Genomic DNA, 283,277 nt, shown 5'->3' with positions numbered 1-283,277 from the left:
CCTATGTAACCCCATTCCACCACACTTGGGGTTTCCTGCCTTTTGCCAGTAAAGTTACTTCCACGTCCATGCACATGAACTTAGTTAATATTTAATGTTCTTTTGTGGAGAGAAAAGACTAAAATCTACACACTCTGGACTGACACTTGCTCTTTTTATAAGTACACATATAAATCTGCTTTGGGTAAATTCATTTAATAGGAACATTTAAATTTGTTCCTGAAACTCCTGACCAAACTTTGTCTTCTTTGGTCCCTCACCCTAAAACCAACTTTCCATCATCAAGACAACAGATGTTAGAACTACAGATGTGCAAGACTCCTAGAATACTGGTTTCCTCTATGAAAAGACTACTTCAAAGTAAGTGTAATCTCCAGAAAGTGCAATCTTCCTTTCTGGAAAGCCAGGTTTTGCCATGCCACAGTAGCCTGACAGGCAGATCAGAACCAGCAGCAAACCCAGGCCCTTGCAGTAGAAGTCAGTGTCAAACCCAGAACCTGGCTTAAATACCACACTTGGAACTTGACTGGTGAGTCACAGTATTGCCATCACAGCAGAAAGGGGTCTATGTACAGCTGCAACTCAAGTTTAACATTCTTAGCAGTAAGAATAACAGAGTAAATCTACACTGACCAAATAAATTCATTTTAGTAAAAAAGTGACCACCTTTATGGACAATACTTCACAGGCTACACTGTTCGGCCAGCCACAGATTCCACTCTCTGCTTCTCCTGTGCGTTTTCTTTTTTGCCCTACCAGGTTATCTGAAAACTAAAAGCAACACAACACTTTCAGAAATTCCTTAGTTTCTGCCCACTAGGATATAACTGGAATAACTGACATGTCTTGACATCTGCTTAGGAACACTTGTGACAGGTAAAATAACGTTTATTATCTACAGGTATCCAATCCAGCAAGTTTCTTCCTAGTCATCACTATATGTGAAGTGTGCTATTGCTAAATGAGCTATTTACAAATGTAAACTATGTAATTAAAGTTTTAAAATAAATAGACAGCCTTTACATTGGGTAGCAACCTGACAACAAGGTAACAGATCATCCAAGTTACATCTTTCAAAGTGATCTGTGTATGCTGCTCTTTTTTTTGTTTTTAATGGAGAAAATCCTTGGCTCACAATCTGCAAGAACTTCCTTGGATTTCTTCATTTATGCTGGATAATTATGTAAAAACTCCTTAAGTTTTGTTGGATAGTCTGTCATCACTCCAGTTGCTCCTAGATCAAATGCTCTCTTGTATTCTTGTTCTTCATTCAGTACCCAAATATACACCTGTAAAATGGGATAGAAAGACAAATTATTCCAGGAAATACTCAAAGAAATAAAAAAAGGTGACTTTTAACTTAAATTATTTCATGTGAGAGATGATGCCACATATTTAAAACAATAAACTATTACACTCAGATGCCAAAGACATACACACAAACGCATCCAACTTCTCCCTCGTCCTCCAAATGGAGGCCTTTTCTAGTGGCGATTCCAACTCCATTTCATTACTTTCAGAGACTTCAGGTATTTGTATTCAATTATTTTGTTAAAAGCCCAGAACAGGTAAGCAGTTTAGCAGATTTTGTAGGTTTAAGTTTGAAGTGTTTGTGTGCAGATCTTAAAGGAATTTAAAGAGGTTTTTTCCAAACATACAATTCTTCCTTTGCAACTACAGAACTGCAAATATAAGAGCATAAGCTATTGCTCAGAAACCAAAAAGCAACGCATAACCTAGCAACACACAGAACATGCTGGGGAGAACATAAACCCATCTTAAGGCCATATGTAGCTGGTTCAAATTCTCACTATGTTAAAAGCACATTTCCTTTCTCTTTGCCACACTGTACCTGAATGCCTCGAGCAGTGAGGTGGTCAAAAAGTGCTTTCCGCATTAGCAGTCTGCAGAATGGAGAATGATGTTATTTAAGAACTTGAAGTATATATGAAGTTTTCAATGCATGTTGATACTCTGTAATAAATTTTTTCATACAGCATTTCGATTCAATGTTTTCCAAAAGAGATTAGAAACCTAATTATAGGAAACCTTTAGCTCAAGCCACTCAAGACTGATTAACACAGTACCCAGAAATCTGCATTAGCTATGGATATTTGTATCAACTCTTCTGCAGATCAAATCCAGCAGACTCCTTCATTGTACATGTACCCTGCACCATGTCTGATGAATTAATCCCTTTGCTTTCAGAAGAGATTTTAATTCTACTGGCCACTTAGGAAATCAAGCTGACAGATGTCAGACACAGAACAGCCAGAAGAAACTAACTGCAATCATATTCAAAGTGTGTTACTAAGTTGCCTCTGAAGCACGGATATTCTTCAAATGCAAAGTGCTCCATGTGAGCCAAACAGCATCCCCTCTAACAACATTATGAAACAGCCACAATCCCATGAAACATGGAAGCTGCATTCTGAATCTACTTGCATGCTAATTAGCTGACCACACTTAATGGCAAACTGAATAGACTAAATTGGAATAATGACCACTTACTGCACCTCAGTATGTTTCAGTTTATGAAAAATAAAAGCATACAGGAACACTACATAAGATTTGGGTATGATTTATCCTGTACTGACAAAAAAAGCTAGAGGAAACCAAGAAAATAAATAATTAAATTCCAATACAACAAGTAGCTATAGCAATAGTCTTGGTTGCTTGAGCCAACCGTTAAAATAAAGGCAAATAGAAATAAAAATGTAATCAGATACAATCTTACGTGTCAGCTAGCCAGATAATAAATTTCTGGCTTCTTGTCACCTTCTGTGGTTCTTTCAGCCTGTTGAGGAAGAGAAAACAAAAGATTACCAGGGCACAGTTTAAAATATTAAGATGTTCCTGCAAAAGGAACATGAAGAATTAATCTTGCAGTTTCTCAAATTAGAACAGCAATTTCACTACGACAGTGACTTAGAATTGGGTTACACAAGAGAAATGCGCCACATTTAAGAGAAGCAGCAGAGACGGGTATTCAGCAGCATTTTGAGTACAGTATGATAAAAAAAGAGCATGTGAAAACTTGTATATAACCTACTAATGACTTGCCTCTTCGCCTTAATCAGACTAATTTGTTCCCAACGAAGAGGGAGAAAAGTGCAAGAATTAGTTATCTGTATGGAACTGCTCCATATTACTATCTAGATGGCAAGTTGTAAAGGTATCTGTGTGAAGGCAGTATTCACAGGAAATGCTGTAAACAGGCAACATTGGTATACACACGCACCCCACATGAACCTGGAGCTGGACAGAGACAGGTTAACTACAGAGGAGGAGAGTTCCACAGCTTTCTCTGAGGAATATACAGAAGTGCCTAAATTAACAAAAAAGTCTCCTCAGTCCAAGGATGTTGACTAAACCAATGTTCAAGGTGGCATCATCATTCACTTGCTTATTCACTTGCTTTACTATCATTTCAGTGCAGCACCCACCAACAGACTCAAACTCACTTGAGGATGATTGAAGGCATGGGAATCTCCAAGAATTCTTCCTTGAAAGGAATGAATGGCAGCAGACCAGTGTAGAACAGGCCAAGAAGCAGGAGGACACGTTGCAAACAGAAGATGATGGGAATATCAGCGTTCTGCAGGAACCATGAAAGCAAGATTCTAAATTACCTTGGTAGATAGTTGAGTCTGCTGCAATTAAATTTATTCATCAGCGCACATTTAAAGCTTAGAGCTTGCACCTAAAGATTAAGTTGCCAACTGTTTATGACATGCTTGCACTGAATTTAAATTACTCTTCCTTGTAATCTGTAATCCAAGCAACAGTTTTATGCAGTTTGAAGGGGCAACAGGGACCTGAAAAGGCAAAGTTTCACTGGCTGCAGTACTATGTTTGTTACCTGCCTTCAGCATCTTTCCAGACTGCGCAACACTACACATTCTCTCTCACACAAGTATTACCACAAAGAAGAAGATGTGCTTTAGCACAGGACTTGTTACAGTTTGATATCACATCAACTTGCATCACAACCTATTTTAAAGATGATGGTCTATGAACTAAAATATCTGGGTATTGATGTTACAAAAATGAACAAATATAAGTGCTTTTCAGGTAAGAAATGGTGTGTTGTCCTGAATAGATAAATTAGAACAATATCCATACTCTCAACTAGATCAGTTTCACTCAGGTGCAGAACTCCTTTGGACTAAACGAAGTTTTAATTTAATTCTAAATGGTACAATTCCTCAAAAATGAAATAAAAGAAATAAACCAGAAAAAAATAAAATCTACAGCTGTAAACCAGCTCTATACCAATGTAACTGTGTGTCAGCTAGTGGCCACATCCATTATTTTCATAAAAAGAAACAGACAATAAGCAATCCTTAGAAAAATTGCTTTTGTAGCAGATGAATGATGTGCAAACCAGCCTGTAACAGTTCCTGGCATAAAATCATGCCTCCCTATATCTTACAGACCAAGAACAAAACATGATTAAGCTTAATATGGATGTTAACTGTGTTTGATTTATCCTAACAGCACAGTAAGCAGAATATATCTAAGCACAAAATTTCTCATCACATCTAGAAAGTTGGGCATAGCTGACTAAATACTGATTTACGGGGTGCTTTGCTGTACATTTTATCACCACACAGTAACAAGTAAGAAAGAATGAAGCTTAGCTGGACCCGGCCTTACCTCCTTAAGACACTTTGATACAACCTCGTAATTGACATTCCCCCATACTGTCAAATGCTCTCGCTTATACTGACTCACCAGCTCGGAAACCTGCAACATAAAAAAGCAGAACCCTCAGATGTATTCACTGAAATTATGTGCAGCATTACTTAATGGAAACTCTACTTCCTACTTTCCAACTATGCAAGTCATTAAAGATAGTTCTTCTATACCTTTTCCCATCTTAAGACGATTGTGCTGCTTTGACTGGAAAGAAACAGGTGATCAGGTCAGCAGATAAAAGGAAAGACCATTGTACCTGAATGTCATGGTTTAACCCGCGTCAGCAGCTAAGTACCACGTAGCTGCTCACTCACTCCCCTCAGTACCCCAGTGGAATGGGGAGGAGAACCAGAATAAAAGGCAAAAGAATCTGGGTTGAGAGAACAGTTTAATATTTGATGTAAAACATAACAAATAAAGAGAGCGGAATAAACTCCAAGAGAAAACGAGTGATACACACTGAAACTGCTCACCACTCGCTGACCAATGCCCAGCACGTCCTCGAAAAGCGATCAGTGGCTCCCACCCAATCCCCCCTCCAAGTTTCTATACTGGGCATGACGTGCTGTGGTATGGAATATCTCTTTGGCTAGTTTGGGTCAGGTGTCCCGGCTGTGCTCTCTCCTGGCTTCTTGTGCCCCTCCTCACCGGCAGAGCACAAGCAATGACAAAGTTCTTGACTTCAGGTAAGCATTTCTTAGCAACAACTGAATCATTGGTGTGTTATCAACACTATTCCCATACTAAAGCTAAAACATGGCACTGTAGCAGGACGAAAACTAACTCTACCTCAAATGCAGCCACAGCACTACAAAAAGCCCTCTAGAGAACTTAAGGAAGCTCAATGGCAAAATAGTATCTGATGGAAAGCAGATTTCATTTTTGTGATGAGCACTTATCTTTACACTGACACTGTGATTTTATGCTGCTGCAGCAAGCAACACCCTTCACATGAAGTACAAACCAAACATGCCCCTAGCAGTGTAGCATCAGTTTCATGTCAATATAAAGGGTCAGTAAAAAGCTGCTTGCTGGATATCTTGCACGAGATCACTTCATACATGGAGCAAGATCTAACACATGAAGGATGAAGCAGCCCAAGGGCACAGACTGCCATTAATCTAAGAAACTAAGAAACTTCTTTGGAATTTCAACATCATTACATGACATTCAGTCTCAGTTCAGCGTGGATTTTCATGTACCTTTTTGATCAACACGTTGTTGTTCACTTTGATGTCAATGTTGACAGGAGTTTGTGGAAATGCCTCAAACACCTCTTTCAGGAGTGGAATACGGTTATCTTTTCCCTCACAATGACATTCTGGGAAAACAAGAAAGTTGTCACTGCTGTGGCCATTTTTAATATACCGCAGATAAAAGCTGAGATGTCAGAGCACTCATTATCTTAACATTTGAAAAAGTATATAGTTCCTAGATTTAGCATGTTTTTAAACTATTTAAAAAAAAAGGAATTTATTCCCCTCTGCTGTAATTCATTATGACAAGCTCATTTCCATAATGAAAATACCCCAAGCATACTGCACATTTAGGTTTTAACTTCGTGAAATTCATTATTTAGCAACAGTAGGTTTGCAGGCATCGTTAAAATCCTGAAACAGCAAACATGGGCTCAGTTACCACATACCAAAGGCAATGAGATTAATATGGAATATGACAAAATGACAAAAACTTTTTCTTCTAGGAAAATTTACTGGAGAAGCATCATGAGTAAAGGGAACAGAAGGCAAAACCCCCAACTTTATTGTATGAAACTGTTTATGGCTCTAACGAATTATCTGAAAGCTCTTGCCATTTCTTTGTATTTTAAGTATTTTGCAATTTTGAACAGAAAAGTTTAACACTGAATTTGCTTGCTGGGCAACTGAAATCTGGAAAGGTTATGAAAGACGTCAAAGTCCCTCAAGCAAACACATTTGCTACCATCCCCAGTAGCCTTTTCTAGATGGCAATGCTCTCAATTTTAGCCTGTGTGCTTTATTCAAATTACAATCCCACAAATCAGTTTTCACAAGAAAAGAGGTTATGTTTTTTAATACGTTTTCTTCTCTTGCAGCAATACTGGTACTGAACTTTGTCGTACATACAGTAACTACTGCTCTTTTCATTTATCTTCTGAAGACGTCTGTATTATCTGACATCTCGTAGTACTTCAGGCCCAGAGTGCACCAGAACAATGACACTTATATTGTAAAGAAACTCTCTTCTGCCTTCTCTTCGTTTTTCAGAACAACAAATTTTCAATCAGCACCTTCTGGAGAACTCACAAGGGAACGAGAAAGCAGTTGCAAGCAGCAGACAAGCAAACAACTGAAACATTTACTTGGAAGAGGGATACCACATCTTAAACTTTGTCACTGTCAAGTGATGTGGAATAAAAAAAATCTATTTTGGTTTCTAAACCTAGGACTGTATTTTCCCTTTAAAGCTTCTCTTATCAAGATACTGATAGAAGCAAATCTGCTTTCCCCTTGGCCAATTTGAAATTGCCACACTACACTAATGGAAACTTAGTTACTGTAAACTGAAACAGCAGGAGATAAAAACTTACCTTTCTGAAAGGTGACATCCAACTTGCAGAGATATGGTGGCAGTTCCTTAAAAATAAAGGGAAATGGAACACTAATTCAAATGTGGGAATGTAATCATCCATTTTTTTGAAAAAGACAAAATAAAATATTCATAAGCCATGTAAGTTACCTTTAAAGACAAAACTTCTTTCAAAATCTTCTTGCCCACAAAGTAATTTATTTTATGACTGTGTTTATTCGTACTTGAACTATTTGGGATTCTTAGACTTGTGCTACCTGTAGCTGAGTAAGTCAAAACATTTCCAGATACCTGTCTGAAAATTCTGATAATCCCATTTCAATATCAGATGGAAAGACAGCTCTGTAAAACAGGCTTTTAAAATAGTAAATGCAGGTGGGATTCACCTACCTATTTTCCCACTAAAAAGTTGGTCACAGGAAAAGAAGCTTGTTGATTAAGCTGCCTTCGCCATCAGTATGGCAAAACAGGCCCACCTCCAGACAGGTCTTCATCCAGCCTGCTCCTGGAAGGAGTTACCCTCTGGAAATGTGCTGTGTGTGATCCTCTGAGACACATGGAGTGTCTCAGAGTGTGATCCTCTGACCACACATGGAGCCGAGTTAACTTGTTCTTTTAGTAAGACAAGATGAATCCTCTCAGATTTTGGATATTAGACATCCATGCACATGAGCTTCCTGCCACCCCAGTCACTCCGCAAACACGCTTTTAAATATCATCTAGCACTACCGTTTTTTCCTTCAACTTACAGAGTATTTGAGGTCAGATATGTTGACATCAACTCCTGTTGATCGCTTCAAGTTCTCATCATGGGACACAACCACTTGCTCGTCTTTTGTCAAGTGACAATCCAGCTCCAACATGTCTGTTCCTATATTAACCGCACTGGAAGCAAAGAAGCCTGCCTTGAACCACACATGTATTTGGTAAAGATCCAAACCTAACACATATATGTTATTCGACTAAACTAATCCCACTGGAATTACTTTGGATGCTTTATGATGCAAGGATTCCTCACCACCTTGCTACAAAGCGAGAAGCAAATAACTGCTGCAGTGAGAAAGCTGATGCAAGATCAAACAAGGTATCATGAATCAGAGACAGAATTTAAGCTTTGGCTTCATCTTCCATAGAAATCAAGTAGCTGTCGATTGCAGCTTACCACCTCAGGATTCAGAAACTGACTTCTAAAGTAATTTTGAGTGATGTTTATTAGGACCACTGGAAGAACACAGCTCTTAAAAAAACCATAATCAATTTTGTGGGAAGCACAGACAACAAGTGACAGCGATGTGAAAGCCCTTTTTTACTTGATTTAAGTTAATCGGGAAATTAGCAATGGGGATTTTGGCTGGCAAAATTACATTTAAAAACAAATTAATACTTTAATGAAAAATTTGTAATATTAAATTTTAAAAAAATACAAACCACTAGAAGCCAGTCATATTTCTCAAAGAAAAAAATCTATTCCTGTTCCAATCTGCTGCTCTGAAGAGTTCTAATCCAATTCCAAATCCACTCTATCAAAGCTTAGCTCATAGGTGTAAAGAAAGCAGAAAGCAGCAATAATATTGATGAAAAATAAGTACAGGAAACCTCACACTAGAGAAGAACTAACAACAAGAAGTGAATTGCTCATTTCCTTAGACAAGATACCCAGAAGGTCCCAGCAGACAGCTGAAAGTCCTGATCTGAAGCATGAACACTTCCCTCAAAACACCAGCCTATTCCTTTTTAACCACCTATGAAAAAACCTGTAACATCTGAGAATAGTTTATACAAGACCCAAAGCTCTGTGACTTCACTAACAGCCTTTTCCTTAAGTACAGAAGTGTCCCAAACATTCGCAAATGCAATAACAAAGCAAAACAAAAAAACATAATAAAACTGAACATACTCCCTTAAGTGTTTAACACAATTTCTGGTCCAGCTGGGATAATGACCAAGAAGACAGTTGTCAAATTAAAACCAATTTATTAACTGTTTTCCAGTGCCACTAATTAAGAATTAGGAGAGGAACAAAATCCTATTACACATGGAAGATACACAGCCTGTTCCATGTAATTTTGCCTTCTGAGGAACAGCATCTCCAAACACACTGCAGGAGATCTGCCAAATTCATAGATGTTCCCAGCTAGTACCATGTATTATTAATTAACCAGCCAAATTTATTAGAAATATTACTGCTTAAGAAATTCAGGAGTGATGCTACATGGAAAAACGAGAACAGCAACTTTCCTTGTTAGCAAATCTGGGAATTTGCCAGGCTCTTACTAGCAGCTTGCTGCTAAATAAGCTCCCTTAAAGTGCCAAGTCTTTTCAGCTGGAAATCAGTTTGTTCTGCAGCTCTGTAATAACACATCAATCTACAGGACTCCAGATCTCTCCAGATTCAGAAGAATGTGTTGGATTCAGATCCAACTGCTCCAGAACAAAAGTTGGGAAGCAGACTCCCATTTGCAAATTAAGATGATTGAGCTCTTTGAGCTTGTGTTTAACTCCAACTGTTTGACATGACGTACCAGAAACTATCTAAGAAAAGACTTACTTTGCAAATTAAATTCCACTAGGCAACGCCTAATGTAGCACAATGTATAGAGTTTATAAATACGAAGTTGAACTCATGCTTTTATTCCTGTAACTACAGTGTTTAAAGCTTTCTCTCTAAAGTATGTTCATAAAATAAAAGGAAATACTGTAAGAAAATACCTGGAGAGTTTACTTAGCAGCTTCCTGTAAAGACAATGCTAAAGTACATGGCTCTATTAGGGACTATTAAACTAGTAATTAAGTCCTTATGACATCTTTTATGCCAGATCCCCAAATACTTTAAGACACAAAGTGTCTCTCTTAGCTTAAGATCAGTTATTTTAAAATCTAAACCCACCACAGCAGCATTTAAATGCAATATAACATGATTACAGCCCCCCAAAAAGACATCTATTAGTCATTTTACCATGCAAAACCAAAGAAGTACTGTCTTTGGTACAAAAAGCTTATAATTGCTTTCCAGAATATTTATAAATTAGGCTAGTAAGAGGTTGAAATTACCACTAAGGCCTCTCTTTTCATATGCTTTATGTACTACTATAATAATTTTTTCATTGTCATGCAACAGTATTAAATATTCTCCAATTGTTGTTAAAGAGTAAATAGCATAAATAAAACTATCTGCTTGTTAATACTTAGGTTACTGTCAACAAGGCAAAACCAAGGGGGTAGGTCTTATGCTGCAGACAAGCATCCTCTTTTGGATTCAACTACATCACCAGTCAAATACGAGACGTCTGAGCCAATCTAGGTTAATTTTTTCACCACGCAGATCACCAATTTTCTTCCCAATTCCTTTCGCTAGCTTACCAGTGGAGATAGGAATGAACAGATAGGAGGGACAAAGCCTTTACCCCTTGACAGAGGAAGCCAGAAGACTTTCTACTGCCTAATGCAGTAATTGCTCTGACTCTCCTTTCTGCAGGAGTACAATGCCTTTATCCAACTAATCTCAAAGTAACTTGAACTTTAACATCAGCAGTTGTGATGAGCTCAAAAAGCAGACCTCAACACATCTGCTACCACTGTAATTGCAAATTAATTAGAATGGTCATAGGAGAGTCAGACAAACGTCTGTATTACCACAAAACATTATCTGACTCCTAGTACAGTCCTTACTCCAAGTACTACAGCTCACTTCTGGGAATGACATAAAAATAGGTTATGGTGTAACTCACTTTGCAAGAGCCCCACACATTTAAAACCAGTATGATACTAAATGAAAATTAAGAAATGGTTAAAAAGCAGAAACAGAAAAAACACACTTTCAGAAAACAAAGTAGCAGACTTGAGAAAAGGCAGATCAGCAGGAAAAAAAACCCAACATACCAAAACACAAAAGTATGCTAAGCTTCCATGGAGATAGAAAATACTGCAGTGCTTTCAATAGCACTGCTCAGTTGGGAAAGCTGGCACTCCTCAGCCTGCAAGGAAATGTGCAAACTGATGAGGCTGCTTAGCAAAAAGCAAATTTAAAAAAACCCCAAACAATCAAACCAAAAAGAAGCCCAAGTAATTTGGTCACTTCTCACTGGCAGCTAGAGTTTTAGATATGCTTCCTTTTGGAATGCCTTTGAAAACCTTGTTAGAACTCACTACTTAAACTCTGGGGCCTTAAAAGGCTTTCCAGTACCAGCTCCATTTTAAACCCTAGATAAAAGGCTTTCACTTCACATATGTATAAAGGGAAAAAGAACTTAACACAAACATTTTTAATAGATTTACAGAGGATTTCTTACAGCCATAACAGCAGTCAACAGATTCAGACTTCCTGAAATCCAGCCTTGTATGCTAATTAGCTAATATGCTAATTGGTCTAGGATATGATCTGAAATACCTTTTGTGAAACATCAATGCATCTAGAAAAAACAGCTATTGGTTACAAAAAATAACTTTATAATAACACATAAATTAATAGAACTAATCACCATTAAACATGGAAGCAGTATTGCTTCATGTTTTATTTAACACAGGAGGAATCGGGTCTCAGGGGGTTTATTTCAAATGGCCAGTCTACCATGTTATCAGGTGCAACTCACAGTTTCCGATATCCCAATTCCTTCCTGTTTAAATTGGAGTGATGTTTAGCAATCCACAGAAGTCTCCCAAAGGAGAGATGAGTTTCAGAAACAGGACACTAAGCACCAAACAACTAATGAAGTCATATCTTCATTGATTGTTTCACTCATTGCAAACAGAGAGAACACTGCTGACTTAGGCATTATTAGTTCCATTTGTACTCACTGGTGAAAGGCTGCCATCGTGTTTTCCAGGTTTTCTCCAGCACCTACAAAAGTAACAAAAACTAAACCATGTGAAAATTCCTTTTCCTCCCCTCAATTGCAGTGGAAATAAATAAATTTTTTAAAACAATAAATGAAATATGTATATTTTGAGGAAATATTTGGAGGTAGTACAAAGGTAGAGTCAGAAATCCTTGTTGCCACTAACCTGCTGGGGAGATCCAAGAGACAGGCCTTCCTGAAGGGAAGGGGGAGAATACTGTTATCTTGGATTTGTGTAACAAAATGTGTCTTGGTTTGTTTTATCAGAGGTTGGATGCCGTTTTTCCTTAAAGGCACTCTATTTGGCTATAAAAATACGCTCTACAGGTATAGGAACAGCATATGCAAAATGTCTACTCCCACTAACTCTGAAGTAACACAAGAAAAGGTGACAAGAAATGAGGAAAAAAAAAAACCCAACCCAAAACAAAAAGGAAAGAAAAAAGTGCCCAAGACTCTCTAAAGCAGATATTCCCTAAACGTGTGACCCAGTTGATGCTCAAAGAGGCAACAACCTCCTTTCTCAGTGCAAGGATACATCCTGAAACAGCACAAATCTGTCAGTGAAGGCTTATGCTGCTGGCAAAAGGAGGCCTCGTACACAAGAAATGAAACACACATCAACTCCAGTTAAGAAATGAAGGCACAAGCATTTTCTCTCAGGCAGGAGTAAACTCTTTAAGCCATCATTCTCAACATAAAAATCTTCGAAAGTCACCCTGGTTAGGGAGTGGAAAAGCTTGTTTGTGCCTTCTCCCTCCCTCAGAAAACTGGCAGTATTATAGGCTGAAATCCAACTTCAGGAAGATCCAAGTACCAAAGAGGATATCGATGCAAATTTTAAGTACTCATTGACAGTGATGAATGACAGACTTTGTAAACAACAATTATAAAAGCTCCAATTAAGGTTTTGCCTATTAATGAGGCCTCATCAGTACGTCCTTACACAAGTCTGTGCTTAGTTACTTAATGAAAGCGATGCAATTCTATGCAGGCACAACTAGCAATTTCATATTGTTATTATCAGGTGAGCTTGCATTGGCAAGTTCAGACAACAAAAGACTTAACTGACTTATAATGGCACAATCTGTGTTGTTTATCATGAACAGATACAGTAAATCCACAGCAGCTTCTGTGAACAGGTATTCACTAATATTTTATGGAATTTGAGAGCAGAACTCAGAATAAGCCAAGTGGCAAAAGTGACCGGGGGTTAGAGCAGAGCATGAGAATCTCATTGTATACTTTGATGATTGCCTGACAGATGGGGAAAGCCTGCACAGGACTTGGATGGTCACTTACAAGTTAACTGCAATAAAAATTGAGGTTTTAGATAACTTATCAATTGTGACAACTCACCCCATGCATCCTGCATGGTAAGCGAGGGGAAAAAAATCATGAATCAGCCTTCAATTTGTGAACAAACCAAGAGTACACTAACATTCCTGGGCAGAAAGTCCCAAAAATACAACTTAAAAGTGACTGATTTGACAAGTCACATGTTAGGGAGGTAGGTACGGCAAGTCAAACCAGCTGGTAACAAAAAGCCTGACTTGTAGAGTTTTGTGCAAATGAGGAAAAAAGTTGAGAGATCAGCTGAAACAGGAATTCTAGGTTAGCAACATGGCTTCCACAACCACACTCAGAAAAGGGAACTAAGACAAGCGAGTGATTTGATGTGCTAAATCATTTTCCCTCCTTAAAAATGAAAAGGCTGGGCTGACCAAAGGGCTTCTGACAGGTACTTAAATGCACCTCCAGATCCATGTCTCATCCACTTATGTTGTTGCGTTTCCCATACAGAAATCACCTTCCCCAGCAAACTTCAGCATCCTATGAGCCAAAATGTAACGTCAAAAAATTACAATTATATATTCTAACTTTGAAAGCACTACCATGGGACAAGATGGAGTCAATGTCAAGCTCCAACTCAAGGAAGACTCTTCCCCCTAATGTAAGCAAAGCTGCCTGTTAGGAAGAATCCTGCCAGCAGGTCAAGGGAAGTGACTGTTGTCCTCTACTCAGCACCAGTGAAATCACACCTAGAATGACATGCCCAGTTCTGGGCTCCAAAGTACAAGACAGACACGGATCTACTCGTACAAGTCCATAGAAAATAAGGGATGCTGTGAAAATTAAGGAATAAAAGATTCTTGCATACAGTAAGAAGCTGAGAGCACTGGAATTTTTTAGCCTGGAGAAGCTTTGAAGGATATTACCCACGTGTATAAATACCAGATGGGAGGAAGTAAAGAAGACTGCGCCAGACTTTCCTTGGTGGTGCCCAGGGAAAGGACAAGAGGCAACAGGAACAAATTGAAATACAGGAAACACGGTTTATAAACATAAGAAAAAAACCTTTTTTATTGCAAGAGTGCTCAAACTCTGGAATCGGCTGCCCAGAGAGGCTGTGGAGCTTCCATCCTTGGATGTATTCAAAACCTAACTTGTGAACAACCTGCTGTAGTCACCCTTGGTCTGGTCTGATCAGATGAGATGATCCCCAGAGGTCCCTTCCAATATCAACTATTCTGTGATTCTGTAAAAATCGTCATGCTACCTTGCCTCAAAGACCCTGTAACCCAATCCATGAAGCCGGCATTGGCAGAGGACTCTTAACGCAGAACAGCAAGACCTCATTACTGTTCTCAGAAGTGACTAATTTTAAAATTATACAGAAGTGAAGAAATAATTCAGGGATGCTTGCACTGATGAGCTATAAACCAACATAAGAACATTCCTGTGTGAAGAAAGAAGCGAAATCAAAACCCACAGGCTTAAACTTCAGAACAGAAAAAGCCAAACAAGTTAAGCGTTACCTTGATCTATTAAGTTAACAGGAGCAATGCAATAGGCAACCTCACACTGCATCTAAAGCTACAGCATGACCAAGGCTCGAGGAGAACTTAAGCTTCACAGGAATCTAAGTTATGAGGTAAACACTACAGAGAGTAGAGAGTAAGGGATCTTCAGTCTCACAGTACCCAACAACCAGCAAGCTGCCCAAATGCTAAGGGTTGTACCTCTACCACGGGTGTATTTCGCACTATACAGGCACAGAACAACTCGAAGGCTGTGGACTTTGTCTCTGAACAAATAATGAATAACCCTCCTATTGGGTAAGGCTTTCCTGTTGTTTTAATGGTGCTTAGTGCAACTAGCCAAAACACTTCCTCCTCAGGCTCAGGGCTGTATTATCGTAACTAAGGTCATTGCAAAGACCCCATGGAGGGGATAAAACTCTCAAAATGGGATCGGTTTCACCACAGCACTGAACCATTGAAACTGTCTCCAACTGCAAGGGGAGCAAGAACAAAGTCACGGCAAACTGCATTTCTTCTGAAGTCAGAAAGTAAAGCACATAGGCATTTAGAGGCAAGAAGATTCACCTTTGGTACCTGGTTTAAGCAACAGTCAGTCACCTTTCTCATTAGGAAGAGAAATGCCATAGTACAGAATCATTAAAGCAAATAATATGTACGTTTGAGAGGGGAACCATCCCGACCCACGTAACGCAAGCAGTTTTCGGCTGACGCGTTCCTAGTTCGCAGATTGATTCAGCTCTGAAATCAAGCACTGGTCAGCAGGTGGCTCCTAAAATTAGGCTGCGGGAAGAAGGTCCCTTAAGACCGAGAGCGGCGGGCAGCGCCCAGGGGCCCTTCAGCACCCTCCGCAGGGCTCCGGAGCGCCCGCCCGCACTGAGGCAGCGCGGAACCGAGGGAGCCCCTCAGGCCCCAGCCCGCCTGAGGGGAGGGCGGGAAGCGGCGCCCCGGGGCCGCAGCGGGCAGACCCCCCCCGCATCCCGTCACTCACCGCCGCGGTGGGAGATGTGCCGGCAACGGAAGCGCTGCCGCTTGGGCCGGTGGAGCAGCCCCGGACACTTGAGGAGCAGCGCCGAGGTAAGGACGTATCCGCCCAGCGTGGAGAGCACGTACAGCGCTGCCGACATCCTGCGCCTCTCGCCGGCTGTATCCCGCTGCCGCCACGGCCCGGCTCGTCCCGCCCCGCTCTCACCGAGGCGCCAGCGCTGCGGGAGCCGCTGCCGCGCAGCCGCACCGCCGCCCCCAGTGCGCAGGCGCGGGGACCCCTGCCCTAGCCGCCGGCGGCTGAGCCGTGAGGAGATCCGCGGCTCAGCGCCGGGCTGAGGCGGGTGGAGCGCGGCAGGGCCCTCGCCCGCTGTCCCGCTTTGCACTGATAGAAGCGGTTGGCAAACGCCGCCAGCCATTTCCAGCTGCACGCGTTAATTCCCCGTCTCGCTTTCCCTGTAGCATGGCCGTGTCTCTCAGAGACAACCGCTCTCCGCAGCGCTTCTCATCTCAGTGCTTGAGCACCGCTCAGTGCGTGGTAACCCCGAACTCGTGAAGACTATCATGAGATACCGTTTTCTTCACTGACACACAACAGCGTTTTCCACACCCACTGGTTAGAGATGTACTGAACAGAAAGCAGGTCTCAACTCTGGTCATGCAGTATAATTACTGTATTGCAGCAAATTAAATTCTATATGCATGCTAATTAAAAACAGATATTCTAGAAATTGAGTTAGGCCTCCACCTGCAGCCACTGGCACTAATGCATCTTACCTCAACTAAAAGTTAGGAGTTGATAGAGCATGATTAATGTTTTGGCACTGTCACGTGCAAAGCTCGGGGGGGTTTCAGCTGCCTCTCAGCCCATCCTGCAGCACATCTGGAAACCAAACTCCCTCAATTTTGAGATTCAAACCAGGCCAAAGCTGTCCTTTCGCAAGAAGTCTGTTTAATCACTGCAAGTCAAGCTAGACTGGCAATTAAGCTGCGGTTGCTTATAAGGAACAAGCTCTACGTTTTCCATAATTCCGTACCAGCAGATTTTGTTTCCAAAGAGATCTGACATTCCAAAATACTAAGTTGGCCTTTTAACAAATCTGATCTGTGAATACAAATACAGTAAAATATCTCACCTTGATATAGGTAAGCCCAGTTTCTGACTTTGGTATTAATACAAATCAACACTGAAATCCCTTTAATTTAAGACAAGAAAAAAGGCAACCCACATTAAAAGCATCTATTGTTTACACAGAAATAGCTTGTTCAGGAAAAGATGAATGATTCAGCTCATTATTGGCTCAATATGACAAAGGAAACTTGATTTCAGGCAATGCTAATTCTTAAATATTCCTAACTGTGTGTCCAGGACAGGATGGAGAAAAGCACAATTCTCAAAACGTGGTAGTACAGGCTCAGCACATTGCCAACCAGCTTTTATTTTTTTACATATGAAAATGTAATAAATGGAAAATTCCCATGTGTCTGATTCCTTCCTCTGCTTTGATATCAGACCTTACTTCCAACCGACTGTGTTCCAGCAAAATACAGCAGCCCTCACAAGATTGCAGCGATAGCTGTTGGGTGACAGACATGAATCAAAATCCATCTGGGTTGAAGATAGTCTTTTAAAACAAAACCCAATCTACCAGAATCATTGCTATTGTGTAACCGCTTTCAGTATTCCTCGGAGAACTTTGTAACTCATTAGTTGTTGGCTTTCTTTGGGAGGAAAGCAGGGGCCACGTTCTGTAACGTACGCATAAGGAAACCTCAGAACCCACAGTCCGTCAGATGGGAGGGTTATCTCCTGCTTCTCAGGGTAAAACACAGGGCAAGGTGGTGGCCCTGGTTGAACCTGAAACGAAAAGGAAGCGTGAGCAGATAATGAAACATCATTAGAATTAAAACAAAAAAAGCAAACAAAATAACAAAAAATATTGCAGGAAACCATTGTGCCGTTATTGTGAGACTCCATTTCCAGTTTTACCACAGCGAAGATGTCGAATTTAAGGCTGCACATTACATCCCCAATACAAAGACAAGCCATTCGCCCCTTAGGGCGTTAACATTGGATTTCAATGCGGCACCACAGTTATCCCTCCCCCAGCTGTCACTGCCCTCTAAACCAATGGGAATTTTCAAGGATTTCAGCAACATTTAATAGGGCCTTTGTATAATTCACATTAAAAGCTTCAGAAAGTCGTATTCACGTGAGAAACTGATGTGTGGAAGACACACCACATAGCATCGCAGATATTCGTAATAAAAACACTCCCTTAGAAGTCAAAACCTGTGCTACAGACGTCAGTTGGGAATGAAGAGCAAAGTATCAGTGCAAACTGAACCTTCAATGCTTGCCTCAGTTTCAAACAATAACGTGATAAATTGCAAATGGCACTGAAATGCTGGTGCTGCAGTCAGTATTCTGCCTTTAACTTCCATAGCAAAGCAGGTTCTTACAGAGCTTTTTCTCCATTTTTTTAATACATATTTAAAAAGAAGAGAAAAATCCAACTAAAAACCGAACATCATTTCACCTCCTAAATTCAAAGGGTAACTAAAAGTAATTAATCTCAGTGATGAATGACTGCTTTTCTCTGACATTTGAAATGATATATCCATTCTTATTATTAGCCACTTGTTCCCTTTTTTAAAAGGAGCAATTATTACAGTATGGAATGCCATTAACTCATCCTTGATAAAGTATTTTTTAAAGCTTACTTTACACAAAGTATAAAGCTGCCATAAGCCAATCCTGAAGTTTAAAAAGAACCAAACTGTTTATGAAACAGCTGCTTTTGGTGACTAGTGCCTTAGAGAACTCGTCTGAAGTAGGTCTTGAGTCAGGAGGAGTCTCCTGTAGCACCCCTCTGACACCCTTTGCCTACCACGCTAGTGCTTTCCAGTCCTGCAATTAATGCTGCACTCACCAGATTCCCTTTTTCATGTCTTACCTGAGGCGTTAGTGTAATCTGCAGTGGAGCATCAGGAACCACCACAAAGAGCCTCATGAACTGAGCGTAATGTGGCTTCAGCCCCCGTCCCTGCGTCGAGGACAGGATGTACAGTGGCATGTCAGAATTGAGGGCTTTGATGGCAGATTCCTTTGGCCCCCCTCCCATCACTTTCATGACCTTATCAGGCCCTGAACACATGAACCTCCTTCCACGTGCATCTTCATATTCAAATCCTACAAAAGCTCGAGCTATGTCATCTCTCCGTCTTCCTCTTCCCATCACAACCGCGCTTCTTTTTCCAGGAACAGCCTTGTTAGGTGCAGGCCAGGAATTGGTATCTAAGTCTCCTTCATCTTCAGTTCTTGTCCTGATGACAATGTCCCAAGGCATTAAATAATTTGTTCCTGGGATAAAGCCTTGTTGATCTAAGCCTGTGTGGAAGTTATAAGCCTTAGCAGGCCCCAGCTTAACCAGTGACCAGCTGGAGAACTTGGGCAGAAGGCCTTTTGGGCAATTGGAGTGAAGCATCCCAGGGAGGTACTCAACAGTGGAGGCCTGGCGGTCGACCAGACTTGGCCTTTTCTCACTTTTGGAGTCCCCGCTCTGCCCATGACTTTCTGTGTTGTCCCCTCCACCCTGGGCTTCGGGCGGGTAAGTGCCCAAGCTGCCCGTCGACTGTCCCAGGCTGAGGGCTAAGCTCAGGCCTGTGCTTTCCCCTTGAGTCTGAGGTTCTTTTTCTTTGAGTTTCTCAATCTCGCCTTCTGGAGGGGCAGGCGACGACTCATCCCGAGCAGGCGCCGGATCGGGTGTGCTTGGCTGGAATACAGGAAAATTGATGTGCTCCAGTTTCCCACAGCATTTTTCTTCCAGCAGCTATGAGAAAGAAAACATGGTTAACTTTCCATCTTCCACTTCTGAGATGTGGGAGTTCAGAGTCATAACATGCAGCAGCTACGGTTAAGATTCAAGAGATTTGCGCTATGTGACAACCAAAGCAGCGATGGGAATGCATCCCACAGACACAATGAATTTAAAATTCACATGAACCAACACACTTGAAGTGTAAATAGATGCTCCTGGGTGCATGCACTGGTGAAGACTGGAACTGCCTGCTCTGGTCAGCCCATCACGCAAACAACTTCTGCTCCCAGAAATATCTTCCCCAGGCAACATCTACAAGTTGATAAGGTTAACAGAAACTTACTTGTAGTCACTTCAGAATACAGACTTTGTCAATGAAGCAAAAATAGGGACCTAATAGTTACCTGGTAGAAGTCATAATTAGCTGCTTTGATATCAAAGGGATCATCCCGTGGAGCTTGTTTCCTTCCACAGTTACAGGCACCAGTGGAACGAGCCCGGCTGTTGTGGTACAGAACTGGAGGATTTCTGTCTGCTTCTGGCTTTTCCCCTAAAAGCAAAATCAATCAAACCCCAGGTGAATTGCTCCCAATTTCTAGAGATTCTTTAGTTCCCTTCATCCACCCTTCATCCTTCTTGCTATACACATAATTATTTGCCAGCAATGCCAGTTTGTCAAGCAACACATTCCTTTCCCACTTCTAATACAAAGTTCCAGTGTAGGTTATACCATTAAACTGAACTTTCTTTGGTTTTACAGCCTTTTCATAAAAGGCATAAATACTCCTGCCTGCAATGAATATGTATCAAGACAGTTTCTACTCCTTGACTGATATCAGTCAAGCTATTTAAGGGGGGGGCTCTTATACTTCCTAGTGAACTTTTGTTCTCTTACACATCTGCTGTTAGGAGGACTACAGTGTAATGCTTCTAATTAGCGAAACAGAATCAGAGTTAATACTAAAATCCAAATTACTACTGCCAGTGGACTTGCTCATAAACGTTACTCAACATAAAGGAAACCTGTACAACAGCTTTGCTGTAATTAATCCCACTGTGAGAAGATGACACTTTAAAGCTGTCAAGCTGTCACCTTCCATAAACATGCAAAGAGCCGGCGTTTTCAGCCTAAAATATTTTAAAGCAGATATAAAATTAAACCATGAAACCCAAGGGAGCTTCTTTACCTGCTTTTGGGAGCAGATGAAACTTATGCACGCAGTGTTGGTCAGTTAAACTTCGCTCTTCGCAGAGCTGATGCCCGCTGCTCCAGAACTTGTAGCAGTCCTCATTCAGCTGCATGGCGTACTTATGAAATGCCGGGCCACGGGCATGCTGGCTGTACACACGCAAGGCCTGTGCCAGCTGGTTCTTGTGGACCGTCATAGTGTAGTTGTGGGGCAGATTGGACTGATAGGCGCTGTGGGCCATGGGGAGAGCTTTCTGGCAACGGTTTTCAGAGAATTTGGTGTCTATATCTAAATAGCCTTCCAAGACTTTGATGCTACCCATGATTTTTGAGCTCAGCTCCCCAGCGGTCGGGTCATCATCTTTGCCTTCAATGGTCACTTCATACAGTTTTAAAGCTGCAGCAGCCCACTTCTGGTAGGTTGGGAGCTCAAAGTGAGAGGGCTGTGGGTTCCTTCCCACGCTGTCATCGAAGCCCTTCTTGCTGAGCACCAGCTCCACGTGCTGCCACAAGAACTCCTTAAGGGTGCAGTCCACAAGCTGCCCAGAGGAGCTGGAGCTGCTGCTCTCTGCATGGAAGGAGAGCTGCTGCCTGCCGTGCCGCATCATCTGATACCTCCTGGGTCCCGACAGGGTGGGAGCCAGCAGCGAGTCAGTCTCTCTCATGGTGCAGTTGTTCCTGAGTTGGTCAAGAAGCATGGCCACCGGATCATCTCCATCCAGGACCCCACCAGCCACAATGTACACAAACGCCTGGTTAGCAGGCACAGTGAACAGGCAGTTGATGCTCTGGTTGGTTAACACCCTGCTCTTGCGGAAGATGCGGTAGATCTGATCCTCCAGAGCATGCTGCAGCCTCCGCTTAGGCGAGTGCTTCTTGGGGGGTGGCTTTTCCAGATGACCACAGGGGTCTTGGCCCCTGCTTGGGAGGGGATCCACCTTGAGGGCTCCGTTGAGCTGGAAGAGGAAGAGGAGGCGTGGAGGGCAGGGCCTGCAGTTGAGCTTCCACTCCTTGCCAATCGGGCAGTCTTTGATGGCAGCCTTCATGGACGGCAGGACCTTCTGCCGCAGCCCATCCAGCGCCCTGAAGACGCGGTCATAGGTGATGTCGAAGGAGCAGGTGGGGTGCACCAGCAGCAGGATGTGGCAGACAGAGAAGAGGTAGAGGAGGCTCAGGCAGTGCAGCTTCTCCTGGTGCTTCCAGAACTCGTGGGCCTCCGCGTGGGACAGTGGGGAGGGGCCACCGGAGGGATGGCCGGGCCCCGTCTCCCTGCTTTCGGCCGCCGCCAGGTCCCCGCATGCCCGCAGCAGCTGCCGCGTGTCACAGATGCTGGTGAGCACCAGGAACAGCACCCGGTTCTCCTGGCTGTAGTAGGCCTGCAGCTGGTTGTAGTCCTTGGTGGCCGGGTCGACCTCCTCCTCCAGGGCGCCGTCCGCCAGGTCGGGGTCATCCTCCTCATCGAAGAGGGGGAATACCTGCCGGTCGCACACGGTGCTCACCAGGGCCTCCTTCTCCGAGCACAGCTGCAGCGCCGTCTTCCCGAAGATGCCCACCACGCACACCTCCTCATCACCGCCGCTCCCCTCGGCGGCGGCCGTGGCGGACAGCAGCAGGTCCCGCAGGCTCATGGGCCCCACCGCCGCTGCCGTCGCCGCCATGACTCCCACTCCTCCGGGCAACCCGCCCGCCAGCGGCATGGCCCCGCTCCACCAGCACCCGCCCGGAAGCGGCACCACCCCCGCCCCGCGCATGCGCGACCCGCCTCGGGGGTGGGACTCTGCCGGTGCCGCCGATCCGGTGCGGTTCTTAGCGGAGTTTGGTGCGCGGCAGCGGGGCTTGGGATAGAGGCGGGCATGGCTCTGCTCCGCCGCTGCCCCTCTGGAGAGCAGCTCCGGCGGCGGGGAACGGCAAGGCCCGTCCGTCAGTGCAGCTCCTGGTGAACCGGGCGATAGCAGAGCCAACAGCGGAGCTGCTGCTTTCCTATGAACCTTTTAACCTGCAGGTACCATCGGGATCGGGGTTGTAAAACAACAGAAAAGGTAAAAGCTACGCAATTTCAGCACATGCACGTGGGCCAAGGGGACACTGTGCGGTCAAGGTGAGCGGGCAGTAACAATGTTTATACGGGCAGCGGGAAGTAGCAGCAAAAAACATGTTTATGCTTAAAGCTAGCACTTGCCTAATGTGGAATAGTGGCTCCAGCAACAGCGTGTGAACAGTAATATGATTGGCTGAAAGGCGTGTGATCGGTAAGGCCATTGGCTGGAGAAGTGCGTGGAAAAGGAACATTGTTTCGTGATGGAAAACACGGCTGAAACCAGCCTCTGGACAGAGTGCTGTAACAGCCTGTATGCTCACCCATAAAGGTCTCTGGTTGGAGTCTGTGCCTTAATATGTTACAAAAGGTGCCCGAACAGGGACTTGAATAGGAGACTCGCAGAGTCCGGGCCGGTGGCGTAGCCAGACTGAACCAAGGACTACAGAGGGATTGCGCACCCATCGCCTACTGGATAGGTGAGCAGTCGGGAGCCATGGGAGGGAAGCTATCCCAGGAACAGAAGTGCAGTATAGAGACTTTGTGTAAATGGTTAGATGCTCAAGAAAGTGCTGTGATGGGGCCTCAATTAGTGACTTTGCTAGAATGGATTCAAAAGAATGTGCCAGATTTTCTGTCAGAAGGTGCTCTTCAAATAGCAGCCTGGCAAGCGGTACAGACACAATTACGAGCCACTGTTGCTGCAGGAGATATGTGTACAGGACTGCACCTTGGGACTTGGTGGGAGATTCTGGCCACGCTCAAGACTAATCAACAGCAGTCCTCCTCCCCTGTCGCACTGTCGGCACCTCTGGAGTCAGCAGGTCACCCTCCAGCGAACCCTAAACCATTGCCATTGACCAGCCTGTTTTTGTTGCGAAATGAAGAGGGCCCTGAGCCAAACTCTGAGGAAGGCAGTGATCCTTTTGATCCAGGACCAATAGACCCTGAAAAAGAGCCTGATTTATTCCCTCCGTCTCCTGATGTGAATGCTCCAGTAACTGTGGAAACCACAGCACGTAATTGGGAAGTTTGTAGAAAGGAGGCAATAAAGCAGGGTGATCAGCAAGTTGCTTTGGCATGCCTTGTGATTTATCAACCCAATAGGCCACCTGAATAGCAAGAGCTTCCTTATGAAGCAGTTAAAGAAAATTGTAACACAATTAAGGAGAGAGGTATCCATTTACCTTTTGCCACGTCTCTGCTAGAAGCAACTGCAGAATCATATATCCTAACTCTGCATGACTGCAAAGCTTTATTGCGTATGGTGTTAACCCCTAAGCAGTTTATGATGTGGCAGAATGATTTTAAAGAACAGTGTGTGATCACCTCAACGGAAAATATAAATAAGGGTCATGGAGTTGGCTATGATCAATTGGCAGGGGAAAATGCATTTGCAACTCCTCCTGCACAGGTGAATTATCCCCAGGAGGTGTATGTCCAAATTCAGGCTGCTGCTCTCCGGGCTGTTCGGAAAATTCCTGAGTCTGGACAGGGTGCATCGGAGTCCTTTGCTAAAATATTGCAAGGCCCGACAGAATCTCTTTTCATAGATTGGTTGCAGGCCACCCTAGAGCGGCAGATTGAACATGATGAAGCTAGGGAGTTGCTCCTTAGACAATTAGCTTATGAAGACTGTAAGCGTACCTTGCAACCAATCCGTAATCGCAATCCACCCTTAGCAGATATGGTGCGGGCTTGTCAAAATATTGGATCTGCCGGCCATCGTGCTGCAGCTTTAGCGAGCGCCCTAACGGCTCAGCTCAAAATGAGTGAAACAGGAAACCAGGGTATAAGTTGCTATCAGTGCGGTGCCCCTGGGCATTTAGAGTGTGTCCAAAAAGGGAGCAGCAAAAAGGCTATGCCCCCTCATGATTGCCCTCGATGTGGAAAAGGGAAACACTGGGCCAATGAGTGTCACTCAAAATATCATGCTAATGGTTACGCAATTCCTTCCATCTCAGGAAACAGGAGCTGGGGGGCGAGACCGCACGTCCCAAACAACCAAAGAAATCCGCACCCTGGTGTTTGGCTGGTGAGCTGTGGCCAGCAACTTCAGGAAGTGCCAGCTTGGACCTGGCTGTCCGATGCCCAGTCACCCTGAATGACACGCAAGCATCCCTGCTGCCAATGGGAGCCTCTGGGCCGATTAGCAATAGCATGCATGCTTTATTGATCAGATGATCTTCTACTACTAAATTAGGCCTCTTTGTGTTACCGGGTGTTACAGATGCTGACTATACTGGAGAAACACTGATTATGGCTTGGACCCCTGTGCCCCTTGTTATATCCCAGAGGGGCAGTGTGTTGCTCAGCTTGTTCTGTTTGTTGGAGGGGTGATAGGGGGTCAAGGGGCCAGAGGTGGCTCTGGATTCGGTAGCACAGGAACCCCCCAAATATTTGGGGCCAAGGCTCTAAAGGACTCGCAACCCTTGATGACATGCTGTATACAAGGGAAAAGGTTTCAGGGATTAGTGGACACTGGAGCAGATGTTTTAATAATACAAAGTTCTGAGTAGCCCCCTAATTGGCCCACAAGAGAGCCTGCTTCTACGATAGTAGGGGTGGGAGGAATGCAATGGCCATGACAAAGAGCTCATCTTCTTATGATTCAAGGACCTGATGGGCAAGTGGCTGGAGTGGCACCTTTTATAATGGCAGTGCCCTGCACCTTGTGGGGACGCAATGTCCTGGGACAATTTGGAACAATCCATGTTACAGAGCCGCATAACACGGTTTTCCAATAAGGGCCACTGAACAGCTGCACTACAAGAATGCTTCTCCCTCATTAAACTGACCTGGATAACAGATAACCCAGTATGGGTGGATCCGTGGCCCTTGCAAAAAGAACAGCTGGAACATTTGCACCAGTTAGTAGAAGAACAACTGTTGGCAGGACACATTAGACCTACAACCAGCCCCTGGAACACACTCGTGTTCTGTATTCCCAAGAAGACTGGGAAATGGCATTTACTGCATGACTTATGAGCAGTGAACGCCATGATCGAACCCATGGTTGCCCTTCAACCTGGCTTGCCGGCCCCATCTGCGTTACCATCTGGATGGCCACTTATAACCATTGACTTGAAGGACTGTTTTTTTACCATTCCTTTGCACCCTGGAGATACTCCATGATTTGCATTTTCTGAACCATCTATAAATCAACAAGAACCCATGAAAAGATATCATTGGACTGTTCTCCCACAAGGGATGAAAAATAGCCCTACCATGTGTCAACTCACTGTTGCTGCAGCTCTTCACCTAGTTCGCAGAACCCATCCAAATGCTGTCATTTATCACTATATGGATGACTGTTTCTGCAGAAAGTGAGAGAGAAGTGGAAATGGTAACAAATCACGTTTGAACTGCTATTGCAGATGCTGGCTTACAGGTAGCCGAGGAAAAGGTCCAAAGTAGCAGCCCATGGAAATATTCCGGTTGGCAAATCATGCAGCAAGAAATCCGCCCACAACCCATCTGTATTAACACTAAAAACATGCAACTGTTAAATGACTTTCAGAAACTGCTGGGAACCATTAATTGGCTCTGCTCTATTCTTGGGACTAACCACAGGAGATTTACACCCTCTCTTTTCATTACTGAAAGGGGATCCCGACCTCAGTTCACCGCGTATCCTTACCACTGCTGGTGCCTTAGCACTTGACAAGGTGGCTCAAGCTATTGAGAATCAACAAAGTTGACAAAGACTTTTAGACAAACCAATATGATTAGCTTTAATTCCTAACGTTTCAAACCTTTGCAGTCCTCTTCCTATGGGATGCTCACTGTGGTGATCCTTCGTGTGGTATTGAATGGATTTATCTCCCTCATACACTTAGAAAGACAATTACAAGTATAACAGAAATCTACACACAATTAATACAGCAAGGAAGATCTGAACTGCATGCATTAGATGGCTGCGATCCTGACATAATCTATGTCCCAGACACAAAGGAGAACCTTGACTGGTTGTTAGCAGAAAGCAGCATTGTGCAAATGGCCTTAGCAGACTATCAGCAACAACTCTCAATTCGTTCTCCGAAACGCAGACTTTGGACTGATATTTGCCATCTGCCTTTATATGCGAAACAGCGGTGCCACTCAGCACCTGTAGTTGGTCTTAGCATCTTCACTGATGGTTCTGGGAAAAGTAAAAAAGCAAGTATGGCATGGAGGGACCCTGTAACAGGAACCTGGAACACTGACACATCAGTTGCGACGCAGGGCTCCACGCAGGTAATCAGTTACAATGGGTGCCAGTGCCATGTGTGCAGCCCTTGTCATCCTCAGTAGACTCTCAAGGATTGTGAGCTGCACATGGAACTCAAAACCAAAACCTAATGTTTGACTTACTCTAGCCAATGCAACTAATCAGTCCTCCCTTTGTGTTGCCATGACCAGCCCCAGTGATCCATTCTGAACCCGTCTGGTTGGCGTTCCTCTGACAGAACATGAATGGAACCAGTTATATAATCGATTACACACAGCTGTACAGATCCTGGTAGGTGTAAGCCATTATGGTGGTGCCTAGGAACATGGCAATCCAGCGCTGGTCAGCCCGCAGGATGGTATTGAAGCAATGACTCGGGAAACGGGATGAACAAAGTAGGTGACTTTCCTGCTCTCCCTCTACAGCCTCAGGAACTTGAAATACTGGGCTCCATACAAGCTACTGTATGTTTTCTTTTAACTACAGTAGTGGCCTGAACATAAACACGACAGGAATTGATGTAAGTGGCACCAGCATTTATCTCAATAATTCTGCCTGATGTAATTTCACTACTCCCTTACCAATTACACCAGGGGCCAGTGCGGGATGTCCTCCTATGATATTTTTCTGATCTGTGGCGATAGAGCATGAAAGGAATTCCAGGTAAACCCCTGCACCTTTGGTTGTTTAACCATGTTTCATCCCAGTAATCAAGCCCTTGTTAATTGGACCCTACAGCACCGACGAAGCAGATGTGCTGCCGTACAATTCGACTCGGACTGTAACCCCCACATCGACTTTTGGAATCATGCGCAAAGGTTTTTTGGTTTTTTAATTCCTTCTATCGGTACTGCCCATGCTTTAACTACACTCAATAAATTGGGCTGTTGGCTAGCGAAAGGGAGTAATGCCACTAGCAACGCCTTGACAGGGTTGTTAACAGATGTTGATTCTGTGCGTCATGCGACACTGCAGAATGGGGCGGCGATAGACTTTTTGTTATTAGCCCAGGGGCATGGGTGTGACGATTTCGATGGAATGTGCTGCATGAATCTGAATGATCACTCAATTCACAAAAGCATTCAGGATTTGAAGGAATTATCTAGAGAGTTGTGGCAAAACCAAGGGTGGGACCCTTTCGGACTGTTCTCTTGGCTGGGAAATTTTGGTCCTTGGCTTAGACATATAGCTGGCTTTGTTGTGATAGGGCTTATAGCGTTATTGATGATTATGATATATCTACCATGTTTGTTTCCTTGTATCCAACGACTTATAAATCAAAGCATAAGTCAAGTAATGCTTACACAAACTCATACTGTGCTCACCCTGCAAAGCTTAACAAAGAAGGGGGAAATGCAACAGCACGTGATCAGTAAGGCCATTGGCTGGAGAAGTGCATGGTGAAGGAGCATTGTTTCGTGACGGAAAATACAGATGAAACCAGCCTCTAGACAGACTGCTATAAAAGCCTGTATGCTCACTCAATAAAGGTCTCTGGTTGCACCGTAGCTGCAGTCCGTGCCTTAATACGCTACACATGCACATATTTATATCACAAGCAGCACCGGTGCTGGGCACACGAACAGTCCCTGCCTCGGGTATCAAGAGACTCAGGAAGTTTCTTAATTTCTTCTCTGTTAAGATGCAACCAGACTGAAACACGTTAGAAAGACATTGCCTTTAAAAAGCAGGAATCTGCCAAAGGGGGTTTATAAGGTCCTGTTCTTGTACTCACAAGATTTACTTGCAAATATATAAGTCTGAGCAAGAGAAAAACAGCATTCAAGGGGCTTCCTAACCAGAGGTGACAAACGCAGTGTTCCATAAAATACTTCTATTCGTCAAAGCTGTTTGCAGCACTCAGCCGGGCAGGTGAGGGGCTCTGTGGATGTGCCATCTGTCAAAATAAGGACAGGGTGAGCCTTGGAACATCCAAACTCAGTTCTAATTATGACTTAAATGATACCAGAAAACGAACCAGACATGGCAAATCCTTAAAATAAAGGATATTATTAACCCTCAGACTTTGTTCTCTTGCAAACTGGAACTATAAAGTTAAGAGATGGTGTTGAGAAGCTGGAATGGCCATCAAAAAAACCTAAATTTTTCCTCTTGGTATTGCCTGTTCCAGCAGGTTATTTGGCAACGGCATTCCCAATCTGCCGTTTCCTTACCGTTAAAATGAGCACCCTTGGTTGTGTTAAGGAGCACTTTTGGATGGGAATTATGGAGGTACTGCAATGTGTGTAATACACACCAGTGGTGCTGAGCTGCAGGGTAAATCAGCATGGAATTCTGTGGATTTTAAAGTCAGTTTATCATTCCCAAAAGACAGACCCCACGACTTGCCTGAAATTTGCGCCGTAATGCCTGTGTCATTAATGGCGTCAACCCAGACCCACATTCTGTGTTTTCTTTGCCATTTAGCGGAGTGCCTCCAGGACTCCTGAAAAGATCAGAAACAGGAGGAACTACGATTAGTTCTCTGTTGTTTTTTTCTCTTCAGAGAAACGAAACGAGAATAGGAAGGAACTTACCTCTGGATATTGACCTTCTTCAGATGTTTTCGAAGATCTAAGTGATTTTTAGGAGGGGTACTAGCAGAACAAAACAAATTGTTAAAATGTTTCCCATTCTCTGAACAGTGTTAATCAGTGTTTAGAACAGGAAAAAAAAAAATCTAAAGAAAAGAAGAAAGTATCTTACATTAAGGAGTTTGTAACGTGAGCTGATGGCTTGGTTTTAGGTCTCAAACTAACACTCTGTAAATCTGAGACTGTAATTAAGGCCCTGCATGTCCTCACTGGTGATTTTGCCTGAAGGGAGAAAAGACACAGTAAAATGAAACTTCCAAGTGTTTCACTGACCTTAAATCTATTTAATATTTATACTCTGAAAGATTTCACAGAATCATAAAATGGTTAGAGTTGGAAAGGACCTTCTTTTCACCTAGTTCCACCTCCCCTGCCATGGGCAGGGATGCCTCAGGGATGGGTGACCATGTCACCCAAGGCTCTGTCCAACCTGGGGATTATGGCTGTTACACTTTTTTCAGTCATCAAGATTTGAGTGTGTCTTAGCTAAAAATATTTATTGTAAGACCCCCAAACTGTTGCAAACAAGATTTCAGCTGGGCAAACAAAAGCCTCAAATCTGCTGATAACATACAGACATGATGCTGCATGCTCTTAAGATAAAACCAGAACTGTCCTGCATGCCAGGCGAGTTTGGAGTCACTTTGTTTCTTCACTTCAAGTGCTGTGTGTAGGATCAGAATGATCACTTAAAGCTGATCACTGGGGTTTTGAAAAGAAGAATTAATTACTTGAGAAAGTTCTGTGAGGGACTAAGACAGGCAGGAAATACCCTGGTTCAAGGTGGAGTTTGCCTCGATACACCATTGTCTGTTTAACCACATGTCCCCTGGTCTACCTTGTCCATCCTGCGGCTGCCGTCTGCCTTCCTCAGTTTAACATTCAGGAGGTCTCTGAGGGTGATCTGCATTGGCCCATCTTTTTTCACTGGTGGTATCTGAGTACAAAGGTGGTTGGAAGGGAAATTAGGATTGGCAAGTGACTGAAGGTTCACAAAGATGCACATTCCTGATGGAACCAGGTCCAAGGAACCCACCCCGAGAAAAAAAATTAAATAAACAGAGGAACCTTCTCACTCCCTACCAGAACTGCTTTGGAGCCATTGCCCCTTTTGAGGAGGAGAGGTGCTGGAGGCAGTTTTGGTGGGGGCAGTGGAGGTGGTGGTGGCGGAGGAGGAAGAGGTGGAGGTGGTACAAATGCAGGCTGCAGCTGTATTGCAGAAGGCCTGGATACTGGTGATGGCAGACCCATCTGCATTGGTACAGGAGCACCCACAACTGGTTTATTACACCTTTGACAAAGAGAATTTTCTGAAGACGAGGCTGTGGATCCATTCATCTGAAAACAAATAAATAAGAGAATATTAAAACCACTGGCATTTTAGATGGAATTTTAGACAGCAGAATTTCTAAGAAAGACATAGAAAGCCTCTTGCAAGGCTCACCAGCAAACCACTTTCCTCTAGCTATGAGATAATGCTAAACGCAGAGAATGACCAAAGAGAAGCTCTTCAGATCTGGGTTTATTGACGCTGACCACAGTGCCTTACATGTTATGCAAATGTTACCCTGCCCCACCAGGAATGAGACTGACCTGGAGTGCTCCTTGTAGTCTGGAAAATTCAGTTTCCAACTTTTTCAGTTGCTCTCTGAACGTATTTAGCTCCCTTAAGTAGATTTGTGATGGAAATATGATGTCTTTAACCACCTTAAAATTCTAAGCACAAGAAGAAACCAGATTAGCATTTTCACTATCAAGTCATGTTTCCAGATACAGGGCTATGATTACTACTTGAAGTTCCATCACAGATCTTACTGTAGTCAACAGAAAGGTGCAACACAAAGATACAAAATTTCACCAAATAGTTCCTTGGCAGGAGCACAGAGAGTAACTTTCTCTCAAAAAAAGAATGAATTTCATCTAGGAATTCTGAAGTCTAATTCACATGACCTGAAAAGCTCATACCACCATTTCTGCTATGAAAGACTGTACCTTGTCACTGCAAAACGTCCTAATATTCCAATAAAAAAACTACAATTGCATGTATGCATTTAATGTCCACAGCTGCCTTGACACTCTTCTTGTATTTGTTCCTTCAACAGTAAACACTAAACATGCTTTAGATACTTCAATAGACATAACTAAATTTACAGCTTAGTTCTCCAATCTGACTGTATATCCTGTACCCAAGGGCTAAGAACAGCCTCACACGCTGTCAAAAGTAGAGAAGTAGAACACATACCTGTGCAACCGTGTTCTGGCACCAGCAGTACAGAAATGACACCGTTGTTGTGAAGGGTTTTACCATGTTTTTCACACTTGGCAAGGCTAGTGACCAGAGTGAGGACAGGTGGCTTGGGACAGATGATGTGTTCAGAGGAAGATCACCTGCTGACCTGGAACAAAGCATTTCAAAATGAGGCCATAATTATATTTCTCATCTCAGCCTTTTAAAAGGAGCTAAATGTGACCAATCATCTGGAAATTACAAGTACCAGCAACAGCAGGTGACAACAGAGCAAACATGACCACAGAAACCAGGAAAGGTCAAAATGCATTTTGATAAAGGGGGGTGTCATATTTACAATATATTTTTATCCAAATTGCTTTTCCTGCTTATAAAAGTTTATGGTAGAGTACCAGAAGATATACAAAAAATATCTGCCTCCCAATACCTTAAGGGGGCCTTCAAAAAAACTGGAGAGGGGTTTGGACAAGGGCCTGTAGGGACAGGCCAAGGGGAATGGCTTTAACCTGCCAGAGGGGAGACTGAGATGAGCTCTTAGGCAGAAGCTCTTCCCTGTGAGGGTGCTGAGGCGCTGGCCCAGGGTGCCCAGAGAAGCTGTGGCTGCCCCATCCCTGGCAGTGTTCAAGGCCAGGTTGGACACAGGGGCTTGGAGCAAGCTGCTCCAGTGGAAGGGGTCCCTGCCCGTGGCAGGGGTTGGAGCTGGATGAGCTTTAAGGTCCTTGCAACCCAAACCAGCCTGTGAGTCTGAAACAACTCCACAGCATCCATACCAGGTCATAGACAAGCTTCAAATACAATTTTTTATGTCCATTCCACACGGGGACCAAACAGGGGACCCAAAAACTGAGTTAAAAAGCTCAAGCTGAGCCTCCTACCGTGGAGAACAACCTGAGCCCTGGGAGTCTGCAGCGTCTCTCTTTTCTTCCTGTAGAAATTCTGCTCGAACTCTGTGTTTCCGTCTGCGTTTCTTATGCTTGGCCATTACTGTTTAAAAAGACACATTTACAATGAATGCGTTGAAGCTTTCACACGGGCACAGAGCTACCACCAAAGAGGCAAGCACATGAGCCACATCTCAGAAAACCCACTCAGGATTTATTCATCGTTGTCTTGCTAGAAGCTTCATATACAGCTGATGGAAAATCTATCCTTAAGTTCCCGTGATCCACAAGGATATATTTGTACACGAGAGAAGAGCGTGAACAACGTAAAGTCCCATTTTCTACGGCTTTTTGTGGAGAACGCTGGCAAAAGCCGTGCAGAACCCGCACACGGGGTCCGGGCGGTGCCTGACCCGTTACCTGACCGGCCGTCCCCGCTCCTGCGAGGGGCCCGAGCCAAGAAGCGGTCGGTTCCTCACACACCCAGCCCCGGTTGTATCACGGGTGCCCGGGGACACGGGGCCGCCATATCATCACACCCCCCCCCCACTCTGCGCACGCCCCCTCTGACCCGCCACCGCTCACCTCACTCTCGGCGCCGCCGATTCAAACCACAACCCGCGCAGAGCCCAGCCAATGGGAGCGCCCCTCTCTGCCGTCCCGTCCCACGCGGTCCGTGCTAGCAGCTCGCTGATTGGCCGACGGGCTCGACGGGAGCGGCGAATGGCCAATCGCGGGGAGACCTGACCCATCATTGGGTGAAGGCTTGGAGCTCCGCCAATCAGCTGCGGGACACCGCTCAGCTGGGAAAGGCCAATGGGGCTGCAAGGCGGAGGAACTCCGGTTACCTCCTCCAGTTCCCTCCGCGGACCCGTACTGCCCCGCCTCGCCACAGACGGACCGCGGCTAATCGACTGCTCTACTTTCTGCCAATTGCGGAGCTGCACCCCCTACTCCAGCCATCCGCTGCCAGATTTCATTCTGGACCAATAAAGGCTCACGATGCTCCCCCACCTAGCCAATCAGTAGCTGAAGTTTTTCTACCAACCAATGAGCTCCCCCGTACCTCGGAGAGGGTTTACATTCCTCCCGACCCAATGGCGAGAGCGCTCTGTCAGAGGCTAGCCAATGACAGACGAGCGGCGAGTGACAGCTGCCCAATGGGGACCGCCGGCTCTCCCATCCTGAGGAGCGGGGGGTGGGGATCTCCCCGCCGCCGCCTGAGGAATGTCAACTATTCAACATGGAGACGGCGGTTACCAAGCTCGAGACCATGGTGAGTCCGGGCGGCGGCCGGGCTGAGGGGCGGCCGGGCCGGGGGCCGGCGGGGCGGCGGCGGGAGCGCCTCGGAAGGCACCGGGCTGCCGCCTGATGGAGGGGGGAAAGCGGAGCGCGGGCGCGGCTGGAGGCACGAGGGCAGTGCGGCCGCCCTCCGCTCTGCCCCCAGCCGCGCCCGCGCTCCATCCGGGCCCTGAGCGGAGCCCGCGCCGCCCTCCACGGGACGCCCGCCGCCCGCCGCTCGGGTCAGGCAAGTTCGGCCGGGCCGGTCCATTCTGCTCACCACCCCCCCCGGCCCTCCCCGAGCGGGGCGGGGCTTGATTGTGCCGCTCCATTCACCCCCTCGGCGCGGGGGCAGGGCCTGGCCATTTCCCGCTCACCTGGAGGGGGCCGGGTTCCGCGCAGTCCCGGCGGTGTTTACCGCTCGCCGTGCGGGCGCGGCCGGTCCGGTCCCGTTTGCTTTCATTTCCCCGTCGCGGCGGGGTGGGGGGGGGGCGGTGTGGAGCGGAGCGCTGCCGGACTAATCCATTTTGTCTCAGCGGGGGGCGAGGGTGGAGCTCTCACCTGGGCTGGACCATTTTCCCTGAGGGGGTGTCGGGGGAGGAGAGGCCGCTGGGCTGTTTCATTCGCACCCGGATGGGGGGGGAAGCGGGGCGGGGCGGTGGGATGGCTTGCCGCCGGGATAGCTGCCCGCCGGGAGCGCCGGTGTCTCGGACTCTGCTTCTACCTCCGCCCGGGAGGACGGGGCAGGTAGAGCAGGGCAGGTCCGCGGGGCTGGCGGCAGGAGCGGAGCCGGGGAACCTCCCCCATAGCCGCGCCGAGGGTGGGCGCTGCGGCACCCTGAGGAGGGGGGCGTGTGGGGAGTGGGCCGCGTACGGTCCTGAGGCGGGGGCGGCTCTTCCTAAAGCCGGTCCCGCAGCTCTGCACGGCGCTTAGCTTCATTTGGGAGCTCTGGGAGCCAGCCCCTGCGGGCAAGGCTGAGCTGCCTTATGTAATAACCGCCTTTCTGCCTGTCCCGCACGTGGCAAAGCGAAAAAATAATAAGAATAAAAAAACCCCACAAACTCTGCTGTGCTTTCACATGCTGGGAGGCGCTGGAAAACTGGCCCTTTAAACAGCCAAGTTCCTTGTGGCCTCCTCCAAATCCTGATCTTCGTTTTTTCTTCCCTATAATGTAATTAGGTTACACTCTAGTTTTAGTTAAAATGCTTCAGGGATATTTTATGCATCCAGTCCTTAATTGATAATGTATTTTCTATTCCTAAATCCTGACATAAATTAAAATGCTGGTACTGCCATAGCTCTCCAGACTATGGTGCTCCTTTTGGTTTTGCTTGGAAACTTACAAAACTTTTCTTCTTGTCATTTGTAGTAGCAGCAGTGTTAGGTAGTTGATAAGTTTAATTAATTGATAGACTTAATTAATTGATAAACCACAAGTGTCCTCATGGAGAAAAAAGTGCATTATTCAATACAGGCACAAATAGCACAATAGAGATTTCTGTGTTGTTTTTTTCTTTTATCCGCTGGCAATCTTGGTTTCAAGTTCTCATTAAGAAATAAGTAAAAATGAGGTTAATAGATTCCTGATTGTTACCTGTACACAGTAACGTTACCAAAGCAGAATATTCAAGAGAAAATAATAGGAGGAATGCTGGGAAAACACAGCGGGGAATATTGTACATCCACATTATCCCTTAACCTAATGGGCACTAGACCTTAATACACAAAACTGTTGTGCAGCTCAGTGCTCTGTGTTTAAACGTATTTAGTTTACTGTCACTTCTCCAGCACAATGTGACTATTAAAGCTCAGTTGGGAGGCAGGGAAGGGTTTGGTGTCTGAAAAGAAGCAATCGGCTGAAAATTGTCTAAACGTGAGCTAGTTCTGCCTTTGTCACTCAGGGAGTGACCTGCATGTCACTGCAGCAGTAAGACACAATGATCTTAAAGGTCTTTTCCAACCTAAATGATTCTGTGATTCTATTTCAGTTAGGAAATAAAAAGTAACAATTCAATAAACACCAAAATGCCTGCATTATTTGAAAGAGCAGAGATTTCAAACTGTCCTGCCTAATTCTCAGTTTTACCGCACCTTAAAACCAAGGTGGTGTGTCTTGTCTTGCGTTTTCTTTGAAGAAGCCGTGGTTTTGAGGAGGTGGCGTTATTTTTCTTCCTCTTCGGCTACTCAATTGCAGTCATCACAGAGTACGCAGAGTGGTAATAATAGACAGTATTTTAATTCAGTGACATGCTATATTCCTGTCAGAGCTCTGAAATTATTCTAATTTCAAATTCAAAACCTCAGCCTTGCCCATAGCCTGAACTTGATCTCCCCATATCTTTTATTAGTATTATTTATTTAAAAGCCTGGTTTAGAAAGAATAATTTAGAAATCTGTTTAGAGATACCTAGGTTAGATGTTGGTATTTATTTATTTATTTAACATTATAATTTATTTATGTGTGTTATTGAAAGTCTTACTTTCAAGCAGTTCTCATTTTAGGTCATGTAAATAGGAAGGTATTTGGGCCCATGTTAAAGTTAGGAGGGGCTTTTATATATAGTAGTGGAAGAAGACTGTAGTGGGACATTGTCTTAATGATCTACTCTATGAGTAGACTAATATGATTATTGCGCAGATTATTTCAAGGTGGAGAGCTTGTTTGGGTCAATTATCTACACAAATGGCACATAGCGATTTCCAAAAGTGTGGAGACTATAGCTTGGTCTTTCACCCTGTTCTAACTACCCCAGATCTTTGGGTAACCCATTTGAAAAACAAATTGGTTTTGATTTCACCCTATTAGTCTGACATTTTTCTGTTTGATTCTTGTGTCAATTCTTCATTCAGATGATGGAAGATGGTATCCCTGGCTGCCTTCTTCCACTGCAACTGCCGGTGGCACAAGGCGGTTGTGTCTGCACCTGGTTTAGTTTGGTTTGTTTTCAAAAAAAGTGTGTTTCCTTAAATACATCTCAAACAATTTCACTTGTTAATTTCCTATATACAAACCTCATCCAAAAGTGTAATAGTCCCTTTTGTCATTGTTTAACTTAATCAGAGTATGTACGTTGGCAGCTATGTCTCACATCACAGCTTCGTGTTGCTTGCTTTTCCTTCTGCTTATTGTTTCTTCTTCCCGGATTTCCTGTGAAGTCAGCTTTCTCCACAGAAGTGTGATAAAATAGCACTTCTTATTTCCCCGGAGGTTTTGACATGCATGTCATGGGAAGCTTTGGTTTAGTCTTTGGTTTAGTCTTTTTGTTTAGTTTAGGGATAAACTAATTTATAGGAGCTTAAAAAGAACAATGTATATGAAAATACTAGGTAATCAATGGTTATTTGAGACTGTTCCTCAAAGTACAGTAACCAGAGTGGAATGAACCATGACATCCACAGAGATTCATTATGCAAAACTTTGTAAAGCTGACTTATTAACACTTTAACTAAGAATACTGGGACTTAGGCACCTGAGACTGTGCTGCACAAGTGTTCCTTGAAGGCAGCTGGGATTGGAGACCTTTCCAACAGCTTCAACAGACACAGTCAGGCTTCTCCTGAAAATACAGTACATGGTAGTTACTGCTGACAAATGTATGCTTGTGTACAACCATTCCATTAACCTTTAATGCTCAGGACTTCATACCCTGAGCTGGTGACTTCCAGTATGCACTTCGGCAGTCTGCACTGAGAGAAATTCTGTGGACATCCATTTAGTAAAATGTGACAACAAATGGATAAACCGTCAGATGAGCAGGGAGTGCTTCATTCAGAGCAATCCAGTTACTTTCTGTCCCTGTGGTTTTGGTATAGCGGACCTACTTTTTCCTTTGAGTGGTGTCTGTCCAGTGCCCTTTTTATGTTGTACTACTAGTGATCATGCACAAAAAGCAGTGCAATGTTAAAAGGGCATTGGCCAGCAATGCTATCTACGTTACTCATTATTACTATTATTACAGTTAGAAGTCAGAAGCCACTGTCTGAGACCAGAAGGTGGTTCTCAAAACAACTGTAGAATGGGATTGCCGGGTTGTTTTGTTTTCTTTTCTTTTCTTTTGGTTTGGTTTTTTTTTTTCACTCATTGTCTTCTAGTTATTTGCCAAGGGGAAGCATTAACTGGTCTTTTAATTACAAATACCATCATTCCTGTGTGTGTTTTTCCTTGGAAGTAAGTGCCCTACAAAGAGGAAAGAACACTGTGTAGCATTCCTATGTCCTATGGTGTGCTCTGGAGAAATGTTACAGGTGTGGAGTTGGCTCAAGTTGTTGCTCTATGTGCATCAGCAACCATCCATCTCTCTCCACTCCATCCCACTGCTTTTTTGCATTTTGTTGTTAACAGTCTTTGCACCGCGAAACCCTAAGAGTTCTCCAACTTTTTATGTAAAGTTACTGTTTTGTTAAAAAGAAACACCTTTATTGAGATTTATGAAATGCACCCCCCCTCTGATGGTGCTCTGACGTCCGTCTGGTAGCCTCAGTGGTAAAGTATATCCACACTGTTGGGAAATGAGTGTGTGTCTAAGCGCATTTTAAAGTGATTCAACACTTGCAAATGCAAAGAATCAACTCTGGTATCCAGAAAGTGTTCCCTCTAATGCAGTGGAATAACATCTGTCTGATAGCAGTTTAGAATCTTTGCTTGCTGTGAGGCAAATCTAAGAAATAAATAAACTCAGAATTGTAGTTTCCAGTTAAAAGAGAACCAAACTGTTTGAAATGGAGTTTCTGACAGATCTGTTGGGTGGTTTTCCCCTCCTGTTGGTCAGTGGCATGAGAGGGATTATGAATATTAGTAATGCCCTGAAATATGTGAGTTCTTGTGTGTCTTAGTATTTGGTGAACATTAACCTTATCCAATTCTCCCTGATCCACAGAAACCACTGTCTGACTCAACCTGTTTTTTCAGGTACATATTTTGAGTCTACTGATAACTCGTACGGAATTCTTGCTGCTAACGAATGCTCTGACTTTATTGCACTACTGTACTTCACAGCTAGCAGTGCAATAGTATTGTCAAAGCATCTGAAAGCAGAGTCTCACCTCACGGTTTCTGACACTTATTTTCCTAAGCCTGTGAGTAAATTACAAATTTACATTTCAAAACCTGCAATTTCTGTGTGTGTTGTACAGTACTCATCATAGGAATGGTGCTACCCTACAACATTAAGGTGATGTTTTTGCAGGGGTATGTTCCCTAAAACTGCGTATGGCAGTGCTTATAAGCATGTTTTGAAATTGCTGTTAATAAATATTGTTTCTTTTAGAATATACTTTCGGGAGAACGCAGTGATACTGAGCTGTGTTAGTGTTTTCATTAAGCACAAATGTTGAAATTACAGCCTTCTGATGGATAAGCATTCAGCTTCACATTCCATTTTCAGTGCCTTGAATCATAGTAGTAGCAGGATATTAGTGCCTTACTGTCTTTCTGTAAATCTCAAATTACCAGTACTGAGCATTTCAGGAATAGAATCTTATGGATAAATTTGAGAGCCACCCATCTTCATTGTCTGCTTTCTCCTAAAATAGTAAACTGCTTTTCCAAAGAGTAATCAAATGGAGGAGTTGGAGAAAAGCAAAATATTATCGTTTTGGCGTACCTGCCTCTAGAAATGAAAACCTAAAAATGTTTGCTAGTGGAGGAGAACATCAATGATTGAGCAGTTAGGAAAAAAATCCCTCATGACTCTTTAAAAACACATAGTGTAATAAAAAGTGTTTTATTCTTGCATTTTATCATAACTGGGTTTTGGGGCATAGATGGGAAGGAGTTCTGTTGGGCAGATGGTAAGTTATGGGCATAGTAGGGACAGCTTTCCCTTTCAGTTAGAGGTGCTCAAGGTCTTTACTAGATTTATTTGCCTTTTCTTAAGCTATTATTTGAGAATGTACTGAAGGTGTGTATGTTTAGGGAAAATCATACATTTTTCACTACATCAGAAAGGGGATTTTACTTGTAAAATACCTTGGATCGAGCACTATTCCTTCAGGCTATCTCAAGTTCCAGATTCTCAAAGGTATTAGTGGCAGTTCCTGAAGGTGGATCCAAAGGCTGATGTTTAAAACATAAACATCCTTTTGGTCTGACTAGAGGCTACATCCGAACACTACTGAAACTTGGCACTTTAGCTGCCTCTACAGCTCTGCCAGTCAGTACTTTGGGATACACTCAATAAATACAGCCCTACTGTGATCCTTAAGAGAGCTGTAATGATGACTTCAGGGTTAACCTCAAGATAACTAGTGAAAACTGAGTGAAGTAAATTACAACTATTTTTAACTTGCTTTCATCAGTGTCTCTTCTGTGATTGTACAATCACTAAATTGTGATGCCAAAAAGTTCATGAGTTGTTTGTGGACTGGGAAAACTGCCTTTCTTTAAAGCAGAAGTCCTTAATAGATATTAAAACTGCAGACTAAAATTAATTAAGTAATAATGCTATCAGCAGACTGTTTTACAAGGTGATTAGATAATTCTCTGGTGGCTTGTTTATCCCATGGAAAGAAATGTGATGTTATCAATTTTATTATCTGTTTGTCAATCTAGTTTATTGGGGAATAATGAAATGTATTATAATCATCTGAGAGAATGCATTCCTGATATAATTAATAATATCTCTGTTGATATGCTTGGATCCTGAACACGTATGCGTAATCTCTGCTGTCTAAATAACTGGTTATTGCAGTTTTGCTAACGGAACTTTTAGGGTTTGAAAAGAAAAGCAACTAGCCAAGACAAGCTCTAAAAAAGGATGGAAAATATGTTAGTATCTTAGGAGGGAAAAAAAAATCAAACACCTCCTGCATTCAGTGAAGATCAAATTCTTCCTATTGATAGAACTTGCCCCTTTGGTCTAGTACTTAAAAACTTCATCCTGAGACATTCGGCATTGCAAAGGCATGTAAATTAGGAGATGAAAATGTTTTCATGTGTTTTGGAGAGCTGCAGGAAAAAGGTACTGACGACAAGATGCAAAGAGAACAATTGGGACATTTGGGTTAGAAAGAGGGTAAAATTAGTAGAAGTGTGTGTGTGCATATGTAATTCTTACATGTGAGAGTTTTTGTCAAGTCTGAAAGTTTATTGCTTTATATTTTTTAGGCTAGAAGTGTGTCAGTATAATTGGCAGACATTAGCTAATGGAATGGACTGGAGGAATAGAAACTTGTATACTGCACAAGCCATTAAAACAGAGGCATCTGGCTTCTGCTTTCCTGAAATACAGGAAAGGCAAACATTTGGGGGTTGTCTCCAATTTTTGTTTTTTAACATACTGTGGCTGATCTGAAATATTTTAGTTCCAGAAGGCAGAATCTGACCTGGATTATATTCGACACAGACTGGAGTTTGAAATATTGAAAGGTCTTCCTGATGATCTGGCACCAGAGGTAGTATTCTCAGATTAAATTCATAGATTTTATTGCATTTTGTATGAAGTTAGTAATAAATGGGTAATTTTCTTTAATCCTAAAATATACGTGGCTGGTCTTTTATCTAGTTGTTAGGCTCTTGTTATATTTCCTGTGTTGTATATCAAGATAACTGACATAATATGAATTCAGGGCAGAAACCAACAAAACCCCTTTGGTTTCTTGGTATCATGAAATTCTCCCATGTTCTGCTTTGAGAAATGAGTACTAGAGTTAACACCTAAATTTGAGAGACAGATTCCAGTCTGAGCTAAAACACACCCTTGCTTTGAGATCAAAGATAATCTTCCTTATGAGTAACAACTAAATTCAGATTTGAGGGAGAGATGATAGGAAGAAGAAAACAATAAGTGGCATCATATAAAGGATTTTATAAGTAAGTCCTTGTCTCAGTATGTGTTGTTACATGTAGTGGAAAATAATCTTTTTAGGTAGAAGTCCCAAATTTATTCCAGACAAACCATTAAAATTCACCAACACAGTAAACTCATCCTCCTGCATTTGTTGTGGAACCACAGAGTTATCCTGTTCTATTAACACTATCATTTCTGCTTATGAAAGATTAAATGTATAGATGAAACATCCTCACAGCTACACTTTTTATTGTAAAGGGTCATTTAATGTTCTATTTTAGTGGCTCTAATGCCTACATTTTTAATTTGTATGGGCCACATTAATTTTCTCTTCTTACGTAGTTTAAATATACTTTTAATTTCTACATAGGAAAATCCAGTTGCTCTCTTGGAAGAAATTGCAGTGGTGAAATCTCGTTACAAAATGTTGTGTATGCAGATGAAAAACGTTTTCATAGAGCAGAGAGAATCCATCAGGCGCATCTGTGCTGCTCTAGTGAACACAATGAAGATAGTTCGGGTGTTAAAGCAACATGCTGGTCTTGAGGTAGTAGTTTCATTTTAATCCCTTGTGTCTCGCTCCTGTAAATGAACATGTGTCTGTGTAACCCTTACATAGACATAAGTAGTTGCATTGGAAACTGTTACATGTGGAGACTCTTAGAAGGCTTTTAGAAAGTAACCTTACCAGAAGAAATGTTTGCAAGACTGGAGCTTTTTTTGGTAAAATACAAGCCTGATTCATCACTCCACAGTTAAGCTAATGGTATGCAGTTTGGAGTTGAAGTAATACCATCATTCTTCAGGCTTTTGTTATAATACCTTTTACAGTTAAGGCATTGGCTTATATTGTGGTGGATTTGGCAGTGCTGGGTTAACGCTGGGATTTGATGACCTTAAAGGTCTTTTCCAACCAAAATGATTCCATGATAATGGTGTGACACACATTTGAATAGTTTCACAGCAACTGATGCCTCTGTGCACAGCTACGTCCCAGTTTTATACTGACATATTTTTAAGTAGCCACCTTAAAGAAATTAGACAGAGAAAACAATTTCAAAAGGCAAAAAAGCTTTTAAGTGGCAAATGTATTTTTGCTGTCTGAAGTAAGTTAAAGCCAACACACTGTAACATCTGCAGTGGAATTGCTTCTAGGACAGAGTAAGTTTTTCTCAGTATAATGCCTATTAAAAAAAATCAGTAACAAACAGAACATTTGTGTTAGTGATCTCCAGGCACTGCTTCATCACAGGTTCGAAGAGGTTGTGAAAGCATTAGTTCCATCCCTTTACAAATAAGGGAATTTAGATCAAAAAAGCTAATTGATAGTCTGGTGGCAAAGATAGAACTGGTGTGACTAAAATGTATTCCCAGATCTCAGCTCTCACTAAGATGTTCTAATGACAGTGCCTCAAGATTGTAATCTGTCAAAAGCTCTAGAGAGGTTACTGGTAAGTTTTATAGATAAAATGTACTCTATAATGATTTAAAAGACAGTAGTTATGCCACAGAAAGAAGATATTTTCTCTGCCTGGGTTCCAAGGTTACACTGCCAAGAATAACTTCATATTTGGACTTTGTTAAAGTGGAAGACTCTTGTCTCTTGAGTTTTATTTAGACTTTTTAGATAAAGATTTTCATGTACTTTGTATATATCCTAAACCAAAGATGGATTAAACTGTTAAGGAGAAATTCAAGTCTTTAAGTGAAATACTAGTTCTTACTGAATAATTTTTCTTCTTTCTGTTGAATCATGTATAGTACTGATGTTAAAGGAATACTATGGCTGGATTTTTCAGAAATACTTTGCTTGTAGATTTAGTTTCATTTGAAGGCAAGTAGGAGTCTACTGTTAGTTTCCTTAAGGAAAGGGCTACATAGACATTGAGTTCTTCTGTAAATATCATCACCCTAGGAACTGAAAGTATCAGAGTTCTCTGTGTTTGTTTGTTTTTCCTAGTGCTTACCCCTGTCAGCAGAAGAACAGGCTGCAGCACTGCAGTTCACCTGCCAAACTGCTGAACTGCTAGTGGAAGAGGTAATGAGGCCACAGAGTGTCTGTATTCCAGAAACCATTAATCCTGAGTGTAGCTCATCTTAAGTCAGAAGGGTATTGTATTAATACCACTCCAATGAATGGACTATTTTTTTCTTTTCCAGAAATGGGACTGCAGTTTCTAACAAACCTTTTTATTTTATGTTGATTAATTTTATTATTTGTTACAATGAAATTATCCACAAAGAAAAAACTGGCTTTGATGGAAGACTTTGTTCCCCTTACCTTTTAACTGGGATACATTTATATTTCTTTTCAGAGAGGTGGTTGGTTGCTCTTGTTGATCCTATTGTTCTGTTAATGCATTATTTAAGAAGCCTTTGGATAGGAGTAAAGAATTCAATTGATTCAAACCAACATATACCAAAATGTAGAGGAATCTAATTTCCTGTAAAATACTAAATAAATTTTGGAATATAAGGAATAATAAGTATATTCTAACTGTAATGAAGTAGAACATAGATATAAAATAATGCTTGTTAAAATGTCAGATATTCTCCCATAGCTACTCAAAGCACAAACCTCTAATATAATTATCTGCAAAGATTGGGTCTGTGACTCCTATTAAAAGCAAAATATTTAAGAAGGGTAATAGAGTATAATTATCTTATCGACCTTGTCTTTTTCTACATGTCTTTTCACTGCCCAGTACTCCTCTTTCACAGGATTCCTTGCTTTCTGTCCCTTTATTGCCACAGTTGGCTGGCAGGAAAGCTGTCCAGTATCTCACAACTTCATTCACTATCTGTAAATATCTTCTCTTATGTTGATAAAACCTCTCACTATCTGACTTTTATTTAATGCTCAAGCACACATGTAGATGGCTTAAACCAGTGCAAAATGTGGCTATATCCTGCAGCTGTTGAGACCAGTTTAATTGATATCAGTCCCTATGTCATCATTATATTCTGAAGATGCTTGCTGAAAGGCAGAAAGAATGGCAAAATGTCTCAAAGGGACTCTGGTATTTTTTCATCCATGCTGTATTTCTGGCTATGGGGAGTTAGATACAGCTACCTTCAGCTCGTCAGGGCTGTCAGCCTCTGAAGGCTGCTTGAGAATAGGAAAGCCATCTTTTTCGTTTGCTGCATGTGCCAGGCTTTCAGCTAGATCCATACTGGAATGCAAAGAGAAAGCTGAAGAGGCTCATCTGACTTGCATATAAATCCTTCTGTATTCGGTTTAAGCATACCTTTTGTTTGAAGGCAGGGTTTCTTTAATGCCTAAGATTTTACTGCTGACTTCAGTGGCTGCAAGATCCTTGTTTATCCAGTGGTAAAATGTGATTACTTCTGCAGAAATGAAATTGTAAAAAGTAATCTCTAAACAAAATTCCGACAATCCTGATATTATCTTGTTTGGTTTTAGCCATCTTTCTCGGGATCTACAAGCACTGCCTCAACTGAAGGTAAGTGCTGAAGGAATAATCTTCCTGTTGGTTTTTCCCCCCCCTTGACTAATCTCCCCACACCCCCAGCCCCAGGAGGTAAGCTTTATGATAATATCACTCTCTAAAGACCTCCATCTCTAATATTGAATTCTTATAGTTCTGTACTATTTAAACATACCAAGTTACCATCTAGAATCAGAGAGTAATGAATTCAACTGTTTTACTTCTGGAAAAGGCAGATGCTGTAAATAACTTCAGCTGACAAATAAAAGCTGTATTAACCCTGGGTACCAGAGGGGCAAATCTCACAGTAAGGAGGAACAGGCTGAGACCTCCATAGAGTTTCTCTTGTTATTTACGAAACATATAGCCTATGATATTCAGTAAATTCACTGAACATTTTCACTCTCAAGCACTAGTAACTACTGCTTTTATGTGAAGAATTTAGACTTTAATATAAAAACCTGACCCCTTAGTTACATTCCACACACAGTTCCCATGTCTCTGGGAGTTTTCCTTGCTTTTGATGGGATTGAAGTAGTTACTGTTGTGTTTATGGTCTGGAAGAAAGGGTGTACCAGTCTTAGTACAGAAATAGCAGTTACTACAGAGATAGCTCCTCCCTACCTATAGAATCGAATTTTCCTAATCCTTTAAAAAGGAACAAACAATAAACCCCCAAAACAACCAACTAGTCATTGACAGACCAGATTTGTTACTCCACATCAAATCTCGAAGTACTTGATTTTTTGTTGAGTCTGTAGGTACAGTGATGGCTTGGAGGGAGTATCATCCTTTTCTTCTTCCTTTTGCTGAAGAATCTTCCCTTAGACACATTTTAGGGGTTTCTTAAAAAGCAACAAAAGTCTGATTTCTGAAGAAACAAGTATCTTCTATTTCCCTATTTTTAGAATCACAATTCAAACCATTAACTGAGGAAATACTTCTGACTGTACCAAGAACTATCAGAAGTACTGTTAAACTAGCAAACTTGAACAATTTGTACAGGGAGTTATTGAACCACTTCATTGTAAACAAGAACAGATAAGACTTAAAGCCATTCGTAAGGATTTCATAAGCTGTAAAGAAATTCAGCCCTTTCAAATTAAACAAAAGCAGCTTAGTTAACCCCTCATGGCTATATTATAACTTCATCATTTGATTTTAGTCCCCTGCACACTTCGTGGTGAGGTACATGCCCCAAAGTGTGAGGTCACCACACAAACCCCCCTAAATGAATTTGTGTAAAAATGACTTGAATGCTTTGATCATTTTCAAAGCTGCGTGTCAGGTTCTTCAGGTTTTTCCCTTTTGGTTTCAGTGTACAGATGTCCAAAACTGGGTCTATTCAGGAAGCTTTTGCTGACACAGTTGTACTGCCAAAGCCTTTTAGCTTTCAGAATCTGCATCCAGACTGGGAAAGCAAAGCCCTGATGCTAAACCATGGCCCCAAACCCTACCCTCCCTGCACCAACCCCTCCCACCTTCTGAGCCTGAGTCCTCTCTGGCACATGCGCTGCGGGTTTCTTGCAGGGTGATGTTAAAATGAAGGAAACTTAAACTCAGGAACTGTGTCTTTAGCCCAGGGGTTGGATTAGCAAATGACTTCTCAGTTTGATGCAGGACAGAAAATGTGAATAAGCTGAGATTTACAGAGTACTTGCAAAAGTAGTTCAGGAAATAGGATGTTCTTTTCAGCCTTTTTCTGCCAGAGCTGGTGTTTGATTCCCTATATTGCTGAATAATTTGCTTTTCTCTTACAGGGGAGCACTGAGTGTTTTGGAGATGAACAAGATGAATATGAAAGCCACTGACTCAAGAATACAAATCTTGAAAGAACTGGCTATTGCGGAACTTGACAAACAAGGAAATGTTAAATTGGTTGTGTGAATAAAGGCTTGGGCCACGTTCATTTGACACAGAAGCATCTCAGTCATTGCTCCTGGGTTACTAACAAGGAAGTATTGCTGTGGTGTCTCTGTCCTTGTTGCAGATGCCAGAGATAAGGGACTGGGTCATGTCACACCATGACACTGCTGCTTCCCAGACCCCTTCCGGATGTGTTATCATTCTACTAGGGTATGTTTGCTGCTGCAGCCCTTGGCAGCCTCTGCTGAGAAGCAGAGAGCAGCTTTTCAGCTCATGCTGGGAGGACTGCCTTGCCAGGGGCTGAGAACTGCACTCATAATGCTATTGAAGACAGAGTGTTTCAGTGTTGGTAAGGATCTCCCTGCTTGCTCTTGTTCAGGTTGACTTGTTTGGAGGAACAGGGGACAGTGACAATGCTTTAATGCATCTGTCCTACTGGGGACCTAAGAAAGCATTTAGGCAACATTTTCCACCAGCCATTTTCTTAAGCAGAGCTTCACTGCTGCCTGGCTTTCCAGAGCCAGCTGCACAGCGCCCGCAACCACCATCCCCATCTTGGCCACACCATTGTACAGCTCAGGATGTGCATGGTCTGAACTGCCAGGGACAAGACCTGGAGTTTGTTGTCTTCTGCCAAAAGCTGTTGGGCTGCAACAGAAGGAAAGAGAGCAGAGCTGAAACCTGCTGGTGTGCAAAGACCTGTAGGCATCCCTTCCAGACTGTGCCAGCCCCAGCCATCCCTTCTCCTGGTCAGGTGGGACAAATGGGTCACCTGAAAGCTGCTGCTCAGGAATACAACAAATGCCCCTGAGATGTTCCCTGGAGTAGGACAGCGCATGGCAGCACGCTGCCCAGGCTCTGTCCCCGCCCCACCAGCCCCGGCACACACAGCACTGCCCCTAGTCACTGTCACAGATCTCCTGCAGCGTGTCACTCAGGTACCGCACAGCCAGCCCTGTGCACATTGCTCTGTCAGACCTGCACGTTGCTGGCAGCATGGCCCCGGCTCTGCCTGTTTGGCTGCACCCTTCTCCACTGAGCAGGGTGAGCCCAGGGAAGGACAGGACCTGAGGGGAGGTGGCACTGAGCAAGGTGCCACTGAGCCCTGCTGCCAGGGCACGGGTGGGAGAAGGAGGCACAGAGCCCCCGGCTGCCCAGGCCCTGCACAGGGCAGTCAGGGTTCTGGCAGCCACAGGGCTGCTCCTCACTGCCAGTGCAGCAGATGGGACTGGCTGCCAAAAGAGGGACCCCAGGGACTGCAGCTCACGGATTATAAAAAATCCTTATATATGATATAAAAACCTTAGACAAGATGGAAGTGAGGACAGGGGGCCTGGGAAGAATACAGGGATGTTGTCCAGGAAGCTAGGGACCAGATCAGGAAAACTAAGGCCAAGTTACAATTAAATCTGGCAAGGGATGTGAAAGATAACAGGAAGGGCTTCTATAGGTATGTAGCTAACAAAAGACAGACAAAGGACAACGTCGGCCCTCTCTGGAAGCTATTGGGAGAACTGGCTACCCAGGATTTGGAGAAGGCTGAGGTTCTTAATGACTTCTTTGTCTCAGTCTTCACTGGCAAAGGCTCTGAGCGCACCACCCAAGTCTTGGAAGGCGGACGCAGGGACTGTGAGAATGAAGACCTTAGGCTCACTGTGGGAGAGGATCTGGTTCAAGACCATCTTAAGAACCTGAACATGCACAAGGACCTGATGAAATCCATCTGCGGGTCCTGAAGGAGATGTCAAATGAAGTTGCTAAGCCACTGGCCATCATATTTGAAAAATCATGGCAGTCAGGTGAAGTTCCCGATGACTGGAAGAAGGGAAATATAACCCCCATTTTCAAGCAGGGGAAAATGGATGACCCGGGGAATTACAGAGCAGTCAGTCTCACCTCTGTGCCTGGCAAACTCTTGGAGCAGATTCTCCTGGAAGGCATGCTAAGGCACATGAAAAACAAGGAGGTGGTTGGTGACAGCCAGCATGGCTTCAGTAAGGGGAAATCCTGCCTGACCAATTTGGTGGCCTTCTAGGGTGATCAGGAAAAGGAAGAAGAACAAAGAAAACAAAAGAAAAAGAAAAAGGTAGAGAGAGCAGCCTAACAGCTCTTTTAACAGGGAATGCAGGAAAGGGAAGAGAGCGAGCCACAGGAACAGCAGGTTTTAGAAACTTTGGTAACCAAGAACCTAATGCACCCCTAGGGATGGATATTGCAGGGAAAAGGGACATTGGAAAAATGACTGCCCTAAACTACAGACAAGTCAGCAAGAAGCTGCAAGGATGATGACCCCAGACATCTGAAGAGGCCCAGAGGGGAACCCAGCTGAGCCTCTGGTTATAATTAAGGTGGGAGATGATAAGGTTGAATTTTTAGTAGATATGGATGCAACATATTCTGTTCTGAACACCTGCAAAGGGAAATGTGGAAATATCGTGACCGGTAGAACTGGAGCAATTGGGAAGCAAGAAAATAGGCCAAGCCTAGACTTGAAATTTGGAAGTAAGGTAATTACACACTAATTTTTATATGTGCCGGACTGCAATACCTTTGTTGGGGCGATGTTTATTGTCCAAATTAAATGTGCAAATAGTGTTTAAAAAAGGAGAGATTCTTTTAAAAATACCAGAATCAAAGGCAGGGGGAATATTGATGAGACAGGAGAAAGTTAAGGAGCAAATACCACAGGAAGTGGGTCAGGCTGTTGTACCAATAGTCAAATACAGACACACCTGGTCAGTCAAAGACTGTGAAAATAGAGTTGAAAGAACAGGAAAAACCAGGGAGAATCAAGCAATATCCGATCAAGCCAGAGGTTAGATCAGGAATCAGCAAATTGATTGGTAAATTCTTAAAGTCTGGGATTCTAGAAGAGTGTGGGTCACAATATAATACTCCAGTTCTACCAGTAAGAAAACCTTCAGGTAAATATAGATCAGTTCAGGATTTATGGGCTATAAATCAAATCTTTAAAGACATACACCCTGTGGCTGCAAATCCATATACACTTGCCACAGCATTGAGAAAGGTGCTTTACAGTGCTTGATTTAAAGGATGCTTTCTTTTGTATACTGCAGAGGAGGAAAGCTGAAAACTATTTGCTTTCAAGTGGGAGAATCTGCAAACAGGGCGAAAACCACAGTTACTATGGACAACATTGCCGTCAGGATTCAGGAATAGCCCAGCCATCTTCAGTAAGCAGTTGGCGAAAGAGCTGGAATGGTGGAATGATACAAACCCTAAACTTGGACAAGTGCTTCTACAATACGTGGATGACATCTTGATTGCTGCAGAGGGACCCACCTGTATCAAGGCAACAACAGACCTTTTAAATTTTCTTGGACTAAATGGATACGAAGCGTCTAGAAACAAGGCTCAGACAGCGAGCCAAACTGTAATACATCTGGGCTTTGAGATTTCAAAAGGACGGCGACAACTGGGAACAGATCGTAAAGAGGCGACCTGCAGCATTCCGGAGCCCAGAACTGTCCGCGAACTACAAGCATTTCTGGGAATGGCCGGATGGTGCCGCCTCTGGATAATGTATTACTGACTCTCTGATAGCAAAGCAGCCATATGGAGCCCAAAAGGTTTTGTGTGGGGCCCAGAACAGCAAAAGGCCTTTCTGAACTTAAACAAGGCTTTAATGACTGCACCAGCACTGGGACGTCCAGACCTAACCAAAGAGTTTCAGTTATTTGCTCGTGAAAGACAACATCTTGCACCCGTGGCGCTGACTCAGAAAATAGGAACCTGGAAAAGACCGGTTGGGTGTTTCTCCAAACAGCTAGGCTCTGTGGCACTGTAAGTAGGGGATGGGCTACTTGTCTCCGAGCAGTTGCTGCTACAGTGATGCTAGCGCAAGAAGCTCGAAATTAACTTTGGGAAGGACAATAACAGTGTATGTACCACACGTGGTAACTGCTGGTTTAGAGCAAAAGGGGGGTCACTGGTTATCCCCTGGCAGCGTGATGAAATACCAAGTGATTGTGACCGAACAAGATGATGTCATTTTGAAAACACTTCACTTGATTAACCCTGCAGTCTTTTTGAACTCCGTGCAGGAAGAAGGACAATCAGAACGTGACTGCTTGGTGACCATTGAACATGCCTATTCCAGTCGAGAAGACTTAAAGGATAGACCGCTGGATGATCCTGATTGGGAATTATATACGGATAGTAGCAGTTTTGTGGCGGACGGAATTCAATACGCAGGCTATGCGGTGCCTACTGAGAATTCTGTTACAGAAACAAATTCTTTACCTTGCACTGCTTCAGCTCAAAAGGCAGAACTGATGGCCTTGATTGATAGCATTAGAACTAAGTGAAGGAAAGAAAGTGACTGTTTGGGCTAATTCAACATATGCCTTTGGTGTGGTACATGTTCATGGAGCCCTGTGGAAGGAAAGGGGATTATTGCCCTTCCAGGGAGCAAGTATTAAACAATTAAACAAGTTTTAAAAGTCTTAATGTGAGCTGTCCAGAGCCTGATCAAGGCGGCAGTCGTGCGCTGCGAAGCACATCAGCCAGGAAACACAGGCAACACCGCGGCAGACAGAACAGCGAACACTGCACCATGGGGCCGGCACCCACCTCCCGCTGCGCGCAGCGGGCACCCCGCGGGCCCCGGGAGGGAAGCAGCAGCGCGGATGTTCCGCTTGGGACCGCGCTCCGGTAGCGCCCAGCCGCGGTTGGTGCGGGAGGAGCCGCCGCGCTCGCCGCAGCCGTGGCCGGGGCGCAACCGCTGCCCGGCGGCCCCTGAGCGCGCTTTCCGCGCTGCGTGCGGAGGACACCGCGGCCCTGGGGCTTGTGGCTGGAGCCTGCATCAGGAACACCCATTTCATCAAGCGGAGCTTCGCTGGTGCTTGGCTTTCCGGAGCCAGCGGCACAGCGCCCGCAGCGCCATCCCCGTCTCGGCCGCATCCACAGCGAGGTCAGGATGCGCAGGACAGGCAGGTCCCAGTGGGTCTCTGCCCTGCTCAGACCTCGTCAGGAAAGCACGAGGAACTGCGAGGCAGGAGGGGAAGGCGGCAGAACCCGCTGCCACTGGTGCCTGGGGAGAGGGGTCAATGCTTCCCACTGCTTTGGTGCAAGGAAAGCTCCGCAAGTGCCATGGCACAGGAGGAGGCTGCAGTGGGGAAGTCACGTTGACTTGGAAGAATTACAATCAGCATGAGCTCCACAGTTCCATCCATGCTTTTTGGCCCAAGTTTGTTGCTTTAAAAAGTAAAGTATAAAGCAATTTGAGACAGCTTTTCCCACCCTGACTGCTAAGCATCATTAAAACATACTGGTTTATGGATAGGAAGCACCAGAATGCACCTCAGCAAAACTGATACAGCTTCAGCATTAATTTTTTTTAGCAATCCCAAAGTATTTCCATATTTAGATAGCAGAAAACTTACTGCAAATCACTGGAAAAAATCTGAATGTCGCCCTGAGCTACTTTATCTGAGATTTCCATTCTCTGTGTCTGAAGATACACCTGTAACTCCTGAAGTTATTTTGCAGTAAGATCTGCTGGAGTGGAATGGAGTTGCTGTGGTCTTTATCGCTGGGCAGCATCCAGCCACATGTCCTGGCATATGGGACAGGTGCTATTATCGAATCACAGAATCATAGAATAGTTCGGGTTGGAAAGGACCTTAAGATCATCCAGTTCCAACCCCCCTGCCGTGGGCAGGGACACCCCACACTAAACCATGGCACCCAAGGCCTCATCCAACCTGGCCTTGAACACCGCCAGGGATGGAGCATTCACAACCTCCCTGGGCAACCCATTCCAGTGCCTCACCACCCTCTCAGTAAAGAATTTCTTCCTTAGATCCAATCTAAACTTCCCCTGTTTCAGTTTGAACCCGTTACCCCTTGTCCTGTCACTACAGTCCCTAATGAAGAGTCCATCCCCAGCATCCCTGTAGGCCCCCTTCAGACACTGGAAGCTGCTCTGAGGTCTCCACGCAGCTTCTCTTCTCCAGGCTGAACAGCCCCAACTTTCTCAGCCTGTCTCCATACAGGAGGTGCTCCAGTCCCCTGATCATCCTCGTGGCCCTCCTCTGGACTTGTTCCAACAGTTCCATGTCCTTTTTACGTTGAGGACACCAGAACTGCACACAATGCTCCAAGTGAGGTCTCACGAGAGCAGAGCAGAGGGGCAGGATCACCTCCTTCGACCTGCTGGTCACGCTCCTCTTGATGCAGCCCAGGATACGGTTGCTTTCTGGGCTGCGAGCGCACACTGCAGCCGGCTCATGTTCATTTTCTCATCGACCAACACCCCCAAGTCCTTCTCTGCAGGGCTGCTCTGAATCTCCTTTCTGCCCAACCTGTAGCTGTGCCTGGGATTGCTCCGACCCAGGTGTAGGACCTTGCAGTTGGCATGGTTAAACTTCATCAGGTTGGCATCAGCCCACCTCACAAGCGTGTCGAGGTCCCTCTGGATGCATCCCTTCCCTCTGGCGTATCAACCGAACCACACAGCTTGGTGTCATCGGCAAACTTGCTGAGGGCGCACTCAATCCCACTGTCCATGTCACCGACAAAGATGTTGAACAAGACCGGTCCCAACACCGATCCCTGAGGGACACCACTCGTTACCGGTCTCCAGCCGGACACTGAGACCCTTGCTGCATTTATAAATAGCCAGAGCACTTCTGCAGACACCACGGGGAAGAGCTTCAATGAACACACAAGATGGTGATGGAAATAGAAGAGGGTAAGGAAAATGAACGGCGCAGCCCCAAGCCAGCGCCTCTAGCAGGGTCTCCCCAATGCTGTTGGGTATCAGTGCACTGCTGGGGAGTCAAACACAAACACAGCCGTGCCCCTGCCTCAAAACCCCACTTTGCAACGCCTGCACCCCAGGAGATACCCACCGTAGCTGCCGAGATGCCAACACAGTGGGGTACGGCCACAGGCAATGAGCAGCATGGATCCAAAACCTCCATCCAGGTTAAATGGCTTGATGATATACGAAAAAGGGATGTATAAGTTGCCTGAAAGCTTCAGCTACCAACAGAGCTAACGACAGCACCCAGGGCAGATGTTTAAGGGTTTTTTTATCGTGCTGTAAAAATGCATATACAATTATGGCCAGTCGGGCTCCACAAGCAGATGTTAAGCTCAAGGAATGAGAGGGCATTTTTAGAACCATCCACTGAATTTCTCTGCATTTTCTGTGTCCTGCCCATGGACTTCAGGTTCAACAGACTATATCTGCACTGTGGCTTTAATTATTACTTGCTCAATGTCTTTATTCTGAGAAGAAACATTTTCAGTTTCATGCTTTTATCAAAGTAGGCTGAGTTTAATTAAAAGCAGACCTATAAAGCGATTTGTTTCTATTGCCCTTTTCTTATGATAGCCCAAGTACTAATGCATAATACCCAGTATTTACTTTACTTTCTTGCTTATAACACTCATAGGTTAGAAATACAGCCAAAGCCTACCCAGTCTTGCAAAGCTTTTCCATGCCTACCAGTTCCCCAGTTAACAGCTGAGCTAACTACTATATCTTTAGCTGTAGCATGTATAGAACTGAATAAAACTGGCTTGGTATTTTGGACTCAAAAAGCCATTTCAGTTTACCTTAGCAAGCCACCTGGCTAAAATAAACATTCCCAATCCATTCAACATTCCCAGCATACTGTGAAAAGGCTCTGCCTGTTTCACTTCATATTGCTTAGTGGATTGCCTGCTGTATTTCATGCTCAATCAATAAAGTAATACGTGCACAAACAGACTAAAATTCTGTTTGCTGGTATTTCTAATGCAAGTAGCTTCTCAATGGGTGTTTTGTTCAGTTCACAATAATTCTGGCAGGTAAAACATGCAGAGTACTGTCACCTCGCTACAAGCAATTATTTTGCTTAGAAATTAGGCCATTTAAAGAGAAATAAAACAAGAGGACTTGCATTGCATTGTAACTTACAGGGAAAGGCTTTCTGGAGGCTGGGGGAGATGCATGGGACCAGCCACTTGCAGGTACCAAGCCTGGACTGGGATTTAGTCTGTTGAAGGAAAGCCTAGACAGGTGGCCACAAAAATGTTGTTTATCTATCCACCTATATTTATATACACCCATATACCATGATATGGTAGGAATAAGCTGCATCAGCATAATCCTCAAGCACATCACGGCTGGATAAAAACTGTATGACAATGAAGCTGGGGAGAGTGCGAGTATGGACAGAGTAGATACGGCCCTGCTCCCCACGCAGGTGACAGAGGAAAGGATGGGGATTTTGGTTAAATTAGCACCTGGGCAAACTATTTCTCTTTAAATGTTATTTTTTATTATTCTCTTTAAGTGCTATTTTTTCTCTTTCTCTCTGGGATTCACTAGCAGGGAGATGCTTGCACAGTGGGTTTGTTCACTGATTAAATCCACCAGTTTCCAGGATCGGGCCCTGGCCCGATTCTGCCCCATTGAAAAGTTAAGGGAGGGTGTCATGAGAAGCAGGTGAGGTCTACACGTCACCAAAGAGCACAGGACCAGAAGTCAGCTCCTGCAGGATGAGCCCTCCCATATATAACACTACCACCTTCCATCCTCCTCCCCATCCCTCACTGCCCAGCTGGGATTCTGCCTGGAAATAAACAAACTGCCTCCCTGGAGCCAGGGCAGAGCATTCACCTACAGGTGCAGTGCAGAGGGGATTTATCTACAGGTACAGTGCAGACCCTGGGGAAACAGTTAAGTATCCACAAAGACTCCAAAAACTGAAAAGATCAAGCTTCTCCTATCAAACCCTTCCCAGAAACAAACATTCATGCCAGTGGGGAAAGGATGCGTGCAAAGACCCCTCTCCTCCCCGGAAGAAGCCAGCTGGAATATTCCTTGTTTAAGAAAATGGCATTGGGAGCTCTTACCTGGTAAAATTTATATTCCCAGCTACCGGCACACCTACAGCACCAGGCTCTCATGGGGCATCAGGTGAGGGTGCAACAGCGGATTGGTGCAGATCATGGAAGTTTACAGCCAGAAGCAAAGAATAATCGGACTCAAAACAAAACAAAAAATCCCCCCAAAGCCACAACATGACCCAAACGATATCCCTGCAATGGCTGTCTCATGACAAACAAGATGAGATGAAGGAGGGGTTTTTTACTTGCTCTGAGGCATCATATGGAGCTTAATCACAGGCACTTACGTATATGGTTCTTTTGGCCTTCAATCAAGAATGTCCTTTCGGTGGCAGCTGCCTACGTGATGTAAGCCACCTGGGTGATCCAGTCCTCTGCCAATCACGGCCTTGTGCAGCTATTTTACAGCGGAACAATGGGGAAATTTGATTTCCCAGGCAATGAGGAGATCCTCTTGTAGTCCAGCAAGCACATTGAGCAAGACAGCATCGCGCACCTCTCCTCCAGTGGGGTTACAGGCAACCACAGCCCGGGCAGACCTCAGTGAGTGGCTCCCCCACCTGACCTCGTCCCGCTTTCATTTCCCAGTGGAGCCCGTCTGTATCCTGATGACTTTCAACACACTCCAAAAGCCACCAAGCTCGCAAGGCACCCAGTGAAACAGCGCAACACAGTGTGGTGTGGACTAAGGGGGACGCAGCTGCTACATGGAAAACAGTCAAAGTTGGTGGGTGGAAAAGGTCTGAGCTGCTGGTGAGTAAAAGGAGAAGCAGCTCACACTCTGGATGCCAGCAAAGCGTGGCAGCTCAGCCTTCCTTAATGCATTTCTTTGCTGCTCAAGTGCAGAAATCAGGAGGCAATCACTGCAAATCATGTATTAAATCTGGGGATTGAAATTATATGGGAAATAAAACAAAGCTGGGCTGAATACATTAAAGCTATTAGTAGGCAGCTGGGTGACAGGCAGACTTTCTCTGAGAGCCTTTTGGTTGCCAACAGCGGCATCAGGAGGTGTTCGGGGCCAGGTTTCTCTGTCACGTACAATTTTGACGGACTCATTAAGACCCATCTGTTCAAACAAATGGTGGATGTTCCCTCTGCTCTGGGATCTTCACTCTTACCTAACTCCACAGGAGCAGGACACCACATAGATACCGAGTGCTCATTACATCACCCACGGTATGGACAAGGTAAAAGGCCCAGAAATTAAGAAAAAGGGGGTTTTGGGGCACTAAAAAGTGATGTTATACTGCTCCATGGCAACTTGCATTCCCCTCTCCACAAACACGTGTGGTGACCAAACGCTAAAAAGGGGGGGGAGGCCAGATAGAACTGGAAGCCACCCGTGAAAACCCATACCCACGGAGGGATGGGGTCCCAAGGGATGGCTGGAGGGGAAGCGCATCCACACCCGCAGATCCCCCCTCATCCCAAACGCCATCCCCGGACCGCGCTGCACCCCGCTGGGGACCGCTCCATCTGAGCCGGACGGTGGGGCTGGGGGAGCCCACGCTGTGGCCAACAGGTCGGTCACCCGTGGAGCACCGGTCGCCCCCCACCCGGGAACAGGGGGGAGCAACTGATGCTCCTCATGCTTCGCTGTGGGCTCTCCCCGCCTGCCCTCCTCACCTCTCCATCAGCCGGCTCCTCCGCCACAGGTTTGCTCGGCTCCTCTTCCCTCCCAACCCCTTCCTCCAGATCGCTCCTGACCGAGTTGATTGAAGGAGGATGAAGGGAGGAGGCAGCGATCCGGGGGGGGGGGGGGGGGGGCTGGGATTACATTAAATCAATACAATAAAACGGAACTAAAAATGGGATGGAAATAGGGGGTGCTGAAGGCCAACGCCGCGCGCGGGCGGTGCGCTGCGGCTCAGCCCCTCCGTGGCCCAGCCGAACACCGGCGGCGCAGCGCCCGCCCGCGGAACACCCCTCTCCGCCGCGGCCAACCTTGCGGCAGGGCCCCGCTAACCCCTTCCTGGCCGGCACCTCCGTGCTTCGTTCGTTCCCACCCCTCCCTGACCCCCCGAGGGATGCCGAGGGAAAGGGACCAGCCGCCAGCTGCCCCGTCCATCCGTCCCTGCCTCCTCCCCCTCCCTCCACCACCTTTCCTCCCTGCCAGAGGTGTCAGGAAAAGACCACAACCCCGGTTACCCCACAACCCCTATGACCCCACCAACCCCTATTACTCCTCGTTCACAGAATCGCTGATGTGGGGCTGAGCCCCTTAGAAAGCTGGCTGCCTTAATGCTCTCCAGGTCTCTTTTTGGCACGTGTGGGTTTAAGCTGCTGTTTCTGGGTTTAGAAACGACACTGGAGGAGAAGAAACCACGTCTGCACGTGTCTCCTGTGCACACAGAGCTGTGTGGCTCCGAACCTGGTGCCCCAGCCCAGCCACCCTGCCTGACCTGCTCTTTGATGCTGAGGAGGGCAGAGGAGCAGGATAAGTGGCTACAAATCACGGATGCTGGCAGCTCCAGGAGTTGTCCGGACGTTCCCAGAGTGAAGGAGCGAGTGTCTGCAGGAATGCGCTTCTCCCGGCTTGCTGAGCATTTCCATAGGCTTCTCAGCTGAACTGGGATTCCGATTCACTGCGAATCAGAAGGAACATGAGGAGGAGCTCAGGAACCGCGGGCAGGGGGATCTTTGCTTTCTCTGTTCCCTATCCAAACTAGAAATCCCATTTCTAGTGATACCAAACTATTTCTGCTTCACCAGTTCAGCTGTCCTGCCAAGGATGAGATCTCTGCATCCTGCTGCACCTCACCCCCCGCCTGCACCCTGCCTGCTCACCACGTCCTGGATGAAGACACAGGAATTTAGTCATGGTCCAAGTCCCTTAAAAACAACTGGGGCTGTGCAGGCCCGCTCATATCCTGCAATTTTACCATTTTAACTAAATCATTGGCATTCCTATGTCCAGTGAGAAAGTTCCTGCTCCAGCAACACAGCCCTCAGCACCACCAGTGCAAGGTGAATGACAGGACCAAACGCTGCTTCATCAGGGTGAGACTCAGATGGTTCTCTTCACATCCTTTTTAATTTCTTGTTTTTCTTGATCCATAAGGAAACTTCCACCTGACTCCTTCAGCTTCATCTGGGCTGCATACATGAGTAAAGTGGGGGCAAAGCCCCCCATTTGAAGAACCTTATTTCTTGCATTTTATTTCATCTTTCCTTTCATCTCTGGGAGACATCAGCCCAAAAGATTTCAGCCTTCATGGCTGAAGCAGTAGCTGGAAAATCCATTAGACTTACATATTTATTACTAAAAAATGTTAAAGGACCAAGGCCAGAGGAGGCCATGAGATGCTCCAAGGGCTGGAGCACATCTGCTATGGAGTCAGGCTGGGAGAGCTGGGCTAGTTCAGCCTGGAAAGGGCTCAGGGGAGACTTCATAACAGTCTACCAATACATAAAGGGGCTACAAGGAACCTTTTCTTGGGAGAAGGGCTTTGAACAAGGGCCTGTAGGGACAGGCCAAGGGCAATGGCTTTAACCTGCCAGAGGGGAGACTGAGATGAGCTCTTAGGCAGAAGCTCTTCCCTGTGAGGGTGCTGAGGCGCTGGCACAGGGTGCCCAGAGAAGCTGTGGCTGCCCCATCCCTGGCATTGTTCAAGGCCAGGTTGGACACAGGGGCTTGGAGCAAGCTGCTCCAGTGGAAGGGGTCCCTGCCCGTGGCAGGGGCTTGGAACTGGATGAGCTTTAAGGTCCCTTCCAACCCAAACCAGTCTGTGATGATTCTGATACTTTGCATTTTCTGGGAAGTCAAAGTGGGCTTCTGGCACCTCCTGCCCAACCCACTCCACAGTGACAAGGTCATCCAGCCCTGCACAACACATCTCCCATCATGTAACGGAGGAAAATGAAGGATTCAGGCAAAAGGAGATACAGGATGAGTAACACACTGTTCCTCTCTTTGGCAGCACCACAGCCCTCAGGACATTGGTCTGTGCCGGGGCTCCCAATGGAGATGATTTTTCAGCCTCTAAGAGGCCAGAGCACATCTCAAAAGGATCCCAGTGGTCTCTTTTTTCTTTTGTTCTTGAAATTATGAGGTTAATTTAACTAATGCAGTAAAGCACAGGTGCAATTGCTGCCCTATTTCTTGACCATCTCCCAGCAGGTTTCCCACCCATCACATACTAGGATTCATTTGCCACTTCTACCCCTGCTATGAGGGGGCATAGACCACGAGGTGTGGGGTGCATCCTCCTCATCTGCCAGCACAGAGCCTGGTCTGGCAGGGCAGAGCTGCCAGCAGCCCTCACCTCATGGGTCCCCAAGGAACATGGCCGAGGGACCTCAAAGATGGTCACCACTAACCCCACCAGCAGTTTGTCCAGTGGGCAGCATATCCCCATCCCTGGTCCCACCAGGCTGCAAAGCTCACCTCGAGCACCATCCACAAGCAGAGACATCCTTAAGCACCAACTTCCCCCATCCTCAAGGATCTACCTGTACAAAATGAACTACTGCTGGTTTTCCCCATCCAGAGCCCTTTGCCAGTCATGTTGCTGCTTCCACACGGCAGTATGGGCTTCATGGCTGTAGGAAACACCCCGGAACACTGCCCCGGGAAAGCACAAATTGTGTAAAGTGGGGGTTTAGGGAATTAACTACAGGGACCAAATGGGTTTTGCTGTTGGCCATGTCTACCTTTATTGTGGTGAACAAAGGTGCAGGTGGATGCTTGCTTCTGCACTCCAGAAGAGCTCTCAAGGAGCCATGGTGGGCTGCTGGGGAAGCAGCAAACAGCTTAATACCACCGATATCCACATCTCCTCCCTGCAGATTTGATATTGCTAATTTCTAGGGGAGCCAAAACTCCATTTGGGCTAAGCATGGGTCTCCCATACCCAGCACGCATGGTGGGAGGACCAAGCATGATGCTTCCAGCCAGGCACACACCATCCTTGCTGTGAGTTTCCCAAAATCTTTAGTAAAATGTAAACAAGGGAAAAAATGTGTAACGAGGGAAAAACGTGGGAAAAACATACTCTTAAGCTCCAGCACAGCATCACAGAATGCAGCAGAGTGCTGGGAAGCCTAGCTCGCCTGACAAGGTCCTGCCCGCAGTGGTGCAATCAACAAACACCAGCAATCCCAGCAAGGACTATGAGACCCAGCTCCCGTTTGCTGTTCTCACATGTTCTCTTTTAAAATAGAAGGGAGAAGACCTCACTCTCTTCAGATACCCCAGGACGAGCACAGCACTGCAGGCTGGCAGCCTGAGGATGCTCCATCCGGCCCCGGCCAGACGTTATCACTCGTTCTGTCCAGTGAAACTTGCTCATTTCTTGTGTTGAAAAAACACATTGTGTCCACTCCTTGTCTTTAAGCTTACATTAACCACCCCACTGGGGCTGGTGGGGCCTGTCCCATCCTCTTCCCAAGGGCAGGGGCAGCCCCAAAGTGAGTGAAGGGGAAAAACATGGCATCCCCATCCACTCTCCATCTGTAACCCCCTCTGCAGAGAGCTCCAGGACCAGAGGAGACCCAGGGACAAGGTCATCACATGCCCAAAGAGGGCTTTGCCCCAAGCATGGTCCCTCTTTAAAATATGAACCCCAAAATTGCTGCAGACTTAATTACAGAGGAGACACCTCTGTGAGATGAACGAGTTGGTTTAGTTACAGGGAATTGGAGCAACTAGCTTTGATCCTGACATTTTAGAAGTAGCCATAAACATCTTCAAGGGAGGGTGGCAATTACCTTGGCACAATCCTCTGAGTGATACATGGTGCCTGCAGCAAAGGAAGCAACAACATTGATTTTAGCTCCATGTCAGCGTTACACAGCAGCACACTGAGCTACGCTGCTCCCCAGGTGCTCTCTGCTCCATCAGTATTCATTGTGGCCACAAGACATTCCTCATCGCTTCCTCAAACCAGAAAGCATGATTTGGTACTTCACTGTGAGCAGCTTTTAATGCCATTCTGCCAACCCATGATCTTTTTTAATCTTATTTTCTCCCTGTCTTCTAAAGAGGGAGAGTGAGCAAGCAGCTGGGTGGGTGCCTGGCAGCCAACCAAGGTCAACCCAACCACACATGCATGCACTTCTGCTTCTTTTCCAAATGGGCCTTTGCAAACCTTATAGAATCATAGAATGGTTTGGGTTGGATGAGACCTTAAAGCTCATCCAGTTTCACACCCCTGCCACGGGCAGGGACACCTTCCACTGGAGCAGCTTGCTCCAAGCCCCTGTGTCCAACCTGGCCTTGAGCACTGCCAGGGATGGGGCAGCCACAGCTTCTCTGGGCACCCTGGGCCAGTGCCTCAGCACACTCACAGGGAAGAGCTTCTTCCTTTTATCTAACCTGAACTTCCCCTGTTGAAGTTTAAACCCATCACCGCTTGTCTTATTGCAGCAGTGCCTGATGAAGAGTCCCCTTCTGGCATCCAAAGTCCTTCTCTGGCATCCATGGTTTCCTTCTAGGAACCGTGTGCTCCCCAGGGCACAAGGACAAGAGGCAGCTCAGCATTGGAGACAGCTCCTGCAGGACAGTGACTTTTGTGCCCCCGTGTCTCCAAGGGTTCTGCTTGGCCATTACATGGGGCCAAGCATGGAGCTGCATGTCACTACCCTGCAATGTCACAAGTGTTCCCAAGCTTGGAGACCTCACTAGGACTGGAGATCACCAGCTCCATCCCCTATTCTTCCAAGTGAGGCTTGAAGCAGAAAGGCTGGATAATAACTTCAATTTCTGTGGCCTTACTTTCTCACTGATGTTTCTCCATGGTGTTTGTAGCTTATCTGTTTAAAGAAACAAATGCAGTGACACACCAAAGGTGCTCAAAGGAAAACTAGTTTATTTTCTTTCTTCTTTAAAAACACTTTTTACACATTAAGAAATTAGGTTCTTAAAGAAATAGAATCACAATCTCAGGAACACTCACCACCTACAGCACCACAGGCACTGGGAATTGCAGGCTTATGGACCTCACCGTTAAGGTGGGAGCACAGGGAACACCTCTGATCTCTGCTCCTGGAGCTCAACAGGAAAACAAGAACACTTGAGCATGACCACAGTTTCTTCCTCCAACCTGTGTTGGTTTCTGGAGCTGGATTCAGTTTTCATTTACATCAGATTACCCAAACCAGCAGCAACGCTGTCGACCTGGCTGGGTGGCGCAAAGGAAGCCAATGGCTAAGCTTGCTGGCTCCCCACAGCACATCCTCATCACGAGCAGGACACTGGACACACACAGCCAGAGCCGAACAGGGATTTGAAGAGTTATATTCACTGCTTAGGGCTGCTGGGGAGCAGGATAAAACTACTTGGAAAATATTCATTGTCAAGCCCATGAAGCTGGAAGATATTTGGAGAGATACCAGAAGTTGCAGATGACATTAATAGGGGTGCTGTTACTCACAGCATTCCCAAGGGGATGGGATGAGGTCTTTATAGGAATTGGCACCAGTGTTTGAAATATATAAATCTGTTACTGTCTGCACAATGATACTTTAGCAGGGCTCAGGCTTTTAGATCCAGATCCATCTGCAGTCTCACCTGCACAGATCCAACCAGCTTGTGGTGTTGAAGTCCCCTTGGCACTTATCCTTATAGATGTGGAATGTTTTGCAGCCAAGCTGGTGCCAGCACATGCTGGGCTGTCCTTGCACCAGGGCACAGAAGTCGAATGAACATTCCCACTTCACATCCAGCTCCAAGCGCCCTCTGCTGTGGAGACCACAGCCACTGCCTCCCTCACTGTGCTGCCAGTTAGGATCAGCTGCCAGCATACACCATTTGTGGTGCACCTCAAGACAGAAAGTAACAAAAATACTTTCATCCAAGAAGCCCTAAAAACAGGAAGAAAGACTTAAATAAAGACTTTACTCTCCTTCTCCATGTCAAACATCAGAAAAGTCGAAGTGAATAGGTTCAGAATCAGTGTTAGCCTAGAAATGGAGACCAAACCTCAGCAGTCAGCCAGCCCAGAGTTCAGCAAGTCCCAGCCTCAGCACCCAGAGATGTCCCTCGCTTTGTTCTTCCGCTGGTATCTCACATCCAAGGGATCGAATCCCCTCTCTCTGGACCCAAAGAGTGCCCAGTGAGGAGTTCTGGCTGTGTAATCAGCCGCTGTGAAAGTCTGGGAGCCGCCGCTTTGCTCCTGTGCTCGCACCAGCTCCTGGAAGCGGTCATAGTTGATCCACGTGCACCACTCGCCATTGATCTTGAACTGGAAGGAAAAGAAGCACGTTGCTGAGCCAGGGAACAATGAGAAATATCAAACACCATATGTGTGCTAAGACAAGCTGGGTGAATGTTAAACTGGTTTCCCAGATGTAGCAGTTTTTAATTTTCTAGCCACCACAATGCCCAGAGTAAAGCCATCCACAAGCTACTGCAGGGTAACTGCTTTGATAGGAAAAAAACCCAAAAATTCAGGTGAAAACCACCCAGAACTTACTGTTTCTCAGCCACATTAATCCACAGGGTTTGAAAACACACAGGTACAGGGTGGCTATTTTTCTTACAGCTTTAGTCATTTAGTACTGTCCACCAGCAGATCATCTCCATGAACTGTTGACTGTTGGGTGCTTTACTGGACCCTTCACAGTCCCACCACTACTCACCACCACTACAGCCCCACTTCCACAGTGCACCACAAGGCCTTCCCAAGTCTGGCTGCCCTTGCCAGGTGTCACTTATACTTGAAAGACTCTGGTTTGGGGAAGAGCCCTGAAGGAAATGTGTAAGTTTGAGATGATGCCCGGGTACCCCTTGATGAAGCGACCCTCTCAAGTCAACTGAAGTCGCTGCTCAGAGAGCGTGGCATCAACGATAATGCTCCAAGGGCTGGAGCCACTCTGCCCTGGAGCCAGGCTAAGACAGCTGGGCTGGTTCAGCCTGGAGAAGAGAAGACTCCTTAAGGGGAGACCTTAGAGCTGCTCCAGTGCCTGAAGGCGCTACAGGAAACCTGGAGAGGGGCTTTGGACAAGGGCCTGTAGGGACAGGACAAGGGGAATGGCTTTAACCTGCCAGAAGGGAGACTGAGATGAGCTCTTAGGCAGAAGCTCTTCCCTGTGAGGGTGCTGAGGCGCTGGCACAGGGTGCCCAGAGAAGCTGTGGCTGCCCCATCCCTGGCAGTGTTCAAGGCCAGGTTGGACACAGGGGCTTGGAGCAAGCTGCTCTAGTGGAAGGTGTCCCTGCCCATGGCAGGGGTTGGAGCTGGATGAGCTTTAAGGTCCCTTCCAACCCAAACCACTCTGTGATTCTATACTGCACTGAGCTCCTCCTGGAGCTGTTAAATGCCTCCTGCCTGCATTGCTGTGGTAGCACTGAGTTGTTATGACCAGCAGCAACGTGGGGCATCTTCAGCTTTTTCCAAAACATATACACTATGCTTTCCCCCCCCGCCAAAATAAGTACCAAACTAGCTCCAGAGGTAAGTGTGTCAGAACAAGGCACTTGTCCAGCATTTCCAAGGAGATGCACAGTGCCTGGCATCACACCCTGGCACAGCCTCACCTTTTTGTGAGCAATGAGGAGACAGTTCGAGTGCTCATGCTCACAGGCAATTTCATAGTCGGGGATAAGGTTGGCGAGCTCCTGGACGAAGTGCACCACCTCCTCGTGCCAGGGGACATTGGCCATGGTGAGATTGCTGGCTGAGCTTTTACCGCAATAAGTCACACCCTGAGAAGAAACATGGAAACCATCATCATCAGCTTGACCCTTCACAAGCTCAGGGCAGTGCAGCCACATCAGTCCCAACAAACCCTGAGAACAAGCTGGCTTGTCCCCCCTTCACTCTGTATCTATGGAAAGGTAGAAATTTGGAGATGGCATCAAAACTTGGTCTCCCCCTGAGTGACACATCACCAAAACACTGTGTGCCCAGTCTTCTCCAGCAGTAAAACACAGGTCAGTCTTTATCCTGCAAAAGTAGGATAATGCACTCAAATGCATTCAAATGGAGGATGCTCATGCTCCAGAGCTATGAAAGGACCTTCAAGAAGATCCCTTGATTTTTAAACGTGAGATGCCTGGAAGAAAGTCTCATGAACAACCAATGCAACAAGTCACTGTGATGCATCTCCACTATGAGGGTGGTGAGGCACTGGCACAGGTTGCCCAGAGAAGCTGTGGCTGTCTCATCCTTGGCAGTGTTCAAGGCCACGTTGGACCCCTGAGCACTGCCAGGGATAGGGCAAAGTTTCCAAGATTAGTCTTTAATTCCCTGGCTTGGCATCAGCAGCTCTGTTCACATGGGGGTCTGCAGGCTGCTCACCAAATGCCTGCTTGGGGGTAGCAGCATTTTAAGGAAGATATTGAGTGTGCTCCTCTCTGCTCCCTGCCCCAGACCTCATAAGATGATGCTACAGCGACTGCCCCGAGTTCAGCATTGCAGACCCTTGCTAAAACAAGAATAAATAGAGACTGGGGGCACTCATCCCAACTGCTCAATAACCCCCCTGGTTATCAAGGGCCATGACCTAGATACAGAGAAAATACTGGTACAGTAAAGACAGTGCAAATAGAGTCAGTAAACACACAGATTAATTTTCAGGGCTGAGTACATGAGCAAACACCCAAAAAGGCACTTCGAAAAACTCCCTCCAGCTCACTTTAGTCTTACCACCTTTTGCTGAAATTAATTCAATAAATACTGAGAAGTGCTTGGAAAAAAAGTCCATGTGTGCCTGCATCTCCTGGACACGCACAAGGAGGTTGGAAATCCAGGCTTAGGATGGTGCTCTAGAGAATCTCTTATTGTTTAGTGCTGAGTAGAATTGACTTGACGACATTAAAAAGCAGCTTGGGTCGTTTTGGTCAAAGGCCACCAGAACAACTGAGGAATTACTACAATCCCACCACTCCACAGCCTGTGAAACACTGAGAGCTGAAGGAATCACCAATGATCACAGGAAACATCAAGAGGGTTTGTTATATGATTGATTTGCACTGATTGTGGATACCCAACGCAAGGCACCATTGCTCAATGTGCCCCAAAGCCCCCAGTGCTCATCATTTGCCCTGGCTTGGCAGTGTTGGCATGTTCTATCTGTACCTAAAGACAGCTAGTCCATGGGGTGGGAAGTACCCAGCACACACAGGTGGATTGGATGAGCACCGCAAGCATTCGTTGGATAAAGCACAGAGAGAAGCCTCCCATCGCACACTGGTCTGCAAAGATCTGCAGATCACTAGTATGAACAGGCAGGAACATGAGTCTTTGGGGAAACAGCTTTTCTGATGGTTTCCTGGAAGCACACTCAGAACTAGTCACTAATTTAGTAGTGGCATTTCTCAAAAGACACTTTCATCTCAGACTGAACTGCCTTAAGTCAGCAGAGATAGTGGGGTTTTGCTCCAGGCCCCTTCCCAAGCAACTGATACAGCAAACGGACCGAAGGAGAGCCAGTTGGAGCAGTAAAAGTGCTCACGCCATGCCATACATGAAGCCAAGAGGTAAGCAGTGATGATTTCAGCGATTTACTTGCAAGAGAAACTGAGGTCTTCTTGGTCAGTAGCATCCCCTGCAGCAACCACCTCCATGCCCTGCAGTGGTCCCTGGTCAGTGGACGCAACCCCTCAAGTTCTCCTACATCCCACTCCTCGCAACTTCAGCCCATCATTCTGAGATCAGCTGCTCTTAATTTGGAGATTTGAATACTTCAGCCTCCTGAATTACTGATTTGGTCATGATTGAATTACTGATTGAGGCATGACCTCAAGTTCACTACAGCCTTGCTCCATCTTTAATTCGGTTAGTAAAATTCTCACAAATTAGTTCAGTGGTATGTGGCTTGCTGAGATGTATTTTTGCTAATTTCTTTCTTTCCAGATAAAATCCACGAAAGGCTTGTTCAACTGATTCCACCTGTGGTATCACAACAAAGGTCACAAACCTACCAGTACCCAAAAGAGCAAACTGACAAGAAAGAGCTTGTCTTCTAGATAAAAGTCCACCTACTCTGTATCTCTCTAGGATGTTTTATCACCTTCGCTCTTTGGCTGCACTATTTTATTCCAGTTACAAAGCCCCATTAAGCACCAGCCTTTAAAACAGAGCACACACAACTTTATGTATGGTTATTGGTCTTGTGCAGCCTGGAGAAGAGAAGGCTCCTGAAGGGGAGACCTGAGAGCAGCTCCAGTGCCTAAAGGGGCTACAGGAAACCTGGAGAGGGGCTTTGAACAAGGGCCTGTAGGGACAGGCCAAGGGGAATGGCTTTAACCTGCCAGAGGGGAGACTGAGATGAGCTCTTAGGCAGAAGCTCTTCCCTGTGAGGGTGCTGAGGCGCTGGCCCAGGGTGCCCAGAGAAGCTGTGGCTGCCCCATCCCTGGCAGTGCTCAAGGCCAGGTTGGACACAGGGGCTTGGAGCAACCTGCTCTAGTGGAAGGTGTCCTTGCCCATGGCAGGGAGCTGGAACTGGATGAGCTTTAAGGTCCCTTCCAACCCAAACAAGTCAGTGATTCTATGATTATGGTTTTTATCTGTGAAGAGCACGTCTACTTGTTTTAAAATGGCATTTGCATCCAGGCAATGTTTATGGCACCTGGTCCTAGCTAATGTTGCATTCCCAAGATCTAATTTACCTCCACTGAAGTTGCACATGTCATGTCCAGCAATAAAGAGAGACAGATCCTTAAAATTAGTGCAAGGTAAACCATGCATAACAAGCAAATGAAACAGGCTCATGCCAATTAAAAACTGTGCATGTTTTGGAAGCGATTAGTTTCTTGCTAGTAAATTTATGAGGCATCTCCCCTATTAATCTGCCCAAGCAAAGGATATTAGAGCCATGCACTCTAACTCAGATCCAGCACAGAAACAGGTTGACTGTGCACAATTTCAGACAAGTCGGGGTGCATTAAACAGAGATGGACATTACTGTTTTAGCCTGCCTCTAGAAGTCTGAAAAAGATTTTAAACATTCTTTTATTAGAGCAGCCAGCCATGCAAAGAATAGGATATGTACCTCCAAAGTTCAGCTGCAGAGACATGGCTCCAAGCAGCAGTGTTTTCCCTGCATTCACTATACAGATGATATTTTGAGCAGCATGAAAAATGTGTAACTACAGAGGGTGAAAATTCTTAGGAAGCTACAAGGTGACTCATTCTTTTGGTAAACTTCAAAGATATCATTTACAAGCAAAGAAAGCACCGAGCAAATGGAATAACTGAGTGCTCAGATGGCTGATTCACTCACAAGCACAGATCAATGAAAATCAGCTTAGCAGCCCACCAAATGAAAGCACAGAAGCCCCAACTTCTGAAAACTTGAGTTAATTAACGGTGCTGGTACCACTTAAAACAGGAGCAGTTGATTAGGGCGGTCATGTTGTATTTGTCAGTAATGCACGAAGACAGTTATTAAGACATCAAGGTATTAAAAAAGAAAACCATTCCATTGCATACCCTAAGCTCTTCCACCAACTTCCCTGCAGCAACAACACCAAGGATACTGCCCCTTCATTAGTTGCTCCTTAGTTGACTCTTCATTAGGTGCTTTTAGCAGCCTCATCATGCCACAGAGCTTTTGGCCTTGAAACATAGAATTCTGTTGTGAAGCAGCTCAGCTATTCTGGGTTACACTGGTGTGAATCCAGAGCACTGGGTGGGCTCTGGATTCCCATGGTGCTGTGTCAGAGCTGCCTGTGCACAACTGTGGTTGTGCAATGCCTTGTGCCAAGATGATTATCACTGTCCAGTGAGGAGCACATTTATTCCACCATGATCTGGCTCCTTGCTGGAGATCATGACAGCCAGCAATCATCTTAATCCATGGCGAAGGAACAACTACTAGGGAGCTAATATGAGAGGGCTTTGTTTCTCAACTCTGTAACTCCAGGCTTCCCAACTTCATTACCAAGCAAGAGAATTTCCTTAACTCCTAGTCCATAAATGATAAATTTGTTCAATTGAGACTCATGTGAAATAATAGAAGAACTAAATGTTGGCCAAGCTGCTGGGTGACAGAGCCTCTGTTCAAAAACTGGGGCAGCCCTGGCCCAAGACAAATAGAAAAAGCCTCAAATGACATGTTGATAGATCGCACTCTCTGCAATAAAAAAGCTCATGATTCAAGCATCAGCATTGTCCAAATTATATACACAGGTTCTCATGCACACTTGCTCCTCACTGGACTGGATTCGGGCTCATTGGTTGTCTTTAATAATTGCTTTCAAGTTGATTTAACGAAGGACATGGGTTTATTCATGTCAGTTAAATCTAGGAAGCAAGAACGGAAATGGTCAGTGATGCAGCCCAACCCAGTATTTAACACCAGCTCTCCAGACGCACCACATGGACGACTATAAATCTTTAGTGACTATCCAGAAGTCAAAGGAACTCCTTCTGTAAAAGCTCCACTCTGAAATACTGGATGCAGCCTTTCATTCCAGCTCTTCAAAGGGAGCCATGCAGATGCTGAGGAAGAAACTGACACAGTGAAACCACTTATCCTCTTCCCCTTATGCCCTGGTAAAGCGCAGTAACACTGAGGAAGGTGGGAGGAGTAGAAAGAGACTGGAAGGGAGGAGATGGATTTTCCACCAGTGACCTGCTTTGTCTCAGCCCACTCCTACCCTGCCTCAGTTTCCCCATCTGCAAAGCACAGTCTATAGTGCTAGTCCTTCTTCTGCAAGCAAACACTTGGAGCCATGGAACTTCGTTATCACAGCACAGCAACACTGGGACTTCACACTCAACCAGTCTCCATAGGCTCTTTATTTTCTACAACTTCCCTCGGTCATATCTAAAAGCCTTCCAAGCTTAATGCAATTTTCATGCCCCGTAGTTCCCACTTATTGTGGATACTGACTTTTATTGAAACACAGAAAATGGATCAGAACAATCCATTTTAGTTTGGGTTTTCATGAGGTTTCATGTGCATCACTGAAATCCTTGGCAGAACTGCATTTACTTGTATCAGTTTAAGACTAGGGGGTGGAAAAGGGGAGGAAAGAGGAAAAAGAGTAAAATACTGATGGAAAAAACATAAAATGGCTCCCCGAAGCTCACCTTGACTTCAATGAAGTCTGGTTTACCAAGGGATATCAGGTCAGCATAGGCTTTGAGTTCATCCACATTCCAGGCTTTCACCAGCGTCAGTCTGTAAACAGTGCGTTGTTGCTGAAATAAAGGGAAAACTACATTAACAACACAAAAAAAATAATCCTTCATTCATTCCAAGCACCCAGGGGCTAAACCAAAGCAAACCCAAACCAGGAGCCACCTCACTTGTTCTGCCAAGAAAGCTGCTACTCAGCGTGTGTGAGCTGAGCTGCCTCTTGCCATACAAAGACTTATCTTCTATGTATCTAAGCACTTGCTTTTGACAACAGCAGCTTTAACTTAATAGCAAAACAACCATGAAGTTTCTCGCTTTCATTTGCTCCCCTACATATAAAATCTAACTATTAGTTGCTATACAGATGTTTTATTTCCTCCAACTGCACCGTCAGGTACTGGTAACTTTCAGACAGGATGAACAGGAAGGGGCAGACCATTGTGTGCCCCTACACACCAACTCTTTCAGCAGATCAGGCACAACATCGCTGAGAAAAGGCTCTCCCATGATCATAAAGCCAGGGGAATGGCTTTAACCTGCCAGAGGGGAAATTGAGCAGAGCTCTTAGGCAGAAGCTCTTCCCTGTGAGGGTGCTGAGGCGCTGGCCCAGGGTACCCAGAGAAGCTGTGGCTGCCCCATCCCTGGCAGTGTTCAAGGCCAGGTTGGACACAGGGGCTTGGAGCAAGCTGCTCCAGTGGCAGGTGCCAGAGACGGGGCAGCCACAGCTTCTCTGGGCACCCTGTGCAAGTGCCTCAGCACCCTTACAGGGAAGAACTGTTAGAACCACAACAGGAAGTATAAAGTTTGCTCCTCATGGTAGTGGACAAAGAGAAGGTTTCTTGCTGCTTACTGCAGAAAGAAATATAGCACAAAAAAATTATCTTTTATTCCTGAACTTCCTTTGAAAATGCTGCAGCAACTCATCACCAGTGTGCCACACAGTGCTGTCAAATCATACTGGGAACAATTCATTATTAAATTCACTCCTTTACTAAAGGCTCAAGAACTTTGGGCAGAACTTCAGTTGAAACCCTGAAATCCATTATCAGTTTAACTACTTCAATAAGACAAGAGATTTGAACCCTATCTCTTTGCCTAGGTCCTTCCATTTCTATTCCTAACAAGAATCAACCTGCTTTTGGGTGGCAGGAAGATGTCCAAGAAGGATATCCTTATTCTTTTCTCACCTAAGAGTGGGTCCTCTCCTCTTCTTTTCTCCCACTTGTCTGTCTCTATTATCAACATTCTGCAGCAGAACCTATCTTTAACCACCCATCCCTGCAGCACCAACCATGAAGCCCCAGGAGACACACAAGCAAGCAGGGTAGCTGTGCAGGACCAGCACTTCCCAGCCACCACAAAGGCAAGCCCAGCAAAGTACAACTTGTGCTTTTAAAACCAGTTCATTTTTATCTGTTGGATGTGCAGAGATCAAACCTCTCCATAATTCTTACCAGCAGTGACTCATATCAGCTGCAGTGCCAGTTTGTCTCTGTCTCAGGACAACTGAATACATCTGGATAGTTAGTCAGGCAGTGTGAAAATATGTGATTTATGTTTTGTTTCCAGATACATTGGCATCACTTCCCCAACACAATGCATCAGCACTTGCCCATTTATTCTGAAGCAGGAGCTGCATTTCTCAAGAAGCACCAGCTTTTACCACCTTTCATTTATCACAGCCCTAGTGAGCACTGCTTAACATCTCATGTGAACACCAAGCAACATGCTTCGGAGGAAAACAGAAAGATGCTTCTGCCAGGAAGAGGCTCAAGGTAATTTCTGGGTACCAGAATCATGCATAACGTTAAGAGAAAAGCCTAACACAGCAGCTTCTTGCTGTCCTCCATGTATGATGATGAAATAAGCAGCTGAGCAGAGCAAACCAACTGGAGCAACTATTAATGGGCTCAGTGTTTCTAGGACCCTTCAAAGTGCAGCTGCTTTCAGAACAGGCATCTTCTACTGGAATTCCTCTTTCCCCTTCCCTCACCTTGACCAGAGTATTTTTAGCTGTATGGACAAACTTGCCAACACTTTCACCTTCAAGTCTTTGCAAGGGAATTTCTGACAACACACAGCAATGAATGAACCGTATCCATCCAGGGTCAAGAGAGACAGAAGAAAGAAATGATGGGCAAAAACAAGTTCCCAAAAGATGTTTTCAGGATTTTTGCCTTCACTATTTAGCTCCCTGTCTTTCCACAGCCTCCTCTACTCACACAGAGAACTTAGAAAGTTTGTACCTGATTTCAGTAAGCTCTGAGTTTGTCCTGAGATGTTGCTTGACAAGATCAGCCGGCATTTGCATGCAGGCAGCTTGATAAAGCTACTCACAGCATTTGCAGGAGAAAGTGTCCCACAATCACACCGAGCCTCCCGGGTCTACTAATGTGGATTTGGCAGAAAATGGTCACCACTGTCCTCTCAGAAGGCAGAAAATCTCACTATTCAAATGAAACAGCCTCTCCTGTCTGTTCATCTCAGCAGGTAACACGTCGCCTTCTGCCAAATCAGTAAATAGAAGTACTTGCTTCCATCACAGCACAGTATCAGTAAGACAGACATGGAAGACATCTTCATGAAGCACTTAGCAAATAAGGTGATGCTGGGACCACGAGTGCTTCATTAATTACTACAAAACTCATTAAATGGTAGACTACGTTCTGAGCTGACAGCAGCAGCCATGATCCCATGGGCCTTCAGGTCATGCTCAGCTGTCACCAACAGACATCGACTGCTACAAACCACTGACAGGGTAAAGGGTCACCCTTGCTGTTACACCCAGATCTACTATTTTGGGTAAGTATTCCAGAATTAATCAGATTTCTATGTAGCAGGAGCTACTGAACTCCACATTGTAAAGCCCTTTATCTACTGCATCCTTTGAGAACCAGTGCTAAGAGCCACATGGCAATTTATGACTCTTCCTAAGCTCCCCTGGATTTCCAGTTTTCCTTCAGCAGCCTGCTTGCAGTGTAAATGCTCCATTAGGAAATCTTCTATTGTTTTATAATGTCTTCATCTCTCATAACATCTTATATTCACAGCAGAGTTTACTGTCCCATTTGACACACATTCTGCTCTCTTTTTTGTCATTACATTTCTCCCCATATGGAAAACTGATCAAACGTGCTGGACTTTATACACTTCAATGTAAAAAACATGTATATATGCTCCACATACAACCAGAACCCACTCCACGCTCCAGCTTAAGCCTCTCCAGTCTTCTCCTTTTGTACTGAGTAGATAAGGCCCAGAAGAAAGAATATTTCAAAGCACATTCCTTACTGGGTACCTTTTCAGACAAGGCCTTTAAACTGTCCAGAAACCTCTGCCAGAAATCCTTGAAGAGGGGCCGATCGATTCTCTTCAGGCTTTCTTTGGTGCTGGCATCCACGCTGACATACAGCTGCGTTACTGGCTCAAGGTTCCTTGGAAATAAAAAGGAGAACGCAGTTGTTGTTTTCAGCCATCACTGCTAGCTGAATTTGTGTTTTCCTACCAAAGCACACATAAAATACAGGATTTCTAAACAAGCTGCTCTGCTGCTCCAGTAGCAACAGGAACTATCCAGTGTTTATAAGGAAAACTATCCAAGGCCAGTGGTTCATCTCCATCAAGCGACTATCATCTTAACAGCAAGACATTACAACTTACTTTCAACAAATACACCCCAAAGCTAAAAATATCACATACAGAGGCCTTGGCTGATGGTTCAATTATCTTTTCCTTACTCAACTAAAACATATTTCACTCCAGTGTTAACTGTAGCACATGAAGAAAGGCTTCCCAAAGCAGGCTGCCAGGGGTTAGTACGAGGCACTGAAAGGCTCTGCTTCTCTCTGTGGTTACAAACCACAGAGCTAAGCTGCTTCCCCATGTTCTATTTGCTCTGGCTGATGGAAAAATAATCCCATTCGAGAGAAATGCAGCCATCATTCAGCCGCTTTCTACTGCTGGACACACTGAACTCACCTGGCCTGCAGCTGCCATCACTCAAGTAATTTTTGGAAAGCAAATCAAAGCTGTTTAGAAAATAAAACCAAACACAATTCCCCAGCATGTTCTCCTTCCACTTCCAAGGCTCTTATCTCCTATAAATCCTGCAGTCCCGTCTTTCTGGTCACATAGTGCCAGGGAGCACAGCATCTGTGAGCCCAACAGCAGGAACTCCTAAAAAGATTAAACCTCCTCTGGAGCATGAAGAGCCTGGGTTGAGTCTAATCCCTTCTGTAAGCCCCAAGGGTATAAAGGAGAAGCAGCACCACTGCAGACCATTAGCAAAGGGATAATGAAGGACATTTAAGAGGAACAACCTAAAACAAGCTCCCTTGCCACAGACAAATCTGATCAAGCCAGTGAATGTAACACACATCCACCCTTCATGGCATCTTCCGTGGAATGATGCATCCTAATTGTACCACGTATCTCTTCAGCTCTCCACGCTTTTAGGACATTTTGCAAGCATTATTTGGGAAGTCTGTTAATAAACAGGCCGTGGTTCCATCTTCATCTGGCTCTTTAGACAAGAAGAAATTAGAAGCTAGGTGTCACTGTTGGCAGCTGAACAATAAAAATACACCGCCCTCTGCCCTCCCCAGAGGTGACAAAGGGAGGAGAAATTCTCCAGAATGAGACCAAGCATCCAGGAAAATCCACTTAACATGGACATTCAAATGACCTCTCTGAACACATTCTGACTGTATTTAGAAGCATGAAATAGCCCAGAACAAATATAACATTTTAGGTTTTAATAAATAAAAACAACTGTTCTGCAAAGAAGCTTGTCTGGCCTTGCTGCCCAAAGCCACAACCTCAGAAATGATCAAGTGTTCTAGGAGTGAGTGGATTGAAGTATTCCGTTTCAAAGTACATGGCCAAAACACTCTTTTCTTTACTTAATGCTGCATTTGCCTAATTAAAAGCAGCTTCATGGAAGATGGAGCGAGTGCTTTCAGAACATGAGCTCAGAAAAATCACCTCTTCTCTGAGGATCTCAATCCTCAGGACAGGCAAGAGCCAGACTCACTGTTGTACTGGAGAGAATTAAGGAATTGGAAGAGATCCCGGGGGGGATTTCTGCCCCTCATTGCTCTGAAAACGAAGTGGTCCACAGGGTTCTACTATGGCTCAAACTGGAGTGACATTGACCTTGTGTATGTTCTGCCATAGGGGAACAAGGAGAAAGGGCACAAACTGATGCTCCTGGAACACAGCTACATTTCATACTCAGCAGGAAATATTGTTGCATAGTACTAGGATGGATTTTCTGACATTCCTCTTACTTTATTGGTTGCCATTTCCAATCTAGCTGAGATCAAATTCACTGCATTTACCACATCTGAACTTGGGCAGTGATTTCTGACTGAGTAGCACAGCACAACTCAAGAGCAATAAATTGCTCTCAGACCACCAGCCATGAGGGAGATTCCCCAGCCAGACAGGAGACAGCCTGGTCAATGAGATAAAGAACAGAAACAGAGGAAGAGGACTCTCAAGCCAGTAACTGCTCAATACATGCTCACGTGCTATAAAACCTCCTGTGTGTGTACTACCAGCAAGTTTGCTGATGACACTAAGCTGGGAGGAGTGGCTGACATGCCAGAAGGCTGTGCTGCCATCCAGCGGGACCTGGACAGGCTGGAGAGTTGGGCAGGGAGAAACTTGATGAAATATAACAAGGGAAAGTGTAGAGTCCTGCACCTGGGCAGGAACAACCCCAGGTTCCAGTATAGGTTGGGGAACGACCTGTTAGAGAGTAGTGTAGGGGAGAGGGACCTGGGGGTCCTAGTGGACGGCAGGATGACCATGAGCCAACTTCTTGTGGCCAGGAAGGCCAATGGCATCCTGGGGTGTATTAGAAGGGGGGTGGTCAGTAGGTCGAGAGAGGTCCTCCTTCCCCTCTACTCTGCCCTGGTGAGACCGCATCTGGAATATTGTGTCCAGTTCTGGGCCCCTCAGTTCAAGAAGGACAGGGACCTGCTGGAGAGAGTCCAGCGCAGGGCAACTAAGATGATTAAGGGAGTGGAGCATCTCCCTTATGAGGAAAGGCTGAGGAAGCTGGGTCTCTTTAGTTTGGAAAAGAGGAGACTGAGGGGTGACCTCATCAATGTTTATAAATATATAAAGGATGAGTGTCACGAGGATGGAGCCAGGCTCTTCTCGGTGACAACCAATGGTAAGACAGGGGGTAGTGGGCTCAAACTGGAACACAAGAGGTTCCACTTAAATTTGAGAAGAAACTTCTTCTCAGTGAGGGTGACAGAACACTGGAACAGGCTGCCCAGGGAGGTTGTGGAGTCTCCTTCTCTGGAGACATTCAAAACCCGCCTGGACACCTTCTTGTGTAACCTCATCTAGGTGTTCCTGCTCCGGCAGAGGGATTAGACTGGATGATCTTTTGAGGTCCCTTCCAGTTCCTAATATTCTGTGATTCTGTGTGTGCCTGGAGACAGATGAAGCTGCAGTCACAGAATCACAGAATCATAGACAGGTTTGTGTTGGAAGGGATCTTACACTTCATCCAGTTCCAAACCCCTGCCATGGGCAGGGACACTTTCCACTAAACCAGGTTGCTCCAAGCCTCACCCCAATACTCACTAACACCAGGGCTGGACTTCAGCAGCAGCATCATCTGACAGCATCCTGATGAGTTCCCAACCCCTCACACCACACGCTCTGTTTCCTTACTGCACTGCTTCAGATTTTCAGATTGCTTCAGATTGTTTGGAGACGCTGGCACAGGGTGCCCAGAGAAGCTGTGGCTGCCCCATCCCTGGCAGTGTTCAAGGCCAGGTCGGACAGGGCTTGAAGCACCCTGGTCTAGCGGAAGTTGTCCCTGCCCATGGCAGCAGGTTGGAACTGGATGAGCTTTAAGGTCCCTTCCAACCCAAACCATGCTGTGATTCTATGATTCTGTTAAAAGCAGCCTGGATGCTCAAAAACATCTGCCACAGGGATTCTTTGCATTTGTGAAAACTCTTTCATCAGAGATCATGAAAATGTTTGGAGCTCAAATCCACCCAAGAGGGAGGTTAAAAACTACTGATCCCCCTTTGGCAGAGCAGTACGTGCTTTTCACCTCTTCTGATCCTGCACTCCAGGTTTTGCTGGAGATAGATCTTTGGTTTGAGCTGTTACAGCTGGTCTTAGAATTACAGAAGGGTTTGCGTTGGAAGGGACCTTAAAGCTCAGCCAGTTCCAACCCTGCCAGGGGCAGGGACACTTTCCACTAAAAGACCAGGTTGCTTCAAGCCCAATCTGAACACAGATCAGATTGCAAGAGCGGCTCACAAATGAAAAAGGCAATTTGCAAGCTCAGTCTCCTGCTCTGGCTGGCAGAAACACTTGCATTAGATATCATCCATGTCCCCAAGCCCAACACACAGCTCACTTGCTCTCTTCCGCTGCACGTCCAGGAGGTACTATATTATAACCTCTTCCTTTTCAGAAGTAATCCCACAGAGATATAGAAAGGAAAAATCAAACTGGTAGAAAATGAGATGAGAAACAGCATGGGGAGACAAAGGTTAAAATCAAATAGATGTTGAGTGGGCTTTTTCATTGCCAGCACAGAGCTGACTGATGAGCAATAAAATGGAATTAAAACACAAGTCAGCACTCAAATGTTTTAGTAGGGAGGTATTTTGTCCAACTCTTACCTAATCTCATCTGGGAACTGTGCATTTGTAACCAGGAAAGTAGAGATGCTGTGCTGGTGCAGGAGCCTCACAAACCGGTTGATCTCCGGATACATGATGGGCTCTCCCACCAGTGACAGTGCGCAGTGCTTTGCGGTCATTGCTTCCTCAAAGCGAGCTGCTTGTACTCCTGAGACGCCTGCAAATAGAGGGAAAGACAGGCTTAAATCAACTAACACCCTGACTCAAACCATGCATCTGTATCAAAAATAAACCCTGGCACAAGGAAGACAGAGCAAAGCCAGCTGGAGCCCTCCTCAAGAGGAGGGAACATCAGGGCACAGCCAGTGTCCATCAACCCACAGCACAGCGTATGCCCAGATACATGGAGCTTGGGGTTTTGTGCGTCCTGAGAACTACTGCAAGCAATCTTCTAGTAATATTTGAGTCAAGCTTTCCATTGCTAACACCTCAGTGAAGCTGCCTGGATGCTGAGACAGAAACACAGGAGAAAGTTTAATGCCACTTGACATAGGTGTCTTGAAAAGGAAAAGCAGGGTATGCCTGTGCCTGCTGCTGACCCCCACGGTCCTGCAGCTCCATGGGCAGCAGCTCCCCAAGAAGCTGGGCACACTCCCCACACAAAGCGCCAACAACCAGGTCCAAATGCATATTGGCAACCACATGAAATGCAACTCCACAGAGGATGTATTCAAAAAGAAAACCCACCACATGACAGCATCCTGAACAGCAAGAGACGTTCCAAGAACAAAAAGAGGAAAACACCAGGAGCTCAACTGCAGCATTCATGTGAAAATGCTGTCTGCAGGTTTAACTGACCTGAGCTACATGTGTTGAACCCATTAGAGGGCAAGGGAGAGGCAAATGCTCCTCCTGGAGTCCTCAGTACAGGAAAGACATGAACCTGTTGGAGAGGGTCCAGAAGAGAGCCACAGAAATTAGAGGGCTGGAGCAGCTCTGCTCTGGGGACAGGCTCAGAAAGTCGGGCTTGTTCAACCTGGAGAAGGCTCCAGGGAGACCTTATTGCAGCCTTTCAGTTCTTAAAAGGGGCCTATAAGAAAGAAAGATGGGGAGAGACTTTTTAGCAGGGCCTGCTGCGATAGGATGAGGGGTGATGGGTTTAAACTAAACGAGGGAGATTCAGGCTGGATGTGAGGAAGAATGATGAGGTACAATGACGGTCATAACACCCTGGCACAGGTTGGCCACAGAGGTGGTGGATGCTCCATCCCCGGAGACACTCAAGGCCAGGCGGGATGTGGTTCTGCCAGCCTGATCTAGTTGAAGATGTTCCTGCTCATTGCAGGGGGATTGGACAAGAGGAGTTTTGAAGGTCCCTTCAAACCCGAACCATTTTGTCATTCTGTACCAGACCGCGTGTTCAGATATGAAATCAGCTGACTACAAACAAGTTTTTGCTCCAACTGCGTCCCTGCATGTTTCTTTGACGTGCCTTGATGTACTCAGATACTATCAGAGAGTTTATATTAGGGATTGGTCTGTTTTCAGGAAACCAAAGCCTTGAGTTTGAAACCACGTCCTCAGCTCACCTTGTGTTGCCTAGAAGCTGGAGCTCAGGCAATACAGAAAATTCTGTGCTATGCTCCAAGGCAGAGATCAAAAGAGGTGTTGGTGGATATTGCTTCAGCCTCATGTAGAAAAGCTGCTTTACGATCACAGCAGAGCTTGATGCATGATAAAGCAGCCAGACTCAGCCCTGAAGAAGTGACAGGACTAATGGTTAATGCTGCAGAAACCTGACAGTACTAACCGAGAACTTCCGTTGAAAAGAAAGCAGCATCTCAACCACACACTGAGATTAAAGGATAACTTCCCTCTTCCTGAAGCTACTCTAAGTTGGCTTTGAATTTAATTAAGTTCTCTCCCTCAGCATCTTGCCACTGGACGATGACAATCACCGTGTGCCAGCTTTCGAAGCAGACAGAAAGTAACTCCAACAGTATGTAAAGTTTGAGAGTCACTTTCTCAAAGCAGTTGACACCAAATATAGCATATGGGACACATACTGCAGAGAGGGCAGAGGTTTTGTAGGAATCATCTGACTATGCAAATCGGAAGATAGACAGGGATAAACTAAAAAGGATTAGTGGGTATCACAGTATGCTAGAGATTGGAAGGGACCTCAAAAGATCATCTAGTCCAATCCCCCTGCCGGAGCAGGAACACCTAGATAAGGTTACACAGGAATGTGTCCAGGCGGGTTTTGAACGTCTCCAGAGAAGGAGACTCCACAACCCCCCTGGGCAGCCTGTTCCAGTGTTCTGTCACCCTCACTGAGAAGAAGTTTCTTCTCAAGTTTAAGTGGAACCTCTTGTGTTCCAGTTTATACCCATTACCCCTTGTCCTATCATTGTTTGCCACCGAGAAGAGCCTGGCTCCATCCTCATGACACTCACCCTTTATATATTTATATACACTAATAAGGTCACCCCTCAGTCTCCTCCAAACTATAGAGACCCAGCTCCCTCAGCCTTTCCTCATAAGGGAGATGCTCCACTCCCTTAATCATCTTTGTTGCCCTGCGCTGGACTCTCTCCAGCAGGTCCCTGTCCTTCTTGAACTGAGGGGCCCAGAACTGGACACAATATTCCAGATGTGGTCTCACCAGGGCCGAGTAGAGGGGAAGGAGGACCTCTCTTGACCTACTGACCACCTCCCTTCTAATACACCCCAAGATGCCATTGGCCTTCTTGGCCACAAGAAGTTGGCTCATGGTCATCCTGCCGTCCACTAGGACCCCCAGGTCCCTCTCCCCTACACTACTCTCTAACAGGTCGTTCCCCAACCTATATTGGAACCTGGGGTTGTTCCTACCCAGATGTAACACTCTACACTTCCCCTTGTTATATTTCATCACATTTTTCACAGCCCAACTCTCCAGCCTGTCCAGGTCCCGCTGGATGGCAGCACAGCCTTCTGGCGTGTCAGCCACTCCTCCCAGCTTAGTGTCATCAGCAAACTTGCTGACAGTACACTCAATTCCCTCATCTAAATCACTGATGAATATATTAAATAATACTGGTCCCAGTACTGACCCTTGAGGGTATTCCAGGGAGTGTGTGAACTCCCCTGCACTTTGGGCTGTCATACCACTACGGTTGTCAACCTCTGCTCCTGCAGATGAGCGTCCTCCTGTCTTCAGTCAATACACTTCAGCAAAGTCAGAGCCTGGGCAGATTTTGGAGGGCATGAAGCAGGCCCAAGACAGTGCAGGAGCTTGGAGCCATAGAAACATGAGAACCATTTATAAGAGGCCATGGTGTACAGCTTTCAGCTGCTGCCCAAGCTCAGATCTCGGCAGAGCATGCAGCCAAGCCTCCTCTGATCAGCACAGCTCCTTTGAAGAGCTGATTCCAGCTGCTCTCCTACTGGTGTGCTTCCATTTGGGGGAAAAAAAGCAGCATCTGGCACATCTGCCTAGAGAGGCTGGTTGGTGACTTCGGGTACCAGTCATCACAAGTGCCTGGGTGACTGGGGAGACAAGGAACTGGTTTTACCCACTCTTACAGCAACACACACAGGTAGCCTTAGGATTTCCTAGTTCAGGTCATGCATTGTTGTTCGGGTTTTCACTTTGCCCAAGTGGAACCAGGGCTGTATTATCAGACACTGCCCATCTCATAACTTTGAATTATGTTTCCATTCTGTGTGTGCCCTTCACGAGGGCACAGAGATTTACCAGCCACTACCTACAAAATGCATCCATCAAATAAACTACTTCCCACTCTTCCACCTTAGCTCCCTATCAGCAAGACCCCCCAGCCATTAGCCTAAGAGAATGATGTGATGTTAACCACCACCTTCAAAAATAGTGCACGCTTTGGCAACAATAAAAGAGAAGATGACAACTCTAAAAGCATGCACAGAAGTTCTCACAGGACAGAAGGCTATTCCCTAGGATATCCTGTAGGATGGACAGTCCCCAAGAACTCTTCTGTTCCTTCAAAGATCTCATTTTTACTGCACTGCATGGAATTAATCATAGAATCCCAGACTGATTTGGTTAAAGCTCATCCAGCTCCAACCCCCTGCCATGGGCAGGGACACCTTCCACTACAGCAGGTTGCTCCAAGCCCTGTCCAACCTGGCCTTGAGCACTGCCAGGAATGGGGCAGCCACAGCTTCTCTGGGCACCCTATGCCAGTGCCTCACCACCACCCTCACAGGGAAGAGCTTCTGCCTAATCTCAATCTAGAAGAAATAACAAACTCATGAAGGGTTCCTGTGGGAAGCAAAGTGCAGTACTTGGTGCTGTGTAACTGCAGCTTCAATCACAAACAGATCCCCTCAATAATTCCTGAAAATAAAAGTGCTCATCCATTGATGAGAAAAACACAATCCCCAAGTTTCAGAGCTAACACAAAAGCTCCCACTGGATTAAGCTTGGGCAGTGTATTTCCTATCAGGTTACAGGGTGATTCCTTTTGCCTGCTGCCTGCCCACACTTTTCTGGAAGAATCCACACTCCTCACCACCCAGGCTAGCCTCAAGCAGTGTGGAAGCCTCTGTGCACCCCAAATAAAAGGATATGGCAATTACCAAGATGCACAAGAAGCAACTCCACACTACTCCCTTAAGGCAGCAGGAGACACCCAATGGCTGACCCGTGTTCTAATGTCAAAACCAACGCAGAACAGCTCAGAAAACAAGGTGTGCCACAACAGTTTCTTCTCACCTCTTTCTCGTATTACAAATCTCATGCCTCCTTCCCAGCATTTCACAGAATTATAGAATTATTTAGGATAGAAAAGATCATCAATCATGACCGTCAATTCCACACTGCCAAGTCCACCGCTAAACCATGTCCCTGAGTGTCACCTTTTTAAATACCTCCAGGGATTTGCTTTGAAGATGCTGATGCTGCTTATCTTCCAAAAGCATCACTCATGGGGAAGAAGTGGGAGAAGTTACCTTTGAACTGCTTGATCATATTCTGATGGTTCTCAATAGCCTCCTGCAAGATCATTTCAGGTTGGTCCATCTTCCATTGCCACTCTGTGCCCACTGGATTTGTATGATGTCTGAAGGAAAACACAGAGTTATTCACTGTCATTTGTAACACACATGGGAAGGACCATCTGCCACCTTAGGGACTCTGACATTGTTTAATAATATCAAAGGCAACAAGAAATTCTCAGTAACATCCTGCTTCTGACACAGCTTTCGCATGTCATCTCTGAACACCACTCTCATGTTCCTCTCCTCCTAGGCTCTGGTTCCCCCAGAAGAAAGAATGGGCCTTGCAGTTTATATGAAACTTGATATACCTATCTTGAATCACAGGTAAAAGGTCTTTAAGCCAAAATGATGCTCTACAGCCAGAAAGACCTCTGTAAAGAAAGAAGAAGAGGTTCTACCTCCATTTCAGACCACAGCTATGCGTATCACTAAGAAAGAAAGGTCCTAAGCCATTGAGCTGAGATCTTAAGCACTTCTTCCCTGTGAGGGTGCTGAGGCACTGGCACAGGGTGCCCAGAGAAGCTGTGGCTGCCCCATCCCTGGCAGTGTTCAAGGCCAGGTTGGACACAGGGGCTTGGAGCAACCTGCTCTAGTGGAAGGTGTCCCTGCCCGTGGCAGGGGTTGGAGCTGGATGAGCTTTAAGGTTCCTTCCCAGACAAATCATCTATGGGTTTATGATTTATGCCAAGCCTAAGGTGTACATAAAGTGAGCCTTGGGATGTGTCTCAAACTGAGCCTTATGTCTTTCAACTCAGCTGCAGTCCATATGGAAGAAAAACAATTGCAACCCATTTCACAGGAAGTAAATAAATGAGAGTATTTTTCAGCTCAGTACTCTGCAAAGCTGTTTCATTCATTCAGGTTGTTACCATTATTAAAATAAGCACTCCAGCTTTCATTATCATTAGGGCTACTGTTTCCACATTTCCTCTTAAAAGTGACAAATGACAGTTGGGGGATGATGAGGTAGAGGCATCTGGAATGTATCATGCATGATGATTTATCCCAATTACTGCACTGTTCAACTGGCACTTGTTTGACTTCCCTGGTTCATACTCCAGACACAGGCTGCTGCTCCTGCTAAGAAATATCGAGTGGGTCATTTTGAAGGGGAACAGTGTTAAATGGTCTGCAGTGCAGTATCAGCAGCAAAATTCCTCGCTCTGACAACACTATTGCTTTCTATTTGCTGTTTACGATGCACCTGCTGTGTAGGGACAGAGGGACAAAATGCACGGCAATCCTCTCCCTACCAGTCCAGTCACCACTGCAGAATTAAAAGCACCACTGCTGGCTGATACATGAAAAAAAGGAAGACAAAAGACACAAGCAGTACGTTTTCCTTCCCAGCCATTAAATTGCTCTGAAGAAAAGCAGCAAAACTTGCACATTAAACTTGCTATTTGCTGTGTTCGTTCGAGCCAGGATGTGATGAAAGCCCATCAAGAGCCCCAATTAACATTTCAGAATGCAAACTTCACAGGAAGACCAGTGTCTAATGCTTACACCTAACACTAACATGGGACACAGCTTCTCCAAAACTGTCTCCAAAATTTTAGCGGTCCTTCTGCACTAATGCTGCCATTTCAGTATCCTCATGAAGTATTTGCATTATTAAAAGTGGAAGACTATGAAATAGAAAAAGCGAGATTCAAGAGGAATTTGGCTGGGCTTGCATGCACACTCAGGCTTTGGGATGGAATGGGTATTTCTGGCAACCAGGTCCCTGGGGAAGGCGTGAATACCAGAGGAAGCACAAGCCCCATCATATGAATTAGCTGGCAAGACAAAAGAGCTCACAGAATAACCTCCACATCCTCCCACTCAGCGCACTTTCACGTCACTGTTTTTATTCTTGCTGAGTGTCTCTCACCAACCCCATCCTGCACTCTCTCAGCCTAGCAAAACCCTTCCTTGGCAGCCCAGTGAGTAAGCACTGCTGGAGCTGCTCACCGCTCCCACCCAGGCAGAGCTCATTGCCTTTAAACTAACACAGTCATTCCTCTAAGAAGAGGGGTCACTTCACTGACTAGAATGCAAAGTCATTTATTAGATACTGGTTTAGGAAGGCAACAGTTACCAAGTCATCACTTTTCACTCACTGAGATTGCAACTGAATTGGTGGGAATGAGGGTACTTGAAGTAAGAAAAATGGTCCAATTTCAAACCAAAGATACTCATGTTGCTTTGCACCTTGGTGGCTTTGCACATGAAGGGCCAGCCTGTGTTCTCTAGAGCACCAGAAGCCACACGGAATCTCAGACAGTGATCTCCAGAGGGAACCAAACCTCTACCAAGTGGGAATTGCAGAGCAGTACATGGAGAGGTGTGTGCCTCCTGCCTCCCCAATTACTCCTTCCACTGGTTCCCAGCTAGTCTGACAGAGGACACAGCTCTAGGGAAGGTGGCACCTCCTCAGCCTCTGAGATGTGGAGCCCACCCACCCAGCTCACATCTGACCATCCCACACCCATGGGCTCCAGAAGCTCTTGGAAGAGGAGGAGTACAGGCAAGAAGGGGGAGCGACCTGCTCCCTTTCAAACCCATCCTCCACCAAATTCCAAATTGAAGGGGCGCACAAGTAACACTGCCCTGGGCTTCAGGAACAGCACAGGGACAGAGTGGAACAGAGCCCCTGCCCCAGAGTAAAACTGCATCAGAGTTTACCTCCAGCAAAAGACACATTTGTTGGCGCAGGCCAGGCTCGGTGTGGCCTCCATGCAGCGATGGCTCTCAATTCCATAAAATGTGTGCTTGTAGCAGCCTCCTCGGCCTCGAAGCATCGACTAACAGCAGAGAAAGACACAAATTCCAAGAACATTAAGCTGAGTGCAGAGGTTTAAATTTGCTCCCCAGGCGTATTTGCAGTTTTCAGCCACTAAAAACCTGGGTGTCCAAAGTCACCTGGGACACACAGTGCAAGCAAGAGCACATCGCAGAGCAGCTCAGAATGATGACAGATGCACCCTGGTGTAAGAAATCCATAGCACACAGATAATGGAATCACAGGCTGGTTTGGGTTGAAAGGGACCTTAAAGCTCATCCAGTTCCAACCCCCTGCCACAATGTGACAATGGTACCTTTCAATCTACCTTCCTCCACCTGAGGAGTCCTGGTGATCCAAAGGAAAGTCTTCACTGAGCAGTGGGGAAAGAACACGCAAGGTGACCCCTGACATACGTGCAGCCTTGCTATACAGTTGGAAAATTAAAATGGGAAATGCTGGTTATTCCACCCATTCCTCAAACAACAGAGACTTCAGGAGATTCACAAATTCTAGGAGACCAAGGTCAGGTTGGACAGGGCTTGGAGCAACCTGCTCTAGTGGAAGGTTTCCCAGCCCATAGCAGGGGGTTGCAGCTGGATGAGCCTTAAGGTCCCTTCCAACCCAAACCACGCTATGATTCTATGATATTCTGGATTTTGTAAGACAGGTAAATCAACACTCTTCCTAAATTTTGCAGGCTGTTTCCCAGAATATGACAGAACACAATCTTTTTAATCTGAGCTATTAGTATGAAACTCAAAACTAATGCTTCCAGCCCTGCTCCTGCTTTCACCTGATACAAACCTCAAAGAAACCTCCTGAAGATACTCACATATTGGTGTGAATCTGAGTCAAAGCCACTGCCTGTAACCAATGTCAGCTCCATTTATTTGAGCACCTTACATTCAATTCCTGCTTTAGCTAAAAATAGTAGGCTCCTATCTAAGCACACAGACCTCCTATTCATTTGTTTTATGAAATTGCTTTACAGTGCTCCATCAGATTCCTGTTCTTTAATAAAAATGGGTTCTCTGCTTTTCTCTCTTAGTCACAGTATAGATGAAGTTTGACAAGTTTTTCTTCAGACATCTCATAGCCTTCTCTGATGCTAAAAATGATAGAAAAGAGAGAAGTATTTGTAAGAGTAAACAGCAGAATCATCAGTGGGCTGAGGATGTCCCACAAATATCCGTAACAATACAGCAGTGCGCTCTTGAAACTGCTCATGATGAACCAGTTCCTTGACGCCAGGCATTTCACTAGGAAACCCCCGCTGCAGCCACTCACTTTGGGGATTGCCATTCAAAGAACTCTTCAAAAACAAAGTTAATCATGCAGCAAAGCCAAGAGACAAGGCACTCCTCCCTTCCACACCACAAGAATTAGGGATGCGCTGGCATCTTAATGAGGTGCTGATTGCCATAGTTTATCAAACCCGAATGCTGAAGGCCTTAGTATGTTATACCAATATTACTCCCCAAGCATGTAACATTACACAATTATTGACTGGTTTGTGTTGAAAGAGACATCAAAAATCATCCAGTTCTAACCCCCTGCCACGGGCAGGGACCCCTTCCACTGGAGCAGCTTGCTCCAAGCCCCTGTGTCCAACCTGGCCTTGAACACTGCCAGGGATGGGGCAGCCACAGCTTCTCTGGGCACCCTGTGCCAGTGCCTCAGCACCCTCACAGGGAAGAGCTTCTGCCTAAGATCTCCCTTGACCTGCTTCTCACGCCCTGGGGATGCAGCCCAGCACACAGGGGGGTTCTACGCTCAAGCGCACACTAAGGCCGGGTCATGGGGAGCTTCTCGTCACCCAAAATCCCAAGTCCTTCTCCTCTGGGCTGCACCATCCGATCCCCACTAGACTGTGGTCACAGTCCCAGAGCAACAGGTTAAAATGCCCTCGTGTGCCCATTCCAGTGGAATGACAGACTGCAGCATCTTTGTTTCAGGGACCTCACAGTGGTGATGAAACATTCCCACTTCTCTGTGTGGTGTTCTGCTCCTGCTGTGTACCTCAAGAGGCAGGAGTGATTTTAGCAGCCAGCAGAATAACAGGAAAAAACAACAGAAAATTATATCCTCAGCTCTTGGCCACGGTAACATGCTCACTCTTCGCAGCAGGATTTTAATAGCTTGAAACGTAAAACTCCAGCTTGGAAGATGAAATTTAGTTTCATTAATGTAATACTACTTTTTTAAACAATATTTAATTTGGAAATTGTACTACCTGAGTGTCTACTTTTTTAATTTCAATTTAGAAAACGAGAGAAGGAAAGAGAGCATTTACCTTTGTCCATCGGCAGAGCTTCACCCCAGAATGGCTCCCAATCAGCTTGTAACCTGGAAACACAAAACAATAATCAAACTATTGATTTGAACCTGCAATAACTCAAACACAAAACATGCCAATTGGTACACCAAATTATTCAGCATCACAGTCTCAATGCTCTCCTTCCCCTTGGTGATGCTCCTTCCCAAGGTGATGCTACCCAGTGCTCACCCACAGTACTCCCCATTTCCTTCTGGGAGCACATGGGAGCAAAGGCCATGGCCACCCAAAGGACTTCAGACAACTTGGAACACTTTCTCCTCACCAGGTATTTATTTATATTGCTCTGTCTTGTTTGAATCAACAGAGCGAGGCCAGAAGACTTCTCTATGTGACAGGAAGGCAGACTAACAGGTCTAGCCCAGTGATGTGGAACACCTTGCTGACCCCAGGGGGTTAGGATGTGGGAAGGAACAGGACAGGGAACCAGAAGCATCCCTCAATCCCTAAGCCAACATCCCAGAACCACAGAGACCTAATTCCCACTGCTTCTTCGTAGGTCTGACCAGCCTGGAGGACAACATCTGATTCAGCAGGGAGGGCAGAGGCAAAGTACCACAATGGCTCAGCTTGAACCCAAACTTCACAGGTTCACCAATTCCACCTTCACTGGCCATGAAGGAGCTGCAGAGAGGGAGCCGCTGTGTTATGCCCAGAGGAAAGCTGACTTCACACCACTTCCCTGCTCCTCAACCAAGATCAATGCAATTTCATTTCAATTTATTGGCCCAGGAAGATTAACTCCACAGCATTTGTTAAGCACTAAGTACTATTATTACCCAAACTGCTCGAGTTGGGTTCTTTCTCTCTTTGAAAAAAGTGCCTAGGGACCAGTATGTCTGAAGGATTAAAAGTCACTTCAAAAACCAACATAAAAATACGAGGGATTTGAGAAGCCTGACTGTGTCATTCACACTGCAGCACTTACACATCGATGGCCTGGCTGTCCCCAGACCAGCACATCTCAACTGACTGCTTTAGGCTGACATTTATATTAACACTTCCAAGAGAAATATCAACTTTTAGGTATCAAGTCTCCTTCCTGCCAACTGCATGAAATTAACAGGGGAAAAAAGCCTTCTGCTCAGCAGAACTGCCTTTCATCTCCTATAGCAAGTAGCACAGTGAGCCTGCTTATATGTCACCATGTGTCTCTTGCAAGGTGAGGTCCCAGGAGAGTGTGACTGTGCCCCAAAGTCCCCCACAGCTCTGAGGACACTGAGCCATGAACTACAGTGAGAGCTGCACCAGCTAAAGATTAAACCGTGTGAAGATGCAGATGCCCACATGGCTGAGGACACTCCTGTCTCCTCACACTGGTTCTATTCTTGCTGCGGGTTAGGACCCAGGCAATTTTAGCCTGACCAGTCCCCTGAAGTGACTCTCCAGGCGACTGTACGGGCAGCACAGGGGATATGGCTGCAGAAGCAAGCCGTGGGGACCTCCTGTTACATGGCAAAGGGGCCAATGGCCACATTAAGCAGGGCTGTGGGGACATCAATGTCAGGCTGCTCCTATGTCCTGAGCTCCCTCTCCCCATCCAGCTCTGTAGGAATGGACAATATTCCAGCCTTTTCCTCCCTAAATGAATAAACCCCTATAGAGCACAGAAGAAAGAACTACTGCAAGCCAAAAAAGCCTTGGTATTTCATATGGCCGATCATCCAATCCTCTCCTGGAGAAAGACATCAGCACTTCTAACACGGAATTTATAGTCTCAAAAGCCAAATGCAATACTGGGGACACCTTTGTCTACGACTGGATGAGACCCAGAAGACCCTGTGGCAACTTCTGACCGACACTAAACTTGGAGGGACAGCCAAATGCACAACTGCATTTGCCTGCATCACATCATCTCTCCCACCCGGAGTCTGTCCTACTTATTCCTTCAGCATGTCTTTGCAAACAGGCTTCTCCAGCAAGGTCTAATCTCAGTTGAGACCTCCACATGCACCTAAAGTTTGTGTCCTCACAGGATTTCTTGACAAGAAACCTTTGCCAAACATGAAAAGGGTGCTGCACTCCTGCTCCCTCTACTACAGCTGCCCAAGGCAGGCTCCTTGCTGATGGCAAGTGGCACAGCCTCAGCCTTATTTATTCCACTTTTCAGAACCCAGCAACAGCATTCATGTAAGATCACTCTCTCACAGATCTCATCGGTAGAAGTAAGATGGCTGCTTTAAAATGGGGTTTAGATTAAAATTAAACTGGAAATGGGACATGCTCACCCAGATCTGCTACCCAGTTGTACGAAGGAAAAGAGGAAGCAGCTAAACTGAGCAAGGTGCCAAGCTCTTTAGTTACTTAAATCAACTTCCACGATGTGGAGAGCCCACAGCTTCCTTTGAAAGCCAAGAAAATTGAACCCATCCAACATCAAAACAGAGTCTTACAAACTTCAGCCAGCTTTAGTGATGAGAAGGGGTTTACTCATTTTGTTTGCTGCTGCCAGGAGTCCCAGCTAGGGTTACAAGAAGAAACAGCACATACTTGCAGAACTTCAAAACCACTGTATGAAGCTGTTGAACTTGGGCCTTAACAATGTAGGTAACTGACAGAAAGGGCGGTGACCCTGGTAAGCCACCACAGTGAGCACTGGCCACCCCATGCTTTTTCAGACTTGGAAGTTGGATAAATTAAATCAATCAGAACATTTGTTACACATCTGCTCTAAGCGAGCAGAGTCCTTCCAGCTCTGCAGAGCCTGTTTCTTCAAGCAGTTGCTTTACGGCTGGCTTGTAACACAGGCAGCCAGGGCAGTCTGGGCTAAAAGAAAGTACAAAGGTTTAAGCGAGACCAAGCAGTGCTAAGTTCCAAACCAAACATGTGAGGACGTGTGTCCAAGAATCAGTCTGAGGGGCTTCTCAGTTCTGTTTCCCCACTGCAGCTTCTGCTGAACAACCCTTGTGAAAGCTCAGGCCAGCTCATCTCTTCCACCACCTTTGCCGCAACTTCACTAGGACTCTGCCAAGGGAAATGATGGAAAAACCAAACCTTACCAATGGCCCAGAACTCTGAACCTGCCAGGACTCCCCATGAACACGTTCACTTCTCTGCTTTTAAGGCATATTACTCATGAGCAATCACTCTAACTGAATATTTGGATATAGCACCTTCCAAACAATACGGACTGTTGTCTCCGCGGGACTCTGCTCACAGTCCTGATGCATCTTCAGGTATTAAGGCTGAACAAACACAATCCACTTATTATTTCTAAAGCCTAATATTCAAAGGAATCCTTAAATTATAAGCAGGCTCATAGTAATCAGCTCAACTCCTGACTAAAGTCTTATCTAAGTCTGCATATTAGTTGATCCTGCCCTAGATAATAAATTCCGAATGAGCTAGAAGCCTGCCAAGCTTCACCAAAATTGTCATTTTATTTACTATAGAAAAACATGAATTAAGCTTTTGGGTGAAGGGAGTGTTATCATGCAGTACCACTAAGCTGATAAACATTTGGTGATTGCTGGCCCTGACAATCCAATTGGACTTTAACAGGCCATGGGCAGATTTTGAACCAAAGAGATGGCCAGCACCACGGACGGTGACTGCTCCCTTGTCTGGGGCAAAACATTTCTGTGACCATTGAAACTGCATTGCAGCATTTCAACTCTGTATTGGAAATAACAGACCCTAAAAAACAGTCCTTTAAAAGTCTTTTCACTGAAATTCAAAGAATTCATTGAGGGACCCCGCTGTACTCTCAGCCACAGAGGCAGGACACTGCTGACTACATACCCATGTTGTGTTCCAGGATATCCAACGTATTTTGGTTTTGATTGCTTACCAGTGCCATACCCATAACATGTGCTTCTAAGCTCCTGAATACATATGAATTTTGTGCATATGTGAGCTACTATGCTATTTTAGTTTTTCAAGCAGAATAGATAAGATAGATCAAATTTCTACAAGTACAACTTGTGAACTGCTTTTGAGAATGGCTGACTATTTGATCGTGGCAAAATGTCCAGAAAGAAATCCAGAGACACTTCCCAGTTCAGATCTCTACACTACCAAAAGCTGCTTTACAGGCAAGCCTTTGAAAGCACAGAGCAAAAGACTTAATTATGAAAGGATGAAGTAGAGCAGTGGTTGAAAAAAAAAATCCTCAAAAAGTACAAGAAAAGAGACCTACCCATCCTCCTCTAAGAGTGCAGTCACCATTAGCTTGGTGAAAGCCAGTCTGGTGTCACATTGTCTTCACAAACTCAAATGACTTTCAGAAGGCTTTTCTTCCAAGTAACACAGAGCTGGCAGATCAGTGTCGTTCTATCAAGCCATCTCCTTAAATAAAAGCTGTCTTGTTTGAAGCACTGATTATTTGTGGAAGCTGAAACTCTGTGCAGAAAGGGGAACTTCACACTAGGAGACTCTTTACAGGGAAATAAGGTCCCAGTTTTCTACAAGACTGCAGTTTAAAAGAGCCTGAAGTCACTGACACACAGCAGTAACCCATCACCACTGATTTAAGGAGCATTTTGCAAGTGGTAACACAACTGCTGCACTAGAACCAGCATCCAAAAGACAATGTTCTGATAAAGCTACAAAATTAGTAAGGAAAAGAAAACAAGAAATATTGCTGTTGAAAGGAACCTGTTCAAACTATATCACTACTTTATACAAATAAAGAAAGAAGTGGAATCTGGACAGTGGAATTTTTCAGATTGCCCAAGCATGATGGAGAAACACCCAGCTTCATTCCTAGCTCTGCTCAGTCTTCAAGAAAGTGCTTTTAAAAAGCACAAGTCTTGTGATTTGTGGAAGGACTTGCTTCCATGAACTCAAAGCAGGACAGAAGATATGAGACAGGACTGCAGTCAAAAAAAACTACAGTGGGAAGGTGACCTTCCCTCCAGCACTGCTTTCATTCTCCAAGTGGCCACTTCTACAGACCATAAGAAAAGCAGTTTCATTCACTGCCCAAAACCAAACCAATACAGATGGGGCCAGAAAGCCAACCAGTGTGAGCCACCCCTGTGACTACCACGGCGCAACGCAGAGCCAGCACAGACCCTGCACCACAGAACAGCCAGGGCAGTGTCATCAGCCCATCTCAGGTCCCTGTGTGTCAAAGCAACACTTGAGCTGCCTGCTGGACTTGGTGCACCCTTCCATAGAGTCAGTAGCCCGTCCAGCCTTTGAAGCAGGGGACTTCCTGCAGACAAGAGAACTTTCCTCCCCACTGCCCAGTTCTAGACAGCCCTGTCTCCAGCAGCCCACTCCAGGTTTGCCAGAACCACCAGTCCCCTCAACTGCCTGCAGGCAGATAGAACAGTGAGACTTCTGGATCAAACACAGACACTAGTAACTAAATAAATGAATAAATAAGAAATCTAAGGTTGTAACAGTGCTGTGGCTGCTCTGCAGCACACTGCAGGGTCCCTGCCACATTGCTGCCTTCAGAGTTGAAGCCGAAAAGATGTTTTGAACCAGCCCCCTACAAACTCTCCACTGGTCCCAGCAACACCATGATGGACACAAAGAGGAGGGGAAAGTCACTGCCACTCCTTGCCAACCCTTCACTTTGTTCCTTCACACTATGAATTTAAAGAATGGCTCTTTATTTTATAGCTGTACTAATGTCAATGCAAAAAACCCCAATGACCATGGGCAAACACATCACCAGTCACCTACAAAAGCTCAGACCAATCCTGGGGAGCAAAGGTGTTGGGATCCCACAGCTGCTGGACTCACACAGGACACAGAAAACCAGAGCCCAGCTCTGAAGCAAGGTGCCTCGACTGCAGTAACAGAACTGTGTTCTCAGCAGCATCAGGAGACATTCTACTGATTTAGCAAGTGTGGGTAGCCAGGGTCTGACGGTCGGAAGATATCGCGCTGTACGGAAAGATAGGGCCCCTCTCCTAGTAGCCAATTGCACTTGATTTATGATGTTAGCAGACGGAAGTGACGTTGTAAACCAAAGCTATATAACACCGTGCCGTCAAGCAATAAACGCCATTTGCCGTCCACCACATTGGTGTCAGTGAGCTTATGGCCCGAGCGGCCCAGGGCTGGTCGCTGTGACGTTCCTGAACCAGGTCGCTAAGCCTACGCGAAGGCAACAAGTGGTGCCGAAACCCGGGAACATCGCATGGACGGGTGAACGTTGGCCGGAGCAGCGAGAGCAGCCCGGCGGGGAGGATGCTCCCGGACCCACAAGGAGGATGGAGTCCATTGTGAAGGTCGTATCCGAAATACATAAACAATGGGGTATTAGTTGTAAGCCCAAAGATTTTACTCTTGCAGTAGCGAGGCTTTTACAGCTCGGGGTCGTCGAGCAGCCGGTGGATATTCTCCACCCGGAGGTGTGGGATAAATGCACCAAAGCCTTAGCTGAGGAGACTATATCCTCGGGCTCTGGCAAGAGCCTTAAATCATGGGGGAAAGTTATGCAGGCCCTGCGGAAAGCCATACATGAGCAGGAAACCTGGCAGGCTGCGAAATCCTGCCTCCGAGACACCCCAAAACTGGGGATCGGAGCAGCCACGCAGACTCCGCACCCCCCTGACATTCCCCTCCCTGACATTCCCGGCTCTCCTGAGCCTGCTGTATCTCGGGAGGGCAACACCCCCCCCAAACTCTCGAACCCAGACACGTCTTCTAACCACCGGACAAATGCAGAATCTTTTTGGGGTGGGCTGGCCGAGGAAGCAAGAAATGCTGCAAGGAACGCTGAGGCCACAGCAGGCTGGGCTGGGCCTCCGCCCTATGCACCCCATGATGGCGCCGAGCTCAAAGGCAGGGGGCGGGGCGAGGACATCTTTGGCGGGAACGGGGAGGAAAAGCCAGCCTTAACAAGCAAGCAGGAACGGGAGGGGGAGGAGAAAGCGAATGAGCACAAAGGCGGGGGGCGGGACGCGAGAGAAAAGCGGGCAGCCAATCAGAGCGGCCGCCGTAGGGCCAGTTCCCCCTCGATTGGTGGGCGGGACGAACCAATAGGGAGGAGGGGCGGGCGTAAGGGGAAGGACCGGCCCGCCCGCAAGGGGAAGGACTACCCCCCCCACAAGGGAAGCGGACGCGGCCGCAGCCCGACAAAAAGATACCGGACACCAGATACAACCGGTCAATCGAGTTCCGATTCTGAATCAGACACTAGCTGGGGATCAGACAATAGTCGGGAGGAGCAGCTCTCGACAGGTTCAAAGTTAGAGTGGCCACAAACAGAAATAAACAGAACTAAGGGTTCAGTTATCCCTGCCCAAATTAAAAAGGAATCACAGGAGGAGGAGGTCCCTCTCACGGACTGGAGGAAAATAATGATTGATTGTGCCAACTGGACCCCATCGATCCCATTGGCATTTCCAGTCCGAGTGACGGATGGGGGACAGAGGGTCCACTCACCAATAAACCCTAAGGATATACAAACAATTGTTAAAGCAATTGCAGATAAAGGTATTAATTCTGCCATGGTCTCTACCCTTATAGATGGTATCTTTGGGGCAGACGATATGCTCCCATTCGATATAAAACAAACTTGTAGATTAATTTTTGATGGAGCGGGGATGATTGTTTTTAAACAGGAATGGGAAGAAAACTGTGCGAGGCAGTTAGCCCAAGCAGTCGGGGCAGATCATCCGCTGCACGGTTCCAGTCTGCAGCGGCTGATGGGCACAGACCCAAAAATGATTACCCCCCAGGCACAGGCCCAGGGCCTGCGGGCTCACGAGGTAATGACAACCACTCGTGCAGCCAGAGAAGCTATTCGCACAGCTTCTAGAGTTGTTGCTAAGCCATCGCCATGGTCCACAATAAAACAAAATGAAAGTGAAAGCTTTACACAGTTTGTGGATCGTCTCCAGGCCGCGGTCGACTCTTCAAACCTGCCTGCAGAAGCGAAGGGCCCGGTTGTGGCAGAGTGTCTACGCCAGCAGTGTAATTCGACAACCAAAGAGATTCTGCGGTCACTCCCAGTGGGGTCAAGCATTGCAGACATGATCAAGCACGTCGCAAAGGAAGAGCATTTAACACCAATCCAAGCGGCTGTTCGCACCGCAGTCACCAATATGATGGTATGTCTTAAGTGCGGCCAGACAGGCCACGCTATAACTAGTTGCCCATTGCCCCCCCCGCGCCAGAACAGGCCCAGGGGACCGTGTTGGGCCTGTGGAAAGAAAGGACATTTTGCTAAAGACTGTAGATCTAAAGAGGGAAACGCGAAGGGGAGGGGGCACTCGGGCCACACACAGCCCTCTCCCACTTTGAATGTGAGGCGGCCCCATTATGCCAACTTCAGATTGGGCGAAGTACCCCCGAACCCGTTACCTTCTCAAGGCGTAACCAACTTTACAATTCAACCGACAGCCCTAACGAACCCGCCTCTATCTCAGGAACAACAAGGACCACCCTCTGGGAGCGGGACCCCAGGGTGGCCCTGGCACTACTTTATCGACGGTCTTCCCAGAGCATATAGGTTCAAGTTCAACTTTATCACCTCACAGAGATCTTGTCTTTTTAGTTACCTTTAATTCTACCTCGTTCTTCCAGTATACCTCTTCATTATCTACTACCTAATGTGCCTTCTGTCTTTACTCAGGAGTGTGCTTTATAGCGTAGACTTATTTTAAGGTGTGCAATCTAAATAAGATTCCTTTTTGATACAGTGTTCTTTAAGCTTATTGTTTAGGTTATATAATTATGCATAGGGAGGGGGGAAATGTGGGTAGCCAGGGTCTGACGGTCGGAAGATATCGCGCTGTACGGAAAGATAGGGCCCCTCTCCTAGTAGCCAACAGCACTTAATTTAGGAGGTAAGCAGATGGAAGTGACGCTGTAAACCTAAGCTATATAACACCGTGCCATTAAGCAATAAACGCCATTTGCCGTCCACCACATTGGTGTCAGTGAGCTGATGGCCCGAGCGGCCCAGGGTTGGTCACCGTGTCATTCCTGAACCAGGTCGCTACGCCTACGCGAAGGCAACAAGCAAGCAAGAAAAATCAAGCACATTGTCATCCTAAGAAATAAAAGAAATGGAACTTCTGAACTGCCTTCAGTCTGCAGCTGAACAGAAGCTCCCATCACCCTTCTCCTGGTTCTGCCACTCAGAACTGAGGCTTCTGAACTGCAGGGCCCTCGGTCCAGCTCTTCTCAAGCTTGTCCTCCTTTGTTTTGAAAAGGCCATTAATTTCTCTACAGCTTGTTGGAAGGCCACTGATCTGATCATCACTGGATTGGTAAAGTTCATTTGAACTACTTTCTACTCTGGAAATAAAGTTTCAGTAACAAAATCAGAGTTTGAAACAGAAGCAAAAGCAGGGACAAAGCTGATCTTTAAGTAGCCTTTGAGAAACGCACACCCTCAAAGCTGAAGGCATTTGGGACTATCATCTTCTCTCTCAAGCTGCTTAGCAGCTACATTTAGCCCTTTGAACTCTGATACACTCACCACACTCAGAGTGCATCACTCTCAGATGTATTACTCAGCTTTAGGTTCCTCCCTGAAATGATCAGGTATCAACAGCCCCTGCCTAAGCCCTGTCCTGCCCCTGGTCAGAGCCTGCCATGACTGAGGGTCCACAGCAGTACCTCTAACAAAGAACACCATCTGTCACTTGGTGTGCTAAAAGTCCACCACTAAGACTTCAAAGCCTGAGCCACCATCTGGGTCTTTGCAGAACCTCACCTTGTTTTGTGAGCGCTTCTCTCAGAGCTGGGGTTATCATCTCTCGCTTCCCACCCTCCTCCTTCCTCCAAGCGTTCTCTTGAGTCAAGCTCATTCCAACATCTCCTTCCTCGAGCTCACGTTCCCTCTGTTTAAAGACAAGGAATTACAATCATTTAGATCCAAGCATCACAGTTTAAACGCTGTGGCACAGTTAAGCCACAGACCTGCTGAGCTTAAAACTGACACAAGCATCTACACATTAATTCTTGCATTCCTGTAATTCTGCTTTTTACCCCTCTTCCCATCAGACTCTGACCTTTCAGTTTTAGATTTAAGACAGAAAATATACTAAATAAATAAATCAATCAATCACCACACCAGAAACCAGGTGGACTTGTTCTACTAACACAGCAACCAGCTTCGAGCAACCTGGGCTAGTGGAAGGTAGGTGGGGTGGAACTAGATGAGCTTTAAAGTCCCTTCTAACCCAAAGCACTGTGTGATTTTGCGATTTAGTAACATTCTCTAGGGCGTTTTAAGAAACAAGCTGTTTGAATCTCACATGAGATTGAGTGGGACCCCCAGGGTTGAAGCCCAAATGTTTCATGGCTGCACAATAACCTCATCTCTCCAGAGAGCACAAACTAGAAGGAACAAAACATTGCCTGGAGTGACAAGAGTCTGGGGGTGCAGCCCAGCACACAGGGGGGTTCTGGGCTCAAGTGCATACTGAAGCTGGGTCATGGGGAGCTTCTGGTCACCCAACACCCCCAAGTGCTTCTCCTCAGGCCTGCTCCATCCATTTTCCCCCAGCCTGTGTTTGTGCTTGGGATTGAACTGACCCAGGTGTGGGACCTTGCCCTTGCCCAACCTCATGAGGTTTGCACTGGCCCACACATAAGGAAGGAAGGAGATAAAATCTTCATCTTTTTACTATTAAGTATTAAACGAAGAGCTTCTCCTCTCACAGGCTACCATTTAACCCAGAACTAGGCCCAGGCATTCAACTGGAAAAGAAAGGCACCATCTGAGCACAGATTTGTGAGCTACTCAGAGCAAAATGCTATGCAGGATTTAGAAGTGAACACATCCTGGCCTGTCTGATCTACAATCTCACGCCAGCTTAATTCTCCCAGAAGAGCCAAAGCTGCATTATGGAACACACAGAATCATATCATACAATGGTTTTTGTTGGAAGGGACCTTAAAGAGCGTCACATCTGGTTCCAACCCCCTGCCATCATAGTATTAAAAATGCAGTGATTGACTTAAGTACAGAAGAAACATCCTGCCCAAGACAGCCTCCAGATACAGGAAAGGTCTGTCTGAATGTCAAGGGTTTGCCTCTAGTGCCTCTTACAGCAATGTCTGAGGAAAGCATCTGAATGTAAGAACAAGTAAAATTGCCTTTCTGGCAGGGCAGAAACACTTCTCAATACTCATTTTTCCTCACAGGGATGACAATTCCCCTCCCCAGTCCCGACGGAAAGCCTGTAAGGAAAATAATCAGTTGTTTTTCTCTGAGCTGCACCACCTGACTTGTTCAGCTTGGCAAGTGACTGGCTTCAGGTATTTCTTGTGGGAAACAGAATTCACACCCTGGGAGATTTACTTATTTGCTTAATAAACCTTTCGTATCTATTATTTAGGGTTTGAGTGGTGAGAGCAAAGTTAATTTTGCACAGAGCAAACTTCTCAAGCCCTGCTGATTTAGCAGAAAGTCCTGCAGCAAATCCAAGGCAAATTACAGTCTTTCCGTAACACATCAAGCAAGCAGTGATAAGAGCCAGCTTTTCAGGCCCTGGAAATACCACACCACCAAAAAACTCAGGAGTCATCCTCTGGTCTGCATTGACAAAGTATGAGAAAACCTGGGGATACACTCCAATGGTACCTCCAGGCTCAGCACAGCTCCTGCTACAGGCTGCAGGAAGGGGTTTTGCTACTGCCATAGAAGCAGACTCGAGTAAAACCAACTGAGCCTCAGATCTAAGGACTTAACGATCACCTCCTCTACACGTGAACGTGAAAACCCCACCTCTTCCCTTTCACTGCCATACAGGCAGAGCAACAGGCAGCAGCACATAGTTTATGGGAAAGCAGAAGCCCATTTTTGATGGGTCAAGAGCAGAGGATGTCTGACACAGGGCACAGACACAGACAAGGACCTCAGCATTCTGTGAGAACCTTATGAAGCTCAGCAAGGCCAAGGGCAAGGATTTGCATGTGGGTTGGGACAATTCCAGGCACAAACACAGCCTGGGGGAGAACGGATTGAAAGTAGTCCCGAAAAGAAGCACTTGGGGGTCCTGGTCTATGAGAAGCTCCCCATGACCTGACTTCAGTGGGTGCTTGAGCCCAGAACCCCCCTTGTGTGCTGGGCTGCACCCCCAGAGCATGAGCAGCAGGTCAAGGGAGGGGATTCTCCACCTCTACTGTGCTCTGTGAAGACCCTTCCCTGCAGTCCTGATCCAGCTCTGGGGCAACAGCACAAGAGGGACATGGAGCTGCTGGAGCGAGGCCAGAGGAGGCCATGGAGATGCTGCCAGGGCTGGAGCAGCTCTGCTCTGGAGCCAGGCTGAGAGAGCTGGGCTGGGGCAGCCTGGAGAAGAGAAGGCTCCTTAAGGGGAGACCTCAGAGCAGCTCCAGTGCCTAAAGGGGCTACAGGAAACCTGGAGAGGGGCTTTGGACAAGGGCCTGTAGGGATAGGCCAAGGGGAATGGCTTTAATCTGCCAGAACAGGGGAGACTGAGATGAGCTCTTAGGCAGAAGCTCTTCCCTGTGAGGGTGCTGAGGCGCTGGCCCAGGGTGCCCAGAGAAGCTGTGGCTGCCCCATCCCTGGCAGTGTTCAAGGCCAGGTTGGACACAGGGGCTTGGAGCAAGCTGCTCCAGTGGAAGGGGTCCCTGCCTGTGGCAGGGGTTGGAGCTGGATGAGCTTTAAGGTCCCTTCCAACCCAAAACACCCTGTGATTCTATGCCAAGGCAGAGGTGCCGCTGCCCCTCTGACAAATCTCAGTTCAAGCTTTTCAAGAGATTTCCTACAAATATACCTACCAAACTCATCCTCTGTCACATCCAAATATGACCCACAGGACATACAACTGCCACTTCTCCTCTTTGATGTGCTCTCTCCAGGATGCCAAGGTGCCCATTACATCCATGTGTTTTCCATCTTATTACATCAAATACTCTTCAAACTAATATTGCAGAGGTGAAGAAAAAAATAAGAAAAATAGAAGACCTAAACAGCATGCAAAGTAGTATTCCCTAAGTTAACTGAATTGATCATTTTTAGCCACATGGCTCGATACACTCATGTGCCTTGGCTGAAAATTCACCCTCCCGAGAAGTTTCTACTCCCAGAAGGAAAATGACACCCAGAATATCTTCTGCCCAAACATCTTTCCTACTTAACCTCCCAGATACCAAACAGGAGGCAAACCCTGGCCTTCTTGTGGCCCCATCCATCAGAAGGTTCCAGGGCCTTTTAATCAATGGAAGGCACAAACTTTAAGAAAACAAAAATCAAGGGCTGGAGCCAGGACTACCAGAACCAGCGCTGAGGGAAAACGTTGGCAAGGCTGTCAGACAGAAAGCCTGCCTGGCAGCAAGGAACACTGCTACAACATTCTCAGTGCAGTTGTTAAATGGAGTACTAAAGTTCATGGATTACATGAATGAAGAGCTGAAGTTCACACCCACAGAGCTCTGGAAGCAATACTGCAGTGGCAAGAGGACAGCTACAAAAGCTGACAACTTGTCTCTTAGTTCAGGCTCATCTCAGTGGCACCACAGACAAGAACCACCTGGGGGTTCAGAAAAGTGGATTAGACATCAGGCTGCCCACAGGAACAGTACTTGGCTCCTTGCAAAACAACCTTCTACAGGACTACCACATACAGGGAGAAACCGGGACAGGGAGCAGACTTCCACACAGCTTCTCCTGAACACAACAGAAGAGGAAAGCCCTGCTAGTGCACGTGGGCATCTTCCTGCTCCAGGTACAAAGCTCTGGCTGTCACAACCCAACTCAACAGATGGTGACAGCCCTGCAGTTTACTCAGCCCACAGATGAAAGGCTCTGCCAGTCTTACACAGCACGGGATGCTCTCACTGCTGTCAGTCACAGGGAGAATGGCTTTGAGCATTTGCAAGTGAGCACAAAGATGAATACTGGAACCTTGGATTGAGTAATCTGTGAACCAGCAAACACCCCAACAGCAAGAAAACCTTGTTAGAACTAGCTGCTAGAGTCAACAGAAACACAAGCTCCATACCCGCTCCAGTTAAGCACAAAAGCCTGAAGCAAAAAGCAGACAAGGGCTGAAGAATGACAGCTGAGAGATGGGGATCTTGGCAATCCATTACCCAGCCAGGACTGCCAAAGGACGTGTCCTGATCAAGAGCAAAATCTCATGGCATGTATTTTCAAGAAGTGTCCCTGAATCAGGGAAGGCCCCTGAGAAGCTCTCTCGGAAGCGAGACTTTTACTCCTGGAACAGAAACCTTTGTGACTATTCCATAACCAGCTGGAAGGAAGTCTCCATCCACACATATCTCCCTGCACAGCAGAGTAACAGAATGTCCCTCACCTTATGCTGAGGCAGCAGGTACTAGCTGCCAGCCAAAGGAAGGATGCTATTCAAGCAGACCTGCAGCTCAGCCTCCACAGGGGGAATCTTGCACTTTCTTTCCTTTGAAAAGTCAATGCTGAGGGTTTTGGACATATACAACAGCATTTGAAAACCCAAATTCATGCAGACACGTAATAAGGGAAGACTTCTGCTGCTATCCAGCCACCTCAGTCTGCGAGGGTACTGCACATCTGTGAAATACAAGTGGGTAAATGATCTACCAACATCCCATTTTCCTGTAGTTCAACATCAGCCAGAATCCTCACGGATAAAACAATTCCCAGATCACAACTGTAAAAATACATCTGCAGGGCTCCAGAGGGGTCGAAGGTTGCTTCCCTGAGCTATAACATCCCTGCTGTGCTGGAGGGAAAGCTTTGCAGCAGGTCATGAAGCCACAACTCCATCTGCTGAACAGTTCTGCCAACGTTTGTTTGATTTGGGAAACTTCCTTGCACACACCATAAAGAGTGATTCCCAAAGGAGCCAAAAGAAAACTAACAATGTGCCTGTCTCCACCCAAAAGTCACTCCCTTATAGTTGAAAGTTGGGCCATATAGTCACACTTTTATTCCTTTCTTCTGTGCTACGGTAACCACAACTAAAATCCAGGTAAATGTGATTTAAGCAGCGACCCAAAGCCCCACTTGCCAAAATCACAGCCCAGAAAGTCTGGAATAATTCGGCACTTCACCCTCTGAAGGGGGACACAGCCCAGTTCCATGCACACAACCACACCAGCTGCTTTGCCAGCAAAGCCTTGTGCTTCACACCTGGGGCTCTCCTGCATGTTTGTTCATAGCAGATGATACATAACAGTTCTCTTCCTTTAAAACCTATCAACCCATGCTTGTTTGGGCAGTGCTGATGGGTCACGGGGACCAGCCCAACTGAGCTGGGTCAGACTGACCCCTACACAGGGAGCACAGATCCAGCCCCAGACTGCCACCAGACACTGGCAAAGGCTCTGCCAGTGGCAAAGAGGAACATCATTTCCTTGTGCAAAAGCTTCACTGCGTTATTACAAGAAAATGGTTTTCACAATTACATTGAAAAATGTCCAGATGGTTTGGCACATGTTAGTACTCCATGTAGCACAGAAACAGTTTAATGCCATTATAGCATCCAGCTCCTTCTGTAGAGCTGAGAGAATGCTACTTCTGTTCTCTTAGTGCCACTCTCTTCTGTTGAGAAAGCTTTTTGGAAAGATTGCATCTCCTCTGCACATCCACAGCGCCTACCAAAATGCAATCCCCATCTCATGCCAAGCCTCCGCAACCCAACAGCAAGAGAGGGATGTCAGAACAGCACCTCTGACACACGAACAAGGACAGGTGAATACTTTACCTGCTTTGGCAACACAAGTATCAGCAAAGGCAGCAAAATTGTGGCTCCCCTTGTAACAGGAAAGACAAAGCAACTCCCATTCTCCAAAGCTGCTTTTCACAGAGAGCAGGCGGACACTGGACAAGGTGAGGATGTGTTTGCGCTTGAGAGCCACCTACAAACTGCACTGACCACTGCAAGCAAGAACTTGGAGAGCTGCAGCAGGTGCAGGCCCAGCCTGCAGGGCTTGTCCCACAGGACATGAGTGCAGCCACTGCACCTCCTAACACCGGATTCAACTGATTCATTTGATGACAGACACTGCACTCCCACAAGACATCCTTGTGCTACTCTCCTTGGATACAGCAATGAAATCAACAGGCCACTTGCTCCATGCTTCTCCCAGGAACTACCCTCAGCAGATAACTCCTGTGTGCATTGGTTTGTGGGCGTCTCTCAGCTGTGTTACTTGGCTGACAAGCACCTTAAAACATGCCTAGGAAAAAAAAGCACCTGATCAATGCAGCACAAAGCTTCTGGGAAGTGGGAGCCAGATGGGCTGAGCTGCTGCAGGACAAACCCTGGTCATCTCCAACCACAGGTGCTCAGGAAAAGGCTGCAAACACCACTGGGGGTGAATTTCAGACTTCCAGGCTTTTTTATAACCATCAGCTCTGCTTCACTCCCCTGTTATTAATTTACAGCAGACTGAAGAACAGCGAGGGCTATGGCATCTACCAGCCAGAGCAAAAAGAAGTCTCCATTCACAGAGCTCATCACCCTACAGGCTCGTCAAGGGAGCCACTATCACACCACATGCCAAACACAAGGTCCAGCCTGAGCTTACCTTTAAGGTAACTTCTCTTTTTCCACTCTTGTTTATCAGGGACTCCCAAGTTCTGCACAGAAAAGGCAAGCCTCAAGAGCTCTTGTAATGTTATTTATGAATTATAATCCTTTTCAATAGACAAGATTTAGAGAAGAAAGAATTGAAGGAAAGGGTGAAGCATCCCTGTGACAAATCCAGATTTTAATGCTAAGAGTAGTCCCCAAGCAGTTAAAGGATATTTATCAAAGCTTGTTTTAAAAGGCAGGCTCACACTGAATTCTGAGCTACAGCAGCAGAGGTCAAAGCCCACCGCAGCCAAATGAGCTGCTGCAGATAAAAGCACAGTGTTCCTACAGGAATCTTTCACACATTAAAAGTTCCAGGAAGTTTTTGGAGAGCTCTAAACATGTACAGCAGTTTTTGTTGATTTTAAATCTGACAGTTAAGTACCCCAGCCTCAGGCAGGTACCTTAAAATACAGCTAACAATTCTTGTGGACTCCAAGAAGTTTCTGCCTGCAACTCAAAGTTGCAGACAACCCTTTTTCTGTAAGCCTTATACCTTAAGCACCTTCTATCTTAACACTCACCGCCTCATTTCAAATAGAACTTCACCAGAAGTTTCTTCATCCAGTGTCAGCAAGGTTTGGTCTTGCACAGCCCTCAAATGCTCACAAAGGGGGTGACCAACAGTCCCAGTGCTGCTGAACAGCTTCCCATAGAATGACTTTTCAGGGGAGAGTGCCAAAGGGGATCAGGAAACATCCTCCGTGGCAAATGCACACAGAAGGAAACAAACTTCTTGACCATATACTGTTTCCTGTAAACCCTATCCCATTCTTGCACTCTCATACACCCCACACACACCCCCTTTTTTTATGTACATTGCAAATGTGACTCTCAGCATCATTAAACTTTCTGTTTGGGAAATCAAGAACATTAATTTCAAAACTGTGTCAAGAGAATATGTTCATTTGATTGCTTCCCAGCCCATCAACAGAAAATTAGGGTATTATCATCACTATTACACATGCCTGCAGTTTAGAAATACAAAGGTTAATAAAGCCATTTCATTCCCTGGGAACAAGTCTAGATTGATCTGTCTTTCCAGTCTATCACAGTCTCCCAGCTGTGAGAAATAATCTACTTGAAGGAATGGTGTCCCTCTGATTAACAGCAGTCCTGCACGCCACAAACACACCCATTAGATTTCACATGTGATCTGATAAATACATTTCAGGGGAGAAACTTTGGAGGAAAAAGAAAATGTGCCACAACTGTAGAAGTTCACTTAGTTACTAAATTCACTAAGAACCACCACTGCCTTCTCCTGGTGCATAAAAGCCATTTGGAGAACAGGTTCTAGGCCTAGAAACAAGCAGCTGAAAGGGTGGTAAATGCAGAGAAAGCCCAGACTTTCACCCAGTTACCTGTGCATCATCCATCCCTGCCTGGCACCACAGCCTTGGATCACCAGGCACCCAACAGAAGCAGCCTCAGACCTCCCCAAACCTCCTTCAGGCCACTATTTCCCATTACCCACTGGTGAACTTCCATCAGCAGCAATGCCCCTCATGAAACCACAGGCATTATCTGCACTCACATCAAGGCCTGGGTCCAGCTCAGGACCCTGACCAGCATTATCTGCAGCTATATTCCCCTGCAGCAAGTTCCACAAGTTGAATTACTCAGCAAACAAAGGCTGGCTTTTAGCAGCTCTGAAGTAGTCCCCACCACATAGTACGTGATTTGGTACACCAAGTGTGGGATTTACTTTTGTATCAGCCACCATTTGATATATTTGAATGATTTCCTGTTGCCACCCAACCTCGTGCCAATTTTTGTGCTCAGACTCAGTGTGCAAAAGGCACCAGCACCTTCAGCTGCGCACCTGCACCTTCAGAAGCTCTTTGAAACTCCACCTCTTTCCCAAGGGAGAGTAGCTCCCTGAGAGTAGGTCCTAAGTAGAATAGCTACGACTGACAGGAAAAGAGCTTCTGGCATTCACCTTGAACTACTGAATTCATCTGCCTGACCCAAACGATCGCAAGAACCCAGCATCTGTCTCAAGCCCTTTGATACTTTGTGAAGTGCAGTGAAGCATAGGGAAAAAAGCAGGAGAACAGAACTCAGCCTTGACTTCCATCAGGTCAGGCAACAGGAGATGGATGCAAAATTAAATGAAGATCACCTGCAGAGATGTGAGGAAACGTTTATTAGATAAAACTCCACAGCTTCACTCTGATAGCCCATAAAAAGCAGGACAACAAGGAATTCTGACCATCTGTGACTGTACATATGTCTTATCCACGAGTGACTCTCACTAGAGGCACTACTTGCCTGCAGAAGAGATCAAAGCTGGACCCTAAGTTGCTGCAAATTAACCATATTGCACAGGCAGAACCTGCTATTCCATCTCCTATTTGCAGAGGAGTTACAACACTGACATCTACAAAATCTGTGCTCAAAACTGTTTAGGAACATTTCAAACCCAAGTAACTTTGTGTTTGAAGAAGCACCTGATACAATCCTGAAGTGCATCAGTTCTCTTTAAACTTGTTAGCTTGTGTGTGGATAGTTCAGCTACAAAAACCCAAAGCATTGCCTGTGCTGGGAGGGATTACTGCAAGACAACAGATGATGTCAGTGTAAAACAAGCGTCAGATTCATTTCACACAGTTCAGCATTCTGCAAGAGGAAAAACGGCTCAAGGGACAAGGCAGCTCATGTGGAAAAGAAAAGTTCTTGTTGCACAAACTCACAGCCACTAAAGTGAGGCCGTGACTTAAACCAAGATTTAAACAACTAAATCTCCCTGCCTGGGAGCAGGAGAGGCTGATCATGACAAATTACTTTCATAAATGCAGATCATCCTGCTCTTTCATATCAAGTCTTCAGCATTTATTTTAACTGTAGTTAATAACTGCCCCTATGGGACCGTTTTACAATTCAAGTGTTTGCATAAACCTGCTGCGGGTCAACGTGCACATTCCCCGGGAGATTCGTCACCCAGACACAGTCATTCCTCCTCCAGCTAATGAAGGACAGCCAGCAGCTCGGGCTCCTCAGGATATACGTACAGACCTATCTTCTGCCATTGCCTCACTCAAGAGAGCTGAGGACTTACATGAAGTCACCGCTGGAAGCCCTTTCACCTCTACCTACTCTGGTTACAGAAGCATGAAACCAGAAATGTAGATTACAGCTAGGCTCATCAGCCATGCAGAACAGGAATAGAGGGGCCAGGAATGAGAACTACATCTTTTAAGCTTCAAAATTAACCCAAAGTCCTAGACATGACTAGAGCAGCGCAGCTCAGTGGCATCAGTAATACAAAAAGGATGATCCATGGCTTTAGGGCCTCCTGTCTCACCAGCTGGCCACAGCGCATATACAAAAGGGCCAGGACACTTCCATGCACAAGAGTGTACTTCCAGTCCCTCAACACCTCCACTCTCAGGACTTCACCATTTGCAGAGGAAAGAGGGCAGCATCCAGCTGTCATGGCAGAACAACCGTTTGTCATCAGATCAGAAATGGCAGCTCATAGCTGCTGATGAGTGTCTTTGCCTGGCAGCACTTGTCACTGACTGGTGGTGGAGGAGAAAGGACCACAGCACAGCCACACAGGGAGAGACTGAGCCCTTCTTCCCTCCAATTGGTTCATCTTCTCCTGCAACCTGCAGTGCACCAGGTCCATACAAGCTCAGGGGCAGGAGCTCTCACACAGCAGCCTGCCTTGCCCCACGTCACTGGAGCTACTCTCCTCACAGAGCTTGTTACGAGCAGTGGGGAGGATTTTATCTCCTTTCCCCTCCCTAAGGTCAGGAACAGAGATCCGTGCTCTCTTTCCTCCAGAGCACACAGCCTCCTGTGATCCAAGGCCTGGAGTTTCAGGACAAAGATGTGAGAAGTCCACAGTGTAGAGCCATGCAAGACAAGGACGGTGCAGTTACAGACAGAGGTAGGTTTGTTGAGGAAGGGGTGGAGAGCAGCTCAAGGATGCACAGGAAAGACACCACCACAGAAAGATTGCTAAGGGTAGCATTTTCAGCAGGTGGCAACACAGACATCCCAGGTCCCTCCTGGGCACACCCTTCCCATCCCAACTGCCAACTGCTCAGCCAGCAAAAAGTGTGGGGAACAAAGGAAGGCTTAGCCTAGTACCTATGCGTATTCTCACTCCTTCCTGTGTGCTAACCAGGTAAAGGCATCTGATGTATTCTGTTGGCAGACTGCACACAGAAAATGAAACATGAACAGACCCACACAGGAAGGGAGACAGCAACATCCTGGCATAAAGCAGGATTATGGTTGTCTTTGCCAGGCTCAGCACAGGTCAGATCAAGCTCCCACAGGCAGATCCAGTAACAAGATTTGTGTTTAGATCCTGGACTGTGAATCACAGCAACAGAGACGGATATTCAGATCTGAACAGTGGAAGTCGTTTTCCCTCTGACTGACAATAAAAGGTTACCACTGCAGTATTTGCTCAGCAAACAAGTCCCAGTTAGCCAGGAAGTATATCTAACACACCTCCACGTATAGTCTTGCCCGGGGACAGGTTCTCCAATAGCTCCTAATTTACTCTCCCTTTAACTAGACCCAACCAATTCAAATCCAGCAAGTGTATTTTAATCAATTCAACTGATCACTCATAAAGACCTGATAGTTCCATACTCATTGTAACAGTGGTACCTTTGTTTCCTTCATGTGCCTCATGATATTGCCAAGATCTTCAACATCAAGGACAGAACTTGCCCCTCCAGCTTCCTCAGCATCAGCCTCCTCCTCACTACTGCTTTCAAACAACTCCTCTGCCTGTGTAAGAGATCAGACAAAAATCCAAGTGAGAAATGTACCTGAATGTTAAACATTAGATCTTCATCTATGCTAACCAGTGAAATCAGCTCTCACACTCGGCAAAGATACTGAAAAACAAGGAACAGTTTACCAATAACCTGTATAATGTGTACAAGATACATTTAAACCTGGGGCTTTCTTTGGTGTGTATTTAAGAGTTCAGTAGCACAGACTGCCTGAAGCTCAGCCCAGCTTTCTTGCCTCCAGATTACTTCCTTTCCCTCATGTGCCCATCGATCCCATGACAGGCAATCAGAGAAGTCAGACTCCCACTGTGTACTGTGATCATCTGGAAGCCTAAACCCCTTCAATTCCTTCAAGTGCCCCTTGGTGTCTGATGAACAGTGAGTGAGAGATCTGCTTTTCAAGTCAAACTCTTCACAGAGCAGAAACATTGTCTCGCTTTTTGTACACAGGCAAGGTACAGCAGAAGAGCACTGGTGGAACAGCAATGTTTATTGTTCTTGTTCCTGCAGCAGGCAGCACCCTCAAACCCACTCAGACAGAAGAGACCTTGTTTTCCTAACAAATTCAATATGGCCATCACAGTCATTTCCAACCCACAGCAAACGCTTTTGCCGGCAGGATTAAAGTGCCACAGCAGCTCTGGGTCTTGCATTATAGAGCAAGTGAGAGGATTTCTTATCCAAGCCTGCAATCAACAAACACTCCAGAAGACACATAAATGATTACAGACACACATTCAGAGCAAATACAGGACTTCTCAGATAACACTCCCCCAAGTGCCTTTGGAAAAATCCTTGGGATGCAGGCAAAGCACCTAAATTTCCCCAAGTTGAAGCGGGTTAACTGTTCACAGAGAACTAAATGTGAAGTGAACTTGGCCATGAGACAAAGCAAAGGCCCTGAAGAGAACCCAGGCTGGCTCCCTGGAGCATGTATCACAACACATACCTCCCCCTACTCAAGAGGAAGACTCCCTCATCATACACATGCCATCTAGCCTAGGTCCATCAGCCATCACTAATTCTTTGGTCCTTTTTGGGTGGCTTATTCTACTTGCTATCTGCCATGGGATCTCATCCCTCTTCCCCCTCTGCTCCAGAAAAAAAGAGGTATCAAGCTCCCACGGCACCCCTCTGGGCTGTAGGAGAAAGGAGAGAACTCAAACAGTGCTACAAGAGGTACTAAACCAGAAATAAGGTCCCACGGATTTGGGCTTTACCTCAGTATTCTCATATTCCGATACCCCATGTTCATGATCTGAACTCTCCCTGCTCTGCTTCCCTGGAGATTTGCACTTCCCTTTCTTGCACTTCCCACTGCAGGGCTTCTTTTCTCCTTTGCAGAGGGCCTGAAGCCGACTGAGGAACTTGGCTTTCCAAGCTTCAAAGTCGGCCTCAATGGTGCCATGCTTGCTCTGGGCCACGTTACAGTCCCCCTCGGCACGAGTCATGATCCGGCTGGCGCTGAGCATCCACAGCCACCTGTCAATATTTCTTCCAACCTGGGATAAGATCGAAGTTAAGAGGAAAATTAAATGAAGGCCAAGTTAAACAAAGCAGGCAACTAAGAAAGCAAGCACCAAGCCTGGAAAGAGGGCTGCACAGGACTGCAGGACAGGGACTTCTGGACTCTCCCTCGCCTGCTGGCTCAGAGCGCACACAGTCTGAACACCACCACACCTGGATCAGACATTACAAAAAAAACGCTTCCCTGTGAGGGTGCTGAGGCGCTGGCACAGGGTGCCCAGAGAAGCTGTGGCTGCCCCATCCCTGGCAGTGTTCAAGGCCAGGTTGGACACAGGGGCTTGGAGCAAGCTGCTCTAGAAGAAGGTGTCCCTGCCCGTGGCAGGGGGCTGGAACTCAAAGAGCTTTAAGGTCACTTCCAACCCAAAGCATTCTATGATTGAAAACACCTCTGCTATCAAACCCATGTGATAAGAGGTGAGCTCTGGAAACAAGCTCCTTTATGCTATGCTTGGTCAAAACGGCCACATGCCTAACACATTTCTTGTGGCTCCAGTTACGTAAACATAACAACCAGGTGGCAAGTCATGCCATTTTTCTGACCAAGATGAAACTCATTACAAGGCTTAGATACTGCCGTACGCTCACTTCTATGGGCAACCTGTGCCAGTGTCTCACCAAAATCACAGGGAAGAATTTTTTCCCTAATGGCCATTCTCAGTTTCCCATCTGCCAGGTTAAAGCCATTCCCCCTTGTCCTGTACCTACAGCCCCTCTCCAGGTTTCTCATCAGACCCTTTAGGCACTGGGAGCTGCTCTAATGTCTCTGCAGAGCCTTGTCTTCTCCAGGCTGAACCAGACCAGCTCTCCCAGCCTGGCTCCAGAGCAGAACTGCTCCAGGCCAGGCAGCATCTCTGTGGCTCGATCCAACAGCTCCACGCCCCATGTGTTGTTGCCCCAGAGCTGGATGCAACAGAGGCAGGGTCTCACCAAAACAGAGTAGAGGAAGAGAACCACCTCCCTCAACCTGCTGGCCACACTCTTTTCAGTGCAGCCCAGAATGCCATTGGCTTTCTGGGCCAATTCTCACACAAACTACCAGTAACGGGCAGGTATGTAGCATTTAAGATAGCTCAGCCTTTCAGAGGAGCAGAAGTCAAAGAAAGGTGCACAGCAGATACTTACTGTGTTGTAATGATCAACATATGCAGAGTTTCCCAAGCCAAACACAGCATATCTCAGGCCCTTCAGATAGGCTTTGCCAAAGCGAAAGTCATTCACAGCCTCTGCTAACCACCTACAGAACCAGGCTGCACTCTCGGTTGGCTGCCCATCTGTGTATGTAGCCACCAAGAACACACAGATGTTTCTGCTGGTTGTCTAAGAACAGAAACAGAACACAAGAGAAAAGATCACTCCATTTTTCTGAGCACTTCAGGAAGAGAACTGGAACACGTGGGCACCTGAAAGAAGTCAAAAGATGACATTTTTGCTGACTGGCTGAATAGTTTTTGGTGTGGGATGCTGCAGGTGATAACCCCAACAGTGGTGGATGGCCATCCTCCCTGCAAAGCCATCTTAAATTAACCAAAAGAGAACAAGCTCTCTTTCCCCTGCTTAATGGAGTGGTAAAACAGAATGGGACACCTACCTTCCCCATCCCAATCAACAGCTTCCGGAACAGACTCTTGCAGCAATAACGTTCCCCATAGATTAAAAAAGCAACTATCAATATTGACAGCAGAAAAATCCATCAAGGATTCCCCAGCAGAAATACTGCTCACGAGAAGTTCCTAAGTCTAAAAGCTGCAGAAGAATCACCATTTACTTACTCCAGTTTTGAACCCTTCCCAGGTGGACACTGACATAGACAGAACAGGGGCCCTGGTGCAGACACTGTCCATTACTCACAGCTGAGTTACAGAACTGGCTTGCACAAAGCCACACTCAACATCACACGTCCTACACGAGCCTTTCCTCAGCACTTTCAGCATTTAGCTATTTGTTGCCAAGAGTTAACGGACTGCACTTGCTTCCATGGAAGGAAAGCAAATTCCAGCACACAGCTTTGGGGATTTCCAGGATAAATGGAGAGAAATACAAGACAATAGCCTTCACAACCCCAGGAAAAGCTTGGATTTATTATTCCCATTTACAACATACCTACCTCCTCTAATAAACAATCATCTGGATCATAGTCTCCCATGCTAATGACTTCCACTGGCACATTAAGGGAAATAACTGCCTCAGCAAGAGCTCTGGCAAATCTCTGAAAAAAGAAACATAGACAGTGATCGAGCGCTACAACCCAGGTACCTGAAAGGTCGAACAAGCCCTGCTGTGCCCAGAGACAAGACTTCCCCCAGCACAGCAAGAATATACTGGCTGGAAGAAGAGAATCACATGAATTTTATGACTAATGATTTTATATTTACACACACAAATGAAATTTCTTTTTGAAAAAGCACCTGAAAGAGCCCTTCTCTCTAAGGAGACCAGCTAGCAAATTAAGAGTATATTCAAGGCCAGGTTGGATGGGGCTTGGAGCAACTTGCTCTAGTGGAAGGTGTCCCTGCCTGTAGCAGGCGGCTGGAACTGCATGAGCTTTAAGGTCCCTTTCAACACAAACCAGGCTGGCGTTCTATAATATTGGAAGAGTAAACTTTAAGCTTCATAATAATGCTTCTACTGCATACCTCACATGAAGGCAGCAGTAAAGCTCTTATTTTTATGTACTTTTCACTTATCTTTCCTGTTGGGTCACAAATTCTCATGACCTAAGGAACTCTGATTTTTACACAATGCAGTGTTTCTAAGGCAAGCAACATACTTGAATCTCAACGTTTCAACTCAACGTCATGCACATGGAAAAAAGTAACTCATACCTTTGCCGTGCCAGTCTGAGACCCATAGAAAATCTTTACCCCAGCAACATAGACCTCCTTTCTCTGCAGGGTGGCACATCCATTGACTAGCTTGTCTTCTATCCCTTCAGAAGAAGCGGGATTCCCAGTGGGTTTGTCACCCTGTGAAACAAGCACAGTGTCGTGTTCCATCCCTTTTCAAAGCGATGGTAATCCCATTTTGCCCAAAAGCATTGAAAATTCCAGTCCTGTGACCGGACTCTCAGCACCATACAAATGGAACAAAGAATTTGAGTGTCTCTCAGCCTACAGAAACACACAAGTAGCTTTCTCTGAACGAGGCCACTCTACAACACACTCATCTCACACACCACTGAGATAACAGGCTCCAGCTGAAGCCAAGAACTTCCCAACTCAGGCAGCAGAACTTCACTCACCTGAACAAGAAGGATTTAAATTCCCAAGTGGCCTAATCCCACTCTGGTCCCAAACCAGCCCAACCTTATCATTAACATCACAAGAAAAATGAGAACACCATGCAGAAGCAGAGTGATTTGCCTGAAGTGACAGAGCAACCCAGGCTGACACACTCCCTCAGTAACAAATTGGAAGTGTTCAGCTGAGTTCTGCTGTAACATCAGAGCAAAGAGGGCAGTTACCCAGAAACATAAGACGACCCAGACTGAGGATTACAACCATCAGACACACTGAACTACAGTTGCCACGTGCAACAACCCAGGTGAGCCCACAGTGAGGTAGCACATTTCACTGCACCAGGGGCTGCCTTTCCCCAGCAACTGCTCGCTTCCACACACAGATTTCTGGGCTCTTCTCAAAGCACTTACATGCTCTGTTACCTTCTTTTGGGGTTTGGAGGTGGAGAACTGAATGACGAGCCAAATGCTGATCCCAAAAGCAACTGCAGAATAGACGTAAAGCCTGTACAGCCATAAGGATGCCAGGCAAGCAGAGAAGAAGCTCCAGGTGTCCATTGAGACATCTAAATCTAAAACAGATCACAGATTTAGCAAGAGCAGATTCCAACAGCATGAACTGAGAATGAACACAACAAACCGAGCCATCTCACACCTGCAGGCTCAGGCCATCAGTCTGATGCCAGGCTCTGCAAAACACAGCCTTTGGCTACAAACAAGACACTACAAGGAGCCTTCACCTCCTCAGAGGTGCACAAGCTGAGCTCTATCTGTGTTTAGACTGTCCTGTGGAATCTCTGGGTTTTCCTTAGAGAGCACCAGTTCTGTTACAGGCAAAGGCAGAAAACACTTGAGCTGTGCAAGCATCTGAAAGGAAACAGTCCCTGTGAAACATCCAGGGTATTGTACTGGCCTTAGTTTTGCACAGATCCAACACATGCAGATTTCTCGAGCTACAAAGCTCCATGGCAAGGGGGAAATCACCTCCAAGCGCATGCTGCTGAGCACGACCCTTGCTCGTACACATGAGGTGCCACACCGCTTACAAGAGCTTTGACCCAGTTTCCAGGCCAGGCCAAAACCTCGATTCAGGCCACAACCCTGACGGGAAGCCCCTCACCAGCAACACCGAACCTCCCAAAGGTCAGAGCTGGGAGCGCTGCGGCTCTGCGGCAGCCCCAGCGAACCCCTCGACAGGCGCTCCAGGAACCTACAGCACCCCGGGAACCCCGCTCCCCCCCCGTGCAACCCCTGCAATTCCCCATGGAACACCCCCACCTCCCCCGTGCCTGACCGCCGCTGGAGCTGCCCCCCCGCCCCTCACCCCTGTGCCTGCCCTACCCCTGCCCCTCTGCACGCACACTGACTCCTGCTCTGAGCTCGCCCAACCCAGGGAACCACGGCAAATCCTCACACAAACCTCTCGTCCCCTTGCCCCGAAACCACCTCACGGGTATCACCCCACACCCGGCCAGTACCCACCAGAACATCCTCCCCGCTCCAGTTACCCTCCACACACCTCCGAGCTCCTGCAAGGCCAACCCCGGCTCGGCCATTCCCGCACACACACGGCCCCGCTCCCTCCCGGGCACTGCCCGGCCCTCGCACGGACACCCGCCTCCCTTCGCTCCGGCCACAGCGCAACACCCGCTACCGCGGCCCTCACCGCCGGACAGCTCCCGCCGCGGCCCAGGGGACGCCGTTTCCGGCCGCCGCGCGCTCTTTGCCTCCGGATGGAGTTTGCAGAGAGACAGGGAGGCGGGGAATGCGTAGGGAAGGCCACAGAGGGGCCATGGCCAGCGGATTCAGCCAATGACAGCACAGCGCGGGCGGCCCAGCCAATGACAGCACAGCGCTGGGCGGCCCCGGCCAATGGAGAAACAGCGCGGGGCAGCTCGGAGCGCAGCTGCCCGCCCTAGTGGCAGCAGCGGCCGCCTCCGTGATGGGGCCGTGGGGCGAGCGCGGCGGCGCGGGAAGCGCTTCGAGATCGCTGCTGCCGCAGCAAAGTCCTGGCAGCAGCGCAGTGTGAGTGACGGCCGGCGCTTTGAGGGCCGGGTGCGGCTCCGGTCTGTGGTGGGAGGCCCGTGGGGGATCCGGTGTGAAGACGTGGCTGTGGCGGGGGCAGCCCCGTGTGGGAGCGGTTGTGGAGCCGAGGAGCTGGCATGGCCCGAGCCGGGAGGCGGGGGGGACGGTGGGAGGCGGGGCCGGAATGACGGGGCCAGGCGCCGCCTCTGCTGCCGGCAAGAAACCGTGCTGGGAGGCAGCGCCCGAGGTGGAATGAGGTGAATGCAATTCTTCCTACCGGAACAGTTCCACAGCCAAGGCCGGATGAATGGCTGTGCATCTCTGCACTTGTTATAGTCTGGGTTTGTTAGTGTTGTTCTATTCTTGTTGTGCTGTTGTTGTTACTCTCCCACCACAGTTGTCATATTGGGTTTTTTTACTATCATTTTAGTGTTGTTTTATTGTGCATATGCAATCTTCCCTCGCTCACCTTCCCTCTTTTTATGTCCCCACTTCAAATAAACAGTCTGTGTTCACGTCTGCCTTCCCCGTGTGTGGTTCCCGGGCCAGAGCGCAGGGTGCCGCTTCCCAGCACCCTCTGCTTGTGGGGACTGGCTTCCCCTGTTCAAACACAGCTGTGTGGTCGAAAGACAGTTATTACTGTTATTATTACGATTTATTATTATTTCACTGGTTTTTCTCCGCTTTGGCTCTTCTTCGAGCAGTGGCAGTTTCAGGGCAAGACTGCACAAATGTGCTGGGAAGGACACTTAATTACCACGCTGTTGTTTCTATTGAGTCGGTGTTCCCCGTGGGAACACCAGAGAATGGGACAAAAACCCGGGTCTGTGTTGAGCTTTGCCCTGTTGTGTGCACAGAGCCCCTGCTCCTGCCTCCTCCGTTCCTTCATCCCAGGATGGAGGATGAGCCCTGCGGTGCTGTGCTGGGTTCACATCCCAGCTGGAGACACAAACACTGCGGGGGTTTGGGGATGAAGAGGGTTTTGGTGTAAGAGCCTCTATGGGGAAGGGAGAGCTGAGCTGCTGACCATGGCACTTGCAGGCAGCAGGAGCACTGCAGCCGGGCTTTATGATGGGTGGGTTCTCTGGTGTCTAATAAGGGCTGTGCTGACCTGGCAGCCTTTCTTGTGTGCAGATAAAGTGTCTGTCCTCCATCTGCAGCAGACAGGATAGACCTGCTTTTGAGTTCTGTGCCACAGTTGGATGTGAATGACTGACACAGTACGGGGGAGGAGGACAGACGGACGTGTCTGTGCATGCTTGTGAAGACAGCTCGGCTGCACAGTCCTCATTCCTTTCTCAAAGCAGGTTCCCCACCTGGAAACGCTGCTGGCTCATGTGCACCGAGTCACCAGTCATGTCTGCAAAGGGCCATTGTCTCCCATAGGAGATGACTCTCTCTGGTGGGGGAGTGTCAGGTCCCCAGGGCTTGAATTCAATGTCACCAGCCATTGGTGCTGAGCAGAACAGGGCTCAGCTTCCTCAGGGTGTCCTTTGATTTGAGGGATTTAGGGAGTTTCACCATGCTGGGCTGATGGTTCACTGATGGTTCGCCCAGGACTCAGTCCCAGCACTGGGTGCCCTGCTTTGGCATGGAGCTGTGGCTGGTCCTGCTGTGTTAGGGTGCTGTGCTGGAGTGCTGTGTCAGGGTCCCCTCCTAGTGCCAGCAGCTCTGAGCATCCTCTGCTTGCCCTCTCCCACCCTGGACCTTCCCATAGGGAAGGCAGGAGCTGCCTTGCCCCAGGCAGGGTGCTGGCCTGGCGCTTCCTGAGGAATCCTGATGCTCTCCTGGTTTGGGGGTTTCCTTTAATTCCATTGCTTGCTTGAGTGTTTCCAGCGGCTCTGTGCTGTCAGGATGCCTTTGTGGTCACGGGTGATGCTGAGCAATGGGGTAACTGCTGCATCGCCTGAACCCCACAAGGATGGGGGGACCTGTGGGAGATGGACTCACATCCTGAGCCGTGCAGTCAGCCCCACTGGTTGAAAATCCTGCTTCACAAGTGTCCTTTTCTGCTGCTGGGCTCCCTGGCACACGCCAGGCATGGACTCCTCCGGCCTCCATGCATTCCTGGCCCGGGGAATAGCTGGGATTCTTGCATTTCCTCCCCCAGAATGACACTGGACAGACAGTTATCTGCAGTGAGCATCCTCCAGGGAGAGGATGGGGTCCTGGACACAGCAAGAAGCCCCCAAGCCCATGAGAGGCTCCATTTCAATCCCAAGGTCAAGCACATCCCTGGTGGGTTTGTTTGCAGAAGTACCTGGGTGCTGGGCAGCTCTGGGTAAGGGAGGGAATCTCTGACATTCCCAGCAGTGCCCACTCATCCATGTAGTCATTCTTTTAAAGCTCCAGCTCTTGGAATCACTCCATCCATGGAGGAGCTCGGCTTTTGCCACAGACCTCGCTGTCATGGGCAATTCGGGATGAAGTTTGCAAGGGATCACAGTGCAGAGAAACCCCAAAGGTGGGATGCAAACAACCCCCCTCATGCTCATTGTACAGGTCTGCTTTTCAGAAAGAGGTTTGGAGGAGAGGACTGATGTATTTGTGCTGTGATTTGCAGCTCCCAGAAAGGGCTGAGCCCTCAGGCAAAGGGAGCTGGTCCTTGCGGGACCTGGTCTGGCCCCAGCCTTTGGGGGTGACAAGACCTGTCTGTCACCTGCAGCGGGATCAAGGGATCATCCTGAGTTCAAGTATGGGGATTTGCACCCAAACTTGAACAAAACCACTGGCCTTTTATCAGGAGATGAAAGTAAATGATGGGGGTAAGTGAAGATGCTGTCATCAGCCTGGGGGGTTGTGGCTGGGAGGACCTGATAGAGAGGGAGCAGAGGGGTCCAGGACTGCTCGGCTCTCAGTCCTTGCTCCATGTCTTGGTGGAAAGCACAGAGCAATTCATGGCAATGGTGTCTCCATCCGGACCAGCTCCCTCCAAGGCATCCCTGATCCCCGCTGCTTTGGGAAGCTCTTGTTTCAGGGTTTGGCTTTCCAGCTCCTGGTTTTGCTGTGCTGCATGGAGCAGACAGGAGGGATGCAGAGGGACTGGTCTGAGCATCCATGATGTGATCAGGTCCTCACACTGGACCTGCACAGAGCTCAGCCTCTGGGCACCCCATCTGAAGAGGAGGGAGCCCTGCTCGGCGTCACCATAGGTCCCCTATTTGGGTTGGCTCCTCACCACGGTGTGTTTGGGCTTGCACAGCACTCGGTGGCATCTCAGCTGTGTCTGAGCTTCTGAAATAGGTGCAAAAGTGTGACTGCCTCAGGGCTATAATTCAGGGTACCAAGCCCTGAAGATGCATCTTGTAGGGCCCCCAGGTCACCCCACGTATGGTGGAGGTGGGTGCAAGGGTGGCATGAAGGGTGAAAATCCCCCCTCTTTTGGTTGTAAGCAACTTGGGATGCTGAGGAGCTGCTCCCTGACTCCCTCCTGCCCCAGATCCAGGGGCCTCTGGGAAAATCCCACCCTGGGGTGGCTGGGGAAGAAGGAGCAGGCGGAGGAGCAGGCGCTGAAGGGTTAATGGGGAGTGTTTGCAGCCGGTCCCTTGTCACCAAGGAGAAGGGAGCAGCACTTGGGAAGGAAACAAAACACCCACTGCCCAGGAGGGTGATTTCCTTTCCCCAAGCTGCATTACAGCCCTCGGACCCCAGAAGGGCTCCTGACACCACCGGGACAACGGCGTCACCATCCCGGGTGGCAGAGAGCAAGCGGCACCGGGTGAGTGTGGTGGGTGGGGAGGTGGGCTGGGGACACATCCCCATCACCCGTGTCCACACCACCCATGTACCCATCATCCCTTCCCTTCCATCTCCTCCCAGTCTTATGGCAAGATGTGGGGGCCGCCGTGCCCGGCGGTGCGGAGCATCCGTCCCTACCGGTCCAGCGAGCAGTACCTCTACGCCATGAAGGAGGACCTGGCGGAGTGGCTGAAGGAGCTCTATGACCTGGACATCGAGGTGGGGACCTTCGTGGAAGTGCTGGAGACGGGCTCCGTGCTCTGCTCCCACGCCAACAACATCACCCACGTGGCTGGGGAGTTCTCCCGTGCTTGCCCCGGTGCAGCCCAGCACCTCCGCCTGCCCGCTGCCGGTGTCGCCTGCAACCTGGCTGCACAGCCCGGCACCTTCCAGGCCAGGGACAATGTCTCCAACTTCATCCAGTGGTGCAGAAAGGAGATGGATATTAAAGGTAAGGTGCCAGGCTGACCATGACTCCGGGTGCGATTCCCCTATGGCTGCTCCTGGCATCACCCTGTGTGTTTTCCCATGTGTCCCGCAAAGCCAGTGCCACCCAGCACCATGGGCACACATCCCAGAGCTGGGATTTCTTGAACAAGCTCCTCCTGGATTGGCAGCAGGGTGCTGGCACTCAGATGATGTGTTTGCTTGGGTGCGAGTGTGTGCTGGAAGGGTGGAATTGTAAAGGCTGCGTGCTACAGCATGATCCCAACTATGATCCCATCAGGAGCAGTCCTGGCTCTGAGCAAAGGGTCTGTCACCCTGTCCCCACCACTGGTGAATGCCTGCGAAAGGCATAGGCGTGGAGTGACACATCCTCTGCACACCACGTTTTGTGGCTTTGGGATGCCATGAGAGAGCCACAGTGATTTCACTTGTGGATGCCCAAGGAGAAGGCTCTTTACCCCAACTCTCATTGGACCATTCCTAGAGGGATGGCTTCAGGGAATAACATCCCTTTGAGTGGATTTTGACTCCACCTGTGCCCCATATCCCCTTTGTTCCCAACCCCACGCACTGGGCCCAGCTCAGCCCAGCCTGCCCTGCCCCAGATGTGCTGATGTTCGAGACAGAGGACCTGGTGCTGAGGAAGAATGAGAAGAACTTTGTGCTGTGCCTGCTGGAGCTGGCGCGCCGTGCTGCCCGCTTCGGGATGCGCGCCCCGACCCTCGTGCAGATGGAGCAGGAGATCGAGGAGGAGCTGCGGCAGGAGCTGGACCTGCCGCCCGCAGACACTCCGCTGCCCCGGACCCCCCGCAAACCACAGGACCTCCACAACCTCGACCAGATGGTATCAGAGGGGCAGGCAGCGGGATGGGGACGGGGATGGAGATGGAGATGGGTGGGGATGAGGATGGAGATGGAGATGGAGATGCGTGGGGAAGGGGATGGCGATGGGGATGGGGATGGGTAAGGAAGAGGATGGGGGTGGAGATGGGGATGGAGATGGATGGGGAAGGGGATGGGGATGGAGATGGAGATGGAGATGGATGGGGAAGGGGATGGAGAAGGATGGGGATGTCCACCCCAGGACCTTTCCCAGTGACCATGATGACCTATCCCTGGTGCCTACAGGTCCAGCACCTGGTGAGCCGCTGTACCTGCCCCGTCCAGTTCCCGATGATCAAGATATCCGAAGGGAAATACCGTGTGGGTGACTCTGACACCCTCATCTTTGTCCGGGTGAGTCTGCTTGGCCCTGTGCTTTTAGGGTGCAGGCACCAGCAATCTTGCTCTGCTGCCACAAAGCCTCTTCCATAATCCACCCCCCAAACGGGGTCAGTGTGTGGGTTTTGACTGTGATCCCCAAAGCTGGGCAGCAGGGAAGCTCAGCCCTGCAGTACATGTTTGCATAGATGTAGCCATCCATGAGTACAGGGCAAAACCTGCCATTCCAACCAGAGCCAGGTCTTACCCAGCAGTGGGAGCACTGGGATGTTCCATCCCTGCCTGGATCCATCCCAAAGGGCTCAGCACATGATGATGGAGTGGGGTTTTCCACAAGGCTCCCCACTCTCCTCGGGGTGATGAAATGTGCCCATTGGGATGGCAGCAGAAGCTGAGCCCCCCTGGCTTCAGTGCACAGAGCCAGGGATGAAGCTGTATCCTTTGGGAGACCCGGTGACACTTAGAGCAAGCCCAGAGCCCTCAAACCCCGGCTCAGCAGGCTCTATATAGAGGTGTAGGTCAAACCGGACTCACAGCACATGGCATCCCACGCAGATCCTGCGGGAGCACGTCATGGTGCGGGTCGGGGGCGGCTGGGACACGCTGGAGCATTACCTGGACAAGCACGACCCGTGCCGCTGCACCTCGCTCTGTGAGTCCCTGCATCCCCAGACCTGCGGCTGGGATTAGGGGGGGTCCGCCCTGGGTCTGGGGCCGTTTAACAGAGAGGGAGGCTTCATTCCTGCCCTGCCCCGTTGCTTTGCCTGGTTGCGGGGACTTTCGTTGGCTTCGGTGGCCACTAGAGGTCACGGCAGACTGATGGATGGAGCCGGTCCCCAAAAGCCCCTTTGCAGGGAGCATCCCGGAGGGGCCGGATGCTGAGCAGCGGCTGGGGGGGCTGCACCGGGGGATGGGTGCACGGGCAGCGGTGCTGAGCCCCGCGTTGTTCTCCCTGCAGCTCACAAACAAGCCTTGAAAAGCAGGAGCCCGCAGCAGCAAGTGCAGCACGAGATCAGGCTGTGCCCAGCCTCCAAGGGCCGCGGCCAGCCCCAACCCGCCGTGCTGGTCAGCCGCTCGCAGAGCCCCCTGCCCCCTGTCGCATGGCGATCCCGAGTCTCCTCCTGCCCTCGTCTCCCTTCTCCGGAGGGCTCAGGTCACCCTGTGGGTGCCAGCCCCTGCTGGCAGCAGCCCCAGAGGGTCCCTTCGGGCAGGTGAGTGATGCAGGGATGCTTCGTGCCCCAAACCATCCGCTTTGGGCAGTTTTCCTCACATCCCTGCATTCCTTTCCCTGTCCCTTCTGGAAGTGCCCAGCTCCAGGCAGGATGGAGGGCAGCAGGGATGCAGCAGCTCCCCGGCCCCTCTCCACTCTTTCCTCTTGCAGGACACGAGCACCATCAGCTCCGCCTTTGGGACAGCAACCGCTGCCATCCAGGGCAGCCCCTCGACCCAGCTCTGGCTGCAGGGTGCCGAGCCAGGCACCCACCCCTTCACGTGTAGCCCCCAGCACACAGGGCAGCGTGGGGGTCCCCAAGGCACCGCATGGGAGCACCCCAATGAAATCCTCTGGGACACCAGCACGGGGCAGGCCCGGGGCACCCAGCACGTGGCTGGCACCAGCACCCCCAAAACCCACCCAGCAAGGGGGGAATCTGTCTGTGGAGGCAGCCAGGCCGCAGGAAGGGGGGATCCCTGCTGTGTTGCACCCCCGTGCCCGCAGCCCCACGAAGGTCCATGCCCCTTCCCCGCACCAGGGTGATTCACAGAGCCCACGTGAAGGGAGATGGGGAGTCCCTGGCCGGGGCCACCCCTTGTCACCCCGAACCCCCTCCAGCCAGCATCCGAAACAGGACAGCAGCGTTAAACCCTCTGCTAAAGCCAGCCGGGCCTGCTGCCGGCCCCCCACCCCAAGGTGCAAGGGCTGTGCACCCCAGCAGTGCCACCCAGCCGCAAGCCCAAGGGCTGGGGATGCTGAGGAACTGGTGGATGAACCGGGGGGAGCCTGTGGTCCTGGTGAGGGGAGTGGGGGGATGCAGGGATGCCAGGGGCATGCGCAGCCCCCTGGCTATGACAAGGTAGTGGAGGAGCTCTCCCATGGGCACCAGCCCCTGCGCCCTGCGGGGAGCTGGGTCCCCAACATGGTCCCGCAAGCCGCCCTACAGCCCACTGTGCCCCCGGATGGGGGGCAGGCAGAGGGGTCAGGAATGGGGGCCCAGACCCCACGGGCAGCCAGGGCCAGCAGCGTCCCCAAGTCCCGGCGGTGCCTGAAGAAGCCCGAACGCGTGCCCTCCATCTACAAGCTGAAGCTGCGGCCCAAGGTGCGTCCCCGGCGGGACCACAGGCCAGGCAAGCGGCCCTCGCGCATCCCCACCCCAATGGGGCAGCGGCCGCCAGCACCCCGGAGTCAGCATCGCCCCACTGGGCTCCCCCAGCACCCCCAGCCCAACAGCACCCATCCCACGGCCAAGCCATCACTGGCTGACTGCAGTGCCTGGCTGACCGAGGACGATGAGGAGGAGTGGGTCTGACCCCCAGGTTTCAGCAGGGTTGGACCCCACACTTGTGCTAAGGTGGGACTGATGCTGGAGCTGTGGTACCCAAGGTTGGTGTTGGAAGGATGAATTTGCTCCCATAACACCCAGGGTGTCCCCCCATTGCTTTTTGGAGCTGCACCCTCTCCTTCCCCATGGAGTTGGTTGTGGACCACCCTAATTCTCCTCCTCAGCAGGCTCCCTTGTGCTGGTTTTGGGTGGAAAAATCCAGCCCCAGGTTGAGAGAATGGGGCACTTTCTGCAGGGAAGAGAGATGCAGATGGCCCCTATGGTGTCCCCATAACGTGGGGACACCTCGCACCCAGCATCCAGGTGTGCAGGCCATCTCATACCTCAGTCTTCCTGATCTGTACAACAGGATTAACAAACCTCTTACAGCACCAAGAGCCTTAAAGACTGAAGGGGGGTGTTTCAGAGGACTGACCCTTGCTGAGCCCCTTGGGCTTCTTTATGGTGGGAGACCCGGGGAAGCAGTGGTCACTTTGGTGGTGATGATCAGCGTGGTGGCTGTCACCAAGGGTCATCGCCTGCAGCTATGGACCTGTTCATGTTTGTGCAATAGAGACATACCAAAGCTCTTCTGTTCCAGCATCTTTTCCGTACAGGTGGGGAGGGACAGAGGATGATCCTGAGGGGGGGTCACGGCGAAGGGAATTTCTGCTGCTGGTCTGTGCGTGCACAGCAAACATCCTTCTGAGAGACCCATAGGGGCCAGAAGAGCCCCATCTTCCAAGAGAGGAATAAGCCAGACCCACACCCCTGCAGAGGAGCAGCAAAGGAGAGCACTGGGGTCCTGGGGATGCCAAAGCTGCTGGCAAAACTGCTCCTTTGGCAGCGGAGAGACCAATTCCCCCTCCCTGGCCCATTGCCTCTCATACAAAAGCTGCGACAGTGGAACCTGGTGGCACGAAGAAAGAGCAGCAAGGCGGGTACAGAACAAGGGGACAGACCTGATTTTTAATTCCATTTCAAATAAGGGAGTGCAGGGTGTTACAGGCGGTGCAGACACCTCGGGAATCTCCAACAAGAGGTCCAGGGGGAAGAGGAAAGCCAAGTCCAGGCGACTGGGACACTCACCAGGAAAGGAGGAGGAGTTGAGAGAAGCATCCTTGCTGGGCTGGACCGAACCCAGGCACCACGTGCACAGGGGCAGAAACCCATCACCACCCTGGGGACAGCGGTGGGGACATCCTCAGCCTCTGCCAGGCTCAGGAGCAGGTTGGTTTGTGCAGGACCAGGGTGGCTTTGTGTTAAAGGGCAAGGAGCAGGGCTCTTGTAGCTGCTGCTCTGATCCCTGCGAGCCTGGGATGCTCCAGACCTCCCAGCCCTGGTTTCCCTGTGGGTACCCCCACATACTCCCTCGTCCTGGGAAAGTAGCTCTTTGTAGCCCTCTTTTTCTTAGGAGCTGGGAAATGCTGTCAGAGCAGTGAGTTATTATTACTAATATAACTTTGTTTATAAAGTGCAATAGAATATAACAATTATATTTATAACTTTTTCTTTTTCTTTCTTTTTCTCCAAAATACTAAATAGATGCTATAAAAACTGGTAACTAATTGTGCTATAAACTGCAGGCTACAGGGTTATAACAAACAATGTATTGGTTTAGTCGTTGATATGTGTACATCGGAGCACTTTAGAAATGCTTTATTATTAGCATTTACCAAGGAGCTTCCTTCTCAAACAATTTGGAGGGGTAAAGCCAGCCAGAGACCGATAACGTGGACTTAGATGTGTCCATAAATCCTGATGGGATGAGGTCAGGGCCGTGAGGAAGCCCGGTCAGTTTGCCTTGAAGGCAAGGGATGGGGATGAGTGCCACTGCCTGCCTCCGGCCGGGGCTCTCGACCCGCTGTGTTCCTCCACCACCTTTTCTCTTGGTTTTCCCTTATTTTCCCATTTTGGAGCAAGGGGAATGGGGTTTGGGTGCTGGGGGTGGGAAACAGGAGCAGGGTGACCCCAAACCCCACAGCACTGGGCTGCAGGGCAGCGCATAGGGTATGAAATGCACTGAGTGGAAAGCATCACCCAGAGCACAGCGATGCTGCTGAGAGATGGAAACCTCGAGTGGGAGAAGAGATGGAGCTGGTGTCCTCTGCCACAGCACTGCTGAGCACCTGCGTCGCCTTTGTTACACCAGAAACCACTGACATGGATCACATCCATGGATCACATCACAGCCTCACATCCTGCTTTGGGAGGTGAGGATGCACCTCTCCATGTCTCAAAGGGAGCAGCCGAGAAGGAGGCACCACAACACCTCACCAGCACATCCTCCCAGCACCATTTCCTAACAGGAGCTGCCCTTGGCACCTTGTGCAGGACAAGACGAGGATGAGCTTCAATCTGGTGTAAAACAAGCTGGAAGATTAAAACCTAATAACAAGGCCTCAATTTCCTCTTAGGGATAGACAGAAAACAAAGGAACACAACGGGAAATCAAAGTCCAGGTCCCTATTGCTTTGGAGGATGCCTTCGCACCGCTGCCATCTCACACGGATGGAGGCGAGCATCCCGATGGGAAAGCCAGTGCGGGGTGATGGAGTGAGGGGCTGCCCTGGGGACACCAGGGGGTGGTTGGATCCCGCTGAGCCCGGGACACGAGGTAGCGGAGGGGTGACCTGCCCGGCAAGCAGCATTCCGGGGTTATTTGGTGTTCTACAGGCCGTGGGGAGGGGGAGCCTTCCTTGGCTGAACCCGGGCAGAAGGGGGACTTGAGGCCCTGGGGAAGCAGCACCCATTGGAAGTAAGGGGTAGGATGGGGGCTGTAGTTTAAGTGTTTCCCCCCCCCATTTCTTGCTTTCATCCAGAAATTCCACCTGGAAATCTGACCCAACTGAGCCAAAAGAGGGCCCCTGTGACCCGGCCTCTTGCTGGAGGTTGCTCTGCCCTTAGGAGAGAAGCCCCAGTTCTGAAGGGGGGACTCCCAGCTCCACCGTGCCCCAGGGATGGAGCCACGCTGGGCCACAGGCACTGGGCAATTCCCTTCCAGGAGGCAGGCGATGGCAGGCAGCAGATGCCAGGGAAGGATGGAGCCAACAGCCAACCTCTGGGTACCACCTGAGGCATCTCCTTTACCCCCCCGTGCCACGCAGCACATCAGGCACAGCAGAGACACAACCCCCCCCCCAGGACAGCTTTAACCCCGAGTGCCAGAGGCCTGGGGAGGGCTCAGTTTAACCATGGTCCTCCCTCACCCCTCGCTCCCTCCAGGCATCCCGGCCACCCTCCTGCCCATGGCATCACCCTGTCCAAGGTGCACTGTCCCCATATGTCACCGCAGGGTACCAGCGCTGGCGGGGAAGCAAACCCCAAGGTGCCTCCAGCACCGCTTCCACCACAGCATCACCCCCATCGAGTGGTGACACCGGGGAGCCGCGGTCCCCAAGGATGGGTGGCCACAATGGCAGGGCCAGAGGGGTCCATGGGGGCCGGGGGGCTCACATGATGGTGCATCGGTTCCTGCGCAGGGCGCCCTGGAAGCGGATGGTGGTGTGGACGTGCTTGCAGCGGGCGCAGCCCACGCTCTTGAGCAGCTCGCTGAAGAGCAGCAGGATGTGCCAGTTGTACTTGGCCGAGCACTCGATGTAGCCGCACTTCCACGTCTTCTTCACCAGGTTGGAGACGTTCCAGCGCGGGATCACCCGGCCCCGCTGCAGGTCCCGCTTGTTGCCCACGATGATAATGGGTGTCTCTGATGTGCCGATGACCCTGGGGAGGGAACACAGAAGGGGACAGGGCACAGTGTGAGGATGGGCCCGCGGACCCCAACCCATCCCAAACAAGCTCTTGGCTTTGGCTTGGCAAGAGGGATGTGACTCCTCTTGCCTCATCCCTCTTCATGGCCAGCCCCGCATTGTGTCAGCCCCAGTTGCTTTCTGCCCTCACCTACAGGGGATACCTGCCTGGGGTCATAGAATCCCAGACTGGTTTGGGTTGGAAGGGACCTTAAAGCTCATCCAGTTCCATGGGCAGGGACACCTTCCACTAGACCAGGTTGCTCCAAGCCTCATCCAGCTCCTTCTGCCCTCAGGTCCAGTTTTGCTTCAGGGCTCCCAGCCCCGCAGAGGGGCTTTGTGACAGTCTGTAATATCGCATCCCCAACGCCAAGAGCGGGGAAGCACTGCACTGCAGGGGGATGCATCCCTACCTCGTCTCCAGGATCTGCTGGCGGATGGTTTTGATGTACTCGAAGCTGTCAAAGCAACAGATGTCATAGACCAGGATGTAGGCATGGACGCTCCGGAGCCCCCTGCAACACACGTCCGCCCACTCCTGCAAGGTGCAGAGAGGGATCAGTCCTGGCTCAGCCCCAGCCCCGTGCCTGGGGGATGCCCTGCACTGGGTGCACACCCTCCAGCACCCATCTCACCTCTGCTCTGCGCTCACCCATCCCTGTGACGCTGCATCTGCCCCTCACAGCCCTCCAGCCACCCCATCTCCAGAGATTCCTTCTTCCCCTCAGTAATCCATAGGAGAGCGAATGGGATTTGCCACCCCAATTCCTCTCTTGAACAAGGATTGGTGCCCAGTGGTCCAGGGGTGAGCTGGGAGTGGGGCTGAATGCACCCCTCACCCTGGCTGTAAAAGCTTCATCCTCCATAGCTGTAATGAGGTGTGTTAACCAGGGATGCACCCTGACTTGCAGGCAGGGCAGGCTGAGGATGCATCCCCATCCGTGTGGGTCAGAGGGGGAAGGTGACGGCAGGGCTGTTTGGAGGGGACATGGGGACAGGAGAGGAGCTGTGGCTGCTGGGGCGTCTGTGGGACTGGGAGCCAGGGCAGAGGCAGGCAGGGGTGGCCTCTCCGCAGCCACAAAGTGGAGCTGTAAGGAATTCGTGTTGCCAGGGAAGCTTTGGGCTTCCAGAAATAACAGGATTATTTTTTCCATGCTATAGGATCTGTCCCACTTCCAGCCATTTTCCCAGTGCAGCAGTGGTGTCGGGAAAGGCAGCCCATGCTGACAGCACCACAAACCCTCCTGAGCACCATGGAGATGCACCAAGGAGGAAAGGCATCACTTCTCCTGAGCAAACCTCTTTAGTCCCATGAATCATCCCTTGCAGTTTATCATCGGGATGATGCAAAGCAAGACCTAGGACTGAAGGGAACTGGGAAGAGGAAAGTTTTGGGTGCAGGTTGGTCTCCGTCACAGACTGCAGCAGGGGAAGGAGCTGGGACACCGAGGGCAGGAGATGCTGTGCAGCTCCTCGGTGTCACAGCGATGCAGGCGGATGGAGCAGCAGCGTCTCTCAGTCCTGATACACCTGGGAGATCCACAAATTGCAGCTATTCCACCACTCCGGGGAGCAGCTTGCTCCAGTGCTGTGATGTCAGGATGGTTTCCCCTGTGTGGGCAGGTTTTCCAGGATGCTCAAGGCTGGAGGAGTGTCCCATGTGGGAACGGGATGTTGGGAAGCCACTAGCTCCCGCTCCTCTCCCAGCACATCACTGCAAGGATGCTGCTCCTGGGCACGGAGCTTCCCAGCAAACAGAGCCGTATCCCCCATCGCAACCCTCTTCTTTCCCCTTGGAGCCATCCCTGTGCCCAGCCTCTCTTCCCAGGAAACCTCCATCTGTTCCCACCGGCTGCGTCCTCTCGAGCACAGTGAGGCAGGGAGTTAATGGAGCGTGGCAGCATCGCTGCCGTGTCAGTACATCACCCTTTGCTATTCTGGGCTGTCTCTCGCGCTGACCTTTCATTCCCTGCTCACACTGATTAATCCTAAACCTCCTCCTTGCCCCTGGAGCTCCCACTTCACCTCCTGCCTGACAGCACAGGGCAGGAGCACTACAAGGCCTCATAACCCTGTCCCCATGGGGCACTGGAGTGATATCATTATACTGATTAGATATAAGAGGGACCAGCTCTTATGGAGGTGCCCCATTGCCCTCCAGCCACAGCTTCTTTCCCCACAGCAGTGGCACAACTTGTGCACTATGGCTTGAGCCTAAAATCCCCTTTTTCCCCATTAAACCCCTTTGAAGCAGCACTGGTACCAATGCTTTATGACCCCATGCAGCCTTTTGGGCCTGTTCTGGAAGCACCTGAAGGGGGTTTGAGGAGGTGCTGGTGGGCTCAGTGCTCGAGAAATGTGGTGGGATCACAACCACACCAGGAGGGGATGTGCAGCCCTGCTCTACCTGGCATGGGCAACGCATGCATTGGGGTCTGGCTCTCCAGGAACCCCTGGTTCTCCCCTGAATGCTCTGGCCATGCACCTCCAGCCCTTTGCTGGTGTCAGCTCTGACTGGGATCCATCACCCAGCTGGATGGGACCATAGGCATTGCCAGAGGAGCACCATCCCTCCCATATTTGCCATCATTTTAGGTGAGAAAGCTTTAAAAGACACATTATACCCAGGCCCGCTCAGCCAATAGCCACGAGGACGTGACCCCTCACACTAGCAAGCACAGGGAGAAGCATCCCCTGAAGAGAAGGACCCGGGATCCCCCAGGGTTCTACAGCAAAACCCCATAGAGGTCAATGCCACCGCAGAGGCCCCATCCCTACCTGCAGGGTGTTGACGGGGAAGGCGGTGATGGGGGGGAAGTCCATGATCTGCAGGTCGTGGACGTGGCCGTTCATGACGACGGCGGGCAGGTAGACGCGCCGGGCCGTGGTGGGCACGCAGACCTCGCTGAACTCGTTGTAGAGGAACTGCCGCACTATGGCACTCTTGCCCACGCCCTGCGCTCCCAGCACGGCGATCTTGACCGTTGCCACCATGCCGCCGCCGCGCGCCGGCCGCTGCCCTGCTGCTGCCCCTGCGGTGCCGAGGCTGCATATTCCCACGCAGGGGGCCTCAGCCCCATTCAGGATGCATTTCCCCTGTCACTGACAGGCCAAGGAGGAGACGGTCAGATCCCAAAGGCACCCCGGGCACACCTGCAGGTGATGTGTTTCCAATGGGAAGGGGTTGATCTGTCCTCAGGGAGCAGGAGCATCCCCCAAGGCTGGGCAGTGTCCCCCTCGGGGGCTCCCACCCTGCACAGCCAAGGATCTGGGTGAACTCCATCCCAGGAAGAAGCTCCATTATTCAGCCCTTTTGGCACCAGAGCAAGGAAACCTCTAGGAAAGGGTCTGGGTTTGCAGCACGGGGGGTCATCCCACAGCATCCATGGGGACTGTCGCTGGCTGCTCCATCCCAGTGCTGCCCCAAGCCAGGGAATCCATCTTCGCTCCGCTTGGACAGCTGGAATTGCCTTTTGCTGGGGCAGGGGGGAGATCGCTCTGTGCAGCAACAGCTTTAATGTTTAATTCCAGGCTTTGAGCAGTTTGGCAATTAACTTGATGGAGGCTAATTTCTGAGCCAGCTGACGGGGTAAGCCCACGGGCTGCTGGCGCATGTGTTGAGGCCAGAGAAACCCGGGGCAGGGCCACACATGCAGGGGAGGACACAGGGTCATAGCCCACACATAAGGATGAACGAGTGGAGTCAAGGGGCCCAAACACTCACTGGCCTCAGGCTCCCAACCAGGGGCTATGATGGAAACAACGAGGCTGAGGGGCTGGGTCCCACTTCTGCTTGCTCCCATGATTAGGAAGCAGCTTGTACTTAATCCCAGGGTGTGGATGCTTTCAGCAACGTGTGATGCTCTGGCTCGTTTTCCCTAAAAACGATCCCCAAAGCACAGGGCAGTGGTCCCTGAGCTGGCAGAAAGCAGCAGGCTCAAACCACCCTGTCCTGACTGCTTGATGGAGGTATTTGCCCCAGGAGAGCTTGGACATGGATGTCCTGGCTGCTGGGTGCCGGCATTGCCAGGCTTCCTGTGGTCCCCCAAGCTGGGCCATGGTTCCCACCATCCCTCACCCTCCTCACAGCAAGGCTGGTGGCTGGCAGGGCCTGACCCAGCCCCGGGGCAGCAGCAGGTTTCTGCCCTGGGCTGGGCACCACGGCACACGCATGGCACATGGGGCTGGGAACATCCCCTGGGGTGCTGCTGCCCTCGGGGACCTGCTCACCCCAGCCCCAGGAGTGGTTCCATAGGGACACTGGGGTGCTGGGGCCTCTCTCCACCCGCAGAAAGCACTGTCATTGCAAGTCCCCGGGGGCCACTCTGCTGCAGGAACAACCCCACAGAACCCAGCTCCAATGCGGGGCTGGAGGGCGATGGAGACACAACCGAGACCCCGCGCCCCGCAACGGGCTGACCCACCCCAAAAACCCCGTCCCCCTCCAGGCTGGCACCCGGGGGCCACGCATGAGCCAAGCCGGCCCCAGGACGCTTTTGCACCCTAAAGCATCGCATCCCGACCCGCCTGGCTCCATGGGAAGCCGAGGCGCGGAGCGGGGACGCGGTGAGAGCGGGCGGCGAGGGGGAGGCTGCCCCGGGGAGGGGGCCTCGGCCCCGGCGCGACCTTGGGCAAGCGCTGCCCCCCGCAAGCCCTGACCCCGCAGCCGGAGGATGCTCTCCGCGGCGGCAGCGCAGCATCCGCGGCACCGGGGCTGGAGGAGCTCGGGGGATACTGGGGACAAACGCACCCCCCAGGCCGGCGGGGATGGGGGACCAGGGAGCACCGGAGCTCAACTTTCGCTGGGAACCCCCCCTCCGGACCCAGCTCCCCCCCGTCCCCCGGCCCTGCCCAGCGGCAACTTCGCCCCTGTCCCCCCGTACCTGGCAGCGGCGGCCCGGGCCGGCGGAGCCCCGGCGGGCGGCGGAGCCATGCGGCGAGCCCGGAGCGGAGCGGGCGGCCCCGCTGCAGAGCCCCGGCCCGGCGCGGCGATACCGAGGGTCCGGGCGGCGGCGGCGGAGCCCGGCCGGGGCACGGGGCGGGTGGCGCCGGCGATGGAGGCAGCGCCCGGGGGGAGGCAGGCACCGCTCAGGCGGGGATGCAGGCGGCGATGCTCGGGAGTGATGCAGGCAGAGCCCGCGGAGGGAAGGGAGGCTCTGCCCAGGCGGGGATGCAGGGGATGCCCGGGGAGGGATGCAGTCAGCGGCCAGGCAGGGAAGGAGGCAGCGCCCGGGAAAGGAGGCAGGGAATGCCCAGACCGAGTCGCAGGAAGCCAGGAGGGACACAGCGGCTTCTCCCGGGGCTCTAGGGAGGTGCCGATGGGAAAAGACCCTCCCATGTCCCCCCTGCAGTGTGCTGGGTGCAACACCCTCAGCATTGCCCTCCCTGGCGCCCAGCAGTGTCTGTGCCCTCGTGCCCAACCCGTGGGACCCCCCGAGGTCAGATTCCTCTGGGGACAGGGGTAGGAGCCCTCCGAGGAGCCCTTCCCTCCTCCGACACCGCTGCTGCCTGCGCTCTCAGGCACATCCCCTCATCCCCGATGCGCCAGGCCCCTGGCCCCCTGTCCCTGGGTGCTGCCAGGCCCCACCGAGGGAAGGACACTTCTGTTGCAGTTTTGGGACACCCCACACCACACATTCACCTGCAGGCCGGATAGCGAGGAAGATGCTGGTCACAGCTCTGGGAGCGTGGTGCAGGCCCTTAGGACACGCTGCTGATGGGCTCCCTGCAGCTCTCTGCTCCTCGAAGCAGCCCCTGAACCCCGCTGCAGGTCACCCTGACACCACCAAGCACCAGGGTGTCTCCACGGGTCTGGCTGTGGGGGCTCGGCTGAAGCCAGCACCGGCCACAGCACGGCTGGGCTCCCTCCAGCCTCATCAGCACCGGGAATAACATCACCTCCAGGGGTTCTTCTCCAGGGTGAGGAGGGGAAACACACTGCTATATCCTTCCTGGGGGAACGGGGACTGCAGACACAGCCCCAGAGCGCAGGGGGACAAGGGCAAACCCCAGGACAGCCTTTGTGCCACCCCACACCTCAAAGGGAGTCAGAGCCCCTTCGCGCCTCACATTACACCCAGGCTTTTCATTTGGGGCTTATTTCCCTGTGGAGGTGCCTGATGCTCCCAGCTAGGGAGGTATTGATGTGTCCCTGGGGGTTAGTTATCACCAGCCCTAGATGCTGCTCTGCTTCCCCAGCTCCTCTCTCTGCATCCCCATAAAGCAGCCAGGAGCCCTGGAACATTGCTGGGAAAGGGCAGGGATCGCGGCTGCACACAAACCCTCCTGCACAATCCAGGCTCCAGCCTCGGGCTATTTTTAGCAGCTCCCTCCAAGACGCTCTTCACTTGCAGGTTTATGTGTGAAATTTAATATAGGAGGCAAGGGGGAGGGGAGCGGGGCTGGATCCCGGATCCCAGCACATCCCCACTGGCTGTGAGCTTCATCCGACGCAAATCCAAACCCATCCATCCAAGAGCTCCCGTGTCTCGGCACGTGGTCAGCCCGAAAATCCTCCCCCTGTGCTGCATCATGAGCTCGGGGATCTGCTGTCACCCGGTGCTGGCCCTTAGCACATGTACCAGCATGGAGCAGGATGGGTGCAAGGAGCAGCAGCGGCTGGGGGAGCCCATCCAGCACAGCATCTCCATCCAGGGCACCCAGGGGTCTCTGCCCCACAGCATGGGCCTCAGGAAGGGTGAAGGCTGTGGGGACCATCCATCCCTGTGGCAGTTCCCAGCCCAGGGAGCTCTGATGGCCCCTGAGCTCCCAGCACCGCAGGCTCATGCTGTTAAGGAAGCAAACGCAGTTTGCAAGGTGCAGGATGGCCCAGGGCTGGTGTGTCCCTGTTTATAGGCCATGAGCCTGCTGCAAACCCAGAGCAGCAGGAAAGACCAATCCCTCCCCAAGGAACCCCTGCAGAACAGGGAAGGAGGGAAAAACCTTTCCCTTTGCCATGGGATGTGAAGGCGACAGCAGCCAGCACAGCACAGACCTCAGCATCTTGTACCAGCTTTAACTGGGCCAAATGCTGCCCCAGGCTCAGCCCCAGCACCACAGCAAGGAGCAGACCCACAGCAGGCAATGACCACCCCATCCCAGGCACACAAGGGATGCATGAAGGGACACAACAGCACCACCAGTGACCCCAAACCAGCCTCTCACTGCTGCTACAGACATGCACCAGCTTCTAACACAAAACCATCCCAACACAGCACCCCAGGCCCTTGGCCTCATCTCCGAGTGCCACAAAGGCAAGGCTAGGCAGGGCAAGGGATGGAGCTGCTCTGCTGCTTGTGTTGTTGCATCTCTGGCCAGAGCTTGGCTCTGGCCCCATGCAGAGGTTTTGCAGCTCGAGACAGCACCGGTGATGGGAAAACTCTCTGGAAAACACCAGCACCAGGCCAGAGCAGTCCAAATGCATCACCGGCTGTCCTGATTCCATCGTTTCACTGCAGGGAAGGCAGGTCCATTACACACAGCCCACTGGGGCCCAGCAAGGGCTAAATGGGTACATCCATCTCCTACTCCGTCAGAGGCCGTCCGTGACAAGGTGCCAGTGCCCCCTGCAAGGAAGTGCCCTTTTCCTGCTGCCTTTTAAGATGAGAAGAGAGCAGCAGTCAGAGGCAGAAGATCGACGATGATCGCAACCTCCTCGCCCTGAAAGCCCCTGTTTCTGGGGGGGGTCTCCCTAGAAACGGCTGCTGAAGCGAGAGTGAAAGGCTCCAGTGAACAGCCTCCTTCCCACCGAATGCAGCCTTCAGCCCTGCCTGCTCCCACAGGCAGTGCCAAAAGCACAGGACCTGGATCCTCGTCCCAGCCCCACAGAGCCACGCACAGCCACAGCATCGTGGAAATGAGTTTATTGACATGGAGGGCAGGTAAAGCCTGAAGAGCAACACAGCTACGCGGCCAACGCTTGGATGAGCAGTGCAGTGGGAGAGGGCAAACACCACTGAGAGAGCCCAGGCTCTGCCCTGCAGTGCAGACACCCATGCACCCAAAAAGCCAGGAAATCAGGCAAGAGAATGGGATGCCCAGCAACCCCTCCTTGCATCAAAGCTACACCCTCCTCCCTGCCCCGACACAGCATCGCACTCGGCGCCACCGGTGCTTCCCTACTTGCTCTATGAATGATTGCTGCAGGGTGCTCTGCAAATCACCTCCAGCACACACAGGCAGGGTGCAAGAGCTGGATTGCTCCAGCTCTGCCCCACTTTTCCCCCAGCCAGAGCACAGGGGTTCCTAACACAGGGACATCGCCTTCCTTGGGGTCCTGCAGCTCCAACCGGAGCTCCTCAGCTCCCTGCTGGAGTCTCTTCCAGGGCACTGTAACCTTTTCCCAGCACTGACTTCTCGGTTGCAGACAATGCCAAAGCCCTGATGGACTATCTCCCACCATAAAACATGTATTGACTTTGAACGCGGCATCTAAAAAGACAACATGGGGGTTGCTATGCATAAGAGCTTTGCTTGCTGGGGAGTAGATGGCATCAAAGCATGCTGGGGAGGGCAAAGCTGCTCTGGTTAGCGGCTTGGTTTAAGCAGGACAAGCTATGGATGGAGCAAGGACATGCAAGAGGCTTTGCTTTCACTGCTGTTGTCGCAGCGCTTAGTGGTTGCAATGTGGCAAGTCCACAGCTATGGACTGGAAAGGGAAGCAGTCCTGGCCCTAAGGAGAGATTGGAAAAGACGGACCAGGGCATGGGGCTGCTCAGGACAGGGGGTGAGAGCAGGAACCAAAACGGCCTCTGTGCTCCTGTGCGCCTTTGGGCACAAAGAGCCAAGCTGCACATGGAAGAAACCCTTCCACCATCTGCTGGACTCTCAGCCCAGCCTGAAGGCCCCAGGCAGGCAGGGAGCAAACACCACAAGCCCAAAGCATCTCCCACCACACCATGGCCTGCGTTTTGGGGGACAGCACAGGGAGAAGGAGCTCCGCTCCCTTTGGCACCCAAGACACTGCCAGCAGCAACCCCCCTATGCAGGGGCACAGCTGGATTTACCACCACGAGCCTCAGGGGTTAGCGCAGCGCTGGGTGAAGGTGGCACAGCTCAGAGGACAGCTGAGAAGGCAGTTTGGCCATAGCAGGCACGGAAAGCACAAGAAGAGGGGCTGCAGCTGGGTGAGGATGCGGAGAGCATACCTGGAGCCTTTTGCTCTCAGAGTGGGCTCTTTTCCTTCATTTCATCCACCGCTGTCCTGTTATCAATCCAGGGCTGCAGCTTCTCCCCACACAAAAGCAGCCTCACTTCTCCAATCAGCAGCTAATGAGCCAGGGAGATGGTTGGAGTGAAAACACCATCAAAAGCAGAGCTGAAGCTGTCAGCATGAGTGTAATAAAAAACCCCTCTGTAGGGCTCCATCCGCCTCCACGGACCAAACTGATGGCTCTGTTCCTAATGCCCGGAGGCTGTGCTCACCCTGCTAGAGCCTGACATCCCTGCAAAGCTCCCCCAATACTTCCTTGGAATCACCTTCCCTTTAAGCCAATTCCAATAGAAAAACTCAAAAACCAACCCAAAAGTATAAAAATAGAAAATAAAGTGCAGTGTTACGTTTTCGACACTTTTGCCTTGTTTTAATGAGCCGACGGACGGGTTTCTGCTTGCTTCTTTTTTCCCAATGAGTTTACAAAACCGGAACTACGCCTTAAAGCCATTTAGAAAACACTGGACATTGGCACAAAATGGAGAAGCCCACGAGAACGGACAAGGAGTGAGGGGCGAGGGGGACATGGGAGTAGTCAAAGCAGTGGTTACAAACTCCATGGACGCTAAAAATACCAAAGGGGTTTGTTCCCTATCATCGTTAGCACGTGGATACTAATTGCTACCTTGAATCAGTGCCTTTGACTGACATCCTACACATGAATACAGCTGCTTCCAGTTAAGAGTGCTTTTCCCTGCGCTAGTGGTGAAGGAGGATCTGGGGACCCCTTTCTCCCGCCTCCTTCTGCAGGGGGAGGCACAGGCTCATCTCCTGTTAGTTTTTCAAGATGGCATCGTAGGCCTGGTAGATGTACTGGGACACTTCGGGAGCTCGGCATTTCAGGGAGAGCTGCAAAGAGGAGAGAAGAGGTTAGTGGTGGTGCAAGGGAAGGCAGGAGCTTCCTACCATCTCCAGGAAGGCAACTGACCTACAGCATGGGTTGCACACATCATGGACGTGGCTGATGACAGTCAACCCGAACATTTCTGCTTTGTCACCAAACTGCCTTTTCAGAGCTTGCTACGAGCAGGAGGAGGTACATGAAAGCAAACTGCCACTGTGGGGTTCCCAAATTCCTTAACAAATGTATGCGCCTCTGCACACATGAAGGAAGGAGATGATGCCCCAAATCTGAGGCAAGCGACTTGCTTGCTCTCATGCCGTAAGTCACAGCACTGAACCTGGAGGCTCAGTCCTGATGGACACAAAGTTGGCTGCTGTCAGCCCTCTCTAAGGCAAGGATCAGGTCGAGACCAGGTTTGCAGCATCAATCCTTGTGCAAACACTTTAAATCACCTTCCAACGCTCGCTTCCACCCCGGTGCTCAGATCACGAGTTTTTCTTGAAACTCCTGGAACAGCTTCCAACAGGAGCCAAATCCTTTAATACCAGGATGCTCAGACACGCAGGTGCCCAGAACAGAGCGCACCTTTGCACCAGCCACAGGCTGATGCCAGCACAAGGCCAAAGAGGCTGTGACATCCAGACAGCCGGTCTGCGCTGCGGGAACACAGCAGGGCATGAATATGTCCTTGTTTGTGAGAGGGGGAAGGGCATCCTGGCAATGCTTCCTCGCTAATGTCTCTTGGCTTTATCTCTGGGTAACCTTGGCAAGTAGCTGCTCATTGCTGAGCGGGCATTATCCCAGCTCACTGGTAACAGAGCAGTGGAATTCTGTTGTTTCTCACTTGTTTTCCCCAGTTCAGTGAGCATTCCTAACCTCCCCCCGTCAATTAACAGGATCCCCCCAACAAAACAAACACACGAGGAGAAATCACTCTGTGTGTGATGTGAGTTAGGAAGATCCCAGCCTGCACCACGTGCCCACTGCAGTCCAACACCTCACCGTGTAGTTTGGGTTCCCTGGTTGAATGCGAAGCTCAGCCAAGATCCAGATGCCGTTGGTGAGTTTCAGAGACTGGTAGAGCATGTCCTGACCCTCCACGTTCCTCTTGGCAATGGTGTAGACATTGTTATTCTGCAGTTTGCTGGAGACAGTGTCTTCAGAGAGACAGAGGAAAAACACATCTGTTAATTCAGATTCATCATCTGCAGAGACAGGAGAGCCCAAAGGAGCATTCCCAGGATGCAAGCGCACAAGGAAATGCTGACTTTTGTCCCAGGGTTTTCCCTGGGGACAGGAGCAGACATGACACAAGGAGAAAAAAGCCCAGTTCATTCCTTTCAGGCTGTTAACCCTTGTGATGGATTGGCCCATCTTGCAGAGCTTTCACTTACTGCTCATTGCTCTGGGGTGCTCAGGATTTACTGCCTTTATCAATGTGAGTCTGCAGCTCAGAGCGCAGGAGGAATCTGCTTTATCTACAGCCCCCAGCCACCGCCAGGCAAGTGAACCTGGAGGCAGCCAGAAGATGAAGACAGAGAAGAACAAAGATCACTGCCTGAGGCTCGCTTGGGAACCTGGTTCTAAGGTCCTGTCCCAACCATGACAACTCCCTCCTGCTTCCCCCACGCACAGACACTTCTGACCAAACCAACGTCCTACAAGGTAGCAAAAATCCTTCCCTTTCTTTTTAAAGCCATTACTTGAAAGTGTAAAACTCCACAGACATCTGCCTCTAGACATCACAGGCCTGTGATACAGCTTTTATACACTGTACGACCTGAGCACTCACAGATGTGTGATTTCACCTGGAGGCCTGCATGGATGGAAGCACGACACGTTATTTCTAAGGGGCCTTTCAAAGAAACAAGGACAGGGGCAAATACACAGAACACAAAGACCCAAGTCAGTGGCCTCTGGGTGCCATGGGATGGCTTCTCAATATAGCATAGAGCAAACTTCAGTCTCTGGATGCCAGTAACAGGGGCACATTCCCACTCTGGGTGGTAGGCTGAGGGAGGACTCCACCCCCGGTAAGCATCACTGGCAAATTCCCATTCCTAGTGTCCAACAGGAGAACTGAACTCATTCAAGCTCTCTGCTAGGGCAGGATGGAATGCCTTGTCTGTGCTGGGCCATTACCAGGAAGTTGTGCACTTCTGAAAGAAAGCAAGCGGGAGAAGTGGCCCTAAACCAATTTGTGCTGAAAGCCAAGAGACTGGAAACATGGGATCCATTTCAAGGAGCACGAGGAGCAAGACAGCAGCAGAGAAGCAGCACAAAGTGACCATGCAGCTCTAATCCATCTCTGCACCTAACACCACCAAGATCCACCAGCATCAGTGCTAGATGTGAGAATGGACACAAGTCTGTGCTAGTATATGGAAGGATGAGAGAGGGAACAAGTGCCAGGGAATGGCAGAAGCAGGAAAGAAAGAGCCTCATGAATCTATACACTGATGCAGAGACTTGGACCTGCTGCTTCTCCCCAGGGCAGCGTTGATAACCAGAGCTGCAGAGCAGCTTCACAGGCAGCCTGGACCACCAGGCTTCAGAGCAGCTACATGCAGGTCGAGGAGGGTTCAGGCATCCAGCTACCCAGATACACTCTGATTTAGGTTTTCTCTCTTCCCCAGTTACTATGGAAACTGGCAGATATAAGTAACTGATGAGATCCTTTGCTTAAAAACCCTCATTCCCTCTGTCTCCTCCTCCCACCTCTACTCCTCCTCTATACAACAAACTCATCCAGATTTGGGAAATGGGGAATGCAGAGCAGTCCTCTGCTCACACGGAGCATGGCTGGGAGAGACATCACCCACCAGGGATAAAGCCCAAAATCCCATCTCTTTGTATCCCCGCAGCCAACAAGAGCAGCCTCCAGGGCTTTTAAAAGGCAGTGTTTTCAACAAGCACTGGCTCAGAGACTGCATCCTTGTTTGCAAGGGATGGTGGTATTAACTGTGATTTTGTTTGCCCAGTTCTAACAGGCTGTGGTTAAACCTTACCAGTCTGAAAGTCTCTCTGGACACATATCCTGGAAGTGGAACTGCTGGAAAGAGTTTCAGACTTTCTCCAGTTATCCTTATACCTGCTGGCAGCCATCTACCCATCCACTGTCACAGCAAAGGCATTCCACAGGGAGCATGGCTGCAGCTTGGAAGCAAGGCTGCAATTGGGAAGCTGTAATTCTGGCAGCTGTGGAGCTGCTACCCCATTACACAGCAGAGGAAGTGAGTGCTCCTGCTGCCCAGGGAGCTGCGCTCTGGGGGCACAGTGAGTGAGATGGGCCTGCAGAGCAACTACTCTAATGCCAAAGTCTTCAACTGATGGCACCTCCTGCACTTAAACAGCCCTGCTTTTGCTGGAGAGCAGATTTCCAAGCAGGGGCATGCTTGTAGGGGGATATAGGGAGGGAAACTGAGGCAAGACACTCCTAGGAAAGTCTGTTTTCCACCTCCCTGTCTGACCTCAGTTACCCTCTGAGGAGTGCAAGAAACCCTACCAAAACATACCCTGTCTCAGGCAGGCACCCACAGCAATGGTGAGCAGGCTCAAGTGCTGATGCTTGGCTTGCCTGGCTCCTCCTCCCCCTCCCTCAGCACAGATGTGGGGACTGGTGAGATCCTACCCCTTCTTCTCCCAGTTAGCAGCTCCCATCCGTCCTGTGCTCCTGGAGTGTCAGGATTTGGGATTTTGGAGATGGGGCAGAGTTGCTAAGCAACAGTGCCAGGCTGTGCCTGGCTGAAGGCAGGACCGCTAATGCCATGTGACAGCACAGCCTTTAAAAGATAAATACATTTAAAAAGGCAGATATTTGCTGGGAGCAGAGCACTGAGCCCAGCTCTGCTGCTCCCTCAGTGAGCACACAGCACCCACCAGAGCCCTGGTCAGTGCCCAACACAGGCAGGAGGAGGGCTGAGCCGTGCTGCTATGTGTCCCCCCCGACACGTGGGATCTGGTGACTGCAAACCAGAGCCACATGAGTCCTCCTGCAAGTCAGCACAGTCTACGCCTGACCTTGCTAAGCAACTTTCTGCAGGGCTGCTTCTTTTGGCTCAATGCTTGTTCTCAAAACCTTCTTGAAGAACAATGTAAGGATACACAAAGATTTCCCCATCCCCAAGGCCAGGGAAGCCTCTAACATCAGTCCGTCTTTTAGGGTTGGTTTTTGTTTGTTTTCCTTTTCTTTTGCTTTTTAAACAGAACTCTTCCCCTTGTCTCAGCCCAACAACTGAACAGCACACATGGAAACACAGGCACATAGGGAAGAAAGCTGGACAAGGGCTATTCCTTTGCACTGAACTAATCGAATTCTTTCCAATAGCACTTTCCTTCTGGGTAAAGCAAAGGACATGCTTAAATCTTCTACCCCTGCAGCTTAAGAATTTCACTTCCAAACTCAAAGACCCAAGATGCCTAACTGGCAACAACAGGAGTTTCCACAAAGGACTTGCACAACTCAGGATCAACACCAACAATACAGTTTCTTTTGAACTTGGACCTTTGTGGTGTTTGGCACAAGCCCTGGATATTAGGAAGTAAAATTTAATGACTATATTTTAAGCTGTGGTAGCTGGGAACATCCCCACACCATTTCCAGCAACAACTGAATGGTTCTGAGCATCCAGCCAAGAGCTGCATTAAAACACCAAATGCATCTGCAGACTCTGATCTAGTGGGGAGGCACTTTGGTCAATATTATGACAGTAGATTCATTTCCAAGACATGGAATATACATGAGTTCTCTAATTTATTAAACGATCGGGTTACTAGATTTGCACATACAGAATAAAATCATACCAGAGAAGCTTGTGTATGATTGTCCCTCAGGTTCCAGCAAGAATATCCAATTTCTCTTTGTTCTAGCATTAGCAAATTACTTGGGGAACCAAAGTGACCACTGCATTGCAATAAAGCCATAATGAATTCCGAACACTAATAACTGTTGTTTCATACCAAATTGTGGGGCAGAACAAGCAAACCCAAAGCTCTTAATGCTACTGAAGAGCACAGCAACTAATTGCCTCCTGTCAGCTCATCCTCCTTCATTCCATGGGTTTGGGTAAGCAGGATTTAGAGAAAGGAAAACATTTAGTTAATCTGGTTTGTGTATTCTAATTTAAAGTAACAGAACTTTCAGATTCAATCAAACTTAGCATGTGTAAACAGGCAAAGCGAGCTCTAAAGCATGCTCAGCCGCAGGGGAAACCTCAGTTGGCGTAGTGACACCAACTGCACCCAGATTATTTGAGATATAACAGTTTAGGGATCTATTTTCATGCACTAGATTCTTCTATTTTCATTAAGCCCACCCCAAATCAATTAACTTAGCACTCGATTCATAAGAGATGAGAACATTTGGGTAGAACCCTGACCTTGTGTTTCTATTAGAAGTTCTATTTCTGAACATGGTTTGCTCCATGGAACTATCACAACTTCTTCCTAAGACGCAGACACATGAAAGAGCTCAAATGAATTCAAGACATACAGTGCATCCTAAGTGCACTCTGACCCCATGATATACAACTCCAGAGAGACTTGCTCCTCTGCAGCCATCCAGCTTCAGCCCTAAAGAACAGCCTCAGGCCAGTGCCAGCTCTCACTGCTGGGAACCTGAGTCTCAGTAAGCACTCCTCTCTCACTGAGTCACTGGGAACTGTGGGAATACCTTCAAGGGTTCAGGATTTGCTTATTGTTTGGAAACCAAAATGCTGGAGACTGGGATCAGAGTGGAGGGCCCTCACCATTGAAAGCCCCAGATCGTGGCACCTTAGGCTTCAGCCTGCAGCAGCCAAGATTTTCTGGCTGTTCTGTGCCCTGTTATGGGGTGAGCTGCCAGGGACTGGAGCTTTCTCTGCCATCCCCATCGCAAAACATCAAAGCTTGAGTCAATCCCATTTGGCTTGGCTTGCGGGCACAGGATGGATCTTTTACCTACAAAGGCCTGGTAGCACCGATTCACAGACAAGCATCTCCATTGATGGACTGTGTTTATCTCCTTTTTGCTTGAAGGAACAAAGGAAGGAATATGGAGAAAAGGCTGCAGTACACACAGGAGGTGCTGTAAGGTGACTGTTGCACTGTGACAGACAGCTCTGGGTACACATGAAATGCACAAGCTGCTTTTCTTGACAGCTAAAAATCCCTGTTCCAAGCCCCTTTCACTTTGGTCTAAAGAAAAAGGAATTCAAATTCCAGTTTCTCCATTGAATAAATCAGCATCCCCTGTTTAGTTGCTCAGCAGGGCCTCCTGCATGTCTACATGTAACTTCAGCCCCGCTCCTCACATGGCACACGAACAGCACAGATCTGAGCACTCAGGAAAGCGAAGGCTCTTTACAGTTAGAAAAGCAGGCACTGAGGGTGCAGGGACCACACTTCTGCTTAGCCCTCTGCCCAGGAGCAGACACACGTCATTTGGCACTGTCTATCCATCACCTGCTGCTGCCATGCAGCTCTATTGTAGTGGCTGGTAGAGCTGCGATGAGGGCACATCAGCTGGGAGCAGAGGTATTTTCAGCTCCCAGCTTAATACACGTCACTGAGCTGGAATCAGACTGAAGCATGAATGGTGTGGTGCGTCCTTGAGCCTCGATTCGCCACCAAGTGGGTGGGCTCACGCTCAGCATTAATTAGTTATCCCAGCGGATACGAGAGCAGGGATAACGATTCACACGGTGGCTGCACATCTCTGCAGAGCTGGCAGTGCTTGGAAGCTGCCTGTGCTGAAAGGCTGCAAAAACCCATCGTCTCCCAAGGTTTAGTCAGGAGCCATTGAAATCTGCAGGCTTTGTTCTGCGCAGCTCTGCCATGGCAGCCCTTGTGTGTACCTTGTTTTATGTGGTGATGTGAGAGCTGCACGTGGTGGTATTTCATCAGTGAACAACAGAACTGCCACCAGCCCAAGTTGAGAGCTTTATTCTGGTTAAGCATCTCCTACGAGAGAGTCTTTTGAAAATGAACCAGTCTTTCCTGCACAAAGATGAAAGATTTTATACCCAGAGTTACTATTCTGGGAAGAAAGGAGATGTCTTAAGACTATTTTCACTGGATTTAAGTGATCAAGACCGTGAATCTTGAAAGACTATTGCCCTACTGCAGCACATGGCCAGACACGCACCCTTGCTCTGGTATAAACTCATAGCAAGAAGGATTCAACTGTCAACACAGCTCATCCAGGTTGCCTGTGCCTCTGCCCTGGTGTGCACAACCAGCCACTTGCCACACTGAGAAGTCTCCATCCCTGAGGATGCTGGAAGCCCAGCACACCAAGGGGTTTGGGGTGATCCCTTTTCAGGCAAGGTTTGATGCTCTTAGGATGGTCCATACTAGAGGAGGTTACACTTAAATGAAATCAAGGTAAGCAGCAGGCTCAGGCAGGGTTGCGCTAGGGACTAACACAAAGCACACAAGACCTCCCTAGTTTTCCCTCCTGCAAGCTATTGGCCTGCTCTGTGCCGAAGCCCAGGTAGCCAAGGAAGGAAAGGGACATGTAGTTGCAAAAGGGAGGAGATGTCCGCAGTGGAAACACAAACCCAAAAGCCTCAGCAGATGGAGGTGTTTGAAATCTGTTTATGAGACATGACCCACTTTCTCTCGTACATAAGCCAAAGAGGCTGGCAGGTCCTGCACACCCCCAAGCATCTCGAGTGATGGACTGTGCTCAGGAGAGGTGCTGCATCCAGGGCTCTTGCTAAAGCACTGAGAGAAGCCTCTTCCCACCTGAGTCCTGGCAATGGCTGCGGACAGCACTGCAGGGAAACCACCCGGCATTCCTGTGCTCTCCCTGCAAGCTAGTAACATGTTCTCCACTAAGCATCACCAATTCAGGCAGGCCTGGGCAAGCAGCCTGGTCTTGAGCTGGCAAACCCTCCCTGAATGGTCTCAGAGGGAGAAGGGGGCTCAGGCCAGGCTGCAGAATCACAGTGCTCATCTTCCTAGCCATGCACACCCCTTCTCTCCCTCCCAGCTACACCCTAAACTAGCCAGTACTGCAACAGCCCAGTGCCAAACACTGCAAGTTACCAACAATTCTGATTTGAGATCTAAAGAGCCCCAGACAGCACAGGTAGGGCACGGAAGGGGCAGGAGGCACTACCAGCAGTAGCACTGCAGTGCAGGGGAGAAGCTATGCCAAGCTCGTCAGAAGAAGAGAGGACTGCGGGAGGCACAGAGGTTGTTCTCATTTGAAACCCCACAGTGAAATCAAGTCATAAGGTCCAACAGCTGCTATTTTTTCCCCTCTCGCAGGCTCCATCTTTTATATTCCAAAATAGTAATAATTACGAGTACAAAGAGACCCATAGTTTCTGTCTGCATCTGAAGCAAGAGGATATTTATCGTGTAATAGACAGGAGCAAATGAAAAGGTTACGGGGTTTGTAATCAATAGGGACAGTTTTTTTCCTCTGTGATACAGAGCAGCTTTTGGTAGAATCACTTGGCTCCTGCCCAGAACCTCTTGAACAGGAACAAAGCTGCTACACTGGCCCCATTCCACTTTTTTTACGCTCCCTCATCCTTCAGCAGTAGTAAGGTCATACGTACAAGTAGGATGCTCAGAGACAACTAAACAGCTAAGCACAGAGGTGAACAGGACAGAGTATGATCAAAACACATCAATATATCAGCTAACAACAGCAGGCCAAAGCTCTTCTGTCCTCCATACATGTCAAACCACTTTCTAATCTTTCACAACAGAAAGAACAAAGCAGATGCTAAAAGGTGAAGTGACTGGCCCAGGATTATGCAGTAGGTTAAAGTCAGGGCTGGAACACAGCAGCAGGACAGGATTGCTGAACAGCCCCAGCACCATATTCAGGTCTATTTAAAAGAGCAGCTTTGCAGGGAAGCAAAGTATAAAAGAGAAAACAAGAATACAAGGGTCCAGAATGAAAGGAAGAAAGAGACAGGTAAAATCTAAAACCAGCATCTAAAGGATATCTAAAAGGATTTTAGATATCCTTTTAAAGGGACCTAACTAAAGTTTTTGACTGAAACAAGCCCTAGGATCCAAGGCTGTTTTCTTCATAAGCCAAAGCTGTTCTGTTCAGAAGTGCAATATTCTTCTATCCATTAGCCATAGCTATTAATAAGGTGATGCCTAGTGACCACACATCAGAAGCGCTCTCAGCATGGCAGAATTAAGCTACTCACCAGCATTCAGGTGACAGTCTTTAATCTGGAACTGAAGCTCGTTTTCATTTGGAATATCTTTCCATGTTGCAAGGAAGACCTGGCGCTCTAGAAACAAGACAGACAATGAGCCCTCCTGGATCCTCACAGGACTGAAGCATTCATTAATTCATCATAGAATGTTAGAAGGTAGACACAAAAGAAGAGGTTTTGGTCACATTTTGTCCTGTCATGGACTCTAGAATTTGCTCCTATAACAACCTCAGTCTCACTGTAAGAGCAGCAAAGCTTGGACGGATACTGAAACCCCTAAAACCAGAGGCAGTCTTTACCATATGAACTGTTCACAAACAGAGAACAGACAGGATTTGACAGAAAAAAAGGAGATGCACACATTTAAGATTACATCAGTGAAAATTGCTTTTTCCCAGCCACTTCAAACAATTTGATGTAGGTGATGAGGAATACATTAATTATAGTGAAAGTGGTATGGAAGCAAATTCCAGACCCATTTAAGTGGATCAAAACCTCAACACCCCAAACCGTAAAACCCCAAAACAAAACGAACACCCTCAAGGAAAACAGATTCACCCCTTATTTGGCAGAGAGAATCAGAGCAGAGGACCCAGAGCAGAGTTTCTGTGACTACTGGAGCTGCAGCACAATGGGGCCAGGCTACCAAACCAGATCAATTCAGGCTGCTGAGATGCACTAGCATGAAGGTCATGGCCAAGAACACATGAATCTCAGCAGCTGGGCCCTGCAAGCACAGTTTGGCTGGAGGATGCTGACCACAGACCTGAAGGCACTCACCCATTTTGCCATCCTCTACAAAAAGCACGTTGAGAGGAATTAGGCAGCTGAAGTAAAAGACGTCAATGTTGTTTTTCACAGCCACCTGTTACAGAAGGAAACAAGGGGTTAATGTGGCTCTGTCAGCTGGAAGTCCAAAGGGATCCCAAGATTTCGAGCAGCCTCATCGCCTGCCCATGCACCCTGCAGTGCTCTCTCTGAGCAGAGGCCAGCTCTGAACGTTGAGATTACCTGGAGAGATGTTATTGAGCTTCTGGTTAATTTCAGACAAGGCTCAGTCCCACCACTCTGCTCAACCCTATTTTCACTAAAAGCTGCTCAATCCTCTCCTGTGAGCTTTTCAGCACGCTGCTTCAGAGCCAATTGCACTGATGGAGTCACAGCCAGCATCCCTGCTCTTTTCTGCTCTTTTTCAGCCTCTCCCTCCCCACACTTCTTCCACCTCTGAGGTATGTGCATACCTTTCAGCTGCACCCAGCTACTATCCTGTCTGTCATACTGCACATGAGCTTCCCCACCACCCCTCTTTGCCACCTCACTCTTGCAAGTCCCTGGCTCCAATCTCCTATGTATTCTTTATTTTCACCCCACATTTCTTCATTTTCCACCTCCTTGATTAGTCTTGTTTCAGCCCAGACACTTTCCAGAGAGCTTGAAGTGGGTCCATTGCCTGCACCTTCCTTGCAGCACCTCCCTAGTCTCCTGCCTTTACCTTAGTGAAAGCGACGCAGTGAATGCATGCTGGGTGTTGACTCCTGGAAGGAAGCCCTGCTACAGAGCAATCAGGGCAGGTAAAAAAAGATCGCTTGACAGAAGACTTAATTCTCAGTGCCATTAAACTCCACCAGCCAGGGAGATTCACTGGAATGCCTTTTATCACACATGCTCGCCACATTACCCACTAATCTCTCCTAACACAGGGAGCAACCTTATGTTCACTTTTCCCCAGGTTGAGAGCTGATGGTTCAGCAGGAGCAAACTGGAGGTCTGAGAAAGTGCACTGTCATAATATAGCACAGAAAAAGGGAGCTCTGGGCTTTATTTCTATGCCTCTCATGCTCTCCTCACATCATCCCACACAGCCATAGCCTGTCATGGGAATAGAGTTCAGCAGACACCTGCCATTGCTTGCAATGAGGGAAACTTCGCCTGTAAGACAGATCGAGAATGGAAGTTGTGTGGGGAGCCCTGAATTTCAGGAGCTGTTCGAGCTCTTATTTCCTCTGAAAAACCCCAGAAGGAATTCTCCAATTCGTCAGCCAGCTGAAACACAAACCAGACCATGATAAATGCTGAGCCAAAGAAATAAATCTGCTGCTACAAAAGATGTATGCCAAGACAAACTCCAGTCACATTAATAATTACATATATTAGTGCCCTGCTGAGAAATTCTATTATCTATAGGTGCATGTTTAGAAAGACATCCCCAAATGTCTGTAAAAACAGCTGAAGATAGACAAGGGAGGGGTATAAACCAGAGAATTCAAACCCAAGTCAGCTGATTAGACATGCATGCAAACCATAGGATAAGTGGTAGGAGATCAAGCTCTTGAACAAACTCTTATAGCACTTGGGAAGGCCCCAGAAGGGCAAAGAACAGCAGAAAGGCAGTTGTGATAGTCTGTGGGGCTTCTGCTTTCAGCCATCACTAAAGGTAGCAGCTTATATTTAATTCCCACAGTGCAAACCAGCTTATGAAGGGATTAATTTAAAGCCCTCTAAAACCATGTAAATGATGGAGCAACCTAGAAAAAAAAAGGGAAACTGCCTTCCGAAATAGGGAGCTGTAATGTACTTCGATTGCTGGAGTTGAACTTGCAGGTTGGAGTGTCCAGTGTTTCAGCTATAGGCACCAAAGCCAGAGGGGTGAAAGCAGATTTGGTGGATGGACTTCAGTGATTCACCTCTGCAAAATGTGATCAAACAGAGAGGCTGAGCAGCCAAAAATGCACCTCTCAGTCTGGGAGAGGAGGGCTGGGGGAGACAGCAGTGTAGCCAATTCCATAGCTATGCTTGGATGTAATGCATGGAGATGAGCCAGGAGAGGGAAAATCTAGGCTAAACACCTGGGAAAACTCAGTAGTGAGAATTGCTAAGCAGCACAAAATACTCTTGAGGAAGAGAGGAGCTCTAGTACTTGGGAGTATTTAAAATCAACCTTGACAATGCTCTCAAGAAGAGGATCTGTAGAAAAACAACAAAGCATAGCAGGGACTACGCTGCGTGACCCAAGATCTTTTCCAACTCTGATTTCATGATTACTTGCCTTGCCTTAGAATTAGCTTTTGTAGCTAATTGTTGTTGCCATACAACAGCAGTTTCTTACAAGAGGGGCTGGAAAGCAAAACCTTCTCTCCAGTTACGGTTCTAGAGACACACTCCAAATTAATATGCTATCCCTGTCCCTGCAGTTATAAGGGTGCTATAAAAAGGTATCTGCTGACCTGCTTCTCAACTCTGCAGAAACATACTGAGTAAGCTGCTTTGGCTATACTATGGAGAGCTACCCAATTAAGATGCTCTGAAATGCAATTTGTTCCCAGCAAAGAAAAGCAAGCCACATGCCAGACTTCCTTCCAGACTGCATCATCATTGGGTTCAGGAATGACATCACGTGTCACCTTGCAAGTGTCTGTAATGATGCAGAAACCAGCTGTTACAAATAACATTTGCAAACAGGAAAGGAAAAAGCTACAGTCTCCTTAAACCTATAGCACTAGGACAAAACTAGTAAGCTTTCCATTTACCACCACGTACTGCCCCTGAACAGCCAGGCATGCACGGTTAATTCTGTGGTCCCCAAGATAAAGCACCTGCAGATATCTGGATGGGCAAACCTGCAGCAAGAGGAAAGCTAAGAGGTCCTACCAGTTGGTAACAGTTTTCCAAGGTCATGCTTTAACCTCTGCACTGTCACATGAGGAGCATCCAAAGCCATCTGACAGGCTACAAAAGCACCTGCAGGCAGACAGCAGATCCACAGCAATGCCTGTGAGAAACTGAGGAGCTAATAACAGTGACTTGCCAAAAAAATCAGTGCTCCTCAGATGGGAACATCAGCCTGAGACAATCAATGACATTTCAAGTGATACCAGGAGCCGAGAATTCTCTCCAGGTTGGACATGCTTGTAAGGAACCTTCACTTGCATTCAATAAATGCTCCAGTCCCGACTAACTTTGCCTGTGTTTCTGCAGCTTTAACCTGCTGACCTGGCCCTGAACTATCAAATCTTCTGCTTGATCTTCAGCTTCAGACATTTGAGAGTTGAAACGGAAGCATTTCCAACAAAAACGGCTTTCCATCTGTGAGCCTTCTGAAAGGAGGAACAAAATATTACTACCTTGTGAATTTAGTCATGCAGACTACAAAGCTGCTGAGGGATAAAAGTCAAAAGGTGCCAGATTTTCATGTGATGCTTCACTGCTAAAGAGGTGTGAGCACCGGGTTCCCAATCACTTATGTCTTGTTCATGATCTGCCTAGAGGAAGCAGCACTTCTAGAAATAATCCCTGGGACATATTTGCACATTTTGCAGCATGAGCACCCTTCTGTTGTCCTTTCTTGCAGTGCAACCCTCTGATAGCCAACACATGGTATTTTGGGGTAGAGGTACCTCATGAGTTATTTTCTTCAATAGTGTGGGTTTCTGATGCTTTAAAGCCCAGACTTCAGCATAAGAACTGGCTTCCAAAGTCAAGTCTGAAAGCAACACAGATGCTTTCCATCAGCAGCAAGCACACAACATACCCACTTGGAATCCCATTAGCACCTACACTAAATTAAGGATTTACTTCAAGTTGGGTTTTGCTTTAGAGCCTGGTAACAGCCAAACTGTTAAGGAAAGAACAACTCTCGTCTGCAGAGACTTTTTTACCTCTGCCAGCACGAAGTCATGGTTTATTCTGTGACAGTTTGCTGCTCTGGCTGTCAGATGCCCCCACGGAGTGCTAGCTACTTGTTTGCTTGACAGGGAGAGCTCTCAGGATCCTAGGGGTGCTTGACAGTCGCTGCTCTACCTAAAGGCACAAGCCTGGGCAGTGGTGCTGTGCAGACAGCAAGGGTGGGTGCTGAGCCTGCCATCTCCAGGCACACTGCTTACGTCAATGGTCAGGGAACAGCGAGTTACTAGGAGGGTTATGCTCCCATGTGTGCCTGGCTGTACTTGAGGTTCAGAATGTACACTCTGTCAAATGTGCTGTACCATGTGGCAGACCTACCCCTCATCAGCAACTAACAGCCTTTCCACAGCTGAGCTAGGAACTGGCCGCAGATGCTAAGCTGTGATCCAAGTCCTTCATTCAGGGTGCTCCCAGGAGGGCTCTCTGCTGGAATCAGACCCTTACAAGTAGAGCCTGCTAAAAAGCAACCTAGGCAACAAACCCAAGAAAGCACCTTCCACATCAAGCTACCCAAGGCTGCTCTGTGGTGGTTGGTCCAGTCATTCTGACTCAGCTCACACACAGGCGGATAGCATGCCATTTATTAAGTAGGCTCTGAAGGGAGAACATCTGCTGGCTGGACTTGCTGCTCACGCCTATTCTCAGCCTTGCTTTCATGGAGAGATGACTGTGTGGAATCTGTTTCCAAGTACTGAGAGCTCTGTATTTGTGACCTGAGGTACATTAACACTTCTGATGAATGAAAGCTCCAGTGGTTCCGCATTGCAAGCGAAACACTGAAGAGTGGAGGAGCACAGGTGATGAGTTACAGCAGAACTGAGCATGGAAGAGGAAATACGATATTGCATTAGCAAGACTGATCTTTTCTCAATGAAGAAACTGCAACCTCATCTGCCTTTACAGAAAAGTTTTGCCAAACTCACTGGAAGAAACAAGTGTTCACACTGCTAGCAGCAAGGGAGAGGTCTGTGTTTCCAAGTGTCACTTTGGAGGAAAAAGTGCAGCTGGCAGATCTTTCCCTTTCAATACTCACCAGATCATTTTACAGGCATTTTGGAAAACTGAAGCTCTGCTTCTTTCAGTTGCATGCTCAGTAGCTGCAACAAAGAGCCCTGCCAGTTGACAGCAGGTAATGCTGGGGAACATAACACATTGATTGTCAATTCTGAATGTGGATCCCAAGAGAATGGCAATGCTCCAGGTTCAGACTTGCTACTGCCCCGGGAGTCCCTGAGGCTTGTTTTCAATTGTATTGTCTCCTGCAAGTGGTTACCACCTCACAGAATTGATTATCGTACTTGTGCCATGACAGGCCAGGCCTGAGCTCTGAAGCTCTCACGGCAGGCTGGATCCTCACCCATTTCCAGGGTCAAGGGAGCAATTCTCATGTACCCAAACGAACGAGTCAGGTATTCTGATTTCACAACCCTTGAAAGACCATTTATTAGGAGCAGTGGTTCTCTTTAGCATAGAAAAGCTCTCATCCCAGGCATTTTCTTACTCCAAATTTGACCCCAAGTATCTGGAAGGAGTTAATGTTCCTCACCAATGCAAATCCCTATTTCAGAACCCATTTCCCTCTTTGCCACAATGTGTGTGAGAACTCAAGGTCTCAAAGATACCGCACCTACCCCATCTGCTTCACTAGGTATAACCCTGACTACATGTCATCAAAGGGGTATCACTGCTTTAATTGTCAAAAGGCTACTACAAGACCCTGTATAACTAACAGTCATCTCCTTGGCTATCAAATACAGAACTCAATGCAGCCTCTTGTACACCTTGGGCAAGAACTTGTTATCATTTACAAGCTCCGTGCTCTGCAGAGACAGCTCTGGGCAGGGGAACCACAGCACCTACAAGTGCCAAGTAGCCTCCAAAATGCTGACAGGGCACTGCAAGAGCATCCCCAAGCAGACGTCAGCAGTGCACAAATAACTAAGTCAGATTTTCTTTAGCAACAGGCGCACTCCAAAGGCATCCAACAGTAACTTTTAAATCTTAAGAGTCAAAAAATGATAAGCCAGAAAGCAGAGGCTGGAGTCCATTCAGCCCCCTACAGTGCTCTGTCCAGTCTAACTCTACCCTCTGAATAAATTACTGCTTGACTGGGGCTTGAATTTGAGTCAACAGGTCAAGAAAATAATCATCTCTACTTCAGGATGGGAGGGAGAAGCCTGGTATTCAGCATCACAAGATGCAAGGTGACTGGTGAACAGAAGACTTCAGTTACATTTTACCCAAGTAAGCCTCTGAAGATATTTCAGTCTTCCTCATCGTCTTGTAAAATATTTCAGTCTCTTTCCATGATTACAGATGTTAAGATTAAACCAGCTGTATTGGGCAAAAGATTAGAAATGGTAATAAAAATAACCTGAACAAGACTTGAATTCATTACTTTTGAAATAGTTGCCTAAGGATGTACAACTAGGCTTTGAAGTTTCTAATTTACATGACAAAAGTTGAAAGCCATCAGTTTAGTTACTTCAGGAGTTATTTTTCTTGTTACTAGAACAACAAAACCCCCACCAGAACAGATGAACATAAGGTCCTGAGGTTCAAACCAGCCCTGCATCTACTTCAATGTTCCCCAGCTAAGAAAAACCACATTAAGCAAATTCAACTTGATGAGTATTTTGGTTCTTCAATGAATACAGGAACATTTGTATTCTCTACTCTTACATTATGCTATAAGTTGTTCCCTAAGTAGGTCACCAAAACGATTTCTGAATGTTTTAAGATAGATAATTCCTACGTGAACTCACAAAACAAAACCAGAGCCTTGGCTGTCAGGGCAATGACAGATCTCCATCAAACCCACTGCTGTCAAAAAAGTAAGGGGAGTGCTCTTTTTAACTTGGCATCTGCTATCATGATTCAACTCTTTGCAGAGAAATATACTATTACTCCATATGGCAGCTTCCCCAATTGTAAAAGGGCAGCCAACTTCTATGGCAATGAGAGAGCTAGCAAATTTGCAACGAAGTCTGGCACTAATGAATGCTCTGCTGTCTCAATATAAGGTAGCTGGAGGTTTCCTCGCGTGTTTTCTCTTTGCTTTGTTCTAGCAGAAGATGCTGCAAGAAACAAACTGTGTTCTGATTCCTTTGGAGATTGACTAATCCAAATACTTCACTTCCTTCCTGATCAAAGGAAGCAGCAACTTGAGAGTGCCTCTATGAGAGTCCCCAGTGTTATGGCAGCTGACAACTGTCACCTCCTAGAGCCTTCCAAACTTCCTTCAGAGCAGGAGGTAGATTTTACCACATCTGACCCAAATGCAGTAATACAGACTCATCCTCATGACCTGGATACAGAGAGAATCCAGCTTTCCCACAGGCTGGAAGGGCCCTCTGTGGAAGACAAGCACATGTAATTCATTCACTGTTCGCATGCTCCATCGCATGACTGAGCTCAGAGCCTGAGTGTAGGACTGCTCGTTTGAGCGCCAGAGAAGCTATTTCGAGCTGTTTGCCCAAAGACTCATCAATAAGTCATAAGCCCCAGAATGGAAGTCAAAATAAGGGAAAAAAAAAACAGTTGCTCAAGCAGAATAAATAGTAACTTCATTGCATTCTCTTAACGTAAAAAGAGAATGAGCTACTTCAAAATATTCCCCTCTATGGGCTGCTACGCTACAGGAACACAACCTAGTTCCATCTCCTGGAGACTGGAGGCAAGCGAGGCGTGCTACAGAGCAAGTTAACCACATCTTTGGAATACTGGGAAAATCATCCTGGAGGACCCAGCTACACAGAGAACAGGCAGGAGTCCCTCACTGAGCTCCACTCCACAGTGGCTGCACACGGGAGGTAGAACTGTCTGCCTGAGAACTACTTCAACACCAATGCCCTTAAGGCACATCAGGAATGCTGGAGACAATCTCTGGTCAAAACCAGAGGGGAGCATCTCCCTGGATCTATTGTGAGTTTATTTATCAGATTGGCAGTCCAGTCTGATAAAAAGCCTCATCTAGGGAATGCTGTCCCTGACATGCAGCAACAGCCTCATTAATGAAACATTAGCTGCTCACGTCAGTTCTCCTCTGCCTTTCCTGGAACATCTTGTTTGCCTTGGATTAAGCTATCTGGGGCAGGGATGTGTCAATTTCTTTGTAAAGCACCCTCAAGTTAAGAGCACTAAAGAAGTATTAATCACTCAGTAGTTGCCATCTTTCTTGCAATTCCTTTAATTGCCTCAATTCTTGGTCACAGCTCTTGCTGCCTCCTCCACCACAGGCATGCACTTTCTCTGTTCAGACCAGTTCATAAGTCTGCCTGGTTACCCTACGCACATGGTATTTTGTTACTAGTCTTACCACATTGTGTTGGGCCAAACAAGCTGGGCTGAGCACCTGCTGCTCTCCCCCCTGTTCAGAATGAGTCAATCCTTACCTGGAGGTTGTTCAGAGGCTCCATTTTCATGACTGGTCCCAAAGTGTTGAGGGGCAGGGAGACATCAATACTTTGGTTTGGCATCAGAGGTGTGTGAATGGCCAGTGGGGTGCTTGGGATGACCCCAAAGCTGGGCAAGAGAAAAACAGAGGCAATGAGAGCAGCACTGCATTGACCAGCACCTACTCCCTTTTGCCAAGCACAAGCTGACTCACCTTCCATTACTCCTGAGCTGCCTCTGCTGTTACTCAAAGGGAGGAACACAGCTCGAAACAGCACTCAAAGTAGGACAAAGCACAGGAAACTCAATCAGGTCGGCCTCACTGCAATGTGCACCATCCTGCCCAGGGGACCAGCATCTGGGAACTCTTCCATTACTCACACTATGTGCTGAGCAGCAGCCTGCCCAGCAAGGAGCAGCCCCTGACCTCAAACTCAGGCCTCTTGGCTTACTCTTACAGAGCTGTAGAGCACTGCAAATAGTGTATCACACACATTCCGTGGCTGTTGTATCTTTGGGAGCTCTGGAAGAAGGAACTGAAGCCAACACAGAACAAATAGACAAGGAGGGGTATGTGGTTTGTAGCAGAGCACTGTAGAACAAATGAATCAACGCACCCAGCTGTCTGGTCCCAAATGACAGCGTCTGGCTCTGTTGCTTGGTTTGAGGCTCCTTCAGCTGGGGTTGTATACCACCATAGAAAAGCAAATGGTTACTTGCCCTTCAGTCCAAGAGGCATTTAATTCCACAGGCATCTCTACTTCGTGCGGAGAAGAGGGAAGCAGCTAACATTTACCATAACACCTGTGTACGATGTACTGGCTTCGTTTCAAAACCAGATGCAAGCACAGATTCATAACACAGTCTGTCCACTCACAACTGTGTTTCTCTTTAGCAGAATTCACATGAGCTCAGAAGTGATATTTACAGCAACAAAAACACAGGTGTGTACTTTTATTTTACACACTACGAAACTGAGACTGCCTCTGCACAGTGCATGTGCATGGGGTTTGTCACTCTTTCAGAAACCAGGAGATGCCCATTCTTTGTTCTCTTTAGTTTTCAGCCCTAGGGAGTTGAAACAAGAATATTCTCAGCAAGGGCCTACCCACGTGGTTTGCCTTCTGCAGCCATTTCACCTTGGGGGTTATAAGCCCTAGTGTTTTCCCGAAGACTCAGAGGGAAAACAAAGTTGTATTTTGCTGCTAAGTGGCTGGTATTCTAGCACACTAGAGCTTTAGCTTTCTTTCCTTTTTTTTTTAGTGCTTTATCCCAAGACTGCAGTGAATGTGATTAGTAGCAGCAGGAGAGGGGGAAAAGCAATAGAAACCTCCCAATCGCAAACCTTAATATTTAGACCTAAACTGCCAGCCCACTGCAGCTCTTTCCAATGCACCAGTCACAGTGGAAAGCTGTGGCAGGAGAACAGTATTTGTAGAAGAGTAAATAGTAGTCGGTTGTATACAGAATGTGTGCTGAGATGCTGCAAAGGGAGAAGCTGCTGGTTTAGTGTACAGTATTTAAACTTCCTGCATCCTTGAGAAGTACCACTGAGGTGTGGCTAGAGCACATCTTGATGTATGGGGAAAATCACAAGCAAACCAGCTTTTTTTCAGGCCAATTTGCATGAAATATTTGCACATAGCAGCTTAGCAAAACTCTCTAGAAAATAAAGCAGTCCAGAGAGAACATTTACTAAGACTTAGTTAGCATAATGACTTTTGTAAGTAAATCTTCTTTGTCCCAAGAAATCCCGCATTTGCAAGGCTAACAGTGATATTAAAGAGACAGTTTCAGTGGATCTGCAGTATAGAGAACCCTTTTCCAGCAAAAGGATATTAAGAAACATGGGGAACATTTCAGTCACAAGATATTCTTCACAGTTTTAACAAGAAGCAGCCTGGTCCTTGCTCAAGATAACATACAGCAAACCACATGATAAGCTGACTAGGAAGGCTTATTTGTGGGAAGCACCATGGCTGTACTGCCATGTCATGTCTTTTGGCTGAGATGGGTTTCAGAGAACAATCTGTATGCTCCAAACACTCAAGTGGCTGCTCCTTCTGACAAAATTGTTTGGCTGCCAATTAGAGCGAAAACATGTGCACAGGCTCTTAACTTGCAACTTCTTCACTCACAAATAGCTTTATTAATGAGACCTGTACTTCCAGACAGTCTGAGGGGCAGCACAGCAATTAAGTCAGGAGGTGGAGGCATTACTGACTGATACTTGTGCAGCTCAAATGCTTGCCTGTTTATGCTCTTGCTTTCCTCGGGGCTCTTACTGGCTATAAAACCACTAACCTGCCTAACAACTCATGAGGCTGCTTTAAAAGTCTGCAGAGATTAAATGGGGCAGATGCTGTTTCAGAGCTAGGAGACCATCTGCTGCCCATTACCTCACAGATTTATCAGACTGTATTTCCAGCCATTTCACACAACTGGGGTGTAATGGAGAGTTCAGGCTGCATCATACAGCTGTTTCCATAACTGCATCATATACCTCCATAAAAGTCCTCCCTGTATCTATCCATGTAGACAGACTCCTTTCATAGGAGCATGCAATCTTTTTAACAGAGGAAGTGGATTGATTTCTTACCTGTTCTTATTGAACTGAATGGCAAAGTCGGTCATGTGCTGCAAAGCCTTGTTGGTAAAGTTCATCTCCATGTAGATGTGTCCCTGCCTGTGACTGAATGTGCCCGAGATCTCCAATCCTTTAGCTTTCACTGCAGGCAACCAAACCTTGAACACAAGAGATGTCATTCAGTATTTAAATCTGGCCTGAAGATAACAAACAAGTACAGTTTTCCAAACAACAGAGAAGTCCTGAGTCTGGAAATTCAACTACATTGACACATTAAGCCCACAAATGCTAAAGAAACACTACAGGGAAGACAATACTGGGTGTTGAAAGGATCAGGCTCACCAATGAGTAATAAGCTCACTGCTCCTAATCTGTATTTGTTCACAGTACTCACATAAGAATTCAAATACACTACAGCATTAGTGCGCACAAGAAACAGGGAAAGCTTGTGTCCATCACACTAATGCAAGACTTACCAGGTCTGCTGATGGACAGGCTTCTCCAAGGACATGTTGGGCTATCAGAGGCAGGACAACACTAAAGTTTGAACCAAATAAAATCACAGGGCTGATACTACTACCTGCCTGGGTTCTGAATTCCCAAATCATCTTTGTGGGAAAAACCCAGACCCAAATTTGAGTGGTGCAAGATGAAGTATTTCTTAGCTCAAAATTACTGGGGTCTTTTGTACTTGGTCTTACATACAGTGTACTATTTACTAGCAAGCTAAAGACCAAAAGCTTTGAGTGTGCTCTGCAGTACCTTGAGATCCTAGATTTCATAGGATGACTTAGGTTTACTCATCCATTGAGTGTTTAATCAGAGTGCTAAGTTTTGTTTATTCCCTTTCAGGCATGAAAGGCTGAATCTGAGCTCCCCCACAGCCCGTTACCAGAACCATGTTCTGTATTTCACAAGCCCTTCAGACTAAGCACACTTCAGTCACTGCATCTGTGATCTGTCACTAACAGAGCATTTCTCTGCATTACGCTGTAGTGTGCTCATCAATCAGGTGGTTTTACCTTCACTCTCGCACTCGATTCCTCCAAATAAACATATCTTCTATGAAAGCTGGGAGCAAATTGCATCCCGCCCTCAGTTTCCTAGGGAAGCTTGCTAAGAAGCAGGTCTCCAGGAAAGCTGCTTGCACAAAATTGAGATTCTTTCATCTTACAAGGGCTATTCTTTGGAGTAATATTATCACAGGCAAAATGAGGGAACTGCTAAAGACACAGAGGTATGTAACTTACAATTAGCATGGTATCCAACACAGTTACACTGCCTGAGTATCCCTAATGGGATTAAGTTGAATTGGGTGCCTCAATAGCACAAGAGACCCACAATAAAAGGGACAAGCGAGCAACCTCTGACTTCTTGTAGCCCAAGGTAAGGCAATATACTGAGGATGATTCTTTTCCCTTACGTACAGACTTTGGAGCCACATATCCTCCAGGAGCCATGCCTATACCAGAGGAGAGCTCGAAGAGATCATTGAGTCCACTGCTCACCACCGCTGGGGTGGGTGAAGGGGCAAAGGTGGCTGGCACAGAGGAGGGAATGTAGGTCTGCCCCACCTGGAGGAGGTAGAAAGAACAAGCACTGATTAACATCATATATGAAGAGCACTACTTATTAAGTAAAGCACGAATTCAGGCAATATACTCAATATTTTAAAACCGTTTGCAGCTTCCCTGCTGAATTATCAATAGTGCTAAATAATGCATTTGAATCCCAAAGCTCCTGGCAATTAATCCCTACACTTGGCTATCGCCTCAACCATGCAATAGCTTTCACATCGTTTCTTATAGCTCCAGTTATCTATTCCCACTGTAGAGGAATCTTTCTTCTCCATCTCTCCTCCTCATAAAAACAATATGCTCTGTGGATCTACCCTATATAAACCCAGAGGAATTCAAATCTTCCCCCAACTATGGCAGTCTTCAGGAATCTGCATTACTTTGCATATCCAGAGACAGCAAGGGAGTCATGACCATACTGTGTACTCCCACCCAAAGCCAGAGCTCTGCATTCTCAGCACTATGATCCAAAAGGTTCATTGCATGAAGCAGAACTATTGTCTCTGCCACAGGACAACCTTTCTGCAACAAGGGCAATCCTTCCCTCTCAGGACTTAAATGAGGGCACCAAACCTGGAGGATTAACCTTTAGGCGCCCAGCTCCAGTTGGACAATCACCCTCTAGTTCGACTCCCAAGTTCTTCTTTACTATGAGCAGGAAGAATTATGTGCTTGAGAAGAGGATTCACCAGTCAGCAGCCCAGAGACAGGCAGAAGGGCTAAGGCAGGCAATAGGAAATACTGATGGCACATCTGAAGTCTCACTGTTGTTCTGTTGCTCAGGAACCCACCTGAGATGTGGTGTCCAATCAACCCCTTGGACAGGGAGGACTGGTGCTTTTACACGACTGCTTGGTGGGTTTATGATGGCACAGGAAGGCAGAGTCCTGGCTTCGTAGGTACAATCTCTATAGAGTAAGTATCTCCCACATGCTGGTCTGTACGGCCTGGGGGCTACAGGTACACTGTGCCACCAGCTCTCCTCTGCCCTGGTGCTGAGGTTGGAAAGGAATGCAGGAGTCACAGGAAAGGAAGGAGAGAGAATGACTGCAGCCAGAACAAGGGTCATCGAAAAGCCCCCATTCCAGAACTGAGTATGCTTTCCTCACTGCATTACTGCCTACACAGTCCTGGGAAAAGGGACTGGAGCTTTCTCCAGGAGACTGCTTTTGGCTGTGGGTTGGAGACACACCCCCTCCTGCTCACTGCACCTCCCAGCCACCTTGCATCCTCTTCCCATGCTTTATTGAAAGAAGCTGGTATGCATTTGAAGTCAAGGGTGCTGTGGAAGCAGCCTGAAAGTCTCCCATGTCCTGCTAGTGCCTAGAGGCACTAGGACACCCACAAAGCCCAGGCACAGAGGAGGAGGCTGGTGGCTGGCAGAGTTCAGCACTGACCAAGTGCAGGAGGAAAGCCTGAAGCAACTCTTCCTGATGTTCAGGAAAAACCTTATATGGCATTTGGGAGGAGAAAAGCACTGAGTTCAGACAAGCCCATGGTGACACTGGGTTAGGGTTACAGCAGAGCAGGCTTTGTGAGTACAGATGTAAGCACCTTGGCCTTTCAGCTCCCAAAGCAGCTGCACAACGACTGGGGTACTGCTAGTGGTAACGCTGCTGCTCAGCCCAAAAGCTCTGAGAAAGAAGAGCTAAGCAGATAGTCAACAGCCCCGGCCCTGGCTGCTCTGAGGAAAGCCCAGGTGACATCTGGACTCAAAGCAACATAGATGGGGACCTGTGTGTTTCAGTTGCATTTGTCCATTTTCAAACATCTTGAGGGATTTAAAGCATCTTCCAGCGCATAACGGGTGAGGTTGTATTGAAACACCCTGAGCTTTGAGCAGCTTTTTAAATTGGGGGGAAAAAAAAGGAATGGCACTTACTGCCGGGCTTCCTCCAATGCCCCCGCCAAGGTCACTGCCAAGCTGAAAGAGAGAAGGAGAAAGAGGAGAGAAAGACCGAGTTCATTTAAGCCAAGTGTCAGCAGGCCGGAGTGGAGCTGAGCTGCTCGCACTGCTCCCTCGCTTGCCGCGCATAGGACAGACAGAAACGCAATGAAAGCACAGGGAACAGAGGGGCTTTTTTGCTGTTGTGTGAGCAGAGCTATTGGGGAACTACCCCCACACACCTACAGCGGACGGGAGCGTTTTGCAGGTTAATAAGAACAAAAGCTCATCCCTTCTTGCGCCTGTTATCTGCACCAAAATCTCTGCCCAGTTCTTTGTGCTTCATGCACCAGTGCTTTCCCTTCACTCCACCACGCTGGCTGCAGCTCTGAGCAGCTCCACAAAGCCCAGTGGGGTAGCTGTGAAATGGCATAAAAATAAAGCTGACAGGAAGCTCACTTCCTGAAAGCTTTGGTTTTCTAGGGAACAGCTACGAACAACAGGAAAACACAATGCATCCTGGCTACGTTCCTCTGACATGCGGCTCTATTCAATAAGGAGGAAGAAAGAGAACGGGCTATTACAACAGCTCAGATATGTGGGCTTTTCTTCCTTTTGAAGATGCTCCCCTCCCTTAGACAGGAATAAACTAGCTTCATGATCTAATGGGCCACTCAAATAGTAGAGAGACCTTACAGTGCACTAGAATGTTTCAGTAATGATCTCTGCCAAGCTACACAGCTACAGCTTGAAGTGACTGAAATAGCCACTGTGTACCACCCGCGCAACCCTCCATAAACACTAAACCCTCTCTGGAGCCCTTCTGCCAAACCATCCGGCAGCCCACCTATAGAAGCTGTCCTACCATGAACTCCCTTTACAAAGCATCCAGACCACTTTCTCAGTGATAAAGCCCAGCTTTTAAACATCCATACCATTCTACATGCTTCAGAGACCTCAGTGGTCAGGACAGACTCCAAAGCTGGCTACAAGTGCTGTTTGCAAGTACATCACTCCTGTGAATATTTATAAAGCACTTGATAGATTACTGATAGCCAGGAGGAAATAAGCATAGATCTGCAGTGGTTATTCACTACAGAGACATCTCCAGGCATATCTGTGTCCTAGGCTTTTGTTTTCAAAGACCATGGTAGCTTTTTGCCTCCTGCAGGGTCTTTTTTGGTCACATTCAGACAAGGATCATGCCCCAGCAATGTGCGTGGAGGATGAGGCAAGTGCAGGGGTGACGTAGAAGTCAGCCCCCATGGGCAAAAGGCTGGACTAGCAGACCAGAACACCACAGATGTAGATGCCTTTGCTCAGGGTTTGGGGAGGTCTATCTGCTTTAAAAAGTATCTGACAAACTGGGTCAACAAAGGCTCTAGATACGGTGTTCAAATGTATGCTGATACGTTAAGATATTGAAAAAGATACACCATATAGCTAAAGCAGAAGCTTTCAGGTAAGTCTGTGCTTCAAGCCAAAAAGGTTCCAGCCTTTTCTCTCTGCACAAAAGACTTGGAACCTCAACTGTGTTCTGGTCCCCAATAGCCTGTTCCCCAGGAGATCTCACTGCAAACGTACTTTACGCTGGTCAAGAGACATCATAAAGCTTCGTAATTCTCTCCCTCAGAGCACAGATAAAAAGGATAAAATGCCTTGAGAACAGCAGCGAATTGCAAGACAGTGATTTACAGATGATAACTACCCTCCAACAATACTGAAATCTGACAAATCCCTGTGCCGTTCTGCATCCCCATTCTATCCCCGGCACCTCTCCTTCCCCTGGTCCCCACAGGAGTCACCCAATGCAACATTAGCTACCATGAGTAGGTGTCGGAGAAGTACAAATCACACACAATTTGCCTTTTGTTAAGAAACCTTAAGAGCTCTTTTTATCCTGTGTGAAGCTCAGTTTATCCCTACTTGAGGTCATGGCAGAAAGTTATAGGGCATCTCTCATCTTCTGCAAAGCCACCTCTTCACAGAGCAACCCATCCTCTTGCTGCCCATGGCAGTGCTCTGTGCAAGTCCAGCTTACTGAAGAGATAACAGAGAAAACTGAGCAATTCCAAAGTCAAAAGAAAGATCAGGCACAGACTGAAGGAAGCCAGCCAGAGGATGCAAATCCAATTAATACTAAGCTTATAAAATAGCGCTTATTACACTGTCAGGGCTTCCCCTCCAAAACAGCCTGGCAGAGCAGTTTTGTGCTACAGCCTGCTCTTTAAGCCAAGCCATGTTTTAGATTAATATATCAGATCATTTACATCTTGTTACTGGCTCACTGAGGAGTAATAAATGCAACTATCACACCTCATCCCTATTCATAGTCTTGCATGCGGATGAACTTTACACTTTATACTGACAGACAGTGAAGTCCAGAGGAAAAAGGAAAAAGGTAAAGAATCCAGTTCATTTCCAGATACCACTGTATGCATGGAGGATTTCGGGTACTGTTGTCTGAAGCAGGAGAAAGACTGGTTCATCAAGCAGCAAGCATTTCACAAAGGGTATTATGGAAATGACTGAATAATTCTGCATAATGAAGCCAGATGTTAACTATTGTACCACTTCCTACTACACTCATCATAAGAAGCTGCAGGCTAGGAATCCAACCTCGGAGAAACCCGCACACTGGTATCTGCGTACATTCACTGTGAGGAATAACATATTGGGGTTCCTCAAGCTATCAGCAAGCCTTCCATTTTCCCTAGTTGTCAGGCCTTGGGGGAAAAGCAGAATTTGGATTTATTGCCTGTCTTGGGCCAAGATTCCAGTTCTCACCCCCTACAAGGCAGAGAAAAAACCTCACTGGCTCACAGAATTTACCATGAGCCTCCTAATACTTCTAGATTGCACCTAATTCCTCTGTGGTAGAAAGCATCTCTTCCCAATGCTAGGAAGCTCTGACCTGCTCCTCCTGAAGCCCTGCTTTACTCACAGAAGGGGTCTGCACACAGCAGGCTGCCACTCTTTTGGCTCCTAGCTTGGGAGTAAGTGCTGCAGATGTGCTACAAAGCTGCAGAGCAAGCTCCAAGGAGCTGGCAGCTTCACCAGGTCCCTAGAGCCAGAGCTGGCTCTACCCACATAGTGAAAAGAGAAGTGACAGCACATATACTTCAACAGAAATGGAAGGGGGGAAATTTAGTAAACACCTAATCAGTTCCACATCAAATCCGGGGTGCACAACCCACTGCAGCAGCACAGAAATCCCTTTCTCTGTTTCTCTTTCCTGTCACCCTCCTACAGCACCAATGCTTTCCCCATTCAGAAAAACTACAGGCCTGGTTTACCCAGTCCTCCTGCAAGATGCCCAAGACCTAACTTTATTCCAAACTCAAAATGATGGAAGAGACAGTAAACAGCAACGTGTGTGATTAAGAGGGAAGAAGGAAGGCAGAGGGAACAGGAACCAATTACCCACAGACAATCCTCTCCCATCTGGAGTGACAGGCAGAAGGAAAGAAGCAGATATTAGTCAGGCGTGAAGTGCTGCTGAACCAATTCCCCAGGGCTGGCAGCTCTGGTTAACCATTTCCATTCATCTCAGGGATGGGCAGCCACTCCTATTGGGAGGACAACATAAACCTGCCTTACATGAGAGCAGGCAACAGCCCCATGGAGGAAAGGACCAGGCTAATGGCACTGTGAGCCCTCCTCAGACTTGCTGTGAAGGTGGGGTAGATGAGAGCTGCCACTTGATGGTCAAGGGGAACTCAAAGCACTGCAGAGCTCTGAGCCTGAGCTCAAAGTTGACAGGCTTGCCTCTTGCTGAAGAGCATAAAGCCTCTATCCAGGGTGAAGAGCTGATGGCTTCAGGGGATGAACAGGGGATGAACAGGGAGCCTTGGCCACCAAACACCCAAAGTTCTTGAAAGAGGAATTTCCTTTATTCCCTCCAAACCCATCCTGCCATAACAGCACTCAAGCAGCCACATGGGTTTAAAGAAGCAGCTAAGCTCAATCCTGTATCAATAAAACCTCTTCCCAAACTGCACTGGTATCTTTACTCTGTATTAGTTGGCTTGGACGGCGTTGCTCTGCAGTGGAAGAGCATTTACCCTGTAATCCCAGCTCAGTGTAAGCAGTTACGCTGACTTATGAAGTGCAGCAGTGCTGGAGTTACTGCATTAGCAGGGTTTATTTGCATCTTAACAGCAGCTCGTAATGAAGTGACTCTGCCGAAGTGTTCATGTGATCTGGAGGGGTTACAATCACTTCTGCAACATGATGTGAGGCATTTGGAGCTCGGAAACACAACCAGGAGGGTGGAGCCAGGGACAGAAGCTGCAACAGCCACTGCTCAGCAACCACTCTGCCTTGCGCCCATCGCATCTCCAGGGCTTTCAGAGCAGCTATTCATTTCATAGAGCCATAATTCATGGGTTAATGCGGGACAAATGCTGCCTCCCCTCTCCCTCACATCTCCTCTCTCTCACACCCCAAACCAAGAGTTAAGCATGTCAAGGAGGTAGATGGGAGCATGCCCTCAGTAACACAGCAGCCAGGCATTTACCTAACAACAATCAGGGCTGAGGGAAATGCTGAGAGCAGGGCTGCTAGCAGGCCACTTCATCTGCTGACTCCCTGATGGGCTGTAGGTATCTCATTGCAATGCCACTGTGGCTCACACAGAGGCATTTTCAGTACCTCATTTGCTGCCTATTTTATGTGTCTGTTTTCTTACTACCAAGCCAGGCTACTGTCCAAACCAAGGTGAGCTGTGACAAAGATGGTAGAGGATGGGTTATGCTGCCAATACCATAGCCAGTAGCTTCAGTAGCACTTAACTACTAATGCTTTACCTTGCTGAATGATTTCCATCAGCAAATGAAACTAAGTGCTAACTTTTTCATTTCTGAAGTGTAAAAAAGCAGCTCTGCAAAGCTCTAGCAGTCCTATTACTGTTGCAGCAACAAAAGCCTTAAATCAGACATGAATGAGTGACCCACCAGAAGAGCTCCTTTTCCGTATCAGCACTGCTCCAGCAATGGACAGATGCCCTTTGTCAGAAATCCTAACAGATGTCCTTTGTAGATCATCAAACCAGAACAGCCCAGACGAAAGGAGATGCTCAGTGCCTTGTTGGAGGCTGGGGAAGCATCACATCCACTGCATAAATGGATACTGGGGCTGACCCGGGATAGGCACGTTCACACTGTAGTTCCAGGAAAACGTAAATGAAGTAACTTCCTAAGATTATGAACAGCAAGTCATCTGCAGAGCCAGGAGAGGAAGTTGGCACTTTTGGGCTTCAACAACTATGTGAGGCTTCCTACTCCCAGCAGATGAAATAACTTGGTAGAAGTGATCAACCCCAACAAGCCAGAGTGTTGTCCTCTAAGGCCAAACTTTGAACGCTCCACTTGAAAGCATCAGAGAGGGAGGAGTGACCATCCTTTTGGATCAGGCATGCAGTCGGCACTGCTGGAACTGGCATTTCTTCCCAGGCTGCCAAGCCTATAGGCATCCAGAGCCCAGGACACCCCATGGGAGAGGGTAAGCTAGAGCTCATGTCCCTGGCCTCCACCACACTTCAGAGCAAGCACAACAGTAGGACACAGCCCTGAACCATGCAGGAGACCCCTAGGGTCAGATCCCCCCACTTATATCCAACCTGATTCCACAGAGGGGCACAGTTCCACCTGGAACAGCACAAACCAGCCCAGGTATTACAGAAAACTGCAGTGTTTATCAACCAGCTTTACAATTCAGGACCTAAATCAGTCTGATCAGCTGCCAGCCTTGAATCAGTAACAGTCTCGCAGATGAGTGGCTAGAGTATTAAATAAAATCCTTACATAAGAGACAATCCAAGCATGTCCATTTCTACAGATTTACTGCTCTGCCCCCAGGTTTAGAGCCAGCCTCCCTGGCTCCCAGCCCGAGCTCTCATGCCTGATGGATCTTCAGAGCAAATGAACACACAGAAAGGTTTAAAGGCAAAGTGACCCCGACTCATTACAGCACAGACAGCCTACAAGGAGCTGCATCAACACTAAACCAGGAGTTGGAGGACTGCTTATAATCTGAATTGAGTTTAGCCACTGAAGAGGTGACTTTAAGGGGATAAAACATCAGCTCTCAGCATGCATAACTCTGCATCCGGCATTCTGCTGTCCAAGCAATTTTTGCTTCTCCCACGTCACTACTTTACACTGTGGAGATCTCGACAGCTTTGTAACAATGGGCTTAGTCACCATTTCACAGACAAGAAAGCAAAGCAGAGGTCTGCCCAGGGTGGCAAACAGGGGCACAACCCAGAGCAGGCTCACTGCTGGCTCTGTTCACTAGAGAACAGCTCTCTATAAGTCATACAGTATGCTCTGGCTATAAGCAAAGCATATAATCTTGTAACTAAAGGCTTTACCCCCCATTTTTATTAACACATGCCCAGCATCTGTGCATGCACAATATGCATATTACATTGATACCAATTATAGGACTTACTATGGAGATGAAATAGTTACTCACTAAAGAAATGAACCTCACAAGCAGCTGGATTCTCACTGGTCATGGGGATAAATATCTAGCAAGGCTGAGGAAAACTCCAGTGAATACTATTAATTCTGTGTTTATCCAGTTTTACAACATGCAGTCTCTATATAAATGCCTGGATTTAAAAAACCCCCACAGTTTAGGAAATGCAGACTGACATTTGCCATGGAAGTTAATGCTGCTGTTGTTTCTTGCTTAGTCCTGTTGGGACTTTCACTGAAAGAGCATCCCTCTGAAGACAGACAACCCTGCAAAGGAAAGGAGACCTTAACAAATACACAAGAGCTACAAGTCTCCAAGGGGCTCAACGCATGACAGTGAGTGAATGTGACAACCTGGCTCAGATCCTGGCAGCAGCTTCTTCCAGACCTTCAGCTGCCTTTGAGACACTTGAAGTACTGATGCAATCTCACCGCCACAGCAACAGACCATGACTCTCTGCATCAGCTCAAGCACATCTTAAACCCTTTTCTTCCACTACAACAGAGAGGCTCATTTAGGCTTTTTGACATACCAAAAGGTTGTTTGAAAAGTGCAAGTGGGGTTTGGGGCTCCTCTGCTTTGGCATTAAAGCAACTTATCTCCCTGCTCACACTGAGAGTTAATGCCAGATGCACAATGCAGAGAATATGCCAGACTGATACTATGTTCGCCTGCCTCCTCTCAGGTCATCTGTGATCCAAAAGGGATCCACTAGTGATGAGCAGAAAACAGGGATCAACAGTAGAGGTGGTAAAAACTCCATCTTCAAAACATCACACTAGGCGAATTCCTGTTTGGAAAATGCATCTTCAATCCTTCCTTAGATCAGACCCCAGCCACACTTGGTTCCAGTACTCTTACTGACTCTCTCAAGACAACAGGAGGGATGGTAAAAGTAAAACCAAAGCAGCATATGCAGAGGAAGACAACTGCCTTGACACTCACAACCAAACAGGGCTACTTTCTGATAGTACCAGGGCCAAAACTGAAGTAAACTCTGGTTTGGGGAAGAGAGAAGGATGCTCCCATCACTTCATGTTTCATGCAAGAGTATGGATGTCTCAGTCTGCCCAGCAAAGCAGTGGAAGAAACGCAATAAAAAAGACTTTAGGAGTAAAGGAAAGGGAGACTTCGAAGCAGAACAAATGAGGCAGCAACACAACATAAAAGGTGTGTGTATAAGGTATCTGGAAGAGAAAGAGGAAGCGTTTGCTGCACTGACAGCCAGGACTCTGATTTTGGCACTGCATAAAAGGTGGCTTAATATTAGCCTAGGATCCAATTGCCAATCCCATTGCCCAGCCATGCAGCCAAGAGACACTGCCGAGCAATTTAGCTAATACCAGGTTAGGGTTAACTCAGCCTGATACTTGTCAAACATGGCCACACCAATAAACACAGATCACATTCACTCACACACTAATTAGACTCATTATCATAGAATCAGAGTCACTTAGGTTGGAAAAGACCCTTAAGATCTCCAAGTCCAACCATTAACACTGCCAACTCCAGCACTAACCCATGTCCCCCAGTGCTACATCTACATGTCTGTTGAATACCTCCAGGGAGGTGACTCAATCACTGCCCCGGGCAGCCTGTGCCAGTGCTTGACAACCCTTTTGGGGAAGATATTTTTCCTACTCTCCATCTAAACCTCCCCTGGTGCAACTTGAGGCCATTTCCTCTTGTCCCATCGCTTGTTACTTGGGAGAAGAGACTGACTCCCACCTCACTACAACCTCCTTTCAGGCAGCTGTAGAGAGCAATAAGGTCCCCCCGAACCTCCTTTTCTCCAGACTAAACCCCCCACTTCCCTCAGCTGCTCCTCACAAGACTTGTGCTCCAAACCTTTCACCAACTTCATTCTCTTCTTCACACTCCATCACCTCAATGTCTCTTTCCCCAGGCCTGTAGAGGTGCATGGAGTTGTAGTGACCCAAGTGCAGAACCTGGCACTGAGCCTTGTTAAACTGCATACAGTTTGGCCTTGGCCCATCAATTCAGCCTATCCAGATACCTCTGTAGAACCTTCCTGCCCTCAAGCAGATCAATGCTCTTGTCCAACTCGGTGTCACCTGCAATGTCTGTATTAAGGAAGGAAAAACCAGAGAAACACAGAGATCTACCAGAAAAAGATTCACTTCTACATGTGAGGGATCAGGAGAGAAGACATTTGATGCAACAGCACTTCAACAGGAAGCAGTCCAGGGGAAACCAAACCCACTACCATTCAGATACTTTCCTTTTAGTGCTCACCCCATCCAGTAACTCAGCTGAGACAGCGCTGGGCCAAGCAGCCAGAGGCACAGCTCCTCCCCCATCCAGCCAGGAGCACTTTGTTTGATCACACTTCAGAGCCCCACGGATTTAACTTAACGCTTGAGGAAAATATTAAGTAAAAGCCTCGTACTGTATCAGCTGTCAGCTCTGCTGCTGAAGCAGGGCACTAAATTAAGCCCATTAATGCCAACTGCGAGAGAGCTCTTCCCAAAACCAAGTTTCAGCCCTCCTGCTGTGGCCATTTATTAGTCTCTGACACTAATGAGACACAAAGGTTTACTGTAAGTGGCCTGGAAGATGGTTTAGGCAGAGGAATTTAACTCCTAACCATTTTGAGCTGCCACAGACAGCACCATTCGCTGCAATGCCTTAACACAGTTAAAAAGACCAGTTTCTTAGTGGCACATCTTGGGATGCAGGGCAAAGGCTGCAAAGGTCACTGCTCTAGGCTCCCTGTCTGCTTTTCCAGCATTTCCAGCTTAATCCATTGCCCTAATTCCCCACCTCCCCAGCAAAAGAAGTCTCCCTGCTAAATAAGCAAACTGCTGTTTGATGGCAGAGAGGCTAAAGCACATCTGACCTCCGTGAATGCCAACGCCAGTAAGTTAGTTTCCAGTTCATTAGCTCATGGAGTGCTGGAGCTGAAAATGTGCTTAATGTCTGCCTTTAATAAGATTATGGCAGCTTAAAATAAAAATCTTTGACAAATAAGGATCTGCTGCATTGGGGTTCATCCAGCTGCCTCCTACCTCTATTATTCAGAGCTTGACTCAGAACTGAAGAAGCACCTAAACCAGGCACACAGATAACCCAAGCCAGCTCATTACAAACCAAACCTCAATCCAAAGCAAGACTGTAGGTCTGAAAAACACCCAGCTGTGGTCATTGGTGTAGTCTTACTCAGGTTACATGGTGCAAGTACACCTAGGCTACTTCTTACCCCTGTAGGCAAAGTCTCCAGGGTGTTAAGGATCTATGTGTTGTGCTCCACACCATGGGAACAACTCTCAGGCTGAAAACTGCATTCACCATCCCTCAATGCCTAGCTGCTACCAGCATCAGATCAAAGCACCAAGCTCCTTCCCACTGCCATGGTCTCCTTGCTAAGTGATTCTCTCATTGCAGCTCATGTCCAGCTCACACCCCAGAGAAGAAGCAACATGTGATTACTCATACTCTGGAGCCTGACCTTGTTAGCACTAAAATACACCCTTAAGAGCAGCTATGGCATGGGGAGGACTACTCAGAGTGCTCCTCTCTTGACCTAACTGCAATTAAAATGTCACTGATATTAAACTATGGCATACTCTGGAGAATATACAAATGGAATTACACAGGGCTACAGCCTGCAGTCCTGAGAGCTTTGCACTGAAATTCAGTAGTGGAGGGAACAGTGTGGAACAAACACCTTCTTGAATCAATTACAAAGCAGTGGAACACTTCACATCCTTAAAACAACTTTTTGGTTTTCTTCCACAGACAGCAAAAGCATGAGACAAACATATCTGCTGATCGTGGGGATGCTACAGCATGCACCAACATCTGTTTTATAGCAGGAGAAACCTGCTGAAAGCTGGTACAGTCACACTGGTTAAATCCCCTTGGAGTTTTAGGACTCAGCACTGGGAACTCAGTGATCCAAGCATTACAGGCACAAATGATCACGGCTTTGCAGAGATAAGCACAGCTCCAATTATTTCACATCAGCTGAAGCTAAAGAGGATGCTGCTTACCAAGCTGTCCAGCCCTCCTCCCAGGAGGTCCACAGCACCCATCTGCATGGAGGACACTTGGGGAACATTCACTGGGGGTCCCAGGTCCAGGTTGAGAAGGTCACCCAGAAGGTCGCCCTGGGATGGAATGACTTGTGGCTGCTCCAGGTTTGTAGTCGCTGTTGTGCCCACGGGGCTATCGCCTGCATCAGTGCTATGGGAGGGAGGAACAAGAAGCAGAAGAGAGAAACATTAGTGACTTTCAGTCTCCAGCTTCAGATTCCCAGCATGGGGAAACAGCAAAAGGTGGCTGATAAGCAGAAGCCACCTAAAAGAACCATACCCTAGCAGCTGCTCTGACTACTGCTATGTACAAGACAGTGTGTTATGGCATGTGGTTCTTCACAAAGGCATGAAATTTGCCCACCTTGGGCATCACAGACCCCTCCAAAACAGTGAGCCATGAGTACTACATGGACTACAGCACTGAAAATCATGGTTTCCCAGCTCAGAAGAAACCTATAGAGAGGATTTTCAGCCCACCGGGCTTGGAGAACTACATGTAAACCTGGGGGAAACAAAGAAATACAGAGTTCCTCCGAGACCTAGCACTGAGAAACCCTTAAGCCCTCAGTCTAACCAGTGCGAACTCAAGCACTCCCCACAGATCTGGAATAATCACCTTCTACTGACCAGCACCAAGCTCCACAACTCTTTTCTAACTCAAGATCTCAATCTAAAACAGATTCCTCCCTTGTATCAATAATTTCCTTTGAGTTAGCAGCCATGCTGATTGCTAGCCTATGAATGCTCAAGATACAGCTTCCAAAACTCATCATGTGCAGTCTGGTTACCTTTTATATTCACTTGCCACTGAATTTTACAACAAGGAGAGCAAAAACCCCAACTATGACTGACTGGAGCTCCTGGAGATCTCATTACAATGTATTTATTCTTTAAATCCAGAGACACCAATATTTTAGCTCCCCTTAAAATCTACTTTTTTATCCTGTTGCCAGCAGTAACTGACAAAATTATTTCTAGCTCACATTACTGCAGATACAGCCAACAGGTAATTGCACACAAACACCAAGGGAATGAGTGTCCTGACAAGGTGTTTAATGCTGGGGCTCCTTTGTTAAGGATTGCAGCTCCTGATTTTGAGTAGCCACAACTCTCTTCCTCATCCTTATTCAGTTACTGAGGGGAAAGCTTTAGCAACACGTCCTGGGCTCAGCTGTAGCAGCTCTTTTTCTCCTTTTTAGTAGCTGAACCCAGGACACAACAGCATATAAGCTGCTCCCAACTTCAGTGCAAAGAGGAAAAGATGCAGCATAAGTACTGCAGAATGCATTAGCTACCAGGCAGCAGTGGAAAGGGTCTAGAGCTTCTCTGCATTAAAAGCTTTAGACCCCGAATAGGACTAATATTAGTCGTCTTTTCTGCTTCTGCCTTCAGCAAGGAGACTTCTGAGTATGCTGAACAGCTAGCTAAAATAGTTTTGGAAGAGCAAGTGGTTACCGTGATGCACTCCCACCCCCAACCTGAGAACAGGGAAGAACAGCATGTATGAGCAGAGGCACATTACAAGCCGGTAGTGCACACACTTGGTTCGTTCCCAGTATATAATCCCTTTAACACTACACCTCTTCAACACTTACTCATCCTTCTTCTGATGGAGATAAAGCAATCCTTCAAGGTCTTGTGTAACTGCAGCTGCCCCGAAGCCCAACAAGAAATCAGGAAAGGACAAAGCTAAGTCAGTTTGTATTAAAAAACAAAAGCACCAAAAGCCTTCCATTGCTCTTCGAAGAGATTTGTATGAACAACTTTGCATTTTCTTTGAGAGAAAAAAAAATGAATAAAGAATATATAGGTTGTAAAGGGTAAAAAGACTTGATATTTCTTCCTTATAATCTTGGGCAGTGGCTAGCAGCTGGGTTTGCCCACATGAGCTGGAGATTGGGCTCTCCTATGAGTTCAGCCTCCAGAGGTTTCCAGATGTTGGGTGTCACAGCCTAACCAGAATCAAAAATAGCCTGTGTGGAAATGCGGACTCCTACCCTCCCAGGAGCCCTGCAGACATCTCCCCAGATTTCTCAGCTGCATTACAGCTAAGCAGGGGTAGTGGGGGCCATCACATGAAAAAACGCTGCCAAGCTATCAGGAGATTTCTCCCCCAGCTTTAGGATTCATCTGCAGCTTTACGATACTTGGGCTTATTGCAAAGGCAGGAACATCCCACCACCTGTGAGCTGCTCAGTGGGTCTTCGCATAAGCTGAAAGGAACTTGTCCCATATTGAATGAAAATGAAATCAAAATGCAATGTATGTAGTATTCTGCCAACCATAACGAACTCCTGTTAGGTTTATACCCGGGAAAGCACCACTCGTGTAGCTACTTCTGCCCATCTACTCAACACAATGCTGTCTTGATCCTCTTAAGCCACATCCATTCTGGACATCTCTAGAATTCCGTGCTTTCACCTCTATCTCACTGTGCAACCTGAAGGAAAACCTCAGTCTCTAGCAGACAGGTCAGCCACAAGAATGATCATTACCAGAGTGCAGATGTAATGAAGGTAATTCCAAATAGCGAGATGAGGAGGTTATCTTTCACTGGACACCCTCAACTTGCCTTAAACTAACAGATCTTCATGTATCTTTTCATGCACATTCAGCACTAGAAAGAGGCAACCCAGTTTCTTAGTATTCAGTAAAATCAGACTGGATACCCAAATTCAGGCTCCCACAGCCGTGCTCCTGCGGAGCTGCTCACTGTAGTTCTCAAGGCTGAAAGGGGCAGTTTGGTATACAAAGGTCATTACAGGCTGATGCCAAGCTGACGTTAAGTTTTACTGTCTTTTTGCTAATAGTAAAGCAGAAAACCACAACAGGGGCCTCTTTATGAGGTGAGCCATTAAGTAACACCACTCTTTTTTAACTTTCCAAACAGGCTAGAGCACTTCATCAGTATGCAGCATGCTCCACTGAGCACCCTTCAGACCTTTCCCAGCTTGCCACTGCTGACTGAGGCCTGAAGGTTTTATGTTGAAGTAATGGGTAATTTAGTAGTAAACACCATCAGGGCAATGTACAATACTGCTACAGTCAGAAAAGATTTAAGGTCATCAGACTGCCTGAGCATGAACTACGAGAGTCAAACCACGTACACAGTATAAGCAAGAAGCTTGTAGAAAGATTGCTCCTTGCAAAAGCTCCTTGAGCTGACTAAACCCCCCTAAAACATTAGCTTCTGTAGTGACCTGAAACAACAGTGTACAGGAAGGCTGGTAATACCAAAGACCAAAGCTACCCCCACCCCAGCTCATTTTGCTATTGAAGCCAACTCTTTGACTATAAGAGGCAGTCACAGAAAGCATCTGCTGCCTTTTTTGTCGGACCGGTAGACTTGCGCTTGCTGGTCCTGGGTCTCAGTGAAGCCAGACTTGATTTCATAGGCAGGGAGAAAACAATTCGGCTTCCCAAAGCTAGTCGTTACAGAAATAGCTTTAGTTGCTAAGAATAGCAGAGAAGTGGTGCCAGAAAATAGAAAAGGAGCAGCATTGCATACTGATTTATCAGCACAACAGCAAAAAATAGCACTCCAAATGTCACTTTGGGAATATTAAGAGGTAAGCCTGGATACTTTGCCTCCTGCTGTAAAGCACACTTACATTTGTATTTAATGCCATTAGCGCAAATAGAACTGTCTACCTGAATGAGGAACCATGGGAACAGGCTCAACAGCAAGATCACTGCAGCCCAGGACTACTGTACTGCCTGCTCTTGCAGATCTAAACCACTTCTAGGACTGTGATCACGGGGAAGCATTAAAGCTCCACACAATAAGCCAAAGCATTTTTCCTCCCAAAGGTTAGACAGAACCACATCTTCTAAGCCCAAAGAGTTTTCCATGATGGGGCTTAGATGGCTTTTAGACTCCCCTTGCTTTATAGGCACCAAGAGAAAGGTAGTTTTACCAGTCCTTCCCCATTTTATATTCCAACAGCAAAGGATCCCTGTACTCACCTGTTCCAGGAAACTAGTATTACTCTACACAACTGAGGCTTGTAAAGCTATGCTGTTGAAGTAAAAGCTCTTAGAAAATCAATGAAGTGCATCCTTCTGAAAGATGCTGGGTTTTAACCAGAGTCACCCTCCTACTGGAGGAGATACTTGCACCAGTTATTCAAAGTTTCTGCTTTTTTATTCAAACTCTCCTGCCAAGAGGGCTTATAGCCAGTGTTTTCTCAAAAAACATCACAGCTGCTCCTCACACAAGAACTCGGATACTTCCTCTGTCTTTTGACCCAGGAACTCAGAAGCTACATACCTAGGATTAAAATTTACAATGAAATAACCCCTTGAATGACCTGCAAGCCCAGTGTTAAAAAAGATCTTTGCATCTTTTGGACTATTTGCTAGGCAGAAACAATCAATCCTGCCCATTATCACCAGGGTTGCCCTCTGCTTACCTTCCATGGTGAATTGGCAAGTGTTTGCGGTGGATCCCATGGCTCCCCTCCACAAAAGCATTGGGTGGTTTGTGGTACACAGAAGCCAGAGACCCGATATGACAGATCAACTCATCTAGCAGGGTGGGTTCAATCAGATCAGTCTCTTCAGAAATAAGTGGTTTTTCCGACAGGACCACTTCTTTGGCAGTCACTGGATCCGTGGAAAGAAGGCGCCAGTAGATGTAGCCCCGATCCCGCAGGTCTGGGTTGTCAGAATCCTGAGGCAAAGCAATACATCAGTCACAGGTCTGAAGCAGACTAATGCCTGTAATCACTTCATTCTTCTTGATTAAGAAACCCCAACCATCCAGTCACCAACTTCAGAATGATGTTATGAACTACTTGTTGTGATGAACATCCCCAAATGAGAAATAAGAACCAAAGTATTAATGCCTAGCCTCCTGCTCAGGAAGCAAAAACCCCTGAGAAAACTGGAGAGGGGCTTTCCATAAAGGCCTGTAGGGACAGGACAAGAGGATTGGCTTTAATCTGCCAGAGAGGAGATTGAGATGAGCTCTTAGGCACAAGTTCTTCCCTGTGAGGGTGTTGAGGCGCTGGCACAGGGTGCCCAGAGAAGCTGTGGCTGCCCCATCCCTGGCAGTGTTCAAGGCCAGGTTGGACAGGGCTTGAAGCAACCTGCTCTAGTGGAAGGTGTCCCTGCCTGTGGCACGGGGTTGGAACTGGATGGGCTTTAAGGCCTCAATTGCTTTCCAAACTCTCCTGCCACTTGACATAACAGTAATTATCAGGAGAACTCCAAGGGTTGTTGATAGGAGAAAAGAACATAGGTCAAAATGACTCTGTCACATAGTAAGAGTAGACATACAATAACGCGTATTGGAACAGAATGATCCAAGATTCCTGGAAATATACTACTTACCCAAGGGCACTGCTGGACAAAAATACACTGCAGAGCTACAGAATGGATCTCAATAAGCCATATTCTTCATACCAAAAAGAGATCTTATTAATCCCGCTTTTTAGTTATCTAATGAAGTATGTAAAGATGCTAATGACACACAGTTAGGATCCTTCATCAGTTCTCCAGCTGTCAATAATAGCCTTGTTTCACTGCAGACAGTTCTGCCTCTGCATGAAGTGCTAATTATTTCTCTGCTTTTCCAACAGCTCTGCCCAGAGCAGTAAAGCGAATGGTGATAGTTGGCAGCTAATGTCCTAGGGAGAGGGAGGTGTTGTGTTGTAGTGCAACATGTTTGAACTGTTCATGGAAACAAGAACTGGGATTTTTAATCCCCACATCAGCAGAATAACAGGGTAAAGGTTTTTGAAGCTTTCACCCCCCTGTTAAGCTCTGGCAACACATCATACACCTCATTAGCCTTCCGACTTGGTAGTTCTTTTCCTCCTCCATGATCTTATTCCCACTGCTGCTGACCTCCTATCACCTGCCTCTCCGCTGTCAGTCTCAAGACATGCACAGGCACACAGCAAAACCTCTCTTTGCAATGACACTGGCCATGCTAAGCTCATTTTGTTGCAAGGACCTAGATACAATATCTAGGACAACAGATAGATTCCTCTGCAGTGCTGCTTTACAGTTTGATGGTGGAGTCGTGGACTTTTTACACTTCTCACCCTTAATTCCTACAAGACTCTCCGCATCCTGCCTGCAGAGGTAGTTCAGAAGGAGGCAGGGCTTCTGCAAGGGCAGACATGAAAGACCATATGCTCCTATCTACTTGCAGGCATATACAGATTCAAGACTGACTGTTTCTTCCCACAGCCAAATAAACAGACTTGAAACTTTAGTAAATCTACTGGAACAGGAGGCTCACATCTCCCTTTTCCGCAGTTCTCCCAGTTCTCTGCTCTCCAGGGGCTGCATGCACACCTGTGGTGCATACCAATGAACCCATGATAGCCTAATTACCCACCCATGCCAGACAAGAGCAATGGCTCTGTGCCATCCATTAGGTTATGGGCTTGCCAGGGACCCTGACTGCAGATACACATCTGTGTCCCTCCCATGCCCAGCTGTTTCATTGCTAGTTTTACCAGTGTTGGCTGGATTAAGCTGGCTCCTGCTACAACCACACCAGCAGTTTGCTGTGCAGACATACCCTAAGAGAAACTTGAAGTGCAACAATACTTAAGCTGGGGAAAGAAATACATGTGTAATTACTCTGCCACTCAAGTGAAAAAACAGTATCTCTACCTAGAAATCAGACCTTGAAGCACAGGACTTCTTAGTGTTTTACAGCCAGTTATCCTACTTTGACTTGTTATTCATATAAAATACCAGCTAGACTGAATCAACATTTGTGGCAAACAGAGAAAAAACAGACGCCTATTATATTCCTAGGGTACCATTAAGTGTTTTGTGACTCAGCATAGTGGGTTTTAACACTTAGTACCTTTCTTCTGTTAGCTTAGACAAATGATAAAGCATGCCCTTGGCCCAATTCCTCTCAAAAGAGTTGCTGGGAGCCTGCCTAACAGCAGGTTTTGAAGCAAGAAAAGAAGACCACAGATTTCTTGCTTTTGACCAATGCAACACCCCCAAAGGGATGAATAAAAGTTTTAAGTACTCATAACTCCACAGCCATGGCTTGTTGCAGCAAAGAGGACCAAAAAGGCCAGCTAATGATAGACTCCAGGTTTTCTGCTCAGAAACAACGGCAGCCCTTTCAGAGCAGCTGAGAGACTATTTTCATCACTCCACACAGCAGATCTGGAACAGATGTGCTCTTTCTGGGCTATGCCATCATACAGTTACCCCAGTCATTACAGCCAGGGACCGTAAGAGGCTCACATCATGTCCTACCCACTCCTGCCACCGTGACATCTCCACTTCTGTCCTGCAGAGCTACAGCACTTCTGTCTACCAGCTCAAGCCCAGTCCTGCCTGCAGTGATTTGAGCTCATAACTCAGCACCTCATGCATAATGAATCCAGGATCTTAACCCACTGTTAAAGCCTCCAGCAAAGCTGTCACATTGGCTGACAGCATCCAAGTACAAAGGAAAAAACCCAAATCTCAGTTTTCTTTTTCATAGCACTGCTTAAGCTTTGCTGTTCACAGAACCAAGTCTTTGCCAGACCCTTTCCCTCTGTCATAGCTCCAGATGTTTTAACTGCAAGCCATCTTCAAAGAGAAAGCATTTCGGTTTCTTCATAACTCTACCCTGTCCCTAGCTTTTTATTTGGTAGGGGAATGGGAGGGAATTAGGATGAAGCAAGAGCTAAGAAGGAGAGAGCAGATGCCAGATGGCATGGTAACAGGCACAGAGCAGCTCTTAAATGAAGTGTGTTTGGGAGAGAGGGGAACATGCTTGAATCCTATTTACTGCAAAGCTGATTTGCCTGGCAGATGGGAGACACCACACAGCAGGCCAACATGGTGTCTGGAGGGCTCTGGTTCTCTCAATACCTTGGCTTACCTGTGTGGCCAGGCTGAGGACCTGCTGAACCAGCTCCTGTGTCTCAGAAGGCTTTTTCAAGAACAGCTTCACTATAGCAGTCAGTAGGGTGAGCTGCACCTAAGAGAAGCAGACACAGTAGAGATTAGAAAATTCGTCCATGCTTTAGCAATGTCTCCCAAGTCTCAACATCCTTTACTGATACAAAACTCAAGTCCTGTGCTAACAGCGTTACAACTATTCTTTGCTAGGGAAATCCAGCACAGTGAGACTCAGACTCCTGCCTGCTGCAAAATACTTCCACAGACAAGACCCAGATTAGCACACTGAGATTTATGTTGTACTTTTATGAATCTCATCACTCTTCTGTATGTTCTGGTCCCTATTCCTCAAGATACATACAAAATCTAGAAACCTCTCCTGTTCTGTCTTATCCTTCCAAAAAGAGAAGTTTGGGAAATACAGACAACACAGCAAGTCTACAGACTCCCAAGAGTTTTATTTTAGCCAAATATTGAAGTTTTCCTTGGGAGGTATTTTCTGACCACTGCAATGTTATTTACCTTTTATCCCATACATACACTGCATGAAACACAACAGATAAGATGCACAACACAATTTTACCTGAGTGCTTTCATCATGGAAGCCCTCCAAGAAACTCTCCAACAGCTCATCTGCATTGTCAATCCTTTCTGCATATTCGCCCACTATCCAGATCATCGCAGCTCTGGCATCTGGTTCATCCAGGGAATCAAGGTTCTCGCACAGAGTGGCAATGATGCTTTCATACCTGGTTTGTCAGAGTACAGGTGGATTACTGGGGTGAATTCCACTTGTGTTTCTCCACCTCTGCCCACATCATTCTGCAGAGAATCCTGCACTGAATGACAATGTCTTGTACGCAAGAAGCAGCATTTTCACTCAACTACAGAAGATATTCCTAGCCTTTTTCTTTTACCAAGCTCACATGGTCCTCAAGAGCTTTGCAGCTTTGTTACTCAACAAGACCACCCAGATGTGGAATTCTCCCTCCCTCTCTGTTTTGCTAAAGGGAACATTTGATCCAACAGTTCAAACCGTGAGTCTGTATCAGATCCTGCAGCCTCACTGGCAGCTTCAGACTGGTAACTCTAAACTGGATATTACACTTCCCCAAAGGCTTTGCTGTAAAACTTCACTAAACTTCACACTGATTATTTAGCTTCCCCTATTCCCATGTGTGGGTATCCCAGTCAATAAGCAGGTAATCTGTCTTGTAACTGACAGCAGAAATTGCCAGAGAGGCCTGCAGAGGTTCCATATTACTTTTAGGTGATCATGAAGTATCTGCTGAAAGGCACTGCTGTTCTGCAGCTAAGAGATAAAACCTTACTGTAGAAACAGCTAAAAAAGAGCTGAGTACTGCCCAAGCCAGAGAGAGCTCCTGATGGTGAAAACTATGTGTTTTGTTCAGCACAATCTGACCAAGATCTCAGCCCACGAAAGCCATGAACTTTCATAGCCTTGTATATAAACTTTCCAGAGGAGATGAGCAAAACCAGATGCCTAGTGCTGTAAACTTGGTCAAATTTTCCTTTTGGCATTCTCTGTAAGAGCTTTACAGCTTTTGATTAAGGCTTATACTCAGCATGAATATGGAATGGTGGGGAAAGAAAAGCTTTCGATTCAAACTAATACTGTGCCAGGCTGACACCTCATTTAGAGCTAACATCTGAGTTCTACTGTAGCAGGAGCTAGAATCAGAATGGACATGGCTTTTCAGAACAACGGCCACCTTTGCTTCAGAGCCCTGGTAAGCTATGCTGAGTGGGTTTTACATTGCTCCATCCTGATGTTAGCAACAAGGGCTTCCAAAAACCTTATACTACTTCCACCTACTTGTTGGGGTACTTGCGGAAGATGTCTCTGATGACAACAATGGCCTCCTGGACCACATAGTTGACCTTGGTCTGGATGAGGTCTAGCAGTGTGCTCACGCAACGCTCGGCAGATTGCTAGAGAGAACAGAACAATACAATTAAAACAAGCTGAAGAAACACCACAGCACATGCTGAGGAACAATGCATGCATATGAGAAAAGGCCCAAGGCTGGAAACAAAAAGACCACAGCTACCAACTCAATATACTTGTTCAGAAGAAACCTGCAGGTTGACAAGTGACACTGGAGAAGCCAGCTGATTCCAGCTCCTGCAAAAGTAACATCTGAAGCAACTGTGCCAGTAGATAGCTGGATCACCACACAAAAGACCTTAAGAACATCACCTGCATTACTACTTATAACACCCTCTTGCTGGCTAGCAGTTGAAACTGGCCACCAAATGAGCTCTCTTAGACTTGCCCAAGCCGCGGCAACCAGACCGGGGAGAGTTTTGGTAGTGACTGTTGGAAGGTGTCTTTAACAGGAGAAGCTAGAAGGCAGGATAAATCCATGCTGTCAATCACACTGCAGTAACAGCAGCAAAAAGCTTCAGTGTTTTTGGGGTGAGGTCACTAGCAACAAGTGAAGATACAGCTATAAATAGTAATCCAGCTCTTGCTAATGCAGCTTTTACATTAACTAGTTCAAAATTCCCAGCCACAGGCACTGTAAGATAACAAGGACTAGACACTGGCATGCTCCAGGAACCCGAACTGGAGTTAGAGGCAAGTAATTCAGGGAGGTCCAATTCCAAATAGCACAGTGAGGCAGAACATCACAGGAGCAACCAACTCCAGCACCAAGGAGTCTCAAATAAGGACAGCGATTTGGCTATTAACAGAGCACATATGAAGCCTCATTACACAGCTGGTGATTAATGTGAGAAGCAGACTGCTCATGACACTGCCATCAGAACATTCAAAAAGCATTCAGCATCGAGACAAACAGCGTAGGGCACAGACAATAGCAACGTAGGTGGATTTTTCAATTCAAGTGAGCTAACAGTCCCCTTCACATTCAGAGTACTTGAAGCCTGGGCAGGAGGAGGAGGAATGAAATGGCATTTAAGTCACAGGAATCAGCCTTTTGAGAATGGGCAAAAAGCTCAGGGACAAACCTCAACACTTGTAGAGCTGAACTGGGGACAAGCAGACACTCGACTGCCTGCCCTTGAGACTCTAGCTGTGATGTCTTATAAACATAGCCTACAAGTGCAAACAGTGGCAATGAGCAGCCAAGACAGAACACACTATAAACCAGCATTCGCTCTGTCTTTGCAAAATGGCACTAAAGTGCATAAGAATCTCCTCTGAAATTCACACCAAACAGAAACAAACCCAATACAATTGGTTGCAGAGTAAGCAAATATACCATTTAAAATTATGATTGGTATCATGTATTTTATGATACCTCTCCCTCCTTAGCACAGATTTACAGGTCTTATGCCACTACACAGGCAGTGAAATGGCAATCTGACAATGGCCTGCTCTGATCTCTTCTGCTCAAAAGGAGATTCAAGGCCTGGGACTTGAAAGACTTCCATTTCATGGAGATTGACCATGGACCTGGCTCCACACACACTGACATTGCTCACAGCGCGAACCCCACTGAAGTCCTAAAGATAGACGCTTCAGAGCTTGCAATTTCATCTCTTACCAGTTTCACCTACATTCACTACATGTTTTAACAAGCGGCCTTAAGGGGCACTTGGGGTAAACCTGTCCTAAGCCAACTCTACTCTGCAGAACCTACAGCGGTCAGTTGCAACAAGCAGTCCAGCCCTGCCAGTCTACAACGAGTAAAGCCTAAGAGCTGCAGAATTCAAGGAGAAGCAAATTAAGGTTTATTTTTCTTTCCTTTAGGCACTTCAAAGCATGAGTTTTCCAGGAAGAGCACAACATCCACTTTGAAACATGTGGGATTGATTTTTAGCCCATGAGTCCCTTGGGAAGTGAGCAGCCACACAGGCACATACACAGAGCAGTTCCTCTAACAAAATTTCCCTGTAGCAAAACCCATCTCAGCTCAGCCCATCCCTTGAAAACACATTGCTGTTTGAAGGTGACCATCCCAAGGGACTGCAGTGCTGTGCAAGCTGATGAAAGAGTGCCCCAACGAGAACAGCTCTCAAGCTGGAATGAGGAAGAACAACCAACCAGCATCAAAATTGCTTTGTTTTTTCTGTAGAAAGCAAATGAAAGCCTGAAAGAATACTGAAGTAGCACATACCATGCTCACAGCCATGAGACTCAATGATTTCTAACAACTGGGCTGCTGGCAGAATCTCTTGGAATGGAGACAAATCCCCCTCTAATACGGCTCCTTCTGCTGCTTCTTTGCTCCAGAAGAATCACTGTTCTTACTCTATCCACTTCATTTCCTTTCCCCATAGGAGTGATGTTTGGTTTCCTTACAAGCAAAGCATCAGATGACAACTTCATCCAGTGCTGTCAATGGAGGAAACCAATGCAAGTCTAGCTACACCACACAGTCTGCTGTAGACATTCTCAAACTAACTCTGAGCTAGTCTATCTATGCAAAATGATGTTGTCCCGACATGCCCCAAGACAATATGACTACTTAAGCCTGGGCAAAATCAACCTTTCTATTCAGCATAGGTATTGCTTATATTTCCCAAACACTACCTCCGCTGTGTGCAGCGAGGGTAATGCCTCACCTGCTCACATCACAGCAGACACAATTATTTACTGTCTTACTCATCTAGGAGAGACAATTAGACAAAAGGTAGGATCCCTGAAGCAGAGCTGAGGTTTCCTGTGAATGCTCACTCATCAACAGCTCCCTCCGGCTGTGCCCTATGACAAAAAGCAGATTTTGAAACCTTGGGAACTTGGACACTGATGGCTGAGAGGATGATGCTCTTCCATTAGTCATAACTCACAATGCAAACAGCCTCTGGTAAACACAGATGCACGGGTGACAGGGATTAACCCAGACTTGAGGACACTGTAATACGTTGTTCTATATTTGCCCTCTTTAAATCTGGCTCTTGTCAGAGGAGTAAACAGATCCCATTTTTAGCAGCAGGGTCTTCAAAGGAGCACTGCTAAACATCAAGGTTAATGCTACCTACTGAGAGAGACAATTACATAGTTAGAGGGTCACCGCAAATTTGATGGGACACTATCATTAGTCCTTTGCATAACGAATATGAATGTCACAGTACTAGGGAAGGGAAGAAAGAACGTAGGGAATGAGGGTAGGAAAGGGTAAAACCTTCTAAAACCACCTTGACAGTGCAGGAATACACCATCTTTTATCTGAAACTACGAGAGACACACATGACCAAATCCTAGCAAGAAACTCCCTACTGAGAACTAAAGCTAACTCCCAGCCCAAGCACTGATACAGAAAGAGCTGCCACCAGCTTCTTCTAACTTGTCAGCAGCCCTCTACCATGCTCAGGAGGATTTTCTACTGTCAGCTTCCTGCCTGCACACAACACGGAAGGAGCACTCTGGTACTTTAAACTGCAGACGTGAAATAGAGGCAGTGATCACCTCTGCCATTGGGCCATGCTTAAAAGAAAGCCCATGGCAGTGATAAGCCTTTAGGAGGTGAAGGAAGGAAGAGAAGGCTGCATGGGCAGTGGATTCTTTCAAGAGGTCAGAAGCTGGCGTCCTCTACACAGGCTCAGAGTAGCTTAGCTGGAACTAGAGAAACCTGTGCACTGACACCAAACTCAGCCAGGCATGATGAGGTTTTCATTTAAATCTGCTGTCAGGCAATGCTCCTGGGAACTCACTTTAGCAAAAGCTAAATGAGCTCAGCTGAAATTAGAGGGCTTATGTGACATTTTGCACTCAGTTATCAGTTTACTGAAAAGCACTAACACCACAGCATAAGTCTTCCCTCTCCTCACAGGCTTTCTGAGCTCCTGTCAGACATACTGGACTCATTTACAGGGAAATTAACAGGGATATCACCAAAAAAATATTCTCTTATGAGCATTTTGGTGGATGTTCAACTGGCAGAGGACATTGCAGACTGCTGTTTCAGGTAACTGCAGGGGTTCTTGGGAACTTACTTGCATAAGCATCTAAACACACTCTAAACAAAGCGACAAGCTATATGGACCTGTAAAACTAAATAAGCAGATAGAGTCACTTCATGTTTGTGCAAATTACATTTAAGTGCCCCAAATCTTTGTAATTTTGTGCATGTGTTCTATTCAGCTGAAATATGGAGGAACAAAGTGTTTCATAATGCTGAGCTCCTCTGCACAACCTCTTCTCCTTCCCCCTTCAGCAGGTCAGGCCAAAGCTATTAAAGGAGGTCCCTCATGGATAAGTGGTCATTGTTGCACTGAAAGCAGCACAGCAAAACATTCCGTGAGGGATGATTTAGCTGCCTCGCTCTGCCTGCAAAGCTGAGGTCTGAGAAGTGTACACCACCCTCCTGCAATGTACTCAACTGGAGCTCACCAGCTACTGATCAACATGAGCATAATGTATCCTGGTCACTCGATTGCCAACACAGGAGTAAAGAAACTTTGTGTAATGTGGAAACAAGATGACAAAGCCCATTACTGCTTCTGAAGTCAGAGAATCACAGAAAACCTCAAGGTTCAGATACTTGCCTCAACTTTGATGGCACAGCGCCCAATTGCCCTGACAGCCTTGCGCACGAAGTCAACATCCACCTCAGTAGCATATTCCTTGAGCTCTGCCAGGACCTGCAAAGCAAAAGCACCAATGTGAGTCCCTGGGGTCATGCAGAGAGAACATCCCACTGACAAGTGACACTGCTTGAATACGAGAACACAAGCAGGATGCACACTTCCACAGCTAACCACACATATCCACAGCTAACACAGTCAAACTCTGCAATCAGTCTCTATCTCTGAAACCCACTGGTTTGGATCAGGCAGCAAAACTGATCCAGAGTCAAAGGATGGCTCAGTCTGGATTATTTTCAAATACCCCTGAACTAAAAGCTGGGGACAAAATTCAGCCCTGTCAAACTTAAATGCTGCTATTCCTTCTTACACTGAAAATACAGTGAAGTTGGGGTCACACCAATACATGTCAATTTATGCCTGGTTTATTGTACTTATTGTTCTACATTCAGTGTATGCAAAGCTCTCGGCAACAACCATTTCTGATCTCTCCTTTTCTGTGCTGAGATGAACCTCTGGATCCCTACTGGATCCAAAAGGAGGATGCAGAGGAGACCTGATGACACCCTGGAACACCTATACAAAGATTAATAACAGATATTTCTCCTTGTAAGGCTTTTTTGCTAATGGAAACTGAACAAAGACTTAAACCAGGACCTGCTGGGATAGAATAAATGAGTTTTAAAAAAGACCCTATGAAATTTATATTCCCTTAAAATCTCATTTGTGTCTGTTTCTTATGTCAAACATGACATCAGGGATTTCACTGCGACATCACAAATGGATTGCAAAGGAGAGGTAAGCAGCACAAAGGGAGACAGTTGGTTAAAAAAAAATCTATAGTCAATGCAAATTGCCTCAAGCAAAGACAAGGAGGCCTTGAAGGGCCAGGCTGCAGACAAATATATCTGCAATCGTAGACAGGACACCTGTGTTCTGAAGTTTCTTATTTCCTTGGCTGATGTCTGTTGCACAGGACTTAGAGCACCCAGGTTAAGAAGCTTACGCTTTTCAAATACTGCCCGAGTCTGAATGACTTGGATACAGCTAGTCTGCTGCCTTGGTCTAGAATGGGCAAGGAGATGAAGAGCCTTGACAAGCTGCACAGGGAGGATGTGGGTAGAAGCCTGCTCTCCTTGGGTCTCATTTCAGGGCATATTTCTGACAAAGCTTAGGTTGCCTTTAGGAATACCTCTTTAGAACCAGGAAGAGATTCATTCATTAGTCTGCAGATACCAGTCCCAGACTCTGCCCTCCAGACACCACTGCCTTTCATCCAAACAACCTGCATTACTGAAACATTATGCATTAAAATTGCTATGGAATAAATAGAAAATTCCAAATAGATTTCTCATGGAAACTGATTTTTAAGATGTTTTCCATGTCCCCAGCACAAAAGGTGTGTGAATTACCTCACTCTGTTCCAAGAAACAGCAGAGGAAAGAGCTGCTTAAAAATGTCACATTAAATGAAATTGCTCTGTGACAATTAGGGTAGAACAATAATAGCACTAACCACAGGCATTAATCATTCTGCATTAGTGTTAGGTCTTGTGGCCAGGGCTACACTCAAGAACAGCTCCTTTAAGAAAGGAATTTGGCTTAAATCAACATCAAATCCAAGGAGAATCTACATACTGTAAAGCAGCCTCAATTCAGTTTAGCTTTGTGCTATTTCCACTCTGGAAGAAAAATAACCTTCATTTTAGCTCTGACAAGCATCTGTGCAAGTGTTTAACAATTTAACACTCTTGAAATTCAGACTTCAGTCATGTTGGGCCATTGTGAATGCCACTGTTACAGGTGCACCTCTTACTTGAAAGAAGCCTCTCACTCCAACCTCAACAGTAACAGCAACCCATCTGACAGGAGAAGTCAGCTCTCCTTGTAAAACAAGATCTACCTAATGGTCATGATGCAAGACATACCATTCTATTAACATCTTAACTATGGAGAAAACTCCACCACCTCCCTTAAGTAGCTGTAATGAGCACTATACCAGGGACAGTGATGACTAAAAGCCAGGACCACACTAGGAGGTGGTTGCACACATCCTTATGCAAGGACCACAGGAGAGTTTTCCAGCCCAGAACACATTCAGAACACATGAGGATCTCCTCAGCTGACCTGGGCAATGTTTGCTTGAGAAGCCAGGCGGATCATGATATCCAGTTTCTCCAGTTTAACATAGATGGGGTCGTTGTACTTCACAAAGAACACCTTGATTTCCTGCTTCAGAATTTCAGGCCTAGAGGGAACATAACATTGTTTCACTCAAGACTGGTAAAACCAATGGGCTATCCTAACCACAGGTATCTTTTGTTTAGACATCTACCCAAACATTTCCTGAGAAAGAGGATGGTGTCACTTTGTGTCCAGCGCACGTAAACACATGAGAACAACAGTTTGAATAAAGTCAGAAGGCTGGAGCAAAAGATTGTTTAGGTACAAAATGCAGAATTCAAGTCTCTAACTCTACCTACATCTCTACTTCCTGCATTTGAACTGCTGAGCCAACCGCTGCACTCAGTCAGTGGATGACAGTGCGTTCAGTGAAAGAATAACATCCTTATCTTCATGCAAAACCCACCTACAAATTCATTTGCTGCTTTCACTTGCCAGATGCCTGTGCACAGTAACTCTGCCCTGAACACAAAGTGCTACTCAACCTATTCCATCTTTCCAGCAAGGAACAACAGTATTTAAACAAGCACGTGGGAGTAAACTGATGGGAAAAAATACCCAACCCACTGTACATCAGTATGTCAGCAGCCTGGTTCTTCTTATTATGCTGATAATAGCATAAGCACATTAAGTTTCTACAGGTCACCACAAACTATACAGTTACAGCCTCCTTCCTATTTGCAATCTGGTTTATAGGCTAATGAGAGGGCAGTTCTTACTGCTCTTAGAAAGGTGGTAATGAGAAGGGCAGATAAAGAAATACTGTACAATACTGGTATCACATATATGCTGCTGAAAGAATTAATTCAGTCTATCAGTCATGAAACAGTTTAATCTGTCCCTCAAGGGATCTGAGCCTAAATTCAGTGAAGTTCTGTGCATGTAGAACTATCTGAAGGTCTGAGATAACCAGATGCCCTTCAGCAATCCAGAGATAACACCCCATGAGGCTTTACCTTTTCTGCACAATCAAGTTGATGTTCCTTAGGGCAACATACTGAACTTCAGGCTCTCCAGACAGCAGGGTCACCAGCGGAGGGGCAAGTTTCTTCAGCAGCATGTTGTAATAGTCAGAATCCTTGGGAAGAAGTTCCAGGAACTTCATCAAGACCTTCACTGCTGAGAGCACCACTGCAGAGTTGGCGTGAGACAGCCGAGGGGTCACCCGTTCACAGATGCTGGAGACAGAGGAGTAAGAGATGTAATTCAGAATGTCAGCTATTTCAGAGCTTATCTGGCTTTAGAAGACTGTACATGGTTGAGGACAGCTTCTCAGACACTACTTTGATTTGGTTTTGTTCGCAGAGAACAAGCAAAGTCCCGCTTTCCTGAACACAGCAGGAAGCAAAGAACTACTTCTCTCACAGCTTCAGGTTTCTCTCCTCCCATAGTAAGCTCAGAACTCTTCCAGCTCTCAGCATTCCAGTCCCAACACACGCTCAATTATTAGTGCTTTCTGCCATTGCCTGGTGGTATTCTCTACTTCTGTAATCTTGTCTGTCACTTACAAACACAACTTTAATGATCAGAAAAACACTTCAGCCCCCCTATAATGATCCAGAGGTGTTACACACTTCTGGTTTGCTTCAGGGGCTGCTGCCATTTCAACCATTTGTTTCTGCAAAACTAGGTTTCTGTTCCACTGAAGATACAGGGAAAGAGTGACCTAAATACCATCCCCAAGTCTCAGCTTCACCACCTGCCTCAGTGGATCCTGTAACTCAACAGCATCCTAAACAAGCCACCCCAGGAAGCTGGGGTTCATATAGTCTTTCTTACAGCATCTGTCAAGTTTCTTTCCACCCCCTCCTGCATATTGCTAACCCAGAACAATCTTATTCCCATCTGTGCCTCCTTAAATTTCTTTCCCTGAAAGATTTCCTTTCAGCCACCCTGGAAGGGAAGCAGCACGGCAAGTGAAGAGCAGAGCAGTCCAAGTCAGAGGTGGGGGCAGTCCCTAGCTGCCTCTGCCCAAGGTCTCCTGGCATGCAAAGCTGCTTCACCTCTCTGTGCCTCAGTTTCTTCACGTACAGGGGTAATGACACCAGCCTTGCTGTAAAGGAGAAAACTATTTAAAACCAGGTACTATCATCCTCCTCTGAAATAAAGGCAGGCTCTGAGAGTCAAACTCCACACAAAGGAGCAAAAGTAGCTACTGCCCATCCAGTTTCACACACCACTTCAGAGGAATCACTGAGGAGGAACTGGGACATGTTCACAGATGCTCAAACTGGTGGTCCCTTTCTGACAAAGCCAGGATAATACTGGCCTGACACCCTGGAGATCTCTGCAGGTTTCTAGCACTCATTAATAGCTGTTTCTGGCACAGAAACAGAACACACAGGGAGGGAGGTGGGAAGAAAGAAAACCTAGCAAGACTGGCAGGCTTTTCTAAAGAACTGGATTATAAAACCACAGTTAATGAAGATACATGTCAAATTTGAAAAGACCTGCCCAGGATTTTGCATGTGGGCCTGTGCCCCTTCTTCCCCCTCCACTCCCACATCACCCACACAAAATAGATGAAGAATAGTGAATACCTGTTCCAAGTATTTTTTTCCTGCTGGTTCCTTGTTCTCTGGGGTACAGAATCTGACTTTTTATGACTCTGGACAAAGATGGGGAGGTTTGAAGTGCACAAATTAACACTCTAGTTCCTAAGCCCTAAGCTCTTTGTGTTTAGGTTTATTCATTGCAGCTAAAGGTAAAAGCACAAGGATACATTTCTTACCTTGATTTTCAGTTCGATCCTATCACAGACTAGTTTTTCGTTGGAAAAAAATGTTACAGCCTCAGACCTATAGTACTCTGGAAGTCCCTAAACTTATAAGGGTTTCTTGCTTCTCAAAGCAGCAAAACCAGATTTGAGAGCTTTGCTTTAAACCAGAAAATCCTCCAAACAGTGTTGCCACTGTTACAGGTCTGGTCTTGAGCTGATCCCTTCTTAGGAGCACCAGCTCCCCTAAGAACTAGACTTTAAAATGGAAAAAGGGGAAAAAAAGCTACTGATAAGCAGAGAAAGTGGTTCTGCAAAGGGGACAGCAGGTTTCCAGCATCAGCCCAATCTACCAGAAGTTGCTTCCCTTTTAAAGCTCTTCTACTTCAAGTCTTAATTGTCCTGCTACAGGTCTCAACAAAACCCCCTGTTACCACAAGCCCTTTTCAGAGTTCTGACACTGCAGAAGCCTGCAAATGACCAAACAGCTCCACGTGGCTTGTGCTAAGAGCATGAACAAGCATACCTCTGAGCTTCACGATCATCCTTGGGGTTGTAGTTGGACAGACAGTCCAGGATGAAGATCTGGCCCCACTCTGTGCACTCGTTTAAAGCTGTCAGTAGCTTATTAATGTTCTGAGGGTTCAAATCCAGCAGGTTGCTGTTGGGATGCGATTCACTGATTTCCGACAGGGCGGCCACAGCGTTCGCTACCACCTGGGAGAAGAGACAAGGAGATGTGTTCTTCGCTGGCATTCCATCAATGGCTTGGCTGCGATTAACCTGGGTTTACAGGGGTTCCACATGGCAAACAAACATGGAGATCCTGGTGTGTGCTATCAGCTGCTCAGCAGCAGCCACTGCATCAGTCACCTGAGCCCATATAACCTCATAACCAACCTGGGGAGCCCAAAGCTTGACTGTAACCTTGCTCTTTGCCAAAATTTGAAGGGTTTCTTGGGAAGGAAGTGAAAGAAGAGCAGCAAGGAGCAGGAAGGGGCTGCCAACACACACAAGAAACGTGAAAAGCCCATTCTGGGTGCATTTTGCTAGAGAAATTACAACTTGAAAGCAGTTTTGCTGGAGACAAACTAAAGTTAAAGTCACCTGCAGACAGAGCTGGGACCAGGATCTCCTAAGAGACTTTACTCGGAAGGGAGCTAGACGTGGCAGCAGAGTATCCACATGGAACAAGAACATCTCCCCTTTCTGCAGGCTCCAGACTTCCACCCTGGCTTGCTTCAAGTAGACATCATCTACCCTCACTTCCAGGAGATGCTCAACCGATATAGTCCAGGTCTAATTGCCCTACTTATTCAGGTATGCATGCCTCTTGCCTGATTTCCCCTTGGCAGCCCCACGGCACTTGGCTTAGTGTGATCTGAGAAATGAGAGGAACCATCTGAGAAATGAGAACAACCATCTCCTTGGTAAGAGATGTCAGGTGCCTTCAGCTCTGCAGCAACACTGCCAGGTCACCCAGTTTGAAAGCAAACACACGATTTCCCTAAAATGGGCAACTCATAAATAACACCTATTTAAATTCCGGATAGCCCCCGTCACATCCAGTTGTTTGCCTTCGAGTCCTGTTGGCAAGCACTGCAGTACAACACTGAAAATACTCTTGCTACATTTAAGACTATATAAGGTCTTCTCTAAGCATAGATGACAGGAAGCACAGAGAGGAGGGTCCAGGGTCCAGCTTCACAAGAGCAAGAAGGGGGAATGCAACACAAATTCAGAGTTCCATAACTCCAATGCAGCAGTTATTCTAACAGATGCCATGTGAAGATGTTCAGAATAGAAGAGTTGCAAATAGAGAGACAAAAATAGAAAATCTGCAGATGAGACAAAAGTTTTTTATTTGTTTAATTCACTAGAAAAAGGATTTAAGCCCGAGTTTGATGCAAAAATTGCTATACCCTACGCAAAGGCACTTTCAGGCTATTTTACAACGGATGGCATGTCCAGCCCAATTCACAGTACACCCCTGCTAAAACAAAGGTTTATAGCATTATTTTCTATGGGATTAAGGCAAAGAAACATGTTACCTAAAATCAGCTGATTCTTTGGATGCCTAAAGATGCTTTTGATGCAGTATGTTGAAAGCAAGAACAGCATGACCAGAAAATTCTCTGTATCATTCCGATCACTGCCTGTCATTAAACCAACCTATTCCAAAGTCATTGCACAAGCACAGTAATGTTGATTGGTTTGCATTTCACACCTAGAGGTCAGAGATAGGATTTTGATCCAAGATTTTATGAATTTCATTAGTTGAATGAGCCTTCTGTCACTGAAATCAGCAGTAATCAGAACTGCTGTCTCCTTGTACTGTTTTAATGAGTAACTTATTAAGAGATGCTGCTTACTCTCCCCATCATTCCATTTGCCTAACTCCTGTATGGTTAATGTGACACAGCAGAAAGCTGAATTGACTGCTTCAATTCCATAATATTTTGGAAGTATGTAAGCGCAGACAAATCAAAGCAAGTTAAAAGTTCAAAATCATTATGGGGAAACACTTCTAGAATGAAACAACTTCTGAAAAAAACACCAAAACTGAAGTAATATAAAAAGTTACAGAGCCAAAGCATCACAGAGACATGTACCTGGCAGGGGTACTAAGGAACAGGGCTGAGCTCCGGCAAACGCCCTCACACTGCCAGGCACTACACTGCAGTAACTGGGTCATGTGCATCTCCTAAACCCTGGGGCAGGTACAAGTCAAAGAAGCTGCACTCAAGTTTCCTTTCTTGCAGAGGAAGTGAAGTCTAGCATGGAGTTTGCCATAGGCAAAGGATGCACAGAAATGCTGTCACCGTGGGCTGCCTGACATCAAGAGTAGCTACATGGAACAAGAACATCTCACCTTCCTGCAGGCTTCAGACTTCCACTCTGGGTAGCTTCACAGCAGCTCCAACCCAGAGCCCTGACTCTGAATTAGGGCTTGCTTTTAGGATTTTTTCAGGAACTAACATGGCAGCATAAATGCAAGTGTCCAAATCAGTGCTGAGGTTGGGACAATACATGGCAACCCACTAGATTTCAGATTCCCACAAAGTGCATCTGTAAGAAGGAGTGTCAGGTGGCAAGATGCACTTAGGAGCATGGCCTGTGGTCTCCTTGGGTGTTAGGAAAGGAGGACTGGACGAGGCTGTGAAACACTTGGCAGTAGCTCAGTTCTGCCAGATGAGCTGGGATCCACAATCTTATACCCCACAATTACAGCCAGTCCTCACCATCTGCCTCAACAGAACTGTGCTGCTGTCAACTTGGTGACAAGATAAATAAAGCAAAAGGGGATAAGGGAATATCTTCAAACTTTAGGCAACATTTATTAAAGGGAAAAAGAAGTCCTTGCTGGCGATTTGCACTGAACATATTGATGTGTTATGGTATGCCAACAAAAATAATTAACATCTTTAAGGCTTTTTAGACAGCAGCAGCACAGTTGAAATGAAAACAGATTGCAGGAACCAGGCCAACATAAACACTGGTTCAAGTACGCACGCTCACCTCTCTTCACTGGCACTGCCATTGGCTTCATTAGAAGACGGGAACATAGGGCAATACAAGCCGGCACTGCAGGGCTTCATTCCAGTACGCAGTGACTCCGACTGTGCTGACAGCTCTCACTAAGTGATGGCTCAAGCAACATGGAAATAAAGACTGAAGCACTGTCCACAGTTTGGGATACTAACAGTGGTCAGTCAGGTATGGGGAAAGAAGTCCATTAAGTCAACACCAATTCAAGTAGTACCTCACCTGGTAACCCAGCGTATACTTTGTGGGCAAAGAAAACGTTCAGCTTTGATGCTGTACATTAACTCTTCAACTCAGTTGACAGCTCCTTCCTTAACAGAGGAACAAGAGATAGTGAAGGCCAGCTGCACTGAACAGCAAGTACAAGGTACAAATGGATAAAATAACTTACACAACACGCTGAGTTTTCTCACCCTTAAAACCAGGAATCAGCCAGCATGGCTTCACTAAGGGGAAATCCTGCCTGACCAATTTGGTTGCCTTCTATGATGGGGCTACAAAACTGATGGACAGGGGCAGAGCAGTTGACGTCATCTACCTGGATTTGTGCAAAGTGTTTGACACTGTCCCACATGACATCCTTGTCTCTAAATTGGAGAGACACCAATTTGATGGGTGCACCACTCGGTGGATAAAGAACTGGCTGGATGGACGCACGCAAAGAGTTGTGGTCAATGGCTCGATGTCTGGCTGGAGACCGGTAACGAGTGGTGTCCCTCAGGGATCGGTGTTGGGACCGGTCTTGTTCAACATCTTTGTCGGTGACATGGACAGTGGCATTGAGTGCGCCCTCAGCAAGTTTGCCGATGACACCAAGCTGTGTGGTTCGGTTGATACGCCGGAGGGAAGGGATGCATCCAGAGGGACCTCGACACGCTTGTGAGGTGGGCTGATGCCAACCTGATGAAGTTTAACCATGCCAACTGCAAGGTCCTACACCTGGGTCGGAGCAATCCCAGGCACAGCTACAGGTTGGGCAGAAAGGAGATTCAGAGCAGCCCTGCAGAGAAGGACTTGCGGGTGTTGGTCCATGAAAAAATGAACATGAGCCGGCTGCAGTGTGCGCTCGCAGCCCAGAAAGCAACCGTGTCCTGGGCTGCATCAAGAGGAGCGTGACCAGCAGGTCGAAGGAGGTGATCCTGCCCCTCTACTCTGCTCTCGTGAGACCTCACTTGGAGCATTGTGTGCAGTTCTGGTGTCCTCAACGTAAAAAGGACATGGAACTGTTGGAACAAGTCCAGAGGAGGCCACGAGGATGATCAGGGGACTGGAGCACCTCCTGTATGGAGACAGGCTGAGAAAGTTGGGGCTGCTCAGCCTGGAGAAGAGAAGCTGCGTGGAGACCTCAGAGCAGCCTTCCAGTATCTGAAGGGGGCTACAAGGATGCTGGGGAGGGACTCTTCATCAGGGACTGTAGTGACAGGACAAGGGGTAACGGGTTCAAACTGAAACAGGGGAAGTTTAGATTGGATCTAAGGAAGAAATTCTTTACTGAGAGGGTGCTGAGGCACTGGAATGGGTTGCCCAGGGAGGTTGTGAATGCTCCATCCTTGGCAGTGTTCAAGGCCAGGTTGGATGAGGCCTTGGGTGCCATGGTTTAGTGTGAGGTGTCCCTGCCCACGGCAGGGGAGTTGGAACTGGATGATCTTAAGGTCCTTTCCAACCCTAACTATTCTATGATTCTATATATTTGCTGGGGGACACATTAAATATAAAGCTAAAGCTTTACAAGGGGTACAGGACAAAGTCCTGCATGAAACTGGACAAGTTTCACAACCACTTCCATACTTTGCTGAGGAAAAAAAGCCATAAACTTCTTCAGCAAATGAGGAATTCTCTGCTTTTCAAAACATTTGATTGAGGAACCAACCAGGAGCTGCATAACTTATTTCACAGATAAAGATGAAGGAGACTATAGGACAAGAAACTAACATCTACTGTAGTTTTTAGTTCTCAAAAAGAACTAGGAAAACTGAGGCCAGCCCACTAGCCAAAACGTGAGCCCAAACAACTACTGAACAGGGAAAGCTTAAACCTGTAAGTTAACTCCACGGCAGAGTGCCTCACTTGACTCACAATTAACACCACTGTCTTTAAGCTAAGAGTTACCAAGCACTAAGAATCAGCCTAAAACCCACCTTGAAAGTACAAATACAGAGCAGACTGAAGATTCAATAATAATAATAATAGGTGCCTGGCTTGCTGATGTAAATCAGTTCACCCCAGGCACATTTCAGCAGTATTCAAATGCAGTCACATCCCGTTAAGAGCACAGTTGAGCTGAATGACAATAAACCTGCTTTTTGGCTGGAATTTCCCAACAAATTTAGACTCTCAAAGCATCATCACTGGGGTAAACTAAGTCTCACAGGCTCTCATTAAAAAACACAATTAACACTGCACTTAAAACTCCATTACAGATTTAACAAGAACCCAACATTTTTAAACCCACCTACAGACAATCCCCCTCTGCAGCCAGAGAGACCAGATCTGACCCTGCGGAGAGCTGCAGAGGTAGGAACACTGATTTGCCAGTTATTCCTTCTGGCAGCTCAAACCTTTAGCTCGGAGCAAATGGTATAAAATACATTAACAAGGAGGAAAGGGGGTGGGTGAAAACCTGAGTGTCTGCCTATCAACCCACACGGAAAAGCTTTGCAGGGGGTGGGGGGACAGGAGGGAAGCTAGGCAGATCTAGAACACCCAACAGACAAAGCAATCAGATTATTTTGCTAGCATACTAGACTAATTGGAAATTAAACCAAGTGTGTAATGGAGTTCATGAAATACAATGTTCTGCTGTTTAAAGCAGGAACCTCTGGTTCATCATTCAATTAAAATGAGGAGCAAATGAAGAAAAAGAGGCAAAATTAAGGTGCTTTGCAAAGATGCTGAGGAGAGGCAGCCTTCCTCACATAGCTGAAGGCTTTGCCCTCAAGAGAGGCAGGCACCACGTGATGTTTTCCAGAACAGAGAGGTGCTGACATTTCCAAAGAGCACTCTCAGCTTGCATGGCATGGTCACGTCATTAAGCATAGACTCCCAGATGGGATATCAGGAGCATCCGCATGGATGGGTACTTCGCAGGGCTGCTCATTTTCATGGCCACACAATGCTGTGTGCCTGAAAGGTCCCTAACAAGTGCTAACACAGACAAGCACTCCTTCCATGCATGACCCCTGCTTCTGTTCACATGTCATCTTACATCTACAAGCCCCTTTTACTTTACTTCCCTAGAAGTGGTCTATAAACAATTAAAATGGACCAATTGGGCAAGTCAGAGAGCCTGTATGAACCTCTCACACCATTAATGCATGCACTATCTATGGCTTTAAATTAAAGCTCTGTGAGACTAACAGACTCCCAGTCTATGTAGTCGTGCAAAGCAACAGCTCCCCTGTTCATCCTTAATTGTGACAGGTTTCCAGAGCTCAGGATAAGTCATTCATCTCCCATTAATTCCACTGCAGGAGGTTTGCACCTAGAAGCCGGGAATCGCACTGCTGGATATGATCAGTTCCTGACCACGTCCCCAGTATTGCCTGAGTGGGGAAGATCTCCAGCTTGCTTTTTGCAAGTAGGATGATTTTTCTGGAGGTGACAATGAAAGGACAGCCAAAGTGTTATGCTTCCCACGGCGTGCTTGCCCTGACTGGTTTCTGCACTTCCCTGCTCCTGAAGTGTGCTGCAGAACAATACCACTCTGTGGCAGACTAAAACACCCCTCCTGCTCTGATGTCCTGCAAGATCAGAATGGATTAGTTGTAAGACAGGAGACCACTTCCCCCAGCTACTGAACCTGTTGTGGTAGGTGGGCAAGAAGCTCTTCGGAGATGGCTCCAACTCAAAGGGTTCCTGAGCCCTCAAGTACAGAAAATTAAGCTCTGTAAGGCAGCCACTGAGGCTCTGCAACCTGCTATGCTTCTGGCAGGAAGCGCCAGGCTCTGATCGCAGCCTGGATCAGGCACCCATCACACACCAGGAAGGATTTTTACGGGGCTTTGTTTTGTAAGGCTCTTTGCAATTTGGCTTGAAGAGGTTCTCACTGGCACCATCCAGTGGTAAACAGGCCTGTCTCTGCTCCAAGCAGCTATTCAGAAGACAGGCACCAGCTAAGCATCAACAAAAGCCTACTGTAGCCCTGAAAGGAGGGTGCAAAGTTACAAAGCACCATGGCCACAGCACTTTTTGACAAATGGTGCTTGTCATTAGCTTGAAGTGTCTGTTCCAATTGAAAATGTAACATCTAGATACATGTCTATAAAGCTCTCCAACACTCTGATTGATATTAGAGATCCTGGAATGATCTATTCGGCAAGACTAACGCTTTGGGAATTAGACACATTAGTAGGAACTGGAAGGAGACAAGTCTCTGATGGATGGATTTGTCAATTAAGCTTTATAAATGAGAGGTCTGGGAGGAAAGACTCTGCAAACAGTCATGGGAATCCATGCATTATCATCCAAAATTCTTGTGTCTCTCTGCCAGAGCGCCAGTATTCCAAAGGCAAGGAAAAGCACAGCTTCTACAGGAAGTGCTCAAGCCCAGCATCCTTCATGCACAAGCCTACAAAACCTACCAATCAAACAAATAAGGTCCAACACACAGGCTTGGAATTCCCTCAGACCTGTTTAGGATGACAACCTGGACTAAAAACCAGCTACTCACTATGTCAGACTCCATCTTCCTCTGGAGAAGCAGCTGCAGGAGCTCAACCCAAAGCCAAAACTGAGTCTCCAGAGGCAGAGCGAGCAGGGACCGCATGGCTAACCTGAAGCTGTGCCATCGATTGCAGACAGCAGCTCTCCCTTCTCCTCCAGTTTAAATCTTTGCATTCTGACTGCTGCAACACACACTCATACAAGCTGGCTTCCGAACTCCTCTGGCAATCTCCCATGTTGCCCCTTTCAAGGCCCAACACAGACATGGTTGGGGGACTTCAAGATACAGCCCTCATTCTGTAGCACCTAGGTTGAAAAGAGGGATGTTTTCCAGCCAGGGTATCTTGGGGGCAGCCCCAGACTGATGACATGCTGCAGAGGCACAGCTCACAGCTCCTAGCAATATTCAACACTCCAGTAGGATTTGACTTTCCAAGTCCTTACAACCTTCATGAGCAGAAATCACAACCTCATCCAGCAGTGGTGGTTTACCCCTGGCACTAGATAAAACATCAGCTGTAGAGGGGAAAACACATAGCTGTGAAAATTCCAAGTTTCCCCATGAGGAACAAGTGCTTTCCTGTGCCCATGAAGAAGGTGGTGTTCCACTCCCTGCTCTCCAAGAACAGTCCCACATCCCAGACTGCCTCCTACAAAGTCCTTTTGGGACTCAGAGGACCACCAACAGCTTCTCAGCAAGAGGTTCATTTCTCAGCTTTATTACACAGAGGGACAGAATTCCTGCAAAGTACACAGTGGAAGACAGCCCAGGAGACAAAAAGCTGCTGCTGTTTCTGAACAGGTTTGTTCCTCAGGACATGATCTCAGACACATACTGCTTGCCAGCTAGTAGGAAAAAGAACAAAAGGAGGACCTTCTTCCTCCATAAGGTCAGCCAGGAAGCCTACACATACACTGTGAACTTGTGGCTGGCAGAGAAGGAACCTACACGTCTTGCTGTCACAGCAGGGAGGACAAGAGAGCACTGGGATTTAGATCACTACATTTTTAGTCTAGTCTGTGAACTACAGAAACTCAACCCTGCTGGAGGGAATTCTGATTAGATCAAGATGGACCTCACCAGCTCTCGTTGTCTGATCTCAATCGACTCCTTTCTAAGTACAGGTTAATGCTAAAGGAAAAAAAATACCCTGGCACAAGAAGAGAGTTTAATTATATTCCACACACTTGATGTATTTCCTAATCAGCTCCTTCTGTGATCTCAGGTTACTCTGTATTGATTCACAACAGTGTTTCTCCCATTAAGCTGGGATGTGTAGATGATGTAATACATGACATATTCTTGGGCAGCACATAAGTGCTATGTCCATGGAAACCCAGGAGCAGAACAGCCACACTTATGAAAGGTTTGGTTGTGCACATCACAGTGACAAAACAGAGCATAAGGAAGAAGAAATACTACAAAAAGCAATAAAAATCCCAACAGCACCTAGAAAAGAACTGGAAGAAGGTGACATCAACTTAACTTAAGCCATGTGGATAATAGGCAGATTGACAAGAAAGCTATTCTATGAGTTAAAAGGTACTCTAGAAGGTCAGGGATTGAAAATATTTTGAGAGAAAGGTCATTCCGTTCAAATACTAAAGACCAGGAAGGCTTAAGATGGATTTCCTCTTACGTTTTTCTGCCAATATTTACATTTCTGGAGAAAACCAAGTGCAGTGAAAAAAGCCAGGAGGCAACTAGTTACAAAATAAGGTGTCTATTGACAGCTCTGGTTCTGCTTTAAGCTGCTGCCATCTCGTGGTCCTGCTCTTCATCACCAGGGCCCAGCACCTGCAATGCTCCAAAGAGCAGCAGGGATTAGGTCTGAGTCACAAGTGTCAGACCAAGACAGTATCAACAGAACTTAAAAAGCATAAGGGTTTGTCCAGCACTCCAGAGACACCCTGGCCAACAGTAGGTGTGTAGCAGACCTGCTTCTCCCACCCCATTAATATTTCCTGCTGCTGCTGTTGCTACAGTGTTGTGCAGTAACCAGTGTGCAACCAGGAATACACAAAAACCCTGGGATATCACACAAACTGTATTTTGTAGGAACACAAGGATCATGGCAGGGCATCCCTTCTGAGTTGTACCACACCGAAATTACCAGCAAGAAAGGTCCTGAGGACTGAATAAGTGCAGCAGCACACCAACAACCAAAAGCAGGCTCTAGCTTTGCATCCATCCAGACCTGGTCCTGATGAGCTTCATGCAAGGAAATGCACAGCAAAGAAGGGTTTGCCTTAGACAGCTCTGGGAAGAAATGAGGGTTCCCTCTATGAATGGAAACTCACTGCCAGGATCCCAAGTGACAAAGGGCAGCCACAAGCATTTTAGGCCCATCTGTAAAATGAGATTAAAGACTCCATCCATAATCAAACTTGTGCAGTGTAACCACCCAGTAACTGAACCATACCCTTGTATGTGTTATTGGCCCACTGCCTGCCCAAGGTAAGATACCTCAGATAACTCAGCTGAAACATAGTAAGTCACTAAGCCATTTGGTAACTTGCCATGTATCAATATATATGCAATTAGAAGTTTCAGTTAATTCATCTAAGAGAAACTGCAAAGCTTCCACAGGCATTTCTCAGCAGAAGCTAATGAATCACCAGCCTCCGGTGTCAGTCCTTTTATCACAACTACAGCAGCTCATCTGCAACCCCTCAGCTCTGCAAAACACCACTGTATCTGAACAAAGGCCAAGCCCTGACAGTAAAAGCCCAGATAAAGAGGGAAAGTGCCATGGCTGTGGACCCACAGCACCTCAACAGCACTTGCCAGAACATTCCACGTTAATAAACTATTCGTCTGAATGTATGTATTTAAAAAAAAACCCAAACAAACTCAAATGTTTCTGACAAGGTCACCTCCAACTTAGACAGAGAATCATAGAATAGTTAAGGTTGGAAAGGATCTTAAGATCATCCCGTTCCAACCCCTTGCCATGGGCAGGGACACTTTCCACTAGAGCAGGCTGCTCCAAGCCCCGTCCAACCTGGCCTTGAACACTGCCAGGGATGGGGCATTCACCATCATTATGATGAGGGTGGTTTGAGCAGCTAGAAACCATGCACCCTGATCTCTGCACAATTACAAGGCAATTAGCAAGCCCCACATGGACTTTACTCTACCCAGCTAGAATGCTTAGTGCTTGCTCATGTGCTAGAGGCAGCCAATTACAAAACCATAATAAACCCCTTCTTAAATACTATTTTTCAACAGGAGGTTTTTATCTCCTGCTCAAAATCCTCACTTCTCAAAAGAGAGAACAAGTGTGGATTTCCTGCCTACAAAATTCTGCTTCATTAAGGTCTAATGTTGCTTATTTCCACAAGTCATCGAAAGAGGACGAACATTTATAATATAATTATGAGTGAGTTTAGAGAACAGGCTGCAATGATTGAGATGCTGGATTTACAGAGGAACAGGCCCTAAGGATGGATCCATCTGCACCATTCTTATCAGTAATCTTTCTTTTGATAGCCAATACTGATTCATACATTTTACTTAAAAAGAGCTTCCAGGCAGGCCTGCGTTCCACCTGATCATGGAGAAATACCTTCATAAATATCAACTTGTACACAAACAGAACTCAGCTGGTGAACACAACTGCTGGCCATCAGGAACCACCACTGGAGTTTCAGGAATGAGCTGGATGGTTTGACTGGGAAGGTGTGGATAGCTCTCGTACCTTTGAGGAAATCACTGTGCCACAAAGAAATGGATTTCAAAAGGGACCAAAGCAATAAACTTAACTAGAAGAAACGGCTGTATCTAAAACTGTAACTAGATTAAGTATTGTATGAAGTCAGCAGCTGTAAGAGCCCAAACCTGATAAAAGCTCTCCCCATGCACCCTTAAAAAGCAAAACCAGAATGCCCTGTTTACAGGAAAACCTGGGAAACCAGTACACTGAACTGCAGCCATGTGATCCTCTCAAAGCTTGATCTAAAACCACACCAAAGGCCTCTCTGTCACTATCACTCCTTCCAAACTGCATGCTCCTGGCTGGGAATCCTCAGCTTTGGGAAGAGCAGGCAAATACAACATGGGACAGGTATTGTGATCCCACACAGCTTCAGTAGCTGTAAGAGCTGCAAAGCTTTTGCTGTCCCAACTCATCCTCATTCCCACCAAGGAGCTCATTAGTTGCACTGCTGTTTTATTAGGAATCCCTACGCTACTATGGGAGGTTTATTTAGCAAACAGAGCATACACTGCCCTCTGATATTTCTCCTCTTCTCCTTTGATACTTCTTCTCATTTAAGTCAGTATTAAGTTAATGTACTTTTGATATTGGTGTTCTCCTAACAGCCAACAGTTCATTTACAAAAGTTAGTTCCATAGAGATCAACGAGCAGGAGCAAGCAAAACCATATTAATTTCCCTTTAGAACCACATCTTTTCAGCCTGAGCTCCTCCGCTCATCTCCATATGGCCGTAATCAGCAGAAGAAAATTAAACAGCTGGAACCAAGGCTAAGAGAAGAGTAGGTTATATCCCTGTCCAGAGCACACACCATTAGCGCCTGAGAGCCAGCGAATGTCAGGGGCCAGCATTTAAGCAGAACTGAAGCAGCTTTCAGTCCCATCAAATGCTTTCAGAGGCTGCAAGGATGTCCTCAACACTGAATTAAAAAAAGCAGGTGCTCCCCTATTAGCCTCTAAATTGCCTAGCCAGAGAGATCACCTTCAAGTAGTCATCAATATTCATGCAGAAACCTGGCATAGAAAAACATCAGGGAGGCATTCAAAAAGAACAGGAAAGAGCTGGATATCAGAGGCAACAGGCGCCTGTATCTTCTGATAGATACCAGTGCTCACAATCTTGTGCCTGTGAAGTCGGACACCTTTAGTCTTCCTGTCTCTAGAAAGCTGCAAGAAAAGCAGTCAGCAGCCTTCACTCTCCTACTAAAGGTGATGGCACCTTACCACCTGCACTTGATGTATCCAAACCTGCCCAAAGACAGCTATAACACGATGGCAATTTGCTTTCCATGGTTTGATTCATGCACCACAAAGAGTAGTTAGACCTGCCCAATAGTGTGAAATGATGTCTTTAAGCAGTCTTTTAGCTGCTTTAGATCTGTGCTCTAAAGGAGCTAAAAAAGCAGTCACATGCCTAAACTGAGTTAAACTGAGCTGCAGAAGTTTTAGTCCCTGCTAGGACTCACAGCAGTATCAGTATGCTCACTGGATTCCAGTAGATCACAGGAAAAACATAATGACAAAAGGATTATGCAGTAGTGCACTTTAATACGTTGGCCACCATCTTTTAGTTACAAAATAATAGTGGAAGATGCCTGCCATGGAAATGGACCCTTCCTCAACCACAGTGAAGTACTGATTTAGTAGGTAATTTACTCCTGTGAAATTCTTGGTCTTGATCTCCACCTTTCATGACTCATTTAACTTTATTAAACACACGAGCATTGATTTTTCTCCACTCATTACAGGCCACTGGATTTATCTGCATTAGTGAATGAATTAATCCATCGAATCTTACTCCAAAAAGAGCCAAAGCCTGCAGGAAAGCAATCACTATGAGCTGTCACCAAGGTAGCAGCATGAAGTATTTCTTGCTTTTCTGACTATCTGACCAGGAAGCTAAACATTCACGGCAGCATTCAGGCAAAAGCCCAAAGAGATCAAAGAAGAGAAGGTATTTCCTGCTTTCTGAGGCAACAAGTGTTCACTAACTAACACATACATCATGGAGCATCAGTTGCAACAAAAAAGACTTCACATTTCTTATTATCTGCCCACTGTGAACTTGAACAATGCACTGGGAGAACATGTACATTACCATGGGATTGGAGTCTGCAATCAGGTCACGCAGGGAATCCAGAAATCCTTGGTCCTCCACCATCTGGGCATTGATGTCATGCAGCTTTGCCACACAGACAGCTGCAGTCTTCCGTACATAAGGGTCTTCATCTTTCAGACACTTGCGAAGAGGCTCACACAAGTACTCTGTGATCTTGTCCACCCTGATGCATCCCATTGTACGTACAGCCAGGGCACGGATCAGAGGGTTCGGGTCTTCACAGTCCTGCAACACAACAAACACAGTAAGCAAATCTGCAGCACTAGCCACTGATACCTTCCCTGCAGCCAGAATCAGGCTATTCCTATTCAAAACAAAAGGCATTCTCTCTGATTACATGCTAAAACAAGGCAATTATTTCAGATCAGGGATAAAAGATGGAGCTTGCAGGTTCACAGAAACATTCTACACTACCTCAAGATGCTTTCAGGCTATGATAGCTTGTAAATTTGTGATCTCTGTGTCCCTTGGTTCTCTCAGGCAAAGCTTCTTTCAATATGATCTAGCAGCTACAGCTAAGCTAGACAGCTAGCTCTCACCACCCTAAAGCTAGCCACAGGCAACTTTCAAAGTAATACACTGGTTTCTAGCCTTATTGGTTTAAAGGAGCAAGAGAAGATTATGGAAAAATTAATCAACTAAACACAATGCAACAGTCATTAAGGGCTATTTCTCACAGGCCATCAGTTCTAGACATAAGCATCCCTGAAGTTTACAAAATATGAAGCAGAACACAAAGGCTAGCCTAGAGGTGCTTTTCTGATGAGGAAAAATTAAAAGCAGAAGGGAATGTAACACTTCATACTTCAAGACTACATAATTTTCCATACATCCAATCCACCTACATCTCTGAGCAACACTCCTCCAAAACAGTCTAGAAAAGGATGGCTGCAGAATGACCTACAAAAGCACAAGGTGCATTTACCTTCCACTATATACATTCCCTATAGTTGAAAAAACACCTTCAAAGCATGCAAGCAAAGTGACATATCTTACCAGTGCATTCAACACCTTGAACTGTGAACTGCATGTGAAGTGCTCAGCTAGTGCAGACTAGTGTCAACACTTTACCTTCACAAAGCTGTTGACAGCCATGATGGCCATATCTGGCTGACTTTTGGCATAGTTCATCAGGTAAAGGTAGACCAGCTTCTTTAACTCCAGGTTGTCAGTCTGCATGCAGTTCACAACATCAGGAAAGAGTGAGCTGCACAGACAAGGGAAAGCAAGAATAGAATCAGAGTAACTTAGGTTGGAAGAGATCATCAAGTCCAACCATTAACACAGCACTGCCAACACCACTACTAAATCATTGTCCTTTAAGTGCCACATCCATATATCTGTTAAACACCTCCAGGGATGGTGACTCTATCACTTCCCTGAGTAGTCTGTTCCAATGCTTGACAACTCTTTTGGTGAAGATACTTTTCCTAATATCCAGTCTAAACCTCCCCTGGCACAACTTAAGGCCATTTCCTCTTCTCCCATCATTTGTTTCTTGGGAGAAGAGACTCACCTTAAGGTCTCCCACAGACCTTCAGGCTAAACACCCCCAGCTCCCTCAGCTGCATCTCACATTGTGCTCTAGACCCTCCACCAGCTTCATTCCCTTCTCTGGACCTGCTCCAGCACCTCAATGTCTCTCTTGGAATGAAAGGCTTGAAACTGAACACCGGATTCGAGGTGCAGCCTCACCAATGCCCAGTACAAGGGGGACGATCACTGCCCCAGTTCTGCTGGTCACACTGGTGCTGACACAAGCCAGGATGCTCTTTGCCTTCTTGGCTACATGGGCACAGTCCTGGCTTATCCTCAGCTATCTGTTGACCAAAACCCCAAGGACATTTCCACCAGGCAGCTTCCCAGCCCCTCTTCCCCAAGTCTGCAGTGGTACATGGGGCTGTTGTGACTGAAGTGCAACACTGAGCCTTGGTGAACTTCGTACAAATTCACCACAACCCATCAATCCAGCCTGCCTTGGTCCCTCTGAAGAGCCTTCCTGCCCTCAAGCAGATCAACACTCCCACCCAAAACAAAGAAAAGCAGTGAGATTGTATGGTATGCAAAGGGGATAGATAGTAACACTATCAAGGAAGCTGGGAAAATTGGAGTTCCACTTTAAGTATCCTGCTGTGTAATGAGAGGTCAACTTCCCTCCCAAACCAGTTTGCGATGGCTTTTATAATAATCATTTAATCTCTTCTAGGGTTTTAATATGGGTCAGTTCTGGAACAAGTGAAAACTAATGCGATTTCCCAAAGGTGTTTCAACTGGGGAGTTCACCAAACAACAACATTCTGCCATGCCAGGCCTGGCAATGAACCCACTAGGAAAAGAAATGCTTAAAAACATTTCGGTAACGCAGGACACTTGCAAAGAGCTTGCAAATCTCAGCCTGCTAAACGCTACAGAGATTAGGAGCTTCAACACTGCCAAGCTGAGTTGCACGCAAAACTCAAGCAGCAATCAGTACACTGCTGATGGACTCAGGTAGTTACACAAGATCTGCAGCTCTCGGGTACACTGGAGAGAGCTAAAGGTGAAGGGCAAGTGCTGCTGGCCAAAAAACATTACTTTATCTTTCCTGCAGTTTATCTGCCCCTTCATTCTACGGTGAAGTCATGATGCTAAATTTGCAACCTTGTATTATTTCCATGGCAACAGAGCACAATGCCATGAATCCAGGACTACTGCGACTTTGTGGTAGACTCCAGTAACAGGATAAACTGGAAGGGACAAGCATTCACTGAAGCAAGTTTTTCTGGTTGTCTCAAAGACAGATAAAGTCTTGGGGACAGTGTTGCAGAAGGTAAATGCCTGTGTCCTTGAGTCGTCATGAGGCAAAGGGTCAGTTTTAAAATCACTTATGTTGAATGTAGCTTAAATTGATACTATGATAAGTAAGGCTAAGCAAAACACTTGGAATTGCCTTTCTAACATTAAAACACAAGCTACTAAGAAGTGAGAAAACATCATCTAAAGTCATGTACAAAATGGATGAATTCTCGATGAGTTTTTAAATAAAAAGGGCTATTGGCACCCCACTAAACCAGCACTGAAAACAGTTGGTTCTTTTGCTCTCAGTTAAAAGGAGGGAGCTTGAGAAAGCTATGGCTCAAGTACAGCACAGGCAAGGACACAGCCAGCCTCACTACCCAGCCACACTGGGATGACAGGCTCAGAGCTACCCCATGGAGATGTGTTGCTACACCCTACCAAGTTCCAGGACAACCAGAGCTGCTACAGGTGCAAGAAAAGCTGGGTTTACCTGACATCCTTCCCCACAGTCATGGCTGCAATAACCTTCTTCACAGCTTCTTTCCTCTTCTCTTTCTTCTCATTATTGAGTTCAGCCTTCAGTTCAAAAATTTCCCCTGGTAGAAGACAAAATAGACTGAGCCTCTTGGGAGCTGAAAAGGGTCTTGGTTTATGGATAAATCAAGAGTGACTTTTTACTTTCCCAGCCTCTTGTTCCCATAAAACCAGCACAGCATCTGTCAGACCTTATGGAGAATGTGCTTCAATGAGAAGCAAAGCTGCAGCACTCAAGATAATGATATAGGCTAACACCTTGCTAAGGGAAAAGCAGTTAACAAGAACCACACTGCATGTTGCAGCTCTCCCACTTCCAGAACATTAAATCACATCACTGCAGCGTCTGTTTCTCAGAGGCAACTATTATATAACTGGGATGGAAAGATATTTGGAGACACCAGATTCATGCCTGCAAGAACTAACTAACTAAGCTAGGAATTTTGCCCAGGCTTTCAACTTTGGCTCATGATCACCTGCTTCCAGTGAACGCAAAGAGAAGACAGCAGGCTGTGGTACAGCCCAAATGCTGTGATACACAGCAGCAGAAACAGGAATGCACAAATTTACTCCAGTGGAATAAATCCCTTCCAAGCTAGAGAGAGCTACTACTAACAAAATGGTGTAACACAACTTGCCTGGATTCTGAGGTTGCCAAAGCTGCCTTTTCCATGACACTAATTCTTCCAGATGCTAGTGTGTGGAATGTCAGTTCAGGCTGGATCATGAAAGCAGCAAAGCAAGCTTGCAAAATAAAGCAACACATGCAAAACTCTGCTTATGAGGCCTGTTCTAGATAAAGTGATGTGAGAAGGCTAATGCTTCTGTCTCACAGCTTTCCTCAAGAACGATGGTGGGCAGTATTCCTCACTGGAAGCCAAAGGCTGAAAACACACTGCAAATATCAAAATCTCTCCGATAAAACACATCCAAGCCCCTAACCTTCCATTCCTACACACCAGTGGCACTTTGTCACATCAGCAGCACTGATTACTGAAGAGCCTAACACAAAAAGACTAACAGGTACCTCAAAAAAGAAGAGGAGTTACTGTTCTGGAGAACACAGTGCAGTGAGCACTCGTCATACCTCCTGCCTGCCAGAGATACTCACATTACTCACACTGAGATCGTGTCCCAGCCGGAGCTGAGCCAGCAGCAGCGTGCCACTAAAGCTCAGAGAGTGCAGGCTGGCCTCTTGCAGCCACGGCAGAAAACCCCACCTTTAGGACTCAACTTACAGACCAGATTGCTCCTTAGAAAGATGTGAATTGCGTTTGCTTAATTTATGGGTTCATTCTGAAGCTTAATGAAATATAAATTGATCAGCACCGTAGTTTTTTCACTGGCAAACATTCACCAGAAACACTGAGCTGTTCTGAAAAGGAGAGCTTAATGTGAACCATTTTCCACATCTGCTGGAGAAGGATGAGCAACACCAGGTTTAAACTGCAGTCAGCAACAGTGTTCTGTTTGGGAACAGGTTAGAAGATAAAATCTGCCTGGGACAGATTCAGCAGAACAAGCCCTGCTCTGGAACAGGTGGATGGGTAAAAACATCCTCAAAGATCCTTTACAGGCTACCCCTTAAGGGCAGATTGTCCTGAAGTGAGGAGACCACCACGCCTACAGTAAAGCCAAGGGGAAGTCAGAGCACTGCAGCTTTGGAGGAAACAGTCATAGGAAATCCCATTAGCTGCAACAGCTCAATGTAGAGATGTACATTTATACCTTAAATAGTAAATGTCATCAACTTAATCCTGTGATGCCCAACAGAGAAACCATCCTCAGTCTTGAACGTGTAAGCCCATAACTAAAACTTTAACCACATCTGCACTCAAATCCCAATGTTTTGCTCTCTGATCCTTGATAAAGCAGCAATTGGGGTCATTTTGCACATCACAAAACCGTATATACATCAGTTTTGTCTTCTGTCACCATGTGACCTACTTGCAAAGTTTCTCCCTAGATGATTAAGATGAGAAACAGGGACAGAGCTAACAGAACAGCACAAGTTCTTCCGCATGCAGTTAAAAAAGCTGGGTAAAAATAGCCACCCACCACCTCCAATCCACCACAGCAGCTTAACACTAACCTTTTTTATTGGTCGTGAAGTATTTGGAGTCCGTCATGGTTCCAGTTCCTTACGACACCTGGGGAGAAGAATAAATAAAGGAAGAAGCAGTCAGACAGCACTGACAACACCCAGTTTGCAAGGCAGGAACTCAGAGGAAGGATGGCTGGTGAGTGTGCAACATAAAGGGAAGCAGCAAACGCTTTATATCCACAGGCACAAGTTTCACAATCTTCATTCTGCACCTGCTGCTGCTATTACTTGGCAAACCCAGGGATTTAAAGGGCTCAGATGAACAATGTGAGTGAAAACACCACAGCCTGAGGTGGGCAGGCTGGGAAAGCAGCGATGCTCAGCCCAGCTTTTCAAACTCTCAGTCTTGGAAGAGGAAAAGAGGTTTTTAATTCCCTATAACCAGCAGATCCTGACATGTTCTGCCGCTGCCTTTCCCCCAGGTTCACCATTTCGTTTGCCATAAAAAGCACTGCACATTTAATATCTCGACTGGAAGCGAGAAGTCCATGATGCAGACAAAGGAAACTGTCAACTCCCCCTAACGATAGTTCCCTGTGTTGCATCTTGATGGAAGGAGCAATTAACCCTACTTGCAACACCCACTCCGAGGCCCTTTCATTTCTTTCCCTCCTTTTGTTCTCAAGAGATGCAAAGCAGTTGTTTGCAATGAAAAGCCATTACTTTTCAGTTCTCCCAAGCCTGAAATCGAAATCTTTCTCTGCCAAGAGCTGACATCCCACCTCTGACACACACACAAGCTGATTATTTCAGTGCTGCACTTCAGATTTGTGGACAGGACTAACAAACGCTGCTGGGTCAGCAAGTGCTTAAGAGCTATGAGAATGGTCTCACCAGCACTTTCCTTGTTCCAGAGAACTGAATTATTAATACTTTAGAATATAGGGATTGCCCAAATGTACGTGGATATCCATCATTTTATCCTTACAACTGCCAGCTCCATGGTAAACATGACTCAAACAATTTTCAGCTGAACTGAAAAACAAGCAAAGGAGCGGGCGGTTTTAGTGCTTTTGGTGGAACAGTGCATCAGTACTAAGAATCTATGACTCTAAAACTATCCAAAGAAAAGGGTTTTCCCACCTCTTCCCTCCTTTTTCTTTTTTCCCAATGCCCCTTCTCTTGTACATACTTCCATGACCTTAAACGTTATCAGCAAAGCAGCAAGTCATCTGTTCCCTAAACACTGCCTGTCTTGCCTCTAAACCTTGCAGCTCTTGCTGGCTCAGCACAGAAGGACAAGCACAGCTTTGAACTCCAAGACACTGCCCAGCAGCAGCACGACCGGCTTGCTGTTTCTTAACACTTTCCTTCCTCATCCTTTAACCAACCCCAACACCACTGCCATTCTTTTCTACTCTTATTCCTCTTGACCAGCTCAATTCCTCAGCAGTTCAATTCCCAGCAGCAGCAGCTGAGGGGGAATGCCATGATTTCTACCACCTTTAATGTGCTCTACAGCCATGCAGAGCTCTCGTCATCTTGTCCCACTGCCAAGCAGCCAGATGAGAAGCAACCTGTTGCTTTGCCCAGCTCCCCAGAGCTCCATCCTGCCCTGTGCCTGTGTGGTTACCACCTCATCCCAATGAGGCAGCATGACTGGGTTTGGTTTGATTTTCATCTCCCTTTCTGCTCCTGCCAAGCTGGAGAACAAAACTATGCCTGGGGAGAGGTCTGGAAGTACATTCCTCCTGCAGGAGAGGTTTGCCCTCCTTCCAAAACAGAGGCTGGGGTGGGACAGCTGCAGGAACTACGGCACTGCAATCTTTCCAGCTAAAATATCACAGCATCCTGAAAGCCAAAGCTGTTGTGGGTCTTGGTTTATGACTAAGACCAGACCCCATGTTCAGCTGCAATGCTACTGCTGACAAAATCTTTCAGATTTGAGCCCAGCTTAAAAGATGACCTAAAATACTTTACGAGAGTGTTTGGTACAGTGCAACGCAAAAGGCATTGAACACAACCTTGCTGTTCTTTATTTGCCCTGTATGTGGATTTATCAACCCGGGTCACACATCTCAGCTGAGCTACTCTGATACTGGTTTTAACAGTGGCCAGAGCAGCAGATAAGAGAGAAAATTGAAGAGTGAAAACCCCAACAAACCATCATACACATCATCCATCCCAGTTGCATAAGGCTACACGGAGGAGGAAGAAACCTTCCTGAATTTCAGAGATGATCTTTAAACCCAAAACCAGGATATTTTGCTGTTCTTCTAACTTCAGATGAAGAATCCTAGGCACACTCAGCCAAAGCTAAGCACAGTGCATGTCTTTACACACTGTTTTGATAGATGTAAACGAGATCTGACAGGTCAATAAGCAAACTACCATATTCCAAGTGCAACACTGGAGAGAGCTCTTCTCATGAGCACTCAGATTGCTGCTTCATGATGTCAGAGCTTGCTTTGCACACTGTCCAGTGACAGTACTGGGTATTATCTCGTCCACTAGACAAACCCAGCTTGGTTTACAGCAAGTCCCAGATGAAGGCCAAACTCAAACCAGCCCAGATATACAAACAGCAATGTTTTAAATAACTCAGGAAAATGCCAGCTCCTTGCACACAAATCTAAACTGAAGAGAGCCAAGATAAATTCTGACAACATCATGATCATCCTTGCATTTTTAGGAGGAAACCCACATCCGATTGTGCCCTCACTACTGCTCTGTGTCCAAGGTGGGAACAGGTAAGAGGTGTTTTAGCTGACGGCAAAAGGCTTCTGTTCCAATCCCTGCAAACAGGAAGACAGGAATTTCTCCAGAAGCTCTGGCAATGTTTAATGCTATATGCATTGCCTTGACATTTAAATGTAGACTGAACCAAGAATATGATTAAAAGAATAAGGAACCATCATAGCCTGAAAGATAAAGCTTCCTCAGCCCCAAACCACACAGAAAAATGGATCCTGTGTCTGACCAACACCTGCTTTGCCCCAGGCATGACTCCAACAGCAGAAGCAGCTCCCAACACTGATTTCACATCACTATAAAGAAGAAGGCAGCAGCTTTAAGGCCTCAGTATTGATCCAAACTCCCCAGCACTGAAATGACGCAGTGTTGCACCCCTAAATCACTAAAGTGATCCCTGGTTAACACTCCAGCTGGTGCCACATCTTCTTATCTGCACCCATTTTGACTGAGTAGCCACACAATAGCCCAAGCATGGCTCAGGGCCCCCAGAGCATCAGGAGAATGAACAGAACATGGATGTCAAGGGGAAAACAGCGCCTAAGCTTCTGAACCCACAGCCTTAACAGCATGTGCTAGGGGCAGGTGTTTCCATCCCCACCCCATTCTCCAATGCCCCTGTGCTTCCTATCACCTCCTCACTCCTTGGACACCCCCCGTACCCCTCAACCCCCTGCCCACCAGCCTTTCCCCCCACCAGCATCCCCCAGACCTCTCCCAAGTTGCAGGAGCATCCCCCACTGATCCCAGCCTCCCCCGCGGTGCCTGCCCCGTCCCTCCTGTATCCCAGTACCTCACTTACCTCATTCCTATCCCACCCCTCTCCCCCAGCCCCCCCTCCCAGCACCTCCCCACGCAGTGTCCCCATAGCCAGCACCCACCCCTCACCCCCAGCACCCTCCTACCCAGTCCTCCCAGCGCCCCTCCCACCTATCCCAGTCACCCCACCAAGGCCTCACTGCCTCCCAGTCCCCTCTCCCAGCACCTCCCCAGCGCCCAATGCCCCCTCAGTCTCCCACCAAGGCCTCACCAGTCCCCCCTCCCAGCGCGCCCCGAGTACCTCACCAGTGCCCCCGCCCCCCCCCATGTCCCGGCCCCACTCACGGCGGCGGGACGGACACACCGCTGTGGGAGCGGTGGCGGAACCGGAAGCGGAGCGGAGGGGCCGGGAGGACTCGCGAGGAGCGAGAATAAACCCTCCTCCGCCTAGAGCGGCCGCGCCCTGCCACCATAGAGGAGCGCGGGAGGCGACAGAGCGCCGGCCGTGCCGCGCTTCCGGGAGGAGGTGCTCCGCGGCGCTTAGGCGAGGGCCGCGCGGGGGCTCCCCCTGGCGGCGGGGCGGAGCGCAGCGCAGTCGGTGTCATGGCGGAGCTCGGTGCTCACCTCACGGCCGCTTCTGCCGGCGATGACCGCCCCTCCATCTTCGAGGCGGTGGCCCAGGACAGCCTGATGGCCGCCGTGAAACCCGCCCTGCAGCACCTGGTGAAGGTACGTACGAGGCCTGGGGTGAGGGAGGGGAGCGGAGGCCGGTGGCACCTCATAACCGCAGGCCTGGGGGAGCGGGGCTCTGAGCTGAGCGGTGCCTGATGGTGGCTGCTGTGTGGGGAAGCTGCTGCAGAGGGGCCCTAGGGACACTGCACAGCGTTGCTGAGCCCTTCACCACCTGCATTTACCACATTTATGAACGACAACAGTTTTGACCCACCCAGATGATGTTATCAGCCACAGGCATGACCTATGAAGGTCCCTTCCAACCCAAACTATTCTATGCTAGTTCCTGTTATTCAACACACTACTCCGTTTTATGCCCTCCTGTTTTGTATCCCTTTCAACAGGTGCTTGCTGAGTCCAATCCTGGCCGATACAGCTTCCTCTGGCACTGGTTTGATGAGATCTATGTCCTTCTGGACATGCTGCTCCAGCAGCACTACCTGGTTAGGTGCAGTGCTTCCTTTTCTGAAAACTTCTACTGCTTAAAGAGGATCCCCATAGGAGACTGCAGACAGCAACCCTTGGCCACTGCTGGCCTGCCAAAGAGGCAGCACTGGAAGTCTCTTCTCTTGCTGGTTCTTGTTCCTTACCTGAAAGGAAAGCTGGAGAAACTGGTGTCCACCCTGAGGGAAGAGGATGAGTACTCCATCCACCCTCCCTCGTCGTCATGGAAGCGCTTCTACAGAGCCTTTCTAGCTGCCTACCCCTTTGTAAACATGACCTGGGAGGGCTGGTTTCTTATCCAGCAACTGTCCTACATCCTGGGGAAGGCTCAGCATCATTCACCCATGCTGCGCCTGGCTGGGGTTCGCCTGGTCAGATTGACTGTGGAGGATATCCTGGCCCTGGAGAAGAAACTGGGGGGAGCCACCTCACATCCTACACCCAGGTATGTCAGAACATGGCTCAGCTGCTCTCGAGGGGTTCTGTTTAGAGGTGATGCTGCAAGTAAAGCTGAAAACTTTTCCAGAAATTCTTCGAGATGAAGTTTACCTCTGGCAAAATGTGCTCCAAAAGGGTGTGTTGTCAGTGTGAATAAGGAATCAAGTAGCAGTGATCAGCTTCACAAGATTTTGTGGTCATAAAAAGGTGGTCTTTTTGGCACTTCAGCCTTTATCCTGTTCAGTCTTCACCTGCACTTTTCTAACGAGGGAATCAGACTGCAACAATATTGCTAAAAGGACTAAAACTTAGCTCTTTGATTCCTCTGAGCAGCAGCTAGCCATGACCACGCTTAACACCCTGTAAAATGATGATCCATGGGTGAAAAGCTCTGTGATCCAGGCCCGCTCAATCCAAACTCTTCCAATTTAGATTTCGGGATAAAATGAGACTTGAAGCTTTCTTAAAATACCAAGAGAAACAACCTAGCAGATCCCTTACTATAAACATGGGATACATTGACCAACTTAGTGTTAAGAAGCTGTGTAAAGCAATCCCTTCTGCTGTGGTTTATATATGTTGTACTAAGTTTTTCCTTATATAATACCTTAATACATTTATATATGATTTATAATAATAATACATATTATAAACTTATTATAATAATACATTTATATATAATAATAATAATATATTAATATACTTAATACCTTCTGTCTGCTACAGCATTAAAACCCAGGTGCAGTCAGCAGTAAGGAAAGCCCTGGGCACCATTGTCTTCTCCCTGTCCACCGGGCTGTCTATCAGCGTGTTCTTCCTCCAGTTCCTGGACTGGTGGTACTCCTCAGAGAACCAGGAGACCATCAAATCTCTGACCGCGCTCCCAACTCCTCCACCCCCGGTGCACCTCGACCCCAGCTCCACTCTCTTACCTAAACTGAAGACTGTGTGTCCCCTGTGCCACAAAACTCGCGTCAACGCCACAGCCCTGTCCACATCTGGCTTTGTCTTCTGCTACCGCTGTGCGTATGGGTACGTGAAGGCTCATCAGTGCTGCCCCATCACGGGTTATGCCACAGAGCTGCAGCATCTTGTCAAACTGTACTCTCCTGAGAGCTGAGAGATCCATCCCTGCACCTAGCAGCTGGGTAGCACTGAGCCAGAATTCTCCCTCCTTGTGTTCCATAAAAGACTTTGGACCACTACAGCTCATCAGTGAGCTCTAAAGCTGCTTTGAACTTGGTGATACATCAGTTTTGCTGCCCTTGTGAATTCTGGTAAGGCTCTTCCCTTTATTAACTGTTCAAACATCCCGTGACAGTCTCAGAGGGACTGGACAGCCCTGATCTGTCAGCCAGCACAGAAACACCTTCGAAGACCAACCGAAAGGGAAGAAACATTGATTTGGATAAGAATGTAGATCAGAGACCATCACTGGCAAATTCCCCACTCAAGGACATGAACCAGCAAATTAAAGAGGTAGGGAAACTTCTCCAGGGGACTTCCTGCTCCTGCAGCAGTTTCTCAGCACTGCCAGGGCAAGCTCTGGTGCTAGTGCTTGTCACAGAGGTAGAGACAGGCTCAAACCTCTGCTCTGATTGTGCTGTTCTTCAGGGTCCCCCTGATTTTTCAGGCTACTCGCCTTTGAATTGAGAACAGCAACCCCCTAATTCCCCTGACAGCTCTAACTGAAGGGTTTGACTTTTTAAAGGAAGAAAAGTTGATGTGTGCAAACAAGGAGATAAGAGAGACATTACATTTGTGCACAAGGGAGAAAAATGATGAACCAGAGCAAAGCAGCAATGATGGGAGTTGGCTTTTTTGTTAACTGTCTTTGCTTCTGTTATTATCTGCTTTTATAAAGCAAAATTCTCTAGATTGAGAACCTAACCTTAATTCTTTTCTGGTTATTGGAAAAACAGAGCAGCTCCGTTTACACAAGGGAAACTGGACTGAAGCAGCTTTCATCTTTGCAGATGATGATAATGGACAGGTGTATTTTATAGGCTGAGAATCTTTAATGTCCGCGTTTAATTATCACCTGGCAATTACTCCAGTCCCAACCATGTAGCACATTCACATCATAGCAAAGCATCCTTTTGCTGAGCAGAGGAGAGAGCGTTATGGCTGGTTCCTGAGACACCTGGGTTTGTGATGGAAGGTGTTTTCCTGACTGGGCTCTAGGGAGCAGCAGTCAGCTCCTCCAGACACCACGAGGACATCCCTTGCAGAATATGAAGAGGAAAAGTTTGCTCACAGTGTACAATCTCCAGATTAAGTGATAATTTCTAACATTTAATCCACTGAACTGGGTCAGCTCATTTCCCTCTGCACTTTAGCTTTGCTTCAGAAGATAAAAATCTCCAGTATCCTGCCTCACCTGTAAGCAAAATAGCAAGGTTATTGAATAACATGGAAAAAGACAGCAATTTGTATCCTAAAGATACTCTGGAAAACACCTGCTGTAACAAATGAGATTTGTCACTTGTCTTACTAGCTCTATACAACTTCCAGACCCTTCTACCTGTGCCACTATGGAATAAGAATAAACTCATTTTTCCTTTAGTAGTTAATGGATCCTTAAAGACACCTCTCCCTTTAAAAAGACAGGAAGAGCACATGCATCTTGCTGGAAAAGAATCACAGAAAGGGCCAAGATTTTCTGAGACTTCACTTTCAATGTAGCTGACTTTGAGCTGGTTGTTAATTCACATCACTTGCTTCATACAGAGAAATCATCATCTCTGTGAAAAAACAGCATCTAAACCACTCTACGCATGTGCTGTGTTGTCTTGTAAGTACCCATCTGATCAGACAGACATGGGCCTGAGTGTCCTGGAGACTGAATGCAGCCACTCATTTACATAAGGGATGAAGGATTTGACTGATGATTCAGTTTTAGGATAGGTTAAATTTCCTTTTATCCTTCCTATACTTTCCAAATTAAGCACAACCCAAGTTGCCTGTGTGCACACACTGCCCCTTGTACACCTCCTTCTTCCAGGGTTTATTTTTTTCCCTCTCCCCAGAGTGGATGCCCCCCTGCCAGGCCCCAGCTGCTTCCACTCTACCTCACACCACACAACACCCTGTCCTTGCCAGACCAACTCCACAGCACCTCTGAGACCTGCACAGAACCACCCACATCTAAGCCCCACAGTTCTGAACACCTGTAATTACCCTCTTGAATATTAAATTGCTTTTTAATGCTTAGCTGACTCACAAGCATTAAACCCACAACAGTGACAGGCTCAGCAGTCACCTGGCAGATTTTATACATGTTCCTGCAGAATACCAACTTGGATTTGACTGCTTCTTCTAACCCTCCTGTTCTTAGGAGCCAAATACATACCCTTTTATCAGGCTTACTGCTCTAAAACAAAGCTAAAAACCAGTTTGGATTATACAAACATTCCCTTTCATGTGCTTTTAAATGTAATAGTGTTATTAAAGCCATGATGGCCTAAAGATAGACAAGATTTTTTTTTTTTTTTAGGGAATATCAACTTTATTAAACCATCCTTCAGACTTACATACCGATTTGTGACTTCTATACAGGCACATATGTATACATTCAGGATGCTTTGTTCTATGGCTTAATGCAATTATATCAACATTAACAGCAGCACTGGAGCTGCCCAATATGTTACTGTCAGAACCTGAAGTCTTTTAAAAAGTGTTTAATGAAGCTAAGCCACATTCACAACTCATCCAGACACTTAGAAAGTGAGTGCACTAGCAACTGACTTGCTTTCTTCACTTCCTTACAGAAACCACATTGCTTCTCCTGTTATGAGAAACCCACCAGAACTATACTCCTTGGTATATACTCCCTATAGAAGCTTCTTTCTCCACAGGAAGAGAGAAATTAATGTAGAGCCGTCATCAAGACCTGGAAGAGATTAAAATCTTAATTAGGGAATAGCTCCAGATCTTTCCCTGTACTTCCTTGATTAGCCCAGCCTTTCCCTGTACTTTCTTGATTAGAACAGCCTTTCCCCTGCCACTTCCTCCAGAGCAGAGCACCAGAGCCAGGCCCAACACCACAACTGTCTTCCAAAACCATTCCTGCTAGCAGTCACTAGATGAGGGTACAGCTGAAACAACTGCTAATGAGGTGCCTACAGGACAGATAGCTCAAACTCCATTTCACAGAGTAAAATGCACTGCACTTACAGAGAAGATGCAGTGGCAGAGCATCTGCAGTCTCATGTGCTATATTGCACACAGACAAAAGAACAAACCTCCCTTGCTGCAAGCTCAGTTCTAAACCCACCATTTCAGCAAGATGCACAAACCCAAACAAGTGTTTGCACTTCTCACTTGCCAAATCAAGGTTTTCGTTTTCTGCCAGTAAAATAAATGGCTACAAATTCTTGATGTTTTACATTTTAAGATTCTTAGGGTTTGGGTTTGTTTGTTGGGGTTTTTTGCCAGTTTTTTTTACAGTGCATCAAAAAGTTTCAAGCAGCAAAGCTGTTTAGTCCAGATGAACTCAGCCGAAATAAACTCAGAGAGAAGATTACGTGATCATGCCCTGGTCAGAGCAAAGACACAAAGTCTCAGCAATACCAGTTCAGACTATACTTCACTCATCATTGCTTCAGGCAAGTGTATTTCCATTTTTTCCCTGCAGGAAAACCACACACACAGACATCTCCCCACACCCAAACAGAGACTAACTTGCGGTTCGGGTTAATTCTTTTCAGGATCACACAGCTTTCTACAGAACGGAGTTTGCAGTAAGTTAACAGCAACCCTTGGGAGATGAGACAGGCATGGCTGTTATAAGAAACTGAACCCCAAGCTGCTATTTCTATCTTCACACAGCAGGATGGACGTGGTACTCTGCACCATCAGGATGGATGTGGTCTCTCCATGAAGAACTCCTGTGCATGACAAAGCCGTGTTGGTGGACTAACACTGGCAAAACTCCTCCATTTCCCCTTCCCAAACACCATTAGCTAAACCAGCACCCTTCCTCTCTTTCCTCATGACACATTTATACACAAAGCCACCCCAAAAGCATACAAAACTCCAAATAAGTGTTCATTGAAGCTTCAGCTGATCTGCAAGCACGCAACAGATAAAGTTTTAAGCCCATCCATTAATTAATGGTGTGGTTTTTCCCCTTATCACAATCTCCTGTTACAGGTAACAAGGGGAGAAAACACATTTAGCAGGGGAGGAAGGTGACATGCTGATAGAATGGAACTGGAACTAGGGCAGACAAGTCACGAGCTGGGATTCCATGGTCAGGACAGCCAGTGCCAGGCAAAACCAAGAGGAAAGATCCCATCGCACCTACAAACGCTGCCGAATCCAGTGGCTCTCCGAGAGTCCAGAGATCTATTTCGATCTAACCACCCTCATACCACCCATTCCCCACCTCCTTCCTTGCACTCTCTCCGCAGACCCTTGCAGCTCTTCAGTCCCCCATTCCCCTACCCCTACCCACCACCCTCCAGCGTCTCTTCCCCAGTCCCACTCGGCTCCTGCAGCCTCACGATATCCACCCCCCATCCCGCTCACCTCCACGCCCGTTCAGCCACAGATCCCTCGCCTCAGTCGAGTCTCCCCCTCCCAGCCAGGACCCCCAGCCACTTGCGCACCTCCCTGGCCCACAACCCAAGCCCTCAGCCACCCTGCCCCGGTCCCCCCCTTACCCTGCAGCCACCGCGTCCCCCTCACACCGCTCCCGCAGGCCCAAACACGCCGACGCGAAGCTGCCCCGCCTTTGTCCCACCCCCAGTCGCCAACAACCAATGGCAGCGGGCGGCACTGCCAGGGAGCCCGGGTGGGCACCAATCGGAAGGCGCGTTAGCTCGCACAAGGCGGTGCGAGCGTTTCCCGCCCTGTGAGGAGGCCTGAGGGGACGGGAAGGGCTGGGATGATCCAGCAGCGTTTCCCTTGCCCGTTAACCTTGTGTTCCGTTTCCTCAGCGACACCGGTTGCGGAGCCGAAGCGACGGCGGTAAGTCACCGCCTCTAACACCGCCCAGTCCCGAGAGCCCGGCTGTCCCGGCGGCATATTGTGTAGCAGCGGCTCCACCACAGAGGGGCAGCGCGAAACCGGCTGAGGCATCAAAACAGAGAGGAGGGAAGAAATAAACCGTGAGGGAGAAATAAAAATAAATAAAAATATTCCAATCACTGAGGCGCTTTGGAAGGAAAAAAAATCATGGTTTAATGTGCAAGTTAAAGTAAAATGCATATTTAAGGCCAGATGTAAGGAATACAGCCCAGGGCACCGGAATGCAGTCTGAAGAGAGACAAAGGAAGACAAGGGGCAAAGCAAAGACTGGCTCCTGCCAAGGTGATCTGACAGAGGACTCTTTTACACAGTACAGAATGAAAAGCTAAAAGCATTATTGTACATGAAGCTGTAATCCTGCGCACAAACAGACCCTGTTTCCGTTTCCCTTTTGGTCCTCCTTGCTCTGCTCCCTGCAGTTTCATTTTCTCTCATCTCCTCCCTCAGAACAATTCTCATCCACTGCTTCTGAAGGCTTTGCAGTGAAGCCCAAACCCTTCCCTGCTCTCAGTCCTCCCATTACATCTCAGTGCCTTGGCTGGAATTTCACCCCAAGGAGGGAGGTGACACTGATGATGTTCCAGAGTGGTCCCCAGCCTAGATCACTTTCCTGGGGAAAAACTTATGAGGCAGGTTAAACCGTAACATTACTATTTCAGCTCCAAGTTGTATATGGGCATGATTTCACTATGAATGTATACAATAAAGTTGAATGTAATGGCCAACTGCTGTGTTTTCTCTTTCTTCTGCTTCTTCCATCAATGAGCTCTTTTCAGCATTCCCTGTTGAGCCACTGTTCCCTGATGTGAACCTCAGCTTAAACCATTACGCTCCTGGAACCTCTCGCAGTGACTTGGCACGTTCATTTGAGCAGCACTGAATAAGGTTGCAAGTGGTGATGTTATCGACGAGTGAGCCAATCTCACTTTAAAATATAAATTTATTAAATTGAGCAAGCGATAGCGGATAAAAAAAAAAACCAGCGCTGGGTGCGCCGAGAGGCTCCACTCCCCCCCACCCAAGACGCACACCGGGTCTTTTTGGAGGCTGTCCCTTATACCTTTTCGGTTCGGGACTTCAGCCAATCCTGTGGTCTCCTTTGCTCGGATGTTTTGACGTGGCTCTTTTCTATTGGTTTTCCCCGCCACTGGGGGTCTCATCGTCGAGAAACTTCGAGAAGTTTCCAGAAGCCTCGAGAAGCTCCCAGAAGTTTCGAGAAGTCTCCCGGAACTTTCGAGGAGCTCCCGCCCCCAGCCCAGTCGTCATAGCAACCTCCATCCCCCTTATGCTGTAACAAGACGCTATCTCAAACTACCCAACCCCCTTTCTCTTCCCTCTCACAATCCCCTGCAGTAACACAACTGACTTCTCCTTCCTAATGCAGAAGTCGTAATGCAGAAGTACAATAGTTAAATAAAAAAAAGAAAATATGATTCCACACAAAGTGATAGTTACTGTGAGAAACTATAGAATAGGATATTGTTTATTAAGATTTACGTGGGATTGTGAGAAACTACAGAATAGGATATTGTTTACTAAGATTTATGTGGGATTGTGAGAAACTATAGAATAGGATATTGTTTATTAAGATTTATATGGGATTGTGAGAAACTATAGAATAGGATATTGTTTATTAAGACTTATACTAAACCCAATGTAAAGGTCAGATAACAATGAATGTGAAATCGCTTGAGCCAGCACAACGGACGCCTGCTTACCTCTCTAAGCGAGCACGACCGACGCCTGCTTATCTCTTAAGCAAATATAACCGACGGGGTCAACCATAGGACAAGGGAGGAAGACTTCTATAAACATGGAAGTCAGGATGTATAAAAAGGAACAGTCTGATTTACTAGGCACGGTAGTTGGCGGAGCGCAGACTCCCCTGCTGTCCAGCGCTGTCTTTGCTCATATTCTACTTGCTACAATTAATAAAATTGTAATTGGAATTACGATCCATTGTGGTCTCAATTTATAACAGTTACAGAGAGTTTCTTAAAATGTAGCAAACAATATTTTCTTTTAAACCTTTTGATGAACAAACTCTACACATTACAGTGAGAATCCAGCCGGTGCTACCCATTACTCCAGTCTCCTGGGTCTAATACAAGGCTGCAAGTGAGAGTTCTCCCTTTGCTTAATAAAAACAGAAGAGGAATTCTACATGGAACAAAGATGGGAGTTTATTAAGAGTTCACCCACCACTTAAGGCTGTCTAAAACTACCATAATTTAACAAAGCACACAGCTATTACCCAACCCATTTTCTGACTACAGAACAGAAGGCATTTAACTCTCGCTGTTCCACCACTGCTAGGAATTCCACAACTACCAGGAGCTGTAGATGGCAGCAGGAGAGATTTCAGCTCAACTGAGTTTCCTTCTACAATCCACAGTGCATTTGCAACACAACCAACTCTTCTACAGCTGGGCCTTGAAGCGTTCATCAAAGGGGCAAAAAGGGTTTAACACCAATTACTCAGATGGACACTTTCCAACTCTCCCAGTCCCCCTTTTCCTCATGCTGTTTCTGATCTTCCAAAATCATCCCCAGATGATTCCATGCCTTAACAATGGCATTAGATTTCCCTCATGGCTCTCACTGTTACACATTTCTCAGTGGCTTTTTTCCTAAACACATCTTTGGTGCTTTTCATTTCCTCATGCCTGAGAGAGGGGTTTGATGAGCCCATAATCCATGTACTTCGTGAGGCAGTCATGTGCTACGTTAATGATGTGCTGCTTCTTGGGGTCTTCCTGCTTGCCGATGTACGTCAGGATCTCTAGGAGCTCTGTCTCCACTAGCTTCTCCACTAGGTCTTTGTCAGTATTGATTAAGTTGAAAGCGATGACCAGTCCTCGGTGCTGTACTTCCATGTTATCGTGTAAGCAGAGCCTCTGCAGGATTTCAAGCCACTGGGTGGTCTTTGAGGGAGAGAGAGATCATTAGTATTGATCTGAAGAATATCTCAACCGAGAACGCGAGTTTGGAAAGGCATTTCTTAGCAGAAGGAAGCGCATGAATCAAAGGCACTGGCACCGCATGAAACATGTTTCATGTTCAGGTTGCCATAATCTCTGTGCAAAGATTCTGATCAGAATATTGACACAATCATAACTGAAGCAGAGCACCCATTGCCCCCCGCACTGATCTTCCTGAGCCCCTTCTTTGGCTTGATTCATCACTTATATTCTAACAAGGCCCGGTGTCCAACATCGACACAACAGAGTTCATGGGTTCTCAACCACAGCTCTTCACAGATACTCGACCATGCAGGGTCTGAGTCCTCAGGACTTACAGATCTGTGCAGGAAATTGAGATATTTGGGGATCTGTAAAGCTTAATACGTTATCTATCAAACTTTTCTCATGTCTGAGTGAAACAAGGTTTGGATCTCAGGTTATTTATCAAAAGCTTTAAGAGCCTATAGAATAATATTCTGCATTCCTAACCTTGCTTGACAGTTAGCATCGTGGACTTAGCTTGTGGAATGGCTGTATAGAAATGTTTCAGCTCTGAGATGAAGTCTTCTATAAAGTAGGCTGGTTTACTTCAGGCAGGGATGAACTAGGAGCATACACAGCCAGGTCTCAACTTCACCAAGTTCCTCACTATCAAACTAGTGCGCTACACCTTCCTTTTGAGTGGCGTTTTCATGGCTGAGCCAGGCCCCTTCAAGGGTATATTTATTGCCAATAGTCAGACTTAAGGTCTTACCACTTCAGTAATTTTAGAGCAGAGCTTCTTTTGTGCTGCTGTAAGCATGGCCAGGGCTCCTGCCGCTGCAACCTGGACTTTCTCATCATCCTCACCACACAGTAACACCACCAACTTCAGCTGGTCATTTCCATCAGCCACAAACTGCTCTTGAATCTAAAAACACCCCAACCCATCATATCCGGGGATAATACATTTAGGAATGTCTCGCCACAGGGGCTCACAAACCAGTGCACACAGTCTAATTTGAGCTGCCCAGTGAGTTACCTCCTTGTTGACCACCAGGTTGCACATGCACTCTGTGGCTGCCTGTCAAAGTTGGTCGTGATTCGCAAAGATGTAATTTTCAATATCTGGCAGGGCCTTCTCTTTGACTATCTTCATCCTGTGTTGAACAGCAGTCAAATAAAATCTATCATGAGACAAGCAATGACCAACTTACACTGTATTAACTGCAGACAAGGGAAAGCCTTGAAACCAATCAGTGTCTGCAGCACTGGAGCTCGTGATGTGGTTCATTCCCTATCTAATGCAGACTACGATGTTCACATTTTTCCTCTTTCTAGAGGAAAAAGTGCCACTCTCCTCTTGCCATTCATCTTTTAGTTGAGACTTTTGCAGCTCTGCCAAACGTATCTCAGGCTGACTAGTTTGACTGACATTCACGTGTACTCAGGGGAAGACAGAAAGCCAGAAACCAGTTAAACTCACCGAAGTTTATCACTCCTTCCTGAAAAGTTAGTGAAACCTAACAGAGCCTCATAGTTCTGGAGGCCATCTCTCTCTGTGTTGAGCAGGCTGACGAGGGGCCTCACCACCTCGTACACCTAAGAAGAGAAGGGACGTCTCAGCTTTTCCAGCTCTCAGGTCTTGGCAATTTTAATTTGCTAAAGGAAATGTCAAGATTAATTCTGGGTGTATTTTCAAGCTTACCCTCTCCCCTGGGAATGCCATGCCTGGACTGGAGATAGCAGCGATTTTTGCCAGAGCATGAGAAGCTTTTATCTTGCCAGCTTCTGTACCTTCCAGAGCCAGAGGTATCAGGGCCTAGTGACACATGTGAAAGCATATGATGTCTCTGAGAAGATTTACAGGATTGCCTTAATATACTAAAATAAGTTTAAAAACACCTAAAGATGTGTCTGTTGAAGAAATGGGCCTGCACTATGGCCCAGAGTGATGTCTTTTGTTCTCAGATAGGCACCACACCAGAGCTTGTAGCTCATTCAGCTGTTTCAAGAAGATTGCTTCTTTGGAGGCTCACAGAGAGCGGACTGGAGTGTCAGTGTGGGCCCCAGGGGCTACACAAAGACAGCTCACACTTCTCTGGCACCTTCCCGCACTGCAGACACTTTGCAGACAAACTGCACATCAGGTTGGACTGCAAACATGCAAGTAATCACCTTGCCACCACCTTCAGCAACAATGGTCCCACGGTCCTTGGGGTCTTCACACAAGGCAAGAAACACCCTGCAGAAGCACGGAATCATTTAGTGAAACAGCCACATGAGAAGGCAATAGCCAGCATCCTTCACGGAAGGAGCCTAAGGTTTTGCAAGGGTGCCAGATCCACCAATTAATTCCAGATGTTTAACCCAGTGATTCGGAGAAAACTCCAAGAATAAACTTGCCAACAAAGTTTTCAAAGTTGACAAGCAGGTATTCTTTATTCCGGCGCCAGGAGACACAGGGGATAGCTCCACCTAGCGTGTATTTCCCCCTATTGCTTCATACACCACCTTATATAGATGTTGGGCATACATACATATTCATGAGGTTACGTATGGATTACATAATTTTCCAGAAAGTTCCCCGCATGCGTACAAAATTGTGGTAGGGGTCTGTGAGGGTCCTTTACTTCTTCCAGCAATCTTCATCACTTCTGTCTGCCTTTGACGCATGCGCAGTAGATGCTCGTACCAGCTTAATGGGATCGTTAACATCAAAGACATAATAATCCTTCTAGCTTCCTACTTATCAGTTAGTTTAACTGTAGCCCATGCTGGACACCTGCCATTCCCAGATACTCCTTATCCCTGTGTCTCATTATTCTAGACTATTTTTCTTAAAACTATGTCAACTATAACGATTTATCATGCACAAGAATTCTCTCTAGCTGTACTCTGTTTTTTTTTCCTTTCTACGTATCATGCCCCTCAGTAATTTTCCACTGCTACTGTTACAAAGCCATTAAACTTAGCATTACTTAAAACTAACTCTAAAAGTTTATATATTCCATTTTATGATTTTATGCCCCCCTTTCTTTCACCAGTGCCCCACAGCATTCTAGGAGAAAACCACAGATGGCACACTAAGAAGTTTTCAGGCCTGTAAGATGAACTCTATTCCAGTCAAAATCAATAGAGAGGACTGGAAATTCAAGATGCAGCTTAGCAAAGCAGGCCTGTAAGCCAGCTTTGGGGTCAGAACGTGGACTTGGTGTTAAATCTTTTCTCTCTCTCACTTTTATCGCTCCCCCATAGGCAGAAGGCACCACCCCACCAAGCAGAGAGCCAGCCCAGGAGCCCATCTCAGTGGCACATGGGCTGGCCAGCACTCCCAGCTCCTACGACAGCAGTGAAGGTACCTGGCGATGAGCTCCTTGCTCTGGTCTGTCAGTACAGCACTGTCTGCCTTCACCATGCAGGCCAGGGCAGAGACAACACCAGCTTTCAGCAACCGCTTCACCTGCTTCACCACAAAATCCTTCTTGTCCTGAGGGGGGACATTAGAAAGGGATTAGCCCCTTAGCAGCTGCCATCCGGCTAACTACAGCCAAGCCTGGTTGGAGAGCAAAGCAATTTCAGCCTGGGAGACAGGAGACCTGAGGTCTGTGAAAATGGATACACCAGGGAAAGTGTTCAGATCCGAGCATCTCCTCCCAGCTCCCTGGAATACCTTCGGATGCTCCTCAGGCAAATGCTGCTTGGAGAACTTTGCCAGTTGCACCAGCTCCTTGGTGTCATAGCTGTTGGTACAGTTCACCAGCACAGAAGCCACAGAATACAAGATAGTTTTGTCACTTGTCTGCACAGAAAAAGGAAAGCTTATGTGAGGGTGAGGGACAGCACTGCAGGGAAACAGGTTCCTTAGGACTGCCACTGTGGTGGTTTGCACTAGCTGAAGTGTTCTTAGGCTTAGCCCCAGCTTTATAGCCCAGGACAGTGAAAAACAACTGTTTTTATGGTCCAGCAGGCTGTTGACATCATCAGATGCTGTCAACACCTTGATGCCTTTGATTTTCATGCAGTTGCTGACAGTAAAGGCAAGAGCAACCTTCCTCAGCCTTGGGAGAAGAGCAGGATGATGACAACCTTGATGTGTCTATCGCACAGGCTAAGCTGCAGTTTTGCTAAACTAGAAGAGAGGGGTTGGGGTCACAGCTCCTCCTGCTTGGGGAGACAGTATTGGGCTGGATTGCTGGGAGAACGTGATGCTACTAGAGGAATGAGGAAACAAGGTAAGGAGATAGACCTTGGCTAATTCAAGCATAGCTTGCAGAGCTGGCTCATCTTCAACAAAGTCATCTTTCACATCCGCATCAAGGGTTAGATATGACATCCCCTACACAGCCCACCTGCTTTTGCGGACATCAATGCTGGTGTTGCACAACCATCTGGAAGACAGAAAAATATACACATTTCTGTCTCAGGAGCCAGGAATAACTTATCTAGGAGAAGAGGGAGGAAAAACATTGAGACTGTTTCAGGCCCAAACATGTCCCTATGTTCTGCTGCAGCTTCTAAAGACTGTGCGATGCTTCCCTTGAGACATGACCTTCCTCCCATGGCCCAGCTTGAGGGATCTAAATGCTACAGGAAAAGACAGACCAGGACAGGTACTCAGCACTGCTTTGCCTTCACCACCACATAAACACGTGATACCCTGCTCTCCAGTGTCAGGAGCAATGGTCACCCATTCAGTCACTTCCTAACTTCATCCCAGCTCCTCCTTTCACCCACCTTCAAAAGACACTTGTGCATATTCTAGACAGCACTCAATTAGTCCGTACCATTCTGGCAAAGAGAGAAGCACTATGTCTGCTGTCTGTCATGGGAAGTCAAGGAGGGAGAAAGGCTTCTCTGGATATTGGTCTCCGCAGCTGCTGTGGTCGCCCTCCTCCTCTTGGCCGCCTGCTCCCCATCCGAGGCCCATCTCGGAGAGTCCGGCGTGGCTGCATCCTCCCTGGGGCTCACTGTGCCATTGCTCCAGAGGAGCTGCTGGGGCAGACTGAGAGCTCCATCCCCATCAGCAGGGGGAGGGCTGGGAGCAGGAGGCCAACGCTGGGACCCAGGGAACAGGACACAAGAGGGGACATGGGAGATGGCGAATCCCCCGGGAACCCCTGTGCCTGGGCTCTCACCAGGGCTCTCTCTCTGTCTCTGCCCTCACAGATGGTGTCCCCACCACGTGCTGCTCCACCTTCCACCGACGCCCCATCCCACGGCGCCTCATCACCTCTGCCTATATCACCAGCAGCAGGTGCAGCCAGCCAGCAGTGATGGGAGTCCCACTGGGGGCTAAGGGGGCGATGGCTGGGCCAGAGGGATGGGGACATGGCTGGGGACCTATTGCAGGCACCCCGCTGCCCCGGCCCAGCACTCTAACGTGGGACTTGTCCTGGCAGCATGGTCACCAAGAAGAAGGAGCTGTGCACAGAGCCCCGGGCGGCCTGGGTGCAGGCACATGTGCAGCACTTCCAGAGCCTGGAGAACTGATCCTTCCCCACTGCCACCCGTGATGCCCGTGGTGCTTTCCCAGCCCCGGGTACACAAGAGAGCACTTGGACTGTGGCCTTCTTCAATGGGAAAGCTTATTCGATTGAACTTAGTTAAACAAAGTATTTTTTTGCTCAAGAAAGGGAACAAAACTCTAAAATAAATTATAGCAAAGTCATAATTTAAACTGAAAATAATTTAAACCCTATCAATTTGCTTGTTAATGAACAGTCAGGAGTTTGGACGCCTGTATAAAGTGTTTGTGTTACCAAGCCCTTTGTGTGTCTCTGAAGTCCCTGCTGGAGCCCCACCGTGAGAGACAAGAGCCATGGTGACACCATTGCTCTGCACGCATCCTGGGGTCACTGCTCTCTCTGGAACAGAGCAGCCTTGGCCCCACAGCATCCCCCACGGTGCCTCCCCCTCCCCAGCCTGGGCTCAGCTCCGGAGCCACCCATGGGGTGACACCAGCATCTCAACTGGCTGACCAGTGCCAGCTCCTATTTGGGAAGCAGCCTGGCATCCCCTGTGATGCCAGGAGGAGGTTGGGGCCACGGCAGCGGCTCTTGCCCTGCAGTGCCCAGGCAGAAGCAGCAAACCCACGTCTGTGAAGCGCCAAGTTTTATTAGAGAGAAGCTGCCCATCTCTAGGGCAGGGCCTGGGAGGGCAGGTTGGTGTGCGGGAGTCCTGCAGGGATCTCGACCTCTTCGTCCCCACGTGAGGTGTCAGGAGCTGGGCCAGTGCGCGAGGGTCCCTGTGCCGGTGGGTCCAGCGCCTGGGCTGGCTGCAAGGCGGGCACTGCGAGGGGCAAGGGGATGATGAGCACAGCCAGCCTGTGCCACGCTCCCTCTCTCCATCCCTGGATCACAGCCCTGAGCCTGTCCCCATGTCCCAAGTAGCAGTGGTGGCCACATGGCTCTTGGGACCTTCTGTGCCCCCCCCCCCCGCCCCCCAACTGCAGCCCTCACCAGTGCCCGTGTCCCTGCAGTCCCAGCATTCCCAGGAATCCACCTCTTCTCCCAGGTTGGAGCAGCGCTGGTGGGTCCCGCGGGAGCCACAGGAGTGGCAGAGCAGCAGTCGCCAGGGCCTGGGGGGGCAATGGGACCCATTGCCACCAAAGGCCCCTGAGATGGGGCCCCTGGGGCGCCATCCTGGTACCTCCATCCCCAGCCAAAGCCGGTGACCTGGGGGAACACCAGCACTCACCCATTCTCCTCTGCCTCCTGTCGTCCCACGGGGCACAGGCACTGGCTGGTGTCACAGGAGCTGTGCCGCTGATAATGATCGGCAAAGGCTCCATCCTCCTCCCAGGCAGCATCCCTGTGGGAGCAGAGGAGCGCTCAGGCCTGGGGACGTGGGGAGGCAGGAGGGGATTGGCCGCAGCATCGCAGAGGGGAAGGAGGCAGGGGGAGGGCACCGACCTGTCCGGGATTTTGATGCCCAGGCGGAACATCTCTTCTCGGAAGGTGCCCATGTCCTGGCAGAGCGGGCAGCGGAAGTGGTGCAGGGCAGAGCGCAGCGCCTGGCCCTGGGGCAGACACAGCATCAGCACCATCGGTGGTGGGGTCCCGTTCACCCCCGCGGAGCTTGGTGATGGGGTGACCACAGGGCTGATGCCGTCGGGGACCGCTGCCTACCTGAATACAGCGGCGGTGGAACCAGGCGCTGGTGCAGGTGGGACAGACCAGGGTGTCATAGCGCGGCCGCTCCGCCACCGCCTCCTGGCAGATGAGGCACAGGGTCTGGTCCTGCTGCACCGCCCGCACCCGCTGCACCGGCCGGTGCTTCCAGCAGAAGGACCTGCGGACGGAGGTGATGGATGCTTCAGCCCCAGCTCTCCTCCATCCCGGCCCTGGCTCTGGTAGCCCGGGGCGGTGACACTCACTTGAACTCCCCGAAGAACTGGGAGACGCAGCCCCGCTCGCTGCCGCAGGGGTAGTGGAAGGTGCGGGGACAGCGCCGCGCTCTGCAGGTGACCGAGGCGCCCGCCTGGCGGCAGATGCAGCACCTCTGGGGATGAGAGGAGGTGAACGGTGTCAGTGCCACATAGAACCCTAGAGCCCTGGAATCAACCAGCTTGGGAAAGACCTTTAAGCTCATCCAGTCCAACCGTTCCCCAGCACTGCCAAGGCCACCACGAACCCGTGGCACCGAGGGCCTCGTCTCCACGGGGTGTGAACGCTTGCAGGGCCGGTGAGTCCAGCCCTGCCCTGGGCAGCCGGTGCCAATGCCTGAGCACCCTTTGGGGAAGGAATTGTTCCTCAGCTCCATCTAAACCTCCCGCTTGAAGGCATTTCCTCTTGTCCAACAGCACTTTCTGGATGAAGGGGCATCTGGGCGGTTGCTTGCAGGCGGCTGCCAGAGCATCCCTGAGGGATTGCTGGGCTGTGCAGTGCTGGGCATAGGGAATGGGCACCGTGATGCCCTCGGGCCTCACCTTCTGTGCCACCCGCTTCAGCTCCTCCTGGATGTCAGGGAAGAGGAAGCCATAGAAGCCCTCTTCATCGGCCCCTCTCTGCTTCAGCCCGCTGGCGTGGTACTGCAAGAGGGGAGAAGAGGGGTTGTGGCAGGGGCTGTCGGCGGTGCAGGGCCGAGGAGCGGGGGGTGCCAGCACCAGGCACTCACCAGGCAGTTCTCATGGACGCAGAGCCCATCCTGACGGCACAGCTGCCCCAGCACCTCGGGGTTGCAGTCTGCCCGCTGGCAGAACCCGCACACTGCAGGGGGACAGCAGCGTCACCCCCTGCACTGTGACAGGGTCCCAGCGTAATGCTGGGAGCGGGATGGGGGAGAGACCCGACGGCCATCCTATGGTGCTTGCATCCACAATCCCCTCTGTGAGGGTCCAGGCGGGGTGCTGTGCACTCACCTTCCTTACTGGGGTCATCCCGCTGCCTCTTGCACTGGGGAGGCTCACAGGAGGGCTCGCCCTCCTCCTCTGGCAGCGCTGCTGGAGGCTGGGCCTTGCGGCACCGTGATTTGCGCTTCATCACAGCAAGTGGCTGCAGCCAAGGAGATGGCTGCGCCTGGGAATGTTGGTTTGCTGCAAGACCCTGCTGATCTGGGGCTGTTGGTGGGTGGGGCACCCTTGCAGTGCAGGGTGATTGTGATGCGGCACCGCACGAGGGTTGCGCAAGGGGCATCTGGAATGCGGGCACAGGCGCAGGGCTGCGATCCAGGGATGGATGGAGAGAGGGAGCGTGGCACGGGCTGGCTGTGCTCGTCATCCCCCTGCCCCTCGCAGTGCCGACCTTGCAGCCAGCCCCGGCGCTGGACCCACCGGCACGGGACCCACCAGTACAGGGGGACGACCACTTCCCTGGCGCTGCTGCCGCGCTCTTGCTGCTACACGCCAGGATGCCGTTGACCTTCTTGGCCACCTGGCCACAGACCTGGCCCAGCTTTAGCTGGCTCTTTTGACCACCACCCCAAGTCATTTCCAGCAGCCTCTTTTCCCTGGTGCAAGGGGTTGCTGCGACCCAAGTGCAGCGTCAGCAGTGAGCCTTGGGGAACCTCGCCTGCGCACGGGCTGCTTCACCTTGGAGGGAGGGGATCAGCCGTGGCCCTTTGGGTTTCCCTGCCCTTCCAGGGCTCCTGGACTATTCCTGGGTCCCCGTGGTGATAAGAAACGCTGATGTGACCCGTTTATCCCGCAGGATTTATCCAGTCTCACTCCAGCAGCAGATCTGCAGGATCTGCATGTTTTATTAAACCTGTTGAGCAATGTACAGTGGTGTGGAGTGGGTGCCAGTAGGGAAGGGAACAGAGCCAGCTCCATCATTTAAGAAGAACATAGAGCTAACCATGGGATGCAAATAGATGGAGCTTATGGGGAAGGCAGCTTCACGCGGAGGTGGGGGTCGACTGCTTCTGCCGCTGCTGCTGCTGGAACCAGTCCTGGTCCATGCAGAAGCTCTTCCCATTCCGCAGCTCCACGCTGGGGAGAGAGGGGGGCTGCATTAGATGGGGGAATGCAGGGTCCAGCCATGCCCTGGGGTTTCCTGCAGCATCCTTTCCCCACATCCCCCCAAAGGGCTGCCTTGGAGCAATCTGGAGCCTTGGCTTCCTTCCTGCTTTTCTTGCTGACAGCTGAAATGGGGAATTTTGGGGCTCTTTGGGATAGAGCAGTGAGAAGGGAAGTGCATGGGAAGAGCCAGAGCAGTCCCCCCACCATGGCACCCTTTGGGGGTGGCTAGTCTTGGGGCATCCTCAAAGGCAGAACAAGGAAGGAACGAACCTAGGGGAGAACATAGGGAAGGTGGGTGAGTGAGGGTGAGGAGCGAGGTGCCGGGGAGGAAGGCTGGGTTGGGGTACTCAGTGCACAGCCCCGTGGGAGCAGTGGGAACGTGTCTGCTGGTAGCTCTTGAGGTGGAGGGCAGGGATTTTCTGCCGGATGAACACGTCCTTGTAGCGGCAAGCGCTATAGGGGCTGCGGACTGAGAGGAGGCGAAAGGGGTTGGTGCTTTCCCACCCCCAGCAGAAGGGATGGGGGGGTACCCCTGGGACTCTCTTGCTCCCTTCTGCTACAAGGGGTCCCCTCTCGCATGCCTGGCAGCGCTGCTTTGCTCCGGGGTAGGAACCCCCTGTTTCCCTGCCCATGGAGGGCTTATTACTGATCTCCCCAGCCTGGGTGCCAGGTCGGAAGCTACCTCTGTATCCCTGCTGTGACCGGGGGAGCAGGGTGAGGAGGGATGTTTTTTGCCAAAACTGGGGCTAAGCTGGGAGCTTTCTCCTGGCAGTGGTTTTCCGCCAGCAACAGCAGCAGAGCCTGGGGATGTCCATCCACAGAGCAGCTCCTCAGCCCCCCAAGACAGCGATGCTGCAAAGCAAATCCCTGCCTGGAGCTTGCTGCCTGCTCGGGATTGCCACTGGGGCTCTGGCCATGGAGCTTTGTGCCGCAGCCTGGCTCATGGCTGGTGGGGGATCCTTGCGGCAGTGGCGGCGTCGGTGCTGTGGGGTTTGGGGCACCAAATTGAATCTGAAAGTTGCAGCCGCGTGGCCAGCGCTTCCCCCTCTGCGGTTTCCTTCTCCAGCTCAGCAAATCTGGGTGCTCTGACATAATTTCCCTGGCATCATGGACTCATAGAATCATAGAATAGAATCACAGAATCATAGAATCATAGAATAGTTCGGGTTGGAAAGGACCTTAAGATCATCTAGTTCCAACCCCCCTGCCGTGGGCAGGGACACCCCACACTAAACCATGGCACCCAAGGCCTCATCCAACCTGGCCTTGAACACCGCCAGGGATGGAGCATTCACAACCTCCCTGGGCAACCCATTCCAGTGCCTCACCACCCCCTCAGTAAAGAATTTCTTCCTTATTTCCAATCTACACTTCCCCTGTTTCAGTTTGAACCCCTTACCCCTTGTCCTCTCACTACAGTCCCTGAGGAATAGACCATCCCCAGCATCCTTGTAGGCCCCCTTCAGACACTGGAAGCTGCTCTGAGGTCTCCACGCAGCTTCTCTTCTCCAGGCTGAACAGCCCCAACTTTCTCAGCCTGTCTTCATACGGGAGGTGCTCCAGCCCCTGCTCATCCTCGTGGCCTCCTCTGGACTTGTTCCAACAGTTCCATGTCCTTTTTACGTTGAGGACACCAGAACCGCACGCAATGCTCCAAGTGAGGTCTCACAAGAGCAGAGCAGAGGGGCAGGATCACCTCCTTCGACCTGCTGGTCACGCTCCTCTTGATGCAGCCCAGGACACGGTTGCTTTCTGGGCTGCGAGCACACACTGCAGCCGGCTCATGTTCATTTTGTCATCAACCAACACCCCCAAGTCCTTCTCTGCAGGGCTGCTCTGAATCTCCTTTCTGCCCAACCTGTAGCCGTGCCTGGGATTGCTCCAACTCATTTCCTTTCCTTGAAAGCCTGCGCCCACCCCACGGCCGGGGATAAAAGGAGGGCATGGCCACAGGGCCGAGCATTGTGCAGAGCCCTGCAGACTCCAGCTGCAGCCCTGCTCGCAGATCCCTCAGCTCCACAGCAGCACGAAGGTCTCCGCAGCCGCTCTGGTCGCCCTCCTCCTCTTGGCCGCCTGCTCCCCATTCGAGGCCCATCTCGGAGAGTCCGGCGTGGCTGCATCCTCCCTGGGGCTCACTGTGCCATTGCTCCAGAGGAGCTGCTGGGGCAGACTGAGAGCTCCATCCCCATCAGCAGGGGGAGGGCTGGGAGCAGGAGGCCAACGCTGGGACCCAGGGAACAGGACACAAGAGGGGACATGGGAGATGGCGAATCCCCCGGGAACCCCTGTGCCTGGGCTCTCACCAGGGCTCTCTCTCTGTCTCTGCCCTCACAGATGGTGTCCCCACCACGTGCTGCTCCACCTTCCACCGACGCCCCATCCCACGGCGCCTCATCACCTCTGCCTATATCACCAGCAGCAGGTGCAGCCAGCCAGCAGTGATGGGAGTCCCACTGGGGGCTAAGGGGGCGATGGCTGGGCCAGAGGGATGGGGACATGGCTGGGGACCTATTGCAGGCACCCCGCTGCCCCGGCCCAGCACTCTAACGTGGGACTTGTCCTGGCAGCATGGTCACCAAGAAGAAGGAGCTGTGCACAGAGCCCCGGGCGGCCTGGGTGCAGGCACATGTGCAGCACTTCCAGAGCCTGGAGAACTGATCCTTCCCCACTGCCACCCGTGATGCCCGTGGTGCTTTCCCAGCCCCGGGTACACAAGAGAGCACTTGGACTGTGGCCTTCTTCAATGGGAAAGCTTATTCGATTGAACTTAGTTAAACAAAGTATTTTTTTGCTCAAGAAAGGGAACAAAACTCTAAAATAAATTATAGCAAAGTCATAATTTAAACTGAAAATAATTTAAACCCTATCAATTTGCTTGTTAATGAACAGTCAGGAGTTTGGACGCCTGTATAAAGTGTTTGTGTTACCAAGCCCTTTGTGTGTCTCTGAAGTCCCTGCTGGAGCCCCACCGTGAGAGACAAGAGCCATGGTGACACCATTGCTCTGCACGCATCCTGGGGTCACTGCTCTCTCTGGAACAGAGCAGCCTTGGCCCCACAGCATCTCCCACGGTGCCTCCCCCTCCCCAGCCTGGGCTCAGCTCCGGAGCCACCCATGGGGTGACACCAGCATCTCAACTGGCTGACCAGTGCCAGCTCCTATTTGGGAAGCAGCCTGACATCCCCTGTGATGCCAGGAGGAGGTTGGGGCCACGGCAGCGGCTCTTGCCCTGCAGTGCCCAGGCAGAAGCAGCAAACCCACGTCTGTGAAGCGCCAAGTTTTATTAGAGAGAAGCTGCCCATCTCTAGGGCAGGGCCTGGGAGGGCAGGTTGGTGTGCGGGAGTCCTGCAGGGATCTCGACCTCTTCGTCCCCACGTGAGGTGTCAGGAGCTGGGCCAGTGCGCGAGGGTCCCTGTGCCGGTGGGTCCAGCGCCTGGGCTGGCTGCAAGGCGGGCACTGCGAGGGGCAAGGGGATGATGAGCACAGCCAGCCTGTGCCACGCTCCCTCTCTCCATCCCTGGATCACAGCCCTGAGCCTGTCCCCATGTCCCAAGTAGCAGTGGTGGCCACATGGCTCTTGGGACCTTCTGTGCCCCCCCCCCCGCCCCCCAACTGCAGCCCTCACCAGTGCCCGTGTCCCTGCAGTCCCAGCATTCCCAGGAATCCACCTCTTCTCCCAGGTTGGAGCAGCGCTGGTGGGTCCCGCGGGAGCCACAGGAGTGGCAGAGCAGCAGTCGCCAGGGCCTGGGGGGGCAATGGGACCCATTGCCACCAAAGGCCCCTGAGATGGATGGGGGGCGCCATCCTGGTACCTCCATCCCCAGCCAAAGCCCGTGACCTGGGGGAACACCAGCACTCACCCATTCTCCTCTGCCTCCTGTCATCCCACGGGGCACAGGCACTGGCTGGTGTCACAGGAGCTGTGCCGCTGATAATGATCGGCAAAGGCTCCATCCTCCTCCCAGGCAGCATCCCTGTGGGAGCAGAGGAGCGCTCAGGCCTGGGGACGTGGGGAGGCAGGAGGGGATTGGCCGCAGCATCGCAGAGGGGAAGGAGGCAGGGGGAGGGCACCGACCTGTCCGGGATTTTGATGCCCAGGCGGAACATCTCTTCTCGGAAGGTGCCCATGTCCTGGCAGAGCGGGCAGCGGAAGTGGTGCAGGGCAGAGCGCAGCGCCTGGCCCTGGGGCAGACACAGCATCAGCACCATCGGTGGTGGGGTCCCGTTCACCCCCGCGGAGCTTGGTGATGGGGTGACCACAGGGCTGATGCCGTCGGGGACCGCTGCCTACCTGAATACAGCGGCGGTGGAACCAGGCGCTGGTGCAGGTGGGGCAGACCAGGGTGTCATAGCGCGGCCGCTCCGCCACCGCCTCCTGGCAGATGAGGCACAGGGTCTGGTCCTGCTGCACCGCCCGCACCCGCTGCACCGGCCGGTGCTTCCAGCAGAAGGACCTGCGGACGGAGGTGATGGATGCTTCAGCCCCAGCTCTCCTCCATCCCGGCCCTGGCTCTGGTAGCCCGGGGCGGTGACACTCACTTGAACTCCCCGAAGAACTGGGAGACGCAGCCCCGCTCGCTGCCGCAGGGGTAGTGGAAGGTGCGGGGACAGCGCCGCGCTCTGCAGGTGACCGAGGCGCCCGCCTGGCGGCAGATGCAGCACCTCTGGGGATGAGAGGAGGTGAATGGTGTCAGTGCCACATAGAACCCTAGAGCCCTGGAATCAACCAGCTTGGGAAAGACCTTTAAGCTCATCCAGTCCAACTGTTGCCTTCGCGTAGGCGTAGCGACCTGGTTCAGGAACGTCACGGCGACCAGCCCTGGGCCGCTCGGGCCATCAGCTCACTGACACCAATGTGGTGGACGGCAAATGGCGTTTATTGCTTGATGGCACGGTGTTATATAGCTTTGGTTTACAGCGTCACTTCCGTCTGCTAACATCATAAATCAAGTGCAATTGGCTACTAGGAGAGGGGCCCTATCTTTCCGTACAGCGCGATATCTTCCGACCGTCAGACCCTGGCTACCCACATTTCCCCCCTCCCTATGCATAATTATATAACCTAAACAATAAGCTTAAAAAACACTAAGAACACTATACCCAAAAGGGATCTTATTTAGATTGCACACCTTAAAATAAGTCTACGCTATAAAGCACACTCCTGAGTAAAGACAGAAGGCACATTAGGTAGTAGATAATGAAGAGGTATACTGAAAGAACGAGGGAGAGTTAAAGGTAACTAAAAAGACAAGATCTCTGTGAGGTGATAAAGTTGAAATTGAACCTATATGCTCTGGGAAGACCGTCAGTAAAGTAGCTCCGAAAGGCATCACTGCTGTGTGAGGTGACAGACTCAACCCTAGCGGGCGTCCCCGCGCAGGTAACGTTGACCTGACTGTGATGAGCTTATGTTCCCTTCACTCAGCGCGAGGTTCAGGTGTTTCAATTGTTTTAAAAAGTGCACACCTGTTACCACGTAGGGGGCCAGTCTACGCGGTAAGAGGAAATGACAGTGACTAAAAAGGTCTCCCAGAGGTTCGGATTTGTCCGAACAGCTAAAGTGAAACATAATAACTTGAGGTATCATTAACTAAAAATAGTACTAAAGTAATTGTCGACGTTCTACGAGCATAATATTAACCGTTTCTAACCGGCTCTTAACAAACGATACAAGCTTATTCAATATACAGGGTCCGAAGATCAGAGCTAGGAGAATTATTATGATTGGTCCCATCAGGGTAGATATTAAGGAAGTCAACCATGGCGATTGGGTAAACCAGGATGTATACCAACTTTGCAGTGCTTCTCGTTCCCGTCTTCGTTTTTCCAAACCCTCTCGTAACTTTGCCATGGTGTCTCTTACCACTCCAGTATGGTCCGCATATACGCAACATTCTTCTTTCAATGCAGCACACACTCCTCCTTGTTGAAGAAACATCAGATCTAGACCTCTACGGTTCTGTAGCACTACTTCAGATAGTGATCTAACTGATTGCTCTAATGCAGTTATAGATTGTTCGATTCTGGCTAGATCCTCATCGACGGCCATTCTCAAAGCGTGAAATTCTGAACTCTGTTGCACTAAAGATGTTACGCCTGTACCTAATCCTGCACCTCCCACTAATAGTAGGGTGGCTATTGTTATAGCTGTAAGGGGTTCTCGTTTTAACAAATGGTGCTCCGGGGTAAGATGTGAGCGATAAACAAATTCTTCAGGATGGTAAATTATCTTGGGAATTATAGACACTTGGACACAGTATTCCGCCAATTTGTTAAAGTTGTCTAAGGATAAATAGGGTGTGACCCCAATAATAGAACAGATCCATTTAGCATTGGTGACTGGTATTAACCATTTTGCTGAGATATTATCCTGTATCTTACTGACACACAACTGTTGTTTGTTGTCTGGGACAGCACCCAGACATACACCGCTTCCTACCACCTGTGCTAGTGTTATGCTTTGTTTTTCCATCTCCCATGTACATTGGGGCGGATTTGTACCATTTGCCAGAATAGGTATGTCACTTACTCCTACAGCCTCATAAAAGGGTGGTTTTATTCCATAGCATAGCCAGCAATGCTCTGTAAAGTTCGGATGGGTCTTGTTTAATACTCGATAGCTGGCCTGCATCATTCCCCAGAGAGGATCTTCATAAGGAATTGTATTGGTGTGTGGTCTCACTGTGTTACGTATTACTGTGGGTGCGGTGCTATATTTTGCTGTAGGTACATCAGGTCCAGTTAGTTTTCTGACTATAGGATTTTGGCCAGGGGTTGGTAGGAGTGTTTTACCGGCAAATGTTAGTTTAGGGTGTACTGGCAATGGATCAGCCGGAATCAATGTTTTTTGGATACGAATGCGGCCACCTCTATCTTTTCCTGTTTGATAATATCGAACTCCCCACATCTTTCCCAAGAGCCAACTCGGATGATGAGGATTACTTACATTCAAATAGAGGTGCTTACAATAATTTGTACCATAAAATGTCGATATGGCGTAAGGAGAGTGAAATTCTTCACCTCTATTTATAGGTGGGGGTCTACACCCATAAGGAGCCCAGGATACCCGCAGAAAGGGGTCTTTCCCTGGCTCTGGAATCCAGGCATTTGCAATCGTCTCACAGCCCCAGTAAGCACAATAACAGTGCCCGGGGTAGTTGCAGTAACTCCTTCCTGGATTGGAACTGGGGCAAAAATAGTATGCTCCTCGTTCGAAGCAGAGTATTGTAGGTATTAGTTGGCAAAGGGTGGCCATAAAACTAGGAGCCCCTGACGTTGTTATGGTTTGTATAACTGTACCAGAACCAAATTGATATAGTGTCCATTTGAAAGGTTGATGAGGATAATGAGAATTCGATTCTACCCTCGCTACAGTGAAAAGCCCCAAAAACATGATCACACAAAGGTACCGTAGCCCCTTTTTGGGAGGGGCCTTTTGACGATGCTGTTGCTCTGACGACGTGGGGTGTTCAGTTGCCGGAGGGCTCTTTGGGGCAGGTAAGGAATTGGCTGGTTCATCGTCCCCTTGTGGTAGTGGGAAGTACCGGTCACGAGGGTGTCCAATGAATCGGTCCTGTAAACAAAAACTCACAATTTTCATCAGTTTTGTCCTTCAAATCTGGTTTGATTGATTTAATTGGGCACCATTTAATTCCGTTATCTTTTTTGACTGCAGCGTATCCCCGTCCTGTTAGGACTAATCTCCACCCGTGTTCCCATTCTCCCAGTTCATTTCTGACTATGACCAATGGGCCATCATCTAATGCTCGAGTTGACCAATGTTTTTGGGCAGGGCTGTTTGCTTCCTCTCCCCTGGGAAACTGATTCAGTGCTAAGAGAGCGGCTGCTAGTAGGCGGGCTTGGTCTCCTGTGGGGATGGTATTGTTAAACCCTTCTGTCTTTGCTAATACCTCTAATTTGGATTTCAAGGTTTGGTTTGCTCGCTCGACTATGGCCTGCCCTGTGCTGTTATATGGAATGCCGTGTGTTAGTGATGCCCCATTTTAAAGCAAATGCTTGAACTGATTTAGAGATAAAATTTGGGCCATTGTCTGTTTTGATTTGTTTTGGAATGCCAAGCCATGCCATGACCGACAACCAATGTTGAATAGTTGCTTTAGAGCTCGCTTTAAGATGTTGGGTGGCGGCGATTACTCCGCTGTATGTGTCCACGGTCACTGCTAGCCACGCTCGAGGCTTCAGTAATTGGCAAAGTGTAAAATCTGTCTGCCATATTTCGGAGGCTTTAAGGCCTCTGGGGTTGATTCCGCAGGGCCACAGTGGTGCTTTCTGACAGTGAGGGCACGTTGCCACTATGTGTTTTGCGTCGGTGACTGAAAGTCCGCATCTCTTTGCTAACGCTTTGGCTCCGATATGGAGGGATTCATGTAACTGACGGGCTTCTCTTAGTGTCCACAGGCCTTTCGCGGCAGCATCTGCTTTGTCATTGCCGATTTGAAAAAATCCCTTAACTGGGTCATGACTATTGATGTGAATAACTGATATGGTACCTTGTCGGGTGGAAAGCGCTCTTCCAGCATAAGAGCTATTGAAGATGTTGACACACCAGGCCCCGACATGGCTAGGCAGAGTTTAGCTACAAACATTGAATCAGTGACTATATTAAGATGCTCCGTTGGGAACAGTCCACACGCTAGCACTACGGCTGCTGCTTCTAACTGTTGAACCGAAAGTGTGTGGTCGGTCATTTTTACGCAGTGCCATTCTTCCTTTGATTGCCATACCGCTGCTGCGGTTGAAGTTGCTGAGGATGCGTCTGTAAAAACTGTAGGTCCCTGTTGAGGCCGATCCAGGATTTTCTGTGGAAGGTCGATGTCGATGACCGCCAGCATTTGGGTCCTTGGGGGCTTTGCAGCATATTGGACTTCTCCGCCGAATCCGACGAGGGCTATAGCTAGATGCTCTGACATCGCCACCGATTGCGTCGGGAGCTGTTTACGAAAGGGTAGGAATATCTTGGCAGGTTCGATGCCTAGGTGTCTTAAAGCGAGTTTTCTACCTTTCATGATAAGGTTACCAAGGCACTCGACTCCGGGGGAAAATGCACGTGACGGTTTTCCGAGAACTACCCACTGTATTGGGTGTGCTTTGTCAGGGGGTCCCTGAGCCAGTGCTCCCACTCCCCCTCCTTTGGTGAAATGCACATACAGGTCAAGCGACACATCTGGGTTCCATCTGGCGAGTGTGCTTGACGACGGCTGTTTTTCAATGAAGTCAAGACTGTCCACTGCTTCTGGTGTTAGTACCTTTTGTTCCCATGGGTGTTTTCCTTTCAAAAGGTCATACAGCGGGGCCATGATATTCAGAGGGATCAGGACAATGTTGCAGAGCCATTGTAGGGACCCCACTAGCTGTTGCATATCGTGGAGTGTTTTGACATGTTGGTGAATTTTTACTTGGGGTGGAGTTATATAGGAACTCGTGATTTCTACCCCCAAGAAGCTCACGCATGGTCCCCTTTTAATTTTCGCACTCGCAATTTCGAACCCATTTGTTTTTAAGGTTTCAGAAACCAGTGATATTAACTGGTCCACCTGCTTTCCTGATGGTGCAGCGATTAAAATATCGTCCATATATTGAATGATGGTTGCAGTTGGGTCGTTATGTCGGATCGGTGCCAAGGCTCCATCTACTGTAATCTGACAGATGGTGGGTGAATTGACCATTCCTTGAGGCAGCACTTTCCACTGGAAACGTAAATTAGGACGTTGGCTATTTGGGAATACGACAGAAAAAGCAAACCGTTCTTTGTCCTCTTCATGTAAGGGTATGGAGAAAAAACAGTCCTTAATATCAAGAACGGCACAAGGTTGTCCTTTTGGTATCATAGAGTTCATTCTATCATATTCTATCATATTCATATCATATTCTATCATAGAGTTCAGTTCTATTTATAACGTGGCCTGTCTGGCCGCACTTAAGATATACCATCATATTGGTGACTGCGGTGCGAACAGCCGCTTGGATTGGTGTTAAATGCTCTTCCTTTGCGAAGTGCTTGATCATGTCTGCAATGCTTGACCCCACTGGGAGTGACCGCAGAATCTCTTTGGTTGTCGAATTACACTGCTGGCGTAGACACTCTGCCACAACCGGGCCCTTCGCTTCTGCAGGCAGGTTTGAAGAGTCGACCGCGGCCTGGAGACGATCCACAAACTGTGTAAAGCTTTCACTTTCATTTTGTTTTATTGTGGACCATGGCGATGGCTTAGCAACAACTCTAGAAGCTGTGCGAATAGCTTCTCTGGCTGCACGAGTGGTTGTCATTACCTCGTGAGCCCGCAGGCCCTGGGCCTGCGCTTGCGGGGTAATCATTGTTGAGTCTGTGCCCATCAGCCGCTGCAGACTGGAACCGTGCAGCGGATGATCTGCCCCGACTGCTTGGGCTAACTGCCTCGCACAGTTTTCTTCCCATTCCTGTTTAAAAACAATCATCCCCGCTCCATCAAAAATTAATCTACAAGTTTGTTTTATATCGAATGGGAGCATATCGTCTGCCCCAAAGATACCATCTATAAGGGTAGAGACCATGGCAGAATTAATACCTTTATCTGCAATTGCTTTAACAATTGTTTGTATATCCTTAGGGTTTATTGGTGAGTGGACCCTCTGTCCCCCATCCGTCACTCGGACTGGAAATGCCAATGGGATCGATGGGGTCCAGTTGGCACAATCAATCATTATTTTCCTCCAGTCCGTGAGAGGGACCTCCTCCTCCTGTGATTCCTTTTTAATTTGGGCAGGGATAACTGAACCCTTAGTTCTGTTTATTTCTGTTTGTGGCCACTCTAACTTTGAACCTGTCGAGAGCTGCTCCTCCCGACTATTGTCTGATCCCCAGCTAGTGTCTGATTCAGAATCGGAACTCGATTGACCGGTTGTATCTGGTGTCCGGTATCTTTTTGTCGGGCTGCGGCCCCGTCCGCTTCCCTTGTGGGGGGGGTAGTCCTTCCCCTTGCGGGCGGGCCGGTCCTTCCCCTTACGCCCGCCCCTCCTCCCTATTGGTTCGTCCCGCCCACCAATCGAGGGGGAACTGGCCCTACGGCGGCCGCTCTGATTGGCTGCCCGCTTTTCTCTCACGTCCCGCCCCCCGCCTTTGTGCTCGTTCGCGTTCCCCTCCCCCTCCCGTTCCTGCTTGCTTGTTAAGGCTGGCTTTTCCTCCCCGTTCCCGCCAAAGATGTCCTCGCCCCGCCCCCTGCCTTTGAGCTCGGCGCCATCTTGGGGTGCATAGGGCGGAGGCCCAGCCCAGCCTGCTGTGGCCTCAGCGTTCCTTGCAGCATTTCTTGCTTCCTCGGCCAGCCCACCCCAAAAAGATTCTGCATTTGTCCGTTGGTTAGAAGACGTGTCGGGGTTCGAGAGTTTGGGGGGGGTGTCGCCCTCCCGAGATACAGCAGGCTCAGGAGAGCCGGGAATGTCAGGGAGGGGAATGTCAGGGGGGTGCGGAGTCTGCGTAGCTGCTCCGATCCCCAGTTTTGGGGTGTCTCGGAGGCAGGATTTCGCAGCCTTCCAGGTTTCCTGCTCATGTATGGCTTTCCGCAGGGCCTGCATAACTTTCCCCCATGATTTAAGGCTCTTGCCGCAGCCCGAGGATATAGTCTCCTCAGCTAAGGCTTTGGTGCATTTATCCCACACCTCCGGGTGGAGAATATCCACCGGCTGCTCGACGACCCCGAGCTGTAAAAGCCTCGCTACTGCGAGAGTAAAATCTTTGGGCTTACAACTAATACCCCATTGTTTATGTATTTCGGATACGACCTTCACAATGGACTCCATCCTCCTTGTGGGTCCGGGAGCGTCCTCCCCGCCGGGCTGCTCTCGCTGCTCCGGCCAACGTTCACCCGTCCATGCGATGTTCCCGGGTTTCGGCACCACTTGTTGCCTTCGCGTAGGCTTAGCGACCTGGTTCAGGAACGTCACGGCGACCAGCCCTGGGCCGCTCGGGCCATAAGCTCACTAACACCAATGTGGTGGACGGCAAATGGCGTTTATTGCTTGACGGCACGGTGTTATATAGCTTTGGTTTACAACGTCACATCCGTCTGCTAACATCATAAATCAAGTGCAATTGGCTACTAGGAGAGGGGCCCTATCTTTCCGTACAGCGCGATATCTTCCGACCGTCAGACCCTGGCTACCCACACCAACCGTTCCCCAGCACTGCCAAGGCCACCACGAACCCGTGGCACCAAGGGCCTCGTCTCCACGGGGTGTGAACGCTTGCAGGGCCGGTGAGTCCAGCCCTGCCCTGGGCAGCCAGTGCCAATGCCTGAGCACCCTTTGGGGAAGGAATTGTTCCTCAGCTCCATCTAAACCTCCCGCTTGAAGGCATTTCCTCTTGTCCAACAGCACTTTCTGGATGAAGGGGCATCTGGGCGGTTGCTTGCAGGCGGCTGCCAGAGCATCCCTGAGGGATTGCTGGGCTGTGCAGTGCTGGGCATAGGGAATGGGCACCGTGATGCCCTCGGGCCTCACCTTCTGTGCCACCCGCTTCAGCTCCTCCTGGATGTCAGGGAAGAGGAAGCCATAGAAGCCCTCTTCATCGGCCCCTCTCTGCTTCAGCCCGCTGGCGTGGTACTGCAAGAGGGGAGAAGAGGGGTTGTGGCAGGTGCTGTCGGCGGTGCAGGGCCGAGGAGCGGGGGGTGCCAGCACCAGGCACTGACCAGGCAGTTCTCATGGACGCAGAGCCCATCCTGACGGCACAGCTGCCCCAGCACCTCGGGGTTGCAGTCTGCCCGCTGGCAGAACCCGCACACTGCAGGGGGACAGCAGCGTCACCCCCTGCACTGTGACAGGGTCCCAGCGTAATGCTGGGAGCGGGATGGGGGAGAGACCCGACGGCCATCCTATGGTGCTTGCATCCACAATCCCCTCTGTGAGGGTCCAGGCGGGGTGCTGTGCACTCACCTTCCTTACTGGGGTCATCCCGCTGCCTCTTGCACTGGGGAGGCTCACAGGAGGGCTCGCCCTCCTCCTCTGGCAGCGCTGCTGGAGGCTGGGCCTTGCGGCACCGTGATTTGCGCTTCATCACAGCAAGTGGCTGCAGCCAAGGAGATGGCTGCGCCTGGGAATGTTGGTTTGCTGCAAGACCCTGCTGATCTGGGGCTGTTGGTGGGTGGGGCACCCTTGCAGTGCAGGGTGATTGTGATGCGGCGCCGCACGAGGGTTGCGCAAGGGGCATCTGGAATGCGGGCACAGGCGCAGGGCTGCGATCCAGGGATGGACGGAGGGAGGGAGCGTGGCACGGGCTGGCTGTGCTCATCATCCCCCTGCCCCTCGCAGTGCCGACCTTGCAGCCAGCCCCGGCGCTGGACCCACCGGCACGGGACCCACCAGTACAGGGGGACGACCACTTCCCTGGCGCTGCTGCCGCGCTCTTGCTGCTACACGCCAGGATGCCGTTGACCTTCTTGGCCACCTGGCCACAGACCTGGCCCAGCTTTAGCTGGCTCTTTTGACCACCACCCCAAGTCATTTCCAGCAGCCTCTTTTCCCTGGTGCAAGGGGTTGTTGCGACCCAAGTGCAGCGTCAGCAGTGAGCCTTGGGGAACCTCGCCTGCGCACGGGCTGCTTCACCTTGGAGGGAGGGGATCAGCCGTGGCCCTTTGGGTTTCCCTGCCCTTCCAGGGCTCCTGGACTATTCCTGGGTCCCCGTGGTGATAAGAAACGCTGATGTGACCCGTTTATCCCGCAGGAATTATCCAGTCTCACTCCAGCAGCAGATCTGCAGGATCTGCATGTTTTATTAAACCTATTGAGCAATGTACAGTGGTGTGGAGTGGGTGCCAGTAGGGAAGGGAACAGAGCCAGCTCCGTCATTTAAGAAGAACATAGAGCTAACCATGGGATGCGAATAGATGGAGCTTATGGGGAAGGCAGCTTCACGCGGAGGTGGGGGTCGACTGCTTCTGCCGCTGCTGCTGCTGGAACCAGTCCTGGTCCATGCAGAAGCTCTTCCCATTCCGCAGCTCCACGCTGGGGAGAGAGGGGGGCTGCATTAGATGGGGGAATGCAGGGTCCAGCCATGCCCTGGGGTTTCCTGCAGCATCCTTTCCCCACATCCCCCCAAAGGGCTGACTTGGAGCAATCTGGAGCCTTGGCTTCCTTCCTGCTTTTCTTGCTGACAGCTGAAATGGGGAATTTTGGGGCTCTTTGGGATAGAGCAGTGAGAAGGGAAGTGCATGGGAAGAGCCAGAGCAGTCCCCCCACCATGGCACCCTTTGGGGGTGGCTAGTCTTGGGGCATCCTCAAAGGCAGAACAAGGAAGGAACGAACCTAGGGGAGAACATAGGGAAGGTGGGTGAGTGACGGTGAGGAGCGAGGTGCTGGGGAGGAAGGCTGGGTTGGGATACTCAGCGCACAGCCCCGTGGGAGCAGTGGGAACGTGTCTGCTGGTAGCTCTTGAGGAGGAGGGCAGGGATTTTCTGCCGGATGAACATGCCCTTGTAGCGGCAAGCGCTATAGGGGCTGCGGACTGAGAGGAGGCGAAAGGGGTTGGTGCTTTCCCACCCCCAGCAGAAGGGATGGGGGGGTACCCCTGGGACTCTCTTGCTCCCTTCTGCTACAAGGGGTCCCCTCTCGCATGCCTGGCAGCGCTGCTTTGCTCCGGGGTAGGAACCCCCTGTTTCCCTGCCCATGGAGGGCTTATTACTGATCTCCCCAGCCTGGGTGCCAGGTCGGAAGCTACCTCTGTATCCCTGCTGTGACCGGGGGAGCAGGGTGAGGAGGGATGTTTGTGCCAAAACTGGGGCTAAGCTGGGAGCTTTCTCCTGGCAGTGGTTTTCCGCCAGCAACAGCAGCAGAGCCTGGGGATGTCCATCCACAGAGCAGCTCCTCAGCCCCCCAAGACAGCGATGCTGCAAAGCAAATCCCTGCCTGGAGCTTGCTGCCTGCTCGGGATTGCCACTGGGGCTCTGGCCATGGAGCTTTGTGCCGCAGCCTGGCTCATGGCTGGTGGGGGATCCTTGCGGCAGTGGCGGCGTCAGTGCTGTGGGGTTTGGGGCACCAAATTGAATCTGAAAGTTGCAGCCGCGTGGCCAGCGCTTCCCCCTCTGCGGTTTCCTTCTCCAGCTCAGCAAATCTGGGTGCTCTGACATAATTTCCCTGGCATCATGGACTCATAGAATCATAGAATAGAATCACAGAATCATAGAATCATAGAATAGTTCGGGTTGGAAAGGACCTTAAGATCATCTAGTTCCAACCCCCCTGCCGTGGGCAGGGACACCCCACACTAAACCATGGCACCCAAGGCCTCATCCAACCTGGCCTTGAACACCGCCAGGGATGGAGCATTCACAACCTCCCTGGGCAACCCATTCCAGTGCCTCACCACCCTCTCAGTAAAGAATTTCTTCCTTAGATCCAATCTAAACTTCCCCTGTTTCAGTTTGAACCCGTTACCCCTTGTCCTCTCACTACAGTCCCTGAGGAATAGACCATCCCCAGCATCCTTGTAGGCCCCCTTCAGACACTGGAAGCTGCTCTGAGGTCTCCACGCAGCTTCTCTTCTCCAGGCTGAACAGCCCCAACTTTCTCAGCCTGTCTTCATACGGGAGGTGCTCCAGCCCCTGCTCATCCTCGTGGCCTCCTCTGGACTTGTTCCAACAGTTCCATGTCCTTTTTACGTTGAGGACACCAGAACCGCACGCAATGCTCCAAGTGAGGTCTCACAAGAGCAGAGCAGAGGGGCAGGATCACCTCCTTCGACCTGCTGGTCACGCTCCTCTTGATGCAGCCCAGGACACGGTTGCTTTCTGGGCTGCGAGCACACACTGCAGCCGGCTCATGTTCATTTTGTCATCAACCAACACCCCCAAGTCCTTCTCTGCAGGGCTGCTCTGAATCTCCTTTCTGCCCAACCTGTAGCCGTGCCTGGGATTGCTCCAACTCATTTCCTTTCCTTGAAAGCCTGCGCCCACCCCACGGCCGGGGATAAAAGGAGGGCATGGCCACAGGGCCGAGCATTGTGCAGAGCCCTGCAGACTCCAGCTGCAGCCCTGCTCGCAGATCACTCAGCTCCACAGCAGCACGAAGGTCTCCGCAGCCGCTCTGGTCGCCCTCCTCCTCTTGGCCGCCTGCTCCCCATCCGAGGCCCATCTCGGAGAGTCCGGCGTGGCTGCATCCTCCCTGGGGCTCACTGTGCCATTGCTCCAGAGGAGCTGCTGGGGCAGACTGAGAGCTCCATCCCCATCAGCAGGGGGAGGGCTGGGAGCAGGAGGCCAACGCTGGGACCCAGGGAACAGGACACAAGAGGGGACATGGGAGATGGCAAATCCCCCAGGAACCCCTGTGCCTGGGCTCTCACCAGGGCTCTCTCTCTGTCTCTGCCCTCACAGATGGTGTCCCCACCACGTGCTGCTCCACCTTCCACCGACGCCCCATCCCACGGCGCCTCATCACCTCTGCCTATATCACCAGCAGCAGGTGCAGCCAGCCAGCAGTGATGGGAGTCCCACTGGGGGCTAAGGGGGCGATGGCTGGGCCAGAGGGATGGGGACATGGCTGGGGACCTATTGCAGGCACCCCGCTGCCCCGGCCCAGCACTCTAACGTGGGACTTGTCCTGGCAGCATGGTCACCAAGAAGAAGGAGCTGTGCACAGAGCCCCGGGCGGCCTGGGTGCAGGCACATGTGCAGCACTTCCAGAGCCTGGAGAACTGATCCTTCCCCACTGCCACCCGTGATGCCCGTGGTGCTTTCCCAGCCCCGGGTACACAAGAGAGCACTTGGACTGCGGCCTTCTTCAATGGGAAAGCTTATTCGATTGAACTTAGTTAAACAAAGTATTTTTTTGCTCAAGAAAGGGAACAAAACTCTAAAATACATTATAGCAAAGTCATAATTTAAACTGAAAATAATTTAAACCCTATCAATTTGCTTGTTAATGAACAGTCAGGAGTTTGGACGCCTGTATAAAGTGTTTGTGTTACCAAGCCCTTTGTGTGTCTCTGAAGTCCCTGCTGGAGCCCCACCGTGAGAGACAAGAGCCATGGTGACACCATTGCTCTGCACGCATCCTGGGGTCACTGCTCTCTCTGGAACAGAGCAGCCTTGGCCCCACAGCATCCCCCACGGTGCCTCCCCCTCCCCAGCCTGGGCTCAGCTCCGGAGCCACCCATGGGGTGACACCAGCATCTCAACTGGCTGACCAGTGCCAGCTCCTATTTGGGAAGCAGCCTGGCATCCCCTGTGATGCCAGGAGGAGGTTGGGGCCACGGCAGCGGCTCTTGCCCTGCAGTGCTCAGGCAGAAGCAGCAAACCCACGTCTGTGAAGCGCCAAGTTTTATTAGAGAGAAGCTGCCCATCTCTAGGGCAGGGCCTGGGAGGGCAGGTTGGTGTGCGGGAGTCCTGCAGGGATCTCGACCTCTTCGTCCCCACGTGAGGTGTCAGGAGCTGGGCCAGTGCGCGAGGGTCCCTGTGCCGGTGGGTCCAGCGCCTGGGCTGGCTGCAAGGCGGGCACTGCGAGGGGCAAGGGGATGATGAGCACAGCCAGCCTGTGCCACGCTCCCTCTCTCCATCCCTGGATCACAGCCCTGAGCCTGTCCCCATGTCCCAAGTAGCAGTGGTGGCCACATGGCTCTTGGGACCTTCTGTGCCCCCCCCCCCGCCCCCCAACTGCAGCCCTCACCAGTGCCCGTGTCCCTGCAGTCCCAGCATTCCCAGGAATCCACCTCTTCTCCCAGGTTGGAGCAGCGCTGGTGGGTCCCGCGGGAGCCACAGGAGTGGCAGAGCAGCAGTCGCCAGGGCCTGGGGGGGCAATGGGACCCATTGCCACCAAAGGCCCCTGAGATGGATGGGGGGCGCCATCCTGGTACCTCCATCCCCAGCCAAAGCCGGTGACCTGGGGGAACACCAGCACTCACCCATTCTCCTCTGCCTCCTGTTGTCCCACGGGGCACAGGCACTGGCTGGTGTCACAGGAGCTGTGCCGCTGATAATGATCGGCAAAGGCTCCATCCTCCTCCCAGGCAGCATCCCTGTGGGAGCAGAGGAGCGCTCAGGCCTGGGGACGTGGGGAGGCAGGAGGGGATTGGCCGCAGCATCGCAGAGGGGAAGGAGGCAGGGGGAGGGCACCGACCTGTCCGGGATTTTGATGCCCAGGCGGAACATCTCTTCTCGGAAGGTGCCCATGTCCTGGCAGAGCGGGCAGCGGAAGTGGTGCAGGGCAGAGCGCAGCGCCTGGCCCTGGGGCAGACACAGCATCAGCACCATCGGTGGTGGGGTCCCGTTCACCCCCGCGGAGCTTGGTGATGGGGTGACCACAGGGCTGATGCCGTCGGGGACCGCTGCCTACCTGAATACAGCGGCGGTGGAACCAGGCGCTGGTGCAGGTGGGACAGACCAGGGTGTCATAGCGCGGCCGCTCCGCCACCGCCTCCTGGCAGATGAGGCACAGGGTCTGGTCCTGCTGCACCGCCCGCACCCGCTGCACCGGCCGGTGCTTCCAGCAGAAGGACCTGCGGACGGAGGTGATGGATGCTTCAGCCCCAGCTCTCCTCCATCCCGGCCCTGGCTCTGGTAGCCCGGGGCGGTGACACTCACTTGAACTCCCCGAAGAACTGGGAGACGCAGCCCCGCTCGCTGCCGCAGGGGTAGTGGAAGGTGCGGGGACAGCGCCGCGCTCTGCAGGTGACCGAGGCGCCCGCCTGGCGGCAGATGCAGCACCTCTGGGGATGAGAGGAGGTGAACGGTGTCAGTGCCACATAGAACCCTAGAGCCCTGGAATCAACCAGCTTGGGAAAGACCTTTAAGCTCATCCAGTCCAACCGTTCCCCAGCACTGCCAAGGCCACCACGATCCCGTGGCACCGAGGGCCTCGTCTCCACGGGGTGTGAACGCTTGCAGGGCCGGTGAGTCCAGCCCTGCCCTGGGCAGCCGGTGCCAATGCCTGAGCACCCTTTGGGGAAGGAATTGTTCCTCAGCTCCATCTAAACCTCCCGCTTGAAGGCATTTCCTCTTGTCCAACAGCACTTTCTGGATGAAGGGGCATCTGGGCGGTTGCTTGCAGGCGGCTGCCAGAGCATCCCTGAGGGATTGCTGGGCTGTGCAGTGCTGGGCATAGGGAATGGGCACCGTGATGCCCTCGGGCCTCACCTTCTGTGCCACCCGCTTCAGCTCCTCCTGGATGTCAGGGAAGAGGAAGCCATAGAAGCCCTCTTCATCGGCCCCTCTCTGCTTCAGCCCGCTGGCGTGGTACTGCAAGAGGGGAGAAGAGGGGTTGTGGCAGGGGCTGTCGGCGGTGCAGGGCCGAGGAGCGGGGGGTGCCAGCACCAGGCACTCACCAGGCAGTTCTCATGGACACAGAGCCCATCCTGACGGCACAGCTGCCCCAGCACCTCGGGGTTGCAGTCTGCCCGCTGGCAGAACCCGCACACTGCAGGGGGACAGCAGCGTCACCCCCTGCACTGTGACAGGGTCCCAGCGTAATGCTGGGAGCGGGATGGGGGAGAGACCCGACGGCCATCCTATGGTGCTTGCATCCACAATCCCCTCTGTGAGGGTCCAGGCGGGGTGCTGTGCACTCACCTTCCTTACTGGGGTCATCCCGCTGCCTCTTGCACTGGGGAGGCTCACAGGAGGGCTCGCCCTCCTCCTCTGGCAGCGCTGCTGGAGGCTGGGCCTTGCGGCACCGTGATTTGCGCTTCATCACAGCAAGTGGCTGCAGCCAAGGAGATGGCTGCGCCTGGGAATGTTGGTTTGCTGCAAGACCCTGCTGATCTGGGGCTGTTGGTGGGTGGGGCACCCTTGCAGTGCAGGGTGATTGTGATGCGGCACCGCACGAGGGTTGCGCAAGGGGCATCTGGAATGCGGGCACAGGCGCAGGGCTGCGATCCAGGGATGGACGGAGGGAGGGAGCGTGGCACGGGCTGGCTGTGCTCATCATCCCCCTGCCCCTCGCAGTGCCCACCTTGCAGCCAGCCCCGGCGCTGGACCCACCGGCACGGGACCCACCAGTACAGGGGGACGACCACTTCCCTGGGGCTGCTGCCGCGCTCTTGCTGCTACACGCCAGGATGCCGTTGACCTTCTTGGCCACCTGACCACAGACCTGGCCCAGCTTTAGCTGGCTCTTTTGACCACCACCCCAAGTCATTTCCAGCAGCCTCTTTTCCCTGGTGCAAGGGGTTGCTGCGACCCAAGTGCAGCGTCAGCAGTGAGCCTTGGGGAACCTCGCCTGCGCACGGGCTGCTTCACCTTGGAGGGAGGGGATCAGCCGTGGCCCTTTGGGTTTCCCTGCCCTTCCAGGGCTCCTGGACTATTCCTGGGTCCCCGTGGTGATAAGAAACGCTGATGTGACCCGTTTATCCCGCAGGAATTATCCAGTCTCACTCCAGCAGCAGATCTGCAGGATCTGCATGTTTTATTAAACCTATTGAGCAATGTACAGTGGTGTGGAGTGGGTGCCAGTAGGGAAGGGAACAGAGCCAGCTCCATCATTTAAGAAGAACATAGAGCTAACCATGGGATGCAAATAGATGGAGCTTATGGGGAAGGCAGCTTCACGCGGAGGTGGGGGTCGACTGCTTCTGCCGCTGCTGCTGCTGGAACCAGTCCTGGTCCATGCAGAAGCTCTTCCCATTCCGCAGCTCCACGCTGGGGAGAGAGGGGGGCTGCATTAGATGGGGGAATGCAGGGTCCAGCCATGCCCTGGGGTTTCCTGCAGCATCCTTTCCCCACATCCCCCCAAAGGGCTGCCTTGGAGCAATCTGGAGCCTTGGCTTCCTTCCTGCTTTTCTTGCTGACAGCTGAAATGGGGAATTTTGGGGCTCTTTGGGATAGAGCAGTGAGAAGGGAAGTGCATGGGAAGAGCCAGAGCAGTCCCCCCACCATGGCACCCTTTGGGGGTGGCTAGTCTTGGGGCATCCTCAAAGGCAGAACAAGGAAGGAACGAACCTAGGGGAGAACATAGGGAAGGTGGGTGAGTGAGGGTGAGGAGCGAGGTGCCGGGGAGGAAGGCTGGGTTGGGGTACTCAGTGCACAGCCCCGTGGGAGCAGTGGGAACGTGTCTGCTGGTAGCTCTTGAGGGGGAGGGCAGGGATTTTCTGCCGGATGAACACGTCCTTGTAGCGGCAAGCGCTATAGGGGCTGCGGACTGAGAGGAGGCGAAAGGGGTTGGTGCTTTCCCACCCCCAGCAGAAGGGATGGGGGGGTACCCCTGGGACTCTCTTGCTCCCTTCTGCTACAAGGGGTCCCCTCTCGCATGCCTGGCAGCGCTGCTTTGCTCCGGGGTAGGAACCCCCTGTTTCCCTGCCCATGGAGGGCTTATTACTGATCTCCCCAGCCTGGGTGCCAGGTCGGAAGCTACCTCTGTATCCCTGCTGTGACCGGGGGAGCAGGGTGAGGAGGGATGTTTGTGCCAAAACTGGGGCTAAGCTGGGAGCTTTCTCCTGGCAGTGGTTTTCCGCCAGCAACAGCAGCAGAGCCTGGGGATGTCCATCCACAGAGCAGCTCCTCAGCCCCCCAAGACAGCGATGCTGCAAAGCAAATCCCTGCCTGGAGCTTGCTGCCTGCTCGGGATTGCCACTGGGGCTCTGGCCATGGAGCTTTGTGCCGCAGCCTGGCTCATGGCTGGTGGGGGATCCTTGCGGCAGTGGTGGCGTCGGTGCTGTGGGGTTTGGGGCACCCAAATTGAATCTGAAAGTTGCAGCCGCGTGGCCAGCGCTTCCCCCTCTGCGGTTTCCTTCTCCAGCTCAGCAAATCTGGGTGCTCTGACATAATTTCCCTGGCATCATGGACTCATAGAATCATAGAATAGAATCACAGAATCATAGAATCATAGAATAGTTCGGATTGGAAAGGACCTCAAGATCATCCAGTTCCAACCCCCCTGCCGTGGGCAGGGACACCCCACACTAAACCATGGCACCCAAGGCCTCATCCAACCTGGCCTTGAACACCGCCAGGGATGGAGCATTCACAACCTCCCTGGGCAACCCATTCCAGTGCCTCACCACCCCCTCAGTAAAGAATTTCTTCCTTATTTCCAATCTACACTTCCCCTGTTTCAGTTTGAACCCGTTACCCCTTGTCCTCTCACTACAGTCCCTGAGGAATAGACCATCCCCAGCATCCTTGTAGGCCCCCTTCAGACACTGGAAGCTGCTCTGAGGTCTCCACGCAGCTTCTCTTCTCCAGGCTGAACAGCCCCAACTTTCTCAGCCTGTCTTCATACGGGAGGTGCTCCAGCCCCTGCTCATCCTCGTGGCCTCCTCTGGACTTGTTCCAACAGTTCCATGTCCTTTTTACGTTGAGGACACCAGAACCGCACACAATGCTCCAAGTGAGGTCTCACGAGAGCAGAGCAGAGGGGCAGGATCACCTCCTTCGACCTGCTGGTCACGCTCCTCTTGATGCAGCCCAGGATACGGTTGCTTTCTGGGCTGCGAGCACACACTGCAGCCGGCTCATGTTCATTTTGTCATCAACCAACACCCCCAAGTCCTTCTCTGCAGGGCTGCTCTGAATCTCCTTTCTGCCCAACCTGTAGCCGTGCCTGGGATTGCTCCAACTCATTTCCTTTCCTTGAAAGCCTGCGCCCACCCCGCGGCCGGGGATAAAAGGAGGGCATGGCCACAGGGCCGAGCATTGTGCAGAGCCCTGCAGACTCCAGCTGCAGCCCTGCTCGCAGATCCCTCAGCTCCACAGCAGCACGAAGGTCTCCGCAGCCGCTCTGGTCGCCCTCCTCCTCTTGGCCGCCTGCTCCCCATCCGAGGCCCATCTCGGAGAGTCCGGCGTGGCTGCATCCTCCCTGGGGCTCACTGTGCCATTGCTCCAGAGGAGCTGCTGGGGCAGACTGAGAGCTCCATCCCCATCAGCAGGGGGAGGGCTGGGAGCAGGAGGCCAACGCTGGGACCCAGGGAACAGGACACAAGAGGGGACATGGGAGATGGCAAATCCCCCGGGAACCCCTGTGCCTGGGCTCTCACCAGGGCTCTCTCTCTGTCTCTGCCCTCACAGATGGTGTCCCCACCACGTGCTGCTCCACCTTCCACCGACGCCCCATCCCACGGCGCCTCATCACCTCTGCCTATATCACCAGCAGCAGGTGCAGCCAGCCAGCAGTGATGGGAGTCCCACTGGGGGCTAAGGGGGCGATGGCTGGGCCAGAGGGATGGGGACATGGCTGGGGACCTATTGCAGGCACCCCGCTGCCCCGGCCCAGCACTCTAACGTGGGACTTGTCCTGGCAGCATGGTCACCAAGAAGAAGGAGCTGTGCACAGAGCCCCGGGCGGCCTGGGTGCAGGCACATGTGCAGCACTTCCAGAGCCTGGAGAACTGATCCTTCCCCACTGCCACCCGTGATGCCCGTGGTGCTTTCCCAGCCCCGGGTACACAAGAGAGCACTTGGACTGCGGCCTTCTTCAATGGGAAAGCTTATTCGATTGAACTTAGTTAAACAAAGTATTTTTTTGCTCAAGAAAGGGAACAAAACTCTAAAATAAATTATAGCAAAGTCATAATTTAAACTGAAAATAATTTAAACCCTATCAATTTGCTTGTTAATGAACAGTCAGGAGTTTGGACGCCTGTATAAAGTGTTTGTGTTACCAAGCCCTTTGTGTGTCTCTGAAGTCCCTGCTGGAGCCCCGCCGTGAGAGACAAGAGCCATGGTGACACCATTGCTCTGCACGCATCCTGGGGTCACTGCTCTCTCTGGAACAGAGCAGCCTTGGCCCCACAGCATCCCCCACGGTGCCTCCCCCTCCCCAGCCTGGGCTCAGCTCCGGAGCCACCCATGGGGTGACACCAGCATCTCAACTGGCTGACCAGTGCCAGCTCCTATTTGGGAAGCAGCCTGGCATCCCCTGTGATGCCAGGAGGAGGTTGGGGCCACGGCAGCGGCTCTTGCCCTGCAGTGCTCAGGCAGAAGCAGCAAACCCACGTCTGTGAAGCGCCAAGTTTTATTAGAGAGAAGCTGCCCATCTCTAGGGCAGGGCCTGGGAGGGCAGGTTGGTGTGCGGGAGTCCTGCAGGGATCTCGACCTCTTCGTCCCCACGTGAGGTGTCAGGAGCTGGGCCAGTGCGCGAGGGTCCCTGTGCCGGTGGGTCCAGCGCCTGGGCTGGCTGCAAGGCGGGCACTGCGAGGGGCAAGGGGATGATGAGCACAGCCAGCCTGTGCCACGCTCCCTCTCTCCATCCCTGGATCACAGCCCTGAGCCTGTCCCCATGTCCCAAGTAGCAGTGGTGGCCACATGGCTCTTGGGACCTTCTGTGCCCCCCCCCCCGCCCCCCAACTGCAGCCCTCACCAGTGCCCGTGTCCCTGCAGTCCCAGCATTCCCAGGAATCCACCTCTTCTCCCAGGTTGGAGCAGCGCTGGTGGGTCCCGCGGGAGCCACAGGAGTGGCAGAGCAGCAGTCGCCAGGGCCTGGGGGGGCAATGGGACCCATTGCCACCAAAGGCCCCTGAGATGGGGCCCCTGGGGCGCCATCCTGGTACCTCCATCCCCAGCCAAAGCCGGTGACCTGGGGGAACACCAGCACTCACCCATTCTCCTCTGCCTCCTGTCGTCCCACGGGGCACAGGCACTGGCTGGTGTCACAGGAGCTGTGCCGCTGATAATGATCGGCAAAGGCTCCATCCTCCTCCCAGGCAGCATCCCTGTGGGAGCAGAGGAGCGCTCAGGCCTGGGGACGTGGGGAGGCAGGAGGGGATTGGCCGCAGCATCGCAGAGGGGAAGGAGGCAGGGGGAGGGCACCGACCTGTCCGGGATTTTGATGCCCAGGCGGAACATCTCTTCTCGGAAGGTGCCCATGTCCTGGCAGAGCGGGCAGCGGAAGTGGTGCAGGGCAGAGCGCAGCGCCTGGCCCTGGGGCAGACACAGCATCAGCACCATCGGTGGTGGGGTCCCGTTCACCCCCGCGGAGCTTGGTGATGGGGTGACCACAGGGCTGATGCCGTCGGGGACCGCTGCCTACCTGAATACAGCGGCGGTGGAACCAGGCGCTGGTGCAGGTGGGACAGACCAGGGTGTCATAGCGCGGCCGCTCCGCCACCGCCTCCTGGCAGATGAGGCACAGGGTCTGGTCCTGCTGCACCGCCCGCACCCGCTGCACCGGCCGGTGCTTCCAGCAGAAGGACCTGCGGACGGAGGTGATGGATGCTTCAGCCCCAGCTCTCCTCCATCCCGGCCCTGGCTCTGGTAGCCCGGGGCGGTGACACTCACTTGAACTCCCCGAAGAACTGGGAGACGCAGCCCCGCTCGCTGCCGCAGGGGTAGTGGAAGGTGCGGGGACAGCGCCGCGCTCTGCAGGTGACCGAGGCGCCCGCCTGGCGGCAGATGCAGCACCTCTGGGGATGAGAGGAGGTGAACGGTGTCAGTGCCACATAGAACCCTAGAGCCCTGGAATCAACCAGCTTGGGAAAGACCTTTAAGCTCATCCAGTCCAACCGTTCCCCAGCACTGCCAAGGCCACCACGAACCCGTGGCACCGAGGGCCTCGTCTCCACGGGGTGTGAACGCTTGCAGGGCCGGTGAGTCCAGCCCTGCCCTGGGCAGCCGGTGCCAATGCCTGAGCACCCTTTGGGGAAGGAATTGTTCCTCAGCTCCATCTAAACCTCCCGCTTGAAGGCATTTCCTCTTGTCCAACAGCACTTTCTGGATGAAGGGGCATCTGGGCGGTTGCTTGCAGGCGGCTGCCAGAGCATCCCTGAGGGATTGCTGGGCTGTGCAGTGCTGGGCATAGGGAATGGGCACCGTGATGCCCTCGGGCCTCACCTTCTGTGCCACCCGCTTCAGCTCCTCCTGGATGTCAGGGAAGAGGAAGCCATAGAAGCCCTCTTCATCGGCCCCTCTCTGCTTCAGCCCGCTGGCGTGGTACTGCAAGAGGGGAGAAGAGGGGTTGTGGCAGGGGCTGTCGGCGGTGCAGGGCCGAGGAGCGGGGGGTGCCAGCACCAGGCACTCACCAGGCAGTTCTCATGGACACAGAGCCCATCCTGACGGCACAGCTGCCCCAGCACCTCGGGGTTGCAGTCTGCCCGCTGGCAGAACCCGCACACTGCAGGGGGACAGCAGCGTCACCCCCTGCATTGTGACAGGGTCCCAGCGTAATGCTGGGAGCGGGATGGGGGAGAGACCCGACGGCCATCCTATGGTGCTTGCATCCACAATCCCCTCTGTGAGGGTCCAGGCGGGGTGCTGTGCACTCACCTTCCTTACTGGGGTCATCCCGCTGCCTCTTGCACTGGGGAGGCTCACAGGAGGGCTCGCCCTCCTCCTCTGGCAGCGCTGCTGGAGGCTGGGCCTTGCGGCACCGTGATTTGCGCTTCATCACAGCAAGTGGCTGCAGCCAAGGAGATGGCTGCGCCTGGGAATGTTGGTTTGCTGCAAGACCCTGCTGATCTGGGGCTGTTGGTGGGTGGGGCACCCTTGCAGTGCAGGGTGATTGTGATGCGGCACCGCACGAGGGTTGCGCAAGGGGCATCTGGAATGCGGGCACAGGCGCAGGGCTGCGATCCAGGGATGGACGGAGGGAGGGAGCGTGGCACGGGCTGGCTGTGCTCGTCATCCCCCTGCCCCTCGCAGTGCCGACCTTGCAGCCAGCCCCGGCGCTGGACCCACCGGCACGGGACCCACCAGTACAGGGGGACGACCACTTCCCTGGCGCTGCTGCCGCGCTCTTGCTGCTACACGCCAGGATGCCGTTGACCTTCTTGGCCACCTGGCCACAGACCTGGCCCAGCTTTAGCTGGCTCTTTTGACCACCACCCCAAGTCATTTCCAGCAGCCTCTTTTCCCTGGTGCAAGGGGTTGCTGCGACCCAAGTGCAGCGTCAGCAGTGAGCCTTGGGGAACCTCGCCTGCGCACGGGCTGCTTCACCTTGGAGGGAGGGGATCAGCCGTGGCCCTTTGGGTTTCCCTGCCCTTCCAGGGCTCCTGGACTATTCCTGGGTCCCCGTGGTGATAAGAAACGCTGATGTGACCCGTTTATCCCGCAGGAATTATCCAGTCTCACTCCAGCAGCAGATCTGCAGGATCTGCATGTTTTATTAAACCTATTGAGCAATGTACAGTGGTGTGGAGTGGGTGCCAGTAGGGAAGGGAACAGAGCCAGCTCCATCATTTAAGAAGAACATAGAGCTAACCATGGGATGCAAATAGATGGAGCTTATGGGGAAGGCAGCTTCACGCGGAGGTGCGGGTCGACTGCTTCTGCCGCTGCTGCTGCTGGAACCAGTCCTGGTCCATGCAGAAGCTCTTCCCATTCCGCAGCTCCACGCTGGGGAGAGAGGGGGGCTGCATTAGATGGGGGAATGCAGGGTCCAGCCATGCCCTGGGGTTTCCTGCAGCATCCTTTCCCCACATCCCCCCAAAGGGCTGACTTGGAGCAATCTGGAGCCTTGGCTTCCTTCCTGCTTTTCTTGCTGACAGCTGAAATGGGGAATTTTGGGGCTCTTTGGGATAGAGCAGTGAGAAGGGAAGTGCATGGGAAGAGCCAGAGCAGTCCCCCCACCATGGCACCCTTTGGGGGTGGCTAGTCTTGGGGCATCCTCAAAGGCAGAACAAGGAAGGAACGAACCTAGGGGAGAACATAGGGAAGGTGGGTGAGTGAGGGTGAGGAGCGAGGTGCCGGGGAGGAAGGCTGGGTTGGGGTACTCAGTGCACAGCCCCGTGGGAGCAGTGGGAACGTGTCTGCTGGTAGCTCTTGAGGAGGAGGGCAGGGATTTTCTGCCGGATGAACACGCCCTTGTAGCGGCAAGCGCTATAGGGGCTGCGGACTGAGAGGGGGCGAAAGGGGTTGGTGCTTTCCCACCCCCAGCAGAAGGGATAGGGGGGTACCCCTGGGACTCTCTTGCTCCCTTCTGCTACAAGGGGTCCCCTCTCGCATGCCTGGCAGCGCTGCTTTGCTCCGGGGTAGGAACCCCCTGTTTCCCTGCCCATGGAGGGCTTATTACTGATCTCCCCAGCCTGGGTGCCAGGTCGGAAGCTACCTCTGTATCCCTGCTGTGACCGGGGGAGCAGGGTGAGGAGGGATGTTTGTGCCAAAACTGGGGCTAAGCTGGGAGCTTTCTCCTGGCAGTGGTTTTCCGCCAGCAACAGCAGCAGAGCCTGGGGATGTCCATCCACAGAGCAGCTCCTCAGCCCCCCAACACAGCGATGCTGCAAAGCAAATCCCTGCCTGGAGCTTGCTGCCTGCTCGGGATTGCCACTGGGGCTCTGGCCATGGAGCTTTGTGCCGCAGCCTGGCTCATGGCTGGTGGGGGATCCTTGCGGCAGTGGCGGCGTCGGTGCTGTGGGGTTTGGGGCACCCAAATTGAATCTGAAAGTTGCAGCCGCGTGGCCAGCGCTTCCCCCTCTGCGGTTTCCTTCTCCAGCTCAGCAAATCTGGGTGCTCTGACATAATTTCCCTGGCATCATGGACTCATAGAATCATAGAATAGAATCACAGAATCATAGAATCATAGAATAGTTCGGGTTGGAAAGGACCTTAAGATCATCTAGTTCCAACCCCCCTGCCGTGGGCAGGGACACCCCACACTAAACCATGGCACCCAAGGCCTCATCCAACCTGGCCTTGAACACCGCCAGGGATGGAGCATTCACAACCTCCCTGGGCAACCCATTCCAGTGCCTCACCACCCTCTCAGTAAAGAATTTCTTCCTTATTTCCAATCTACACTTCCCCTGTTTCAGTTTGAACCCCTTACCCCTTGTCCTCTCACTACAGTCCCTGAGGAATAGACCATCCCCAGCATCCTTGTAGGCCCCCTTCAGACACTGGAAGCTGCTCTGAGGTCTCCACGCAGCTTCTCTTCTCCAGGCTGAACAGCCCCAACTTTCTCAGCCTGTCTTCATACGGGAGGTGCTCCAGCCCCTGCTCATCCTCGTGGCCTCCTCTGGACTTGTTCCAACAGTTCCATGTCCTTTTTACGTTGAGGACACCAGAACCGCACGCAATGCTCCAAGTGAGGTCTCACAAGAGCAGAGCAGAGGGGCAGGATCACCTCCTTCGACCTGCTGGTCACGCTCCTCTTGATGCAGCCCAGGACACGGTTGCTTTCTGGGCTGCGAGCACACACTGCAGCCGGCTCATGTTCATTTTGTCATCAACCAACACCCCCAAGTCCTTCTCTGCAGGGCTGCTCTGAATCTCCTTTCTGCCCAACCTGTAGCCGTGCCTGGGATTGCTCCAACTCATTTCCTTTCCTTGAAAGCCTGCGCCCGCCCCGCGGCCGGGGATAAAAGGAGGGCATGGCCACAGGGCCGAGCATTGTGCAGAGCCCTGCAGACTCCAGCTGCAGCCCTGCTCGCAGATCCCTCAGCTCCACAGCAGCACGAAGGTCTCCGCAGCCGCTCTGGTCGCCCTCCTCCTCTTGGCCGCCTGCTCCCCATCCGAGGCCCATCTCGGAGAGTCCGGCGTGGCTGCATCCTCCCTGGGGCTCACTGTGCCATTGCTCCAGAGGAGCTGCTGGGGCAGACTGAGAGCTCCATCCCCATCAGCAGGGGGAGGGCTGGGAGCAGGAGGCCAACGCTGGGACCCAGGGAACAGGACACAAGAGGGGACATGGGAGATGGCAAATCCCCCGGGAACCCCTGTGCCTGGGCTCTCACCAGGGCTCTCTCTCTGTCTCTGCCCTCACAGATGGTGTCCCCACCACGTGCTGCTCCACCTTCCACCGACGCCCCATCCCACGGCGCCTCATCACCTCTGCCTATATCACCAGCAGCAGGTGCAGCCAGCCAGCAGTGATGGGAGTCCCACTGGGGGCTAAGGGGGCGATGGCTGGGCCAGAGGGATGGGGACATGGCTGGGGACCTATTGCAGGCACCCCGCTGCCCCGGCCCAGCACTCTAACGTGGGACTTGTCCTGGCAGCATGGTCACCAAGAAGAAGGAGCTGTGCACAGAGCCCCGGGCGGCCTGGGTGCAGGCACATGTGCAGCACTTCCAGAGCCTGGAGAACTGATCCTTCCCCACTGCCACCCGTGATGCCCGTGGTGCTTTCCCAGCCCCGGGTACACAAGAGAGCACTTGGACTGCGGCCTTCTTCAATGGGAAAGCTTATTCGATTGAACTTAGTTAAACAAAGTATTTTTTTGCTCAAGAAAGGGAACAAAACTCTAAAATACATTATAGCAAAGTCATAATTTAAACTGAAAATAATTTAAACCCTATCAATTTGCTTGTTAATGAACAGTCAGGAGTTTGGACGCCTGTATAAAGTGTTTGTGTTACCAAGCCCTTTGTGTGTCTCTGAAGTCCCTGCTGGAGCCCCGCCGTGAGAGACAAGAGCCATGGTGACACCATTGCTCTGCACGCATCCTGGGGTCACTGCTCTCTCTGGAACAGAGCAGCCTTGGCCCCACAGCATCCCCCACGGTGCCTCCCCCTCCCCAGGAAATAGTTTCTCTTTCTTCTCCTCTTCCTTCTAGTTGGTTCCCTGGGTGGCCGGCAGCTCCCTGCAAGGACACAACAGGGTGTATTGGCAGGAGTTCAGGAGGAGGTGGTTCTGTCAGTTTGTGCTTCTGCAGCAGAATGTGCTCTACTTGCCTTTGTGGGATCAAGTTCTGAGGGACAGAGAGGACCCCAAGGTCTCAGGCTCCTATGTGCCCAACAGCCCCACTAAATCTCAGGCTGCCCAGGTCTAGGCCTTTTCTTTCCAGAGCAATGAGAGGAGCAGGATCCTATGCCCAGAGATACCCCCAGGTCAGTGTGCTGAAGTCTGCTCAGTGCTCTGAACTACAGAGTGCTCACGGGCCATAGGAGCAGGTTGGGCACTGGAGACACAGTCTCAAAAGACAGAGGACAAGACCCCATGAGAAAAGCCATCCTGCCATTGTGCTCTCTTTGGACCTTCTCTTTTGCCAGCCATAAGGCAGGCATTACCATAGAAGAGGCTTCTTGTTAAGCAGAGGAATCCTCTGCAGTAACTCACTGCAGAACTCTTGTCATCAGTAAACAGCAAAGTCAGTGTCATTCTGTAATGTGTCGAGTTTGTTCATCAAAAGGTTTAAAGGAAAATATTGTTTGCTACATTTTAAGAAACTCTCTGTAACTATCACTTTGTGTGGAATCGTATTTTCTTTTTTTTTTTAACAATTGTACTTCTGCATTAGGAAGGAGAAGTCAGTTGTGTTACTGCAGGGGATTGTGAGAGGGAAGAGAAGGGGGGTTGAGTAGTTTGAGGTATTGTCTTTTTACAGCATAAGGGGGATGGAGGTTGCTATGATGACTCTGGGGGCGGGAGCTCCTCGAAAGTTCCGGGAGACTTCTCGAAACTTCTGGGAGCTTCTCGAGGCTTCTGGAAACTTCTCGAAGTTTCTCGACGATGAGACCCCAGTGGCGGGGAGAACCAATAGAAAAGAGCCACGTCAAAACATCCGAGCAAAGGAGACCACAGGATTGGCTGAAGTCCCGAACCGAAAAGGTATAAGGGACAGCCTCCAAAAAGACCCGGTGTGCGCTTTGGACGGGGCAGAGCGGAGCCTCCTGGCGCACCCAGCGCTGATTTTTTTTTATCTGCTATCGCTTGCTCAATTTAATAAATTTATATTTTAAAGTGAGATTGGCTCACTCGTCGATAACAATTCCACTCTGAAAGGAAAGCCAGAAAGACCTTCTGCTCCTGGAATGGGCATTGGCAGCCACTTAATCAGCACATCTGCACACCAGAAGCAAAGAAAGAAATCATGCTGCCAGCAGTGTCCCAAGAAGCTATGAGGCACTTGCCATAGACCAAGAAAACATTAGCTAGTGGGACGTGGGATAAACCCCACTCTGAGTTTGTCTAGCCTCTGTGTCCAGAAGAAACACCTCACTCCCAGCACAGGGTCCCCCTCACCCATGGATGCAAGTGTCTCACCTGGCAGGGGGCTCACTCCCCTCAGCTTTCTGAGCCTGCTTTGACTTTACAGTTATTGCAGATAACCGATTTGGAGCAAGATTTGCTTGATGAAGGAGCTGCTTCTCTGCAAAATCCTCTAGGAAACAGGAAAGGAGACAGTTATCTTGGTGGTGTTCTGGGAACGGCGTGCCTGTTGTGTCCCAGTTCCAACATGAGTGACATGCAGGTTTACTAAGCCTCTGGTAACACTGATGATGGTGACCCTTTCCATCCTGTTGGATGAAAGTCCTGTTTCCTAGGAGGTCTTAGGCCTCTTCCAACATTGTCTTTCCAGACAGCTCCTCATGCCTACAATGCACCATTATTCCCTGGGAAAACCCTATTTTGATGGCTTTCTCTCATCCATGTGCTGAGGTGGGGAGTCTCCCTGGGAGATGCTGGTGGTTTCCAAGAGTCATTCTGGAGAGGGGAATCATTTAGAACAAGAGCTGCCAGCTCCTGGATTTCTGGATCCGTCCCATGCACACAGGTTTGCTGCTGGTGCAGGTCCACACAAAAGGCATTACTTCCAAGACACCTGAGTATATGATGGAAAGAAGCAGGGAAGAAATTTACAGTGTTTGCAGCACAGGCTGGGGAGTGGAAGCCCCTGGAAGATGTCCTTCAGCAGCCCCAGTGGCTATTTGTGGGGCAGGGCTGTCTTCAGACCTTGTTCCATAAGGGGTCACTGGAGCTTTCCCATAACGGGTGCAGAGAGTCAAAGGAGGTGCCTCTCCCTCTTCCAGGCATCCTGGGGTAACCTCAGCTCTAATCGCCTCCAGACGCGGAGGAAGGAAAACCTGCAGCCCCCTGCTAGCAACCCTCTGGTCTCTCACCCTTTTTTCCACTACTGTAACCTTTTCCCCTGCCTTCTGGGGTGGCATTCACATGTCCTCTCAGGTCAGCTTTCACCATTGGCATTTTAGGGACGGTCTCAAGCTTGTACCTGGACAAAGGAAGAAGGCACCAGGCTGTTGCTGTGTTGTTTCCCAGGGCAGCCCATCCCAGAGGACCACAGTAGGGACTGCAGTGCCCGGAGGAGCAGGCAAGGCCCCGCTTCCCTGTGCCAGTTGTTTTTCCATCCTTTCTGTGAGAACAGGAATCCTCCCACAAAACCCCCTTGCTGCTTCTGGAGAAACTGATTCCTCTCTTCCTTAGAGTGCAGAGTGCACATGGAGAGCAGTCTAATCCCAAGTGCTCTGATTATCCACTGATTATCAGAACTCTTCTGAGTTCTGATCTTGTCCTCCCAAGCTGCTTGTAGAGCCTCGCAGGTTAATGCGTTTATAAGCATTAAGGAGTCATCTCCTTCCCCTCAGCTGTCGATGGCACGGCACAGTAATGTAGGCACAAGGCAGAGCTCTACAGAACTCCACCAGATGCAAGCTCCTCTTCGGACCAGAAACTGCCTCTCTGTCCCTTGCCCCCAAGCAGAAGGCAGTCTCATGCACAGGAAGGAAAAAGAGCAGGAGAAACGTGGTGGAAAATATTGCCTAAATGCCTCTTTAGGTCCCTAGTAGGACAGATGCATAAAGTATTGTCACTGTCCCCTGTGACTAAAAGGGCTCAGTACTTTTTGAGTTCAGCTTTTTGTAATTTCCCCTGACAATGTGGCTCCAAATGCTGCAGTCTAAACTGAGAAATGCCAATGCAGCACAGAAAGTCTGTGCTGTGTCATTGCTTGGCAGTGTTCTGGAGAGCCAGCTCAATCATTACCAGTCAGAAAAGAACAGTTTAACATGACTATGTATGCTTTTCTTCAGCCTCCTCCACTGTCACCACTTTGCCAGTCCTGTTTACCAGAGGGCATTTTGTCTTTGGCCTTCCTTTTCTGGCTCACATTACCTGTAAAGGCCGTTATTATTCTTTACACCTTCCAAGGAAAGGCCCTGTGTTGAAGCACCCTCAGGAAGGATGAAGTGTGTGTGAAGGGGGGACTGTAGGGTAGAATGTTTACATCCCACCTTCTGAGACCTATTTCTCCTGAACAGAGCACTTCTCTCTTTACCAGCCAGGTGCACTTGGGAATACCAGAGCCTTTGCCAAGCTCTGTGCCCAGTTTGGCACAGGGCTAGCCCACAGGACACACACACTCCCTCTTCGTTGTACAACAGCAGCTGCCCCAGGCTCAGTGGTCACAAGGAGGTGAAGGCGGCAGAAGGCTCACACGGCCCTGGAGATGTCTTTCTTTCCCAAGGACTTAGTGAATGGGCTCTCCTTCAGAGATGGGGTCATGTTAGCACCAAGCTGAACACACAGGAGACAGTGTGAGTGCAGCAGTTAACACAGAAAGTGCCAGCGAGGGACAGTCAGGCTGATGGCATGCTGCTCTGCCTGCAAGGCCCTCGCTCCTGCTGGGCAGCAGCCCAGGGTACTTTCGGGACACCATCTCTGAGGTACTGTGGTTGTCCTGTCCTCACTGCAGCTCCTTGTAGCAGAGCCCAGCTTGCCCCAGGTTGCAGCTGAACGGGTGCTCAAGGCACAGAGGCGGGGCTGTGCCCTTGGCCACTGCTGGGATCTTTCTTTCGGGACTAGCAGCAACTTTGTATGCCAATTCCCAAAGATCCTTTTTATCTCCCCCAGCCTCCTGCTGGGCTCACGCAGCTGATGGGGAGGCCTTGAAATACAAAGTCCCAATAGCCCAGAAGTCCTTCATGTGCAAAATACAAGAGGAGGAGAACAGAGGAAGGCACAGGCAGCACCTGCTGGAGACCCAGCCAGGGGGCTGCAGAGCCCGTGGGTTCCTCCCCCAACCCCAGCACAAACCCCAGGCCTCACTGCCTATTACAGCCCTGGATGTCAGGGACCCTACTGCCTGCTTTAGCACTAGCTCTTAGACTACAGCTCCCCTCTGCTGACAAGGGAAAAGTGAGCTTGATGCAGGCTTCACCTACCATATGAAGCAAATCGCTTACTTTGAGGAGGCAAAGCTAAGCTGGAATTTTTAAGACAGCAAGACTAGCATTTTACCACTTTCTTTTTTGTTTCTCTTGAAAAACATTCAGCGGATCCTAAGAAATGCAGCTTCAAGATATAGCATGGGCTCTCTTTTTAAAATGCTGCTTTTAGGACAGAGCAATTGCTGTCTCTTGGGCACATAAGACATGACAAAGTAACTTGATTACACAATTAGCCAATCGTTTGGAATGCCTTTGTAGTGTATAATTACTCGCTCAAAAATTGCATTGCCCTTGCCCCTCACTGATAAATTCAGACCACGAGAAGGAAGTGAAAAGGAAGTACCGCTACAAAGTGCTAATACAGAGAGGCACAGAGCGGACAAGACAAGCTAAGTAACCTAAACCACCCTATGCTCAGCTCCACTAGCATGCTTACTAACTCCAGGGCTGGACTTCAGCAGCAGCATCATCTGACAGCATCCTGATGAGTTCCCAACCCCTCACACCACACGCTCTGTTTCCTTACTGCACTGCTTCAGATTTTCAGATTGCTTCAGATTGTTTGGAGACACTGGCACAGGGTGCCCAGAGAAGGAAGCTGTGGCTGCCCCATCCCTGACAGCATTCAAGGCAAGGTTGGATGGGGCTTGGAGCAACCTGCTCTAGTGGAAAGTGTCCCTGCCCGTGGCAGGGGGTTGGAACTGGATGAGCTTTAAGGTCCCTTCCAACCCAAACCAGGCTGGGATTCTGTGATTCTGTTAAAAGCAGCCTGGATGCTCAAAAACATCTGCCACAGGGATTCTTTGCATTTGTGAAAGCTTTCATCAGAGATCGTGAAAATGTTGGAGTGTTGTGGCTCAAATCCACCGAAGAGGGAGGTTAAAAACTACTGATCCCACTTTGACAGAGGAGTACGTGCTTTTCATCTTTTCTCATCCTGCACTCCAGGTTTTGCTGGAGATAGATCTTTGGTTTGAGCTGTTACAGCTGGTCTTAGAATTATAGAAGGGTTTGCGTTGGAAGGGACTTTAAAGCTCAGCCAGTTCCAACCCCCTGCTACGGGCAGAGACACATTCCACTAAAAGACCAGGTTGCTTCAAGCCCCATCCAAACTGTCTTCTGGAGTTAGAACAAAGATGAGACTGCAAGGGAAGGTCACAAATGAAAAAGGCAATTTACAAGCTCAGTCTCCTGCTCTGGCTGGCAGAAACACTTGCACTAGTTATCGCCCATGTCCCCAACATGCAGCTCACTCGCTCTTCTTCCGCTGCACGTCCAGCAGGTACTATATTATATCCTCTTCCTTTTCAGAAGTAATCCCACTTTAAGAGATACAGAAAGGAAAAATCAAACTGGTAGAAAAAAGAGATGAGAAAGAGCATGGGGAGATGACAGTTAAGATCAAATAGATGCCAAGTGGGCTTTTTCATTGTCAGCACAGGGCTTATTGATGAGCGATAAAACGCAATTAAAACACAAGTCTGCACTCAAATGTTTTTAGTAAGGAGGTATTTTGTCCAGCTCTTACTTAATCTCATCTGGGAAATGTGCATTTGTAACCAGGAAAGTAGAGATGCTGTGCTGGTGCAGGAGCCTCACAAACCAGTTGATCTCCGGGTACATGATGGGCTCTCCCACCAGTGACAGTGCGCAGTGCTTTGCGGTCATTGCTTCCTCAAAGCGAGCTGCTTGTACTCCTGAGAAGCCTGCAAATACAGGGGAAACCAGGCTTAAATCAAGAACAAAGGGAAAACACCAGGAGCTGAACTGCAGCATCCATGTGAAAATGCTGTCTGCAGGTTTAACCGACCTGAGCCACATGTGTTGCACCCATCAGAGGGCAGAGGAGAGGCAAATGCTCCTCCTGGAGTCCTCAGTACAGGAAAGACATGAACCTGTTGGAGAGGGTCCAGAAGAGAGCCACAAAAATTATCAGAGGGCTGGAGCAGCTCTGCTCTGGGGACAGGCTGAGAGAGTCGGGCTTGTTCAACCTGGAGAAGGCTCCAGGGAGACCTTATTGCAGCCTTTCAGTTCTTAAAAGGGGCCTATAAGAAAGAAAGATGGGGAGAGACTTTTTAGCAGGGCCTGCTGCGATAGGATGAGGGGTGATGGGTTTAAACTAAACGAGGGAGATTCAGGCTGGATGTGAGGAAGAATGACGAGGTACAATGACGGTCGTAACACCCTGGCACAGGTTGGCCACAGAGGTGGTGGATGCTCCATCCCCGGAGACACTCAAGGCCAGGCGGGATGTGCTTCTGCCAGCCTGATCTAGTTGAAGATGTTCCTGCTCATTGCAGGGGGATTGGACAAGAGGAGTTTTGAAGGTCCCTTCAAACCCGAACCATTTTGTCATTCTGTACCAGACCGCGTGTTCAGATATGAAATCAGCTGACTACAAACAAGTTTTTGTTCCAACTGCGTCCCTGCATGTTTCTTTGACGTGCCTTGATGTACTCAGATACTGTCAGAGAGTTTATATTAGGGATTGGTCTGTTTTCAGGAAACCAAAGCCTTGAGTTTGAAACCACGTCCTCAGCTCACCTTGTGTTGCGTAGAAGCTGGAGCTCAGGCAATACAGAAAATTCTGTGCTATGCTCCAAGGCAGAGATCAAAAGAGGTGTTGGTGGATATTGCTTCAGCCTCATGTAGAAAAGCTGCTTTACGATCACAGCAGAGCTTGATGCATGATAAAGCAGCCAGACTCAGCCCTGAAGAAGTGACAGGACTAATGGTTAATGCTGCAGAAACCTGACAGTACTAAACGAGAACTTCAGTTGAAAAGAAAGCAGCATCTCAACCACACACTGAGATTAAAGGATAACTTCCCTTTTCCTGAAGCTACTCTAAGTTGGCTTTGAATTTAATTAAGTTCTCTCCCTCAGCATCTTGCCACTGGACGATGACAATCACCGTGTGCCAGCTTTCGAAGCAGACAGAAAGTAACTCCAACAGCATGTAAAGTTTGAGAGTCACTTTCTCAAAGCAGTTGACATCAAATGTAGCATATGGGACACATACTGCAGAGAGGGCAGAGGTTTTGTAGGAATCATTTGACTACACAAATCAGAAGATAGACAGATAAGCTCAGATCTCAGAGCACGCAGCCAAGCCCCCTCTGATCTGCACAGCTCCTTTGAAGAGCTGATTCCAGCTGCTCTCCTACTGGTGTGCTTCCATTTGGGAAAAAAAAAGCAGCATCTGGCACATCTGCCTAGAGAGGTGTCCTGGTTTAGCAGTAGCAGTCAGTTTTTCTACTGTTGCAGCACTGTGTTTTTGACTTTCCGCCTGGGAACAGAGCTGATAACAGCGATGTTTAGACTGACCAAGGACTTTGAGAGTCTCATGCTCTGCCAGGGAGGAGGAGAAGCTGGGAGGAAGCAGGGACAGGACACCTGACCCAAACTAGCCAAAGAGGTATTCCATACCATAGCACGTCATGCCCAGGATGTAGAACGGAGAGTTCCCGGAAGGGCTGGATGACTGCAGGGTGGGGGTGAGGTACCGGTTGGTGAGTGGTTGTATTCTCTTGCTTGTTATTTCCTTTATCATTATTACTATTAGTGGTAGCAGTAGTGATTTGTGTTATACCTTAGTTATTAAACTGTTCTTATCTCAACCCGTGGGAGTTGCATTCTTTTGATTCTCCTCCCTGTCCCTCCAGAAGCGGAGGGAAGAAAGGTGGGGGGGGAAGTGGACTTCGTGGTTCTGATTTACGGCCTGGGCTTAAACCACGACAAGAGGCTGGTTGGTGACTTCGGGTACCAGTCATCACAAGTGCCTGGGTGACTGGGGAGACAAGGAACTGGTTTTACCCACTCTTACAGCAACACACACAGGTAGCCTTAGGATTTCCTAGTTCAGGTCATGCATTGTTGTTCGGGTTTTCACTTCGCTCAAGTGGAACCAGGGCTGTATTATCAGACACTGCCCATCTCATAACTTTGAATTATATTTCCATTCTGTGTGTGCCCTTCACAAGGGCACAGAGATTTACCAGCCACTACCTACAAAATGCATCCATCAAATAAACTACTTCCCACTCTTCCACCTTAGCTCCCTAGCAGCGAGATGTCTCCCCAGCCATTAGCCTAAGAGAATGATGTGATGTTAACCACCACCTTCAAAAATAGTGCACACTTTGGCAACAATAAATGGGAAGAGGACAACTCTAAAAGTGTGCACAGAAGTTGTTTGTTGCCTTCGTTAGGCGTGGCGACCTGGTTCAGGAACGGTGCAACGGCCCACCCCTGGCCGACTGGGCCATTAGCTCACAGACACCAATGTGGTGGACGGCAAATGGCATTTATTGGTGAGTAACACGGCATTATATAGCTTAGATTTACAACGTCACTTCCGTCTGCTTACATCATAGGCTAAATGCTATTGGCTATCTGGAGAGGGGCCCTATCTTTCCATACAGCGTGATATCTTCCGGCCGCCAGACCCTGGCTACCCACATTTCCCCCTCCCTATGCATAATTATATCGACTAAAATGTAACAAGCTTAAAGAATATATGCCATACTATTGGATAGAAAACATACTAAAAGAACCTTATTTTCACTTTGTACCGTAAAATAATTTTATCCTATATATCACAAACTCGAGTAGAAAACATAAGGCACATTAAGTAAAAGGTAATTAAGAGGTATATTGGAACAACGAGGTGAGATCGGGGGTAACTAAAGGGAATGTTGAGAACAAGTATAGCTGAAAACAAGATCTCTCTGAGGTATTGTATTCCAGATCGAATTTAATGGGCCCTGGGAAGACTATTGATAAACTATCTCCGAGAGGCATCACTGCTGTGTGAGGTGACAGACTCAACCCTAGTGGGCGTCCCCGCACAGGCAACGTTGACCTGACTGTGATGAGTTTTTGTTCCCTTCACTCAGCATGAGGTTCGGGCGTTCCAACTTTTAAAAGTGCACGCCTGTTACCACGTAGGGGGCCAGTCTATGTGGTAAAAGGGGGTGACAATGTCCAAAAAGGTCTCCCAGGGGTTTGGATTTGTCCAGATAGTTAAATTCAAGTAAAATAACTTGAGGTAACATTAACCAAACACGATATCAAAGCAATTGCCGGCGTTCTACTAACATAATGTTAACCATTTCTAGCTGGCTCTTAATAAACGACACAAGCTTATTTAATATACAGGGTCCGAAGACCAGTGCCAGTACAATCAGTACATCAAGGTAGATACCAAGGAAGTCAGCCATGGTGATTGGGTAAACCAGGATGTAAACCAGTCTTGGTGTGCCTCTCGTTCCCTTCTTCGTTTATCTAAAACCTCCCGTAACTTTGCCATGGTGTCTCTCACCACTCCGGTATGGTCCGCATATACACAGCACTCCTCTTTCAACGCAGCACACACTCCTCCTTGTTGTAGAAACATCAGGTCCAGACCTCTACGGTTTTGCAGCACTACCTCGGATAACGATCTAACTGATTGCTCCAATGCAGTTATCGATTGTTTGATTCTGGCTAAATCTTCATATACCGCTATTCTTAAGGCATTAAATTCTTTACTCTGTTGCACTAAGGATGCTACGCCTGTACCTAGTCCTGCACCTCCCACAAGTAGTAGAGTGGCTACCGTTATTGCTGTAAAGGGTTCTCGTTTCGACAGATGATGTTCTGGGGTAATATGTGAGTGGCAAGCAAACTTTTCAGGATGATAAAATAACTTGGGGATTATAGACACCTGGACACAGTATTCCGCAGATCTGTTAAAGTTTTCCAAAGACAAGCAGGGTGTAACCCCAATAATAGAACAGACCCATTTAGCATTGTTGACTGGTATTAACCACTTTGCCGAGGTTCCATCCTGTATCTTACTAACACACAACCGTTGTTTGTTGTCTGGGACAGCACCCAGACATACACCACTTCCTACCACGTGTGCTAGCGTTATGCCTTGTTTTTCTATGTCCCATATACATTGGGGTGGATTTGTACCATTTGCCTGAATAGGTATGTCACTTACTCCTACGGCCTCATAAAAGGGTGGTTTTACTTCATAGCATAGCCAGCAATGCTCTGTAAAGTTTGGGTAGGTTTTGTTCAATACTCGATAGCTGGCTTGCATCATTCTCCAGAGAGGATCTTCATAAGGGATTTTAGTGGTACGTGTCACTATAGGTGTGGTAACATACATTTCTGTTGATACGTCTTGGTTGTTAGTCTCTTTAGTTACATATTTTCGACTGGGAGTAGTCGGAGTAGTCAGAACCACTTTATCAGGGAGTACATGGCTGGGGCCTACTGGCAGCGGATCATTCGGGACCACTATTTTTTGAATGCGGATGGAGCCACCTCTGTCTTTTCCCGACTCGTAATATCGAACTCCCCAAATCTTTCCTACTAGCCAGCCAGGATCTTGGGGACTTGTCACATTCAAATACAGATGCCAGGTACACCATTCCTTACCATAACCTCCATACCAAGGGCGCCCTCTTGGTCCCCAATGGGGGGACCTTCTTAGTCTCCCCAACGAATTATCTTTCACTGGTTTACACTTGTAAGGGATCTGGGAGACCTTCAAGAAGGGATCTCTCCCGGGTTCTGGAACCCACACATTTGCAATCGTCTCACAGCCCCAATACCCACAGTAATAGTGTCTGGGGAGGTTACAGTACCTTTTTCCCAGATTGGAAGCAGGGCAAAGATAAAAGTCCATCGTGTCTTGACATGGACATACAGGTGTTAGTTGACACAAGGCGACCTTAAATCTAGGAGCCCCTGAAGTTGTTATAGTTTGTATAACTGTGCCAGAGCCAAATTGATACAATGTCCATGTGAACGGCTGATGGGGATAATGAGAATTTGATTCTGCCCTCCCCATGGTCATAAGCCCCAAAAACATGATTGAGCAAAAGTACTGTGGCCCCCCCCGCGAGGGACAGTTCGGTGTTGTCGTCGTCTTGGCGGCACGGGGCGTTCGGTCGCTGTAGGGCTTTTTGGTGTGGGTGGGGAGTCCGTTAGCTCATCGTCCCCTTCTGGTAGTGGGAAGTACCGGTCACGAGGATGCCCAATGAACCGGTCCTGCAAGCAAAAACTCATCCTCACTCTGTCAAAAATCGATCTACAAGTTTGTTTTATATCAAACGGGAGCATATCGTCTCCCCCAAAGACACCATCTATAAGGGTAGAGACCATGGCAGACTTAAGGCCTTTATCTGCAATTGCTTTAACAATTGCTTGTATATCCTTAGGGTTTATTGGCGAGTAGACCCTCTGTCCCCCATCCGTCACTCGGACCGGAAACGCTAACGCGGTCGATGGGGTCCAGTTGGCACACTCAATCTTTATTTTCCTCCAGTCCGTGAGAGGGACCTCCTCTCCTCACGATTCCTTTTTAATCTGGATGGGGATATTTTGGCCCTTAATTCTGTTTATCTCCGTTTCTGGCCACTCTAAATTTGGACCAGTTGTGAGCCACTTATCCCAACTATTGTCTGATCCCCAGCCAGGGTCTGATTCAGAATCGGAACTCGACTGACTGGTTGTATCTGGAGTCCGGTATCTTTTCGTAGGGCTCCGGCCCCGCCCGCTTCTCTTGTGGGCGGGCTGTTCCTTCCCCTTGCGGGCGGGCCATTCCCCCCCCTCTTTGCCCGCCCCTCCTGCCTGGTCCGCTCCTCCCTCTTGGTTCGTCCCGCCCACTAGTCGGGGGAGTACAAGGCCTACAAGGGCATTTTTGCAGGTAGCCACTCTGATTGGCTTTCCGCCCTTCGCTCGCGCTCCGCCCTTCGCTCGCGCTCCCCCCCACCTCCAGTTGCCTCCGCCTTTGTTCTCCTTCGCGTTCTCCTCGCCCTCCCGTCCGTGCTTGCTCGCTAAAGCTGGCTTTTCCTCCCTATTCCCGCCAAGGGTGTCTTCGCCCCGCCCTCTGCCTTTTTGCTCGGTGCCATCTCGGGGCGCATAGGGCGGTGGCCCAACCCAGCCTTCTGTGGACTCTGCATTCCTTGCAGCGTTTCTAGCTTCCTCAGCTAGCCCACCCCAAACAGATTCTGCTGGTTTCTGTTCGTTCGTAAACAGATCGGGGTTCGAGAACTGGGGGGGCATGTCGCCCTCCCGAGATACTACAGGCTCAGGAGAGCCGGGATTGTCGGGGGGGTGTAGAGTATCACAGTATCACACAGTATCACAGTGTTAGAGATTGGAAGGGACCTCAAAAGATCATCTAGTCCAATCCCCCTGCCAGAGCAGGAACACCTAGATAAGGTTACACAGGAATGTGTCCAGGCGGGTTTTGAATGTCTCCAGAGAAGGAGACTCCACAACCCCCCTGGGCAGCCTGTTCCAGTGTTCTGTCACCCTCACTGAGAAGAAGTTTCTTCTCAAGTTTAAGTGGAACCTCTTGTGTTCCAGTTTGTACCCATTACCCCTTGTCCTATCATTGTTTGCCATTGAGAAGAGCCTGGCTCCATCCTCGTGACACTCCCCCTTTATATATTTATATACACTAATAAGGTCACCCCTCAGTCTCCTCCAAACTATAGAGACCCAGCTCCCTCAGCCTTTCCTCATAAGGGAGATGCTCCACTCCCTTAATCATCTTAGTTGCTCTGCGCTGGACTCTCTCCAGCAGGTCCCTGTCCTTCTTGAACTGAGGGGCCCAGAACTGGACACAATATTCCAGATGCGGTCTCACCAGGGCAGAGTAGAGGGGAAGGAGGACCTCTCTCGACCTACTGACCACCCCCCTTCTAATACACCCCAGGATGCCATTGGCCTTCCTGGCCACAAGGGCACAGTGTTGGCTCATGGTCATCCTGCCACCCACTAGGACCCCCAGGTCCCTCTCCCCTACACTACTCTCTAACAGGTCGTTCCCCAACCTATACTGGAACCTGGGGTTGTTCCTGCCCAGATGCAGAGTCTGCATGGCCACCCCAACCCCCAGTTTTGGGGTGTCTCGTAGGCTGGATTTTGCCGCCTTCCAGGTTTCCTGCTCGTGTATGGCTTTCCGCAGGGCTTGTACAACCTTCCCCCACGACTTAAGGCTCTTGCCGCAGCCCAAGGACATAGTCTCCTTGGCTAAGGCGTTGGTGCATTTGTCCCACACCTCCGGGTGGAGAATATCCACCGGCTGGTCAACGACCCGGAGTTGTAAAAGCCTCACAACTGCGAGAGTAAAATCTTTGGGCTTACAATCAATACCCCACTGCCTGTGTATTTCGGATACGACCTTCACAATGGATTCCATCCTCCTTGTGGGTCCGGGAGCGTCCTCCCCGCCGGGCTGCTCCTGCCGCTCCGGCCGTCGTTCACCTGTCCAGGCGATTCCCGGGTTTCGGCACCACTTCTTGCCTTCGTTTGGCGTGGTGACCTGGTTCAGGAACGGTGCAACGGCCCACCCCTGGCCGACTGGGCCATTAGCTCACAGACACCAATGTGGTGGACGGCAAATGGCATTTATTGGTGAGTAACACGGCATTATATAGCTTAGACTTACAACGTCACTTCCGTCTGCTTACATCATAGGCTAAATGCTATTGGCTATCTGGAGAGGGGCCCTATCTTTCCGTACAGTGCAATATTTTCCGGCCGCCAGACCCTGGCTACCCACAGTTGTTACAGCCCCCAGCACTGCCGGGAGATGGGAGGTTGACTTTTCACTTCTGCTCTGCCCATCTGCTTGTCTGCGCTCATGTCACAGGCTGGTGCTATCAGGAATGGCACTCCTATCATCTCCTGGCATGGAAACAGAACTCATGTTCCTCTGTTGTTCTTCCTCCCCTTTTCTGCCCTCAGTTCTCCACTTCCTCCTGCTCTTCATCCTTAAAAACTTGATACCTTGAGGGTACAGGCCAAATTTCTCGCAAGAAGAGGGGAAGAAGGCAGCATGGAGGGGGGTAAGAATACCAGATGCTTGCTGTGATGTACTAAAGTGTTTAATAAGAGACAGGAAAGCTTCTGGGTGAAAAATGGAGCCTCCTGCTCCTGCAGGGTCAGCGATTGGCCCTGCTGCTGGCCCGGCTCCTTTGGCCAGTGCTGGTGTCCGGCCTCCCACTTATTCTACACCTCTCATGTCTCTTCACAGCGCCAGACTAGAGTCAAGCTCAACAGGGTCTTCTTTCCCTGCTGATGCCGCCAAGCCCGTTCCCTTGGCTATGGTTTCGCTAGATAGTAGGTAGGGACAGTGGGAATCCTGTTCATCCATTCATGTGCATCACTAATTAGATGACGAGGCATTTGGCTACCTTAAGAGAGTCATAGTTACTCCCGCCGTTTACCCACACTTCACTGAATTTCTTTACTTTGACCTTCAGAGCACTGGGCCAAAATCACATCGCGTCAACATCCGCTGCGGGCCTTTGCAATGCTTTGTTTTAATACACCAGCCGATGCACACGGTGCATACCCACAGACACAGAGAGCCCCGCGCGCACACTACCCCCACCCCGCGCTGCTGTTCCGAACCCGCTGAGCGTTGGGTGCTCTTCTCCAAGCTGCTGGCAGCACAGGAGCCCTGGCAGATCAGGAGTTTCTGCACTTCGTCCACGCACTTCTTCTCTGTGGCCTCAAGGAGCCTTCGCAGGCACTCCAACGTGTGGCTCCGCAGGTTGAGGCACAGCACTGCAACCAGGATGCCTTCATCCAGGTCGTAGACCTGCGTCCAGGATCATGCCTGTCAGCACGTATGCCTTGATTCAGAGAAAACTCGAGGAACAAACTTGCCAACAAAGTTTTCAAGTTGACAAGCAGGTAGTCTTTATTGCGGCGCTGGGAGAAACGGGGGATAGCTCCTCCTAACGTGTGTCCCCGTACTGCTACACAAGCCGTCCTTATATAGTCCCTGGGCATACATACATATTCATGAGGCTACATATGGATTACACTATTTTCCAGAAAGTTCCCCGCATGTGTACAAACTTGTGGTGGTGGTCTCTGAGGGCCGTTTACTTCTTCCAACAATCTTGATCACTTCTGGCAGCCTTTGAAGCACATGAAGTAGATGCTTTTACCAGGTTAATTGGTTCATTAACACCACAGATGTAACAATGCTCCTGTCCTTCTACTTATCTGTTAGTTTAACTGCAGCCCATCCTGGACACCTGCCATTCCCACATACTCCTTATCCTTGCGTCCTGTTCTTCTAGCCTGTTTCTCATACACTCATTTTGTACTAAGGTTATAGGGCCTAAAACTATGTCAACTACACCAATTGATCTTGTACAAGAATTCTCAGTATGTTCTCTAGCTGCACTCTACTTTTTTTTTTCTGTGTATCATGCACCTCAGTAATTTTCCATTGCTACTGTTACAAAGCCATCAAACTTAACATTACTTAAAACTGATTCTAAAGGTTTATATATTCCATTTTTTAGTTTTGTGCCCCCCCCCTTGTCTCAAATCCCCCGTTTTTCTGTCCTTTTGCAAATTCTTTGGCAACATTTTATATACTACTGATACGCGGATTGAATCCACAGCTCGTTAAAGTTGTAAAGTAGGTATGCTTTTATTCAGCGCTGAAGTGCATAGGGATTGCTCCTCCAAAGTATGCACTCCTCAGTGTCATTTCCCCTCTACATTTATCCTCTAAAGTTACACGCCTATACATATTCATGACCTATCCCCGCTTCGTATTATAATGAGCTAAAAGGTCCTTTGTGCATGTGCAGTGCCCCCCGTGGTCAGGGGCGAGGGTCTCAGGTTGAAGTAAATGAGTCTTCCTCTTGTGAGTAGGGGTCTTCAAGATGAAGTAAATGAGTCTTCCTTTTCTTAAACTTTTCACCTTTGGCACAGTTGGACGCCCCAGTAGTCACACAATTAGCTGAAACCAACCATATCTGTAATTCTTCTGTTAACTAGCAAAGATTAAGAACAGGGTGACCTTCCTGCAAAATTTTTTGCAGGATGGGCAGGCAAGGAGTATCCCAAGCTATCAGCTGTTTGGGAGGCTCTTTGAACTAGCTGATAAGTAGAATGATGGTGTGAAATGTTATACTTTAGAAGACTAGTGTGAAACAATTAACTCATGTTTAGTGGGGCCCCTAAATTCCACAGACTTATAACATAAACATTGTTTTCTTTCTACAACTTAAGCTAAAAGTACTTTAACTCTATATTTTCCAGACACTAGCGTTTCTTATATCAAGCCCCCTGTATCACTACCATTACCATCTGAAGTCTTTTTGAAATAATTTCCCGTTTCTACTCAGTGCTTCATTTCATTCCTTTTCCAATGTTCATAATTTATCATATATTGTTTACAATACCAGAAGGAACATTGTATCATACCACAAGTAATCAATATTAAAACAATTAACATCAATATTCCTGCAACCAGTTGCCTCAACCAGGAGAGATTAGGTAATCATGAAGTTAACTTTTTCCATATTTCTTCAAAACCCCAGGAGGTATCATCCATGGCCATTTCATGAAATACTTTAGTTTGTTTCCGAATTTCCTCCAGATCTGTTTCACTTCTGCCTCTTTGATCTATGTAGGAACAGCAACTTTCATTGATAATGGAACAAACCCCTCCTTGTGATGCCAATAACATGTCTAGAGCCATTCGGTTTTGTAATACCCCTTTAGATAGGCTAGTTACCTCTTTTTGTTCTGCCTGGATTATATCAATGGTTTTACTTTCTATTTTCTCTATGGTTGTTGTGATATTTACAATTGCCTTCTCTAATTCACTTACTCCCAAAAATGGAATTAGCCATCTCACAAAACTATGAAATGCGGTGTTCCATTCATCAATAGGGTTAAACCCTCACTTAATCCATTTAGGAAAACTTCTAATCCAGGTTCCAGAAGGATACATGTC

At 48.7% G+C, this 283,277-nt stretch overlaps 12 protein-coding genes, 1 long non-coding RNA gene and 1 pseudogene across 15 annotated transcripts; 3 read left to right on the top strand and 11 right to left on the bottom strand.

Moving 5' to 3' along the window:
* Positions 1 to 1,166: 1,166 nt before the first annotated feature.
* GDPD1 (glycerophosphodiester phosphodiesterase domain containing 1) lies at positions 1,167 to 16,053 on the bottom strand (the record flags this gene model as incomplete). The annotated part of the gene is made up of 10 exons (XM_080630072.1): positions 1,167 to 1,289; positions 1,853 to 1,904; positions 2,738 to 2,797; positions 3,465 to 3,598; positions 4,660 to 4,749; positions 5,904 to 6,022; positions 7,271 to 7,316; positions 8,019 to 8,154; positions 12,064 to 12,106; positions 15,918 to 16,053. 10 exons carry the CDS (start codon positions 16,051 to 16,053, stop codon positions 1,167 to 1,169), a joined length of 939 nt encoding a protein of 312 aa, XP_080486198.1.
* A 1,259-nt stretch (positions 16,054 to 17,312) lies between these two features.
* On the bottom strand, positions 17,313 to 22,617 carry SMG8 (SMG8 nonsense mediated mRNA decay factor; the record flags this gene model as incomplete). The annotated part of the gene is made up of 4 exons (XM_080630049.1): positions 17,313 to 17,768; positions 18,868 to 19,743; positions 20,136 to 20,281; positions 20,919 to 22,617. The coding sequence occupies 4 exons, from the start codon at positions 22,615 to 22,617 to the stop codon at positions 17,571 to 17,573; spliced, it is 2,919 nt and encodes a 972-aa protein (XP_080486175.1). The 3' UTR covers positions 17,313 to 17,570.
* A 6,382-nt stretch (positions 22,618 to 28,999) lies between these two features.
* Positions 29,000 to 32,989, bottom strand: PRR11 (proline rich 11; the record flags this gene model as incomplete). The annotated part of the gene is made up of 9 exons (XM_080630250.1): positions 29,000 to 29,062; positions 29,515 to 29,611; positions 29,703 to 29,762; positions 29,872 to 29,981; positions 30,598 to 30,696; positions 30,843 to 31,097; positions 31,353 to 31,475; positions 32,002 to 32,155; positions 32,883 to 32,989. The coding sequence occupies 9 exons, from the start codon at positions 32,987 to 32,989 to the stop codon at positions 29,000 to 29,002; spliced, it is 1,068 nt and encodes a 355-aa protein (XP_080486376.1).
* A 1,105-nt stretch (positions 32,990 to 34,094) lies between these two features.
* Positions 34,095 to 47,264, top strand: SKA2 (spindle and kinetochore associated complex subunit 2). Its single transcript, XM_080630036.1, has 6 exons — positions 34,095 to 34,164; positions 41,472 to 41,561; positions 42,327 to 42,503; positions 43,917 to 43,994; positions 45,381 to 45,420; positions 47,166 to 47,264. The coding sequence occupies exons 1-6, from the start codon at positions 34,132 to 34,134 to the stop codon at positions 47,174 to 47,176; spliced, it is 429 nt and encodes a 142-aa protein (XP_080486162.1). The 5' UTR covers positions 34,095 to 34,131; the 3' UTR covers positions 47,177 to 47,264.
* Positions 47,265 to 62,928: 15,664 nt separating this feature from the next.
* Positions 62,929 to 116,456, bottom strand: LOC308227380 (S-adenosyl-L-methionine-dependent tRNA 4-demethylwyosine synthase TYW1-like; the record flags this gene model as incomplete). The annotated part of the gene is made up of 16 exons (XM_080629930.1): positions 62,929 to 64,322; positions 65,615 to 65,782; positions 71,118 to 71,228; positions 74,465 to 74,600; positions 78,831 to 79,008; positions 83,763 to 83,872; positions 86,478 to 86,596; positions 88,871 to 88,923; positions 98,541 to 98,667; positions 110,008 to 110,130; positions 111,359 to 111,640; positions 112,788 to 112,982; positions 113,770 to 113,871; positions 114,488 to 114,628; positions 115,324 to 115,472; positions 116,420 to 116,456. The coding sequence occupies 16 exons, from the start codon at positions 116,454 to 116,456 to the stop codon at positions 64,101 to 64,103; spliced, it is 2,253 nt and encodes a 750-aa protein (XP_080486056.1). The 3' UTR covers positions 62,929 to 64,100.
* Positions 116,457 to 120,756: 4,300 nt separating this feature from the next.
* LOC308227562 (GAS2-like protein 2A) lies at positions 120,757 to 124,856 on the top strand (the record flags this gene model as incomplete). Its single annotated transcript, XM_080630249.1, has 6 exons — positions 120,757 to 121,114; positions 121,716 to 121,954; positions 122,239 to 122,346; positions 122,887 to 122,983; positions 123,290 to 123,542; positions 124,049 to 124,856. The coding sequence occupies 6 exons, from the start codon at positions 120,757 to 120,759 to the stop codon at positions 124,854 to 124,856; spliced, it is 1,863 nt and encodes a 620-aa protein (XP_080486375.1).
* A 3,464-nt stretch (positions 124,857 to 128,320) lies between these two features.
* Positions 128,321 to 131,611, bottom strand: LOC308227356 (ras-like protein family member 10B; the record flags this gene model as incomplete). Its single annotated transcript, XM_080629900.1, has 3 exons — positions 128,321 to 128,591; positions 129,031 to 129,155; positions 131,396 to 131,611. 3 exons carry the CDS (start codon positions 131,609 to 131,611, stop codon positions 128,321 to 128,323), a joined length of 612 nt encoding a protein of 203 aa, XP_080486026.1.
* A 4,861-nt stretch (positions 131,612 to 136,472) lies between these two features.
* On the bottom strand, positions 136,473 to 216,185 carry AP2B1 (adaptor related protein complex 2 subunit beta 1). Of its 2 annotated transcripts, XM_080630334.1 has the most exons (22): positions 216,053 to 216,185; positions 212,246 to 212,303; positions 210,110 to 210,215; positions 207,913 to 208,048; positions 206,821 to 207,066; positions 193,324 to 193,514; positions 191,038 to 191,259; positions 190,025 to 190,145; positions 187,860 to 187,955; positions 183,220 to 183,335; positions 181,966 to 182,131; positions 181,363 to 181,461; positions 177,920 to 178,179; positions 173,463 to 173,655; positions 162,964 to 163,005; positions 160,932 to 161,078; positions 159,517 to 159,662; positions 156,917 to 157,046; positions 148,623 to 148,707; positions 147,831 to 147,917; positions 139,675 to 139,829; positions 136,473 to 138,677 (listed from the first exon to the last, which is right to left on the bottom strand). In XM_080630334.1, exons 2-22 carry the CDS (start codon positions 212,280 to 212,282, stop codon positions 138,603 to 138,605), a joined length of 2,856 nt encoding a protein of 951 aa, XP_080486460.1. In that variant the 5' UTR covers positions 212,283 to 212,303; positions 216,053 to 216,185; the 3' UTR covers positions 136,473 to 138,602. The 2 variants fall into 2 exon arrangements, with proteins under 2 accessions (XP_080486460.1, XP_080486461.1); XM_080630335.1 differs by lacking the exon at positions 162,964 to 163,005.
* A 125-nt stretch (positions 216,186 to 216,310) lies between these two features.
* PEX12 (peroxisomal biogenesis factor 12) lies at positions 216,311 to 218,441 on the top strand (the record flags this gene model as incomplete). The annotated part of the gene is made up of 3 exons (XM_080630221.1): positions 216,311 to 216,436; positions 216,784 to 217,328; positions 218,048 to 218,441. 3 exons carry the CDS (start codon positions 216,311 to 216,313, stop codon positions 218,439 to 218,441), a joined length of 1,065 nt encoding a protein of 354 aa, XP_080486347.1.
* A 2,653-nt stretch (positions 218,442 to 221,094) lies between these two features.
* On the bottom strand, positions 221,095 to 223,962 carry LOC308227537. The gene is made up of 3 exons (XR_013958087.1): positions 222,988 to 223,962; positions 222,005 to 222,210; positions 221,095 to 221,213 (listed from the first exon to the last, which is right to left on the bottom strand). It is a non-coding gene; the product is annotated as an uncharacterized lncRNA (long non-coding RNA).
* A 2,052-nt stretch (positions 223,963 to 226,014) lies between these two features.
* Positions 226,015 to 231,314, bottom strand: LOC308227561 (protein unc-45 homolog B-like; annotated as a pseudogene). The gene is made up of 10 exons: positions 231,268 to 231,314; positions 230,546 to 230,687; positions 229,970 to 230,098; positions 229,659 to 229,786; positions 228,475 to 228,541; positions 228,005 to 228,118; positions 227,783 to 227,898; positions 227,339 to 227,456; positions 227,072 to 227,227; positions 226,015 to 226,278 (listed from the first exon to the last, which is right to left on the bottom strand). The product of its transcript is annotated as a protein unc-45 homolog B-like (transcript).
* Positions 231,315 to 232,435: 1,121 nt separating this feature from the next.
* Positions 232,436 to 234,779, bottom strand: LOC308227559 (PHD finger protein 7-like; the record flags this gene model as incomplete). The annotated part of the gene is made up of 9 exons (XM_080630242.1): positions 232,436 to 232,587; positions 232,758 to 232,876; positions 232,996 to 233,109; positions 233,211 to 233,317; positions 233,427 to 233,589; positions 233,675 to 233,799; positions 234,227 to 234,328; positions 234,415 to 234,506; positions 234,659 to 234,779. The coding sequence occupies 9 exons, from the start codon at positions 234,777 to 234,779 to the stop codon at positions 232,436 to 232,438; spliced, it is 1,095 nt and encodes a 364-aa protein (XP_080486368.1).
* An 18,302-nt stretch (positions 234,780 to 253,081) lies between these two features.
* Positions 253,082 to 255,868, bottom strand: LOC308227558 (PHD finger protein 7-like; the record flags this gene model as incomplete). Its single annotated transcript, XM_080630241.1, has 10 exons — positions 253,082 to 253,233; positions 253,403 to 253,521; positions 253,638 to 253,751; positions 253,853 to 253,959; positions 254,069 to 254,231; positions 254,317 to 254,441; positions 254,869 to 254,970; positions 255,057 to 255,148; positions 255,301 to 255,433; positions 255,683 to 255,868. 10 exons carry the CDS (start codon positions 255,866 to 255,868, stop codon positions 253,082 to 253,084), a joined length of 1,293 nt encoding a protein of 430 aa, XP_080486367.1.
* Positions 255,869 to 259,702: 3,834 nt separating this feature from the next.
* On the bottom strand, positions 259,703 to 262,045 carry LOC308227557 (PHD finger protein 7-like; the record flags this gene model as incomplete). Its single annotated transcript, XM_080630240.1, has 9 exons — positions 259,703 to 259,854; positions 260,024 to 260,142; positions 260,262 to 260,375; positions 260,477 to 260,583; positions 260,693 to 260,855; positions 260,941 to 261,065; positions 261,493 to 261,594; positions 261,681 to 261,772; positions 261,925 to 262,045. 9 exons carry the CDS (start codon positions 262,043 to 262,045, stop codon positions 259,703 to 259,705), a joined length of 1,095 nt encoding a protein of 364 aa, XP_080486366.1.
* Positions 262,046 to 283,277: the final 21,232 nt, after the last annotated feature.

This window comes from Psittacula echo (assembly GCF_963264785.1).
Source record: "Psittacula echo genome assembly, chromosome: 15".
Lineage (NCBI taxonomy): Eukaryota > Metazoa > Chordata > Aves > Psittaciformes > Psittacidae > Psittacula > Psittacula echo.
The sequence above is the reverse complement of the archived record's forward strand: the minus strand, read 5'-3'. Positions and strand labels throughout refer to the sequence as shown.

Excerpts from the sequence above, each read along its gene's own strand:
- SKA2 (XM_080630036.1), top strand. The coding sequence starts at position 34,132 with ATGGAGACGGCGGTTACCAAGCTCGAGACCATG. Across the intron at positions 34,165-41,471 it reads TTACCAAGCTCGAGACCATG|TTCCAGAAGGCAGAATCTGA; the intron begins GTGAGTCCGGGC and ends GAAATATTTTAG. Across the intron at positions 43,995-45,380 it reads CTGAACTGCTAGTGGAAGAG|CCATCTTTCTCGGGATCTAC; the intron begins GTAATGAGGCCA and ends GTTTGGTTTTAG.
- AP2B1 (XM_080630334.1), bottom strand. The coding sequence starts at position 212,282 with ATGACGGACTCCAAATACTTCACGACCAATAAAAAAG. Across the intron at positions 187,956-190,024 it reads CTCAAGCAAACATTGCCCAG|GTCCTGGCAGAGCTCAAGGA; the intron begins GTCAGCTGAGGA and ends TTTGCTTTGCAG. Across the intron at positions 138,678-139,674 it reads CAGGGAACCCAAACTACACG|CTCTCCCTGAAATGCCGAGC; the intron begins GTGAGGTGTTGG and ends TCCTCTTTGCAG.